The sequence below is a fragment of the Lichenostomus cassidix genome, chromosome 13 (genome assembly GCF_008360975.1).
Source record: "Lichenostomus cassidix isolate B80296 chromosome 13, HeHo_3.0, whole genome shotgun sequence".
NCBI lineage: Eukaryota > Metazoa > Chordata > Aves > Passeriformes > Meliphagidae > Lichenostomus > Lichenostomus cassidix.
In genome coordinates, this window is record NC_139494.1 from 8,996,540 (window position 1) to 9,225,216 (window position 228,677).

The window sequence follows — 228,677 nt, forward strand, 5'->3', positions numbered from 1 at the left end:
ACTGAGCCTTGCAGGGAGGAGAAGTGGGTGACTTGAGCCAAGAATCCCTAAAATTTCTGGTTTGGTGTTTATACAAAAATAAAGGCAGGGATGGGGTAAAATTGGTGCAAAAGATTTTACAAATGAAGTCCATGTGGGAGAGGTGAGGAGGACTTCCCTTCCGCCTCAGAGGAAAGATCAGGGCAAAACCTCCACCTGCTTGCTCAGACACAGGTGAGAGAATAGTTTAGATGCTTTTCAGCATCCAGCTGAGCCCAGGGCAGCCTTCCCACACATCCCAATGGAGTTTGGAGCAGACATGATTTCCCAAGCACAAGCCAAAGCATTACTCAATGTCTGCCTCTTGTGCTGAGGCTGGGAACAGCCAATCTCCCAGGAATGTCAGCCCTGAGAGCTCAGCAGATATTTGCTTTCCTTGCTGCATCCAGCCTGGATAAAGTCCGGAGAGCAGGACAGGAGCAGCAGCTTGCAAAGCATCCTGTAAGGATGTGGATTTCCTCTTTTGGCAGAAACTCTACCCTTTGATCTGTTCCACCTTAGAGAAGGAAAAGGTGATTTTGCTCTCAGCCCCAGGATGCATCTCAGTGTGGAAATATCTTTAATTATGAAAGAACAAGGCAGAAGTTGACAATCAACCCCAGCTCCCTATACACACATGCACACATATATCAGCCTCTATTCCATTGATTGTAATTAGTGCTACAATTTTCTATTCTCTTTTGATCAAAGTGTTTTATTTCTGTCTGCCCAAAAGCCTCGTTTTGATCTTTGGTCCTAAACTTTGATGGAAAGCTTTAGTGAAGGAAATTCCTCCATGAGTTCAACACTTGGCATGCCAAGCCCTGAACAAGGCACCCAACAAACAGAATAATTCCTTGTGACAAAGGTCCCATTAGGCAGCAGATGTCAACAGGAGCCCAGGGCATTTAGAGCATGTTTGACACTTGGTTTCAGCCACCTCAGGCCATAACTTAGATGCGTGTCACTCCTGTAGTGACAACAGGGGGACAGACAGCTCTGGGAAGGGCACCAGATGCTCAGGGCCACACGGTGGGACAGCCACCACCCTGTCCCCTGCCAGCACAGACCACTAGACCACAGTTATTCTGCAGTTTTAGGCTTTGATTGCCAGTATTTTCACAGACAGTTATGTGTACAAAGACAGAATTCATAAAAGATGATAAAAAGCAACTATTTCTAGAGAGAGAGTTCATGAAATATGCTAAGACCATCTTTATAAGGTTTTTTTTCCATTTATTATATTTCTTAGGTTTATATTTCACTCTCATGAAGAATGGCAAAGTAAAAGCTCTATCCTTGTGCATCCCTGGGATGTAAAGGGCAGGAACAAGGAGGTGGCAGAGCCACACTGGATAACAGAGTGGTATTTATGGGGCTATAGGGCAGGTTTGGATGCATTAGACGCATCCTGCTGCCAGAAAGCAGCCACAAAAGTACAAGAAAGTATAACATTGAGGGAAAAAACCTCACTGCCTGGCTTATCCTCTGCTAGTCAGACAAGAACAGCTCACTTATGCCATCTAGTGATGCTGATATTTTATATATTGGGAGTTCTCTGGGCAGAACCAAAAATACCCAGCAAGGTTTGAGGGCTAATAGCCATGAGGATATCCTCCAGCAGCCTTGTCTGACAGCCCCTGGCTGCTGCAGCCCCCTCCATGCACAGGCTTAGGATTGATATGAACCCAGAGCCAAAAATCACCCAAATCAAATTGCCCAAATATAGTAGAAGGCTTGTGTTCAAATCTATATATTATTTTGTGCACATGTACAAAAAATACACTTAGTAAAAGTAGTATAACTAAATAGTCAAGAACTAAATAATAACTACTCTATAACTAGATTAACTAATGACTTGGAATTAAATAACACCAGTAGAAGGCACCAATGCCTAAATCTGTAGAAAAACCAAGATTTTAAAAACATGTTAATTGAAGATGTCCTGGGATCATGATCAGAGCAGATGGGCAGATCAAAGCCCTGGCATTGCGTAGGATTTATAAGGGCAAAGTACCAGAGGCAGCAAATGAAGGGCTGACATTTACCATTTTAATTACTGGAAGTGGGTTTGAAGGGCACTGACTGAGGAAGGATGTGGCAATAACCATTCAATTAAAAATGGAAATGCCTTGTGCCAGTATGCTTACTGCTGCATTTATCACTGGGATAGAGAATAAATTGTGAGGAGTTTCCCATCTGAGCTGGGGAGGAGATGATCCTGGAGATGCCCCAGAGTCAGGAGAGCTTGAGGCCATTTCATGTCACACTTGGGAGGGCTGGAGAACCATGGCACTCACTGCTGGGTGCTGCTGAAGAAGAGCTTCCTTGAGAGCTCACTGGGGTAAGCAGCTCCAGAGCAGCTCCAGTAGAGAACATGAGGTGAGAAGGTCAGGGTGGAGAGTGGCCAAAGGCTGCAAATTCAGCTGCCCCTCAGGATGTTTGCTCAGACCTGACTGCATGGCTGGGCTGGTGCTGTCCCCAGGAGCAGTAACACACTGAGGGCACAGGGACTGACCAGGCTGCAGCCCAGGCTCTGCCCATCCCAAACACTCAGTAAAGCTGTGACACCAGTGTTTGGTGTCCAATCTGTCAAAAAAGTCTTCATCTTTATCAATAACATCTCCGTCTTTCGAGCTCCCATTTACCCTCCTTGATTGCAGAATATTTTCAGCCTTTTTCAAGGCAATTATACATCACACAAGATGGTTCTAACCACCTCCTACTCCAAGAAATACCTTCTCAAAGCATCTCAAAGATGCAGGCAGAGGAAGGGATCAGTGCCTTCACTGCAGGCAGTCCCCCACTGGAACATGTCTTCAGCCTCCCCGAGGGGTTAGCCCTCAGGAATATTGAATCTCTGGGATGTGACCTGACATTTCCCTTTGCTGTTTCAAGTTCTGCATTGTGCAGATCTGCAATATGAAAGACACCCCAAGATCCTTCCCAAACTGTTTAATCCTCTGCATCTTCATAAGTAAGATGAATGGTTCAGCTCACTTTCAACCCCCAAGTGATTGCCCTTTTCCCTGAAATAAATACTGATTTTATCTCTCATTTCCCTATACACCTACTCCCATATTTCTTTAAGTTTATCCCTAAAAGCCCCGAGTTTTTCTTGCTCACTTTTCATGGCCTGCAGCTTTTCTTTTAACATTAAGAGCATTGTTTCTGGCAAGACATTAAGGTGCTCATCAAATGCCAACATAAAAGCCATAAATACTCCATTTGCATTCATATTTTGATAGTCCCTCCATCTCTGCTGCAATGATGTCTCTCCCTGTCTGCATCCTCTTGGCTCAGGCTGGTTTCCTTCACCCAGGCTGGGATCACACCTTTCCTCTTTCCATCAGGGATTATTCCACCTGTGGCAGTTGTCCACTCAGTGCAGCAACAAGAGATATTCCTTCGCTTGGACTTCAGCCTCTCTTCTTCACTTGCAAAAATCTCATCTGCTGGAGAAGATCAGGGAGGTTTTTACAAGTCACAAACTCAGAGATAGTTCCTCTTTCCTTTTGCACACTTCCATAGAATGCTGCTGGTTTTCCTCCAACAGCTGTACTGCAGGTCCCTTCAGCACCACTCGGAGAAAGCTGCAAGGTTTTAAACACACCAGATGCATTACAGCCTGGCTCCACACCCAAGACGAGTATTGCTTGAATGTCTTCAGCTGCAGACCACATCTCTGTACAGTTTTAGTTCAGCAGAGCTGTTGTGTGGTCCTTTTCCCCCTCCTCTTTTTGCCTGTTGTTGTCTTCCAAGTTTCCACCTCACATGTTCCAGCCTCAGATTTGTCACAAGACAGACAAGATCTTAGTCTGTCTTTATTGCTGAGTGATAGAAAATGCTCTAAAGCAGGTAAAACCAGATCTCCACTGGAGGGTGAAACTGGATGAATGGAATGGCTTTAAAAAATTGTGATTAGTAGCTGATTTTGTTAGGTCTTGTTCCCTTTTAAATAAATTTCAGGACTTCAGTGAAAAGACTTGAACTTTGAAGTGCAGGAATGAGATTAGGAGCAGCCATGAAAATGAGCAAAGCCCTCAAAAGTTATGGCCAGCACCATGTATCTTGCCAATTATCAGCTCTTTATGCTCTAGGGAGAAAGCATCACTCAGCTTTAGCTTTCTTGCATCATTGGGGGTTGTCATAACTCTTCTTCTCAGTAGTTCTTAGTAGATAGAGACATGAGTTAAAGAAATTAAATCATTCCCATTTTAGGACCAATAAGATTTGTACTGCCAGCTGCTCATATTCGATGGGTATCCCTGTAGCTGCTCTAAATTTAACTTTGTGATTTAGAGATTACAAAAAATCTCAAAGAGTAAAACTCCCATTCATCACTTCCAAAACCATGGATGGCATTGCCCAAGCTGCAAACTCTTCCTTCTTTGAGTCTGCAGCGTGTAGGGGAAGCAGGGAGAAGAAAAGGATAAAGTTAATTTACTCTATTATTTCTATCTTTCTTACTTTCTGAGGCTGTTTTGGAGATGGATACCAACCCCAGCCCTCATGCCCAGCCTTGCTGGAAGGTCCCTGTTCTTGGGCTCTCTGTGGCAGCACATGACCACAAACACATGCAGTGCACCTACATTATCCTTTGAACCCCAAAATGAAAGGTTGAGAACCCAGCACAGATCACACGTGTGAGATTAACATTTGGTTCTTTGAATACAAGTTTAACCCAACTTAATTTCTATTTCTTTTTCTTCCTTTGGCCTAAACAAGCTCATCTGGAGCAGCACAGTGACTCAGAGGCTGTCCTGTCCTCCCACCCCAGACCCTTTCTGTCCAGCTCAAAGCCTCAGGGTACAGGGGAAGATCTGAGCTCTGCCATATCTCCAACCTTCACACCTCTGCCCACACTCAGCCAGCACACAGCAGTGTTTAACCAGAGACAATGCCATGAGCAGAGCCCAGGCTGGGACTGAGCAGCTGAAGGGCTGGCAAGAGTCACACAAAAATTCCCCAAAACCCCTACCAGCCGTACAACCAGCAGAGCGTAAAAGCCAAGGTGCAGAGCACTGCTCCGCAAGGAGCCTCTCACACCCAAGTAGGTCACAGGAGACACAGCACAAGGTTTTCCCCTTCGTGAAAGAAGAATCACGTGCTCTTTATGTGGGCAAGGAACACGCAGTGGAGGCAGCTCTGGCAGCCTGCTGAGCAAAGTCACATCCACAACCTTTATCAGAAACAGTGTCATGTGAAAACAAAGGGGCTAAAGGCTTTTAGCTTTATGGAAAGGAGTTGGGGTGTTTTGGGACTTGTTTTTTGTTCATTTTTTAGGTCAGACTAAGAAAAAAATAATTTATTTTAATGATGGCTGTTTAGTGGGTTTCCTGATCAAAGGCAGCAATGTCTGTGCAGAGATCATTTATGAACATTAGGTCTCTCCAGCCCCCAAAATAAAGTTATTGCATTGGTGAAGTTTTCCTCAGGCTAAGCCTGCCAGCCCTAACCGCATGAGCTGGCTGGCAGAGGCATGGTGTGACTAACCTGGATCCAAACCCCTGGGCTGTGACAGAGCAGGCAGCTGGTGCCAGTGGGGCCAGAGGAGGTCAAACAGTAGAGCTGGAACACTGCTAGCCAGTACCCTTGCTGTTAGAGTTGGGATTTTTTTTTTCTGGTTCAGTCTGATGGTCCCACAAGATTTAAAAGCCCTTTTGTTCAGCCTTTCATCAAAAAATTACTTAGTGGCAGATTTTGCCCAGTCTCCCAAGTTTCCCCAGTCTCCTACAGACTCACAAACATCCTCTAATACCTCTAAACTCAGGGAAACCAGTCATAAAATCCTACTCCTTCAGAGTATTAAAAAGGGAGTGACAGCTATTTCTGCCTCCAGCTCTTTGCTGGCCTCAGCTATGAATGCTCCTATGAGCAGGAACAATGTTGAGCTGGGCAGGGATGGAGATGGCTCTGGAGGACAACACTGAGAGCAGCACATCCCAGGCTGTGAGTACAGCACCATACGAGGGCTCTCCAAAACAGGGACACCAATAAGCTGTACCAAAGTGCCCCCACATTGCCCAGCAGCATCACAGAGTATTACCTTTATTTTTTTAATTTCTTTTTTGTTTTTCTCTAATAGGAGCAAAATTAATTCCATACCAACAGCCAATCTACATGCAGCTGCCTCTGACACTGTAAAAACCAACCTTGCGGTTCTTTGAACGTTTGCCTGGCATCTTCCTGAAGCACTTGACCTACATCTTCCTCCTACTCTTCCTTTTGCTTCTGTATATTCAAATTAACTACTTAAAGGAGTTATCTGTTTTTCTGTGCTTAGCAGTAATACAAACTCTAATGATACAGAGAAAAGCCTCATGGATCAGTCACGTTCAGGCCATGACATCTGCCACACACCTTATTTATAAAGCAATTCCCCATCTCCCTTTAGAGAAGCTCATGGATTGCTGAGGCCCTTTTATACTACACTAGTAAGACTGGAGATCTGAATTGAAACTTGATCAGTAAATGGTCTCTGCAGGCTGTAGGAGCTAATGGGCAGTTTCCATTCGATTTGATCAATATTTAAGCAGAGCTGGACATGTGTTTCATCAGCTCTCTCCCCTAGACAAGGGTGGCACTCACTCACCAGCAGCTCCTGGGCCGTGCCTTCTCCCCTCTATCCCAAACATGCCCATGACAGCCAGGGAGGAGCAAGGCTTTGCAGCTCCAAGGAATGGATGGCGGCATTGGATACCCATCTGGCAGCAGCGTGGGATGCTGTCTGTGATGATCACCCAGCTCTGCTGCTTTTGTCAGCCACTGCACATTAGCAAAACTTGCAGCTGCACCATGGCAAAACCTGCTTCCCACATGCACTGGGCACAGAAAGCAGCTTTTGACAGGCTCCCAGCCAGGAGCCTACTGGTGTTCACACCATGGCCTCCCAGTGGTGTTTACTCCGTTACAAGTAAGCAGTTTGCAATAATGGCATGCATGGCCTTAAAGAGCCATTAAGTGTTATAGAAGCATTTGAGCTAATTAGCAAAATCCACATCAGAAAGTGCAAGTTCCTGGTATCCTTCCTGTTTCATTATGAATACAAGATCAAGAGGTTAAAGAGTGGCCTTTCAAAGGTGACCAACACCTAAACACCTTGGCAGCCTGGCCCCAAGCAGTTTGTGTGGGGCTGTGCAGTTCCAGGGTCAGAGCCAAGATCCTTCCAGAAAGACATTTGCTGCAAATTCTGGATTTGTTCTTATAGACACAAAGGTCCTGTGCCCTCAGCATGAGCCCCATTTGCAGACACACAGAGAGGTGACCTTAGCAGGTGGCAGAGCCAAGTCACAGAGTCTAAGAAAATCAGATTTGATCTTCTGAACACACCTGGGAAGTCCAACCCATTTCCGCTGCTCAAACAGTGTGACTCAAAGCTCAGCCAGGGATGGAGGAGGGATTTAGAACAAGAAGGGCATGATCTTCTTAGGTATTTCTCCCAAGCTACTTCCACAAGATTGAAACACACAATACCACAAAAGCCATGAAGAGCCCTTACGTACGATGGGAGAACGATTCCCATGAGAAGATCGTAGGTGTGGATATTGCCCAGCCCAGACACGTCTGCTAGGTCAAGCAGTGGGTGTCATTGCTTGTCCAGTAAAGGTATCCCATATTCACACCAGCCTTCAACTGTGTGCACAGCAATTCTGCCTATCCCATCCACTGACCACCTGGGGAGAGCAGGTAAAGCTTTATCACCAGCACAAAGTGACACTTTTGGACCCTCCTCCGAAGTGGCAGAGGGGAATCTGTGCAGCTGTTTCTGCAGACAGAAGCAGGATGTTGGATTTAGCCAAGCAAGCACTTTGCTATGCCAAGAACATTTTCATGTGAAATTGGTCATGTTGGTTTGAACTCAAGCACAGTGCAAGGGATGTGTTATGTTGGTTTGGCGATGATGTCCTTTCCAGGTTACTTAGCATTCAGAATCTTGGCGAGGAGAGCAAAGCTACCCACTATTTCCTAAAGAAAAATGTAAAGTGTCATTTTATTTTGATGTTTCAATAATCTTTTTTCACGAGAGATGATGCACTTGGAAATACAAACCCTTCAGAATTCTTTTTGTACTTTGCAATTTGCCATTTTATAAAAGAAGTTTGGTTTTGTTACCCAGCAAAACAGATAAATTTCCTTGTGCATCTTCATTACCTTGCCACAGCACAGGAGTTTCCATGGCCATTAGCACAGAATTAGCATCCCTTGGGAGGTTCTTCCAGAGATCCTGGCATTGTGGTGATTACACATTCAGTGGCCACACAGCTGGTGTGATCCTCATGCATGTACTCATTAAAGCTTGTAGCTACACTGGAACACTGGAAAAAGCAGAGGAGTGGAATTGCTGTAGTTTTAACTTATTTTCCTTATGAAAGATAATTTCACAGGTATCCTTAAAACTGGCATTTAAGTAATTCTGAGTAAGACCTCTATAAATCCCCTGATTACCTGCTCTTTGCTGACTTTCTCACTGCCAATAATTATTGTGGTTTGCCCGTCTCCCAGCAGAACCTTTCTTACTTTCCTAATTAAAATTCCTTTGTGGGCATCATCTAAGAACTCGCAATCCAAAAAACTCAGGCCATTGCACAAACCAGATCCAACTCATACCTAATGTAAGCCCATTGCAATGGAGTCAACAGCTACGCCCAAAACCAAAGAACCAAAGCCTGTGAATAGCTCCTGGGCTCCTCCAGCCTGCCTTTCTCCCACTGGGATTGCTCTCTACCAAACCTCCCTGGGATTTCTAGCAATGTAGTTTCAACAAACTAACCTGGGCTTTAAAGATCTTATTTTAAGGGCATATCTTGATGTTTCATCTGCATTTTGCTTCTCCCCACCCTTAACTGTCACTCCACACACTGCACTAGTGAATGGTGGCATCCCCAGTGCTGAGTCCCAGCAGCATCACAAGTCATGACCACCTTAAGCATCTCTTGGCTAAGCTTGCCATATTTGCTGGTTTAACCTTTCTTCTCCAACACCCCAAATATTTCTGCCCTTCTCACAAGTCTTAATTAGCTAAGGAAAGGCTCCAAACCCCAGCGATGCCCAAACCTGAGCACAGCCCCTGATGAGGAATATGTAACATCATGTGGTAGTGGGTAATACCATGAAAATGCCCGTTTGTCTGGATAACTGAGATTCATTCCAAATTCATGCCTAACATGGAAACTAACACACCACCCTAATGCCAATTATTAGCTTCAAAGGCAGCAGCACAGACTAATGCTGTAGACAGATAATATCAGACATCCCTATATTAAAGCAAACACATATGATTTAATTTCATTTCAGATTCACCTGGAAAATTCTGTCTCTCCCATATTACTGTGCTGGTCCCCCCTGGGAATGGCATCAGCTGTGTTCACCCATCCTTGTTTCATCCCAGATGTCGTTGCTGCCCATTTGCAAACCTGGGCTGGTGGCACCACGCCTTGACCGACAGTCAAGGATGTCAATGCAACATATTCTAATTGCAGTTCCTGGCTGTATTAAGGTGAAAATAAGTCTCTTGGGGAAAAGCTAATCATTAATTTCAGAGATTAAAAACCCCAAACCAGTCTCTCACCCAAGTTACAGTGGGGTTCTCATCTGATTTGTTATTAATAAAATGAGCATCAAAGAAGTTTAAAGTGATTTGGGCAGTAAAGTTGCAAGGTATCTTCTGGTTCAATCCAATTTTAACAAGGCATTTTATTTTTCAGTTTAGGAGCATTTCAGTAGCTCTCAGAGTTTTAACTAGCTTGTTTCATGGAATAACATGTTGCAACACATGCTATGGATGACAGGCAGTCTTTACTGACTAATCCATGTAGGTCTTGCTGGAGAAACCACTCAGGTCAGTGGGAATTGTCCAAACTGAAGCCAGCTGTTTGTGCAAGCTTTTACATGGGCCTGGCTCATTTCAAGATTTAACTCGCATTTGCTCTACCTCCTTTTAAAGTATCTGATCTTCTCAACTCCTTGTGTTTCTGCATCTTTCTGTTCTGTGAACAAAACACCCAGGGAGCAACTCCCAGCCCTGTTCTGGCCAGTGTGCCACGATGAGGTACACAGGATGATGAGAAACCCTGCTGCAGTCCTACGTGAAGTCCTACACCATATGGATTATGTGGAAATGCAAGGAAGGAGTATAGTGCAGTTAAAAGAGCATATCTGCATAATGTGTATTTACCTTTCATTGCCAAGAACAAATTCCATGAATGCTTTTAGGTGCCTTTTCCAAGGTTTCTGGCTTGTGTTCTTTACAAAGTGACTTTCAACAAGATCTTGTGCATCTGTTTTCATTCATTAAAGAGTATTTTCTCCTTGTGATAAAAACAAATCTGGCAGCTGACATATCTGTGTAGAGCAATAGCAGTGCCAAGCCATCATCAAGGCTTTTGCAGTCTGAGGCTGGATCTAGACCTCACAAAATATTCCACAACCTTTTCTGCTCTTTCTCAGCTAAAAATTCTTTGCAGCAGCTATAGCAGTGCCTTCAGCATCCAAAATCTGAGAAGAGAGTGAAAATTCATGGGCAACTCCACCAGGATGCAGGCAGAGGGGTAATACCTCCATAAACTCATACATCAGCTATTCAGCTCCCCAATGCCAAAACACCGGTTGTAGGAAGCCCTGATGCCACAGGGATGAAAGCAATGCAGAGCTATAAAAACATTACAAGGTTGTATATTAAGTGCAGCAGAATCATAGAATTTTGTTTATATTCTCTCCTGATACATCCTGTAGAATTCTGTATGAGCCTTCTTCTTGTGATGGTTATAAAGCCAGAAGAATCTTTATAGTCACATTAAATTCTACAATTCCCTCCAATACTTGGATGTCAGAGGGACTCTTGGTGTAGATGCAGTGTATGTTACAACTGGCTAAAGCCTCTGGATGCCTCTTTTCACATTATATAAGTGCTCTAAGGGTTAACTTGTAGTGGAACTCACCAACAGACAGTCAACACAAGAGTTGCATTTCACATAAATGCCCCTTAAACAAAGGGTATTTCCTGTGACTTTGCCAGAACAGCAAATTTCACTCTGACAAAATTAAAACTATCAGCTAAGGCATGTACAACATATCACCTAGACCAGCCCATGGAATAACTGGGGAACATTTTCCATCTTTTCCCAAACCATGAATTGGTATTTCCATCTCTGACCTAATGCCTTTCCATCAGTTACACAGCCGTTTATGTTGGCTTTGTCCATATACATTTGTTGGAATTTTTAGAGGACTCTCAAGGAGCTACTCAGCCTTATCCCTTGGAGTCATTCTAGAAGGGATTTGTAAGGAGAATATTTTCATTATGGGGAGCTCGCTCCATTAAAACCCCATGAAATGCCAAGAATAAATGTATAAAGCCACCACTGGGAATAGTCACCAAGAGACCAAATTGTAATCCCATATTTCAGGATAAAAGCAAAATGCACATTTTCCAGCTCATCAAGTTCAGCTCATCAAGTTCAACGAAACACTGAAACCTCGAAATACTTGCTCCTAATGAGGGAGCAGAAGTGCATTGTGCAATTCTTACATCCAGTGGGAAACAACAAGAATTTACAGTCCAGAGACACCCACAAATTACTCAGAAACAAATCAGTCACAGAATTGATTCAAGGGAGAGCATAGAATAAAAAATACCCTGCAAACAATGGTTAGGACCTAAGGTAAGCACAGGCAGGAGCCTTGTCCTGGAGATGGAGAGGAAAGCCTGCTGTGGATCTCCCAGCCAGGGCAGGAGTTTCCTGGCCATGACACCACACCACAGGGCATGCTGGACCACGCTGGACCACACACAGCTGTGGCACAGGCTGCTCCTTCCTCGGAGCAGGAGCAAGCAGAGGAGGCAGCTGCCTGTTTTCAGGCAGGCTTTGGTGTGAGCACAGACATGCCCAAGCCCTGCCCCAGCACAGGGTCAAGCACTGCAGCTCTGTGCCTGGTCTTGCAGCAGCCTGGCTTGTGGTCCTGCCCAGGGCTGCTGCTGTCCAATCAGCCCACTACCTTTCTCTCTCCTCCTTTTTCATTTCCCACTGAATTGCTGGGAAGTCTTTAAAACACATCAACTCCATGCAAATTACTTTTAAACAAAATTTGGCAAAAAGCTGGGCTGCAGCTTAGTTGGTAAGCCAGGATTTGGTCAGTATGAAATTCTATCTCCACGTGTTGGGAGATGGGTTTTTTTTTCTCCATTTCAAAAGTACTGTGGCAAGAAAGCTTTCTAAAATCATAGAATAGTTTGCTTTGGAAGGTACCTTTAAAGATTATCTTGTTCAGCTCACCTGCCATAGGCAGGAACACCTTCCTGGTTGCTCTAAGACCCATCCAACCTGGCCTTGTGGATCCACAGCTTCTCTGGGCAACCTGTGCCAGGCTCTCACCAACCTCAAGGAAGAATTTCTTCCCAGTCTCACCCTTTCCTATTTGAAGCCATTCCATTTTGTCCTGTCACTCCAGGCCCTTGTCCAAAGTCCCTTTCCAGCTCTCTCAGAGCCCCTTTAGGCACTTGAAAAGGCTCTAAGGTCTCCCCAAAGCCTTTCCATCTTGAGACAGAACAACACCAGCTCTCTCAGCCTGTCTCCATAGCAGAGGTGCTCCAGCTCTTGGAGCATCTTGGTGTCCTCCTTTGGTCCCACTCCAGCATCTCCATGTCCTTCAGATGTTAGAGGCCCCAGAACTGGAGGTGGAGACTCATGGGAACTCCTCCATTCATGAGTAGAGGGGTAGACTCACGTCCCTGGTCAGCTTTCCAGGCTGAAAAGGCACATTGCCAGGTCATATCCTACATTTCATCCTCCAGAATATGACAAGAAAAAAGGTTTTGTCTGATTTTTCTTATTTTTGAGTGTTCAGAGATCAATGGGGACAATGAATTGTGGTTTTCCACCTTGGGTTTGGGGTTTTTTTTGTTATTTTGGGTTTTTTCCTTTGGTCCTGACTGATCTACAGAGCACCACTACACATTCTGTTTTCCATGATTCAAACTTGAAAGTCCTATTTCTGCCAGTCCCAGAAAGAAGCCCTTTATAATACCCAGCTGAAAGCATGTCACAGCAAAATGCATCTCTTAACACATCTTTTGACAGAAAGGTTTGTTATGTGAACTCCAAAGCACATGAAAATGTTTTTGCCTTCACAGATCTCAGCAGGAGTCTCCTTATTTTTGTTTTCACATCATGAAATTCTGCCAATTATATTTAAACAGAAAATGACCCCAATTAGGAGAATGAGAAAGGAGGAACCCAAAGACTGACACATTTGAGTTTGACCCACGCTGTCAGAACATGCATTTAATGGTTGAGGTCCATTACCCATTTGTGCAAGTCCTGACCGAGCTCTTCGTGCTCCAGCTCTCCCAGAGATGTACCCTGGCTCTGTGGTAATAAGAGCTTGGCTGAAACTGAGCCAAAGCCCCAAACTTCCTTTCACAAAAGATGCAAAAACAGATTCTACAGAACACCTGTGTTAAACATTTTACCCTTTTTGCTTTTCTCATGGGGTGTAAAGGCAAAATGTAAGCCTTTGTTTCTGTATAGATGAATTCAAAACACACCAGTGGGAAGACTCACAAACTCAGAAGCAAGTATCAGAGTAGGTATCCCATTGCTCTGCTGGACAGAGTCAGCAGGAGTGAGTGAATCTTCCCCTGTGCACTAGACACAGTTTATTACACTGGGTGTAAAGGATGGCTGCAGAGATCAAAGCCGAACATCATACAGAGACATTAGCTGAAAGTTTATCATACCTGTCATGGGGTGCAAAACCATTTTCCTGTGGTCAGCAGAGACCTCATGACCTCTCACAAGAGTTGACCACAGCATCCTGGCCAAATCCCAATAGCTAATTACATTTTGTCTTCAAGCACCCACCACTGTGTGAACCAACAAAGGGAATCTCGTGTTGGGTCCTGAGAGCCCCACCAGCCCTCACTGCACTTGGCTTTCAGTGAGGAACAGTGCAAGGGGCAGGGATCAGAACTGAGGAGATGATTATCAGCTATTTAGGTAATTAAGGCAAGCTGTAGGTAGATTTTGCCCTTGCAGGAAGAAAGCTGCAATGGAAGGTGAGCACTCCTCGATTGCTGGGTGAGCATGAGCTCTCCTCCTGCACCACAATACCCACAGCACTCAGGATCCCTCCAGGAGATAAACTGGCCTCTGTTCACTGCCTTTTAATCAGGACTGGGCTCACCAAGTATTTTGATTGGCAATACCCCAGAAGCAGGTTTCCTGAATACAATCACTTTCCTTTTTTAAAGTGTGTCAATAAAGGGAAATTGAACAGCAAGTTGTTCCTTTGAAGCTGAGATTTCAAGGCGAATAAATATGAACATGCTATCAATGCTGTTAAGACACACAATCCTCCTAAATACCATGGCAACATAATAAAAAAGGCCATTTTCAAGGTCCCCACACCTTGCCCAAGCACAGGTCTCATTCCCTCCCAACACGGATGCACAACACTTTTCCCAGGGGAGGACAGGAGACAAGAGGTGCCCCAAAGAAGCCAACAGCTTTACCATTGGTTTCCACCAGGCTGTAGTTCCACCTAACGTGCTGCAAAGCCTCAGCATTAACAGCACAATATAAAACTAGTTAACACCAAAACTTTTCCTGCATTTGCACACATTCCACGCTGGTTGAAGAGAAATTCATGTATATTCTGGAAAGAAGAGCTGACATTTACAGGTTTGGGCCATTCTTAGGATAAACTCCCAACAACATATCCAATCCTGGCTCCAGAAACACGTCAGTAACACTATGGAAAATCTGGCCCTATAAGTCATATACACAGTATAGCCATAAATTCATAATAGTTCAGCTCTTATGCCTTAATTCAAACTTTGACCAAAACTCACACAATTCTTACAGCAGTTTGTATCAAATGATCGTAGAAGGAGCAGTAGGTATCTCCAAAGAAGCTATCTTCTGTTTCACTGTGCTTCATTAGCTCCAAGCTCCAGCCAAGAGCAAAACAAAAAAAAACCCCAAAAAGCCAACAGTTAGCTTAATTGGCTTAAAAGCAGTCATTTTCATTTTCTGTTCTTTGTGAGGGTTATGCTCCTGTGTTTTCAGTTGTGGTTACCTTCATTTTTCTTAGACCAGCTCCTCATTTGCTCTCTCCCCTGCTCACAGAGCACTTGTGAACTGGAGAGGCAGAGGGATATGGAAAGGCATCTTTTAAATTTAGAAATAGGAAGCTGAAAAACCACATGAAGTTTTGTTCAGTGCTATGGATGAGACATGAGCAGTGGCACTATTTGAGGTTGCAAGGCTGTTCTAACCCTAACCAGGGCAGCACAGAGACCTCTGGATGGCATTTCATGGGGGGATAAGACTCTCCCAAGGGTGATCCACCCACATCACCTTTGCCTGCATAAAGCCAAGACCTTCAGTCCTTCAGCTGCACAGGTGCTGGTAGGAAAAGTTACAGAGTGAAGCCCAAGTGCTTTTCCATTTTCTGAAGGTCTCTCCTCCACTGAGATGCAGCGGAGGATGCAGAGATCCTGCTGAGCTGCCAGGTAACCCAGACTACACTGAAGAGTCCAGTTTTGCCTTTCTCCTCACTACTTCTATGACTCCCATGACTCCTGCCTCTCTTAAGCAAGAGAGTGCCTTGCAAGCAGCTTGGCTCCCTGGGGCTTTGCATGGTGTGTGTAGGAAAGGCAGAGACACATGGATCCACCAGCTCAGGCTTTGCTTCCATAATGGAACTGATGGATGGATTCCTTGGTGATGCACACACTGTGGCCCACCAGTGACTCACAGCCAAGGAAAACTCAAACCAAAGCTGCACAGAGGGGGAAAATGCCCAAAAGTTACGTAGTTATGTAAAGTGAGTGGGTCTATAGTGCTGAAAACCATTTCTGAGAAACCCACAATGCCAGGCCGAGTGCCACAACCCTCATCCTGCTTATTGTGCCCCCCTCAGCCTCAGTTATGGGAAATTTCTGCTTAGATTAATGAGTCCATGGCTTGTTTTTCTGCATGGAAACAAGCCCCCTAAAATCAAGGCACCATCACTCACCAAGCGGTGTCACCCTCCAGCTCTTGCATGGGAGCAGCTGTGAACACATCAAGCCCCTGCTGGGGCATCACAGAGCCAGCTAAGGGCTTCAAGGACAGAGCAAGGGGTGGAAATCCAGGATAAACACACAGTATTGCTCATCTCAGATTTTTAGCATTAGACAGAAAAGCAAGAGCTCAGCTTTGATCCTGGCATGTGAATAGTTCATGCTGGAGGGGATGGCAGAGACCTGAGCAGTGAGCAGGGGGTGTCTTCACTCTACATTTCCTTTGTAAACTGAATCAAAACACTAAATAACATTATCTTGTCTGTATGATGAACATACACACACACACACACACCCGCTGTATTACTGCCAGTGATTCTATTTTACCTAGTCACAACTCACAACATTTCCACTTTGCAATAGCCTGACTGCTCAAGAGCACAAAATTCTCCCAGACACTTCTCCTCCTGTGCTCAAACACCTTGAAACACAATCCTCCAGCCTTCCAAAGCCACCTTACCGTGGAAATCCTTCACATTCAACTAGGCTGAAGCTGCTCCCAAGCAGGAACAGAGGGAAAATCTGCCAGGTAAAGCTACCACCCCACCTGAACGCATTTAACCTGCCAATTGGCAAAGCCATAGTGATGAGGGGAGGAATGACTGACCATGGGGCAAAACCCACAGGAGGATGAGGAAACTGCTGCCCCCACAAAGCAAGAGGGAAATGCCACTAGGTGGTGACAGTGCCCACAGAAATCAAACCAGCCAGGCGAGATCCCCATCTCCAGAGCCAGGGCACTGTGCACATGGGCTGGAAATAAATGGTTAGTGCTACTTGTTTCTGAGGAATGAGAGCTAATGTAGTTGGTGTCGTGAGGAAGAGCATCAGGAGGTGTTGGGTTACTGATAAATAGAAAAGTGAATGAATTCACCTGCTTGGTGTGAGTGTGAAATGAGCCCTTTCTGCATCATCATCATCGTAAGTAGATAAACGATGTTAATCATCATTTCCCAATGCCTGCTCCCTTGCACCTCCAGTACTCTCAAAAGGATCAAGTGCAAGCTGAGCTGTGGGATGCCCCTGACATTCCCAAATGGAGCTGATCATCTTCCATGGAGTGACTCCAGTTGCTCTGCCCCTTGTCCCAGCACAGGAGGAGCCCAGTGTAAGAGCTGCTGCTCTTTCACCCACCAGGACACTGTCCTTGTGCTGCTTTTCCAACACATTTCTGTTCCAAGCTTTGGGTTTACACCACATTCAAAGCAGCATTATGGCTTGAATTCAGTAAAAATGGGTGGTTTCAGATAATCCATAAAATCTATAAGCACAAATAAGCAGGAATTGGATTGTACCTGGTTACCTTGGTTTGTTATCTGTGCAAACACTTGTGTAAAAGATGTTTCATCCTGCAAAAGGCTCCTCTGCCACTTTCCTGAAATCAGAGTTGTGTGAGAATGAACAGGTTCACTTACCTATTTCATCTAAAAGTGTGACACCTCATCAGATACTGGATTTGTATTTCATTTTTTATTGATCACCTAAACGATGCATCCAAGAAAATGTAAACTTTTCAATGAACAGCAGCAAAGGAGAAACTTTTTCATGTCATTTAATAATCTTTGTCATCTCAAAATAAAATCAAGAGCTCATTTACATCTGATCGTCTTGTTAATGTAGAGCTCTCATCTAAGACATGAGAAGGAGACCAACTTGAAAAAAAACTACAAATACCCAGATTCTTAGAAAATCCATGTGCATGTTATGACTTGCTCTTTATTAGACTTGTGCTCCCTCTTGGCTTGCTTTAGAGCAACATTGGGCAAAGCTAAAGTGATCCCATCATTACCACAGAACAGACAATAAATCCACTGGGTTTTCTTCTGTTAAATACATCTGTAGCCTGATGAGAAGAGGGGAATGTCTGGAAAGGACAGAGAACTAAACAGCGATGGTTTTTGCAAAAGTATGGGAAAAATAATGATCTTTCAAAGATGGAAAGATAAAAAAACCTGTGGGTAACTCTGCAAAAGAGGAGGGTTACTGATACGTAATTAATATCTGACTTTGGGTTTTGTTTAGCTCCTTTTTAACCCAGCAGAAATTTAGAGGGCAAGAAAGTCCCCCCTGAGCCTCCTTTTCTCCAGACTGAGCCCCCCCAGCTCCCTCAGTTTTTCCTCACCAGATTTGTGCTCCAGCCCCTTCCCCAGCTCCACTGCCCTTCTCTGGACACTTCAGCCCCTCATTGTTGAATGTGGTGATCTTAAAGGTCTTTCCAACCTTAACAATTCTGATTCTACAAATGTCTTTCTTGTAGTGAGGGGCCCTACTGCCCAAGAAAAAGAAGCATTTATAAAACCACAATTCAGGAGTGTGTAGAAAGGAAAAGATATCTTCTCTGACTTTCCAGACAGCTGCCAAGCGCCTCTGCAGAGCATTTTCACCTTCCCTTCATGAGGGATGTTCAAACACATTAGCTAGTGCTTAGCCCCAAATGTGTGTTTTGTCAAGCTGAGCTCTCACATGGGAAAACACACATGTATGTCAGCACAAACTGAGATATTCCCATTGCAAATCCCCTTTGCTTAATGATAGCACCAATTTTACTCATTTCTAAACAAAGTCTCCTCTCTTTATTCGAAAATCACTCATTTCTAAATGGGAAAAGAAAAAAAAGGCAGTGAATTTTTTAACCAAAAAAAAAAAATCAGGTTTCAATTTTACAGCGAGTGTGAAATACCCAATTCTGTCAGTTTTCACTTTTATTAAACGCTGCGTTTATTTGCACAGCTCTTCTCTTACCCAGGCCATAAGTGACTGGAAAAATCAAGAGTTTGCCTCTGCCAAGGCCATATAACCCCTGGCAGCAGACATTGCCAATATCCCAGTTTAGCACTGAGTTCCTTCTCTGGAACAAGGTGGGATGCCCTGAACTCTCCTGAGGGAGGGAGCAGCCACCAAGGGGACATCTGACATGGGTGGGTCCTTGCACAGGGATATAGGGTGCTCCAGGGGAGTCCACCAGGATGGAGGTGTCCTCAGCTGCCAACAGTACCTCTGGTGGAAACACAGACCCGGCTGTGGGGAGTATGTCTATGCAAGAAATACTGTGCTGGAAGGTGTAAATAAAAAATATTTCTTTTCAAAGCTGTGCTCTGGTTTTTTTCTCAGCTGTACAGGCATTTTGATGAAAACTAGAGACCAAAAGACCACTCATGTATGGAGCCACCTGGAAACAAAGGCAGCAAAGAACTTGAGGCAGAAAAGGAAATTGCTTTCCCCACATTCCCATCACAGGACATTGGCAGGGAAGGCAGGGGGTTCCCCACTTTGTGCCAGCTGTGGGCCATGGGTGTGAGCTGAGAGCCACCATGCATCCCAAACCATGGGATTCTCTGAATCAGCCCTGTTCTTGCTGCACAGCAGAAAGATGACCTTGACAAATCACCTGATTGCTGCAGGTGACACCCAAGCTTGTCCACTGTCACAGCAAACACCCCAGTGGCTTTAAAACCTGATGGGAGAATAGCATTAGTACTAATTTACAGGTGGTTAGTCAGTGCTTGGGGTCAAGGCTGCACCACCCTCTTTGGGGATGGGAAAGAGCTGCTGTCCCCCCTTTGGCAGCCACACTTGGGGCCAAACAAACACCTCACGGAGGCAACCAGAGATTTGGGGGAAATACCTTCAGTGTTTCCAGATTAAAGCAGGGTGTCAGCAAGAGCGAGCAGGTGCTCTCAGCATCTGCAGCTCAGCCTGGTTCCCCGGGCAGCACGGTGCTCTCAGCCCAGAGCCCTCAGTGCCAGGTGGGGACACGACAAGGGGAGGGACATGCAGCCCATTCCTGCCGCAGCACAAGAACCAAAGGGCTTGAAAACAAACTGCCTGTGGTTAGTGCAATGGAAAATACGCAAGAACGTTCCTTTCCCCAGTGCACACTTGCCCTGAACTCACTCCACAGCTGGGGCAGAGCTGCTCCTGTGCCCACACCTTTGGGTCCCAGCAGTCCCCATCACCCATCCATGTGCATCTCCATGAATAAAGAGATTTTGTGACTTTTATTCCAACCATTAATTCGCATTGCCTGCATCATGGTACACTCCAGAACTCCCTTCAGGACCACCTTGGTGCTGAGCAGATGTAGGAAAAGTCTTATCCCCATATCAGTGAGTGCAAACACATCTCTATTTTGGAGAATATTGCTTTCCATAGTGGCCCACGGTCACCCACAAGAACAAGAAGGGTTCAGTGTTACAACCAGTGCCACCAAGATGACAATTACTTTTCCAGACTTATGAAAAACAAAGATCATTTAAATATTGCATCATATAAACAACCTGATTCTTGAACATAGGCTCATTTATTCCTTCCCAAACCAGATGTGCAGTGGAAGATGACAAAGCAAAGAGACCACCAAACAAATGTTTTCTACAGACACAGCGTTTATCTAGCCTTCATTGAAATAATCTGCTGTATCCCAGCAGTGAATGTTGCAAGTTGACAATGATTTCCATGTTTCCCCGACTTTCTGGCATGCATATGGAAGTACATTGCTATAAAGCATAGGTAAGAATTTCAGACTAATTAGAGGGATTTTATCTGGTTAAAATCATATCTTTTTTTTTTAACAGACATCTCCTTGCCTGTGTGTTCTAAATAGCATCTTAGATTATTAAAGTTTTAGAAAGCTAATTTACATCACGCTGTTTATTGTCTTCTGTTTATTTTTGCATGTCTCCCTGTATAGTCTAGTCAGCCCTACCTTTCTTCCCCAGAACTAGAAAGTGCAAATCAATGGCATTTTCAGACTCTCTCGCCCGAAAGCAGGAGACAGGACGGATCAGTGGTTAGGGCACTAGACAGAAATACAACTCCCTGCTGCCAACATCCCGTGGGATCCCGGGCAAGGCGCTCACCCGCTCTTTGTCTCTCTTCCCCATCTGTAAAACACCATTTTCCTAACTCACAGGGCTGTCCCAAAGCACACAACATTTCTTTTGAGTGAGGTAATGAGGTGCAGACGTAGCTCGTAGCCACCTCTGTACCTGCCACCACTGTTTATCAAAAAAAAAGCTACAAAAGGACTGAAGGGAGCTGCCTACTGTAATTGTAGGCAGGAATGAAGCTGTAGGTGAAACATCTGACTTTGAAGAAAGGAGATACATGAAAGTGTGCAAGGGCGCTTCAGTCCCTGGGGTGGAATGTAAATACAGCTTTCCCAGCAAACACCCTGCTCCAAAATTGGAGTAACTTTATTCATGCATAAATGCTGTGCTTTAAATAGCACAGCAGTGCCTTATCTGCTTATCTCGACTATTAAGGAACCCTTTGTTTTTCAGCAGATTGCCACTGGCCTGAGTGATGAGCTTGTGACTGCTGTGGTGGGTATTAACCAGAACAGGATTCTGCACAGCAGCCAGGGATGCTCATTTTTCCCTGCTGAAACCTTCATACATTGCAGACAGCCTGTCCAGGTGTGGCTGGAGCAGCACACAGGGAAGTGTAGCAGTACAAGAGGAAGGCAGAACCTTCTTCTCACCTACCACATGCCACCCTGACATCTTGGAGGTTATTTATGGCCTTGAAGACACAAAGCACCTTCCCAGAAGTCCCAAATCATCCCCCATTTCCTTTAATGAATACAAATAATCTCTTTCTTCTTGCCACTGGTTACAAGCATTTAAGGCAGAGATGGGTTGACAGAGCAAGAGGTGAAGGTCTTTCCAGTGGGAGCACACAGAGCACCAATACAGAGCTGCACAAATAGCAAGACAGTGCCATTTTTGATAGCAGAATTTATGTAAAGTGCTTTGGCTCCTGAAACAGTTACTGGAAAAACACATGGAATCAAATTAACTCAATCATTTGGGCAGAATCCTATTGGAAATGTTAAAATAAAGAACAAATAAAGCAAATTACTGAAATGGTGTATGTGATTTCAAGGGTGGCAGGTGGTTGCCAAAGGCTGTTTTACCTTCTTACCTGGTGTTCCTCAGGGCAGCTCAGGGGTACCCACTGTCACACACTCCTTTGCCATGGCTCACCACTGAGAAATTCCATGACACCTCTTTGCCTCTTCATCTTGTGAGCCTCTATCACTCCAGAATGTGTCAATCACAGTGAGTATTATCACTGGTCATATTGCTATCCAGCTCTTTGCTTTGAGAGTTTTAATGAAAGAAAAAAAATATATGAGAAGAGGAAAAATCATATTTAGCTTTCTGGACACTTTTCTGTAACAAGACTTTTCCAGATGTTCTGCCCCTTGATGATGCAAGCCACAAAAGCGTGTTTTATCATGACATAAATACAAAGCAAGATGAAAGTCATGGAAATGCCTGTGTGTTCTTTTCTTAACACAGCTGTATTTGAGCTGGTTTTTTGCATCTGTCAAGCATAAATCAAACGGGGGAAAACAATCGTCAGAAGTCATCAGTTCCTTGACAGAGTCAGTGTTTTCTGTCACAAACATTATTCTTTGTCAAGAATTGTTCTCCTCTATGAACTTCCCCTTCCCGCATTCACAGAGAGGTTAAATTAAATGCTATTAAAGCATTTCCAACCCTAGACTGGAAAGTTCTGAAAGTTGCTACATTTATTGATCAGAATTATGACAAATAAGTAATGAGTACTGCTTTAGGGGGAGCGCGTGTCAGCCATAATTCCGAATTTCTATTCCTTAATTTCTATTCCCAGCAGTGCCAAAACATTCACGACTGGCTATGGCCAAATTGCTGATGTGGGCATGAAGGCTTTTTCATACTTTCTGGAGACATGATAATTAATCATTAGTTGAGGTGTTCAGATGAAACTTCCTGATCAGTGAATACGAATAATTACTCAGTTTAAACTTTTCATATGACATCGCCGGAGCCCTGGCAAGCAGGATATCATATAAATGAAAAACAGGCTGAAGTGATAAAAAGTGTTACTGTGTAAGCACAAAATACAGCAGTATCAGGAGAAAGAGCACCCAGTTTTTTCTGACATTTCCCAAGCAAAGCAGTGCTTGCGGCGAGCCCTGGGCTGCGCATTACCTATATCCTGTATGAATGAATCCCTTTCTTGTGTGGTTGTTCAAAGCCAATGTGTCCGTTTCTACAGAAGCACCCACAGGATCACCGAAAACCACATATTCAGTTCTTGTTAATGTCAGCAGTGACGTACCAGAGCAAGTACTTGTTTGTCCTGTAGAAATACAGGACTTCCACCGCTCGAGCACGAGCCTGCCGCCGAACGCCTGTTCAGATAGAAAAAAAGAAAAAAAGACGAAAAAAGTTGTTGACATGAGAGGAAAAACCAAGTTTCCTGTTTGAACTCTAACAGGTACTGGAAGATATGAGTAACATCAAATCTTGGTCTGCTCTAAAGGCAGTCTGTGGTCAGGGGGTTCTCACATTTGTTTGTGTGGAACAGCTTTGAATTGTTTGCAGATACCGCGCAGAAGAAACTCAGAGATCCTTATCAGGGTGCAGGGCCTGTTATGAAATTATGTGCGTTTGTGAGCAGGTTACAGGAGATCAAAACGGCTCCAGATGAGATGCCTCACATGCTGTAAATGTGGTAGATGCTCCCGAGATACCTCCGAAAAGATCACGTCGCAGTGTTGTCGAGTACAGGCAGTGGCCACCCTTCTTTCCATTTGTCACTGCGTGGCAGGCGAAAGGAGTTTGGGGGATTTTTTTTCCAGATCATTCTTTGGGGTTTTTTTGTGCATGTGTGTCTGTCTGACTGTTCAAATTAAAAACTTTCCTTGGTTATGATTTTCACTAACAGAACTACACAATGGTTTCTGAAGGGGAAACCTGCAGCAAGGACAAAGGATGTGTGTGAGTGGCTCAGACTGTTCTCCAGCAGGAAGGAAGGTGAATGGACTCGGAGGGGAATGCAGCAGGCAGAGCCTTTGGGGACAGGAGCAGACCATGGCACCCAGCCCAGTTCTGAGAGGGGCTGGTGAGAATTGAACCCTTTGTGAGAGACTTCCCAAAGTGCCCTGCCAAAGTGAGCAATCAAAACTGCAGCCAAACCCCGTCTCCCTCACAGCACACACAATGGGATGCTGCTTCCTCCCATCTCAAAGATCAACCCCTACAAATTCCTCTTTCCTCACACCTTTGGACAAAGTCTAACCAGCTGAGCAGACACTTGGCTGGAGCTCAGCCACCCCTGTAGCAGGAGTTTGCCCTCCAGCCCAGGACTCCAGGTGTGAAGGGAAGAGCTCCAAGGGCCCTGCTTGGTCCCATCCCTGTGACAAGCAGCTCTCCAAGCCAGTATCCACACCTGCACTCACACACTTGTGACCTTTTGACCTCCTTTTGACCACCCCAACATCACAGTTCAGTGCCTTTGTACACAAAAACTAAGCCTCGATTTCCCCCACACTCTAATGCAAAACATGTATTTCAAAAACTCTGTTAAAAGGCCTCCCAGAGTCCTGCTTAGCCCAGGCTGTATCAGGGAACCCAGCTCATTCACAGCTCCATGGCAGTTTAATTGGTGAGTATTTTAGAGTTTCTGCAGCTCATTCATCAATTCAAAGCTCTCCTCAAAACTGTGAATCACAAATTGATGGCATCAGAGCTCTTGTAGCCTAAACTGAGCTGACACAAGGGGCTTCCAACAAAACCAGAGGCAGTTCTGCATACACCGCCAAGGATGGGAACTCGGTCCTCCAGGAGGAACACTTTCCTTGGAGAACACCAACACCTTCACCCACTACCTGGAAACCACCATGTCCCTTCCAATCCAAACCATTCTGGGATTCTATGGTTTATTTTTATCTCACTTTTTCGAGCTGACAAGTGTGAGGTGCTTCTACTACAGTGAATACACACAGAAAGCAGGTTTTCACTTTGCAGGCTGTAATACACATGGAAGTAAATTGAAAATTAAAACCATTGAATCAAGGAACACAACAGTTCCCTAGAATAGCACTAGCCAGTTGCAGCTCAGTAACAGTTGGGTTTTATCTGGGCTAGCCATAAATCCACTTAGCTTGCAAAAGCCTTTCTTGAGGTACTTGTAGTAACTTCTAATAAGATTGAAGCAGAAAAAAGCTACAAGTTCCTTACCCACCTGATGCATGGCTCAGCCCCTCAGAGTACACAGCTGGAAAATCAGAAACTCAGAAGATAATTATCCACTTAAAATACTGAGTATTCTGTTTGCCTTCGTATCCAAGCTTGAACCCTGCCAGATAAATTCATGATTCTCTATATTAATTTTTGTAAACTTAGTGGAGTGGGAGTTTTTCCCCATGACCCTGGATAGATTTTGCCAGCTGGTTTTAATGCTGATCCTGGTGCAGAGAATACAAATGCAATATTAGCAGTATGTTCCCAATGGTCTGATACTGAAATTCCCCTGGCTGACTTAATAGCTGTGCTAAGAGCATTCCTGAACCACAACTATAAATCCTCCTGACACCAAAATCATGCACCATTTACTATTTATTTGATGATATCAGGATTAAGCCATTAACTTTTTGTATTAATTGATACCAGTGTCATTTCAAATGGACTTTTATAATTAAAACATACATAAGATGAAATCTAACAGTATCAAGAATAAGAAAACTCTGTAGAATCATAACTAGAAGTAATATTGAATTAATTCAGTATTACATGATGGCAGTGAAAAGTATTAAAAAATGGGAACCCTGGTTGTTCATTAAAGTACTTCAGCATTATAAATTTACAAGAGTGAAGCGTTTGTCTCAAATACTAATCTATAGAAACTTTTTAAAAAACTTTTGAAGCAAAACTCTTTGAAATAACATACTGGAGATCTTTTGCAAGATCCTTTGAGTTTTTGTTCCTTTGAGTCTCCAGTTACCAATGCGAATTATTACATTCAAAGTGCTGTTCCCATCTACTCAGTCTTGTTTTAGCAAATAATAAGGCCAGGTGTGCTCACACTCTTCGTATATTTTGACTACTAATGAACAATCAGGGAGATGATCAAATTTACCCAAGAGATAATCTTAATTGAATTATTAAACATTATTTCTGTTCATTATGTTCTTTTAGTACAATTTCAATAAGGAATTTTCCCTTTTTATTTAACTCTTCATGCTTAACTGCAGCTACCAAATGTTTTCTCATTTGAATAAAACAATTACAAGAGTCCTCTTCAACTTGCTTAAATTTCTTCTTTTCAACTTCTCCTTTTATTTTGGATTTTGAGACAGCCAGTAAGGTGCAAAAGGAGCTCTGTGTGCTCTGAGAAGAACTTTAATTTTTTATATCAAGACTTTCCTGGTAACAAACACACAATACAGTCCTGCTCTGAAGATCCCACCTTATCGCTCAAATTCCAGCTATCAACTGCCACACACTGTATATGCCTCCAGCTCTGAATTAATATTCATACATCAACAATACTATCTGATTTTATGTTATCAAATACAACATGCAGAGGCCGAGAAACAAAATGGTTTGTTGGCTTATTAAAAATAAAAGAAAAATTAAAAACATATTTTGAAAAACGCAACCCATTTTCATAGTGTAAAAATCTTTTTGTCTTTTTCTCTCTCTCTTTTTTTTAAATTCTATACTTTCAGAATATCTAACCACAAGCATTTGAGCAAACTAGAGAAAAGAAACTGTTGGTAATGTTCTGTACGTTTCAAAAGGCAGCAGGATATACACACAGTTTATGTTTCTATCTATAGAGAGCTGCAGGCAAACGTACAGTGGAACAAAGATAGACACAGAGATATATTTGTACCTGCTGCTCGTGTGCCTGCATGGAGATAGATTCTTAATGAGATAACTAAACAATGGAAACTTTTAAAATTCGTAGTTTGAGTGTGCTCAGCTCTGTATTTCTCTCTTACCTCTTCAGTGATAAATTCTCTGTGCTTTCAGTGAGTTACAGCTGATCCCAAAGCATCCATCTCTGCTGGGACAGCAGCTCTAGCCTCTGGTTTCAACCTGCACCAAAGCACAGCCAAACATACAAAAGTGAAATAATTGTCTTTAATTCAAATATTTCTTTGGCATTTTCACAGAAAAACCATTTCTGAACCCCTGAGCGAGGCAATTGCAACATAGAAGATCCTGAGCAGAATTCACCTTTAGCTTTTCCATCCCACTGCTCGTCCCTTGTCTGCCCAGAGCACAGGTGGGGTTTGCACCAAAGCCCTGCAGTGAAGCTCCTCTGACACAGCTCGTGCTTTATTTATGGTTTATTAAAAACTGAACACATGTTTTGGGGGGAAAAGAGACTCCATCATCAGCCACTGGAAAACAGTAAAGCCCTGGGGGTTCAGCGGGACTATGACAGCTCAGACCACAGGAATGTTCCAAAAGTCAGTGAGATCCATGTGCTGGATTCAAGTGTCCACAGAAATCAACTGCTTCTAGCAAACAGAAAAACAATTTGGTTATTTTTTTATTAAGCTTTCTTTTCCCTTTTACTGCCAAGGATGTAAGGAAGGAAAAGATTTAAAAAAAAAAAATTAAGGAACATGCATTATTTTGTCATAACAATGACATTGTGTTTCAAAGCCTCATCCCTGGGAACCCTGTGTTAAATATTCATTCCAATACTTATGCAATTCCAAAGAGTATATACATTTCTTTGGAATCAAACTTTAAAAATTAATGAAGTAAAATAATCAAATCCAATAAAATCCAGATGATGACTGATGAACTTTACTTTCTTACAGAAATCCAGTGGCTTCAAGAATCTTTTCCCTTCCTCATGGTTAACAGAGTTCAGTTGTAAACTGATGGTTTCTTACTCTTGGTAACAAAGAATTTAATAGCACAACTTTGATAGTAAAATTTGTCTGTAAAACCAGAATGTGAACCAGGAATCAAGTAATAGGCTGAAGGCTTTCCCAAATTTATCATTCCATTCTTCAGTAAACATCCCCCAGGTGCCTAAAACCAGGAAGAACTGTATGGCAGTGAGTTTGGCAAAGAAAAAAAAGGTTGTTCTTGGAGAACACAAAAAAAGGGCATGTGAACTGAAATGCTGTAAAATTATTAATATAGCACAGGTTTAGAAAAAAAAATTAAAAAAAAAATAAATTTACCCTTCCTGGAGCCTTCCTGGGGGTTTGGAGCAATACACTGAAACCTCAGTAATTCTTGGACATCTAAAATCTCTGAGTGTAGAAGAGAATTTAACACACAGGTAGGTACACAAGTAGAAAGATCAGATGCTTTAATATGACACATAGTTGTGTCTCATCTTGTGCAAAATCCAAATTCTGAGTGTCACTAAAAGTGAAAGTTGGCACTCGGATGAGGCCAACTCAGTATCTCCCATTTTATGTCTTTCTTCAAACTTCACACGAGCTATAAAAGTTGCACAGATTTTGTGATAATCCCTCACTTGATTTGATTCCAAGGTGAAGGAACAACATAAAGCAAAAAGGAGAAAAATAAAGCCATGATTAATAAAAGAAAAATCTCACTCTTAAAAGAAAAAGGTTACTCTCAGGTTACAAATACCATTTTTCAGTTGATTAATTTCTTATTCCTAGTAAATGTTTCTGTGATTTTTTTTTTTCACTTTCAAGGTCTGTGTTGTGTAAATGTTTTATTTTTGGCCACAATAGAGGCTGCTTATAACCCCCTGGTGTGTTCTTGGTGTTCCTTTTGATGCCATTTCAGGATTCTCTACAGTAACACATTTCTTGCTAATTTTACAAGCATCAATTTTATCCAGCCTATGTTTGGCTGGTAAACTTAAAAGTACTACATAAAATCCAACAGTGGGAAATCACCATGAGATTTACTACCAGATTTCCACACTAACTCTCCAGTAGCTGGAAATCCAGGCTAAGAGCAGTAATTTTGTCCCTGCAATACAATACAAGCCTGTAAGTGCCAGGACAAAGCTTCTACTTCCCCAAAACAAAACAAAATAAAAGGCATAAATCAACAAGAATCATCTGCAAAGTGGGATACTGCAATCCTCCAAGTGTGTTTGCTCTAAGTGCATTGTGAGTGTCAGGATGATTCCAGCTTTCTGGTTAAAATCCACACCACCTGCATGCTCCAGGGTGGTACAACTTCAATTTTTCAGCTTTCTGGTCACGATCCAGCTCCTGGCTGCGCTTCTTTTTTGGGATATCTGGAGTGACACTGACTTTCTGCTCTCAATCCCACTTCTCACCCATCCACAGCCACTGAACCAAGTGCCCAAGCCCAGATCACGCCTTACCCACAAGCTGCCATGTACAGCACAAGATTTCCCAGACACTAATGTGCACATGTATATGTGCATTAGTAAAAAAACTACTCTGAATGCAAACTTTCCTAAACCCTTTGATGACAGCAATAGAAAGTGGGACTGCAAGTGCTGATGCGACGCTGCTTACTTGCATTTCTCATTATTGTAACGAGCAGTCTAGAGGCTCTGGAAAGCCAGCAGCAGCCAGGGACTTATTCTCCTGCAATTGCTACCTGCTGCTGATAAAACGTTACAGCACAGACAAATTCTGCCCTCAGACTTTATGTAAACACGCTAACACTTGCAGGCTCACAAAAGGCACCAACAGCACCGCTTTTAACAGCGATTAGAAGGACAAGGCAAAAGGCAGAGTAATTATCTGTCTGGGGAAAATGCTGCAGCCAAGCAGCAGAACCACACAGCACCTTTAATTGAATGGCAGCAAAATGCACAAGTAAAGAGGAGAACGGGAAAGAATCTGCATGGCACTGGGTCCCAAAAACACACAGAGCCCATGGTTCCATCATCCCCATGGAGGTCTTCTTGTTGCCCTGAAAACAATGGGCAGTTTTTCTTCTGGAAACCATAATGTGCTCTGTACGCAGACAGGAGAAAGTAAATTTTCAAAACAGAAACCCTAAAAAGGAAGCAGGGTGGCATGCCTCACATGGAGTTTCAGAAAGCCAGAAGTTTGTTTGGTTTAATTTTTCTAAATTTGTTGTATTTCTGTTTTGGTTTTATTCTGTTCCACCTCCTCTTTCTCTCTTTCAAGTCCTGTCCTATCATAATTTAACTCAAAAGGGTTTTCTCTAAATGTTTACAAGCAACCTGTGGAAGGCTGTCTTTCCACAGCCCTAAAAGTTACTACAGAACATATTTTCCTCTCCTATCTTAACAATCTTTTTGCTTCAACAGTATAGCTTTTCTTTCTATGCTTCTCTTTAACAGCTTTCCTCATGGCCACGAGCTACCAGTCAGAGAGTTTCCATTGACTTCACGCAGCTTTGGTTCACACTTTCTGTTTGAAAGTTTTCTGCCCCTTCTTATCTTCAGATCCCTTTACCGCAGTGCTTCCTACCCACACAGAAGCTACTTGGTTCGAGCTGGAAATCTCATGAGGCTGTGGCTGTCAGGTTGCTTCCAGTTCCCAAAGAAGGCAGTGTTTTAGCCCTGGGGGGGTCAGTAACTCCTGACCTGAGCTGTCTACAAACAAAATTTTTCAGCCATAAAAATAGCCTCAGATTCGATCATATTTAGACAAAACACATGGGGGACTTGGCCACTTTTAGCCCTATAAAATCTGAGGGGTTCTTCAGCATGGGTGTCAAAGTGGCTACCCCTATTCCCCAGGACTTGGGTATCCAGCCATAGCTAGAGAGCCAATCAGCACCTAATTATTACATTGGTTCACCAAAGATCTTCAGGAAACTCAAGTTCCAGATAATATGAACAGCGGGAACCCTAGCAAACACATCAGAGAACAAGAGGAAGATCAACATGATCTTTACAACAGCTGTGTTCAGTATCAGTGCTGTCTCAGCTGTACCACCATCAAGCCATTTTGGGGATTCAACTTCAATAAAGATTTGGAGCAGCTGGAGAGAGTGCAAGAATAAATACAAAAGCTAAAGAGAAGAATAGTCAGACAACCTGAATATTTGGCCAGTTGGAGAGGACTAAGAAAATTGAGAAATTCTGAGCTCAGTGAATGGGCCACCAGCAAGGGAATAACATGACCACAGCCCCTAAAAGACATCCAAACAAGAAAATAGTTTATTGGACATGTCCACAGTAGATTCAGTGAGGAGGATAGACTCTGGCAAGAAAGATTCAGGTCACACATGAAGAAAACCCTCTAGTGAGAGGAAAGCACTGGAATCAGCTGACTGGAGAAGCTGTGGAGCTCCCACATGGGAAGTCATTTAGAGCAGATTAAAGAGTTTTCACCTGAATGATGAAGGCAGTTTTTCCTGTGGTGGTTCAGGAGATTGGCCAAAAGACGCAAGAAGTCCTTTCCTTGCTTATTAAACAGCTAACTATGGTTAGATTCTCCAGGAAGATCAAAGTGAACACTAAACCAAGCACAACGCAACTGCAGATTCATGGATGTTGTAATGATACAATTTTCTAAATTTTTTAAACCCTCAACAACAGTTAGTGGCCAACCTTACCCAAAAAGTCCACAGAGATGATGCAATTTCACTCTGCTGAGAGATGTCTGTGGTGGGAACAGAGAAGAATTCACCTTGATTGCTTTTCACTTCCACATCCAGAGTTCTCCAGGAACAGGCTTGGCTTGAGTGAGGAGGATGGAGCACTTTTCCACATCTCCATGGCACACCTAGGCTTCTTTCTAGTCTTTGTCTGACAACAACAGCACTGGCACAGCTCTCAGATCTTATGTCACCCTGTCCCCATTCTCTCCAACCTTCTGGCTGTCCCTTCCCCTCTCTCACCACCTCCTGAACTCCTCCACCAATATAATATCTGAGCACTGACAGGGACATTAGGGTTTGTCCATTACAGAGGTAATTTCTGAGATCAGCATTTTCAAACACTGAGAGATTGGAAGAAATTAGGTAGCAAAACGATCACTAACAATAATTGCCAACTGAGCAGCAGAATTGGATATTTGAGAAATTTATCCAATTTGAGATTTCTTTGAGAAAAACAACTTCTGTCCCAGGAGCTCCTGCCTTACACTCATGTCCTTCCCTTATTCTTCTCAGCACTGGTCAAGGCAAAGGTAAACATCCAACAAGCATCCTGCATGTCCAGCAGAAGCAGGAATTGTAATCATGAACCATGGGCCAAATCCACACATTACACTGATGATTTATCCCAGAGGAAGGTCTGGCCACCCATTTCAGCCACAGTCTGAATTATTGTTCACACACACTGTGTGCATGAGGCTCACTGGGGTTTTGCTCCCTGAACTGGCTTGATATTTACTTACACAATTATTTCATGTAGACTTATTGTTCAAGCTTTTTCTTTTGCTCTTATAAAGATTAACTTCTTAGAAAGATGTTTAGTTGACAAAATGCTCAGAAATATAGTTTTCTGGGGGTCTATTTTCAGAAATTAAATACTTGGTGGTCATTATATTTCACTACTAGTACTTAGTGGTTTTAAAAGTTGGGGTTTGTTCTGCATATAAATATAATCTCTTCATCCTAAAAAGACTCCTAAACATACACTTCTCCAAATACTTGTCCATTACAGAGTGAAACCTGAACATTCTATCAAAGAGGTTAAGGCAAAATCAAGTCTCAAAATATTCTTACCCAAAACCAACTTCACTTGCAGATTTTAACTGCTTATTTTCCAGCTAAGCATGAAAATCCTTAAAGCAGCAACACAGGCACAAATATCGCACTCAGTCAGAAATCACAGAATGGTTTGGGTTGGAAGAGACCTAAAAGCCCATCTCATACCAGGCCAGGGACACCTCCCATTAGACCAGGTTGCTCCCAACCCCATCCAGCCTGGACTGGGACATGTCCAGGAATGGGGCAGCACTCTGGACACCCTGTGCTGGGGTCTCACCACCCTCACAGGGAAGAATTTCTTCCTAAGATCCAATCTAACCCTGCTCTCAGTCTGAAGCCATTCCCCCTTGTCCTGTCACTATATGTCCCTGTAAAAAGTCCCTCTCCAGCACTGCATTCCATCATTGTCACAAGAAATACCATGGGAGCAGGAATCCCAGCACACAGGAGACAGACATGCTGCAAGCACAGACTCTGGTCTTCTGCACTCAGCAGATAATATTGAGAGACTAAACAGTGATTTAAAAAGCAAGTTATATGACTTATGGTTGTGTCTCAGTGACTGCTCCTGCCTGTAAAAAAAGCCAGGCAAGCAAATATCTCAGACACCAGGGAAGTCCTCAGAAAAGGATTTTTAAATCATCAGAAAAAAACTGTCCTCTTCCCTCATCAGTCACGCTTGCCATCAATGCTTTATTCTGGGTAATTATTTAACTGCAAGTAGCATTTTTTGTGCCATTCTCCTGCTAGCAGAGCACATGGTTACATGGTGGGAAAGGTATTCTCTGGTTGTGGAAGTTTTCTTGGCTAATCAAGGGGGATCAGCTAGGTCTGTACCCAAAACACAACCTCCATGCATTGTGTGGATTTGGGAAAGGGAGAGAATGATGGCAGAATGAGCTCTGCAAAACCCATCATAAAATAATATTGGTAAGTGGGAAGCTGTTCAGAACAGGGTTAGGAAAAATAATGAACAGCCTTAGGGAACATGTGGTGGAAGGAAGATTAGAGGAATTCTATATGTATATCTTTGACCAAAGGAAAGAGTCCAGGAATGTCTGACAGGTATCTGCTTCACAGAGGGGAGGGGAGCAGGTGGGGTGGGAGAGGATGGAATAGGATGGAATAGGATGGATAGCTGTGAGCAATTACAGGAAACTGAATAAAGAGAAATTTAGATTCAACATGAGGAAAGAAACTCAAAGAAGAAAATTAGAATATGAAATACTTTGGGGTAAAAGGGTAATTTGTAGAAACTTCTTCACTGGAGAATTCAAAAGTCTGCACAATAAAGCACTAACAAATATTCAGCAAGGAGAATCAACCTGTGTGAAGGAGGGAAATTGTCTTGGTGACCCACTAATCTTTGCCAGCTGTGAGATCCAGTGCTCTATTTATACCTGACCACATCATGGGATGCAATGAGGTAAAGTCCAACATCCTGGCTTTTAGAGGAGCCTTTTCTTGGTATCTCTGCTTCCACATGAGCTGTGTTTGACACAGCTCCATGGACTTGAGCTTTTGCTGTGCTCCAGGACACGACCACCAGTGCCAGCAGGAGCCAAGTATAAATGGTGTGAGGCTGAATGGCAACCAGGGAGCAGGGAGAGCTGCCAGATGCTGCCCTCACCCTGGAAGGGTAAAACTCGGGAGCAGCACATGCCACGAGGTTGTTCTGGTGCCAGAGTTTACATCTTCGACACAAACACAATGGTCTCACCCTGACGTTTATTTCAATAAACGCTGGGAGAGCTTCCAAAAGCCTGTTGTAGGCAGTTATGAAAAGTAACCATTGAGCCATTATATAAATGATCTTCCAGGCTTTCATTATTATGGTTAGTGCTGGAAAATAACAAGACTTTGAGGGGCTTCCACAACAGCAGAGTCTTGTTTGTGATCCCAGAGGCTCTATTCAAGCACATCAGAACTAGTCTAAGCTCTGACTGAATTGCAAGACACTGTGGGGTTAAAACCATCATTGCATCAAGATTAAATACATCTGTTATGAAAAACTCCTCTGCTTTGCATGCATGATTCAATAAAGACTCTTAGAAGGATAATTGTTTTGCCCAGGTTATTAGCTAGAATTTTCTTACCTTTTTTTAATTACTCCTCAGAATAATTCTTAAGGTAAGCAACTTATAATTGTGCAGGAATTGCATTAAGTGGAATGCTCTATCCTGAGTGTCCATGCCCGGATATTATGTTCTATTACCAAAAGTCAGCCTTGCATTAGGAAGTTAATTTTATACTTCAATAAACTAAAGCTGACAGTGCATCTGTGAAAAACTTTAAAAAAAAAAACCCACTGGAAATTAAGTTCTGAATATCAGAGATTATGTCAACATGTGAATTAGGTTTGTACAAGATCAGAACTCATTGAAAGCAGTGTCAGAGCCAGGGATTTGAGCTTTGCCCCTTGAGCAGGGATAGATCTCTGGTTCAGAGTAGTTCAGAGGTTAAATCACTTTACAACTATTGTCTCTCGGGAGAGATGTTCTTTCTTTAAAGCTCCAAGATGAACAAAAAGGAACAAGAGCCTTATCCTAGACTAGTGGTCACTCCGAGCACCGCTGGAGCCCCGAGCGCTCCCCAGCAAGCCGACAGTCCTTCCCGGAGTGCAACCTGCTTGGGACAGGCCGTGAGGAGCGACAGGAGCGCTCCGAGGGGGAGCCACGGCAGCCCCGGCGTGTCCCTGTCCCCCAGACTCCCGGACTGTCCCTATCCCGGCGTGTCCCTGTGCCCCAGAGTCCCCGAGTGTCCCTATCCCGGCGTGTCCCTGTCTCCCAGAGTCCCCGAGTGTCCCTATCCCGGCGTGTCCCTGTCTCCCAGAGTCCCCGAGTGTCCCTATCCCGGACTGTCCCTGTCTCCCAGAGTCCCGGACTGTCCCTATCCCGGACTGTCCCTGTCTCCCAGAGTCCCCGAGTGTCCCTATCCCGGCGTGTCCCTGTCTCCCAGAGTCCCGGACTGTCCCTATCCCGGACTGTCCCTGTCTCCCAGAGTCCCCGAGTGTCCCTATCCCGGCGTGTCCCTGTCTCCCAGAGTCCCGGACTGTCCCTATCCCGGACTGTCCCTGTCTCCCAGAGTCCCCAGTGTCCCTATCCCGGCGTGTCCCTGCTCCCAGAGTCCCACCCCACCCGACTGTCCCTGTCTCCCAGAGTCCCCGAGTGTCCCTATCCCGGCGTGTCCCTGTCTCCCAGAGTCCCGGACTGTCCCTATCCCGGACTGTCCCTGTCTCCCAGAGTCCCCGAGTGTCCCTATCCCGGCGTGTCCCTGTCTCCCAGAGTCCCCGAGTGTCCCTATCCCAGACTGCCCCTATCCCGGCGTGTCCCTGTCTCCCAGAGTCCCCGAGTGTCCCTATCCCGGACTGTCCCTATCCCGGCGTGTCCCTGTCTCCCAGAGTCCCCGAGTGTCCCTATCCCGGCGTGTCCCTGTCTCCCAGAGTCCCCGAGTGTCCCTATCCCGGCGTGTCCCTGTCTCCCAGAGTCCCCGAGTGTCCCGAGGCGCGGCAGCGGCACTGGCAGTGCCTCCTGCGGCCGCCAGGGGGCGGTGCCGGGAGCGGCCGAGCCGCCCTCTGGAGCAGCGGGATCGATGGGATCACCGCCTTGGCCAGGGAAACCGCAGCTGCCCCATCCCTGGAGGTGCCCAGAGACAGGCTGGATGGGGCTCGGAGCAGCCTGGGATAGTGGAAGGTGTCCGTGTCGATGGCAGGAGGATGGGATGGGATGGGCTTTCAGGTCCCAGCCAACACAAACCACTCTATGATTCTAACCCAGCTCGGACTTGAGCCCTTGAAAGCCACATAACACTGGTTATTATTTTTTCTGAAAGGCTCGATCCAGGAGAATCATTGGAATATACTTTCCAGAGCAGGTACTGGCAGTATTCCTTTCTTTTTCATAGAATTCAAACTTAGGACATGGTTCAGGATTCCAGGAGCATAGGACCTTACCTCTCCACAATTCAGGATTCCAGGAGCTTAGGGCCTTACTTATCCCCTCCATAAGCAGCATCCTGGCTCCCAAGCAGCATGCTGTGGGCAACAAAAGACTGCATAGATCCTGCTCCTGATGCTTTTCCCTAGTATGGAACATTTCCAGACAGATTGGACTGAAGAGTCTTATCCTAGACTTGTTCCCTTTCTTATTCCTGTTTATTCATCCTGGAGCTTTACAGAAAGAACATCTCTCCCAAGGGACATTAGTTGCAAAGTGATTTAACCTCTGAACTACTCTGAACCAAAGGGCTCCAGCATGCTCCCTATGTTCAGGGAAAACTGCCATTTTGCTAAAAGCCTGATCCATCCCAAGTGTTGCTGGAGAAGTCCTACAAGTTTCAGCCCTTCCACAGAGGCAGAACTTTGCCTACTCTGCAAATCCAGCCGGGGCGGAGGAGTTAAATAACAACCTTAAACCCCAGTGTCGCAATACTCCTGTCCTTGCTCAATTGTCACCCAACCTTAGAGACTTCTGGAGCTTGCTGATGCCTTTCTTGTCAAATTTAGCCTGTCCCAGAAGTTGAACAGCACAAGAAAGTGTCCTGCAGGGCTCTCAAGAGTCCTACTTCAAACTTTTAAGGGTCATTGGTTGAGTAGCCTTAAGGGATAAGACAGATAACTGGGGATGCCACAGTGGAAGCTCAGAGTGACCACTAGTCAGCATTGCAGCCTCCGACAGAAAACACATTGTTTCTGCTATGTGGACAAACGGGTTGGACTAATTACCACATATAATCATTATTATTTATGCTCTACAGACAACAGAGTTTTGTCTTTAAATGAATTTATAGAGGGGGAAAAAAATCACGAAGCTGAATAATCCCTATAATTATATGCTTAAAAATCCTGAATGGAAGAAATTAGGGGACACAAAGGAACAAACATAAACTAATTATTCCTTGTTTTGCAGCTAACGTATTTCTATGGTAACCACTATGGTCTTCGAAGAAATTAAATTATTTTTTTAAAATCAGTTCATTGGAAAAGTCACCCAGTAAAACCACAAAACAAAAATCTCTCAAATAAGTCTAAAGATGAAGGAGCAAAGCATGTATTTTCCCAGCTGTTGATTATTAGAGCTATGAAACTGCAGTTTTATTAAAACCACTAAATAGGTTCTGTCTTACATGCTGTGTGGGAGCTTGGTGGGTATGAGCATGGGCACACAGGCACATATTCATGTGTGGGTATAGAACAGAGAATTTTCACCTCTGCTGTACACCATATGTCAGTATGGCCAGGTGAACAGGGCACAAGAATGTATGGGTTTTAATAATTGAATTTTCTGCCTTTTTTTTAAACATGGAAAGCTTCAGCCTAATCATTACAGAACCTCAGTTTCTTCTACACCTTTCTGTTAGGTATTTATTCAAATATGGAGTGTCCCAATTCTGCCCCTACCATATGTGAAAAAGTACATTTGGTAGGCAAAAAAGGCATACAATTTTTGTAGACCCACAACACGTGGGAAGCGGTGTAGTATTGAATAAAGACCAAGTTTACAAATTTTTTCTCTTGAAATGTAGCAAATTAATCAAAAACACACCCTTAAAAACTAAACCAGCCTGTCACCAGCTTTATATGATTTAAGTTTAGCTCAGGGGGTGCATTGCCAGAGGACTAATTCAATCAGAATGGCCCACGAAGCAGGCAGGCTCTGGCTCTGTGGGAGGTTCACTTCTTCAGGCTGTGCAGAGCTTGTAGCCAAAAAAGACAGTTCATGCACACATGCCTTACTCTTCTTTTGACCACACCACCAAAACCAGTGGCTTCCCCTATCGCATCTGTGGCCATACTGGCAGCTACAGATAAAGGAGTTAACCGAACAGGCTTGTATGAAGGGATCCTCAGGGTTCAGTTAGGAGGAAAGTCCCTGCAGTTGTAGCTGAGGAGAAGAGTTCAGACTTTTTTTTCACAGAACTCAGAATTCTTTTCCTCCTTTTCAGCTCAGCTTGGCACTTTTACTGTCACCTTCTCAGATGTCTGCCAGCCTACAGTGCTGTGAGCAAAACAGGAACTTTACTGCAGAAAACTAAATTGAGTGCTGTACATGATCTGCCTCTCTCTGCTTGGATGAACTGTCACAAAGAGAAGAAATACCAGGAAACTTCAGTGTCTCAGGCACTAGAAGGCTGCACAGTTCACTTGTTACAGAACAGCCATCATCAGCTGTACAATTTCTCTGGGACGGCTTTTTGCCACAGCTTTGCAAAGATATGAAGACATGGCACACATCCAGGCACAGTCCAGCAAGATTTATCCCTGACTTGGTTAACGAAAGATTATTACTATTCTTAATAATAGCAATAAGAGTTCCTATTAAAACATCCTGCTGGCTTTGGAGAACAGGTTTCTGTTTTCCTCAGGTTCTAATTTTAGAAGCTTCTGGTGACTATGTAAACAGGTGAGCTGGAAACAAGCAAAAGAACCATATAGATTATTTGCCGAAAGCTTGGGGTGGGTGGTCAGATGCAAATATCCTGCTGTTCTGAAGTCACTGCCCTGGACTTCCACAGAAGAGAGCAGCCCAGGGGTATCATGGGTCTGGCTGGGCTATTGCTGGAAAGAAGAGCTTTCCCTTCTGCTTCACTGGGAAATGGCAAATCTGGGACAGTTAGAGATGTACTGAGAGCAACCAACTCTGGGCAAAGCTCTCAGACTGGGGAAAGGCAGTGAGGATGTGCACAGCCCTGTCTGGAACCTCACCACAGTGAGAGAAACCCACTGCCATTTGATGCAGAGTTCCTCAGCTCTCTGTGCCAAGCCGGTTGTGCCCCATTCTGCATCTGCTCTGCGAAATCCTTGTGCCCACTGCTATGTTTAGAAAAAACTGTAGTGATAAAAGGCTCATTTTGCATTTGTAGTAACAGCTTTCTTCAAAAGATAAAACAGCTTTTCACACACTGAAACAGATCTCTAAAGTCAAGCTTGTTCACATCCCATTCTTCTTTTTCATTAATCCGGAGAAAAAAGACCTATATGACAATTTGCATCACACTTCTAACAGAAGATCTGAAAAATCTTCATGAGTTAGGTTTTTTTGGATCTTGATTCTACAAAGCACTTAAGCAGGAGCTTAATTTACTGTGGGTAAGTAGTATGTGGCTCCAGTGGGACTATGTATCTGATTAAAGAATAAATGTAATTGTCTCTTCAGATCAATGCTGTAATTTACTCCTCATTGAGTATCAGAGAGATCTTTACGGTCTCTTCAATAAACTCCTGCAGTGCAAAGCACTACGTGATCCAACTTACAAAACCAAGCACACACTACTGGAAATCTATACCCAGATATATATTAACATTACTGTTTAAGTATTTACTTTCTATTAGATTTCCTAGTCAAATAAAACCCTTGCATTTTTCCCAGAAGTCTGTATAAAGAGCTCATAAAAGCAAGCCCTCAGCTTGTCTTGACAAATTTCAGGGAAAAAAAGAAAAACCAACAAACAAACCAAACACCAAAACAAAAACAACCAAAAAAACCCATAAAAAGGAAAACAAAACAAAAGACAAACCAACAACAACCACCCCAGTTATCAGGTCAGACCCTCCAACAGCAACAAATTTTCAAGACCATGGAGAATAACTTAAGGTATTTAAAAGAATACAAGAACTCTGTAAGCCAGCTATAGGACATAAAACCAGATATTGGGTGTGCTTTTGTTGACAGCTGGTGCTTTGGACACGAGTTCCTTTCTCTGCACTTCAGGGACCCTTATTCACTCAGCTCCGAAAGTTAACGCATCCGTCAGAGGAATGATTTAATGCCTTCACAGCCAACAGTGACCCTACAGGAAGAATAAATGAGTATGTGTTGTTAGCTGAAGGCGAAGGCATGTTTTGCACACATGATGTCACTCTTGCAACTCAGGAAGAACTAATTGCTCGGCTTGTTGTAAAGTCTCCTACTCGTTGGGTTCCCTTGCAAATTATAGTCGTCTGGAGAGCTGCAGCATGTCATCAGCACACAACAATGTTGTCTGAAGCGTAATTAATATCTGTCTTTCTTTTCAAGTTCCTTATTTACCCTCTTTCCCCCATGACAAATATGTTAATGACCTCTCCAAAACCCACAAGTTGTCATTTTCAAAGAGCCCCCGTCTTTCTGCCTTGAGCTGAACACTTTAGATTAAATCACGGTGAGCCTGTTCTTGCCCCCATTAAAGCTGTTGAGGGTTTTGTCAGTGACTTCAGTGTAAGCAAACTCTCACAGTCTCTAATGGGAGCGGGACCACAGACCTATTTGGCTTTGCACCTTCAGCTAGAGGAAAAAAAAACAACCAACACACCAAACAAACAATAGGCAGGGATTGCCTTACAGTTTCGCAGGGTTTGGAGTTGAATCCACTGCCCAGAGCAATGTAAGGATCATCAGACCATACAGTCTCGTGGGCTGAGAAGTTTGTGTTGGGTTACAGGGTCTTCAAAGGCCACTTGCTTTGCCTTTGGTTTTGATTTTGAGAATGGGTTTTATATTTTTGAGGTTATTTTCAGCAATATTAACTGCTTACCTGATTCTCTGAAAGGGTGAAATATCTGCAAAGGGTGAAATACTGCCCAGATTTTAATACAGTTGCTTGTGAAAATAAACTTATAGAAGATTCATTCAGTGACAGCAATAAATGTACTGGTAGCCCAGACCATTAGTGGGAAACATTTTGACACCAGCTTATGAAGTACTGCTCACACTCATAAAGAACTTGGATAATTCTGAATGCAAGTCCATTTTTTGGTGCGTTTCTTTACAAATGAGTCAGGTTTACAAATAAGAAATGCTTTTACACTAAAACCAGAAATAGGATCTTCCATATTTAGTTACCCACATCTGTATTCTACTTTTCATTTTAAAAAATCCCCTGATTAAATAATCTGCCATACAGCAGAAAACTCCATACAACACCAAAAAGAAAGTCCTATTTCCACTACTACTTAGCTGTTAGTTTCAGATCTGAATAAAGCATTTCCCTTTCCAAGGTTTAAACACATAGCAAATCTCCACACTGCATTTATCAAGTTTTCACATGTTTTTATCCTTCCCCAGTTAGCAAGGTAGAACTTCTGGAATTCTTAGTGTATTACCAATATGAATATACTTGCACGTAGGAACTGCAAGATACTTTATAAATTTATTCTTCTTTTGCACATAGAGCTGAAAAATAGAGGTTCAGACACCCTTTTTCTTCTCCAAAACATGTGCTACAACCCGATTTCAGCTGAAGTGCCCCTCTTCTATTGATCTAGAACTCTGCAGACCCTCTGGGGACCATGACTGGAAGTAGATATTCATGTCGTATTCCAGCTCTACCTCAGTAGTGATGCATTTGAGGATGAACATTGTCCCTCAAAGTTTTCTAAAAGCCACCTGCCATTTGTGTCTTAAAAAATCTTTTATGCTGCATAGGTAGAGCAGCACAGAGCAAACACAGTGTATAAACAGTGCTGAATAACAGGCAAAATCTGTTTCAGCAGAATTTTTATTTTTAATGACCTATATTGATTCTCATTCCATCATGGTTTAATGTGTTTCTTCAGCATTATGTAAAAACCCTCCTACATTCATCATTTAATAACGATAACCCCACTGCATTTAAAAGCATGCATAAGTTTATAAAGTCTGCCAGACAAGCCCAGTGGATTTTAATGATCTTTTCTCCTAGCAATAAATGGAGAGCTCGTAGAATAGGGGCTGTGATTCAGGATTCCTGGGTTCTGGTCTTCATTTTGCAATACCATTGCTGCCAAACTACACTTGACACCTCTGTGCCTCAGCTTGCCTAGTTCATAAATGGGCCCAGCAACACCTGTCACATGCTGTTAAAAGGTTGAGTTAATTGCTGCTCATAAATCATATTGAGAGCCTTGAAAAGGAGAAATATATATATATGCAAAGCAGGTGCGATGTTGTAATAGAATTGCATTGCTCTCAGATACACTGTTTAAAATTAAATTCTTGGAGATTCATACCTCTGGTATCGCTTTGCTGCCCATTAGCATTAAGGATTGTTTCCAGAACATTCAAAATCTGCCTACAATGTTTGTGCAATTCAGGACAATGTTACTATGACGCTCACAGGGGAAGACACTAGAATTGGAACAATTTTTCCTATCCATCTCCTATTGGAGTGGAGTGAGTTTTACATTCATTTCAAGGGCCATGGGACCCAAGTCTATTTGCCATTTCTAACCAGCCTGGAAAAGCTGCACTGCCACTTCATAAGACACAAATCCTACATTTTATGGCTCTGTCACAAACAAATGCTTCCCCTCCCTCCTCTTAACAAGCACATTGGGGGGCTGAAGGATTTAAAATTAGGTATCTTCACTTTGGGAAGTGTTTTGAGATCTGCCAAGTACAAAGTAGAGTGTTAAGATTACCACTTTCACTTGGAATTTTTTTTACCTCTCCATTAATGACTCGCTATCAACTCCAGCTGCTTTGTGGACAAGAAGCAGATCAGGGGGTTAGGAATGACCACTGCACCTTTCATGGCATCATACACAGAAATGGACCTTGCAGTAGCAGAAATAGGATAAAGCTATGAAATTTGGATTAGATGAGAAATTCCCTATTTAGACTTCAATGATTTTCAAAGCATCAGTTTTACTTCTTCCCACTAGAAAGACAAGGGAACATTACAAACTTTCAGTCCATGCTGAGAATAATGCGGAGTCCAGTAAAGCTGTCTTTTCTTTGGCTTTTGGCTCAGTTTCAACTCTAGGAGAGAGCCAAAGTAGATAATTTTTGTGCCTTTTCCTCATTGCAGTGAAGTGGCACAGAAAGCAATAAAGAATCAGGGCTAGATGTGCCTACAGCAACATGACTCCATTCCTACACATTTCTGCCACTGCTCCTGTGGGTTAAACACTCCCTGGGCTCCAGGACATTTGTGTGACCACAACTGGACCTTTGGAGGAGAGAGGACTCAAATCCCTGCTGAGCTGTTCCATCCTGGTATGATTTCCAACCACACAACTACGACAAATCCCAGACAGTGAGACTCATCCCTCGGCCCTGCCTGGGGTACCAGGGATCACCAGCTCCACTCCCAGAGCAGCTCATTCCCTCTGTCCCAGTCTTGTGTCCAACAGGCAGGTCACAGATCGGTTTTTTCTTTAACCCTTTCAAATTGAACAGTTACTCATTCTTTCACTGGGTGAGCTTGACCAAGGAAACCTGAGGTTTGCTGAGGTGTCCCTGCCCACGGCTGGGGGTTGGAACAAAATGATTTTTAAGGTCCCTTCCACCCCAAATAATTCTGTGATTCAATGCTTTTTTTTTCCCCTTAAACCTCACATGTGGGAAAATTATGTGAAGGCCTCTTAACATTTGACAATCTTAACATTTTAGCAGCCACTTACCACCAAATGAACAAATAAAGCTACAAGAATTCATAATTTATTTCATGCTTTAACTCAAAAGGAGAAGCAGTTACCTGGATTACCCAAATTCTGAGCCAAATCTTAAGCAAACAGATTTTACAAGAAGGGGCCTGGACACTGAATAGAGCCATCAATAGGCTGGAGAATGTAAACAGGGAGACAGGTAATATAAATAACCCATGACTGGAGGATTCAGCCCTCATTTGGGGGCAGAACACTGCAACTATAATTGCTCTTGCAACTGATGAATGAAAACAATTACTCATTTTATTTAAGCTGTTCTTTGTTCTGCCAACATAAGTTTACGAAAGTCATTAGTCAGACTGCTCATAAAATGAAATAATAGAGAGGTTTGATTTTTTAAAAAAGATGACATTATAAAAGAGCCCCAAAACTGATAAAGATTCAGGCATTCTCTTCCTATCTGGTTCACGCAACAGGGACCTTTTTTCCAAGCTTTTTTTGGAGTAATGAAAAATAGAATTATTATGATTTTTTAATGAGCTAGAGAGCAAGCCAAGTCTTGGGACTGCAGGAGCAAGGACTTTATGGCTTCTCAGAAGGATGAGGATAAAACTGAGGCAGTGGGAGCAGTGCAGGCCTGGGCAGAGGCTGCAGGGAGTGAGGCCCAGCGCCTGCAGGGGCACAGCCACATGGAAATCCAAGGGCTGCCTGTGGAAGTAGGCCAACTGAGCTCTCCAGGGGCAGGAGGAGGGGGAGAGGCTGGCTCAGCTCACCCTGCAGCAGCATGGAGGGGCACAGCAGCCCCTGAGCCTGCTCTGCCAGCACTGCAGGGACAGGTGGCTCCTTGGCCAGGGGCTGTGGCCGGTGAGTGCCCACAGTGCTGCCAACCCCACAGCCTCAAAACCAGCCAGAAACACTTGGATTGTGTGCATTTAACCTTGGCAGGCCCTGGAAGGAGACTCCTCAGCCACCAAGACACAAATGCTGCCTGCAAAGGGCAAACCTACATTTTGTTCCCCAAGCATTCAGTGCCTGAGGAGAAGAGGGGCAAGAGTGGCTCAGCAGGGCAAGACATGCAGGGGAATGGGGCAGGACTTGGCATTGCCACTGCTTCCCTCTGCAAGAGGCTTTTGGCATCAGGAGTGACAATCAGGGGTAAACTTCGTGCTTTCCAATACCTTAAAACAAAAAGGATTTGTAAGACTTTCCCCCTTTCCTGGGGACCTACAACCAACAGGTTTGCCTCACAACTATTGGTGCCATCAAAAGCACATTCATGAAATCAGACAGAGCTACAGCAGGAACAGCAGTTGAAGAAGAGCAAGTGCCTCTTACTATTACTTCCAAAGAAAACCATAAATGTAGCAATATTTTGGAATGCTGAAGCACCACTGACAGAAAGATGAGAAACAAAGCACACAACCAGGTTCTGGTGAAGGCTGGAAGGGCCCCATCCCAAACTTTTTGTTATTCAGATATGCATTTGTTTAACCATGAGAAAGGAAAACTCTTATAGTTGATATTTCTATTATAATAAACAAGTTGATCTTGATGTCTCTAGATGGTCCAGGTAGACTCTTTACATGATCTATCATCAATATTGTCTGGATGCTACATTCTCTGTTCTTTTCACCTCTGTAATATTTGAAGGTCATCATGGTCATATTTTCTTAAAGAATATGGTATATTGCTAGAAAATGCACCAAGACAGAACAGTTACTGACATCCACAGTAAGACCTGCCCAGAACACAGAAGTCTTTTTGCTCATTTTTAGCATGGGGGCAGCACAGCAAGAGGTGAGGCACACAGTGCTTACAGCTGCTGCTGGTGATGCTGTGGCATCTTTTTGGCTAAATGGGATGTACACACCTCAAGGGAAAACAGCCAAAGCTTTGAGAAACCTCTTCTGTCTTGGCTTGCAACACTTCTTTCTATGAAAACTGCCACAGTGTATGGCCATGCTCTACACAAGAAAGCACCAAACTCCTGCTGCTTTACAGAGCCTAAGGAGAGGCTTAGGATCTGTAAAATTATCCCAGACTGAGTCCAGAGGAACAGATAAACAGGGGCACAGCAAAATGACACAGCATTAACACCTGTGAGCATATAAGTTCACTATAGCAGACATGTTCCAATGTGACAGATGCCAGGCAGAAAGTGGACTGATTTGTTTAGCAGATCATAAATTGTACTGATAAGTAGATCCACGGCAATCTTAAAAAAAAAAATGGCCTTTGGAAGGGGAATATTTAGCTCTCTTGCTTTAGTTCTCAGGTTAGAATTTTATTGTGCTTCAAATGCTACTTCATATGAACTCAAATACCTTGTACAGAGCCCAAGAAGGTTCACTTTGAGCTCAGGAAATCCTGTGCAATTAGAAATGGATAAACTCAACTTTCCCTTGCTTTACAGTGGTGTGATCCAGTATTAGCATTGAAAGACAGGCTAAGAAACTTTTAGTTTCTCTCCAACTTTTTACAAACAGCATCTAAGCTTCACTTTTCTAATATGTGAAATGAAAACACATACATACCTTCCCTGCAAAGCACCTGAAGAGCAGTGGGTGTGAAGAGCAACACGGATGTGTAATCAGGGGAAAAACCCCAAGATTTAGACTGGAGCCTTATACACCACCTTGGCATGTGGAGACGATCATGTAGCTCATTATAAGAGGGAAGAAACTGGGATCCAGTTGTTTATTCAGCAATTAAAATTGCTGCTGAGGAAGAGGCATTTCTCCAAAGCCATTAAAAATTACAGCCTGGATGGAGTTTACATTCAGCATAATATGAGGTGTTCCTGATCTCCTTGACCCCCATGCACACATTCTTTTTGTGCTTCTGTTCAATGCACCTCAAACCCTCATAACCTAGATATTTTTAATTCTTTTTAGGCAAAAGTTACAGTTAAACAGAGATTAATAGCATGAGGAATTTATTGTGCTTAATAGTCTTAAAGAGAAGTCTTTGACAGAGTCTAAACAAGACTAATTAATAAGTAAATGTAACTCAAGATTCTCTGCTTCAGCTAGATCATCTCAGATGTCACAACAAATATCTTTAAGAAAGATGCCTCACATTTTTCCACCATTTCTAAATGGTGGGTACTGCTCAAGAAAGTCACTCCATAGGTTATTTCCCTGGCTGTATTTCCATATGCTTAGAAGCAGAAAGGAACATTTCTCCCATCGTTCTGTTTGACTAAATCCCTGTGAATCTCTTTTGTCTGCTTGGATTGCCAATTGAATCTCCTCAGCAGTATTTTAATTGGCACTGTGAGAACATGCTCTCATCACTCCCCTTCATTCTCTAATGTATCTTTCCAAAATCATAATGCCTCTTTCTCTAATTACTTTATTTGGCAGCCTGAAAATAAGGGTAATTACAGCCTTCTCTATTAGCTTGTAAGGAGGACAGAGGACTAGATCATTTGGAGGAAGGAAAAAATCAGACCAGTAGGTCCTGGTTAAACTCAAATAGGAATTTCCAGAGGAAATGTGTGGTTGTCCATGAAGGACTTTGAGAACAATTTTCCTTTAAACCAATACTGAACCAATAGAAGACAACAGAGGCACGGTGACAATGCCACATCCCCAAATGAGATGTTGAACAAATGTCTTTACCACATGTGGTCATTACAGATTCAATGTCGAGATGAAAGGTGTCAGCCTAGGAAACCTGGCCAGACTCCAGCATAGGTAATTACATTCTGCCTCCCTGAGCAGTGCTCTGTCGCGTTCCAGCTGGACATTTCAGCCTTAGGACCGTTACACAGCCTTGCTGCAAGTGGCTCAGGAAAAGGACTGTGACAATTCAACAACATTCTGTCTCAACAACTCATACTGTGGAGATGCAAATCTTAGAGGGATAGCAAGTCATGCCACAGAAAAGTTATTTGGGTTACTGTGCATCACTGCAGCTCTTTTACACCCAAGCAGCTCTAGGAGTGCCATGAAACCCACTGTGCACATAACTCTCGTGGGACAGACTTCTGAAAAGGAAAAAATATTGTACCTTCACTCACAGTGTCTTGCTTTGGAAGACGCTCACAGAGACAGGCGAGGGTTGTTCTATGGGAATTGTTCAAGTTTGCCTCGTGTCACTGTTTCTCATGGAAGCAGTCCTGCTTGGATCTGTGGGTTGTGGGAAAATTTTGCAGAGTCTCATAGCATCACCACCAACTGTGAACATAGCACTTGAAGCCTGGCTGCTGGATGCTACCAGCACATTAAGTGCTGTAGCACTGAGACCTGCTCTGCGAGGAGAGCATTTACAATTCCAGACACACTTCCATGGGAGGATTCCCTGGAGGCAGATCTACATGGCTGGGCAGATGCTCCCTTCCACCCATGTCCCTGGGTACACAGCTTGGCCCTGCACGGTCTCTGTTCCAGGAAGGGTGTGCAGGCACAGCCATCCCTCAAACACACTAATTCCCTTTGCCAGGGCAAGCCTGGGGTGGGAGCTGGGCTGCACCCCGAGAGGTGCCCAGTGGGTTTCGTGTGGGACCAGGGCAGAACTGAACTGCAGCTGCTGATAACATCACCTGCTTGCAGAGGGCAAGCAGAAAGCAGCACTGAGGGTGTTTTGCATGAGTTTCCCAAGTGTTGATGAGATTGTTATTACCATCCTTGTTATTATCTTTTTCTTACAAAAGGCAATCATATTTTAGCTCAAGCAGACAGGATTCCTGCGAGTCTCATACTGAAAAATATAGGCTACATGCAAAGCCCCAATGCAGAGACTCACTGAAGTCTGTCACAGACTTATTTAAATGCAAGTGACTTCAAGGACTGCATTCTGAGACGTATCACAGAAAATTGTTGTAAAAGGAAAATTATTGACCATCTTACAAATACAAGAGGAGATAGAAATAAATCCTTATTTATGCAAAACCTCCTAAGCCTATCTGATCTCATATTGATGGCCATTCTATCTTAGATTCATTTTGTAAGACCTTTAATAAAACTGCGCAATAACCAGAGCTAGGGATGATAGCCTATGTTAAGTTTCTGACACTGCAAAGAACAACGTGGATCATATTCAGAAATTTTCCCAGCGCTCAACATGCCACTTATCAAATTCCCTTCAAGCATTCATCACACCCATGCAAATAATTTATTCTTCCCTACAGAAGCTTTGTGTTTGATCACAATGACAACTTACTGCTTCTGCTCTGCATCACATACATTATGGAGCTTCACACCCCAGAGCAAGAGCTAAATCACATCGAGGAAACCTATTGAGGTGACTGTCCATTCCTGCAGTCCTTGCACACAATTACATCTCATGAACTCACAAAGATTTAGTTATGTCAACTAGGGCTGCAGGACCAAGACCACGCTTTTGAAAAATGAGTTGTTAATCCTGAAAAGGATTAACACATTGGGAGATAAGCAAATGCCTAGCTCAAGATTATTGTTAAAAGCAAGGCACTTTGATTATAAACTACATTTTTATCATTTAGGAGTCACCTGTCCTGCAAATACTCATGCACTAATAATTTGTCTATGAAATCCCTGGGAAACCACAAACAGGTTTTAGAATCTGCTGATCAGGGTAAGTAGTCTGTCAGAATAGCTTTAGCAAATAAAAGAAATGCAAAATACTGAAACGTACCTAGAGGACAGAGTCTCCTGGCTGAGTAGGATTGCAGGCTGAGACCCAAAGAGCTGGTAATTTGGGATGGAATGGCTTTTACAAATCAATCAGTGCAGAAAGCCAACATCACACAACTTATGCATTTACTAGGCAGTGTTTGACAGCAAGAAACAAGCTACAGCACAGAAAATTTCTGTGTATTTTAAGCCTCTATCCCAAACTGACTCCTTATACAATTCATCTGCAGGCTGTAATTTACTAAATCCATCTGTTGTTCCTACAGCTTACTTTCTGGAAATTCTGCATTTCAAGGGTCTGCTTGTTAGAGAAGGTCAAAGAGTAAAGCAGGCCCTTTCATTTCAAGTGACTTGAAAGAAAAGGAAAGGAAATTTATATTTAGAAATAGCAATGATTAACTAGGGGAAATATATTAGAGTATTAAAATAAACGACATAGAATAGCTCTTACTTCCAATTAGGCTGACTTTACTTCAAGAAAAATATTTATATACAAATATAAAAAGCTGGGGAATGCTAACCTATAGTAAGATGAAAGCATCTCATAACATAATTCATGTTAAGCCATTAAAATGGGGGATCACATTTTTACATACTTTTTCTTCTTGTCCTTCTAAAGTCTCTGCTTCTGTGCTTTCTTCTCTAATCACCAAAACTTTTCACAGCTTCTCTTTGTTAGCAAACCGCCTATGGCAACTGCACACCTTCCACATCTCCATAGCCTCAGAAAGGCACCATCTGATGTTATTGCATCCTTCTGGATCAGAACAGACTCACCATAGAATTAAGGACATTAACTCACATACAGTCTAACACTGAGGGTCTCAAGAGCTAAAGTCTGGGTCCACCAAGATGTAGTCTGGACTCCTGACTGTATTCAGGGCTTCTGTTACCAGCCCACTTATTGGACAAATAAAGAGCACCAAAGCCATTTAAAAAACCAGACGAGAGCTGTGGGCATTTCTTGAGCACACCCCATGGATAGTGAAGTGCTGGTGGTGCAGTGCAGAGCCACACAGGTCACCCTAGGTGCCCCAAGGTGTGTGTCCAGCCCCTGGGGACAACACTCAAGCTTGTTTAACCCACTGAGCTCACTCACCATCCATGCTGTAGCCATCCACAGAAGGAAAAGAGAGTGCCCTGAGACCCCTCCCTAAATACTGAGCAGCTGATGCTGTGGATGCCAGGTGATCTCTTCCACCTGACCAGTTAAAGGTGCAGCACAGCGCCAGATGTGCTTCAGGGCTGTGGGAGAGACCATGGCCACAGCCTTAGAGGGGGCAATAGTTAACACCATACTAACTAGGTACTGGGGGAAAACACAATTCATACAGCTGGACTTCAACCAGGAGACTAAAATCACCCTCTGTATGAGTGCAGAAGTCTCCCAGGACCCTTACTGGTGTGAATAGTAGGCTGTCAGTCTAAAACACATCCTGAGCTTGGCTGTGCTAATATCATGCAAGAGCACTGGTTCCATCCTGACTCAGAAGAACCCATGTCACCTACTGAGTCACCAAAACCACCCCTTGCAGCCTGGGTTTCCTTGGAGTCGCCTTTTTAAGCCTTGGTTAGGTCTGACCCTGTTTTGCCTATAAGATTTAACACTATGAGAGCCAAAAGTCATATGATGCAATGAGCTGCAGTTTGTTTGTTTTCTCAGGGGCTCTCCCTCCCTCCGACTGCAACCCTACCAAAAGGCCTTTGTCTAAGGAGTAGAGTAAGGAGTGTTTGCATTTACTTATGGAAAAGCTACACCAGCAGCTCCTCTCAAGCCTCTGAAGTCAGCTCCAGTACAGTTACTTGGCCTAAGTTCATCTAAACTAAATGGGCTGACTTGGTTCAAATGTGTTGCACAACCAAATGATAAAATTGGGGGGTGGGGAGGGGGGGAATGGCTGGTGATGACACATGTATTTAACACTGCATGTCTCCTCTTTCCAGATTAGGAGGAGCTGGCAAGCCTCTCTCTGTACACATGCCAGCAGCGGATGTCGGCACATATACAACACTTTTCAGAACAACATACTGTTGAAACATGTAGTTCAACTCCAAGGCACCCCTTCTGTTCAGTTAGCCCAAAACAGCTATTTGAATTGTCTTGCTTAATATGGTAGGATTTGTAGCACAGCTTTTAATGCTGCTTTAATCTGGTTCCTTTATTGCCACTTCAGAAGCACCGAGAAGTCAGTAGGAGCAGCCCTGCTGTGCTTTGCACAAGGTCCCCCACATCCATTTGAGCTGGGGGAAGTGACGAACCTGTTGGCAAGAGGGAAGTGTCAAGGATAGAGGAGATGTCATAAATGATACAGGAATATAATCCTCTCTTCCGCTTTTACATGTCCTCACTTTCCTTTCATTTTTCAATCTGAGGTACAGAAAAGCACGATGCTGACAAGCTCACCCTGGCTTGCTGTCAGTGTCTTGAGAAAGTCATCAGTAAAGATCTGAAAGAAATAATGTCTGCAAAATAAATAAAAATATATTCCAAGCTGTAAATGAAGTGTTCTGCACTCATTAACAGAACGCCCTGCCTTGATGACTTCAGATTTTAAAATAAATTCTGTTCTTTCCTCCTTTTTCTTTCAAAAATTTTTGCGTGAATAATTATAAATTCAGCATCTCCCCAACCCCATATTCTTTTTACTACTTCATTTGCCCCTTTATCTCTTCAGTTATTTTATTCTTTCTCACAAGCAATTGCTAACAGTCATTAAAACAAAAAACCAGTGCAGAAAAACCCCATCTTTTGCTGTGGGTCTAGAGTGATGCTGAATGTATCAGAAGTGGCCAATACACCCCAAGTCACATGGGTGGATTTTAGAAATTGGAATAATTTTCCTTTAGTTTCTGATCTGGTGATTCTATCTCACCACCACTATCCTGACAATTTCCCTTTAGTTTCACTTCCTAGCAGCTGCTTCCATTCCTCTCCCCCTATCTCTCTCCATGGCTCTGGCACTGGGGAGGATTTGGTCAGACTGCAAAGACTCAGGGAGGGTTTCCTGCCATGGGACTCAAGCTGGTGTACCTGCAAGGCAGGAGCCTCCAAAGTCTCCAGCTCTGCTCTGCCCAAGTTCGATGTGCTAATGTGGAGATCACAGAGAGAGCTGCAGCCAACCCTTTCCCCTTCTCAGCAGCCCCAGTCCCTGCAGGTACCTCTCAGTGAAACAGCCTCTGGTTTGGGTCTTGTTCCTTTTACTGCCCTCTCAAGCACCCAGATAGAGCAGTTTTCCATTCAGATGTCCCAGATTACCACAACTAAAAGCAGTTTCACTGTCTGCCACTCACTTCAGCAGTTCATTTCTGCCATCCAGCCCCATTGTCAGCAATGATCCTCATTCTGATCTACCTAACCCAGATTTTTCAAAATTATTCTTAAAACTTCAAAATTAATCATAAAATCAAGGAATTGTTAAGGTTGGAAAATACTTCCAAGATCACCAAAAACAACTTTCAACTGAATACTCCCATTTTCATTAAATCACATTCCAAAGTGCCACACTAACATGCTTTTTGAACACTGTCAGGAATGGTAACTCCACCATTCCCCTCCACTAACTCTTCTAAAACTAGAGCTGTCCTTTAGAAATGACCTCGTTCAGACAAAAGCAAGTTGGGGAGTGCCTGTGTGTGAAATTGCACTACCCTGTCTGATGGAAAACCTTCGGTGGGATACATGACAAGGGAAGAAGTAGTTGGAAGATGGGTCTGGATCACCACCTCTTAACCAGGCTCAGCTGCAGCCTGGACAGCATGTCTGAGCAGAGCCTGAGCTAAAAGAACAATATTTGGGTTTCTCCTGTACTTTGTTCCATCCAGTGTTGAAACGGGAATCCCAGGACAAAGTGTACTTTATGCGAATTGTAGCAAACTCACAGCAAGAGGCTACTTCCACTGGCTTGTAAGGATTTCCTTAAAATGTGAAGGACACTTTCAGAGAAAAAAGGAGCCCTGTACCTTGTTTTGGTAAAAACTAAAGTTTTCTAGACCAGAAAATCAACATACTTTTCCCTATAGTTTATGGGAAAACAGTTGTGGAAGAAATGAGTGTGATTCTGCAAATCTGTCCTCATGGATCCTTTTAATTTAGAGGCATGAGTCATCGGAGCAGGGACTCCTTGGATGATTGTGTGACCACAGGATGCAGCCCTGGAAAAGTGTTTTTGTAAACAAATAAACATGCTCCTTCCTGTTTGAATCTCAGATCTTTCAGCATTGGGCAAGCGCCTGAGAACCTGACAGTGAGAGTAACAAGAAATATTAAATGCAATGCCAGTTGCTTGGTCCAGCTCCAAGAGAAAGAGGTGAACAAAACACACAGAGTGAAAAATAGATTGCTCTTTTAAAGTCCTTTGATAATCCAAAGTGTTATTAGTATCAGGAACAAAGAAAAGACTTGTTAAGTGAAAATTGCCTGAAGAGATGGTCTTACAACCTGACAAAATCAGAACAGAGGGTAAAAAACCAAAAACTGGGAGATTTGATGATGGCTTGTGCCATGTTGTGCCATACACAGAGGGAATGATCCAAAGATCACAGGCTCCAAAATGGATTTCACACCACGGCTTTTGACATCTGATGAAGTCTTTCGAGAGAGATTATCCTCTTTTCCTGGAGAAAGCAGGATGCTGGCCCCAGTCAGCAGTCTGCACTGCCTTTGCTACTTGACTCCCAAAGGGGAAAAATGGAGTCTTCAGTCCTAACAGCTGGAAACATTTCCAGCAAAGCACATAGATATTCGAAAGCAACCTAAAAATTGCAGCGTCAGGGAGTCAATTTTCTGATGGTAGTTTAAAAGCAAACTTTTGCCAGCAGTCAGGGAATCCTTTAAGTACATTTAGATCAATGCATGAAGTCAAATAAACACACCAAATCCCTCAAGATTAAGATGGGCAGAGTGTATCCAGTCAGGAAATGGCTGAGCCACTGCTTGACCCCTTTTTTCTGTCACAGACCAACAAACCTGGAGGATGTTCCAACCCAGCCCCAAATCCTGCTGTAGCTGGGCACACACCAGCGAGGGAAAGGCGACATGGCAAGGAGAACACGAGGCTTCTCCTGGCCTCAGCTGGGTCGGGATGTTTCAGTTGCAAGCGATAGATCTATTTTACGTATTAGAGCTTGTCTAGACTAAGGAAATGTTCCTGCTATGACTATGCTGAGGTAATTACACCAGTGTAAACCCCTTTGGGCAAAACAGAGCTTTCAGTGGCCTGATTTACGCTGGTCACTTGCCAGGATTAGTTCAGCTGGTACCAGCCTGTCCTCCAGGAGCTCCTGCTCCCAGCTGGAATCTCACACAGCAGTTCTCATCCGTCTCATCTGAAATGCTGGCACTGCCAATCTATCAATCAAGCCATCCTTATGGGACAGTTGTGCAAATGTTTTTCTCCAAAAGAATGGGAAATATTTAGAAGGATCCTACATTAGTGGAGAATCGATTAATAAGCCACTAAAAAAATGCTGAAATAAATCTGGGTTTAAATTAAAGCATATTTGGACTTGTATATGCATATCAGGGAAACATGTTTGCTACAAATACAATAAAATAGGAAAGCTGATGCAGGATGTTTAACCTGTCAGGGATAGATGTGTCATTTACCCAGATTAAATGAACTTGTGTGAGAGGACAAAATATGTCCAAACAGTAAAATGGGAGCTACTCCAAACTGATCCATCTGAATGAACAAAAAACCAGAGAAAAAAATAACTAAATTAAATAAATCCAAGGAAGGCCCTTTTAAAGTGCAGAAGGCAGAAACCTAGTCTAGGAGAAGTCAGCAACATTTACATTGACTTTAAAGGAGAGGCTTCACTTACTCTAACTGCTGTGCAGAGTGTGGTACAAAATACATGTGCTGAGTTTCACACACAGCATTCAGGGAACATGTTGATAAATGCAGGATGAGGAACAGGCGCACTAACAGACAGACTTGGTTATATTTTAATCTGGTTTACTGTTACCTGCAGGTGTTGCAGTTAAAATGTTCTAAAAAGTTACTATACACCTTTAATTCTAAACAGTTACTGGAAGGACAGCTAGAAACTGTAATAGTAAAGCAAACATGCTGCTTTAAAAGTTTCCTTATTAAAAAAAAAAAAATTAAAAGGAGGGGGGGAAAGTATGTCTGAAGCACAAAGATGACATCAGAAAAGTTCCTCAATTCACAGATGGCTGCACCTTTCAAAAAAAATTAAAACAGGAACCCTAGATTGATTTAATCACCCATACAAGCGAAAAAACGTAATGAAGATATTTAGTGCCAAATTGGTTTCTTGGGACCTTTTCCATGTAAATAATACAAATCAAACCTTGAAGTTCAGTGCAGATATGATCTGACAAGTAAGCCAGGCTTTTTGTTTTCCTTTGATCCAGCTCCAGAAATATTTTATCCAAGGTAAAGTTGGTTTTAAGTGTTTTCCATTTCAGTTTTTAATTTTGGATATTCATCATATAGGAAACTTGCTTATAATGCTTCAAACATCAGTCAGGCTGCACTGACTCATGGCACCAAACATAAAGATTTCCTTGTATTTGCTTGTAACAGGGGGAATATCAAGAGCTCCCAGTGCGACACAGGATCAATTTCCATCGCTCAGTTATTTTTAATGGTACAGGGAATGTGGACAACCCCAGCTGAATATTTCCAAACATCAAGACAAGCTAGTTCCAGTATTTTTTGCACTGTTCCACTTCTCCTAGGTGTGTTGGGGAATAATACTCTGAAGATAGTAAGATAACCAGGCCTTTGCTTTCTAAGTGATTCCCCAAATTCCCCACATGCTGTCATTCCCTCAGGATGCCATCTGGGAGCAACAGTGCCTTCTCTTGGAAGAAAATCTTCACATGCTAAGTTTATTCTAATTTTTTTTTTTTTTACTTCTCTGATTCTGTTTAAAATAAAAATTAAAAATTAAAAAAAGACAAAAAAACATTTTCTATTCCATTTTCAAACCAGGATGAAGATTCTGAAGTTCAGAAAAATATATATATAAACCTGAACTTGTTCACAATTTTTAGTGTTGTGTGTGTAAATATGGGTTTAGGCACCTTGCTGTAGGCATCCAGTTTTAAAAAATTCAGCTCTTGTCAATAATGTAAAATCCTGTGGATTCTCTTCCTTCCACAAATTGGTATGTAGTATATTTAGAATTAACAGGGCCCATTTTCTCTTTTGACTCGAATATGTGGTGTAAGGTTAATGAAAATAAGATGGATCTTTTATTTTGGGTCTTACACATAATATTATTAAATGTGCCCACCAGAAATGTAGGATAAAATATTTGCTCTGCTTGAAGATTATGTGATATTTGTATTCTAAGCCTCACCACAGTGGGTTTCTTTAAATAGAAGCTATACTTTACTCCTAAATTGCTTAAGGCAAAGGAAGCAGAGATGATGTTTTTATGAATGTTTAAATGCAAATGGAACTGAGAGTGAATGCTATGCTAGCTAACATCAAAGGCTCACCAAAGTCTCTGCATTAATGAGGCTCTTTGTTTCCTGGATCACAGATTACAACAGGTTTCCAACTCATTGCCAAGGCTTTATCTCCATTTGGGAGGGCTGTAAATCTCAGACGATTTTTTTCACATGCAAAACAAGAGGATCATCTGAAAGAAGAAAGAAAAAAAATCTTAAAGTAGCAAATATTTCATTCAAATGATTATTCCTCAAAGTGGCTGCATCTTGTTTTATTTTTGGGATGTTTAAAAGAATGGAAATTTGCCGACAGAGTTTCCTATGGGGCAGCTCATTCATTTGGAAGAGAAAACTGAGCAGGAAAAAAGCAAACAGCATCCTTCCCCTCTCCCATCATCTTCAGCCCCGCATCAACTGTGCCCCGAAATCAGAACAATAATTCTATGTCATGCAAAATCACCAATTAGCAGAAAGACACATTTTGCTCCATTTAAATATATTCAAGTACTTTTCAAAGTGGCTCCAACTAGTTCTTCTCCTCCCGAAAAAGTAATGAGATTATATCCCTAGTAATAATACCCTAATTAACAAGAAAAATAGGGACCAAGATTTTTAGCTTCCTATTCAAGGGCTGAATGTGACAATATGTTGTATATTGGGTCATAAAAAACAATTTACATGGCGTCATTACAGTCTGTAGCAAAGTCTCCAGGACCCAGGGCTATCTTATGCAATCTTAATTAAGGAAAATAAATATCGGTGTGTTGTTTTAAGCTACTGGAGACATGCACAGGACCTGTCGTGTGTGATCAGAAGAGATGGGGAGTTTCCTTTTCCATGGGAACTGCTTAAAAAACCCTCCGACGCCGACACACAAGTGTCTAGTGCCTTCGAAATGGGCTGCAAAGATGGTAATTTCTTGTTTCCTGACCCTCGGGGCCAGGCAGGAAAACTAATAATTTTCTGCCATCCCGCGTCACGTCTGTGCTCCGAAGGGGCCGAGGGCGCGATGAAGGGAGAGTCGCCCGTGCCTGCGGTGTGCACGGCGGGTGGCCAGTGACACCCACGTGTCACACGGGTGTGTCCGTACCCACGGCCGGGAATGGGCAGCTGTTGTGGGCAGTGTGTGTGGGTGTGTGTGTGTGCTCAAACACACATGCCCTGATGTGTCCCAGTGTATGCACGTGTGTGCTGATGCCACGGGGGGTGTGTGTGTGTGTTCATGGGTGTCTATCTGTGCACACATGTGTGTCTGTACACACGTCCTGGTGTGTTTCAGGGCACACATGTGCATGCTGAGGTGTCTGTGTGCACACACACGTGTCCTGATGTGTGTCAGTGTATGCACACATAGGTTGATGTGTTCTTGTATATGCACACACATCTGTGCTGTGTCTGTGTGCACACATACGTGTCCTGATGAGTGTCAGTGTGTGTACACAAACAAATGTTCTGACATGTGTCTGCAGTTCCATGTTTGGCCTTCTGTCCTCAATGTCCAGTCATGTGCTGCTGATCTGTGCCTGTACATTTCGAGGCAAATGTGAGCGTGCAGATGTGTTTGTGTGTGCAGATGTGTCTGTGTGTGCAGATGGGTGTGTACAGATGCCTGTGCGTGCCAGATGTGTAGCTGTGCATGCTGATGTGTGCAGTTGTGTATTCTCTTGTGCTGATGCGTCTGGGGCTGTGTGTGGATCCCACTGCCCTGTGCTTAAGTGTGTGAGTGCTCACATGTGCCAGATGTGCAGCTGTGCGTGTGCCACAGGTGTGTTTGTGTGTGTAGCTGTACACACAGACATCTATAGAGATGTGTGTGTGTGTGTGGGGCCGTGCAGACCTGACACGTGCTAATGCTGCTGCACGTGTACAGACTGTGCACACACGGATGTGTGCACGCAGACATGTGTGTGGATGTGGGTGAGGTGTGTGCGTGCAGCTGTGCGTGTGCAAGCAAGCACAGACATGTGCAGGTGTGTGCACAGCTGTGGGCAGGCAGGAGTGTGCACAGGTGAGCTTGTGCCATGCTGCGGGTGCAGATGTGTATGCACAGAAGCGTGTGCAGGAACGGGGATGTGCGTAGATGTGCATGGGGGGTGTGTGTGCACAGATATGTGTGCAGGCGTGTCCGTGTGTGCAGCGTGTCCATGTGTGCAGCGTGTCCGTGTGTGCAGGCGTGTGCGCACACACATAGGCACAGGTGCGTGTGCGGATGTGCGAGCAGAGATGCATGTGCATGGCCGTGTGTGTCACAGACGTGCACACACACCCGGGGCTGCACCAAGCCCCCGGAGCTGCCCACCCCCGGGCCGCCCTGCACCCCCAAAGCCCCCCAGGCCGCAGCCGGGCCGGGAGAGGTCACCCCGCCGTAGCCTTTAGTGCAGGGACTCGGCGTCGGAGCGTGTGTGTCGGCGCGCGTGTCCGCTCGTTTGCGCGCTCATCCGCGTGTGCGCGCCCCAGTCGTGTCTGTGTGTCCGTGCGTGTGTGTGTGTCCCCGTGTGTCCCCGCCCCCGGCCCCTCCCCGCCGCTGCCAATCACCCGGCGGCCGCTTTGATGTCGCAGCGCTCGCCCGCCGCGCCGCCGCGCTCGCAGTCGGACCGGGCGCTCCGTGCTCCGCCAGCCGCCGGCGCCCGCTGCTCCAGCCAAACTTCCCGGGGCTCGGAGGGCGGGGGGGCGGCGGCGGCACGGGGGGGCCCGTGGAGCCCGGCATCCCGCGACGCCTGCCCGCCCGCAGCCGGCCGAGCCCCCCGAGAGCCGCCGGAGCGGGGAGGGAACAGGAGGAGGAGGGGGGAAGGAAAAGAGTGAAGAGGGAAAAGCGATTCTAATTATTTTTTTCGAAAGGAAGGATTTAAAGGGAATTCGGAAAAGGGGAAAGAAATTAAAGGGGGGGAAAAAGTTTAGAAGTTGAAAGGAAGAGAGGAAGAAACTTTAAAAAGAAAAAAAATTCAAGAGGGAGCAATTTTTTATTTTTTTGCTTTTTTTTAAGAGGAGAAAAAAATAATTGAGGGAGGGAAAAAAATAATAATTGCGAAGGGCTTGATCCGGGAGAACAATACTCGCCGGGAAAGTTGCTGCGCGGCGGGGAGGGAGCGGCGGGAGGAAAATGCCGCAGCTGGGCAGCGGCGGCGGGGACGACCTGGGCGCCACGGACGAGATGCTGGCCTTCAAGGACGAGGGCGAGCAGGAGGAGAAGATCCCCGAGAACGCCTTCACCGAGCGCGACCTGGCCGACCTCAAGTCCTCGCTGGTGAACGAGTCCGAAGGCAGCGGCAGCCCGGCCGCCGCCGCCGCCGATGCCGAGGTGAGCCGGGCCGGAGCAGCCCCGCACGGCGGCCCCGCGCCCCCCGCCCCGCCGCGGCCCCCGCCCCACGCCCCCGCGCTGCCCCTCTCTCTCCTCCCCGTGCAGGCCCTCCGGCGAGTGGATCCGCAGAGGGTGTACCAGGAGAAGCTCCCGGACCACATGGATGATGGTTAGTCACGGAAACCTCCGCGTGTCTCTGTGTGTCCCCCTCTCCTCGTTCCCGGTTCCCGCTGGTCTTCACCAGTGCGCCCCGTCCAGTGCTCGCCCTCCCCGGGGTGGTGACCCACTGGTTCCCCAGCCCATCACCCTGTCACCCCTGGGAGTGAGGGGTGCCAGCCTGGCCACCACAGCCCCCGGTGAGAAGGCTGCTCCTGACAGCACCGAAGCTTCCTAGTGTCCCCACCGTGGGGGTCTGCACCCATGGGGGACCCTGGCACCCCCCAGCACCCTCTCTGAGGAGTATGGGACAAAAAGACTCCCACAACGTGCTGTAACCTCTTTGGGGACCCCGACAGGCAGGGAAATCACCTGTCATAAGACCAATTTTGACAGGGAACATTGATTTCAGCAGGTATGAAACACCAGGACCCAGGGATGTATAAAGGATCTGCATATTCCGGTTACCCTTTCCTGATGCTCTCAGATCCGTATCTGCCGAATGGATCTATGTCACCTCTGGTGAGTTTCTCCTCTCCTCATGGAGTTGTTTTATGGCCTCTCTCACTACTGAAGTATGTTGCAGGTATTGTACAGGCACCTACACATGCTTTTTGCCTAACAAATTGGAGCCCAGTTTCTGAAATACCTGGGCACTGTTCTGTCCAAGCCGAAGGGAAGAGCAGTGGGAAGGGGGAGAGATGCTCAGCAGGAAGCGCCTGCTTTACTCCGAATTTGCTGGAGGAGCTGCTTTCCCAATCTCCTCATGCTCCATGTTTGCCTTTGCTCTTCCAGCAGTCAAATCCTAATATGTAATGAAAGAATGTCCCTTCCTTTTTCTGGGTCACAGGCTTTGGAGGGAGCAGCTCCTGGTCTTTGTGTGTGTTCAGGGATATGTCCCACAGCCGAGCTTGAGTTCAATGTGTCTGCCTGTAAAACAGCCAGGTACTGGCATGCCATGTGTTAGGGCTCTGTTGTGAATGGTGGCCCAGAAAGTGGGTCCTGTGCTTCTAATATGGCAATAGAGGTTTTTAGGAAAAGGCTTCACACTGCTGGAGGACTGTTCCCATCTTCTTCCTATAAAGTTTTTTCCTATTGGTTTAAATCAGCCTTAGTAATTCTGTATGTTCTCATGTTTCTAAGTTTTGCTCTCTGAATAATTAAACTAAAGGCTTTTCTACAAAAGCTGTCTTTCCCCATCGCCATCTCGATCAGAACTTCAGGAAATAATGTCCTGACATTGCAGCAGTCGGTGCTGGTGTCGCTCCTGGGAACTGGCACTGCTGCGTTTGTTTCAGATGTTGTTCTGCTTTAGCCATCGGCAAGGAAGGACAGAACATAATTTGGTTTATTTCAGGTTCAGTGTGTAACCTTTAAAGGGATAAAGTTTAAAAGGTTATATAAACCTGTCCTTAATTCTGGTCATTTGTTCACAAGAGGGTTAGGATGTAAAACTGGTGTTATGAAAAACTGATGGATTGTGGGGTATGAAACTCAGTATTATTGTGGGAATCAGTGCTGTGCCCTCACACCCAACCCAGCTGACCTGGGCACCAGGAGATGGGTTCCTGCGAGAGCCTGCGTGCACCCCACACAGCTTTTCCTAGGGGAGTCAATTTTTCTGGCTGCAGACTGCTGGAACTTTGCTGAAGTTAGCAGATGTTGAGGATCTGTCCCTAAATTTTTCAGTCTTACTTCAGTTTACAGCAAGAAAAGATGTGTTTGCAAGGCAGGGCCAGTGCATGTTGTAACCATTTCTTCTGGTGCTTCCCACCTTGTCCAGGTACCAGGTATCCCCATCATCCCCTAAAATATTAAGCTGCTCTCTTCCTGATAAACTTCAAATGCTTTTAAATTTGTATTATGTAAACACATTTAATTTGCTCCCTGAGATGGAATCTGGGTAACTCGAGAGTTATGTTAGTCCAGCGACTTTTTCTGTAGCGGAATATTTATTTTAATCTTAAATTCTTCCTAGATGGGCAGCAAAGTCCAATAACCTATTTATTAGCAGTTAGGCTATAAAGTAGATTGTGGTTTAGGAATCACTTTTTCCCTTGATAATGAAATAAAATCCAAGTCGTTACTGTCAGAGCAGCAGACAGGAACAAATAGACTGTGCAGAACTCAAAGGGGAGAAAATATAGGTAGTAGAGAAGGAATGATCCCATCCCCTTGAGAGCCACCAAAATCATTCAGTGCCTCAACCAGCTTCCTTTACACCTGTTTGGATCCTGCCGTGCTTTATGGAGAGCTGAGTTGATGTTTTCAATTTAAGATCTGTTACCTAACAGACAGGGGAAGATTTCTTCCTCAGATGAAGGCTGGTCTTGTGGTTTTTCAACTTATTACAATAGCTATTCCAATATATTATTTTGGGCAATTTTCTTTTGTATGTCTATTGACTGTGCAAAGGTTATCATGGTAAATTATGGATTGCTCTCATATAGATTTATTGCTGCTGTGTACATTATATAAAGTGTGGGCAATAATCTGGTGGCTGCTTCCAATAATTGAGGAGGTCAGATGTGTGACCGAAGATTGCAGATACTTAACCATCCATAAAAGTGTGTTTAATTAACACTTTAGCACAAGTAGAGCTGGGGAGGAGGGTTGTGTGAGTGAATAGGATTACGTATCATGGTCGTGCATGCACTTGATAGTGGAGATTGTATTTTGGCTAATGAGGCTTCCTGGAAACGGTTGTTTGCAAGTAGGATTAATTCTAGAATCTTAAAAAAAAAATCAATTAAAAAATTAACCCAGGAGTACTTTGGCAAACTGTCAGGGCTTTACGTTGAAAACAGTAATTTACCTGATTGAAAACAGAGTATAACTCCCTGAAAGACACAGAGCAGCCAGCACTGAGGCTAGGGCTGAACCCCTGCACTGCAACGCTCTGTAAAACCACATTTTTTTCGGTGGGCTCCCCACGAGCCCTGTCAGGGAGCAGCAAGCGGCTCTGGACTGGCCCCAGCGCTTGTCTGGCTGGGTGTGTTGCTACCAGCAGTACTGGGGTGCTGCTTTCCTATTTTCTTTCTGTTTTTCTCAACAGCATCACTTTTGCTTTGTTTCCCTCAAGGTGTTTGTAGCCACTAACTGTTACACTGCTCACCCCAGCATCCTGCTCAGGTCCCCACATCTCCCAGCCAAAATTGCCTCTTTTTACCAAAACACACCCACTCGTGTTATGGGTTATTTACATGCTCTGATGCCACTCCAGAGTGATGCTCTGAGGATGTCTGGGCTCCTGCCATAGACAGCGAGGCCGATGGTGATCAGCCCAGCTATCCCTGCAGGGCCAGCAGCAGAGGGGGTGGCAGGAGCTCCCCGCAGCAGGGTGGCCTGCCCTGGCTGAAGGTGGCAAATGCCAGGGTAGGATGATTCAGCCCGGCTGCTGCTGGTTTGGGCAGGCACAAGGTTCCTGGACTGGCAGGAGAGCTGTCGCTGGGGGCGCGGGCAGGGTGAAGGTGCTGCTGGAGCTCAGGACAAAGCAGAGGGCTGAGCCCAGGTCTGCCGTGTTCTGGGAGCTGTGAACCACATCAGCTGCTGGGCTGCCGAGGGCACACTCTCAGTCAAGGGTGTTTCAGAGCATCTTGGCATAGCCTGTGTGTGCATCTGAAATCCTGGCTCTCTGCAAGGCCCCAGGAGAGATGTCTCTCACCTGGCTCTCGGGTGTTGTGTGCATGGTCGCTAATGGCTCCACTTTATCCCATCTTACGCAAAGTCCAGCTTTTCCCAGAGTGAAATGTATAGGGTTTACGGGTTAAAAATCTGCAAGAAACTTCCAAAGAATATGAACAAGTTGAGGAACTGTTTTTCTAAATTAAATATAAAATCATAAAACTATATCCTTTTTTAAATAGTACAAATGACTTTAAATCAAATTAAGGTACATCCTTAGTAAGAACATCAGCCTTTTAGGTGGTTGCAAACATTAGAGGTCAGACATGGTCAAACATGTTAACACTTTGATCAGATTAAAATATTTTTCTTGCTACAGTTGTATAATTGAGTTTAGACCTGAGGGGGTTTTCTGAACATTGTTATATCTTGTACCATGTGGTAGTTAAATGGTAAAAAGAGCACTTATAAGTTCCTTTAAGTTCCTTTTGTAGGTAGGTTTATAAAATAGGGGAATGAGCCATGCTGCCCTGTATATAGGGCACGAGGTCTGCTCCCATTGATGGGAGGGATCCGAGCGGAGCTCCTCACAGCTTCTGTGCACCTCGGGTGTGTGTGGTGAGCGTGTGAGGAGCGTAAAGGCAGGATTAAAATGTTAAATGTGTAAAGCTGAGGCACTGGACTTTCCGTCTGTGTGAGAAACAGAAGTGCAAGAGCCTCTCTTTCTTTGGAAAATAGACTCTACCTCATTTTCTTAATTACTAAGTTGTCAAACCAGAGCTTACATGGGAGCAGAAGAATGGGGGTACCTCCCAAAGCCCTGCACAGAAAGTCCCCAAATAATACAGCAGGACTCACAAATAATGCTGCTTTTCAGAGCCTGGTCCCTGTGGTCTGCTGGGCTCCTTGAGCTTGTTCAGAGGGTATGAAATATCCCCTTGGGCAGGGCAAGATGAAAGTGCAGTTCCTGCTGGCCTGGGGCCACAGGGCCCAAATGTCTAACACGAGGTCAAAAAGCATGGAGCTACAGTCTAGGGCTGCTCTTCAGTGGACAGAAGCTGAAGCAGCAGCAGCAGAGCCCCAGGACACGGCTGCTTCTCCTGCATCCCCTTCCCCAAGGCTGCTTCTCCTGCGTCCCCTTCCCCAAGGCTGCTCCATCCCTCTGCAGAAGGAGACTGTGACCCCCACAGCAGCTGGCGGAAGGAAATCTGCAGCTCAGCTGCTTCTCTGCCTTTCTGTCCTGACTTGCACTGTCAGGGCAATAGTTTAGTATTGCTTTTTCCTGTGTTGAGTTCTGATCTTGTTGAAACCAGTGGTAGAACTCCCCGGAGCCACCGTGTGATGGGGATTTCTGGCTGTGAGAGGACGGCTGTGTTCCTCTGCAGATGTCATGTGTGGAGGGAGGAAGGAGGGCAGCTGGAAGCCAGCAGTAGCTCTGTGTGTTCCCAGCAGTGCCTGCTGCTGTGGTAGAGCAGTGTCCCAGCCAGGTTCCCTGGCAGCAGAGACCTTGCCAGGGTGGTTCCCTGTCCCCATAAATTGTGACATTCCCAGCAGAAAGCGTTACGAGCGCAGTGGCTGCTGGTGGACCTCCTGGCAGACAGGCAGATGAGTAATTTGTTCCCTCCTGACCAAAGCAAATCCACTTCTTTCAGCTCTCCTACCTAGCTTGAAATAAGATAATGGTGAAAATTATGTTTTATGTTAAAGCGTAATGTTGGATAGGTGGATGTACCAAGGCACAGGGCTTCCGAGGTCATTTATTGCATGTCTGATTCAGTCTTGGCTCCCCCCAAGGAAAATTCTTGTGTTAATTTCTGAGTTCATATCACACCCTCAATTTTGAAGCAGAACTTCCCTTTGAAATAAATTAGAGTTCTGCTTAAGAAGCAGCGACATGATACAGCACTGCATGTGTGTGGTCTAATAATAATATAACCTTATTTTTAAAATTGTTTGGAATGAAAAAAAGAGAAAGCAAAATGTCATAGGGAAACAAAAGCAAGTTTTATGTAAATCTGTGCATGTGAGCAAGTGTGCACGTGATTCAGACAGTTCAACAATATCTGCTCTCCCACTGGGATTCCTTCACAGGCGACCCTGGAACTGGCTTCCCAGGCATGGGATGCTTTGTTGGCAGGGAGTTGCTATGAGATATGTATGGTAAAGGCACCGTTCCTGCAAATTTCCAACTGTTGCTGTTTGTGAAATGTTACGGGCTTGACTGGTTGAGAATTTGGAGAGAGAAGCAAAAACTTAACATCAACTCAAATTCCAAAAACTCATCCATTTTAGTGATTAGTGGTTGTGAAAATTTAACAGTGAAGAACAAAGTGATTTGGGTTTGAGTGGCACATGGCATGTCCAGGATGAAAAGTGCAGAGCTGGTCTGGTATCCAAAGCTGTAACTGAAGGAAGGGGGAGCAGGAGGGTCTCTGCAGTGTGTTTCCTTATGTGTTGCTTCACAGCTTGTGATCCCTCTAGTGTCGTGGCTCTGTTGGCACCATTAAATTCCTGCACTGGGGTGAAAAGCCTGGCTAATCCAATGCACTGGGGTGTGCTGGCATTTGCTGTCCTAAGGTACCCAGTCCAGTAACCCCGCATGTGTTCCTGTGACTAAACAGACATTGCTGGTTCCCAAGAGATGACTCTCTTGCCTGCTGTCATAGATCTTCTGCAAAGGACCAGATCCTAATCACAGGCTGAACCCTCTCTATCTGTAGCGTGATCTGCAAGGGAAGCAGGATTTTGGGATATGGGTGGTGTGAGCTGCACATGGAAGATAGCAATCTGGTGTGGACTGTGTGTGTCTGTGTGTACATGGCACGGTGGTTATGGGGAGAGCAAAGCCTAGTGCTGAGAAACATCAACAGTTTTGAGGAAGCATCTACAGCTTGCCATTAATGTCACACCCGCTGTTGTTTGCCTTTTGGCCATGATTCATCAAGACCAAATTTAGTCTTTGTTTGCTACGGGTTGGCCTTTGAGCCCCCTCACCAATTCACCAGAGGGAAGGTGAGGAAGGACCCGAGCATTGTGAGCCTTGTTACCCTCCCAGTGAGGCTGTGCTGGACAGGGTGGGTTTGGGTGAACGGCAGTCAGGCACATGCTGCTCTTCAGGTACTAAAATCTCCTGCACCATGTGTAAGTCACAATTTCCTCAATAAACCCTCAAGGGTTGTCTTCCCCTATCAATTCCATTGATTAGAAGAGGGACTAGGTGCTGGACAGCCCCAGAACTGTCTTCTTGTAGGCAGTGGCCACTGTGGGAGCCTCTCTCCATCCTACCCCTCCAAGGTTTTGGCCACAGCGACTGCAGCTCCCTCTCCTTCCGTTTGTTGCTCATTTCAAAGAATCACAGAATGGTTTGGGTTGGAAGGGACCTTAAAGATCATCCCATTCTAACCCCCTGCCACGGGCAGGGACAGCAGCCACTAGACCAGGTTACTCAGGGCCCTTGGTTTCCCATGCCTTTGCCACTGCACCTCACCACTCAGGGAGCCAGCAGATGGCTTATGTCAGCATCTCTGCCAGCCTGATGTACACATGCTCTTACCTCATCATTTACCCATGGTGGGTGGAGGGCACAGCAGTAGGAGAGTAGGTACAAGTTGCTTCCTGAACTCTTCGCAGAGCCACTGCGGCAGGGAAAGCTTCTCAGCCTGATCAAATCCCAGGCTGGTGCCAAGCTGGGACGTGTGAGTCCCCCCTCTAGGCTCTTTCATGTGCTATTCTTTGAATCTTTCTTTTAAAAAGTAGGCTATAACATGATAGTTGCTCATTAGTCTCTGTGTCTGGAGGATGAAACAAAGGTTTGGTAGGCGAACAGGTGACTCAGAGGGTTGGATACAGGATACAGAGCTATTCACTTCCTAGTTTCCAGTTTTAATCCAGCTGAATCAGTAAAGACCAGGTGCCTGTTCTGTCTGCTGGCTTGTCCAGCGGTCTGTCCGGGAGGGCACGGCTCTCTCCAGGCCCCAGGCAGTGCGAGTGTTTCATGGTGTGAATGACGAGGTGTCCTAAGAACCTGCAAAGTCTGGACCAAACCCTCTGTGAGCATCAGCCCAGGTCTTGTTCTCACCATGAGACTGCCGGTTCAGCACGTGCTGGTGGTTCACAAACCCACCGACTTTGTTTCTTAAAGGAAGGGTTTGCAACCTTGTGTGCCTCTGAGGCTTGATTACAGCAGGATCTTTTTCTTGGTCAATTATCTTGGACAAAGAACTTTTACCTTCACCTCCTTACAGAGTGACTTAGCACTGCTCTTGTCACTGGATTTTGCCTTTGAGTCTTTATAATTTAGGATCATAGAACCATTTATGCTGGAAAAGCCTTCTAAGGTCATCGAGTCCAAACGTTAACCCAGCACTGACAAGACTACCACTAAAACATGTCCCCAGCTGCCACATCTACATGTTTTAAATCTGTCCAGGAACAGTGACTCCACCACTTCCCTGAACAGCCTGTGCTAGGGCTTGTCAGCTTCTTCAGTGAAGAAATTTTTCCTAATATCCAATGTAAACCTTCCCCTGGTGCAACTTGAGGCTGTTTCCTCTTGTCCCATCGCCTGTTACTTGGGAGAAAATACTGAACCACCCTCCACCCTCCTTCCAGGTAGTTTTAGAGAGCAAGGAGGTCCCCCCTGAGCCCCCTTTTCTCCAGGCTAAGCCCCGCCAGCTCCCTCAGCTGCTCCTCAACAGACTTGTGCTGCAGACCCTTCATCAGCTCTACTGCCTTTCTCTGGACATGCTATTTATGACCATTCCCAATGAAGGACTATTCCACCACCACCTCTGTGAAGTGGCTTCATGGAGAAAGTGGGACACTTGGTCAGTACTGAGGATGATGAGGGTTAGCCAAACCTGACGAAATCAGCTGTCCCCATCCAGAGCATCCTGCTGGCTGGAGGTGCTGGGCAAGAGGTCACCAAAGTGGCTTTAAACCACTGCTCCTCTCCTGTCTACCACCTCTGTGCTAAACACAGCTCAGCTGCCATGAAAAGAATCTGCTTCATTGTGTTTCACGGGGTCCCAAAATTAGTATTTTGCTAAAGAAAACAATAAACTCAACAATGCTGTGGTAAGTTTTTGAAACCAAAGTAAAACTGGATACTAGAATCTCGAGCACTTTTCCCCTCCAGTTATAACAACTTTGCATTTGATTAAATGATAGGCAAAAAAAAGTCTCAACAGTATCTCCTTTGTTCCATTGAAGAATCTGGAACTATAATATACAAAGTACACGTCTGCCTTGAAGAGCTACATAGTAATCATGGACTGACCAAAAAAAGACGACTTTGGGGTTTTTTTAAGTGATTCAGCTTGTCTGCTCTATGTTGAATTTGTTTTCTGCTGTGGTTTGCTCTGGGGAGTATCGTACATGAGCGTAAACTGAGGTTCTGCTCTGATGGGACCCATGCAAAAGTAAAATGTGAAAGCCCAGGGTCATAAGGTGTGTCTGACTGGGCACAATGGGGATGTTATTATAGAGGCATTTGGGGAAAAAGTGCTGGGAAGAGACTCTTTGCAGTAAAATGCTCAGAAAGATTCAGAAATGTGGAATTGTTATTCTGACACTGAGGATATGGCATTGCAGAGATTGCTTTCATGTTTAGGAAATAAACCATCGTAAGATCTACCACATGAAAATTTGTTGTTCTTAGCATGAAGAGGCAGATGAGGTGATTCTCGTTACGTGCTGCTGCCCTGGAATTACTGGTATGGGAGTTGGGATAGCGAGGAGAAGTTCTTGTCTTTGGATTCTAAGTGGGAGACACAGCACAACCCCTGACACCACCATACCCCAGGTCCAAAATTAGCCTTTGAGCTTTGGCTTCCTGCTGTAACTTACACACTGTGGCATTGGAACCATTGTGACTGTGTTTTGGAACCTCACCATCCAAAAGAATGTATGGATTTAGAAATCCAAACGATGTTTTGCAAGATTGCATCATGCTGTGCTGAGTATTCCTTGGGAGTGCTTAGATAAATTAAATAAATAGATACATTGAAATATGCATATTAACCCAAAATTGAAACCAGAAGCAATAACATAAAATAAGAAATTAAAAAAAAAAACCACCAAGCATCCGAACTTTTTTGTTTGACTTTCTCTGATACAATGCAATTTCTCCAGGACTGTACGCCATATGAAACACATTATAAATGCTCTTGTAAAATCCACATCATTATACCACATGAAAGGCCAGGTCCTAAAAATAGCCATTCAAAGAGGATGCAGGCTAGTAGCAATTTCGGTGATCGCAAAATAGTTGTGTTGACATCTCTATGCATGCACACCCACAGAAAGCTTTGACTTTTGAATATTCTTAGCAACGTTTGTGCTTTATGGAATTTTACATCTTGTCCCAGTGACAAGATAGTCCTTTACCCAGTGACATTCCTTTCTGATCTTATTCCCATCTTTCTAACCATGATTTTATTGAGAAAATGGGTACATTACTTTTTTATTTTTTTTCCCCACATTTTATGTGAAACTCTTTCCTTGCTATGTTTGACGCTGGTTGGCAATATCAGTTGTATTTCCCTGTCTCCCAGCATGGAAATATTTTCATTTTCCTTCAATAGACAGACATCCCTGGTATTTTAGGGAACTAACTGTTAAAATGTAAACCGAGAGCGTTAGACAATAACAAGAAGCTGCCACATCTATGCAGCCTTTGTATCTGCTGTAGTATTCAAAAGAAAGTAAATGAAATCTGCAGTAATTACCCAGTAGTGTATCCACAACAAAAAACTTCTTCCTCATCCCAGCAATCAGAACTTGGCTTTTGTTTTGGAATATGAAAGGCTGCAGCCTCCTGGCTTCGGTGTGTTCACAGCAAAGTCCTGGCTGGGATCAACTGCCGTAGCTCTGGGATAGACAACAGAGTCCTGCCAGCTGATATCACTCCAGATCTTTTTGAAGAGCTCATCAGATTTGGTTTTATTGCTGTTGTGTTTCGGTTTTCGCTTGTTATTTATTTGAAAGCATTACTATAGGGATAGTTTTCTGAAAAACACCGGAATCTTCAGCACTGATCTCTTGTTTGCGTTTTTCTTTTATAAGTAATGTGGTGGTGCTGGAGATGCACACCTTCACATGAGGGTGGCTGAAGTCTGTGGTTTAAGCATGTCCTGGATTTTAAGTGTGTGGCCCTTCTAAAACCACTTGGAAACAGTCTATATCCTCAAAATAAGTTTGCTCCTGGAACTGGAGCAAAATCTGTGGAGATGGCAAGTGAAATAACAGGGTGTTGAAGAAAATGACATTGCTTCTGAAATAGTTGGCATGAAAATCATGAAGTCTGAAGTTTCATTCAAATCAGATGTAGCTCTGGTTGTCATGGGGCAGGGCACAAACTTGCCCAGCAGTGCAGCTCCAAAGGATTTACAGGGAGACTTTCAGTTGTTCCAGGTTGTTTTAACTGCAGGGCAGCTCTTGTCACTTGTCCAGGGCAGGGGTCTTGTTCCAAGGCAAACAGGCTCTCCAGTTTTTACCTTGGTCAGTTGATTTCTTGCAGGCTGTTAGCAACTCTGAAGAATCGAGTGCTGTAAAATCACCTCACAGAAGTGTTTTTGCTGTTGCTAATTTTGCTCCCTAGAACAGCTGGGCTAGGGGACATGGGAACACCTTGACAAAGCAATAGTTTTATAGTGTAAATGCATTAATTTCTACACGGCGTAATCAGTAATTTAAGGATCTATTTCCAACTGAGTGCTGAGAAATTTTGGCTCCTCTTGGCATCCTGCTCTTTATAATGCAAGAGACATTGTTGTTTAGAAAAAACTAAAAAGTTTTTAATGCTTCTGACTTGAAGTTGACATCATGGTTAAGCCCTTTTCTCTTTTCCATAATTAATTGGGTGGCTGAACCCAGGGTTATATCTAGCAACATCAGTTTTTTACTGGTCTGGTGAGCTCAGGTTTTTGTGCTAGGAGCAGAATTCAGGTAGAAGCACCAAATGTGTCTGACTGGACTTCTGACAGCACTTGAATACAAGAGCTATTGTAGAGAAAATTTAATTTCTTGTCTCAGGAGTACAGAAAATTACCTGATATATCAGTGCCAGTTGTTTGGCTATTGACATTTCTTGGAAATAATATATAAGTACATGCATATATTCAAACTTCACAAAGTAGAATGTTTTCAAATTATAATACACTATTTGTACTGATCTAGCACACGGATCTGCATATAAATGTGTAGTGATGGTAGGCTGCAGTGAATCCCTGAAAGATCAGCTGCCATATCCAAAAGCATCACTCTTCATCCAAATTCCCTTCTGACACCCGGGGTAAATGCCTGACTGCGGGGTGGGTGTGTTGCTGCTTCCGTGGGCGGGAGCTGCCTCTGTCCTGCCTGCGCCCCGGGAGCTCGTTTGATACAGGAGCCGAGGGATTCTCTTACCAGAGAGCACCAGGTGCTGTGGCAGACAGTGTAAATAGCCAAATAAACAGACATGACTAGCGCCAGTTGTTTGTGTGTTAACACAGGATGTTCTCAAAATCAGGTAAGAAGTGAGGCATGTTACCAAGTTTTATAGCAGAGGAACCGGATAGTCTTGTAACTGCCGCGCAGGGCTGAGGCAGAGGAAGCGTGGTTTTATCCCGGCTTCGGCTCCCAGTCCCGCAGGAGCTTGTTTTTCTGTGACTCAGTTTCCCCTAGGAGCATTGTGGGGCTTTATCGTTTCATGTGTAAGTGATGTTTGGAGAGCACAGCAATGTCAATACTGAAATAAAAGATAAAATCCCACACAGGCTGCTGTGAGAGGGGATGTTTCAGAAACAGCGAGAGGAGGACTAGTTTGAAAAAATAAGCTGTGCTCCTTATTAGACCCCTTACTTGAAGATATTAAACAAATTCCAATTTCATAATCTTTTAGGAAATTGCAGGTGGTCCTAAGACCACAGCTCCTTTGAGGCAACTGGCATCTTGCTTTAAAAACAAATCCCCTTCTGAGCCTAAATGGTAATTTCAAGGAGTGGCGTTAGCTGGATGGCAATGATGATGGCATGGTCCAACACATTGTCTGAAATACACATGACACACAAATCCTTGTTATTAAACCAGGGACAAATGTCATTTATTTACCCACTTGTAATATGGTGATGAGAACAACCTCCAGGATCATACAGCATAGCTTTTGGACACATGTACCAAATCTCTGGATGCATAATTCAAATTCCTTGTCATGAAAAATGAGTCTATTTATCTTGGAACCTTTTTACTTAAACAGTAATCTCTAGGAAATCATTTGTTAACAGTAGTTCTCTGCCAGTTTGTCAGCTAATGGCTTGAGGCAAAGTCTGAAGTGGATGAAAACTTTTCCAGGGAGATGCTGCTGTCGCATGGGGTGCAGAAAGGTTTATAGCAGAAAGCAAGAGAGGAGGCGGTCAGATGAGTTCAGTCCAACTTTTAGAATCACGAGGAAATCGGCACAACGGGATAAAGACGGCTTTTGCAAGCACATCATGTGTAGAATGTGAAAGCCATAAATTGTGCTTGTGTCAACTTCTAAGCCTAAATTTTCCTTACTGGAGGCTCCAGGTGTGAGTGTGTGGAGGCCAAAACCACATGTGTTTGTGGTGGTTGGGGCTCTGCCTCGCTCCCTGTGCATCTTTGCATCCTGGGCATCTCTGCATCTCTGTATCCCAGGCATCTCTGCATCCCAGACATCTCTGAATCTCTGTGTCCTGGGCATCTTTGCATCCTGGGCATCTCTGAATCTCTGTGTCCTGGGCATCTTTGCATCCTGGGCATCTCTGAATCTCTGTGTCCTGGGCATCTTTGCTTCCTGGGCATCTCTGCATCTCACTATCCTGGGCACCTGCATCTCTGCATCCCCGCATCTCCACATCCTGAGGCATCTCCCCATCCCAGGTGCGGAGGCAGCCAGGCAGGACAGCCAGGGTGCAGCCCCCCCAGCTCAGCTGGGGTGCCGCAGGGTGTCTGCCAGGGCAGCAGAGTCCTCCAGCTCTCAGATGTTATCGCTTCTCTCTAAAAGTCTAGCAGCGAGTTTCAGTTAGGTAATGACTTATCTGATTTCCCTTTAATCTGGGCAGCATCACTCCAGTGCGATACCCTCGAATCGCTGTTTATCTCACGCTCAGTGCTGCAGGGAGAAAATTGGCAAGAATGGGTGAAAATTCACTGGAAAAGGAGCTGAGAAAAGTTGCCCTGGTGTACACCAAATGCCTCCTTTTTGCAGCAGGAGCGGGTGAGAAATAACTGCCCCGAGTTGAAATTCTCCCAAGAGGCCACAAAATCCAGCTGAAGTAAATGCCACTTCCCTGCAGCATTATCTCCCACTCGGTGCTGTCTGCCCACAGAGGATGGTAGGGTGTAGGAACTGGCAGGGGATTAATGGCAGCCTGGTTCATAAAAAACTCTGCTGCCAGAAGGACGTGGGACCCAGACAGAAGTAAAGAGGGGCTGGTTCTCTCTGCAGATGCCCCCAAGTGCTATTTGTCTGAGAGCAGATTTTCCCACAGATCTTTGGCCTTCATATTATTTGAAGAACCCCCTCTGCAGCTGCAATCCTTCCCTCCCCCGAGGGAAAAACAGGGTGGTAACTTTGTGAACTGAATGGTGTGGAGGTTTAGGAGTACTGCCATGGGAGGGGAAGATTTGGCTCATTAGCGTGGAACATTGTGTTGCCAGGAACAGAGTTTTGGGGCAGAACTAATAACATGGAAGCAGATGCAGTCAGCTTTTATTAAACTGGTTTGTAGATGACTTTAAATAGGCAACAGTTGTATCTGAGGCTTTCCTTGCAAGAGGCAGAATGGCAAACCCCAGCAGCAGCAGAGCCTGGCTTAGATGCCAGGATAAAAAGTACAGAGGAGCTGAGTTTCTGGGTGTTAGGAAACATTTCTCCCAAATATACTATAAAAAGAAAAAAAAAGAAAAAAAAGAAAAAAGAAAAAAAGCCCAAACCAACTGAAGACTTTGTGATTGTTTTATAATCTTTAAACTTTTAGAATCCACACGTCTCACTTTGAGGAAGGGGCAGCTGTAGAGCCACAGAGTTCATACTCTGAAGGATCCAACATGATCTCACCTTCACTTTATCCTGATGTACCATCTCCTCTAGGCCATGGACTCCCGAGTTTCACTCAGTTCCCCCAAAATCTGGACGTACATTACCTGCTTGACAGTGCATTAGAGGCAGGCATGGATAAATTAATTTCCAAGCCAAGGTTTGAAGCACTTCTCCCGTGAACCACCCTTTCCGTAGCACCAATTAACTCCATGGCGCTTATCAGCATCAGCGATGGTTGGGTGCCATTTCCTGACACATGGCATTCCACGGCCACCAGTAACATGGGTTGAACTCACTCTGTAATTGCCTAACCCAGGCACACAGGTTGGAATGACCACCAGCCAAATACAAATTGCCCATCCCAGCCAGCTCCCAGATCCGAGTGAGACCATTGATGCCTCTGAGGAGAGACCACATCCATCCTCTGCCAGACCCAGCAGTGGCTATTGCTGTGTGTCCTTACAGTGTCCCCCTGGTCCTTCACCACCTCTGTGCAGCCTGGACTAACTGCCAGGCTTTCATGAGGGTTGTGACAATGGTCTGTCCCTGTCAGCGCAGCCAAGCCTGCAAGTCTCTGTAGAGGCACCCATTGGATTTCTGACATCCCCATACATGTCTGTCAGCTGTCAACTCCTTCTGTGCCAACTCCAGCCATCATTTCATCGAGCAAAGAGAGGTGTCCAGAAATCTTTTCCCTGCTCCACACATCCAAGAGCAGCCTGGCATAGCCATCGTGTCTTCTTTGCTGTGCTCCTCGCAGCCTCATCATCCCAGCCTGGCTGAATAAGTCAGGAAGAATCCCATTCGGATGCTGTACTCCATCCTGCCTTGGTTGTGCAATACTTTCTTTCTCAGGCAGTTTCTAATCTAGAGATTTTCTGGGATCTGTGCATAGCATGAAGGGAAGTCTCCTCATCACCTCAGGTTCTGTCTTTCGGTACCAAGTGTTTAAGACATAATTCCAGGCGTCCAGGGCTTGCTTTCTCTTTGTGTCTCCTTTGCTGTTGCTTTCATTTGCTAACATGTTGAACTTCAAAGTCTATTCTTTCTCATTCCTAATTTTTATGGAAAAAATGGTCTGAACCCCATTTGCATTTCCTCCCTGAGGATACTGGCAATCCTTAATCCTATATATTAAAGAATCTCAGTTTTCCCAGCAGCCCTTTATTCTGGGACTACTCTTCCACTCTGTTTTCTCCTTGAAATCCTCTCCTGTGGCTCAAAATTGCTCTTCACGGTGCCCCTGACCACTGTCACTTGCTGTTATGTGCTATTTGCATGGATGTTTGATCACTTTTTAAGCCATTTTCCCTTCCCATCCTGTCCCTTGCAGGTAATTTGTGAAGGTTTCATGCCCGTGGCAGTAGGTGCCTGTTTGCCCTCAGAGGTTGTGGTGTGGGGCCGTGTGCTCTGCAACTGGCAATATCCAGGACCTGCTGGAATAACTATTTTTAGAGCCAAGAGATAGCAGGATGAAAGTAAATAGGGTGCTATTTTATTCAGGCTGATTTTAATTTCACGCTGATGGTCTCCATATTCCATTCAAGTCCCAGTGACCACTGGCATTTACCTGCTTGAGAGGCAATTGCCATCCATGCTTCCCCTGCTGTGATGCAGGAGGGTACAGGGACCCTCTGTCTCTCAGTCCCTTGTCCCTCTTCCTGTTCCACACAGGGACCCCAGCAATTCCCTGTGTTCCCCAGCTCGTGGGAGCTGTGGGAAGTAGGCAGAACACCGACTGGGCTGGCCGTGCAGATCCAGGGATTTAGATCACGCAAACCCAGTGTTCTCTCCTACAAGCCATTCTCAGCGATGTGCTTGGGTAATTAGCATGTTCATAAACACTTCGTAATCTTGTGATCATGGCTTGCAGATTAGCTCTTTTGCCAGCTTTGCGATTTCTTTGCCAGTTTTAGTTTTAATTGCAAATCCATTACTGCCAGCTCCCTTGCATATTGTAGCAATAGGCAAATTAAAACACTTGGACACAGTTGGGCGGGTTTCAGTTAAGAAATTAATTGTTACTGCCAACCAGTGCTTTTTAATGTGAGGGTGGCATTTGAGTTTGTTTTTGAGGGCATAATCTCCAAGACTTTCTTTTTTCCCTTCTCCTCCCCCCTCCCCAGACTGCGTTGCCCTGTCGAGCAGCTCCCCAGATGGCATGAAGCAAATGCTTGCCTCTTTGATCTCCTAGTCAAGAAATTTGGAAGTCGTTCTGAATTTATGAGAATCCTGTCTGAAATAAATCTGTCTGTGCACAGGGCCACACTAAGGCAACCCAGAGCTGCAGGCATGGCTCACCTGAACTTCCCAGGGAAGCACAGGATTACATGCCACAGGAGCATCGTGTGATGCTGTAGCGATAAAGAGAAACTTCATGCATATTGTTGAACATGAAAAAGTCTAGACAATCTACAATTTACCAGTCGGGGTAATTGGCTAAAGGCTTAATCCGCCCTGATAATCCAGTAATGGTATTGTTGGCAGGACATTGATGTAAATATCACTCAGCAGTGCTGGCAGCCGCTGTCTGCTGTGATTGCTGCCGTTCCCAATTCCTTTTCCACAGTTGTTAGGGCTACGAGGAATTTTCAGAATTCTGCAAACTTCTTGTCTTTTTCAAAAGCTCTCTGTGCTCAGTGGTTGTTTTTCACTCCGTTTGTCGAATAAGTAGCATTTTTCACCGTCACAATTTTCACAAACCCATTCCTCAAGAATATCTTTGTTCCTTGATGTGCTTTTTTCCCTGGTGTACTTCTCCCATAGCTCTCTCCAGCCTTCTGACACTGCTGTCACACAGTTTGCCATCTCTCTTCAATACAAACAACATCTGGTCCTGCAGCAGACCTGTGCCAGCACTGCAAGCCACCTGCCACCTGTGTGTCACCACCAAACCTGGTGGCATTCACTGAGACTTTGGTGGAATCACTCTGCACAAGCTCTGACATGCCAGCAGCATGGCTGGGGCTGCAAACACTGGTGGGGCACTGTGGAGGTCAATGAGCTGAGCACAGTTTCAGAAATCCATCAGGCTCCCCATTTTGTAGGGGTGTTTGTAATGCGTGTCTGTGTGCCCATGGGGACAAAGGAGGGGATTGTAGCACCTCAGATGCAGGGAAGGATGGACAGACTTAGTCCCTCCTCCAAATATGAGTCTTCCAGCGCTGCAGTGCTTGTCCCCACATGCTGCCTTCCATGACTTGTTGGTGTGTTAGAGCATGGCTGGGCTCAAAGCACACACTTAAATCATTGCTTAGTTGCGCAGGAAGCCAGTGTCTAAAAACACCTGTCCCGTTCTTGTTACTTTCGTCTCTATAACTCATTCCCTCCATTTGCCTTGGTAAATGTGGTTGTTTTCAGCTGCCTTTAGAGCTGAATGGCTTTTCTCCTGTAAGCCTGCACAGCACCAAGCACAAAAGGATCCTGCCTGACTGGAGTCACAGAATCCCAGGATGACAGAATGGTTTGGGTTGGAAAGGACCTTAAAGACCTTCTCATTCCATCTCCCCTACCATGGGCAGGGATGCCACCCAAGAGATGAAGTTGCTCAGGGCCCCATCCAACTCCTCTGCACAACTCCTCTGCATTCAGAGAGACTTGGGCTGTGTAATGGATTGGAGCTTAGCACAGGATTCCCCTGATGACCAAAGCAGAACCACCCTGGGGTTCCTTTTCTGCATCAGTGTTGACTCCGTGTTGCCAGGTGAAGTATTAAAAACCCCATGTGTAATAATATGTAAACTTATTTTGGTCACCAACCCAGCTGAGATGGCTGTGAATCCTTGACACCATTCTTAAGGCAGCCTGTAATGGTTTTTTTGAACATTGCTTTTTTTTTCTGCTCGGAAAACAATAGAAGCAGCACAGTTCCGCTGCAAACAAAACCTGAACATGCTCTAACTTACATGTGAAATATCAAAGAGCGCTTATTCAGTACACATCACCGCCCTTCCGTTTCACAGCAAACACCTTGTCACAGCCCAGAGACTCTGGGAAAACTATATATAGTGTATTCGGGCGAATGTCACCCTGGTAATTATCCCATAGCTCTGGCTCCACAATGTTGTGGCTAACAAATCCAACTTTAATTGTTCGTGATCTCTATCAGAGCAGACATCGGGTTTGAGTTCATTCGGTACAGAGTCAGGAGGAATAAACACAAACCTACAGTAAGATCAAAGCAGCAGAGGGGTGCACATGTGCTAATAATAATAGCTTATGAAAGCTCATATTTTCCTTCAACAACATCCTGTCATTTGTGTATCAGCTTTGAAAAGGGTAAAAAAAAAAAATTCAGTGTAATTTACTTCAGCAAAAAAATGAGATAAGGCAGATATTTGATTGCAGCAGCTCGTGTGTGGTTTGCTGCGAGGATTGTACATGCAGTGCATCCTCCAGTGCATGTGTGAAGGGAAGGTGCAGAGGCTGAGCTGGCTGTGACCGAAGTACCATCATTATCTGATTTTTACATACAGCTGGTGACAATGTGATGCAGAAGGGAGGATGAGGTAAACAGTCTCAAAGTTGGTAACCGCATCCACACCTGGTGCACCTCGATAAAATGTCTGTAAACAGTCTGGAGAGAGTGAGGTTACAGTGAGGCTGAGGACTGCTAACGGCTCCAGGAGATGCAGGGAGAGGCACACGGAGGTTTGGGGATGTTGTTTTGGTCGGGGTGGAATTGCCCAGGGGATTAAAATGAGGATTTGGCCCTTCCATGGCCGTAGGCAGCTTTGCAGGTCGGCTTTCCCGGCAGTGTGCGGGACAAGCAGAGCGTGGTCGGGGTGACCGTGCCCAGGAGGCTCTCGCTGAGCGGGGTCAGGCAGCCGTGATTTCCCCTCCACACAGTGTGACCTACTTAGGAAGGTCAGCCCTCAAAACTGGGTACAATACTGACCATTTCCTCTGCCCTCTAACATCAAAATTTTGCTATCAGCTTTTTTAATCTAGCACAGTGGCTTAAGCTTCCGTTGAGGGTTTGCCCTGCTTAGCACGGAGGTGCCTGGCAGGCTGTGGAGCACTGGGACCCAAGGAACTGCAGGAGCAGAGCCACAGCAGGTGATGTGCCTGTCAGGAAGGAGTCATGGTGTGTAGTGAGTCTGTCTTTCACGTTGCATGCTGTGGTTGTTGACATTCGGTTGTGCCTGTAGTTCTCTCTGCAAGCAGGAAAGGGTTTGGGGTTTTGGTGATGGGAGGAAGGCTGACAGTGAAAGGTGAAAAAGTATCCCACTGAGTACTGAAGATGGGCTGGCTGAGGAAGGAGAAGGTTGTTTAGAAAGAAAACCAAGGAGAAGAGGACAAATAGGAGCAGGTACAGGAACAGTCACACTTTTCTGCTCTCTCTGCACAGATGGCTTTGGGTACCACCAGCTCCTTGGGCAGGGTGTGACGATGGCCATGGGGTGACAGTAACAGAGAGCAGTCCTTGTGCTGGAAAGGTGTCTTTTAGGGCTCTGAAGCTGAGCTAGAATCTATCCAGAGTCTGCAGCGGCTGAATCTCAGCAAACAGGGACTCGTTAAGAAACTGGAGCAAATAATAATGATCCATATGTTTAATGCAGCTGAAAGGCGTACTTCAAAGATAGTGTTATCCTAAAAAAGCCCAAGCATAGAGGGGAATATACTTGATCACGGCTTCCAAGTTTTGATGGTAGCGTTGTAAGTAGGTCAGCAAACGGTAATATTTAAATTAACTCCTCTTTCTGGCAACTCGATGGGAATGTAGGTCTGGAAATGGGTAAATGTAGATTCCCTTCCCAGCTCTGCCACTTTGACAAGTCACTTCATCTCCTCGTGCCTAAGGGAAAAATACACCTTTGGGCTCTGCCCAGTAATCATCAGCCAAATGCTTCCCCACCTATCTAAAGGGTTTTAGAATATGTGATTGAAAAGTGCAAAGTGTTATTAACATTGAATTAATGTCTGCCATTACAATATGTAATGGAGTATTTCTGCACACACCCCATTTCCTCCTGCTCGAATGTTTTGTCAGACGAGTCCAAGTGTTTACCAGCTTTATAGCTGGCCTAAAAAGAGCCAGCGAGAGCTGGAGCTGCTGGTCGCTAGTGGAGCTGCTGGGCTTGTTTGGTGGCAGGATAGTTGGGATGCAGGAGCTGGCAGCAGAGCTGGCAGCACACAGCCATGGCCCCAGTTTGTGGCAGCAGGGTCAGAGATGTACCCGGAGCTGTGGGCACATCTCCTGGGGTGGCTGCACGCTGTGGCACCATACCAAAAGGCCAGGTGCCCTCGCCAGGGTGCATGGTGGGGTGCAAATGTGCCATGCTTCCTGCCAGGGATGGAGAGGGCCAGACAGGTCTGAAAACAGGGAACGTGCTACTGGAGCACCTCATTTCTCTTTTCTGGGAGCTGAGAGTCACAACCCTCCTACTGCCTACACCTCATCAACTGATGGCAGCATTCACACTTACCCAGGCAGCACTGATTGCTTCAGTTTCTACCTCCTCTAAATATATTGATTTTTTCTGTGCAAACAACAGCTGCATATTTGTTGGCCCACAGTTATATTTTAGGATCCCCACCCCTGGAAATGTTCAAGGTCACGTTGGATGAGGCTTAGAGCAATCTGGTTTAGTGGAAGGTGTCCCTGCCCACAGCAAGAGGGTTGGAATTACAAGAGCCATTCCAACCCCAACCATTCTATGATTCTATGATATCAACCCAGACCTTTCAGAGCGGCATTCCTCCTTTTCAGTCATCTTCTCATCCCATCAGACAGACCTTCCCTGCCTACCTTGGGTTTGCCCACTAGTGTGCACAACCCTGCCTTCTTTCGCATTATCACACCATGCGCAGACATTTCACTTCTTTTCTAAAATATCTCAGCACATGGTGTGGGTTACTGTCTAGACTGCATCACTTGAACCAAATGTATTCACTAATATGATATATTATTAGAGCTCACTAAGAGTAACAAACAAAGTACATTTCTTTGTTCGCTCTTTAATTGTTTGTTCATTAGCTCGCTTGCTGATTCATAAAATATGAAAAGCTCCAATAGGGTATCTAGTCACTAGTGCAAATTAGCTAGTTTCTAATGTACATAAATAAATTATAACCCTGCATTTACAATTTGCCTTTACTATAAGGGCTGTGCAGAAATGCTTTATCTCTGCACACAAAATGACAAGTAAAGGCAGAAGCTGGGAGTGCTGAATCCTACACTTGCAGAACACGCTAGTGGGCAGAATTATCTCTTTGCTGGTGGGTAATTTGTTTTCTTTAGCTCTGAAGGTGGAATATGACAACGTTTGGTAGCTACCTTTGTAGCTAGGGCTGGATGTTCAGCCTGGTGTGAGTTGGCAGGGCCATGCTCTGTGTACTGTCAGCAGCTGGGAAAGCCCTGAAGCTTTTGTTATCCTGGGGCTCTGCGTTTTCCTCTGGTTTGTCTGATCCACTGTCGTGCTCTCTCTCTGGCAGCAGCTCCTCCTACTTTTTGGCTATTCTTGTTGCTTATGAATTATTCCCAAAAAAACAGCCATGTCCTCAGATTCCTAAGAAACTTCCAGGTATTATGTGCCCATGTGCAAGACTCCCAGAGGCTGTAAGATCATCTTACGGTGTTTTCTCTATAGATTTCTGTGCTAGGGAGTGTAATTCTCTAATACAGATCAGAGATAGAATTCTTCACTCCTTTCCATACCATAATCAGCATGCTCATGACTAAATGAATCATTCTCTAAAAGTTGTGTAGGTTTTTAGATAAAATTCTGCAGGCAGCTGTTTAATATCTGTGTGTTATATTGGTTTAATCCCTCCTCAGTTCTGTAATTCTCTTAAATAAGGAATTCAGGCTATCAGAGTCCCACAGAGAGAGTATCAAAGTCACAAAATCACAGAATGGGTTGGGTTGGAAGGGACCTTGAAGATCATCTTATTCCGCACCCTGCCATGGACAGGGACCCCCCTCCACTATCCCAGGTTGCTCCAAGCCCTGTCCAGCCTGGTCTTGGAAACTTAGGGGATGGGCATTTACAGCTTCTCTGGACAACCTGTGCCAGTGCCAAGCAGCACAGCCAATGTATTAATTATTAAAAACTCATCTCTTGTCTGATTTGTATGGATACCAATGATTTATGGCCATAAATGCCTTGTTTTTCTAAATTGATAGTTACTGCCTCTTCCATGGGCAACCTTCCCAAAGTCTTTGCTAGATGTTAGGCTTGGACCTGCAGATGCTCACGTAGGGAAATGATTTCACATATATGGATGGTCTTTTTAAAACCAGCCTAACAATTGGTGCATAAAATTATTTGTATATATTTGTATTTGCAAGTGTTGGGTTTATACATGCAAGATCAAGGACTTAATTTGTAAATTTTTTTGTTTTGCTACATGAAAGCTTTGCTGACTATGTACCCAGAGGTCTCTGCTGCATAAATCCTGTTGAATTTCAATAACAACTACTCATACACCTTTCTTGAACAGACCTAGGTATTTATAAAATTTTCAAATTTATTATAAACTAAAGGAAATTTCAGCAGGTCAGCTCACTGTAGCATGCAACATTTCCAGTGATGTGTTACCAGCAATCAAGACCCAAAAATGTCTAGTTTTGACAGAATGAAATACACACTTTTTTTCTCAGCCTCTTTCAATGGCATTGATTAAACAGAGATTAGGATGATGTGGGGTTTGTATCTTCAGTTATTTTACCTCAGTACTATACCATTGCTTTAACTGACTTTACCACAAAGCCTCTCAAACTTCCTCTTCTTTGCTAAATTAGCTTGTGAATTCTCCGCTTCCTCACATGCTCAACACCTCCACCTCTGACAGATGTGGAAAAAGCCTTTTATCATTACATGTCCAAAATGTTCCCAGGCAGTGACCCTGGTGCACCCTACTGCTGCGACGGGACACAGTTTTCCAGACATTGCAGACTGGCTCTTGGGAGGGGACCTCATCCACAGACAGAGTGGTGAAAGCTAAATCCCAGTCCCAAAGACATTTTAGGACCTTTGTGGTATCAAGAGGGAGCATTTTTCTTGCATGTTTTGAATTTGAGAATCCTAAGGCATGATTCATGTGGTCTGGGAGTTGGCAGGGCTTGTGGTGCATTCTCCAGATGCACCAGGAGCCTGGAATCTGCTGTGCTCCAAGTGTGGGCAGTTAGGTCGTCATACCAAGTGAAATTTTGCTTTGGTAAGTTGGGGGCACCTTTGCCCCCCAGTTTGACTCCATCTGCATTTCGCATGAAGCTTTTCTTGCTTGATCACTCATGAATTTCTGTCATTTTGTCAGTATTGAGCTTCAACAATAAAAGCGAATTAGTTCTGCTTAATTAACCCACAAATCTATAGTCTCTAGTTTATGAAGGAAAAGTACAGAACTTGTAAAATCTCATGTCCTGCTGTTGGGAGCCAACCAGGCCATGCTGCTGCAAAGGCTTGCAAGCGACTCTCAACAGCATCATTCAGAAAGTCTTTCATCTTCATCTCACTCTGCTTGAATTTCTTCATTTACGTGTTGGAATCATTGGCTGTGCTTGGCTTCCTACATTTCTGTTTTGCCATGTGTATAGTGCTACCCGTGTCTCTTTGCAGATGACCAGATTAGGTGAAAGAAAATGAATTATGCTTATTTCTGTGCTTTAGGTGCTTTTTCATGAGCACTGCCCTATGCAAAACAAGGAATATGATTCTTTAATGTTTTCTTTAATCCTGACTCTAATCCAGTCTCCCTAGTTCCACCTGAGTTCCATGTGAACACAGCTTTCTTCAACGTACATGTTTTCCTTCATTGTTGAAGAAAAAGGTTCTTGCTGAAGAGGTAGACAGTTTTAGATCAGCATCTCTTTTTTTAGGCTGCTCACTCTACACTTCATGAATCTGGGCCAGCCATGGTGATGGGGACCTCAGCCTCAGAGACAGGCCACACCATTGCTGCCTCCACACCTCTCCAATTAGGGCCATGCATGGAGATGGGCACCTCAGCCAGAGCCCCAAGCTTGCTGAAAGGTTCTTGCGAAAAAAGAATTCTGAAATGAAGTGAAAACAATTAAATGGCATAGACTTAAATGCAGTGCAGTGAAATGAACTGAAACTTAATGAAATTGTCTTCATTGAAATCTTGAGATTTCATTTCCTCTCATGAAATGAAAAATTTGTATTTCATGGAAAGAAATGAAATGAGAAATCGAGGAATGAAGTGAAATTAAAAGTCAGGAAAGGAAATACAATGAAATCTATTTTTCATCCATTCAATACTCTACTTTTCCCTTGGTGTTAGGGGCATCTGTGGGGCTGAGATTCTCTGAGATCTCTGAGATTCTCTGGCCATCAGAATTTGACTCTGGAGGCCACCACACAATTCCTTGAAGAAGACAACTTCCATTTTCTGCTGGTCCTGTCTGATTTCAGGACAACAACTGTAAGGCAAAATATTTTACTGCAGATATCAAGAGTTTTAAAGTCCTGAAGCAAGCTTGCATTTAAAAGGAAGAGTTGCTAAATTCAACACATATAATTGACGTATAATTTGAAGTAATAGCTTTGCAGGAGTGTCTGCACAGAATCTGACCTATATATTCCTTAGAATTGGTGACCATGTGGAGGAAGAAGAGAGCTTGACATTCAGATCCCAGAGAAAGGTTGTATGACTAACACTGAGAAAACAGCCATTTAATTTCAGTGTTGGAATTGCATCATGAACTCAACAGGCTCACAACCATGGAACCCAGTATGGGCATTTTTTGGAGTCACTTCCTGGTGCTCATCCACCTGAATTAAGACAAAATAGTTCATTGCTTTCTTTTGGGAAGCAGCTGTCTTCTTAAACACTTTGCCATGTTAAGAGCACCTCTTCTGCAGTTGAGGAGGATTTCAGATTTACCTTTGACTCACACTTGCCAGGTGGTGGTGATCCAGCCTTTTCAAAATGCCTCTACATAAAATTATCCCAATCCCACAAACCACTCAGTATTATTTCATTGATGTTCTACTGGCAAAGAGGCCTCTAAGGCTTTAGAGACTTGAATAGAGGCAGGTGCCTTTTTTATCCTCCAGCCTTCCCAGAAAATCTAGTGATGCTGTGGGATTTCCCCAGTCCTCAAAGGAATTCCCTACTTGGGGGAAGATAGAGGTTAGAGTGGCAGTGTGGGTATTTATTTGAATCTTGCTGGGGCAGAGGACTGTGTCTCCAGTGCATCCTTCCCCTGCATCCCTGTGCCACCTGGGTGCTGAGCCCTCACTCCTCAGGAGCATCCCTGGGCCACTCTGTCCTCTCTCTTTTCCCATTCCTGGCACACCGACAGCAGACAGATCACGCATGTAGGGAGGAGGTACAGCAGCACAGTGAGTGTCTGTGAAACAGGGCATTAATGCAGTGACCCCGGTGCCCTGGGTACAAAACTCCCAGGGGAGCCCATGAGGTCAGTGCCTCAGGCCAGCAGCATCCTTGGGTACCTCGCCAGGGATCCATTATTCCCACAGCACTGCCTGTTGTCCTGCCCTGTAGCTCAGCATATTCTTGATCAGCTTTAAGGAAAGGACTGTTTTCTATCAACTGTGTCAATCTCTCTGTTTCACATGTGTGGAATGTCCTGACTTCCATACGCAGCACAAGTGGCTGTCATGTTCATCACTTCAGCTGTAGGGTGTAGGGTGATATTTAGGGTGACTCACCGGGGTGCACTGCTCTGCTCTGCCCCTTGGGGCATTTGGTTAAGACATAACACGTTCTGAGAACATTGGGTCAGGAGAGAGCAGAAAAGGAGCAAAATGTTACTACTCTGATAGATTTTTAAAAACTCAGCTTCTTAAATGATGAGCAGAGCATGCTGAGAGCTGCTGGGTGTTGATCTCTGCTTTCCTGCTCGCTTAGCAGGCTCACAGAGATTGGGGTTTTCCCTTGCAAAGAGAATGGGTGGAATGAGCTTAAAGGAGGGAGTCAGCTCTGCCGCCTGATGGAGAGAGCACGGGTGAAGTGTTGTCCTCAAGTGCTGGGGCCACCAGCAGTGGAGACCCAAGCAGCTGCTGGGTCACCCAAAAACATGCCTGGAGAGAGGGAGGGGAGAAGCTTGAGCTGCTGTAATCAGGTAGGAGTGGAAATGTCTGGAAATAATCCGTCAGTGAGCAGTGGGCCACTCCTTGAAAATGCTGGGAATGACTCTGTCCCCTCACAGCAAATGTGTGCTAGTCTGGTCTTGGACAGTACTTTCTTTTTCAGTCTGGCTAATATTCTCAGTAACACGTTAAGATAGATATTTATATAAAAATCTCTCTTTATGTTTCATTTCCAAGCCACCACACATGGATTTACTTGTGAATAATGGATGAGTCAGCAGGGTATAATGCTCATTACTCACCAGGAGCGCACAGGGAGGTACTTGGAGCAGTGGTGAGGGCCGGGTGCATCCCAAATTCATCCTGTCCCTGAATGCTGGGCATTGTTGCCTGGAGCTGCCACACTGCTGATGCTGCAGAAGCTGGGACAAGGAATTCAGCTCGTTTTCTCCCCATTTTTTAGTTCACTTCTGTTGAGGTAAACTAAGCCTGTGCCACGTCATGGAGTACAAGCCAACGATAAAGTCTAATTTCTGCATCTTCTGCCTTCCACTGCTGCTTGTGGAAGGGAGGTAACAAGTGACGTTGAGCAGCCACAAACTTTTAAATGAGGATTACATTACCTACAAAGAATGCAGGCAAGCCAGATTCGGTGGCGCAACTTTCTGAAGAAAAGCCTGTCAGCCAGTGCTAATGAGAGTATCTGGTCATTCACAACTGGATTAATCTTCTTTTCCCTCAGTCAAATGTTTCTGTTTAAAGCACCTGCTAAAAAGGGAGCCATATAATGAAGTGTCTGGGTGGTAAAAAGTGTTCTTAGAGCCCTGGGTTTGCTTCCTATTCTTCAGGAAATGTATAGAGCAAAGAAAAGACTCCCCTATTATGGGAAACCAGGAATAGGAATAAGGAATTAGAATCTGGAGAGCCCGCAATACCCAGCCTGCAAAATCTCATGCTGCTGATTGGGTGGAAAAGAAGAGCAATAATTGAAGCAGCGAGACTGAATTTAGGAACAGAGCAGAACAAATTAATGTGTGGTCCTGGAGGGTGATTATCCCTGCTCCTGTGTCTGAGAGCACCTGGGCTTGTCCCGTGTCCCAGGGATGAACAGGGGGAGGGTGGTGAAGGGTTAGCTTTTCCTTCTCTTCAGAATAGTTTAGACCAACCCTAACCAGACCAGAAAGACAACATGGCATGGAAATCAAAACACAGGCTCCTATTTCTCTAATGGTGTACACAGGATACAGCGGGGCCAGTGTGAGGTTTTTTTGTTTGTGGTCGAGAATTTAACTTTCTTTTTTCTAATGTCAGACAGTTTGGGGGTGAGAGTTTCAAATGAAACAGGATTCGGCACATGCAGAAGTTGCATGTTTGCAAATACAGTGATGTGAGTTTAAACCCTGTGTGGTTTACCATGGAAAATACAGACATGGTGTTTTTCACCTGAACTTGGCTACACACAGACCAAAGACAGAGGAGACCACATATCTCTGGCACTGAAGAATTTCAGACGTGAAACTAAAATTGACTTGCTTGGTGTGCACACAGACAAATACAGATAAACACACACACACACACACACACACAGGTTGCTCTAGGGTGATGTCCTCGTGCCATTTGGGCTTGCAGAGCAGTCAGGTTGTAGTGAGCAGCTGTCTGTGTCCACCTTGGAGGAGAGGGTGAGCAGAGCTCCAGCCCCCTGGGGAGGTTCTGCATGGCAGGAGTTCACTGCTGCACTGGGAGGGAGTGAGCACTCATGGAGGTGACCTCAGCAATATTCCATACATACCTGCATATACATTTAGCCTGTATTTAGCCCTTAGGATGCAGGCACTAGCACAGGTTGTCCAGGGAAGCTGTGGCTGCCCCATCCCTGGAAGTGTTCAAGGCAGGTTGGATGGAGCTTAGAGTAACCTGGTCTAGTGGAAGGTGTCCCTGCTCATGGCAGGGGGTGGGACTGGTTGAGCTTAAAGGTCTTTTCCAACCCAAACCATTCTGTGATTCTACAAATCTTTGTAGGCAAGTTCAAGTCTTTCTAAGTATTTTATTTGTAAGTACATTAAGATCTTCCTTGCTTTTGCTCATACAAGACCCACACACTTCAGCGTCCCACATGGATGACACATCTCTCCAGCTTGAAGGTGTCAGAGTATAGCCCTTCCACAGGAGCTGAGGGAGACAGGAAGAATTACTTGTGCACAGAGCTCATTTAGGCTGCCCCTGCCCTGCTTCCAAGCAGGCTGAGGATTAAGATGCAGGTAGCAACACCCCAAAATACAAGGAGGCTCAGGAGTCCTTTCATGCCTTATTCCTTAGCAGCACAGTTACAGCTGCTGCCTGTTTTCCAGTGACTTGTGCCTGTGAAAGCCAGGATGTGAATCTTTGTGGTTTTGTTTGTTTGCTACTCAAAAAGTCAGAGGGAGAAGTGTGGTACAGCACATTTATAATGCATCATCTGAAATAGATCTTTTCCATCTTTGGACTAGGGAAAAAAAGAGAACTTCCAGAACAGATCTATGCAAAGGACACCTTGTATGTGTTTGTCATCATGCTTTAATGGGGTGGGTGAGGGAACTGCCTTCCACATCCATAATTGCTTTTACTTTTGATTCCTACCACAGTGTTGAAGGTTTATAGTCTGTAATGCAACACGTGTGGGTTTCACAGGTCAGTCAGACTGCCCTAGAGGAAACATATTTTGTGTGTAGTTTCTCATTCTCGTTTACTCCTTGTATTTTTCATTAGCACTAAGACCCAGAGTGAGCTGGCTGCAGAACACCAGCTGGGAAGGGAAAGCCAAGATACGATAATCTTTCACATGGCAACAGTTTTGTGAGGATTTGGCTTGAATGTACAGTTTAGCAAAAAAATGAATCTGTTTTTTGAGTTAGGGTAAAATATGCGTTAGGGTTTGGGCTGGTTAGGGTTTGGGCTTGGCATGAACCATTTCAGTCCCTGACAGACCTAAAGCTGGAAGTGAGCCTGGGAACCAGGACAGAGCAATGACCTGCATGGGGGTTAGGTCTGCCAGGAGACACTGGATAAGAGGGGAAAATTTTAGGACTAAGATTTGGCTGAGAAAAGCCATGAGGCAGTGTAGCTGCTTCTGGATTCCCGTGATATGCTCTGCAATTGGCACTTACCCACTGAGCTTTACCTACTGCCTTGAGCCTTGGCCATCAGTGGTTGGAAGCATGGCCCAGGGGCATTCAGCAGTTCTCAGGTTGTTTTAGTGATGCCTGTAGTACAATCTCAGTGGTTTCTCCTGGTTCAAGCCCTAATCCTACATTCAGTGTCAGCCCAGCCCTAGAAACCTCTCCCAGTTCCCAGACTAAATGAAATGGCTGCAGATGTGGCAGCACAGTCCACCGTATAATCTGCTGCATCCAAACTAACCCTGACCTCAATCTCAGCCTATTCCCTGCTCCAGTGACTCCGGGTGATCCCAGATTCCAAAGGAGTCACATATTCACTCTCCATGAGCTTTCCATTTCAGTTCTGTCTCTCCCAAATCCCTTTATCATCCTAGCCCATCGTTGTCTTTTGGGCCTTCCCAAGCTCATGTAGCTCTCACCAGTTCCAGAAGAAAATGATCTCAAAGAGATCCATGTCCTCTTCCCATATTTTGCTCATCTGCCTTCACTGAACCTTCTCATCACCCAACTTTATCTGTTCTTCCTGACCTGGCTTATGATCCTAGCACCTACTCCAGCCTCAATGTCTTTGTTTTCCCCTTGCCTAATACTAATCCTAACCAAAACTCTTGCCCAAGTCATAAAGATGGAAGCTATATACAACCTGCCTTAAATCCACGTGGATCTGCTAGAATGCTTTTTTTGGATAGAAACTACACTAAGATCCAGAATCCCATGAGATGGGACTGGGGTTGGGGCTGAGATTAATATTGTTCTCCAAATGAACTTTAGGATTTAGTTTAGGCTCGTATTTCAGAGGAGCCATGAGCTAGGAAAAAATGGGAAAGTGATGACACTATGGCATGTCTCCAGTCACTAGTGCTGGTTTCACAAGTGAGTGGGTCAGGAGTGTCCTGTCCCAGATTTCCATGCCAGCTCTCACATTTTGCATGGTCTGACAAAAGTCTTCCTTGGAAAAAACAGGCTTCAAGGAAGAGTATCTCGTGTCATCACTGAGAGATGACTGAGCTAGAAGAGTTTCCCTAATTAACCTGTAAATAAGATATTTGATGGACTGCAGCTTCACAGTGGTGCAAGGATCTATTTCTGAGGAAATTCTTCTGAATTCCTGAAGAGATCAAGATGCTTTGACTGAGAAGGGACTGTATCCAATAATAACTCTCAAGTTCGCAAGTGAGTCTTTGATCTCTTCTGTTTCATGACTCCACACTGCTTTTGAAAGACAGCTGAAACTTCAACCCCCACAGTAAAATTCAGCATTTTTTTGTGTTATCCTGTTTACAACAAACACAGGCAGGTGGCAGGTCCTGGTGGTGCAATGTGTGAAGTAATGACCTTCCCTTCCTTGCAGCACAGTGACAAATGAGAGAGAGAGAGAGGGATAGAATAGAATAGAACAGAATAGAATAGAATAGAATATTTCAGTTGGAAGGAGTATGACAGCTACTTCTGTTTTACATATAACAAGAGAGCTTGGGATTTATGTAATCAACAGTTCAAAAACTATCAGAAGAGAAGCGCCAGGCTGCTTGCATGCTTGCTCACAACTGAATGCAAAGCAACTTGAGGCCAAAGTCCATCCCAAAATCATGCCCCGGTGTTGGAGACCACCCCCATCAAAGCTGTGTGAGGATGCACTGCTCCATTCTGGCCTCGTGCTGAGTGACAGTCACCCGGTGGCACAGGGACAGCCAGCCATCTGTGCACCTCTCAGTCGAGGAGCACACAGCTGCGAGCACATCCCTTCTCATTTGATGCATCACATGTGAAAGGAGGAAGCTGGTATTCCAAGCTGGTCCCACTGTGCCTGTGGCCACAGGGGAGCAAAGCCACGTACCCAAAAGTTAGTTCAATGAAGCAGTCACAGGTTTTCCTGCTGATTTCCATTCAGACTTCCAAAGGTACTTTTTCTTTATGTTTTATAAAGCACTGCATACACCTACTTTCAGCTATAAATAAGAAATAATCGTGTGCGTTTAACACTTATTAAAATTCTTTTTAAATTTATATGCAAACGAGGAGCAGCCACAGGCTCCTGGCAGGTTGCCGATAAAGTCCTTTGTTCTGCAAAGATTCTACACCACTGATGAGGCAGATAAATTTGTCTTCAGTGCCATAGTCTTGTCTTTGCTCTGAATCTTTTTTATAACTACTGGAAGGTGTAGGTTGAGAAATGCTGGTTTGATTAGCTGGGCTTGTGGTTGGTCCCTTTTCATGCCAAAATCATTTAAGTGTTCCAGACATGGCATACACCCATGGAATCTACAAATATATCTCTCCCCAGTGCGTCATAATTCCTGGGGTAGTAAGTGATGAATCATCAGGATCTAATGTGAAGATAAGCTAATTAGCATTAATCAGAGCTCCTGCCCGAGGTGGGAAAATGCTAGGTGAGCAGTCTGTTAGCTGCCATCTGACTTATTTAATTATTTTATTTTCATTTCTTTCGATTTTACAAATCGGACTCTTCAAAGCTTCCAAGCTGGTAGACTTGTGCTCTTCAGTGACATGCAAAATTTAACAGCCTTTTCACGTCCCTCAGTCTCCATCCTGCCCTGATCTCACCCATCATCTCACTTCTTGCATTGCCTGGAAGTCCACAGACTGTGGCTGGGTCATGCTGTAGCGTGGGATAGCTGCTGGGCTTAAAGGTTTTGCCCTGCAAGGCATCAGCCTGCAGCCCCCTCCTGCTCAAATCATTAAGTGACTATCTCCAGAATTTAAATTAACTCTTACCTTGTTTCAATATGACAGAATAGAGAGATCCCATAATGTGTAGTAAGTGGTGATGAGAAGTATTTCTCTTATGTAGAGTAGTTGCAGTATAAGGCTACATATATATACTCCTTCTTTCTACTCTGGGCAATAACTTTTTGTTTGAAATCTTTAAAATTATATTGAAGTGTTTTGCTTCTAGTAACATACCTTCTAGCAAAAAATCCCAAGCAGCAGAGATGACTGTAAATACTTCCTAACTTGTCCTTACCCTGGTCGGGGCAGGGCTGTTGCAATCAGAGTTCAAGTCTGTGGTGCACGAGCACGAGGAATTCAGTCTCAGCAGGAAGATGCCATCAAACACCACCCTCCATGAGTGCTGGCCCATTTGCAGGATTATTTATGACAAATTCCTTTACCTATTGGCATCTGCAGCATGCCTCTGAATTTTGAAATGCCTTGGCTTTGGTGGTGTGTCTCCTCACACCTCAAGTTTGGTAGTGGGAATCCCAGTACAAAGGGAACCAGGATTCAGAATTATTCATTAGCATAAAGATAATTAGCTTTCAGTGAGGTCCATGAGGAATTTTTTTTTAAGATGCTTGGGCACCCAATGTGCAGTGTGACACCTCAGGGAAGCTGGAACTGTGCTGTGGCCCCATAGCTCTGGCAGCCCACATTCCATACTGGTCACAAAACACAAAATGATTTGTGTTGGAAAGGTACTTAAAGATCATCTCATTCCAGCCCTCCTGCCATGGGCAGGGACAGCTTCCACTAGACCAGGTTGCTTCAAGCCCTCTCCAAACTGGCCTTGACATCCACCTGATGTGGCACAGCCACATGGAACAGCCTGTGGGCTCTGTGGGAAGCAGCACAGTGGCAGCCTTGCTGGGACATGGGGAATGTGTGTCAGCAGACCACCAAGGCAAGAAAAAGGGAAATGCTTGCCAGTCTGTGGGCTTAGGGTCTTAAGGTACTCCAGTCGTTGGTCCTTTGCTGTGGTGGCCAATGCATTTCTTTGCCACCCAGACAGAACTGAGGTTATCTTTCCTTGAAACTGCTGGAGATCTGCCATGGGAAATGCCTTTCTTTGATCTGGATTTTGCCATAATCCCGTAACTTATAATTACACTAACTCTTCCATTCGAGTGAAACCCACCCCTTCCTTTTTTTACCCATGGCACACGGGATTTTTAGAGAAACCACCAAGGCTTGTCAGAGCAGCATTGTGCTCCATGGACTGCTGGGGTGGATTTTACCCCTGGAATTTGCTCAGATGCAGCAGAATTACTCCATGGCTCTGTACTGGGTTAGAGGGAAAATACCATAACAAAACCAAAAGTGCAGGAGCGCATAGCTGCTCCTATGGTGAATAAAGTCACCTAGGCTAGCTGAGAAGGTTTGTAGCCACCAGCAGATGTCATTGCAGCCAGCACAGTGTGGTACACATCAGGTGAGAACAGAGGCACTGCAGGTATTCAGATAATACCCAATGGAGAATGAAAATAAAAAAATAAATCATGTAATCTCTGATTGCCAGGTAGCTCATTCTTAGATCACTGGTAGCTCATTTGTAGTAGATAGAGTAGATATGAGGGATTAAATCCCACACTACAATTTGTTTTCTGCTGAATAATTAAGATTTATTAGTCCCAAGCACAAATTATAGTAATTTAAAATACTAATACTTTTTTTTTTTAATGGAACATGCAAGTGGATTTTGTTTAATGGAACATGCAAGTGGATTTTGTTTAATGGGAGTAGTTGGGTCCTGATAACCTAATGAGCCTGAGGATTAATGAGGGGAGCTGGTGAGGGGCTGATCCACCCCATGCTCTGGTGCTCCCTCCCACGCTGGCCCTCAGAGGAGAGTGGAGCCCAGCAGCCTGTGGGGCTAGGGGCTGTGCCAGGGGCCTGGCTGTTGATTACACTGTGACTCAGTGCTGTTATCTTCCCTCCTTTGTTTGCTCTGCCCCGTCTCCAGCACCTGGTAGTTTGCTCACATCTCCGTTACAGTGCTTTAGTGGAAGGTGTCCCTGCTCATGGCAAGGAGGTTGAAACTGGGTGAGCTCTTCCCACCCAAACCATCCCAGGATCCTGCGATTCTGTGATTCCTTGGTGCAGGAGGAGAGCCTTGGCATGCGTGTTTGTGCATGTGTTCGCCTGGACGTTCGTGTATGTGCATGTATTTATGCCCTTGCTAACCCAAATTTTTAATGCTCATACTTGTATACTAGTGGCTATACAGTGGCAGACAGTACTGCTCTTGAAATCAGTGGCAAACTTTGCTTTCATAAAGACAAAATAATGAAGAATGCTCATTAGCCTCTATTCCTGAGTGATTTCTCTACTCTTCTTTTCTCTGGGGTCAGCCAGCAAACAGAGAGAAACATCCCTGAGCTACCTGTGAGACCTTGGTCAGTCACTGGTAGTTATTATTATGCCATTGTATCAAAGGTATAGAAATATTTTATATAAAATCCCCTGTTACCAGCAATATTTACTGTTTGCTTGGTGAAAACCACAAGCAGGACTGAGTCTGCTGAGCTCTGTCTTGTTCAGATGCAGGAGATAACAAGTCTCCACCCTAAAATACACTTTACAGTTGAGAAATGCAAGTTCTGTTAAACTCCTGATCTGAATATAGCCCCATACACATGCAAGGCAGTCACACCGAGGCAGATTGATGTGATGATAAGAGGGTGGACTAAAGACAATGTTTTATGGCCACATCACCAGTCTCCTTGCAACAGAACAAGTGTTTTTTGTGTGGGGAAACTCTGGCTTTTCCCACTTCTACAGTCACCGGTGAGACTGCACCTCAAATTCTGTGTTAAGTTTCGGGCCCCTCACTCCAAGACAGACACTGAGGCGCTGGAGCATTTCCAGAGAAGGGCAGTGGACCTGGGGAAGGGTCTGGAGCACAAGGCTGATGAGGAGAGGGGCTGGAAGGGTCTCATCCTGGAGAAAAGGAGGCTCAGGAGGGACCTTGTTCTCTACAAATCCCTGACAGGAGGGTAGACCCAGGTAGGAATCCATCTCTTCCCGAATAAACAAGTGATAGGACAAGGGGAAACAGCCTCGTGTTGCGTCAGGGGAGGTTTAGATTTAATATTAGGAAAAAATCTCCACCAAAACAGTTGTCAAGCCCTGGAAGAGGCTGCCCAGGGCAGTGGTGGAGTCACCATCCTTTTAACAAACATGTAGATGTGGCACTAGGGGACATGGTTTAGTGGTGGCCTTGGCAGTGCTGGGTGAACATTTGGACTCGATGATCTCAGAAGGCTAAACAATTCTGTGATTCAAGACCCGAATGAACACCTGCCAGCGCTGAAGATAATGTCATGTTCTTGGCTTTAGATGAGATAAATCAGTGGGAATACTTCATTGACTTTGGCATGGGTTATATCTTATTTTCAATCCCTTGAATCTAAATTGTTAATCTTCTGCTAAAAGTGTTTGGAGATGTCCCAAACACTTCAGCTGGGGACTTAACAGAGTCACCTGTTCTGAGATGGCGTTTCCTTATAAATCACGTCGGCTGAGGCTTGACTCAGTTTGGGGATTTATTTCTTCAGAAGGTCCCAGGTTGCTTTATGCCCTGAAATCATGGAGAGAAAGCCAAAGAATTAAAGGGAAGATGTTATATTAAGCATGTTTTTTAAGAAGAAATTGCTTTCTTTGTGTAGCATCTCACTTAAAACCGAGAGGTGTAAAAAAGTGTAATTCTCTGTAATCCATAGGATTTTTACCTTTCACATTCTAAGGAGCTTAGATGATGGCCAGAAGATAGATGGGCTTATTTTTTAATTGCAAACTTTGCTGGGAAGAATGTAAATCCTAACCCAATGGCATTGGTGTTTTAATTGTTTTTTCAGCAAATGTACAATCCATGGGTAATAAAGAGAACTTTTACTATGAAAAAATGCACTACTAGTATAGGATTTAATCATGTAACGATGTCCTGAAGCAAGGATTCTTTTGCCTGTGGATCATTGTCCTGGTGGCAAGATAAGTTTTTCATTCCCAGTTTGTCTCAAAAGTAGATATGGGACACAAGGACTTACAGCTCAAGCCCTAAATAATACCTAAGCTTAAAAATATCGCTATAGGCATGTGGAGATTGTATGCATAAAGGTGTGGTAGATGTTTTGGGGTTTTTTTAGTATAATCAATGTTCTCTGTAACCTCAGTTGCATCGTTCAGCAAATACAGCTGTCAGTTATTGTAATAGATCAGAGACCATGACAAGTTTAAAAAAAAAAAAAGTCTGTGTTACAAAATGACCCGCAGTTAAATAGCTGATCCCTGATGGTGGGTTGAGTTAGTTAATTATCTGGTTAGGAAGGAATCTATGCCAGAAGCTTCATATTATCCTCTATTCTTTCTGTTCCTTGAATTTTTTTTCTTCTTCTTTTCATTTAAACTGGTGTAAATGTTGGGGCAGCTGTTGTGGATGGGTTTGCATTTCGTGGAAGCAGCTGGCATTGTGGTGGCACCGTGGTGGCATCGCTGGGGGCTCCTGGTGTGGGCAGACCTGGCAGAGGTCCCTGTGCACCAGTGATGTACTGGGATGTGCTGGGACGCAGTGGCTGCTTGCACATCAGCCACCCTGATCCCTGCCTCCCGTGGGACTGACTCCACACACACCCTTCTATTTGCTCAGTTCTGCTTTGTTTAACTTTTCTGGAAAACCTTTTCCATGGAGCGCCGTGTCGCGGCTGACCGCGGGGCAGGGCGAGCTCCCAGGGCAAGCTGTGTTGGAAAACAAGTCTGACCTCAGCCAGGAAAGTTGGTACTTTAACATTTTTGCCCTTCACCACCTCCGTGAAATGGTGATATCTCACACTGCGGTGATGGGAACAGAGACTTCCCTTGGGCTGCTTTCCTCAGTCAGGGTCAGGCCACCAGGACCCTCTCCATGGTCAGCCAGTACAGCCCAGCAGGAGATTGCTCTTGCAAATGTCACCAGAGATGGGAATCACAGCGTGAAAATACAAAGGTTCAGGATGAGCGTGGCTTATATCTGGGTCTTCTGCCTCCTGGGAAGGTGAGTATCAACCAGGACTCTGCCCTGCACTTCAATTTCTCCCTGCAAAACTGTGATGAAGTTTGATGTGCCCTACAAAGAGTTGTGGGTTTCATGACTTGGTTTTTCTGAGAAAAGTAAATAATGTGGCTTAAAATTCCTGACCCTGTGGAGTGCTGGACGAAGTGGTAAACTCCCCAGTAAGAACTGCATCACTAGAGCTGTACTAAGATTTCAGCCCTCGCAGGTCTGCGCCTGTTGCTTCTCGTACTCCGATGAACCCCGATCTCAAAGCAAAACCAAATTGAAAGAGAAAATTTTCATCAATTATTTTTCTCATCAAAAACCATACGAAATTGTGACTTTCTCATTTTTTCAGTGTGAAGCCTTTGATCAGTCCTGCCTTGTGAACGTTTGATTAGGCTGGGTTAAAATGAAATCCAAGACTGGGAACATTTTTGTGGTCTCTGGTTTTGAAGTGACGATTTTTCACATCTGTCCTAACCAGGTTATCCCTGGGCTGACAGTCATGTTCATAAAGCCATAGCAAAAAACTGATGTAAGCTCTTGGTAAAACTATGCTGAGAAGCCAACCTAGCCATAGCAGGATTCATTTATTCTTTATTATTTTTAATTTAGCATAAAACATAAAGTGTGCTGTGTTCATTAATAGGCCAAGTTATAATCCCCTTTTATGGCACCTCCTCGCACTGTATTTGGCTGTATTTGGAAAATGAGACTTTCATCCAGGCCCTGAAGTATGGAAACCAGCTCTCTCCAACCTGCTTTCCATGCTGAGACTCAAAGATGAAAATAATCTCATGACCATCCACTCCTGTAGTAAAATCTTGCGCAATTAAATCTATGAATCTCAATACCTGAAAAACAGGATTTGATGACACATGACAAGAGCCAAGTTAAAATATGTATGACTTAGTACCTGCACAGTTGGTAATCTTTATCATCACGAGTGTGGAGAAGATGATATCAAGGCATGGGGTGGGGATGCACAGCACTGGAGTTACCTCATATATTGCCACCCCTTACCTGGAGTGCCATTCTGAAAATGAGCCCCAGAAATATTTTTAAATAGATAAAATTGGGAAAAAATGGAAAAATATCTGGAAAGATGATTGTATGGAGTGAGAGTGCATCCTGTCTCACTTGGTTTGCCATCTCATTACCTAGCTTGTTGTGAGGAATTAAGAGATTGAGGCAGCAAAGCTGCATGTTACCCTCCAGTCTGAGTCCAGCTCACAGGAACAGACTTCTTCATCCTAAATTTCATCCAGGAGCCTCTGCTCCATGTTGCTGAGGCCTCCAGGATTAGCTGTCAAGAATTTAAACTGCTCCTTGTTTTACATTTCATAGGAGGTAACATTTAAGGAACTTCTAGAAGTCAAGTGGCAGGACAAGATTAATTAGGATTCCTTTCTAATCCTAATTACAATGATATTTGCTTCCCACGATAGGAGTTGTTCATTATCATATGTATAAGTTTGTTTCTTTAGTCTGTCTGCTTCCCTCCCCCCGCCAAAAAAAGGTTAAATAATATTTAATACATTTTTACAGTCATTAAAAAAAATCAACTCTTTTTAATCTGGTAAAAACATCAGATGGGCAGAGGAGAAACCCATTCAATTCGCTATTAATTTCCCTTGCTCTCTAATTATATGCAAATCCACCAAGCCCAGGTTTTAATTCAGCTGCTCGCATTAAGAGATCAGAGGAAGATTCAAAATGGGAAAGCAGAGTTTGACGTGTCGTCGGGGGCTCGTACGAATTTGACTGGAAGATAAATTCCACATTTTAATTAAAATGTTTATTCCGCTCTGCACAATAATACTTGCTTGCTTTCAGAGGAAAAAAAGGGTATTAAGCATTAAAGGAACTAATTCCTCCTATCGAGAAAATTAGGATTTCTCTCAGGCAGACACAGGGTATCATCCAGGATTAGCGGCTGTAGCATTCTTTGTAAACATGTCACCCTTGAAAGTGAGCAACAAGGAAAGCTGCTATCGCCTTACTGCTGCAGGGTGTCCATGGAGCATCCCTTTGGCTCCAGAGGGGATTATCTTTCCTCCACGGCCCCCTGAGAGCCGTTTATCATGGAAACTGGGAAATAAATGTGAGTCAGATTAGGGTAATGTGGGGGTGGCAGCGGGCAGCTCACCTCTCTCCATGCTGAGATCACCGTGCGTTTTGGGGGTCCCTGCAGGGAGGGATGCCCCTCGCCACAGCCCTCACCCGTTGGGCTTCAGTGCTTGGCAAAACCAGTGATAGGGAGGGAGCAACATCTGTCCCCACACTGGGCTGGAATGATGCTGTGGAGGGGTCTGGGAGAGACCCCAGGGAAGGCTCAGAGCATCCATGGTTCATTTGTTTCTGGCCATCCATGTTGGAAATGTGCTTGACATTTGAAAGGATGTCACCATAGTAGAGAAATGCGTGCTCGAGGAGGATGATAATATTACAGATGATCATCCCTGGTGTGATAGGTCTCCTGTCCAGGTCCTGGTGTGACAGGGGTGACAGCAGCAGGATGGTGTCACCCGTGGTGGCCTTGCACCCTGGCACTGCTGTGATGTGGAGGGGCAGGTTTCACCCCCTCTGATGTTTGGTGAATCGAAACGTCTTAAATCACATCAGTGTTTTTGGGGGGTTGTGTTTTGTAAACTCCCCCACGCTCTTTCAAGTACATGGGCTGGTTTTGTTTTTGTTACAAATGGAAAATAAAAAGGCAGCCAGCAGCCGGGAGCCCTCTCCTCATGCCCAGGGATTCTGTAAGCAAACATTTGCCTCCAGAAAACTGCACAACACTGGCACCTGGAGGGTTCCTGTTGCTGGCAGATGGCCCCAGAAATCTTGCAGGTTTTTCCCTCTGCTGCCGCCGAACATCCTGGGAGAGGAGGGATCTTAGAATCACAGAATGGTTTGGGTTGGAAGAGACCTTAAAGACCATCTCATTCCACCTTCAGTACCATAGGCAGGGACACCTTCCGCTATCCCAGGTTGCTCCAATCCCCATCCAACCTGGCCTTGAACATTTCCAGGGATGGGGCAGATATAATTTCTCTGGGAAACCTGTGCCAGTGCCTCACTACCCTCAAAGGGAATAATTTTTCCCAATATCTAGGCATGTGACAGCCAGATGCCAAAGCCATCTCAGTTCAGATCCAGCACCCAGCTGGGGCTGGGGTTTGCAAATGGCTTCTCAAAGCAGGTGAAAATCCTTGAAACCAGCAGTGCCAGGGATCAGGACACGGCTCTCACAGTGCAGACCCTCAGTGTTTGACCAAACCTTTGCACCCTTTGTTTGGCTGGTCCTGGTGCTGCCAGATACATGGAAGGTGACATTCCTGGTCCTTCAGGAAACGCTGTCTCAAGCCTGGCCTCTGTGACATATTTTTATTCTGCTTTCCTCCCTTGCCCTCTTGGACATTTTCCTGATTAATTCTGGGTACTGGACCAATCACTCACATTTGAGAAGTGGAGTGAAATAAAGGAGGTCAGATACTATCAGCCTCTGCAGGCTGCAGGTCAAGTGGGAGCCTTCGCATTCACAGCCTCAGTTACCAGTAACTCCAGGGTTTGCAGGTTTTATTCAAATTCTCAGAACCACAGAGCATGACAGGGACAGAGAATTTTTTCTCTGCAGCCCAGAACGTGAGAGAACCAATAACTAGGGATGGATATTAGAGAACAAAGAGAAGAGCTGGGGCATGATGCAGCCCCAGAATTAAATTGCCCTGGGTTTTGGGAGAAACTAGCAGGGGTTTGGTGCTGCAGTGCAGCCCCTGGGTTATATTGCCCTTGCATTTTGGTTCCAGGAAGCAAAATGTCACCACTGCCTTTTGTGGCAGTGGCACATTGGGACTGGGGGGTGTTTCTGTCCCCTGCTGAGCAGACGCTTTGAGCGTCACAGCAGGAGTGTTTCCCAAGCAAGGCAAGCATTGTACAAGGGCACTTTCTGCAGCTTTGAGGAGGCTTCTGGAGTGAGGTGACTCTTCTGCTGAATGGGACTGTAAACATTGGTTGGTGATGCCTAAATTTCATTTTTTGTGAGTTCCACTTCTCTGGTATGGGGTGTAACTGCCTCCACACTTGCCCCCTATCACCCTAAGACAGCAGCCTCTGGGAGGGACTTTTCATCTTTATTTTTCCATGCCTTTTTTTTTTTTTAATTTTCATGAAGAACCACCTACATGTTTCTCTTAGAAGAGAAATACTTGAGAAGTGAAACAGCTCTTCCTGTGCCCGTAAATGGTGAAAAACTCAGCTTATTTCCCCTACAAAGTTTGACTTAAAAATAATAACCATTATTGCTTAAAACTAGAAACCATCAGCAGCACAGAAGGTCAGTGAGGAATTTTCGAAGGTTTTTAAGTTCTTTGCCTGTATTTCCCCCATCCCTGTACGTGTTCAAGGCTAGGTTGGATGGAGCCCTGAGCAACTTGGTCTAGTGGGTGCTATATCTGCCCATGGCAGGGAGCTGTAACTGGGTTATCTTTAATGTTCCTTCCAACCCAAACCATTCTGTGATTCCTTGATTTGTCCCAGTCATGTCTGGAGCTTGGCCACCCCTTGGAATGCTGGGACACAGAAGGTGTGAAATGCCAGGGAACTTGTCCCCTGATGCACATCCCAGTCACAGGGGAGTCAGGATCAGGGGAGCTGAGTTTGGCCACTAGGGCAAGCACATCCCCTTGAATGTGCAAAGAGGATCAGTGCTGCCCGGGTGCCTCATCAGCATTTTCAAAGCAGAGCTGGATTTTAAAGAATCTGAAAGAAATCGGGGGAAAGGGAAGAGTTGAGGAAATTAATGCTCCATCAACCACAAAATGTAGAGTGCAGGGATAAAGGCCAGAGCAAGGACAATGTTCGGATAAAAACCAGAGTAAGGACAACATTTGCCTGTGTATGTGATATGTCTCTTGAACCTATCAGCTCCTTGTTGCAATTCATATGCATAATTAATGCAAGAATTAATAGCTGCCAATTATTACTTTCCTCTCCATCTGACTGCTGCTCATAAGCACATCAGGGCCAGCCAGAGATGGGGTGCATAGGGCGGTGGGACTCCTCTGGTCATGGGGATGTGGTCTCTAGTCCCTGGAGGAACCCTTGGTGGTGCTGAGGGTATGAACCAGATACAGCCCTCTGTGCCACAGCCACGCTGGGTGACCTGGGCAGTGGCCAGGGAGATGCTGCTGCTGCTGCTGCTGCTGCTGCTGCTGCTGCTGCTGCTGCTGCTGCAGCCAAAGTTTGGCTCTGCTGGAGGGGCACAAGGCTGGATGAGGGCAGCGCCTGAGCGTGGGTGTCTTTAACTTTCCCTGTTTCCTTTCTGCTGCGGCAGCGGGCTGGGGCGCTGGGACTGCAGCAAAAGTGAGAAAAGAGAAAAAGTGTGCTGAGACAAGAAATGAGTCGACGCTGCCTTTGCCCGCAGGCTGCTGAGGGCTGTGGCCCCGGTGTGTGCAGTCAGTGCCAAAAACAGTCTGCAGTGGGTACTTGGGGGACCTTTTATCACAGCAGCTCCTGGTGTAACACCATGGGGAAATGGGGGGTGAAGGTGTCTTGCTGACACGGTCTGGGGCCCTGAGTTGGGAGGTGTTACCCGAACTTAGAGTGTTTAGAGCTGGCTTTGAGTCATGGGCTCTGGGTCCCCAGTGCCCCAAGTGACAGCATTCCCCTGGGGAGTCCTCCTGTGAGCCCTCCTGGCATCCAGTGCTGCAGGATGTGCCTAATAATGCCCTTAATAATACCACAGAATCACAGGATGGTTTGGGTTGGAAGGAACCTCAGAGCTCATCCAGTTCTAACCCACCTGTCATGGGCAGAGACACCTTCCATCAGACCAGGTTGCCCACAGCCTCAGTCTAATGTCCCTGATACATCCCTAATCATTTGCTAATTTGGATTGATTGGAGGATAAAGAGGAAAAGGCACAGTGTCCCCGGTCACAGGTACCTTCCCCAGCAGCAGTGCATGCCCGGTGCAGCCTGACCTTACACCTTTCTTTCTGTGGCAAGATGACTAATTTTGCAGCGAAGAGGAATTAATTCCTCATTGAATCAGCAGCAGCAAAACTTGGTAGGTTTTGTTTTTCATAGCCGACGCGTCGACTCATCTCACCCTCTCTGAGAAGTGACGTCAAAGCAAACACATATGGGGCAACTCGGGGCTGGACTGCAGCCTGTAGCTCCTGTGCTGCACCCAGGCACCCACGCAGGGCACAGGAGCACAGAGACCTGCTTGGAGCTCAGCCAGACATCTGAGCTGGGAGCAGCCTTGGGGGATGCTCCCGGCAGCCAGATACACAGCACAGCCTGTGACACAGGGCTCTGGGACTGCCAGAACCCCTTATGCCTTGGTGGTAGTGGCCACCAGCGTGGCACAGCTGCCAGCCCAGGCTCCCTTGCCTCGGCCAGGCCCCTTGCCACACACTGGTCACTGCTGGGCTGGCCCATAGCTCTTCATTTCTCTGTTTTTGGGGCTGGCAATGTGGGAAAATTTGAAAGTGATGTGAGTAATCTCACCTGACTGTGGCTCGGCTCCCCGGCGAGGCTGGAAACCACAGCACTTGCCCCGGCCACCAGCTCCTGCACCCAGGCTCTCTGTGCTGTGGGGAACAGATCCTGCACCCTTCAGGGTGCTCCCAGCTTTCCTGGGCCAGGAGGCTGCTGCCAGGGCCAGCATAGCTGGGGTGATGGGGGCTCCAGGGGTCATAGCAGGGTCATGGGACTTCCTCTCCCTGCAGGCTCCTGTGCATCCATGGACAGACAGAGGTTCCCACAGTGCTGGGTTCCCCAGCAGTTTTGGTTCTCGGGGTGCTGGCTGATGTTCTGGGAGCTGTGGTTGGTGCAAGGCAGCCAGCACCCCATAATCCTCCATGGGTAGCACAGCACCCCTTGGAGTCACATCCCCAAGGAAAATTTAACAGCATGGAATTCAACATTTTTCACTACTGAAAGGGGCAGTAGAACTAAGCTATTTTATAACAGTTCTGAATTGCCTTCTACCAGAAAATTAATTAAAGTCATTCCCATCCACAGAAACAGTAGTGGAGCCGAGCACTGGTGGGATCCTCAGCAGCCCCCCGGGCAGCTTGGTGTGACCACTGCAGATTTTAATAGCTGTGTTCAGTTGTAGCAAGGAATACTTTTCACAGGTTACAAAACATTCTCTTCTTTTTTTCATTTGTTTCTTTTCCTAAACTGATACAAGCAGGAAAAAAAAATCTTCTTTTTTCTTTAATATTTTCACAGAGTAAAAAACTCAAAGAGTTGTGCTGGTCATGGAAATTTTTTAGTTTGATTATTTCACTCAAATTTTTACTTTTGACCTTCTGTGCTACATTTTTCTAAGGTTAGCTTTAAAATTAAAAAAAAAAATCCTCCATCGAGCCAGCAAAGTAAAACTACTCATTTTTAGCATGTCATGACTAAATAGATAAGTCTTTTAAAAATGAATTAAAATACTTGCTAACACGAGGTGCTTTCCAGAAAATGTTTGATTATAATCTCACACCTTTTTCATGTCAGAACCCCACATTTTGATTAAAACCGCCTCATTTATAGTTCTGATCAACCCACAGCATCCCAGCAGCTTGTATAACCCCACTGCTGCCTGTGGGCAGAGCACGTGTTGTGGGGAATGGGAGTAAAGGCAAAGCCTAATCAGGCACCTTGAAGCCAAAAAACACTGGAATTTCAATGGTGAGGGTGATCCTCATGTGAAAAATTGCACTGGGTTTGTGTGTGCTGAGAGGAAAGAGAGTTTTCTGTCTGCCCTTGAGATCCCATCACAATCACACACCCGTGCAGCAGTGGGGAGATCTCCTAATTTTGTCTTGCCAACAATTAGTCTTTCTTAATAATTAATACAACTGTGGTTTCTCTTTGCTCCTCCAATTGCCTCTATTTATTAAAGTCACATCTTGGCTTCAGGGAGGGATCTTCTTCCTTCAGTAGTGTTGGGTTTTTCAGTCATTTTCGAGGAGGTTGGTGGGGTGGTTGGTGCTGGGAGGGGGATGAGCTGCAGCATCAGTGCCTGGCCCAGCATAAAGTGCCCAGGGAGCTGGGCATTCAGCAGAGCTGCAATTCAGCAGGTCTGGGAGGGGGAAATAGCCCTCCAGGCTTGCAAACCCCATCCTAGTGCTCTACCCCCTCTGGAAATACCATTCTGCTCTTGCTGTAAATGTGTCTCTTCATTTCTGTACGAGGTCGTGGCTGCACAGCTCATTCCCCAACCTGCCCTCAAAGGGCTGTACTGGAAGAGGTGAGGCAAAGCTGTCCTTGGAGCCTCTGCATGTCCCCCCATGGCTGCTGAAGGACAAATTGGTGGTGGGGCCATGGTGTTTAGCACCAGCAGCATTATTTTGAGTGGATGGGCAGTGAGCAGCTCTGTCACTGCAGCTCTGGGCTGTGTTGAAGCCCAGCTTTGGGGAGCAGACAAAATGAGATGCTTTACCAAACCACAGCACCTCCCCTGTGATGTCCTGACCAGCAGCACCCCACGTCCTCCCAGGGGACCTGCTGAGGGGATGCCAAACCACTGCCCTCATGTCAAATCAATCCTCTTGGGAGAAAACATTTATATCAGGGTTATTTTATGGCATAAAACATTGTCAGCTGCTAAGTCCTGCCTTTGAAAACCTCTTCAAGGTTCATGTGCTGCAGCTGATTTGCAGGAACAAAATTTAGACCTAGCAAAAAAGAGGAATTGATCCCGTTTCTCTGGCATGTGGATTTCTATAAGGCAGGTAGGGTTTCACAGTGCAGCTGGGGAAGATGGAGCTGCAGTCATGGCCACAGGCCACAAACATTGGCAGCTGCAGTTTTTGTACCAGGATCAACACTGAAGGAGTGGTTTTCTCTGTTTCTCCATATTTTTGTGCAGCATTTCCTTCTTTTCTTGGTTGCTTTCTTTTGGGAGATCAGTTCCTGTAACAAACTCCCTAATGTAGGAAGTGGAAGGGGGATAAATAGCCCCTTGCAGAAATCTTTCTTGTCTCTTTGCTGGTCATCCTTCCCAGATCTTTATCCACCAGATCTTTATGATTTTAGAGAGTAGAGAAGTTTTTGAGCAAGGTGAGGGCAAATGTAGAAGGGGCCATGGGGATGGTAGCTCTTCTTACTGGTGCATCACCTTGTTTTCCATCTGAACTGATGGAAAATACTAGTAACTGAACTGCAGTCTTCTTGTACCAGCAGGTTACCATTGAATCATTGAATCTCAGAATGGTTTGGGTTAGAAGGGACTTCAAAAATCATCTCCTTCCAATCCTCCTGCCTTTGGCAGGGACATCTTCCACTAGACCAGCTCTAAGCCCAACCCAGCCTGGCCTTGAACACTTCCATGTTCTGCTTTGATGGGAAGCAGGACAGTCCATGCTTTGCTCTAACCAGATGTGCTCTCTGCTTTTCCCTGGGGAGGTATCCTGCAGGTCAGCATCAGAACTGTTCATCTGCCTTTGTAGTACCTGTGTCTTCCATCATTGCTCTGAAAGCTGTTCACAATTGTCAGGCAGGCTGGCTGGCTGATGAATGGTGCTGTGCTTTGGACCAGGCCCAAGGCAAATGGGAAAGGAAGATCTGCCCTACTTTGAACAGAAGAAATGCTTAAGTTGAGGTTTTCAAAACAGCTCAACATTGAGCTCGTTCTGCTCCAGTGTCATGTTAAAATGTACACGTAGAACTGCATATCCCTCATTTAGGCTTTGTGGCTCTTAAATAAGCCAAACCATAGCTAATTTTAGAAATATCACTGAAAAGCTCTTCTTCATCTCATTTAATGGCTAAGAATAGAAAAAGCTCAGAGCTCCAAACATGTGTTTAACTAAGCAGGAGCCAGCCCAGTGCTGCTCTCGATGGGAAAACCACATAACCCATGGCCCTGCTGCAGGACAGGAGCGCCTGCACCACACCAGTCTGTGCTGGGAAGGGGGGTTGCATTCCCAGGACCCCACTGTATGCAGTAAATCTACACCTGTAAGCATCAGGAATTCGGGTTTTCATTCATTCTCAGATGCAAACCTGCCTCTTGGTTTTTATTTGCATGAGCAAACCATTGTGGGAAAGGCAGATGTAAAGCAGCGTCTCCATCGGTCTGTTTTCCTTTCCGCTTCTTGGGTTTCCTCCTCAGAGTGGGGATGCAAAACACAGGACTTGCCCAGGGCTCCCAGTCTGCTTGGAGGAGCCAGGAGAGGTCCAGGGCAGATCGACCAGAGCCACTGTCTCTGTCTGTGCCTCCTCCACCAAAGCCAACTGGGGCTTTGTTCTTGTTCTGCCTGAGCAAAATCATTACCAGTGAATTGAGTCCAGGGATCCTAAATGACTTGTCAAAAGTCACACAGCAAATCATCTGTAGACATCCCTGTGAGACTGATGAGAACTGGCTGGCAGTGCCCAGCTCCTAGCCTCTGGAGAGCTGTCTGACCTGCTCTGTTCCCATTTTCACCCTGTTTTGGAGTGCTGTGAGCCCTGTTTCTTTTTGTGGATTTATCTGGGACAAATCCTAACATTCCACCACCAAGACGAAGTCATTTTGGATTTAAAGGCAACCATGGGCGAAACTGGGCATGTAGGAAGCAGCAGGAGACGCTCGAGGCGAGGAGGCTGCATGGATGGCAGTATGTGAGTGTGTGAGAGTGTGTGCTCCTTACAGCTGTGCAGCTCTTCCAAACAGGTTCCCCTCTCTCTGCTGCAACATGCAGGAGGACTTCCCATTGTGTTCACCAAAAAATGTCTTTTCCAAGGCGTTTGGCTCCAACAGCCATGCTGTGTATAACCTGGGGTAGCTGCAAGAGGAGACAGATGTATCTTTGCTTAATTTTCCTGGATTTTTTGCATCCCCAGCATTGCCTCAGCTCCCTCTGGTCCTTCTCCAGCACTGGAGCTCAGTCCAACAGAGATTTCAGCCCAAGTGCTCACTGGTGACCACGTCCCATTTTCAAAGACGTTTGATGGTGGCCTTGGCAGTGCTGGGTTAATGGTTGGACTTGATGATCTCTACAAAGTCTTTTCCAACCTAGATGATTCTGTGATTCTGTGTCTGTCCCTGCATGACAGCCCTGATTAGGAAAGCCCAGGCATGGTTTTCACAGTGAATATGAATGATGTGAAAGTCCGGATTTAGACCCTGTGGTGGCCCAGGACAGAGAACAAGAGCTTTGCATTGGGTAACACACTTGGAGCATTCATCTTGGAATAAAAGATACTGGAAATGAATGAAAACATTCTGAATTTTGAAAACTTCATGCTGATTTGATCTGTTTTCCACTTACCCATGAAATCATCTCCAGCTGTTTTCCCTGCTTGGTTTATGGATTTTTTTTGCAGGATGCTGCAATGTTTGTTTAGTAACGTGTTTAGTGTTTGTGTGGTGTTTTTGGTTCTTCCCAGCCTTGCTGGCAACAGCAGGACTGCAGAGGGCACTGCCCCTCCTTGCTGGTGGATCCCAATGGCTTCTGAGTCCTCTCCCTCGTTGTGTCTTGCAGTCCAACAAAGTTCCTGTCGTGCAGCCGTCGCACGGAGTGCACCCGCTCACCCCGCTCATCCCGTACAGCAACGACCATTTCAGCCACGGCTCCCACTCGCCCCACCTGCCCGCTGACATCAACCAGAAACAAGGTAATGGCAGCACTGACACCTGTGTGCTGGGAGGGGACAGAGCTGGACACCACTGAGGTCAAGGCCGTCACCTTCCTGGTCCCAAATCAATGAGAAGAGTCAGGAGCTTTGGTCATTGCTTAGCAGTAGGGGATTATTTAGCTTATTGGCAATGCTTTGTAATCCTGGCCATGAGCAGTTCGACACCAAAAGTGCCAGTCCTGCTGATGGAGTGTGCTCAGTTCTCTGTACAAGCCGTCCTGTACCTTGAGACGAGACCAGAGCCTGCACGATAATGCGCAAGAGTCAACCAGAAAATGGAAAGTAATCTTTCCTTTGACTCATACCCAAACTGTTGGCAGGTTGTCATTTTGAGAAAATAAATGCTTGAAACAGGAAATATTTTGACTAAACAGGATCGGTGTCTGATAGTTGACTGGACTGTGACACGTGTGTCCCTGTAGCCACACGTTATGTGGTTGTCACAGCGTTTGGCTTTTTGGGTTCCTGTGTGAGCCCAGGCTGTGTCAATTGGCTCATGAGGCTGTGGAGGAAAGTACAGTATGTTGAGGTTAAGCCCTCTAAAATAGACTCTAAATGTAGATATGTGTAGGGGAATTCACTTCAGTCCGTCATTCCATCATTCTTCATGGGTTCCTGGCAAACTGAGTATAAAATCACGTTTTTCTCAACCTTACATTAGTGCAGAACATCTGTTCAGATTATCCAGGCTTTTACATAAACCTGGGCTTGATTTCATGGGAAAGCAAGCAAATTGACAGTTTTACATTCAGGAAGGTCAGGGTCCATCAGAGCCCAGAAATCAGTGTCCAAACAGAGGCACAAAACCAACTGTTGTGATTTGGGCAAAGGCCTCCACCCAGGAGTGATCCAAACTGTCCCAGAGGCATCAGCTTCACCAAGTTATCACCATTGATAAAACAATGGGTTATGGGGGATGCTCTTGGCTGGATGACCCACTGAATAATCCCTGCTCTGAGCCTGGAGGACACATTCTGGACTCATTAGGGATGCTGATGGGTAGGATTTAGGTCTGGAGGCCACATTCTGGACTCGTTAGGGATGCTGATGGGTAGGATTTAGGTCTGGTTTCAGAGATACCCAGGCACATCCTGGTTGTCTTCCAGGCAACACACTGCTTGTCAGCCATCAGAGCATAATAAACTTAGCAGAAAACCAGGAAGAGTTAACAAAATAAAAACTCAGCTAATGGCTGAGTTTGAGTCTGGAGAGAAAGTGTGCAGGGAAACAACCTGACACACCTTCCTCCACGCTGCCTTTTGTGTGCCTGGCAGAGCTCTGCCCCTCCTGGAGCTCCTCACTGTGAGTTGCCTCCTGGGACTGTCAGCCTGGGAAAGCTTCAGTGATCCAAAAGCAGCTCACCCAAGGGCAGGTCTGGTTATATCCCTCTGTGGAGGCTACAACTGACACTGGAGCAGTCCCTGAGCATTCATCTCTGTAGTGGGTCAGTCATTCTAGGAAGTTGTACTTGGGCTGCCCACCCAGGCACTGCCCAGCCTCCCCTTTCCCACTTAGCCTGCACTTTTACAGACACTGGGAGTCTGTTTGTTCCAGAGACCCTCCAGGGGCTATTCGTGGAGAGGTTCAGACCATCCTCCTCAGCTGGGTCTTGCCTTTGTGGCACAGCTGGGATCATCCATGCCCCATCCATCCCCTCTCACTGGGGAGAGGCTTTTCTCCCCTGTTCATGCTGGATGTGCCCCATCTCGGTTTTCCATCACTGAAATAGCTCCTATTATCCTCCAGTGTAAGCGCTTGAGAGTCACTCTCATTCTCCCAGCACCCCTTTAAAGTTTCTCACAGTAGCCCAAGGACACGCAGACGAGGAAATACAAGCAGGAATTCTGAGTCAGTGGCTGGTGTCCCAACCACTGGGCCAGCAAGAATAACTTGTGCTCTGACTTACGCAACTCGTATTGTTGGGGTGCAAATCTGAGGATGTTCCATCAGCTGCTTTGTTTGGGTGCTGGTTTGTCTGACCCTCAGTGGGCTGCTGAGTGCCAGTTGAAGGAGATCTCATACTAAGTTATGTATTTGTTTCAGGTCAGTTATGTACTTATTTTAGCTAACTCCTAATAAGACGTTTGGAACCTGTTGGTGTCATTCCTAATTAATAATTTATCATTCATACCCCTCGGAGAAATATCCAGACTTCTGAGTGTGCTTGCAACTCATCACCAATTTATTCCATGTATTTATGACCCAGGACGGCCACTGGACAATCCCTGTACCCGATTTTTGTCTGAGGCTCAGTAGCAGCCAGCGCCACACCACACTGTGCCAGAGCTCAGCCCCAGCACCCCTCCAGTTTCCCAGTGCAGGGGTCAGCTGGAGGCTGTTTTTGCCAGCAGCACTGTGGTTGTCTGAGTCCCACCCGCAGCCCCAGGCTCCACAGGATGTTTTCCAGTCCAGATAGGAACAGAGCGATGCTGCGGCTGTGTCCCCTGGCCATGCTGCCCGTGCCAGCAGCTTTGAAGATCACCCAGGGATTCCCCATGCAAAGGGTGAATTCCCAGCTGGCACCATACCCACCTCCACAGTTCCTTGGCACCCACAGAGCTGCAGAGCAATTGTTTTGAACTCAAATTGCTTAAAATGAAGTTGGAAGTGATGCCTGCTGGAGCATCCCCACTGCCTGCTCATGGGGGGTCCTGTGGTTGACTGATGGAGAGGGAGCACAGGAATGGCTTTGACCATCCATTGAGCACCTCAGTGGGCTCTCTGGAAAGGGCAGATGAATGCCTGGAGCCAACCAAATCCTTGCCAAAGCAAGTTGCTGCTTGGCCTCAGGGTGGCATGGAGCAGGTGTGATGCTTGTACAAAAGAGAGCTGCCTCCTCCACTGCCTTACAAGAGTGTTTGTGATTTTGCAGCAACATGGATGACCCACCACATCCCCGCAGGGACAACCACAGGCAATAAAGGGGAATTACAATATCCTGCCACTTGCAGATAGCTACTTCATGGAGCTGTCCACGAGTGTCCATAGAAGAAGCAGGAATGGTCTGGGTCAGCCAGGGAGTGCAGTGCCAGGTCCAACTCATCTCCTTCTCCCTTCTTCCAGGAGTGCACCGTCCTTCGCAGACCTCAGACATCCCTGGTTTCTACCCCCTGCCCCCCGGTGGAGTCGGCCAGATCACGCCGTCAATGGGATGGTGAGTGAGGAGGGCTCAGCCCCACACAGCCTTGGCCCTGCTGCATGTGCCAGGTGGGGTCAGGACACTGCGGCCACTCCCTGTGACCTTCACGGTGCTTTCCCCCAGCTTCACCCCTCCTGTGTGCTGTGTGAACAGAGAGGGGAATTCAGCCCTGTCTTAGAGGTGGGGAGCAGACCCATGGAGAGGCTGAAGGCTCCATCCTGGCTGAGGCATCCCTGGAGAGGGGTTACAACCTGCCCAATTCAAAACTGCCTCCTGCTTTACATCTGTCTGTGTGGGTTAGAGAACCCAGGGAGAGCTTCCTCCCCACCCCTCCTAATCACAGCAAAAGTCTCTCTTTTTAGTAGGAGTTTTTCTCCCTCGCTGGACTTTTCGGCACAAACAGTGCTTTCTCTGAGTATGCCACCAGCATGGATTGATCCCTTGAGATGCTCCATCTGCCAGGCCATGGTGTTTCTTGGGATCTGACACACAGGGAGAAAGTACACCGTGGCAGAGACCTGCTCAGAAAGCAACCCCAGTACCCACAGCATGGCCACAGCTCAGCCTGCTCAGTGGTAGCCATGTCCCCAGCAGGAATGGAGAAGGAGAGACCATGAGCTGGAGCACTCCCAAAATGTATCCCCTGCATGGGCCTGCCCTGTTGAGCATCCTGCAGAGCAGAGCCTGTTGGGAAACCTGCCTCAGGGACAAAAGTTAAAAATCCACCAGTGTGTTCTCTGTGGTCACTGCCACTGGCTTTTGTCCTCATGACTGTGAGCACACTGAGAGCAGTCTGGCAGGTGCTGCCATGTGGGCATCATCACTACTCGGATTAATTTTTAATCCCCAGTTATGATGTAGGCACATAGCAGAGGCTGACAGGGAGGCTGGTGGCTGCAGGTGGCAATTCAGAGCTGCTGGGACGAGGAGAGAGTGCTGGACAGGTGATCACAGGGGCAGTGGCCAGATCCCCCCAGTGCCGGTGGATAAAACCCTGGCAAAGCTCATCAGAGAGCTCCAGGTACAAGAACCTATTGCAGAGTGGGAAAGGGGAAGCTTCTTAAAGCACAGAGTAAAATGTTAGCTTTTTGCTTTGTTTTGTTTATGAATTTCATGTTCCAGATATTTAAACACAAGGAAACAGAGGCCTTTGATACAGAGTCTGGCTTCAAAGAGATTACATTTTGCCTTCTGTGCTAAATCTGCTACTCTTGGGTGATGATTTAACTCCTCATATGATGTGATTCATCCTCAGGGAAAACAAGGACTGGGGTGACTGTGCTGTAACATGAAAGAAATACGAGCGGAGAGAAAGGAGCCTGTTTGTCAAATGGAAGGTCCACTCCTGGATTAGGATGATGCTGTTCAGACAGCTCTGGGCACATGAAGGGAGAGCAGTCTGGTTTTTTATGGAGTATTTGTGGGGCAGTTGGTGGTGGAGAGAGCTTTCATGGCTGAGAGCTGCTCCAGCATCCGTGGGGTTTGTCATCCTCCTGCAGCCTCATCAAATGCCTTCATTAGTGACTAATAGAGCAGGTATGGTAAAGCAACAAACAACCTGACAAGCAGAGAGCAGCACCTTGAGGCACATGTGTTTAATAGAGCTTTTGCTCATTCTTTTCTGTGCCCAAAATGTACAGAAAGAGCCCCAAACCCACTCATGGAGTGCCCATCCTCAGCTGAGGCTCAGCACACAGCTGTGGGTGAGTGCAGAAGCACTGAAGCCCAGCAGGTTCATGGCAGCATCTCCCCTATGTCAGCAGTGGGCAACAAGGGCTGTGTGCCAGGGATGGATGTGCTGGGGATGGTCATGCCAGGGATGCATCCCAGAGAAGCTGTGGCTGCCCCATCCCTGGAAGTGTTCAAGGCCAGACTGGATGGGGCTTGGAGCAACCTGGGATAGTGCAAGGTGTCCCTGCCCATGGCAGGGGGTTGGAACTGGATGGTCTTTAAGGTCCCTTGCATCCCAAACCATTACAGGATTCCATGGTTGTGCTGGTGCCACCAAGTCAGCTGCCAAGCCAGGGTGGCCACACACGGGAAGCAACTTTTCCTCCATGAACTGGCAGGCAGCAGCTGGGCAGAAACTGGTTTTGTTCTCACTGAGTGCTTCGGGAGGAGGAGCTGCAATCACTCTCTCTGTAATTAGCTGGGATGACAGTCAGATAAAAACCTCCAAGAGTCCAGTCAAGTGAGTTTTACTTATGGGAGCCTGGATGTTAACATTGGCCAGGAACCTGCAAATCGTGTCACCCACCTGTGCCCAGGGCTGAGCATGGCAGTGCCATGGCAGCCCCTCCACCACCATCCCACAGCCCTTTTTCTGAGCCTCCCTCCCATCACCAGGTGATCCTCTGGAAATGGGCTGAGAGAGCTGTGGTTGTCCAGCCTGGAGAATTCTCCAGGGAGAACTTGAAGCCCATTCCCATACCTAAAGGGAGCTTATAAAAAAGAGGGAGAGGGTTTTTTTATATGGGCAGAGAGTGATAGGACAAGAGGGAACAGTTTTGAACTAAAAGAGGAGAGAGTTAGATTAGATGTTAGGAAGAAGTTCTTTACTAACTTTACTAACTTTATTCTTTACTTTATTGGATGTTAGGAAGAAGTTCAGGGTGGTAAGGTGCTGGCACGGGTTGCCCAGAGAAGTTGCAGCTGCCCCATCCCTGTAGGTGTTCATGGTCAGGTTGGATGGGGCTTGGAGCAACCTGGGCTCATGGAAGTTGTCCCTGCCCATGGCAGGAGCTTGGAATGAGTTGAACTTCAATGTTCCTTCCAGCCCAAACCAGTCTGTAATTCCATGATCTGGGCTGTAATCGTGCATTCCCAGCCATCAGGGACTGATTTTGCAGTTGCTTTGATTTGCGTGCGAGAGGGACTTTGGATGAGGCTGCGAGTACCTGACTCCATTGCTATCCCAATATCCCAGCCTCTGGAGTAACACAGGTCGCTTCTGGATTAGCTCCGAGTGTTTTCTCGGCCCTGGGGCAGCCGCCTCTGACTTCAAAGGTTGTTTCGGTTTCCCGGTGCGCGGCAGCACTTGGCTGTTTGTTGGTGTGTTTATACCCACCGACATCTGAGGGGTGGGAGAGGACTTCTGCCTGCCAGGGTGTAAACAGCCCCGGCTGCCTTTCCTACAGACAGATCCCACAGATTTCGGTCAAGCCGAGACACAGCCGCGGGAATGGGAGCCTCCTTCCTGCCCAGCTCAGCTCAGCTCAGGGGCCAGACTGCTACCCTGCTGTCACTATTCTTCTTCGGGACAGGAACTTGTCCTTAGCCCTGAAAGATCCCAGGCATCCAGGAGCTTGGTCCTTTGCAGTGCACCACACTTAATGATAATGGACTTTGGTGGATATTTTGGTCATCAGAGCTGACAGTAGATGGTCCTGGTTTTAGGCACAGCTCTGTGCAGCCTGGCCAGAGGACCATAAGGACCAGCACAGGTGTAAGCACCTCACTGTGCCCCATCCCTGGGAATGTCCCAAGGCCAGACTGCTTGGAGCAACCTGGTCGAGTGTAAGGTGTCCCTGCTCATGGCTGGGGGGGTTGGAATGAGATGAGCTTCAAGATCCCTTACAACATAAACCATTCTGTGATTCTATGATCTCAGTTTCCATGTGCAGTTTTAGGCTAGAAGCATCTTTTGGCAGGTTTGCAGAACAAGCCAAGGTATTTTTGAGCTATTTCCATATGAAAATGTGGGGGTTCCCTTGCTGGGAACAACAAGGAACTTCCTGCATAGTTATTTTACTATCTCAAAAATAATTTCCCGCCCCAGGTCTGGTACATGCCTGGTCCCCAGTATGAAACAACTTTCAAAAGGAACACAGGACTGAGCTTTTGGCTTGTTTAAAACTGATGGGCGTCCTTAAAAAGCTGTGCTGGGGAAATCAGAGCATTCCTGAAGCACAAGGGCAGGGTAGGTACTTTCTCTCCAGATTCCAGGAGTCTCCTGTGCTTGGGACCTCACAGAGTCACAGAGTAGATAAAGTTGGAAGGGATTACAATGGGTCATCTGGTCCAACCTCCCTGCACAAGCAGGGTCATCCCAGAGAACGTGTCACAGGATTGTGTCCAGACAATCCTGGGATATCTCCAGTGAGGGAGTCTCCACATCCTCTCTGGGCAACCTGTTCCAGTGCTTGGTCTCTGCACAGGAAGGAAGTTTTCCTCATATTCATCTTCCTACTGCAGCTTCTCATGCACCACACAGAGACTCTGAGTAGGCCTTAGGTTTTTTGGTCACACTGAGCTCTTATAAACAACTTCTTCTGTGCAATTGCAACATCTCCTGATTTTTCAGCCCACCTCTGCATTTTGCATTGTTACCAGGCAAACTCAAAGCTGCAGCATTACCCAGTACCAGGGGCAGAAGGGGGTTAGAATTGGATTCCAACCTTTGTAGGAAGGCCCAGATTCTCTAAAAATAGTGTCCAAATCCCGCACTGCCCCTCAAGCCCAGGGGACACCAAGTGTCCCCCCAAGCAGGGGCATCAGTGCTCTGAGTCCCCTTAGCAAAGGGTATCTTTAGGAAATACCACGTAGCTGTGGATGCTTTATAGCCTCTTTCTTCCTGATCCCAGGCAGAGCCAGTCTGTCTATCCGCTCCCGTCATGTGGATTTAGACAGCCGTATTCGTCAGCGCTTTCTGCTGGGGCTTCTTTCTCCAGGTGAGTATGAGCTGTGTGACACAGGGCAGCAGCTCAGCTGGTCTCGCAGCTTGCAGTTTGTGCAGTAGGAGCTTGCAGCAGACCACAGCCACCCAGGGACAGCCATGCACCCTCCCCAGGGCAGCCGTGGGAAGGGAAGGCGTTTCTAGGCAGTGTCTGTCCAAAGGGTGCTCAGGGGAATGTTGAGGATGAAGGATGCACAATGGTTGGGTTTTAATCAGCAGAACTTTAAAGAGAGTCAGAAACTCCAGCCTTCAGCTCAGCATTGGGAAAATGGGATGGAATCTGTTGCTCAGGACTTTGCTCCATGTCACTAACCCTAGTCCTGAATGTGTCCCTGCTGCCACCACCGCTTTGCTCTGCAGAGATGGATCTGGTTGACTTGGTCTCAGCTCTAAAAGCAGGACAGGAGTGGGCACTGATTTGCTGCCATCCCATCAGCACAAGTCAGTTCTGTGAGACACAAATGCAGCTTCTGCCTTTGGGTGAGCAAAATGCATCCCCTGTGGATGGGAATTACAGAGCACAGCCCTTCCAGGAGTGCTGCTAGGAAAAGCCCCTGTGGCTCTGTAGGGATGCCAGGGCTCATACAGCAGCTTTCGCTTCTGCTTCGTGTTGTCCTGAAGAGCTGTTAGTGGAGATTTCCCACAGGAAAGTCATGCAAACCCTTGCTCATGCAAGCCTTAGCCATGCAGAAACCTGGATCCGTGCAGCCCTCGAACCGTGCAACCCTTGGTCATGCTTCCCTTGATCCATGGAGCCCCTTAGCCCTACAGAAGAGAGGAGGGAGTGCTGCCAGCCCTCCTTGCTCGTAAGACATCACCCTTGCACAGCCTCCAAAGTGAAGCCAAGAGGAGCTAACGGTTCCCTGTGGAGCCCCAGCAGCCTCCCTGAGCTCCTGCCTGCAGGATTTTGGGGTGGATTTTGCAGCGCTGCTGCAGCTGAGAAAGTACACCTGGTCAGATAAGGATCAGACTGTGCTGGTGGATTAAATTAAACAGCTTTTCTTTTCGTGCCAGCATATCTAATGAACAGTTCATCTCCCATGGGCAATTCTGCCATCTCAAGCTGCAGTCATAAAGTGGCAAGCTTGGCAAAGCTGACTCCGCTGGCTTTATCCTCCAAAACTCTGGAGAGAGCTAATGAAGCCTGAGAGCTAATGAGACCTCTCGTGATCTCAGCCCGTGTTGTGGAGAGCATTGCTTAGGCAAGGTGCACCTCCTAGAGTTGCATTCGGGTTCATGTTCAGACTTAGTCTATTTCTGTTAAAAGAAAGGTGCAGGGTGGTCCTAATCTCTCCCATCCAAAGCCCAGGTTGAGTTTGTTGTTCCTTTCCGCAGTGCTAATGAGATACTGCAACAACAGAGATCCGAGTAGCTGAAACTGCTGGGTGAAAGCACCCTTGATCTCAGCCAGGCTGGCTCTGCTGCAGGCAGGTTCCCTCACCGTGGCACCAGATCCTTTCCATCCATGTGCCCATGGCTAGACCAGCCATGCCAGGAGGGTGATGTGGCACCCAGCCTGGCAGCACCAGCATGCTTTCCATGTCCTCTGCTTTCCGTCTGCTTCCGCCACGTCAGAGCTCACTCCGAGGCACCTGGTGCCTGCAGCACCCCAGCACAGCACAGCCCTCCCGGCACGGCTCACCCGCTCTCTGTTGCAGGTTCACTCACCCGCTGATGCTGGGCTCTGGCATGCACACCACCGGCATCCCGCACCCTGCCATCGTGCCCCACTCCGGCAAGCAAGAGATGGAGCACTACGACCGAAACATGTGAGTGGGGAGTGCTGGTTTGGCAGCATCAGCACCTCAACACCCCTGTCATTTATCACTCTTCATGCTTGTGTGGGGGGACGTGGATGAACACTGAGCTCTGATCTGAGGAGCACATCTCGCCCCCCCCATGCGCTCGTGCTGTTGGGTTGTTTTGGAGTTGAGTCTTCTGGTGGCTCTGATGCTGACAGCTCCTCCTTTTGTCCCACCAAGGAAACCTCAACCAGAACCAAAGAGAGAGAAGGAAGCCAAGAAGCCCACTATTAAGAAGCCCCTGAACGCTTTCATGTTGTATATGAAAGAAATGCGGGCGAAAGTCATCGCCGAGTGCACCCTGAAAGAGAGCGCCGCCATCAACCAGATCTTGGGAAGGAGGGTAAGAGCTCACAGGGCCCAGTGTCATCACCTCGTGCTACATCCCTGTCCCTTGCAGCTGCTCTTAAGCACACAATGAGCATCTGCTTCAAATCTGGGTGCTCTTATCCCATAAACACAGGGGGCCCTGGAGCTGGGTGGCCATGGTGGGCTGGGCTGGGAGGGGACAGCGGGGCCATGCCTCATTGCTGTTTGTCCTTGCAGTGGCACGCGCTGTCCCGGGAGGAGCAAGCCAAGTACTACGAACTGGCTCGCAAGGAACGGCAGCTCCACATGCAGCTCTACCCCGGCTGGTCTGCCAGAGACAACTACGTGAGTGCCACCGTGCTCAGACCCCCACCCTGTGCCATGGCCCAGAGTGACTTGAGGGGCTAGCAGCTGGTGTTTACCAAACAGCTGGCCCTGGCAGCGCCATTCCTGACAGCACAAGAGCCACAGAAATTCACATTTCAGCAGTATTTTGAACACCCTCTTGGCTTATTGCCTGTCTAAAGGATGAATGATATAGCCCCCAGCAACCACATGCATTTATTTGCTTATTGTCCAAGCAAATACAAGTAGAAAGGACAAGAAGCTTTCAAATGCTGTGGATGATCTTTGGAAATATAATTTTATGGAAGCAAACTGCTTTGTGCATCTTGGACAGAAGCTGAGGTATCTGTGAGGGTGCTGAGGTCCTGGCACAGGTTGCCCACAGAAGCTGTGGCTGCTCCATCCCTGGAAGTGTTCAAGGCAGGCTCGATGGGGCTTGGAGCAGCCTGGGGTAATGCAAGGTGTCTGCCCATGGCAGGGAATTGGAACAGGATGTCTTTAAGGTCCCTTTCAACCCAAATCATTCTATGATTCTGTGATTAAAATAGTGGCTTTTTTTCTAGGGGGTCTTTCCTTGTGATTTTCATGACTGTTTTGATGTTACATGCCTAATGAGCTCATTAGAGAACTGAAGCAAAGTACACATTAGTCTTCAGATGTCTGTCCATCCACTCATGGACTGTCCCTTTTATCTAAAGCTCCATCATTTCCCTCACAGATATTTTCTCTCCCCTGGGAGCTGCACAGTGAGTGCAAATCCATCCCACACTGACTCCAGCCCTCCTTCCAGAATCACCAAACTCCACCACAGGCAAGAAAACACCTGTAAACAGACCCAAACCACCCCAAACTCCCCCCCAAAACAGGGGGCAAAGGTGATACAGAAAACGCAGAGGTGATGGGAAGCCCCCAGCCCACATTTTGATTGGCGCACATCTGGAGAGCATTAACATCTGGAGGGCAGCAGCATTGCTGAGAGCATGGCACCTCCAAGCACATCCTCCATGGAAATCCCAGTCCTGTCTCATCATTCATCTGGTTGCTGGAGAACCAAGGGCTGGTTCCTTGCTCCAGAAGATGGATGATGAGCTCCAAATGTGCATATTGATGCTCCCAGCACTGTAAACCAGCTGGTTTGGGTGTCGTGGTTGTTGGAAGAGATGCTTTCCTCTCCAGAGTTGAGCAGGGATGAGGTGGAGGAGGAGAAGGAGGAGGAATGTAGGTCACTTCTGCAGCACGTGATGCGGATATCAGGCAGGAAAGACAGTTGCTCCCCCACTGAAGAAAAAGCTTACCGCAGCTCAGAGCTTTCCACCTTCACTCAAACCACAAGAAGTCATATAAGGAGTCACAGGTCAAAGGCAGCCCTGGGAGTTGCCTGCTCCACGCAGCCAGATTTGCTCCTGCGCCACTGTGCCCTCATTAATCAGCTCATCAGGGGATGAGGGGAGGTGCTGCATCTTGTGAATCAAAGAGGCAGTTTGGGGATAGGACTTTTTTAATTTTTATTTGTGAAAGAAGAATGAGAGATGAGTCCAGAATTGCAAAAGCGCTGAAACAGATCAGTATTGTTTAAAAATAGATTTCTGGGGATTTCCTAAACTTTCCTTCCCATTTGAAATCAGGGAATATCAAGGACCAATTTCTGTTTGGGTGTAAGACACCATATTAAAGCACATTTTGGAAATAGGGAAGGTTCTAAAATGGACCAAGAGCTTTTTAAAAACATACGGAGGAGGAATAAGAATGGGAAAGGATTATCAGATGTTGACCATACTCTCTCCATTGCGTGCAGCAAATCTTGTTTAATTCTATTAATCTTATTTAAATTATTAATTAAATTACTGATTTATTAATTAAAGCAATAATGGGTGGGATCCCAAGGTGAGATGCATCAGAGTGGGCTGAGGAGTTCTGGCAGCAGTTGTCAGAGGTGCTGAGCAACACAGGCACAGGCACTGGAATTGCTACAGCTAGTTTACATCCACTAATATTGTCTCTCACACCTTCTGACCCAGTCTGCAGCATAAATCCAGGACTTAGCTGCACTTGCAGCATGGTCCTGGACTCAGAAACCAGAGCATGGAGCAGTGTGTTGGGAAGAAGGTGGAGCATATGTGGGGTCTGGAGTGGGGACACAGCCACCATTGCCTCTTGAGCTTATTGCAGTTTCTAAATATGCACAGATCTCCTGCAAAGTGCTGAACCAAAATGCCTGTGGTGCCTGATCCAGGGGTACTGGAAATGAGGGGTAATCCCTGAAAAAAGCACAAGCCCAGAGTGAGTTTGTGCTGTGCAGAAGCCATAGTAAGTGCACAAAAACACATCTGTGTTTTGCTTTGAGAGTTCCTCCTGGGCTTCTTCTTAGGAGCTTTGGAGAGGGAAGAGGGGAAAGGAAGGGGATACCCTCATAGATAAACCTGAGTAGTCCCTTTGCAGCCTTTTCCAGTTCATCTCCACCTGGAATGGGCTGAGCCAGCAGCACTGTGGCTCTTACAGGATCTGCTCACCTGGGGGGCAGCAGCCATCCCCAGCACCCAGTTCAGCCCCAAAAACCCTGCACAGCACCCTTGGTTTTCTGTAGCATAGGTAACAGCCTTTCCTTTGACTTCCTAGGGGAAAAAGAAGAGACGAACACGGGAAAAGCAGCAAGATTCCAACTCAGGTAAGTGTGTGCAGTGTGGCAGCTGTCCCTGCCTTCCTGCTCAGAGGGGAGAATATGGAGCCATTGTTCTGGTTTACCATGTTTTCTTTTTCTTTTATTCTCCTGAGTTTAACTAGAGAAATACACATCCATTATTTTTCTAAGACATGGTAAACTAACCTTTCTGTGAGTTTTTAATAGACATGTTTGATTTAGAACACGGGTAGTATGTGAAAACTGAAAAGATTCGATTTTGGCAAGTGTATAATAACTTCATATGAAAACCATCACTAAACTTATTTATTGAAAACATCCAGGGTGAATGTCCCCATCAGACCTACAGATGTTATTAACTAAAGAAAACTCCTCTCAAATACATCAGTATTGTATGTGGGATGAAATGCCGTGGCAGGATTGAAGATCACTCATGGGACTACCCCAAGTTTGTTGGTTGTCATTTCAAAGTAATCTAGAGTTGAAGCAAAGTCATACTGAAGTAGCAGCTGCCTCCCTGTACCACTCTGCTGATTAGAAAAGGTCCTTTTGACAGATTTCAGCTGGTCACAGAAACATTCCCATAATCCAAGGCTATTCTTGTGCTGATTTCTGAATTAATTCTGCCATATCAGGAATAAATATTATCTGTACCGATAAATATTCATTATAAAGGGAACCATTATCAAGAGATGTGTCCCACTAATACCTTCAGTTTAATTAAAACTGCTGATCTCATTCAGTGCCTAGTCTGCTAAGGGGAATATAAACCTTTAGGCTTTTATGTAGAGTGCATTATATATTTTTATATATCTGTATGTATGTCTTGTCTGATTTTGTGTAATACAAAAATTATAATTTCACCTGTTATGGATTGAAAACCAGCTGCTGGTTGTACACAACAGGAGACATTGATGGTGGTTGAAGAAGGAAGCTAAACCCAGCACAGAAATGTGCTGTTTAAATCTCATTTACAACACTAGAGAAAAACATGATGTGCCTGAAAGCAAACAGGGCTTCACCCTAATGAGTTCCGTAATTATACAGTAGAACAGCAACGTTTTAGGGAAGGCCATGGAGAACAGCTTTTCCATTAGAACTGGAAGGGATATGATGGGGAGCAGAGTGGAATACCCTGAGCCTGCCTAGGTCTCCTTGGTGCTAACTCTGCTTTCAGCCTGCTTCTGCAATGTTTCCTTCTCTTTTCTCCGTGCACAGTCTGAGGTCACTGGCAGCCCCAAGTAGTCGCTGCTGGAAAGGCAGGGAGCAGGTAAGGATGCAGACACAGGAGTCAGGCATCACCTCTGGGAATTGGCAGCTTTTCCAGACTTAAAAAATTTGAAGAGCTGTGAATTTCCCCATAATTGCCCACGTTTCTCAAAGCTGTTTCCCAAACCACCTCCTCCAGCTGCCAGCAGTGATCACTGATATTTACCTAACGATCACTTTTTTCCAGGTGGTGCCAGCACCTTTCTGCAGCAGGAAAAAAAATGGGATTGTAGTCTGTTAGTCGTGTGTTAAAGTGGCTAAAATGATGTTGCCTCTTTTCTTCCTCGTGCTCCTCCTCCTCTTTGTGCCTCTGCCTTGCCCATTCTCCGCCGCGCATGCTTCTGTGTTCAGATCCTGCCTCTCCTAAGAAATGCAGAGCTCGCTTTGGCCTCAACCAACAAACGGACTGGTGCGGCCCGTGCAGGTGTGTATCGGCATCTCCTCGCTGCTGGGTGTTCCTGGGACAGTGGGGGCAGCTCCAAGCATCCTCGGGAGCTGACTGAGCTGCAAGGGACAAGTTGCAAGGCTGTGCTCTGGGTTTCTCATCCCTCCCGGGGCAGTGTTGGTTTAGTGCTGTACATATTCCTCAGCTGATGGACTTCCCTGGTCTTAAAAGCTTATTTCCAGGATGGAGACCTCTGTGACCCTGACATGAGGCTTTTTTTCCTCCCATTAGTGATTTCCAATCACATTAGTGGCACCCTAGGGCCAGCAGTGAGGATTTAATGGATTTCTTTTTCCTATATACACTGGGCCAGCCATGTGTTTCAAGATCCATCTCTTCCTGAGCCTTAAATTTTTCAGTACCCACCATGGGTGGGGTGGGACAGCCTCCAGCAGCAAAACAGTGCAGTGCTGTGCCCTTCAGGCTTCCAGGGATGAATGTGACCAGGCAATAGTAAAGCTCCATGCAGCAGCCAAGTGCTGCCTGGCTCAGGGGGGCTGCAAAGGCAGCCAGGCAGAAAAAGCTCCTGGGAGCTTCTGGATCTGGGCACTGGAGCACAGAGAGGCTCCAGCTTGGACAGAGGTCTGCAATTTGCAGTTTTACATCAATGCATTGAGGAAAAAGGTGAAAGTAAGGTATTGCTTGGTGTGCTCACTTCAGCTTGAAGTAACATTTAGGCTACCCAAATCTGGCCCACACCTTGCTGCACCCTGAGCTCCAGTCCTTGTGGCTGAAACCCACGTGAGCTCCCCTCCTGCACCTCAGTGTGCCACAAGAACAGAGCTCCCTGTTCACCTTTTATTCCCTGGGTAGTGTCACAAAAAACATTTTTTAATTGATTGAGAGTCTGGGCAGAGCTCCCTTAGTGTCTCATTAATACTTGAGTGTTCAAAGGGAGCTGCTGGAGCCCCCCGTGCCCCTGCAGCCGTGCCGCCAGGCTGAGTGCCCCGTTCTTCCACGGGCACTTCTCCACCTTCCCTCTGCCTCCATTCCAGCTCTGAACTCAGCTTCTCCTCTGCACGGCTTCCCGATTAACACAGGCTGCTGGAGTGCTCGGACACGTTGGCATGCTCCTCTGTGTACTCTGTGTAACCGAGCCCTGCTCAGCCAGAGCTGCTCCGCAATTCCCCTACTAACGCTGCTGCCACTCAGGGGCTCCTGTCCTATGTGCTCTGCTCACCTGCGGAGAACAACTTCCCCAAGAGGATTTCCACTCCATAGGAGAGGTTAACTGGTTAAGACTAGATGCTCTTGCTCCAGAGCTTTCACTCTCCTCCCCCATACCCTGGACAAACACTCCAGGGTGCTGTAGTTCCCAAAAGGAGAGGTATAAGTTCCTAAAGAGAGGGGGATAAACCCCTTTACCGTGTAACACCCACCTCAGTATAACCCATGGACTGAGCAATTATAACCAGTCTGTAGTATCACATCTTCTTTTTTTCCGCCTGTTATTTTAAATCGAATGAATCAATGGACATATTCCTGTAATCTTAAACAGGTCATTGCAACTTTGTCCTGCAGCTGCTCCCAAGATGTCTGTGGGAAACACAGCTCCTCCTCAGGCTTGTCTCTGGGGAATTACTACCCATGGAAAATACCCTCCGAGTTAAATACTCGGTTCAGCTGAGCTGTCGTGTTTCCTATCGCATTAATTGGGTCACCACGGCTAACGATGGCACTGACAGCAGTAATAGCACTACTGCTCTTGTTCACATCCAGTGCAAGTCATGTTTAATACTGGACTAGTTAATACACATTCTCACACTGTCTGGTTTTTCATTAGGAAGATCAAAGAAAGGTGTGTGCCCGCATTAGTGAGTTCTCCATTTGATCTGTTTTCCTCAAATGAGACAGCCGAGGCAGGGAGCCGAGTGGGAGATGCTCTTTTACCTGTTTTAGCTGTAAAGTCTCCAGCAGAGGAATTGTCCCCTCACTACTATTAAGGTGACATCTTGAGAGCTCTTTTGTTTGAGGATCTATATTAAGGTGCTCAAAGACCCAAAGCAGGTGACATGAGGGATCTGTCACATGGAGAGAAGGAAAACCAGCTCAACAAAGAGTGTATGAAGACAAGATAGTGTGAGGGACTGACTGGACAGCCAGGGGTAGTTAAAACAATCTGGGTGTAGCAGGTGACACCTGGCACTCGGGATAAATACTGAACAGAATTGTCACAGGATGTGAAGGAATCATACCCAAACCCAGCTCCAGCAAGAATTATGTGTGACTTGTATTTTTGAGACCCCCAAATCATAACATCCAAACAAGTGGGGAACCTGAGTGTTTCTTCCAGAAGGGATGAAGGGAGGCTGGTCACTGCTCTCAGGTCCTGCTGCCTTCAGGACCTTCCCAGTCCTAGCAGACTTCTGTAGAAGCACAGGGCTGGGGGAGGAGAGCTGCTCTCAGTGGGTACTGTCGTGTAAAAACCCCTTTGGGTCAGTAAAGCCATCCCCAGCTGATGAGCTCTGTCACACTCCCATCAATGGGAGTGTGGCACTGAGTCTGTCACCATTGCAGGGCCATTCAGATCCTTCTGCCAAATCTTTCTCCCCAGTGTCTGTCCACATTGCATTTTGTATCTGTGCTCCACTTCCCAAGGGAGAGGTCACATCTCAAGGGGAGGTCACAGCAAACATTTCCTACCCAGGAATCCCACAGGCTGAAGTGTGACTGGTAGCTCTGTCAGGACTGATTTCCCTTAGTGAGCAGGTTAAGGTGATCTGCCCTCCAACAAGCCCAAGTCCTCTGAAGGCCTCAGGAGTGCTCCAGCTTTCAAAGCAGGACTTCAGACAGCCTCAGACCATCTCGCTCCAGCCAGTCCCAGGCCATTTCCTTCCCTCTTCCTGAATCGCTGCTGAGCACTTTCTGTGCAGCTGCATCACTGAGTTGCCCTTGGAGGTGGTAATGAATGGGAAATATATTAAGATGCAGAGATAATTCGAGCACAAAAGAAGATCTGAGTGCTAAGGCCAGGCTGCATGGGGCTTGGAGCAGCCTGGTCTAGTGGGAGATGTCCGTGCCCATGACAGGGGGGTTGAAATGGGATGAGCTTTAAGGTCCCTTCCAACCCAAATCAGTCTGTGATTCTAAGAAGATGATACTGTGCACAAGCCCAGGAAAGTGCTGGGAAATGGGCTCTAGGGACTCAGACTGATAGGGCTCTTACACTGGGGATGACAAAAGCCAAGACTAGTGTGAAGAGCAGTGTCCCAGCAGGGCGTCATCTGGCACTCTTGAGCACAGTGGTCCCGATCTGCCCTGTGACACCAAAACACACACGTGTCCCGTGGGCCCTGCGTCAGCTCTGTGGCAGGTGGGGAGGAGACCCACAGCAGGGGCAATGCTTTAGCCCTGAACTCGTGAGATCCAGGCACCCACACAGCCTCCCAGAATTCAAGAAGTTGGGGTGGTGGCTGGTGAGGAATGACCTCATGGGTTGGATGTTTTTTTTTTTTCGTGTGGGGTGTTTATATTACTATTTCAAATTTTTATTGTTTCATTTTTTATTATTACTTTCATCTCATAGTTTTGATACTTATTATTTTCGGGGGGTCTTTTGTCTTTTTTTCTTTCCTTTTTTTTTTCATTTTTATTGCTGAATTTTGATTTTTACTCCTGTTTTGCGCCCTCCTCCTCCTCCTCCTCCTCCTCCTCCTCCTCTCCCGCCGCGGCCGAGCGCTTCCCGCGGGCGCCAATCCCCGCTCGCCGGCGCCGCCTGGCGGTATCCCCGCAGCGCTGCAGCCCCGCGGGGACAAGGGGCTCTCCCGTTACTCACAGAGACCTCTCTCCGCTGTTCCAGGAGGAAAAAGAAGTGCATTCGGTACCTACAAGGAGAAGGACGCTGTGCCAGCCCAGTTTCTTCCGATGGAAGTGCTATAGACTCCCCTCCATCCCCACCGGACGCACTCCGATGCATCCCCTCCGCCTTCCCGTCAGAGCAGCTCGCAGCCCCCGCCGACCCCGCGCACCGCGACCAGCCCGACCCCTGCCCCGTGTCCGCGCATCTCCCGCCCGCCTCCGGCCCCTCCCGACCCGGCGCCCGGCGCTCCTCGGCGCCCGCCGCGCCCCCCGCCTACAGCCGCGCCTCCTCGGGGACATAGTCCCTCGCCACTGGCCACATCGGGCACTCCGCTCGCCCGCCTGGTTCCGCTGCCCCTCGACGAGGACCAGAGGCCCAGCCAAATCCCCGTCTCGCTGTAAAACATGCGAAGTTTGGAGACAGGATGACTTAAGGATGATGGAAAACTCATGTGATTGGGGTGTTTCTTGGAGGGGAGGGGTGATAACAATAGAAAAGCAATTTCAAAAAAAAAGGTAAAAAATAAGTACTTGCCAAAATTTAAAGTGCTGATGAGTAAACAAGCCTTTTGTCCCTGCCCTGTGATGCTTTTGTTTTGTTTGGGGTTTTGTTTTGGTTTCTTTTTTACTGCATTATCTCCAAGTGTGGCAGAGAGCAGAGCCAAGTCCCCAGCTTGTTGCTGTAGGTGCTAGGTGCTGTCAGTCTAACCCTGGCTTCCACTCCCTGCCCTCCGAGCTGCTTCAAAGTGTAGTCACTCACAGATCTCATAGCCATTACACCATGGAGCTGGAAAAGCTGAATAGGAGCATGTTTTAAAAGCCCTTATGGCTGAAAAGTAAATGTAGTGATGCCGGCACTCTGATCTGACCGGGTAATAGAGAAATATTTAAACCAACGAGGTGAATTTTTTGAACTTCTTGTTTGAGAACAGGAAGATGTTGTTTACAAGTAACAGGTCTCTGTGCAGACACATCCCATTCCACGGTCGTCCAGCACGAAAAAGGGAGCACCAGCTGGGCAAAGGAGCACAGACCAGCCACTGGAAGGGCTGATGGTTGCTCAGGGCATCAGTCAGCTCCAGGGTTTGCCCTGCTGTCAGGAACTGTCCTCTGCAGATGTGGACAGTCAGAAATCCCACCAGGCAGGCTGGGCAAAGCCTCAAAAATCAGTGTGCTGGGTTTGTGGGCTCTGCCCAAGCTCTGCACCTCCACAGCAGTGAGCAGGGCAGGGCATGCAGGGAGCCAGCAGCCCCGGCAGGCTGGCCAGTGTGCCAGGATGACACCAGCCCAGGGCTGGGGACCACGCTGGCCCAACAGGCCCTTTCTCTGAGCTGTCCCACCCCGGGGCAGTCTGGCAGCAGAGCAGCTCTCACTACCCTGCTCTGGGCTGCAGGCATCCATCTGTATGTATCTTCAGCAAGAGAAGAACCCTTTTTTCATGATGTAGCGTAAAACTTTTTTTAAAAACTTATTCTAGCTTTTTCTAGAATATTCTCCCACCCACCCCAATGATGATGCCAAATGTTACTGTATTCTCTCCAGCCTGAAAATGTTTACCAGTTTCTGGTATTGTATTTATATATTGAGTTTGATAAACAAAAAACACTGTGGATAGATTATGATCTCCAGGAACTGATGTAAATCCCAAATAATTCCAAGTTCTGGACTTACTTCAGGTTTCCAGTCTTCTCAGAGACCACAATCTAGTCCAGTACATACCTTTTTTCCTGTTTGAAAGAAATATATTCCAGACTGCTGAAGAGAAAAATGATACCACACAGAGGTAGAGGGGGCACTATTTTTTTCCTACTTGATAGATGGGTTCTGGAGTACTGAATACAAATTATGTAGTAATATTATTGTAGAACTGCCAGAAATTTAAGATGACCTTTATAATGTACAAAATATTTTTATATTTTTTTCTTAATGCAAAAACACAAACCATAATTTTTTACATTGGACTAAACATAACTTTTTAACCAAGTTTATGCTTCAAGGATTTAAAATTAAAAAAAAAAAAAAAAGCCAAACCTAACTAGTCTGTAGAGCAGCTTTGGGTTTAGTCCCTTTATTTAGGTAGTTTTGCTTACAGTAGATTTTTTATTTCTGGTTTTAGTTTAGAAGATCTAAACCTATTTCTTTATTCCTCTCCTGCATAAATGTAACTTCAGAAGCACTGACAGAAAGCTACGTGCACAAACCTGACAAGTTTGAAAAGAGTCATTTTGAAGTTTGAATCATTTTAACCCTTGGAGAAGTAGCATTACCTGATCCAATGCCAACTGCACACTCACATACTGACTGCACTCAGAGGGTTAATTACATAGCACTAGATCAATATGCAATCTGCTCATTTTAAATTATTTTAGCAAGCTTAGCCAACAGCATGTTCCAGTGCTGAACACAGGGACTCAGTAGACTCTTGCCAGATCTGACACGGTCTCTTTAATGATTTGATTTTCAAACACACAAACAGCTTTAAAAAATGACTGTGTCTCAGCTCATCATTTGTCACTCTGAGACCCTCTGGTGTAAGGTGCTGTACAAGTGTCACCTACTGGAAACACCACAGATGACAGACCAGCCACCATAGCCTGGTGAGGCCCACATTGGGTGTAAGGCTGGTGTAACTTAACACCCGACTGCTATTGCATGGTTGGATGACAGATGTAACTTAGCAAAGCAAAGGCACGTATAAAAGAGAAAGCAGATGTGTCTAAATAACACCAGAGGAAATTTTAGGGAAAGTCCTAATCAGTATTAAACTGGCCGAGGCACCCAGACCAGCCCTCATTCATTTCACTCTCTGGGACTTTCAGCCACTTATTTCAAGGCTCCTCTGGCCCCTCTATGGTGTTGTGAGTCCCTGCCTCGACCAGCAAAAGGCTCATCTGCATTACAGCCTCCTCTCACCATTTTTACTCCAACTGATTCCTGTGAAAGCTCCTTAGTGACACCTAACACCCCCTCTCCAGGAGCCCTTCCCTGTGCCCTTGTGGCACAGAAACATTTTCAGAGCCCCAGAGCTGGAGCAGTCAGACCCACAGCATTGTTCTGCCTGTGCTCTGCTCTATACATACAGGTTTATGGCCAGACCTTACCCTGTGCTTCCAGCTACTGCAGGATAAACTCAGAATATCCACTTGTGATATACTGCAGTCAGCTTATACTGGGGTAACTGAGAAAATTTCATTATTCTTATTCCAAAACACAGAAAAGATATCTTTAGGCTGCCCCTTTCCAAGACAAAACAGCATGACCAACTTCTGTTCCATGGCCCCACGGCTGATAACTGATGCCAAAACAAAGTTAGTAATACCAAAAAAAGTGTCTTTGGAACTGCTATATGAAGTGTTGCTATTTTGTGTTAATACTCTTTTTTTCATAGAAGGAAGACTTTGCCCTTAAATTTTTATCTCAACAAGATTTATTTTACAGCAGTTTTAACTCTTCCTGAAATATGTATTTGAATTCCTGAAATCAGTTTGAATGTAGAAGTCATGGAAGTACCACTTCATTAAAACAAATAAAACCACTGTATGTATGTAGCAGGGATAAATGTTTTGCAGCTGTACTTTCATTTGTCCAATGACTATCCATCATTTGTTGTAATTTTTTTTACTTCACTGAGTTTGTATTTTTTGGCTTTTATGTTCAAAATATGTTTATAGCTTTATAAATAAAGTAATTGCCAGACTGGCTGTTCAAAAGAGGCCACTGGAAGTTATAATGCTATCAAACTCTCAAATAACTATTCCTTAGCATTCAAAAGGATTCCTGCTGGTGGGGTTTTTTTTTCCATTCAGCATTTTTATGTTTGAAGAGTTTTTAGAATAACTGCCAATAACTTTCAATGGGTAAAACTGAAAGAATAAACCAAGGGTAAGAAGAAAATACCTTTTTCTACAATTCCTACTGACATTCAGCCTTCCCTCTCCCTACCCCCACACTTGGTCTCTTTATCCACGAGAAGCCTGGTTGCTGATCATGCACTGACTTTTAAAAAATGCTAGGGAAGCAACCATACAAGTTAAACAGCAACAGAAGTTTTAACAGTGAGAAATCAGGGTCTCTCCTGCTTTCTGGAATTTCAGAGTACACAGCCAGTGCCTGTTACGGCAGCAATGAGCAGGTTCAGATGAAGCAGGGAACAGAGGCAGCAGCCACATGACAGCCCCAACTCTCAGCACCTCTGCACTGTCCTTCTCTACAGCTGAACACTATTACTGGAGTGGGTAAGACAACTGAGAGATTCAAAAAGAAGTTTTTTCCTGCTGAAATCCCTGCCAGGCAGCTAGAGAATTTCAATCTGGCTGAAGTCTGAGTCAGTACTAAAGGGGAATTTCAATTAGAGAAAGTAAGTTGTATGCAATCCTAACTACCAAGACTACTGAGAGTACTACTGATCTGCCAAAGCTACACAATGCCTTGAGCACACAGCCCTACCCTACACCTCCACAGGTGCCTCAGTGCCAACAGCCAAGTGTCACAACCTGGGGCTGCCACAGCGGCTCCAGCACTGCGCATTTGACCAGCACAGGTCAGGCTTTGGGCCAGCTGCTCTCACCACATTTTAGCCCAGGTGTGGCTATGCAGGCACAGCACAGCTGGGGCAGTGCAATGAGGAAGACAAACTGTCTTTTGTCTCTCCCTCATCCTACAGCACCATAAGGCATCGTGCAAGGCGGTGGCTGCTGACAAACATTGACACTGGGCTCATGACAAACACCAAAGGAATTTACAGAGGCTGCTGCCACCAAACACAATGACAGCAGGCTTCTGTATTAGCCACAACACTCTGAGGAAGAACGAGTGTACTCTGGAACACTGCACACACAGATGGATTTATTTCTTGTAAGAATCCATCATAAGCTGAATATTAACTACAAACAGCCACAAATGACACCAGATTTTCCTCTAGTAGCACTTTTAAACTGAGGTGCATTGTTTACAATACAGACTGCTGGAAAGGCTTCAGCATGTCCAAGTGTAGCACTGGAGTATTTTATGCCCACTGACAATGTCTAAAACACCCATATAATGCACAGCAGCACCAAGGCAGGCCCAGCAACCTCCTGAGTAAGCAGATGTGAGGAACAGCTGCATCCAAGGCATGGGTTTGTAAAGCAAATTCTGAATGATTTCATAATGGTTACATCCAAGATTACCTAAATCTTGGTAAGGCATCAAAAAAAATCTCTGGATATTTAACCATCATCCAACTTCATTTGAAAGCTGCCCCTTGTGTCTGACTAGTACCTGCATTAGTCATTTAAAATAAAACTTTACATCTGTTTTATTCCAATTAACCACTGCCTCAGCACTAGTATTTGTACACTCAGTAAAAAGTGACAGTAAAATTGTCTAGTTCCAAATAACTAGAACCATTTGCAAACAAAAGTTTAAAAGCCCTTTATTAATTCAGAAGTGAAACGCCAATATTTCAAGTGAGATAAGTATGTTTATTAAGGTTCATTCTACTCTAAGGTTTATACAGAGAATGGAATGCAATACAAGCTAAGAGCACACCTCAAAGATCTACCACACAACCCATCCCCTACTCCCTATAAGGGAACTGTAAAAAAAAAAAAAACAAAAATCAGAAAACCAGTTACTGTTTAACTAGTTGCAAGTGGCTTTGTCCAAAGAAGTTAAGCTTGATATTGCATTAGCTTTGTATGCAATAATTAAGTCTCTATAAGCTGAAGTATCACATACAGAGGCATAAGATTTCCTGTGGACACATGAAACCATGTTTTCAAGAGCTACATCACAAGGGTTCTTTAAAATTGCCTAAAAAACAGCCACTAATGGCATGCACAGGTCAATAATATTAACTTTGGTAATGTCAGTCATTTTTGGTCAAATCTGGATTCCACTTTAAACAGTAACATGTATAAAAACACACCCATCCTGTGCATAAAGCAACACACTTTATTTGCTATCACCTAGAGGCAGGTCTTCAAGACATGGCTGAAGTATTCAAATTTCACTGTCAGGAGCTTGCTTAGTACTAGATCATATTTTCACTAGTCTGTAAGGCAAGACTAAAAGGACAAGAAAGTGGTCAAATATTTAATTATTTTTTTTAAATGCAGGACAAGAACCATCTTGAAAATTATATAGCTTTAAGTAACACTAACTTTTTTCCACAATGTTTTTGTAAGAAATCCAGTAGCTTTTTTACATTATCTAGTTCCCCAAGACACATTCTGGTTTGTTTTTCTTTCTGAAGCTATCAATACCCTGTAAATACAAGTGTTTTGCTCTTCTTGAGGAAGAACTAATAGATGTTTTTATTTACAACAGTCAATCCTTAGCACTATAACTGGACTTCAACAGTTTCTAAGTGTAATGAAAATGATAACCTTAAGTGCTACTTCCCATACAGAATCCACACTTAGTTGTTTTATTCATTGCAAAGTAAAAAGACATCCAATTACACTAGTAAAAACTCAGATTTAGATTTGTACTCAAAAAAACACTACACATGCAAAGGGAACAATATCCTGCTAACACAACTTCATTTGCTGCTGCATTTGTCTAATATTAACAATTATGAACAGGGCAGTGCAACTAGTATTTGGAACAATCCTTACAGTGTTCGAGTGTCAGGCACAATACTTCACTTCTCTTCACACCACTGGTTCTCTTTACGTACCTGAAAGAGCAGTTTAACTGTTAGTATGTTGCTGTGAAATTCTAAGCCCTGGCTGTAAATTCCCGTAAGTATTGAGAATTATTTACTGCAGGGAGGCATGAACTTGAAACACCTTTAATTTTTCACACAGGTGTTGCAATTATAGTCAGTCTTCCAAACTGGTCTCTTTATCAGTATAAGTGAAATTTTTCATGCCTAGGTTTGATCAAATTTGAATTTTTTCCACCAAGTAAAGCAAATGGATCATCTTGTTTGTTTCATGTTTCTGTAAAAAGATACCTAAATCTACAACTCATTGCCTTGTATTGAAACAAGGCATCTTGTTCTGCTCTTTCCCAACTCTGCCATTTTGCAGTTGGTTAACTGGTCAAGTTTTAAGATCAATGAGTTTGCTACTTAGAGAACCCAAACTTACCTTTCCAGCCACATGCAGCAATACATCTTCAGCATTCCTACTACAGCTCCAAACCAGCAAACTAAGGCTGCCACAAACAATCCTACATGATTTCTTACCAGACATGCTGGAGCTAGAAAATCAATATACTTTGTTTTGACCTTTTCAGGTAATGGGCTACATACAAAGTGTGGTAGACACCAGTAAGTCTTCTACTAGTAGCACCCCAATTATGAGGAGCTGACACACTAGTTTACATTTATTGGTAACAAGTCTGTTGCATCACAAATTAAGTTATGAAGCACCACACAGTAATTCAGTACAAACAGCCAGCTAAATTATAATTAAATCCAGATCAAGTACCTGTGCTTCTTCCTCTTCAGTGAAGTCATTCTTAATATTGAATGTCTTGCGAATTTCTTCTGGAGTTTTCCCCTTAATCATGTTTGCAACTGTCTTGCATGTGACATCCAGCAAACCTTTGATGTCCAAGTAATTTGCAGCCTGCAGGAGAGTTTCCAGATTTAAAACCTCCCTATCAATATTCTGCCTCTGTAGATGTATTAGCAAAATTAAGTTCACACTGAAATTGTAGAATTTGCAAACTGTATGCAAACAGATCACCTCCACTTGGAGAAGCTTCCAGCTAGAACTTTCAACTGGCAAAAACTTGTTTGCCAAACAAAAGGGAAAGTCATTTGTATCATAAACACTCCCCTTTCTCCTCCTTCTATAAAGAGCTTTCAGAAGCCTGCAAACATCTACAGTCTTCAGTGTTGCAGTACTGTTAAATAGACAAGGCAGGCAATGTTGGCTCATAGGTCTGTACAAGGTACAAATTTTAACAGTGAAAGCTAGATTTTCATGCACAATTCCATTACTAGTAATAAGCCCTCAACTTGGACTCAAGAGCCACAAAAGACAGTGATATTCAGAAAAGTATACTGATTGATAAATGATCTGTATTAAGATTAGTGCCAGCATTAGGCTAACACCTATTAGCATTCCAACATCCTCAGCAATTTCAGCCAATATTTACCAGAACCACCTGCCCTCCCCATATACCCCCTTCCACTAAGAAGTATAAAGGCTTTATTTCTCAAGTGCATAACAGAGCTTAACTTCACAGGCACAGCCTTTGCACTTCTTGAGGACACTCACCAGAATGAGTTCAAAAAGTGTTCCTTGGTCTACTTTCAGAAACTCCTGATCCCACACAGGGATGTCATCTGTTCTTTTTTCTTTGTTCTCATCATCCTCAGGAGGAGGTGGATCATCCTTGTGATGGGTGCACCACTGAATCACCTAATTATGATTTTGATATTAAAGTTTTATCCAAGCGATTCTCCCATTACACCCCAACCACAACTTAACTTCATTTTGGAAGAAATGTACCTTTTTCTCTAGATTATATTAAAATATTGTATGAACATGCTCAAATCCCCAATATTTTCATTTCAGAATAATTGATCCCCAAACCCAGAGTACAACAGCTGTCACAAATCCCACCTGAGTTAGCATGTTAATTACTTAATCTTAAAAGCCAGCTGCTGATGCTATAAAGTTATTAGACCCCATGCTAACACACATGGGCTGTACAAAGAAAACCTGAGCTCCATTTTGCTGTGTTTGATCTGTTTGCAGAAACATACTTTGTATTAAGCAGACCACTACACAGGGGAAGAGTGCAGAGTGGTAATAGCTACCAGTAGGTCACGTTCACCCCAGTGCAAAGTTCACCTAGCAAGTTTGCCATTAGTCTTGTTTTGAGTTTTATTTGTTTGGTTTTTTTCTTGTTTGGGAACATGCAATCTTATGACACAGACAAAAGGAGCAGGGATCTGCAAGCAAAATCCTGTTCCATTTCACCCACCTGAGAGCCTTCACGAGTTTAAGTTATTTATGTGTCTGTTCACTAGGAAACAATTCGTAATCCTGTATTTGCCCCAGAATAGTCACAATAGTTTGGTGCTTATTTTGGAACGACTATTTCAAAGCAAAAAGTATCTTACACAACATTTCACTACTACACTTTTCCCCCTTGACCATGGTCTGTTAATGAATTTAATACCACTAAGTACACACAGCGTCTCTTAAGCACTGTCATTGCCACCCAGACACAGCTACTGCCAGTCACTCTCACCACTGACTGTCCCTTAATCCTTTCTCCAAACATTTGTATCTCATGAACAGCCACCTCCATTCACAGAATCCAATTAAAATCAGTCCTTTAACACCATGAAATGCCAGAGTGCACAGATGCCCAGCATCACTTCGGCACCCTAGGAAGCCTGCCTGGCCTCCAGCTGCTGTTCCAGGTCAACCCTGTATGTCCCCTGCCATTCCCTGCCTGCTGGCCTCAGCTTGTGTTCATGCATCTTCATTTGGCTAATCTTGTAGCACATGAAAAGCATTTTTTATTTAATAGTTCATAATTCCTAGCTCCAAGATTAATTTCACTTTTCTTTACTGCCATGCAGCACAACCACTTTCATCATCTTACCTTTTTTAGGATGGCTGCATTAACATTTGGAAGAGGGACTGGGTCATCATCACCTTCATCATCCATTCCCAAATCTAAAAATGGAAAGATGACTGAGCAATTGGCAGACAAAACCATTCACTGAACTGGGATGCTTCAACTCTCCACTATTTTGACAACACGGAGGCTGAATGATTGGTAGCAAAGGATCTCCAAAGTGTGAAGTCAGGAGCTTTTGGAAGGCTTTGTGGAGCTATGGCTGCATTATACATCCCAGGTTGTACCACATTAAGGCTAAGTGGCTGGTAAGACTGCCTGATCAAATGAGAGCATTTACAAACCATCAGCCAAGCAGTCACTTGCTAGTTCAGTGTTCTGGGAATGGGGAGGATGTTGAACAATCTGACAAACATTTGTGTATTTTTACCACTTACACAGTTTCAACCCAGAAGTTCCAATTGAGGGCTCCCATTCCATTTATTATTAAGTAAGAATTCAAATCTACTGTGGTAAATACAGCGTCTTTTCCTCTGCATGAGCAGTAAATACTGTAGCCACAGAGGTGCCATTCTGGCTCTGAATCACTTGTACTGATCCTGTACCAGCTGAAGAAATTCATGGTAATACAGCAGCACAAAACCTTCTACCAAAGAAAGTATTTATAAAGCATGCTTCTGACACTCTTTGTTTTAAAAGCTTGTCAGCATACTCCAGACAGATTTGGATTTGTCCCCTTGATATGATTAAGGAATCAAAGTAAAAACTAGGAGAAAAATATAATTAAAGTTTCAAATTGATATACAGAACAAATATCACATTAGCCATCTTTCATTAGATAAAGTGCTTTTTTTATTACCCAAATGCTAACAGTTGGATGACACCCTAGCTGTCAAAGACATCTTGTAATTAGTTATGTAACTAACTACACAGACCTTCAATCTTTACATGCACAGATGAGCCAATTCTACATCACCAAGGAACTTAACTTTTAAGAACATATGACCATCATCACTCATCAAATTTATACGTGATTAAAAAAAACATGTACTTCTGTATTTAGACAAGTCAGCTACTGTTATCAGTGGGATATTAAATAATGCTACTTTGTTTGAAACAACTCACAGATTCAGAACTAAACCACTGCCATTAAAGGATATAAAAAAATTCAAGCAGAATTCAAGCTGAAGTTTGGTCAACTCTGCTTGACACCTCTGAACCTGCAATTTCATCCATTAGCAGAAAATTGATACTTCATTGGTGGTCCCACGGTGCTCAGTACAACCCAACCTTTCAGCTCCTCCACCCTCAGCTGCAGCACCCAACACACAAACCATTAACTGATGTTTAACCATCTGCACTGAAAATGCATTTCACCTGTACTAGGAGACTGGTTCTCTCCCACATTAATAAGAAGCAAGTTTATGGTGCCCAACGTACACACTTCCCATGAATAACTTCCCTCCATCTCCAGCAGAGTCACTGAACACCAGCAGTGACACAGCTTCTGCAGGAGAAAACTGAGAATTGTGCTCCCAAATGTATTCCATTTCCTGTTTGCGTTGCCAGCCATGTTCAACAGCATCTTATTAACAGAACAAAAGTGTTCAATGCCTGACATAAGTCAACCTTATTTTTACTGGTCTTATAAGGTTTTATATATACAACCAGATAAAGATTTACACTCAAGAGCATAACATTAACTACATCTACAGAAATAATTGTTTCTAAGTTAATTCATGAATACATCCAAAAACTAGAAGAAACCATCAGTAAACAATGAGGATTTGCACTAGAGGGATTAGACAGTTTGCTCTGTATCCCAGCCATCTGGCAGATTTCCCCTCCCCCACCACGAGGTCTTTTGTTTCAAATTTATGTCAGCAGGAGATCAGACCTAAGTATTTATCCCAAATAATTTAACAACATACAGAAGCTCACAATACAGGTTTCACTTTGGCTCTTTATTGCATTGATTTATTATCTCCCACTCCATACAAGTGATATTTACATTCTACAACTGGTTTGTGTGATTAAATAAACTGCAGTTTTAAATATTAATGTTCTGTTTGCTTAACTCTCACAAACCTGAAGTAGACTGTAGGCAAGGCAGTGGGCTGCTTATATTTTAGTGGCTTCTCCGCAAGTGCTCTTAACTAAGGCTTTTTGCAAGAACACATCCAGCCAGAACAGTTTCAGCTACAACAGCAGAAGTTCTGGCTGCTCTGGCAGGAGACAGCAAGCTGCACCATAGACCTGGGAATCCTTTTTCAGCACAGTACCAGCTTGTCTCATCTGGTCACAATTCCTGTCCAAGAGGCTTCCTCATGGTCTCACACTCTTACCTTCCAGCATAGTCTTTATAGTCACAGACTGTTTTGCAATTTCCACATCCACTTCAAAGATTTCTCCATCTGAACTCTGCAGTTTAATTGAAGGCATCTACAAGAGAAGGACAGCTATTTCCATACAATATTCAGCAGATGTTACAAGTTCAGCTCACTCAAAGATGTTCATCACCTTGACTGTTTAAATTGTTTCTTCCCAACAGCAGACAGCCCAGTGCTACTTAAAACATATTCAGATTATTCACTGCTTGAATCAATAGCCCTAAATTCATTAATCCTCATGCTTAAGAAACAAGGATTGACTGAAGCCTAACACTAATTTAAGAACCTTTTTCTCAATCTGAAAGCATAAAATACACTGATTAGTCAATAGTGCTTGCATCTCTTTTTTTTTTCAGTACAACACTAGAGCTATCTTTCTCTTGAATTCATTTTCAACACTTCCAAGACACGACTTGCCTTCAAATCCAAACAACTGCTACTCACTTTGACTGCTCAAATGATGTCAGATCACAAAAGCAGTTTTCAAATGATAGCCTCTGGAACAGAATCATAACATCGAGGTTGGAAGGAATTCCCCTAGACAGAGTCTAGTCCAGCCTCCCTTGCTCCAGAGTTAAACACACCAGGTTACTCACGATGAAAGGCTTTCCTCCAGAAATGTACTTGGTTTTCTGAAGAGATTAAAAAGCAATAAGGAAGGCCCTTCAGCATTCACTACTGCTCTTGCAATGCAGGAAGTAAGATCAGTACTTTGTTACTGAGAGGAGAGCATCTGAGATGACCGTGCATTTTAACAAAGTCTCTCAAACAAACTGTAGTATGACCTACAATAAAGAGGCAGCTGGCTTGAAAGATGTCATTAGCAGAAACACAATCAAATTTTTCAAGAAAGCATCTTTCCAGATGTGTAACAACCCAAACACAGAAGTAAAGTACATGACACAGCAGCCAGGAGATTACAACTTCTGTCTGAAACTACACCTGCAGACTGTGGGGGCTATCACTGCACTTGAACCAACCCAGGGACATGATAAACACAACTGTTTGGCCACATAAATTTTATAAATTTGTTCTCAACCAGCTAGTAGGATGTGTTGCAAGCTCCTTTACCACTCAAAAATGTTTGTTAGCAGCAAACCATTGCAACAGTTTCCTCTTTTTTTTTCTTCGAGTTACCTGCTTCAAGATCACTGAAGCATTTGTTTGTACAGCCTGCAACTACTGTGAACTGCTCTGAGAACAAAGAATTTCAATTCAATTTCAATTACTTTTCAACTGTTCTTCCCCCACCAAACTTACAAGCTTTGCACACTAGCTCCTCACAGCAGTACTAGAGCTATCAACAGTTAATTAGCTGGACCACTTGCGGCAAACTTGCATTACCCTTTTCTGAAAGCTCATCAGTGAGGCTGAGCCTGACAGCCCTGTGCAAACCCAGGCCAAGGGAGGCTTGGCCAACACGTGTTACTAAGCAGCTCACACCAGCCCCGAGTCCTCATTGCTTTAATTTCCATTTGGCAGCAAGCAGCCAGTTAATGTTTACACAGCAATGTAACCCTATATGACAGTGCTACTTCTAATTAAGATGGGTGTTCTGGAGGGACACAGTCATGACTGCTCCAAAGGTATAAGTATATATATATACACACACGTACAAAACCAAAATCTGGATTAAAGTACAGTTTTGGGGTAGCAGTTTGAATGATGCTCTGGGAAAAAGTGCTGTAGGCACACATTTTAAATTTAATGCATCTGTTCTTGCAGTGACTGCCTGGGAGCACTCCAGAACAAACCCAGCTCCATCGCCAGCCTCCCTGTGCCTGAGCTTACATAATGCTGCACAACAGAGTCGGCCAGGCAGGGATGCTGCCTTAGCCAGGGCAGCCCCTGCAAGGATATTTCCCTCCCATCACCCAAACCTGCTTCTAACAAGACCTTTAGTTGTTACTGAGGGTCTGAAACAGGTAGAATGAAGTCAAACTACTGCCTTATCATTGACAACGCATCAGGATTTCATCCAAGTTTCTTTTTTTTTTTTTTTAATTATTACACAGAACTCAGATTCCTGAAAATTAGGGGGGGAAGTCATTTTTAACAAGCTGTAATACAGCTCTGGCAGGTGAGAGTCCCTGGGCACCAGCACCACTGCGTGACTAAGCAGACCAGTCCTAAAAGCTTTATTCGACAACAGCACAACAGGCTGGGAGCCGGGCAGAAGCCAAACCTGAATTACAGCGATAATTTACATGTCTAAGCCTCAAACGCCGAGCTCAGCCACCTACAGCTGCGGCAGGCAGCGCCATTCCGGATGGATGCCCGCTGCTTCCCCCTCGCCTCCCGCGTCACCGGCGGTAACCAGGAGCCGAGCAACGAACGCGCACCTGAGGCGCGGCCGCTCCGGGACACCGGGGGAGGGGGAGGCGGGAGGGAGGGGCAAAGCCGCCCAGGAGCCGCGGGGGGAGGCTCGGTCTGCGCGGGGGCTTCACTCACAAACCCCGCGGGCAGCGCTCCCCGCACCGCCCCCGCGGGAGCTTCATCCCCGCACGGCTCGGGCGGGCTCGGCCCCACCGAACCCCGGGAGCTCCATCGCCGCACGGCCCAGGAGCGCTCAGCTCTCCGCCCGCCCCCGCGATCACCCCACGGCCTCCCGACCCTCCGTCCGCGGCACAGCTCCGCGGTCTCCACACCGCTCCTACTTCCACCCCCGCGGCCCCCCGCCCCGCTCGGGCCTCACCGTGAGGCGGCGGCGGCTCCGAGAGCGGACCGTGAGGAGGCGGCGGCGGCGCTCAGGCCCGACTGCGGCGGCGCTTTTATACCGAGCGGGTGAGGGGGAAGGACCCGCCTCTCGCCGCCTCGCAAAGCCCGGGCTGCCCGCCGTGAATGCCTGAGCAAAACGCCCCGCTGGGGCTCCCAAACGGTAAAAACCAAAACTCGCGCCGCCTTCCGCGAGGTGCGGTGGTGGGAGAGGAGCCGAAACGAGTTCGAGGGGACGGAGCGGCGTGTGGCGGGTTTTTCAGGCAGCGGCGGGGCCGCGCCAGGAGCCGCACAATAGACGGAGGCCAAGGACCCCTCCCCGCGGCCTGAGGCGCCGCCGCGGGCCCGGCCGGGCCGCCGTGAGGGAGCAATGGGCCCGGTGGGGTCCCGGGTCGGGAGCGCTCCGTGCGGGCAGCGCCGAGCTCCCGTGACGGCGGAGAGCGCCGGTGCGGCCTGTGGTGTCCGGGGGTTGGCTCGGTGCCCTCCGGCGGCCCGCGGGCGCTGCTGGCACGGCGGGTAGTGAAATCGGTCGTTCAGGGTAACTGGGCTCACCCCAGAACGGCCACAGTGCGGGTTTTCCCTCACGGGGAGAAGGGCCGAGGGGGTAAGCGGGGTAAGGCTGCGAGTATCTGTGGCGGCCTCCCGCAGGGTAAACATGATGAAAGCCCATCGTCAGAGGCTGCTCCAGCGGCGGAAGACATCTTACCCGAAAAACAACATTGAGCAACCAGCTAGTTTCAAATTGTTCCAACAACAGCCAGCCTTCCTCAAGTGGAAATACGTGGGGGACCGTTCATGGAGCCAGAAATGGATTGAGCTCTGAGCGGTGCTCACGGCACATCTGCCCTAGATCCCGTCAGGAATTTTAGGCAGCTCCAGCTCAGGCCCTTACAGCATTTCCAGACACCAGCTGTGTAAGAAAACCCCAGGCCGAGGGGCAGAGCAGAGCTGGGTACCCAAACACAGCCCAGGCCTTCGTGTTAGTACAGCCCCACCTGAGCCCCGTGCCCAGCACAGGTGGGAGCTAAAAGGTCACCAGTGTGTGCTAGAAAGTGACAGGTAGTGGGTTTTCAGGGAAAATGAGATGTGAAGGGTTTTGCTCTGTAAGGAAGGGCAGGGTATGAAGCCTTACATCGCTGTGAGGTGTCCAGCACGTTGTTGTGCTGCTATCACAGCAGGTGTTCCATGCTTTGCTGCTGAGCCCAGTTTTGCATCAGCTCTCTGTGACAAAATGGCTTTCAAGTAGGCAAGATATTTACACAGTGGCAACACAGGATTCTGACAATTTGCTTTACTTCCAATCTTAAAGAAAAATGCTTTAAGAACCAAAAGTGTGATTTCACATCACTGGAAGCACACTGATACCTGCAACAGCACCACACTGCAGGGGGCAAGTACAGCATCATTTATAGCCTCAGGCAGCACCAGAGCAGGTTCAGGTTGGATATCAGGAACAATTTCTTCTCTGAAAGGGTTGTCAAGCAGTGGCATGGTGGTGGAGTCACCATCCCTGGATGTGTTCAAGAAACAACTGGACATAGCACTGAGTGCTCTGCACTGGTTGACAAGGTGGTGATTGGTCAAGGGTTGAACTTGAGGATGTTGGAGATCTTTTCCAACCTTAATGATTCTGTGGTTCTGTGCTAATTCACAGCCTTCCCTTCCTTTGGAGTCCCAGAGAGCCCCTGGCTGTGCATCCCACACCTTATTGAACAGAAGACAGCCAGACCCACTGGAAAGTATCTTCTAACATGAAGAATTTTCCCAGGATTCAAAATTTCTTAGTTCAGAATCTTCTTTTGCTCAGTTCAGCATCCAAGCCTCCCATACCTCCTTTGCTCCCTTCCCTTCCATCTGAGAGTAGACATAGAATCATTGAATATTAAGGGTTGGAAGGGCTCTTAAAGCTCATCTGCTCCCACCCACCCTGCCATGGGCAGGAACACCTTCCACCATCCCAGGTTGCTCCATCCAACCTGGCGTTGGACACTTCCAGGGATGGGGCAGCCACAGCTTTGGGGGACCTGTGCCAATGTCTCTCTCACATAACAAGTGAGAACACAACTAGAGAAGTATTTAACATTAAATACCTTGTTGGTTGGGGCTGATTCTTTGGAGGGATGGAAGACTCAAATACAGATTCTTAGCCAGGAAGGACCTCCTAGACAGCCAGGCTGTTCTACATCAGAGCATATCACTTAGAACAGGCCTCTATAAATTCCAAAGAACTGTTGGAGATGACTGCTTAACAAGGGAAGCTTGTTCCAGGGGCTGTAGGATGCTGAGCAGCTTGTTAGTCAGAGCAGACTTGAATATGACTCTGAGCAACCTGATCTGACTTTGCAGGTGGATCCAGGTCACCTCCATGGTACCTTCCAGGCTGGATTATTGTGAGCTTCTGTAATGTGTGCTCCCCTGGAACTCTTCATAACAGGTGAGTGAGCAGCCAGAGGGGGCAGGTGATGCTTGACCGCTGACTCAGACACTAACAGAAGTTCCTCAAAGATCCTGGTATTGGTAACCACATAAGCTCTTTGTTCACCATTTAATAGGACCTAGTTTTCATTTTTAATTTATATGTATCTCATATCTAGAGTGTGAAGCCTCCAAACTACATCCAATGTGACTTTTTGGTTGTACCAGCATCACATTTACCTCTTTCTTCCTCAGTCACTCCATCTAATACTCCAATGCTGAATATCACATTCAGTACACTAAAAAACACTGCCTTTATTTCCCTTAAATGATTAATTTTTTATTTATATTAAAACTCCTTGGTTTAGAGAACCAGATAATGACAGGAGGTGGTCTGTGGAAAACATATCTGCAAATTCTAAATCCCCTTTCCCAATGTTGTCAAAGACCAAGGTTTCTGATTTGGCTCATGACCAGCGAGCACAAGCTCACAGACTGCAAATCAGGCTCAGCAAAGGGGGGATGGGGTTTGCTCTCAAGACAAATCTAATGGAATCTAGGAACAGGCAGAAAGCTGAATTCCATGCTTAATTATAGTTGTGATAAATTTAAATTCAAAATTATACTACTGATGAGCTATATACTTGTTACTGCTCTCTACAGCTTTCCAAATGAGAAAATTCTGTCCTCGGTGGACTTTGAATTCTACTGTTGAATCAGAAGTCTGGGAAAGTTAAAACAGCAAAAACACCCCACACCCCAAAAAGAGGCAGATGGCTGTCATAGATATGCCGTAATCACACGACAGCACCTCCCACTGTGCCCTACATATCATACAATGAACCTCCCCAGCCACTCCAGATGCTTCCCGTTATCTGTCGTGAAAACGCAGCTGCTGCGGCAGCGATAGCCCGAGTCCTGTGAGTCAGTCAGTATTAATGGCACAAAAACCCCGTCCTTGGATAAAGCTGCGAGGCAAAGAACAAGATTGCTTACAAAAGGGGGATGCCCCATTTCAGCTGTTCTGCACATAGGTAATGATTGCACTGCAAACAATCCTAAAGCTGAGCATTGCTTCCCTGGGTGCAGAGAATCACACCATGTATCAGCCATGGGTAAATTACAATTAAGGGCCTTTTACCACTGAGGAGATGGAGGAGGAAGGGAGCAGCATAACACCAAAGCAAATACCTGAAAAGATTGGAGCAACTGAGCTTGATTTAACGCTTAATCAGATCCAGAAGAGCTCTGACCTACATACTCACAGCATCCCTGGGCTGCGGGTGCAGCCAGCTGAGCAGCCATGCAGCTGCAGGGGGAGAGGGTTTAACGCACTGAACGTGAGGGAGCCTTCTGGACACAGCCCTGCATCTGCTTCACAGCCTCAGGTTCCCTTCCTGGATGTTTCTCTCAGGCAAAAATTACTGTGCCCCCCACTCTTCAGAGCACCTCACATTCCACTTTGACAAAGAAACAGGATTTTTTTTAGCTGCTAGTGGTGATTTAGAGACTGTGGAGATAACACACAGATTATTTTTCAATACAAATGTGATGTGGTGGTGTCAAAGTCTAGTGACAATTGGGCTTGAAAGAGCTCAGCTTTGCTCCATTGACCAGTTGGAAAAATCCACCAAACTTGTCGTGGATTCACTGAACCAGGGAGAGCAAGCCAGGGAGACAGCCAGGTATGACCATGGAATCTGAAAAAGAGCCTAATCTACATGTAGGGGAGAACGAGACTTGCTGCAAAAGTACTCTTTTTTTTCAGGAACACAAAAGATCAGGAACACAAAAGATCATGAACATTTTTTTAAAACAAGCAGCCATATCAACAAGTTTGAAAAGAATTGAACTGACTGGTTCAGTGTAAAATCAGAAAACATCAGAATTATTCATGTGAGAGAGATGATAAAAAAGCACTGCCGAGCTCAAAGGCCCGTGCCACTGTTGTTTAAAGCAGTCTTGGAACAATGCAGCAGCAGAAGAGGAAAATTCTTGTTCTCATAAGTCTGAAAAAGCTAATTATATAAAAAGCTAATTGTTGCATTTCCACTTAATCAAAACTTGTATCAAAGCAGCATCCTTGAGAAGGTGTCACTTTTCATTTAAGTTGTACCCCTGCAATGTGAAATGGTGGGTCGCAGAGCCCAGCACTTGTGTACAAGTCCAGGTCAAAGAATCAGAGAATCCTAGAATGGTTTGGATTGGAAGGGAACTTAAAGCCCATCCAGTTCCAGCCCTCTGCTGTGGACTAGACCAGATTGCGCCAAGCCCTGTCCAACCTGGCCTTGAACACTTCCAGGGATGGGGCAGCCACAGCTTCTCTGGCCAACCTGCGCCAGGGCCTCAGCACCCTCACAGGGAAGAATTCCTTCCCAACATCCAATCTAATCCTGCCCTCTGTCAGTTTGAAGCCATTCCCCCTTGTCCTATCACTCCAGGCCCTTGTCCCAAGTCCCTCTCCAGTTCTTTTGTCGCCCCTTTAGGCACTGGAAGAAGCTCTAAGATCTCCCTGGAGCCTTCTCTTCTCCAGGTGGACACCCCCAGCTCTCCCAGTCTGTCTCCAGAGCACAGGGGCTCCAGCCCTGGAGTAGCTCCATGGCCTCCTCTGGTCTCACTCCAGCAGGCCCATGTCCTGCTGATGTTGGGGGTCCCACAGCTGGACCCAGCACTGCAGGTGGAGACTCTGAGAGCAGAGTAGACACCAATGGACTGACAAAATCCAATAACTAAATCCTGTCAAGCAGGTACCAAATGAGATTTTATCAGCTTCTATTTCTTCTTCTAACACTGCTCATAGTCCCCTTACATAACATTGGGGATTCGAGATAGTTTAAAAAACTAAAGACAGAGAGGGGGAAGACTGAAAATAGAAACACCTACCTCAAACCTATTTGCAGCATCTAATTCCTAACCTCACCCTCACTCTACCTCCCCATACTTGAACACTGATTTTTTTGTACCAGTTGTGCCCTGGCATCTTTTGAAATCATCTGGAGCACTCTGGAGGAGCCAAGCCCGGATCCTCTGGCGGCTGAGCGTGAAGGTCACCAACCTCCAGCCACATTGGAGCCAGTGCGTGCCTCAGCCTCGCCGGCAGCAGAGGTTCCCGGCCCTGCCGGGTCACGACAGGCGGGGCAGTGCCACGCGGTGGCGCCGGGGCTCGCTCCGAGGGACGGGAGCGTCAGCGAGCTCAGCCCCGGAGAGATGCCAGCCCGGGCATTCCAAGAAAATGAAAAGAGCAGGCTTTCTGTACGTGGCCTTGAGAACGACCTTCAGTGGTACCGGATAAAATTGTGAATATCCTTGATATAAGCACGAGGGGAAGGGAACTGGGTTAGCCTTACAGGGCTGCCTGGCACTGGTCTCCAGCGCTGGAGCTGTTCAAAGTCCAAAAAGCATATTCTGGGCTGGTTCTGACGCCACAGATGATAACGAGCAGTTGCTTTGAGGTTTCAAAGTCCATGGGAATAAGTATAGCGCGCTTCAGATGTCAGACATTTTAAAATGCATTCAAAGCATTTTAAAGAGAGATTCCAGGGGGAAAGGGACAGTCTGATAACATTTTGAGATGGCTGAGCTAAAGCTGCATAAACTCATGACCAGACAAACAGAACCCATCACCAGCCTTTCTCTCTCTCTCCTATGAAGCTGTGGCACCCTCTCCCCTGGGCATTGTCCCTGCTCCAGCAGCAACCGGCTGTGTTCCTCTTCCCTGAGGACAAACACAGCAGTGGAAAAGGAGCAGAGCTGCCTGTAAAGTGGGTCAAGCGTGGAATTAAACACCCACCATAGGATACTCCCAGACAGGGCTTCTCCAAACCCCCCCTCCCCTTCTTCGTTGTAAAACAAGGAAGCAGAAGAGAGCAGCCGTCACTGCCCACTCCTGCACTGATGGCCATGATAAAGAAGGTTTTTCACAGCAAGCTTTATAGTTAGGCTGGATGTGGGGGTTGTTTTCTCAAACTCGTGAAAAATAAAGGCAGTTGGGAGCCAGGCTAAAACCCTTCAGCCCAATCGATCATGCAATTATCAATGTAAACAGGACACTCCTCTTTTACAGTTCAGCACTTTCAGTTTTAAAGGCATAATCTGGAAAACAGCTTATGGATTTATTGACATTAAAAACCAAACTAACTAAAGCAACAAAAACAACCCAAAAGAACCTAACCTCCAAAAATCCAGATGTGTTTGCGGGAAATCTGCTGAGGAAGATGTATACAGAAGTCAAGATAACAAAAAGCAAAGATTTAGTTTAACTTATACAACCTTGTGCAATGATACAAGTAGCTGCAAAAAGGAGCATTTTCTCCTCAAAATCACTTTCCTGCAAGTTTTGATGCAGGATGCTCACCCTGATCACACTACTCCTCTTCTATCACCAGTCCCAGGTACTATTAGCAACTAATGTCTTATACATTATTTATACCAGCAGCCATCATTTTAGTCTCCATCCCAAAGCAGTTCTGTTCACCAGAGAGTAATTAAGAGATCAGTAGTTCAACCCATCTTAAAAAATAAAGCTTTTAAGCTGCAGCACAGGTTTTAAAAGGCTAAAACATGCAGCACCGCTTAATTTAAAACCAAAAGTGTTGTTTCAGCCTTTTTTCCCTGTCCATATGCCAAAGCACTCTGGTCCCTTGCTCAAGAGAGCAGCCTGCCTTTATTCTCATCCAGAAGGAGTAGAGCCAAATGAATTAGAACACCGAAATAACTTTTTGTAAAACCACAGAAGGCTGACTCATGAACTGCTGACTCTGCAGGGCTTTGTTGGTGTGTTCATGGGTACTGAAAAGATTTCTACACAGTCCAGTGTGATTTTTACTTAACACTTTACCTGTTTCCAACCTTTTCCTGGAACTTGCATAACACCAATACTCTGTGTCATGATTGCTGCAGCACACAGAAGGCACCCAATGCCTCCTACAAGACTTCAAAAATCACTGCTTGCAGACATTTTGCTCCAAAAATCTGAGCTCATGCAAATCCCAAGTACGGTTGCAAAAAATATGGAACATGTAAAAAGCCATTTCTCAGGCAAATTTTGCTCTAACCTACATGAAAACCCCTAAAACACATCAAGAGTTTCCAGGAGTGCTCCGCATCCAGACAAAACAAGCTGCAATTAGAGCAATAAATGAGTATGGAACAGGTGCACAAGGAGGTGGTGAGAGTTGAGGCACACCTTCAACTCCCAGAATTTGGAGCAGCATTTAATTTGAAATTCAAAATTGTGATCCCAATTGCATCTTCTTACAGACCATTTTTCGTAAACGAACAAGAGTATTTATTCTTCAGCCCCCTCCCAAGTTCACAGCTCCCCCAAGAGCTAGAACTGCACTCCACTATTACTAAGGAAATGAAAAGGTGAGAAGGGGAGAAGAATGTGTTTATTGAAAACACATTGGCCTATGAAATAAGACCCAAAATAAACCCAGCACTTGCATAACAGTTTGGTTTTATCTTATACAGGAAGAAATCCTTTAAGATTCAGGCTGAATTTTTGAATTGTCAGAGCAGACTTTGTCCCAAGGCTCTTAAAACACAATTGCTTTCTGAAAAGGACTTTCAGTGTTTCAGTTTACTACTACAATTTTTTTTGTTTAATCCTCTCCCATGGAACATGGATTGATGGCCATTGGCATCTCTCAGCAGCTTCTGTTTCCAGGTGGACTTTTGACAGTAACCAGATCAAGATACGGGTAGGTAAATGTCACAGCTTTCATTCGCAGGATGTCTCCTCACCACCTTTTCTGCAGGGCAGAATTTGTTACCATCCAGACACATGGGGAAGGAAGTAATGCTCTGTCTGCACTCTCCCATGCATCCAGTATCTTGCCAGGGTATTATCAGATCTAAACCAGGTAACATTGGCCAAGCACTCAGAGCAGGGATACTGAGTGTGTAGGGAAGTGTCAGCAGCTAGAAACAATCCAAAATGAGCACCAGGTGACAGCCGTGCACACTGGTTACCTTGGACAAACATCCATCTACAGAGGCAGCTCAGTCACCAACGGAGCAAGGACAGGCAACAGCCAGCCCCAAGCTCCAGGGCTCTGTAGAGAAGGGGCCATAAGCAGAGGAACAAAGCACAGGATGGAAAGAGGAGAAGAAACACGTAGAAAGAGGGTGAAGGAGGAAAAAAAATCTGGCAAATCCATACACCTATGTATGTGTACAATACTTATTTTGTCTCATTTTAATTTAATGGGCTCTTAGCTCAGGACAGGCCTGCATCACTGCAGGGTGCTCACTTTGATATTATGAAATGAAAAATGCAGTATGAAAAGCTGAAAACCCTCCCCCCTTTGTCCACCAAGATTCTCCTGGCTCTAGGCAAGGGCTGAGAAAGAAAAAAAGAGCAGTTCATGGAAAAGTGTAATTTCATTCCCAACTGCTGATAATCTAGCCCTAAGGTCAGCCCTCCCCGCTAAGAATGGGGTGTAACATTCCCACCTTAACACTGAACCACCACAATATGGGATTTCCAGCTACTCCTATTTTGCATGTTATGGAATGCAGCAGTAGTTGTAGAGATGGAGGAAACATCACCAGTGATCTCCAAAACATGCTCACAGGCTGAAGTAAAGGAAGTTTTCTGCAGGTGAATTTATCTCTCAGCTACTAATCAATCAAACCCTAATTATTTATGTTTGAAGCTCTGCTTCTTCCTCTTCAATCTTCCATACATGCTTTTAGCTGGCTAGTGCTCCATCAGGGTAACCAGTTTTTTTCTTTACAATGTGGTTTTCTCACTGGAATCTTCACACAGACCGTCACAACATAATTATAGAGGAAAGCACAAAAACTGGAGCGACTCCAACATTGTCCATGGACTTTACTAACAACCACTTGGATCTGTGTACAGAAACTGAAGCAAGGAAAGGACTGCTCCCCGCCAGAGCAGATGAGTCACACCAATTAAAGCAACAAGGAAAGCAGAAAATAGGGCAAAGTCATTCCTTTTGAAGGAATGGTGTCAATGAAAGCACAAAGTCTCATCTGCACAAACACAGAGAAAGACAAGCGATAGGAATGGAACGTGAACTTCTCTCCTCAGCAAAGGATTTTTTTAATAGTGATCAAAGCAAAAGCTCCCAATATACTAAAAAATGCCACTTCAGATGCACTTATTTTTAGCATGCACTTCTTCCTGTAAGAGATCAAACTACAGCAGTGAGCTCTCCAGAAGATATTTGGAATCCTACCTACTGGACAAAGCTCAAATTTTGCTGAAGAAAAAGCAACCACTTGAGCCCTTTTGCAAGCGGATAAAGTAATGCTTGGTGAAATGCATCATCATCTTTGCAAGTCAAAGAATCAAGTGGTCTTTGAGCTTTTCAGAAAAGCCAGAAAGCCCCAAAAAGCATGTCTAGGACTAAACCTCCAGGTGAGTTGGACACTTGCAAAATTTCTGTTTGTTCCCTTAGAAACAAGCAGTGTAAAAAACAAACCTCCATGTTATTGCAGAATCTACAGTGTGCCCAAGAAATTTAAAGTCTCAAACAATATGAATATTAAGAGTCCTTCTATTAAGTCAACAGACAGGTACATTGTTTGGATGTGCCCAAGAAGTTTCAAGCACAAGCCTTAAGAAGGCTTAACATTTGAATATCTGTTTTGAACCAAATAATCAAATCAGGGTTCCAATTTTGAACCAAGCTAGTAGAAAGGAAATATTTAAACAGAAGTTCACATAAACCACATACCACTGTTTTTCAGAATGGAAGCTTGGGCAAATACACGTAGTACTATACTTCAAGTTGTTTCCTTTAATATTTAGAAAACTGGTTTTATTCTTAGTTTTTCAGAAAAATTACTTTTTAGCACCTACATTGTAAATGACTCAAACTTAGATTTACACTTGAAATAAAGCCACACACAATCAATTAAGTGATCCTATATTCTTCCATTTCTGAGTATTTCATTAGAGCACCAAGAGGGAAAGAGCAACATGTGAGTAACCGGTGAGCTGTTCTCAGCTGTGAGACACAGGCCCAGGTACCTTCCTGGGACAGGATTCAAAAGATCAGAGTTTTCCAGCACACTCCAAATCACCTCAGTTTTAGTTATTTATAAGGTGGAAATTTCTATGCAAGTTTATAAAACCCATCCAGCTACATGTTAGTTTATTAAACCACAGTTGACCTGAGATGCAATTAGAATTTTGACATTTTTCCATACTTAGTTCACAAGTTTATTATGAAAAACACCGCAGCTCTGTCCTGCAGTAACATTGTTTTACAGAAAAAAACAGTTCTGTTCAAAGTAATTCACTATCCTTGGACAATTACAAGGGACAATATGGTAGGGCAGAGTGGAAAAGGGAACTGAGTGCAGACAAAAAAAAAAAAAAAAAAAAAAATCAATACAATTAAATTAAACAGTATTCCCTGAAAATAAAACAAACAGTTTCAGAACAAATATGAGGCCTTGGTACTTATTTTAAAAATGTTCTTTAAGCTTCAATGATTGTTTGCTGCTACCCTTATCTACAGTCATGCTGAATAAAGCTATAGCTAAATGGAAAGTTAAATGTATTCACGAGGTGTTAATGTCTACATCTTATTATTTGCAGTCTCTCAGAGAAAGCAAAAGTAACTACAAATAGCGCTATGCCAGAAACTGGTTTCTTGACCAACAATGTTGCTTCAGCATGCAATGAACTGGTTCATTCTAAAGTGGTCACAGTTGTTGACGACAAGAGGCTTTGTATTGAATATGGCACGTCTTTTGGTCCATGTGAAAACAAAGTTTGAATGTTAAATATTTTCTGACACTTTGGAGTTACTGTTGCTCTTCCCATTTTCTTTAGGTCAACGTATGGTTCATGGCAATACTGTACAGGTCTAAAATCTCTTTACAGGAAGTAGTCTGGGGTGCGACGAGTAACATGCGGTTCACCTCTACGCGGTGCTGGGTCGAACTGCAAACTGAAGAGCACAGAAGACATCAGTGAAAACACAAGAGCTCAGCTTACATTCAGGTATGTTATAGCCCTGAAGTACAAGAGCAGTGCTTTAACACAGGTGAGTCTTTACAAGTTTTATCAACCAAGTTAAGTCTTCTAGAACAAGTGTTCAAGCTCTGCCACTCCTATTAGTATGTACTTATAACCATTTAAAATTCCTCTTATCAAGAAGGTCAGGAGAGAAATGACTTTCAGCTTGAAGACTCAAACTGGTCAAACATTTAGAAAGCTGAAGTCTCCAGTTATTATCAAAGAGGGCAGTTTGCACAGTGCTTTTGCCTCATTTACTAGTGAAGTTGTTGCTGCAGTAGTTAATTAGAAATCTCATCCAAAAAGCTTTCAGAATTTGAAGATTCCAAAAGTCTCTTGCCTGAAACGAACAGGAGGGCATTACCTTAGATGTGACAGACTACTCCTGCTCTCAAATGACATCCCTACAACAGCAATTCATTAAACCCCAGGTCGTTATACAAAACAAAAATGAGGAGTCTCACTTCAGTCTGACAGAGAAGATCTCAACAGCAACTGTTCCACAGGTTTGACTCCAAGACTTTAACTGTGACTAACCAAACAATTCCATACTCATTCCACCTCCCAAAAGCACAGATGGAGAAAAACCCCCATATCGTAACACAATAATTAAGTGGTATCTTGCTACAATAACTATTTTAAAATCATGGGCAATGTAGTTCTCATTTTTAAATATACTTACAAGGAGTATTTTAGAGTATCATCAAGTTCCATAATTGCAGCCTGGTTGCCACAACGGTAACAATAGTTTGGAGCACTGAAAATTGTTACTACATTCCGATCATGGCACCAGTTGTACCCCTGGAGAGGAAGGAAAAAATAATGATGACAACCAGGTTTGCTATCCCATGTAACCACCTCGCTACAAACCAAACTTTTAATGCACACAGCCCTTAGTGGCATTTTTAGGGTCATTTTAAATAATCTTTTTTTCTCTTCTGGAGAAAAAGGGTAAAAAGGAATTCTGGCCTTCCTAGGTTGCTTCCTACTAGTAAATATGAGCTAGATACAAAAAAAAAAAAAAAACCAAAACAACAAACCAAAAAACAAACTACCTAGTAGCAAGACTTCTCCATTGCATTAGCATTAAATAGTTAAAACAGGAATTTTGAAGTACACAATCTACTTTGAACCTTCAACTGTGACCACCAAAACCAGAATCCAGACATATATTTAAAAATCTGAACTGCCAGAAGTAACTAGGAGGCCAAGAACAAAAGCACACATTCAAGGCAAAAATCAAAAATACACCTTTTTTTCAAGTAACACCTTTTTTAAGAACCTTTTTATTTACACAGCAATGCAATACCACATCTAGTACCAAAGCCTGGTTTGGGATATTCCTTTGTATTTTCAGGAAAACAAGGCCAAAATAAATGTTACTCCACTGTCAAACTGAGACACTCATTTAGTAGCATGAGAATATTGTCAAGGTCAAGTTTCTGGAAGACTCTCAACTGGATCATCAGCTGTCACAGCAGCATATACACATCACTGACACACAGAGCACGGAATTAATGGACGAAGGAGACAATCCAAAGTTTGAACACACAGACTGTCCTGCTCACCTCCATTACCAACTGATGAGCTCTTGAAACCAACGTAAGGCCATTAGCATGGTTAAAAGTTTCTGAAATATCCTGTCCAAATGTGTAACCTGCACCTCGAGGAGAAATGCCCCAGCCACCACGATCATCTGGATCTGACCATAGCAAGTCACACATTGGACCCTGTAAGAGATGTAGATGATGTTTCAGAGGTGAAGTGCAGAAAACCAAAACCAAACAAAACTACAAAAAAACCTGCATACACACCACCCCTGCACAACTCTTGGGAGACTTAATATGTTTCTTTCTTTAAGCAAGGAGATGCCCCTCACTTTGCCTTCAAAAAACCAGAACAGGAAGACAGGCACTTTAATATTGCTAAGATGATTTGAATTTCATTTTCAGCCTGTGAACTCAACCCCCAATATATGCTGAATCATAAATCTCATTAGCTTAGAAAATTGTTTTTCAGTACCTCATGGGGAACTTCCTGCAAACGATCAAGTGCTCTGATGTGATCCAGTGTATCTATTGATGGAGAGAGGCCACCATGTAGACAGAAAATCTGCAAGAGTTAAGTTACATGAAGCTTATTTACATTAATCAGTGCAGTTAGAATGGTTTAGAATGAATGATTAGGAGAAAGTCTGCATGAAATTCCTTTCAAGATGAGAGCTGACAGAATGCAGTCTTAAAAGCTCCCTTTACAACCAAAAAGATTTAACTTTGTCAAATGTCAACATACCTGGCCATCCACCAAGGCAGTTAGAGGCAGGTAATCAAAAAGGTCTGTAAAGTATTTCCAAACATTTGCATTTCCATATTTCCTTAAACATTCATCATAGAAACCATAAACTTGTGTGATTTGCCTGCTTTCATGGTTCCCTCGAAGAATTGTGATACGTTCACGGTAACGGACCTAAACAGAATAGTTTATTTTAGAGGCATCAATGAGTCACTCTTCCCCAGAACAGAATTTGCCCTCCTCAGTCCCTGCCACACATCAATAAAACAATTAAAACCAAACCCTTCTGCAGATTCAATTATAACCTTTGGGGGGGGGGAAGAGTAATTTATTCAAATCTTCAACTGCCAAACACTTTTGAGATTAATTACAAGTTGTATTTATTACTACTAGTGGACTTCACCTGTGCATTAAACTGATCTCTCCAAAAAGATTTCTACTTAGACAAGTAAAAAAATAAACTCAGCGCTCATTTTAGATAAAGCTCAGGCTTGCACCTGAACAATCATTTCTTTTAAAGAAGTGACTTAGAAAACTAAGACAGCCAACAAGTCAGTTTTGATACCTTTAACACCAATGCAGTGAAAATCATAATAGATATTAAGTGTAGTCAGGCTGGTAATTATATATTTTATACAAAACTGTATAGCTGAGTAGAAAAGTTACCTTAAGAGCTACAAGCAATGTGACTGTTTCAACTGAGTAATATCCTCTGTCAACATAGTCCCCCATAAACAAATAGTTTGTGTCTGGTGATTTGCCTCCAATTCTGAAAAGTTCCATGAGGTCGTGAAATTGTCCATGGACATCTCCACAGACTGTGACTGGACATCGCACTTCTTGTACGTTGGATTCTTTTGTCAAAATTTCTTTAGCCTACAAAACAAAAAAAACACGTAAATTGAGTTTGTCTATGAACAGCCACTTTATTCAAAGTACACTCTACCACTTCCAACTCTCTGCCACCTGCTCTCTTTAGGAGCTCTTCTCCCTTCCTTCTCTGAAGCACTTGACATAAAAGTTTGTCTTTACCTAAAACAGCATTTTGCATTATGAAACCTCATATTAGTAATTGGGTAGCTTTTTTTACTCCTTGAGGATGGTATCTTAAGTAAAACTTCAGACTTTCTATCAAAATGGTTATGCAAAGCATGAAACAATAATCATCACTACTGGAACTTAAAAAGTTTTGAAGTATTTGGAAAAATTACATGTAAAAATCCTGCCAACATCTTACCTCCAAAATGCCAAACTCAGACAATGCCAAAACACTACCAACACCTTGCCACCCATCTGTACAAACATCTCCAACCCACCTGCAAGGCAGGGATGCCTACATGAAGCAGAATGAGAACCAACATCCAATGGTATCAGCAATTAGCCTGCGCAGGTAATGACCTGCTCTGTTTCTCTATAAGTTTTGTGATTAAACACAGACTAACAACATCAAGTTATGTCTTTATAAACCAAAGCCGGGATCTTTTTTTCCCAAAAAATTGTGTATATGGAAGTTGTAGACAAAGGTAAATAGGCTAAATATAGCACCAGAAAGGTAATTTTGAAATAATGCAAGACAGTTGTTACAGTTTGTTCTCAGAACAGTCACCAGACACATGCCACAATGATTTTCTAAATCAAAAAGGTATTAGATATATAAATAGTAACAAGTTTACTCATTACCATCTACAAAGATTTCTCTGTTTTTAAGAGTCAATGCTCCTATTCAAAAAGAATCCTTTTTTACCTCATTACCTGAATGACAAGAGAATACATTAAAACTATATTCTATTCTATAATCCAAGTTGTCTACAAGACAGTGGCTGACACTCCCACCCAAAAGTGGTTTCACTGTCCCTCCCATCATCCTCACTGACCACCACAGTCACCACTTCAAACAGAAGCAACACGTAAGTTTAATGATGGAAATTCATGAAATTCAATGTTTCATTCAACACTGCAAAAAAAATGCAAAAATGCAGCGTGGTTAAACACCCAGCACAACACAAAGCTTTAGATGTTACAACAAGAGCACAGACTGAAATCATTCTGCAGACGTTTTTACATCAAAAGCCAGTCTCATATGACAGTTTCCACTGGTGCTGTGCCTAGTACTAAAGATAGGTCATTGCTGGCTTGTGGTTGATGCTAAAAGTGCAGATTTATTTTAAGATAGCCTGACTTAAGTTAATTTTAATGCAGTGACACTCACCGGATGTTTTGAAGGTGTTTTAACAGCCTTAGCCTCTTCTAATACTCTCTTACATTCAGAAGCATTAGCCAGCTTAATTCTCTTTTTGACAAAGAAGGTCACAGATACTTAGAGCACTTTGATACAAAAAACCTACTCTTTAATTAGAATGTTTCTACCACTGGATTTTCTTAACACACTTGAAGCACTGCACAAAGAATGCAGCATTCATTTTTCATCAAAGGTATGCAGCATCTGTGCTGAGAATGGAAGAGTTCTCAGCAACTGAGTTGTTGCTTCTTCAGTTTCTGAAATATTAAATCACTCAGATATGCACATGACCAAAGACATAGAGAAGTCAGACAGCTACTCTGATGGAAAAAGACTGTTCCAGGTCAACTTGCAAAACAGCAACCTCTCTTTAAATCCTGTAGTGGAATAATGCTGGTGCAGGGATTCCAACACTTCCATGTTCTAAAACCAGTTCCATATAACACTGTGTTATGAACTGCTTAGTACACTTACAGTCTTACGTCCCACAGCATCAAAAATGGCACATACTGAAGTGCTTGAACATTCTACTTGCCTCTACAAAAGAGCTTCAGCAGAGCTGAAGGTAGGAAAAACAATATTCTGAAAACAATCCACCAACAAATGATCCACCTACTATATCCCAACTTCCACATTAAATTAATTCCCAGATAAGAGTAAAGCAGTTTTAAAAAATACTTTTAATATACTGTAAGACAATATAAACACAAGTTGGTAAGACAACAGTACATTTAATACCACAATTTCAGAAAGGTAACCCACCACTAATACTACTCCTGCAGTTATCTGTACCCCGACCTTGTACTGGATCACACCCCTCTGTGCAATGTCACCTGATTCCACTCCCTCTTTTTATTGATTCTTTTAGTGAGATCCATGATGATGCTCCTTACTCAGCCATATCACCCAACTCCCTCCCCACCCATCCTCCCCTCCAACAAATGGGCTTCCCATCAGCAGCTGTCCTCCACTTCCCCATGGAGAGAAAGCAGTAGAGCACTCCTCAGCATCCTTCAGTAGAAGGCAGAAAACTCCTTGATCCAACCATCTGACAAAGGAGAACTAGGAAAGACACACACACACACACCACTTCTTGAACTTCAAAAACCCAGTGACCTATTGCCACAAAGGGTAATAGTACAACACTGCAGTATTTTGACATCAACGCTTTGAAACATCCAGGCTTCACTGCCTAGCATCAGAATAAAGAATTATACAATTCAGAAATAGATTTTCTTGAGCACTTATTAATTCTTTTGTATCTCCACCCTTTTTTAGGTCTTAACGATTCTTACATTAAGACAGCCCTGAACTTCTCTACACCTCTACATTAATTAATCTTTTTTATGTAGTAGAATACCACCACAAGTCAAACTTCTGTGGTGTGGGTTACTTAACTGGAGCAAAAACTTTTAATCAACAACCTACTATATTACAGTTGTAAACCTCTGCCTCTGAATCAGTTTATTTTTTCAGCACTACAATCTCGAATTTCAAAATAAAGTGCAAACACATACAGAGTAAGACTGCAAAGAACACATTACTTCAAGTTGATAAATGTTAATTTTACAGCCAATTACCAAGAAAGTTTAACACAGAAAAAACACACAGGAGTGAGAAACAGTTACACAAGAAGAGTGTAAGAATCACCAAGTGCAATGCTATCAAACACTTCTGCTGAGGAGGAAAGTCACATTTTACCCAGAACAATCTCAAAGTTCAAACAATAAGCACATATGAAATACGTATCAGCTTAGTCATAGTGACTGGAATTCATTCTGGCTTGATACCGGCTTACTCAGTTATTTCACTGTAAAGACAAAACTTGCACAATCCCAAAACTCAACAAGAAAAAAGCTAATTTTGGTTTAAACACACAAGAAAACAACCAGTTTTCACTTCATAGTAAAGCAAGTAGCATTGTATAAAAACACAACCTAATACTTAAGAATTAAACTGCTCCTAGCCTGCTGCACATCATCTGAAGGCTCAACTGAACAGTACCAAGCTGCTCTGGTGCATCTGTTTACAAAGCACATCTCTGCAAAACACTGTTCTTAAGACACAAAGATCAGCTTCATTGTTTTGAGACAGTAGAAGATCCAAGTGTATGAACTGCCATGGATTAAGAATTTTGAACAGATGACTATCAAAGTTATACCATATGATTTTCAGCTCCTCAGTTTATTTAATGAGATGCAGGGGTTGTATGCATGTAGATATATCTCTCATTTCCCCTGCTCCCTCCATACATTTTTATTCTATATGCCACAAATCAAGGCTCAGAGTCAAGTGCCATAAAAGCCATAATCCATCCATTTTACTTCCTCAACTCACTCTGGGCTGAGTGATAAGCAAGCTTCCCCCATGAGCAGTGTACATGATCAACCCTATCTCATAGAAAGAATTTCCAGTGGTCCATTTCTGTGAAGTCCTCTGAATTAATCTGTACCCAAATTCCTATCTGTTTCCAGAATATACCAGATATTTCTTAATTACTCTGACCCCTTCTTAGGTCCCTACATTCTAGCAAAAGCTCTGACAACTCAGCCCATTTATCTACCCTGAAAGACTCTGGGGATCATAAAAGAAAATAACAAGACCCGAACCAAACAGTAACATCACTGTCTGTGTAGAATTGTAAATCAATGCTTGAAGCAGCGCTAGGAAGCACCCATCAAAAGATTACCACTAACTCAGTAAGGGAAATACAACCATTATTTTAATTAGACACACAGCATAAAGTCATGGTTGCAGATGGTAATGTGTCATTCTTGGCAGACCAGAATTCACACCTGCAGCCCACCACGCTGTCTAGTAAAGTGTGTAATGAGAAGCATCCACTGTAACCAAGAAATAGTTATTTGTAGTTACCATAAAGATATTTTGATGAGATCGAAGACTTCAACCACACCCATAATTTCCTGTCACCAAGGTGCACAGGATGTGACTAAAGGCACAGTGATCAGCTAATTGGGATGAATACTGGTTTTAGCTGGCCAAACATGACCTGGAAGAGATTCCAGTTCCAAGCAAAGTCATCCATTACAGTCAGCAATTCTTCTGCAGAGTCAATGCTCTTCAATTTAAAGGTTTACCCCACTCCTTATATGGGGATGAAAGAAAGCTTGTTCAGACAAAAGATGGGCTTATTTTTAAAGCAAAAGGTGTTCTCAATTCACAGCCTGACATTTTAAACAAAACTAGATAAATGAAGTCGCCAGTAACACCCTTCTGTGAAGGAAGCATGGCAGTCAGATTACACTGACACAAATGGGAAACTGATTTATGCTGAACTTCACAATCCACTAAGGAGTTCAATGTGAATGTATAAGTAGGAACAAAATTAAAATACAAAGCTCCCCACTGACATTTAATTATTTAGTATTCCAAAGTAAGTAAAACCAGGATTTCCATGCACATAGAAGTCTGAGCAGCAAAATACTCTTTTGCCAGGACCAAAACAGAAGATGATGGATCTCATGGATTTATCACTAGCACCTAGACCTTCATTTCTAATCTCCTCTGTTCGGTGAGAAGAGAGACCAGTCTAAATACAAGATCTTAGCCAACCAAAAGCAATCCCAATACCAGGACTGCTATAAGATTGAGACAACCACTTTCCTTTATCTCCTGTAAATAGTAGAAAGCCTCCAAGAAAGCATGGAAGCAGCAAACTTCTGCCAAATAACCTTCTCTTCCTTTGCATTACAAAAAGTAATGACTGACACTACTCGAAACCTCTCAGCATTTCCATCTGAAAAGACCAGTAGTGGTCTTACATACTCAGAGAAACAGATAAGAGTGTTTGTTCTTTCCCTCAGAGGCAAATCTGGGAGAATAGGAAAGGCTATTTAACAATCAGTAGTTGACAAAAGCAGTGGGGATACGATCTTCTGAAATAACCCAATGTCATAATTTTGCTCATACAAAAGATCTTTGTATCTTTAATTTAAAATTGAAGAAAAATAATAAAGGAAAAACTTCTTTTACAAACGTAAGAGAAATAACTCAGGAACCCAGATGCCTTCCTTGCCTCATGGGAGTTCCAAGAAACACAGCAACGACAGCAACGCAGGAAACTGACCACTTACAGAGATGTTTTTCAGTCCTGTCTGTAGAACAAGCTGTATTTGTTTTGAATCATTCCAGTTGTTAAAAAAAAAATAGGCAACAGCTATTCCCAAACTAGTTGTGCCTGATACCCACAAGTCTATTTCATGCAACAAACTCAAAGGGTTCTCAACTCTTTTGTTCCAGTAACTCCAACAGAGCTTGACACAGTCATGCTACAGGTCAGGACACCAGTTGGAAGACGGCATGTCAAAACTCAAGAAAGAGTTTAGAGGCAACCAGCAAGCATGAAACACCTGTATTGGAAGGAATGTTTAAAATATTCAGCAAAAATATTGGAGACCTGACTACTGAGCAACTGAGCTCTAGCATTCATTCATTGGCCAGGAATGAACTTTGCCCATCATAATACGTATTACCTGAAGAAAAAGAATTAACAACAGCATTACTGAATAGAGGTGTAGTGTTTAAGGGTCCCTAAGCAAGGGTGAAAATTCAATCCCTGCTTCTCTGATTCCTCTCACACAGATCTCTCGTAGAAGGCCTTGTGAACTCCTGCCAGACACAGCTGGACAGGTTTGGGTTTTGTGCTGGGCAAGGCAACCCAGGTGAGTAACTGAAAATGGCTCAGAAACGATCACAGAGCACTGTCATCACATCTGAGGAGGCAACAGCCTCAGCACAGGTAGATTTGGAAGAGGACATCAGTCTTGCAGCCTCATCCATGTCTTCAGCCTTAAACTGACAGAATTCAAGTAGGAACATGCTCTGATTTAGGAGTGCTTACTCCTATTAGCTTAAGCTATGCCCGAAACAACACAAGTATCTTTCACTCCTACTTGATCACAACGAATGGTGCAATTAAAAAGCAAAAAACTGAAACCAAACCCCTCACTGCCAGCACAACTCAATTCTTACAGAATTTACTAGAATTTTTGGGGTTTTTTTTTTTACAATAAAAGAAAGCTGCTAATGCTACAATCACTGGCACATACAAGACAGAATTTTTACATGCATATCAAAATGTTGTAAGTATAATCCACACTAGGTGAGGAGGCTGGTGAGGTTGACACTTCAAATGTCTTCTGTGGAAAGAGACAATCTCTATTTTAGATTATCAACCATAACAAAAAAAAAAACCCAATAAGAACACTGGGAGTGAAAAGGTTTTTTTTGAAATGTTCCAGAGTAATCTAAATACAGTTATTAAAATGTTACAAAAGGCTTCATACTCTACCCTTCTAACTCTTCAGAGATGGAAGTTATAACTCCATGGCCCCATCAATGACTTGATCCCTGGCTATATTCAACAAAGCAGCAACAAATGAGTCCTCTGGCCTCCCAGAGCCCCTTGAACAGCTACTGAGGGGCTCTCCCTCCATCGGCTGTGGAGTTCCCTTGCTACAGAATCCAGCAGCCAGTGCAGGGGCAAGGCAGAACTGCAATGCTGCACATTCCTGTTCTGCCAGGGCTGGGGGTGGAGGGACACAGAACCTGCCCAATACACAGCCCACCACACAGACACACCATACTCACACTACCTGGGAATTCTGTTGAGGCAGGTTTCTTGGCTCATTTACAGCAAGTTCAAACATGAACATTAATTTTCACAATCATCTTAGTCTGAGGAATAGTTAGACATGACAGATATGGGAATGCAAAAGCTAGCTAATGGAAGAGCCCTTGCAAATGCAGCTGGAAACAGTTTAAAACATTCAGTTCTGGCCAAAAATAATCAGCTAAGAAAGGTAACTCCCAAACAGGAAAGGAGGCAGAAGGGAACATGTGGCTCCATCTGAAAAAGAAGTTGGGCATACAATTCAGCTTAAAACACGAGTGAGGTCCACAAAACATGTAAGTTCTATGCATTAGAGAAACTAAACTATGATTGCAGAGGCTTTCTGGACCCAAAAGAAAGCTTCATCAGTAACATACTGGTACTCTCAGAATTAAGGCACTTAAGCTAAATGAGTTTGAGCAACTCACACAGCTGCACATTTGCTTAGAGAACATCTAATTTGAAAAATCAGGTGTTCAACAAAGTGAAAACTCTGCAACAGGAAAAAAATTAGAAAAATACACCAGGAACAAGGTAGATACTAGAGAACAGTATGGCCCAGAAACATATTTACACTATGAAAATTAGCACTGGTGGCAAATCAAAAAGCAACCAGTGTCATTGTTACAGGTCAAAAACTGCAGGAGTCAAAGCCTGAATCAAGATTTCTTGGATGCCTTTACCAGTACCAGCCCTTCACTTAGTTTGAAATATTTTGGCTAGCAGTACTGTCCATTCAAAGGTATTTTACCAGCAATTCAAGAACCCTGAACACTCTACACAGTAGGCATGACCAAATTGTCTTCTCTCTCTCAAACTGGATGCCATGCTCACACACACCTAATTATGGAGTAGTGTTTTCAGGGGAGTGACTGACACATCTGCCATCACCTGCACTAGATACCTTCTGCAATAACCAAAGCAAACTCTATCCAAAAATTCAACTCATTCCTTTGTGCAATTTTAGACTGCTGTCCCACCTTCCTAAGCAATGTACCACACCCCCAGCTCCTGTGATAAAGGGCATTTACATACAGAAGAGACAAGACCATTTCCCTCTACCCTCACAATGTATGGAAAAGAAACTCTACACCAGCATCCTTTAATTCAAGATGACCAGTGGAAAAACCCTCACCTGGCAATAATGGACTTCCTTTCTCCTCTGCCAACAAACAGTTCAGCACTAACAGGACAAACACTGCTGACATCTAACAGTGACTGGACTGGGTATATTTTGACCACTTCTTTAGTACTTTCAAATGCTGAAGCAAAGCACACACAATCGGTCACTCAACTGATGTAACATTAAACACACAGCACGTACTAAGCCTAGAATAATTTAACTGCCACTCAGAGGTTGATTATTTCAAATCATCTGTGAAAGTATAATGTATTATTCATGGTTACAAATTACTCCTAGACTTCGAAGACGTTTCTGCCCAGTTCCCACCACCACAATCACCCAGGTAACCAGGCTCAGTGAAAGACACACCAAGAAAGTAACTGGGATGCACAAGTGGCCACACTTAATTATCACGTTTGTAAAAAGCTGTTATGTTCTTCAGGTATCAATACTGAAATACAAGAGAGCCCTTAGGCTTATTCTTATTAGGCACCAGTCTGCACACATGAAGCCCCAGCAGATCAAGAAATACTTGTCAGGGAGATCATCCAATCAAACAGTGTTATCAGGGAAAAGCCCTCAATTTTTTTTTTTAATTTTAACTAGCCCTAACTACAATTCAATGAGATGAAGAACAGTTTATACCTATTAGGGTCTTTTCCATTGGAACAATAGCTGTATTTGACACTGTCCTGAAGCTGTTCATGGAAAAATAGCCTTTTGGTGTGATTACATCCACAAAACTACTTCAGCAGTTCAAACAAAGCACAACCCAGCAAGGTTTCTGACACTCAGTGCTAGGAGCACAGGAAGACGTTAAAATGCTGTCCCTCAGCAGGAAGGTGCAGAACTCAGCTCACACCCCACTTCCATGAACACTGCAGAGACAAGAAGATGGAAAACTCGGACTTCAAGGGCCGACTTCCAATTCCTTGCATGAAGAAGCTTAACTACTCTTAGCAGAAAGTCCAAGTAATCCACCTGTAGTTATCAGCAACAAATCAACCTTCCCTAACATCACCAGCCCCGTGGCTGAACTCTGCACAGTGCTGACCACACACACGGCATACAGAGGGAATTGTCACCCTACCCAGAGCTCACAGCCACCCAACCCAGCCAACATGAAGGCTAATGCTAAATTATATTGCCCAGGTAGATTTCTCTCCCACACTCTCATGGTCTCTCATCTCAACATACAGAAGTCAGACACACAGCTTTCTTTTCTTTTTTCCTTTACCATTATCTTGGTGATGAGCATTACACATTTATCCATAAATACAGCTCACTTCTATTCTTCACTGGGAAAAAATGAAAATGTCATCTTGTGCAACACTGATGACTGGGACTACTGCTCCTCACTAAACCAAAACCCCCAGTAAATTGGAAGCTTTTTGTATATCCCTCATGACCCTGCAAGTTATCATAAAGCCCCACAAAATGGGGCCATACACACCCACTTCTGTGGCATTCAGGACTCAGGACCCATCAGTTTATAAACGATGGCAAGTGAAATAGCTTCCTCTCACACAAAGCAATACAAGGAAGAAGCTGGACCACTCTAAGTACCACTGTCATTAGAGACGCACATGGAAATAGCCAGGTGGTGACATTGCCACTTGCTTGCAACACAGTTTAAAATACACAGCCTGGATCAAATGGAAACAATGTTGAGTTGATGGAATACAAGTGAACTAAAATCCGTACTGCAGCAAGAGCCTGTCTGGCCACAGGCTCTGCAAATTCTTTATGAAGTTCATAGACAATCCTCTGGAAACAATTTGCTTCCAAAACAACCTGGTGTAGTATTCGAAGGCCTAATTCCAAATTTAAAATATTTTAATTATTTTCTATGGCAAGTACTTAGGCTTCTTTAGAAGCCAGGACATCAATACCTTCATATATTCCTTAATATCCAGTTCCCAAACAATTCAAAAATACTCCATTTTTGAGCCTACAGATGCGGGAATACACAGAGCCTTCAGTAATTAAAAAAAAACAAAAACAAAACACAAAAAAACCCCCTCAGCTATTAAGTTACATCCAAAATTAGAATTCAACTAGACAATGCATCTGGATGCTACCAGAACAAAATTTTCCTGGATTTCCAAAACGCAATCAATCCTGGGTTGGCTTTACAAGCTTTCTAAGCTACGAATGCCTCAATCAACTCATTGCTCTGTAACATCCATGTCTGAACATTTTCAAATCATCACCACAAAAATATAGTTATACAGAATCTCCATCGTTTATCCTGTGAATTCAGTGAAACTCAGAACCTTACTGAGGGAAACCAAAACCCCAAAGCTAATTTACCCTTCAATTAGTTAAAAACGTGTCTGTGCTTATTCATATCATGAAAAATACAAAAAATAAATCAAAGCAGCAGCTCTTTACTGCGTGTAATTTCCAACCGATGACCACAGGCTTTTATTTCCATTGTAATAACTCCCGCGTTGGGGGCCGATTACACGTTTTAACCGGGGGGGTCTCCCGGGGGGTCTCTCCCGAGGATCCATCGCGGCCGCGGCGCCATTTTAGGAGGCGCTGAGCGGGCGGGAGGCGGAGCCGAGGCTCAGCACAGCCGAGGGGCCGCGGCTCGCCCGGCCCCAGCTCCCGGCCCCAGCTCCCGGCCCCAGCTCCCGGCCCCAGCTCCCGGCCCCAGCTCCCGGCCCCAGCTCCCGGCCCGCTGTCCCCGCCGGGCCGCGCCGAGCCCCCGGCCCGCCCGAGCGCCCCGTGCCCGCCCGCCCGAGCGGCGCCGCCCCCGCCGCCAGCTCCCGGCCCGGCCCCGCCGCCTCCCCGCAGCCCCTCGCCCCTCACCTTCTCGCAGAGGCTCTTCACCTGCCCCTCGGACAGCTGCTTGCACTCGTTGAGCTGCTCCACCCACTGGTCGAGCTCCTTGGTGAAGACCTTCTCCTCCATCCCGCTCTCCCCTTCCTCCTCCTCCTCCTCCTCGCCGGCTGCTGCTGCCGCACCGCCCCGCGGGCCCCTGCGATCCGCGCTCCCCACAGCGGCGGCGGCCGCGACGCGTCAGGGCGGGCGGGCGGGCGCGGGAGAGGGCGGCCCGGGGCGCTCCGGCTGCGGCAGCGCTGCCGCTCCTCACTCCGCACCGTGTAATGGCCGCCGCTGCTGACGTCACCGCCCCGGCCCCAGCGCGGGGAGAGGGACACCGCGGGAGCCGACGGCGCTTGCGCGGGGCCCGGGCGGGGCCGCGAGTGCGCGCTGAGGGGAGAGGGCGGGTGAGGGCAGTGACCGCCCGCCAGCCGGCCCGGGGAGTGAGGGCTGGCTGTGACCCGTTCTGGTCCTTATCCCCCGTTCTGGCCCTGCCCCCCAGGGGCTGGGGTCTCCCCATGGGGACTCCGCTTGAGGGGCGCGGCGCGGTCCCGCTCGGCCGTAGCCCTAAGGTGGAGCCAGGGCACCGCCGTGAAGGACCGCCGGCATGGCGGTGCTGGCCCCTCCTGGGCCCGGGTGCGGAGCGCCGGCTCCTCGCGGGCACAGCCTGGGCAGGGTCCCCGCCTGACAGCCCCTGCTGCGGGGTCGAGAGGCGATGTCTCTAAGGGCTTTGTGCGGCTCCGTAGTGTTTGTGGTTCTCTCTGCAATTAATGCATATAGATATCGTCCAGGCGGGTGCCAGTAGGATGGTGCCAGGGTCTTTGCAGAGACAGGACCGGGAGCACTCGCCGTCAACTAAAGCACAAAAAGTTCCACCTCCACATGAGAACTTTGCATTGAGGGTGGCAGAGCCCTGGAACAGGCTGCCCGGGGAGGACGTGGAGTCTCCCTATCTGGAGACATTCAAAATCCTCCTGGACACGTTCCTGTGTCACCTGCTCCAGGTGACTGCCCTGTCAGATCTGCCCTGCCAGATCACCTTTTGGTGATCACCAAAAGTCCCTTCCAACCCGAACAATTCTGTGATTCCGAAGTCCTGAGCCTGGTTACCGTGTCCCTCCGGGGACAGGGAAGTGGAGGGGCGCTTGCTGGTGTTGGGTACTTTGAAACAAAGCTTTTCAGCTCTAAATCATGAGCATTAAATACCATCTTAATTGTACCACCATGTAGTACTTGGGTTAAAAAGGCTGTGCTGCATTTCTTTAAAGCAAGTTATACTGAAGGAGTTCTTGGAATTGTGGAGTTTATTAAGATCTTTTTAGACAGAAGTAATGCATGAACTGCAGCGTAAGTGTTCAGTAAAGGAAATTAGTGGTGGACCTTTCAGGAAACTTTCAGGAAGGTGGTATTTTCTCAGGAAACTAGTGGTGACCTCCACTACCTTCATGTACTCAGACACTTGCTATCTAAGGGAAAATATGTCAGTAAGACAGAGACAAGTTGCAATAAAAAAGAATGTAAGAAATATGCATCACCAATTTGTAATGGATTATGTATTTTATTGCAATCTGCATCTTAAATTATAGAGGAAGATTTCTCTCAAATAACTTACAAAAGGCATGAAATGATCAGTAAAAAAAGTAATATTTTTTTCACTTAAATGGGTCCAAATTCAGACAAAATGCTGATTTGTTAATTTCAGGAGAGTACAATGACTTCTAGTTAATTTGTGTCTATTGTCTTGGTCGTCATCTGCCTAATATAGAGTCTGACTTGTTAAATTCTTTGCCTACTATTGAAGCAAATCAAGTATTCCATAGTGAGCAAGGAGTAAGGAATGTTTGCTCTCATGGGTCAGTCTCGGTTTCTTGGTGTCATACTCTCCTTGTAGACATCAGTTGTTTTGAATTACCTGACTCAGGCTTTGTTCGTCTTCCAAAATATTTTTGTTGTTCTTACATAGGTTCCCATCTTCAAATGACCTTAGTTTTGTGCTTAAAGGTGTAGAAGGAAAAGTAGTGTTCCTTGAGAAGCGATACATTTCAAGAATTCACTCTGTAGCACATCTTCCCAAAGTACTCTGGAACAAATACATGCAAAGAATATGAAGCAATAACATCAAGTCTTGTGTAATTTGTCAACTAAAGTTCATTTTCTTTTATAACTGTTGACTTTCTGGCGTAGTTAGATGCTTGAGGATCACAGTGCAAACCATCCACATGAGCTGTGCTTTCCTCAAACCTCCCAGATAAAACATGGCAGGATTTCAGGTGCAGTTTCATGGGCAAACGAGCCAGGTCAATAGTTTCTTCCTGCTAGTGTGGATCAGACTGGACTCCTCACAGATTAACTATCACTGCTGTCTTCAGAGCAATTGTGATGGTTCCCAATCCCAACCCACATAGGTGGTTCCCAGAAGTGCAGTGGTGAAAAAGGAATACCTGTTGTTTAAAAAGGCTCAGTCATAGCTCTTTTTCAGACAAACCCCGCTTGAGAAGGGGTGGGTGATTCAACACTCCCTGTTTGCAGCTGAAAGTTGAAGCTGTGCCACTCACTATAGGAGAATTCAGGACTCAGCAAATGAAATCTGGCATTCATTTATCCAGACACTCATGTGTCGCTGTTGAGCCACTAGCAGAGAAGTAGAAACCCAGGTTCTCAGGCAAGAAAAAGAGACTTTATTATTTTGATTTCCATATATATAGACTTTTCACAGGTCACCCAGATTGGTCAGTCAAAAACCTCCCCCTAGGCCTAATTGGCCAGGCCTGAACTGCCCAAATCTCGAGACCTTGTTTGCAAAAACATCCAAACTTTATCTTTGTTTATAAAACACAGCAAAATGTTCTCACGAGAAAGACCTGTGCTAGCCACACTCATGGAGAAGGGGAAAGCTTTGGTTTCCATCCCAAACATTCGCTCTGTATTTTGCCCTCATACTGTTTTGAATTGTCTGTATGTGGATCAGAAATCAGATCTCCTTCTTCCCTCTGACTTGAGAGTGACAATCAATTGTTGAGAGAATCACAGTTGCTTTTCTCTTCTTAGATATTTATCTGAGCCTTCAAAGGAGAATGTAATAATGAAAGAATATGTGCTGTGTTGCATAAGTCGGGGGTTTGTCAGGGCTTCAGATACACAATAAGATTAAACTGTGACCTGTGAGATGGCAGTAATAAATCGTATTTAGTATGTGAATATATGCCAGGCGTGTGTGTGGTTTGTACCTAAGGAGCTGGCTGGGTGTGGCTGCCCCATGAGTCAGAGGTACGGAGGCCACACTGCTGTGCTGACACCTGAGTCAGGGACCTGTGTGTCACACCAGTGGCATCTGGAGAGAGGTGAACTGGTCAGGCTGACTGCACTTTTGTTTACACACATCCAGCTGTAGTTTATTCAGCTGTTTGCAAAGCCACCTATAGTGCCAACTAATTCTGTACCAGTCTGAAATTAATCTCAGACTCGTGGATGAGGGTGTTACTAACTGTAATAATCTTATCAGTAACACCAACATTTCCATTGTACTATGAGACATCAGTGTTTAAATGCAGATTTATGCAGATTTATATCTCACCATCCAACTATACAACGTATTGTCAACTTAGCATTGTAGAGTAAGGAATACGTAAATTAGTTTTCTTCACACTTGCCTCTCTCTGAATATTTTAGTGATTCTAAATTATCCATCAATGCATGGCCAAAATGTCTGTTGCTATGGTGTTTTAATACTAAACGCAGAATTGAGGGGCTATGCAATACAATATAAAGACTATACTATACAATTAAAAGGCTACACAATGGTGTAACAATGAACTGCCACCCTTTGATGTAGGGCTGCCACCTGTGATTAATACGTGTATTTCTGCAAGCAAAGAGTAGAGACACTGGTACATCTGTGTGGAAGTCAACTGCCTCTGTGGGGAAAGGGACTTCTGATCAAATAAAGCCAGAAGTACACATAATGTAATCTCTTGCATATTCAGATACCGGCCACTGCTGGATAAAATATATGTTTTCTGTCTTAATAGTCCCATTAAGTCAGATAAACCTGTCATCTTGAGTAGAACCATTGCAAAAGACCGAAAGAAAAACAGAACACGTTTACATCAGATATTTGTTACATCACCACAAACAAATACGACTTCCGTATGTTTGACTAATTTCAGAGTCCCGATAGTACATGACAAAATCAGTGATATCAGTAATACCAGTATCAACAGAGGCCCACTCACTTCAACTGGATGTCTTCTGTAAAAGATGGAATCTCTTTATTAATCACCTTGTGTACCGCAAAACATATTATTGAAATCTGCTAGTTCATCATTCACTCTCATGTTGTAGATAAAGCAGGAAATGCAGTGTCTTACTGAAAGAAGAAATTACAGAGTAACCATGAAAATCACATTTTCAAATCACTATGGTTACAGATATTTCACGGTACAGAGTCTTTAAAAAGCTAGGAATAGAGTGCTGATTCTCAAATGTTAGGGGCTTAATATTTTGCAAATATTTTCTGTCCTGGTCTCTCCCTGTGAGTGTGGCACTGAATGCTCTGTGTCCAGCCTGGCTGGGTACATCCCAGCACTGGGCACTGGGGCAGTGGGTACATCCTTGTGCACCTGAGCACAGGGCCATGTTGCTCCTACCTATCATCCACCAGTTTTAATCTCTACAGCACCTGACAATCACCACCTCTGCCACGACAAATGCTATCCCTTTACCAGCAGATGGACAAATACATTATTTCAGCCTGATGAGGAAACAGATACTAAAATTAACTCACTTTCCAAACAGAAATGACAGAAGCATTGAGAGCCAAGAGTAGAGACCCCAGTTCAATAGATACTTGGGCCCATCCTTAAATTCCTTCCTTCTAAACAGATAACATAAGCATCTGTGAAATGTCCTGCTCAGCTAATGCTGCAAGGCTTTAGGCTTGCTGATTGCTAGTGTGATGCTCTGAGCAGCACAGCTTTGTTACAAGTGCTTTCTTTGGAAAAACTCCTATTATTCAGTTGTTTCCATAAGCTATGTTTAAATACACAACAAATTATTAATACGTACAAGCAGTTGTCATGGAGATAATATGATCCCAAATGCGTTTTTTCTAAGTGGCACAAGCCTGGTACATCCCATATGCCTTGTATGGACAATTCCTACAAAATGTTTCCTGTGTTAGATATGGGATGGATAAATATCTTTACTTTTTCTGCCCACACCCAGTGGAGACACCACTGCTTCTGGCTTTCAGATGGTTGGCTTTAGGAATCTGAAAAATGTAGGACTTGTAAGACATGGGGTTTTTTAAGCTGCAACATCTTAGAAAGGGGCTGTAGTGCTCACTTCTGTGAAATCTCAAACACAATGTGACAGCCAAATTATGGCTAAAACCTCGCAGGATGTATTTTCTCTCCTCATCTTGGTCCATAGACTTATGCCAAAATGCAGTAATTAATACAAAAGAAGGCAGCTGGCTAATGTAGCTGGGGAGGCTTCAGGGCCATAATGAATATCGTTTTCCTTGGAATGAGACTGCTATCCTATTAAATGTCTATAAATCCAGGTGATGTTTTGCTTTGGATTATCATAACATTTCTGCTTTTTAATTGTGCCCTTGCAAAGGTAGTTCACTGTGCACTTCAACCATTCTTACCTTTGTTCTGCGCCTCTTGTCTGGTCCTGGGGATTCTGTTATATTTCAGCCAGGCAATATCTGACTGTTGGAGCCTTTCTGTACCTTTTTACTGGAGTGAATAAAGGAGATTCTCTGCATATTATAGCTGTTGCTTATTTTTTTTTCTTTCACATATTTACTAATCAGTTAATATTACATCACAGTTACTGTCATAATGACCTTGAGCTGGGCCAAGCAGTTAAGCTACAGAAAGGCTGAATAAGAGAATTGCAGCAAGAAATTTTGAGTTATTCCTGCCTCACTTTCCTGCCCAGTAAATGTATGTTTCTTTCATAGCACTGCCACTATCTTGCAGTGAAGGAAGCATGAACCCAGCTGGAGAGTACCCATGACTTCTAGTGCATGTTATGTAATATCCATGTTGGTTTGGAGATGTCAAAGGTGTCTTGCATGACAAAAGAGGTCCCCACAACCTACTAAAGATGGCTTGGCTAAACTGCTGCATTGCCCTCCAGCTCAGCATCAGCTCTCAAGCCCAGCTCCAAGCAGTGCTGTGTCCTGGCTGCTGCTTAAATGCTTTCTCTGAAGAGAGAGCCTGCGAAGGGAAATTTTCTTCTGAAATCTCTTTGAGTATGTGCGAAAGGACAAAGGAGAAGTTCACTGCACAGGCACACTTATTCTCAGTTCCTGATTTCTCTTTACTGTGGTTAACAAGTGTATTATTAGTAATAGCTAGTTACAAATAAGAACCTGACCTTATTTTTAACCTAAAACTGAATCAGATCTAATTGTAATAGATGGGTTCACTGCTGTGCTTTGCTCATTGAATAGTCTCATTCAGAATTTCAGTGCCTTCCACCTTAGGTATTAAAAATAGGTGGCAAGTTGGATAATTATTATTGTTCCAAACCTCGTTTGCAGCCTTACATAACAGTGTTCTCACTGAAAAGCTTATTTTAAGTGTGGAGTGGAAGAACATGCTGTAGCAACCTGAAATTATTTGCACCACTGTAGCTGGGTTATATAGAGTCTAGATAGAACTTTATCTTCTTTTTTTTAAATAAGCCATTTTAATATTAATCAAAATAAAGATATTAATTAGCATCAAAATGTGTGGACTGCCAGAGCTCTGGAATTACAAAATCCTGTGCTGTCAGTCCCGAGCATCGTTGGTAATCCTAAATTGCCTAAGCAGAAACTACTGGTCACTCCAACTCAATGACAGTCCAAATACTTGTGAGTGTAATAACAGTAAATATATAAACATGTGAAATGTAATAACAGTGGTAAATTACTTAGAAAGAAAATAACCCCAGGTGGATAGAACTGCACTTGATAAACCTGAGCTTCCTCATTAGTAACATGAGTAACACTGTGTTCATACACAAAATGCTGTCTCCATTTTTAGTAGCTAAGACCATTTATCCTTCCAGCTGTGAGCTGTGTCACCTTTCCTCACCTTTCCTCGTCATATCCATCAAACACATGTGACTTGAGAAGGACAGAAAATGTTGGGAAGAGGTAGTGATGAATTCTGAGAATATTAGATACTTCCCTTCAGCTGTAGCAAGCTCCCCTGCTCTCCCTGTGATCATAATAAACACAAACCCTGATTTCTTCTATTTGAATAATTTCTTTTTCATCTTCTATTTCACTGCATGCTGTGTCCTCCCTCCTTGATCAACATCCTTTTCACATCAAAGGTAGCATTCATTCTTCCTGATTGCTGTTCTTCTCCTCTATCCCTTTTTCTGTCCGTAACTTCCTTTCTTCCCCCTTTTCAGCCTCACTGAATTGGATTTAGCCAAATTATCTGCAATACCCCATGAGCTCTGAAAATGTAATTTTAAATGGTTTTTCTCCCTGGAGTTCTGCATAAGATAAATATAATGAAAATAAAAAATACACTGCTATGAATTTGACTAATAAAAATCTCAGATTTGTCAAAAGAGTAAGAAACAGCCATGAAGAGTGACACATTAATCTCACTGGTAGATGGCAATGCCAAAATTCTTGTCATTTCAGCTGGAACTGGGAACTTACTGAGGGAGCACCTGACATCCTTAGTGATGTATTATGGCATCAGTGGTAACTGCTGAGCACTTTCACTGGCAAAGTAACATTCCCCCTGTTAGCCCCATCGGCATTGCATTGTACTGCATGTCTGTCATGCAGATGTTGCTCACACCTGGCTGTTGGAAGCCCAAACCAACAAATCCTAAAAGTTCGCAGGTTAAAAGCTGGGTTTGTGCTGCACTGCCCAAGTATACACTGAGCTGTGTAACCATCTGAGTCCCTCCCTCACTAAGGGCATCCAAAGCTCAGTCTCCCTATGCTCAAAAGCAGGAATTAATACTAACCCTGCTGCTGGGGCTTGCAGAGATTTACTCTCAGGTGTACATATCCAGCACAAGCATAATGCTAATTTGTACACTTAACCAATGTGGTTTTCCTCCTCAGATTACAAACTGAAAAGATCAACGAAGTTATGACTGTTTTCACTGAATGAATAATTACTCCTTAGTTAAAATAATGTTATCAGGTGTATTATCAGAGAAGAACTGGTTTCAGGAAGCTGTTAACTTGAGCAACTAGAATTTTCCAGTTCAACAACAAATGCATCTGTATCAGGACTGAATGAGTGAGAGGAAAGGCAGGGTCTGTCACAGCAGCAGTGGATCTCTCCAGCTTCAAAAGCTCCTGGCACAGAATCACTGGGCTCATGCTGTGGGGCATTGCCCAGCAAGTTTAATTTTGATTCAAATTTTACTATCAAAATAATCTTAAAAAAAAATTTATATGAACCTCCTCAGAAGAACATGTATTGCAGAAACATCACCTTCCAGATATCAGATACAATACAAGTTATTCTCAACAGCACAAGGGTTAAACTGACCAGTCTTGTGATGGAGCTGCTCCTACATTAAGTCCCTCAATGTAACTTTTCATAAATTTCCCTTTCTGTTCTGATTAAAGTTACACTTCCCTTAACAAATGTTATCTATTACAGCAGAAAATCATCCATATTTTTTGCTTCTAGTAGTCAGAAAAACTTCACTGGTATAGCTACTACAGCTCTATTTTCTTGACAGTGTCCAACTGAAGACAGTCAGGAAATGTACCAAAATCTACCAAGAATTACTCATGTGTAGATAATATATCAAGTGAAAGAATGTTCACAATAAAGGTAAGTACATTAAAGTAGCCTTGAGATAGGGTTGACTTCTTCCAAAACAAGTTCTTCTGGTTTTATGTGACTATTTAATGCACTTCTGTGTTGAAGAGAATAACTCTTGTTCTCACTCTGTACTATGAAACCAGTATAGCAGGAGGCACCATGGGCTGGTGAAGAGATCAGGAGACAGGAGATGTCTCTTGTATCTGTTTAAAGATCTTCAAGGCCATTTCAACTCCCACTTTCTCTTCTGTAAAGTGTTACAGCTCCTATTAATTTTGCTAGTTATATGAGCAGATTTTCTAAACTGAAATATGCTTTCTTCAAAGTATAAGGTATCTTCAACAGAAAAGCCATAACTATTAGGAAAATAAATTCATTATTATGTCTCTGGAAAAGCTTCTGGGCAGTGTCACTGAGTGCAAATACTTACATTTTGTTCATCTGTTTAAAATGTTAATGCTTTCCATAGATAATCCAGAAGAAATACATATACATATATATGCATTCCTTGGAGAGAGGGTAGCCTCTCTAAAAACATGCTGAGAGAGGGTATGTGTAACATGGCTTTTCACTTGCCTCAAAAGATTCTGCAGTGTTCAATGGCTTGCAGACACAAAGGTAATTTCACTTATCCCAAAGAGCAGCACTCTCTAAGATGAAGTCAGAACCACAGCACTGGACAATAAGATTTCTAGATAAGGGAGTGACTAAATGTATCCACTTGAAACTACTAATACATATTTTTAAAGCAGGGGTGCTACCAGCAAAATATAGCTTATTGTGAAGTGAGACCATGTATGTTGCAGATGCTGGTAGTCCCTGTGCATCCAAATCCCTTCTACTTCCCTTTTTTTATCATGGGATTGTGCATTGTGCTTTTTCGGTTTTGTAATTAAAGGGTAGAACAGATGGTGAGAACTGGAAGAGCTGCATCTATTAATTTAATGTAGAGAATGTCTCCACGTTATAATTTAATATAATGGGATTTTACTTGAGTGAAATAAAACTCCAGTCTAGTGCTTGGGAATGTTTACTATATGAGCAGCTTCACTGTTGAAAAGATTTCACTGAGTCATGCTATGACTCTCTGCCAAATACCAATCATATGACCAACCCAGCTAGAAAAGGGTGTTTCTTCATGCCACTATATTTCACATGCCACCCTACATTGAACCTTTTTTTGGCTGTTCACCTGTGAATTTTATGTGACAGCAAAGGGGGACAATGTAATCTGTCTGCAGGTGCTTAAAAAAAGAGTGGGTACCAAGCCAGCTGATCTTGTATTAAGAATGGTGTAACAAGAGGGGTTGGATTTGACATGATTTCAGAAGTAGATTTAAGGCAGACAACCCAAACCAAACATTGATACTCGTAAAAATCAGTGAATGTCTTGCCTGTCTTAGGAATCAAGATGCTACTCAGCAGATAACAACAAATTTCAAAAGTTCAGAGGGCAAACATTCTTATTTTGTTGAGACAGGGGTTTTAATTTCTATAGTTAAAACAGAAAAAATCCCAAAGTAGATTAATGAATTTTATATGCAGCAGTGGACACTGCTAGATTTCCCTAAATCTCATAAAATATTTATTCTTAACTGTAAATATTTGAGTGAAACTTGTGTAAGCTACACTTTGGGAATCCTCTATTTTATTACTGAACTGATTTTTATCTATGGAAAGCTACAGCAAATGTCTTGTGCTAGTGATTCTTTACTCAGCAAGCTCCAGCTGTAGATACATAATACCCATCTCCCACACAGCTCACCATGGCTAGCAATCAATACATTGTCTCCTGCATACAAAGGCTACTCCTCTGGTAATCAGTCACTGGGATAGGGATGAAATCATCAGGGAAAATAGTACTAGAAAGAACACAAAGGCTCACAATGGGCCCAAGTGTCTCTGCTGCAACCCTTAACTCCAACTAAAATATCCTACAGATTAACTTGCTCGGTGACAACTGAGTAAGGAAGTCAAAGGGATGAGCACACATAGCACAGAAAGTTTAAATTATAGTTCCCACCAGTGTGATCTGTGAAATCACTGTTAGGCTGCGTGGGAATAATTGAGAGGTCACAGGGGATTATATGAGCATTTATGTTTCGTTCTGGCTTGAGTGTGCTCAACTCCAGTGATATCAGCCAAATTGTTTCCATCTTCAGTAATGCTGCATTTGCTCCTAGGCCTTGAAAGAATAATACATTTATTAACTGCACATATTTATCTGTCACCGAGATCTCAGCTTTTCAAATTTCCAGCATTCAACTACTGAATGTACTGAGGCTTCTCTGCCTGGTGTAAGGAAATGAAAAACAGAATGGTTAATGGTTTCAGAACACAACACATCCCACCTCCCTCAGAACAAAGCAGAGCATTGCTTTAATGGCAGTGGGTTTTGCCAGGGAACCTGATATGTGGAGCTCAAATCTTCGCCTACCACTGCAAGAGATGAGTCCCTCCCTTTTCCCTGCTTTCCATTGTCCTTGCTATACTTCTCCTGTAGCTCTCAGTTGAGGGAAGGCTCCTGCTCTGGCTCTTTCTCACTTCCCAACTATAACTATGACCTTATCCTTCTTCCCCTTCAAAAGGACTTCTTTTGAAGTCTGGTTAGGATAAACTTTCTGGTTTCTCCTAACTTCTGGTTAGGAGAAACTTTCACACCATTTAAGCAAACCTATGGTGTTAGTGAGCAGACTCTCCTTTGACATCACGTGCTCTTCAGACTGCACCAGAACACATTCCATGAGATAATTAGCAGCTGTATTCAAGGGACTCCAGGGAAGATACGAGTTCTGAATTTTGAGAGGATGTTTGTATATCTGATGTAATTTTGTCTCATCACAGCCTGCCTAAGCTCCCTATACAACAGAACAAAGGACAGAATTAACCAATGAGTTCAAAATACTTACACAAGGAAAATAACTATTTTCTTTCCAACAGCTGGTGCAGCTTTATCCCTATTGGATCGATCTGTAACACCCCAAACCAACTAGGAAGGAAATCTGTTAGAAACCCTCCAAAATGATGCTTGGTGTAGGTAAGGTGAAGTAAGGTGCTCTTTGCCTGACACATTTGCTGAAAATCAGACTTTTCACATGGAAAATACACTTCTGCAGTTAAGCAACTGTGATGTGTTTCTGAAATATTTACCTCTATATGCAATAAAATACTCAATAATTTTAATATCAGCTCCTCTGCAGAAAATACTTGAACCCAAATAGGTAGAAACTGGTGGCAAGGAGCAGAACTTCCAGAGCTGCATTGTTGGTGTGACTAGCCAAAGCCCCCTGCACAGCCCATGGGTGACTCTGTGATCTGGATGTGCCTTCACAGAATCACTGAGTGCAACAGAGATTTCTGCATTGGGTAGTTATTTCCACCTTACTCACAAAAGCACCTGTCCCCCCACCCCAGTTTTCTTCCAGCAAGGAGGTTCCTGCTTGTGTTAGGATTTCTTCTTTCCATGGTGTCCTATTTGCTAACTCTGCAGAGTGGTGGGAGGCATAGGGCATGAAGGCAAAGAATTTCTAATTTCTCAGGGCCAAAGCACTTAATAGCAGAGATTAGTCGATTATCTGGTCTTCTCTGACCACCCTTCTAAAACCTGGCAATTGCTTATATCTGAACACATTGAGCACATTTCTGAAATAATTCAGATACTTGGTATTTTACTTGAAAAGCATCATATTTTATTACCAACTCTAGAATAGCATTTTCCATCAGTAGCTCTCAGTGGACTTTGTAATGTCAATACCACTTCACAGGTGAGGAATCAGTGTTCAGCAATGAGATTACTTCCCCCAGCAGCACAACAAGGAAGGAATATGATCCAGTTGGGCTGGCATCAGATCCACCTGGTCATTTAAAATGAAAAATATTTTATTATTTATATTATTTATTCTTGGAGGGTTTGCTAGCTCAGCCAACCTTCCACATCTTTGGTATTTGTGGAGTTTGTTTCTTTTTGAGCCTCATATATACTTTATTTCTTTCTGGGATCTTTAAGGTATGCTCTTCCTTCTCCCAAGCTGGGATGCAGTGAATGAAATCTGTTTTTCTGAGCTCTAACCTCAAGCCCATGGAAGCCTTTCCTGGATTTGGTGACATTAAGCCCCCACTTCCCTACTTACCCCAAGCTCTCAAAATAAATTTTTAGATAGGATTATACAGGAAAATGCATTAGGAGAGGAAGAGGTTTAAAAATAGCCTAGCATCTAAATCTGGATGTAATCTTCTCTAATTCTCCCAGTATCTGAGCTCAGGCATGGGGCTGTACGAGCCTGGTGTTGGTAAATTCAAGCCATGTGCAGGATATACCCTTTACAGATAGTAACAGCTGGCAGCAAACCACAGGCCAGAGAGCAAAAAGGAAAGGGCAGCACTATCCTAGTGCTTCAGTTTAATCAACAATGCAAGAATAAAGAGGAAGAAATTAAAATGCAAGAATAAAGAGGAAGAAATTAAGACGTGCCAAAATTGTCTTTATTTTGATGTCATGACTTTTGGTCGCCATGAAACATGCAAAACTGTTCATATTTCAAAATTTTATATCATAATGCCTGGATTTAAATAGTTACTGTGCTTTAAAGCCACAAAAGAAAATAAATATTTATTTTAAACTTAAACATAACAACAAGGTTCTTTCTTTTTTAACACTGTTTATTTTTTTAACATTCCAGACTTTTCATAGCTTTTCACTATGTCCTACTCTCCAGCTTAGATTGCTTGTATTTTTTTTCCCTAGCAACATCAGTGACCACCTGGAAAATGAAACAGGGGAGAGCTAATGAAAAATTTTAAATACATGACAATAAATAGGAAAATTGATTGCAATAGGAACTGGAATTTGCATCCTAATTCCTGAGATAACGAAAGACTTCTACATTTCACAACTCATTAACTCTTCCAGTTTCCTTATTGCATGAGCTTTGCTGCTCAGCAAGATTCTTTAAATACTTTACAGACACCTCGTGACACCCGATAATGTCATGGTCAAGCAGAAATTGATTTCCCCCAAAAATACAGGTTGGACAAGAGAGCCCAAGCATATACATCCTCAAGAACACATTTTCAGTACAACCAAACTCCATCTAGTTTCAGTTAAATATGTGGAAAATCATCTCCAAGTATTTTCCTAGTTCCATTTTCTTTTACTGCCTCTGCTGGTAATTTATGCTCAGTTACAATCTTGGATCACTTTGTGGTGACTCAGCTGTTAATGTGTAACTGCTCCTCTTGCTGCAGATCTGCCATCACTCAGGCCTGGTAATGGAGAACACAAAGATAACTATAAAATACCTATTAATTTTCTGTTAGCTTTTTAGTTTGTTCGCAGTTTATATTCTCCCAGTAGATCTTCTGCCCCAAGTAGATCTTCCTTTTCCCTAGTCTTACATTACTGTGCCAATTCCTCATGTGTTATCTGTGTTTACTAAGCCCTGTAGCAAGCCATTAATTCATGGTACACTCAGTTATTTTAGGCATGCATATTGGAGAAACAGAATTAAAACAAGACTGCAGTGTCATAGCTATGTGATTACTTTTTGTTTTCTTTTTTTACCTTCGGTAATGAATGGGCCAAAGTCACTGTCAGGGTTTCAGTCTGTAAAGCCAAGGCTGTGGCTCCATGTCCTGGGTGAAGCTGCCCCTTTTTCACCACATCCCTCCCCAGGCCACAGCATCTCGTGAGATTGTCTTGCAGGAAAAGGATCCAAGCTCAAAATACCCATCTTTGGTCAGGTTATTTTAATCCAGATCAGGTCCTTGCCTGCTCGCTGCAGAACCCCACATGCAATTACACCAGCACAGTTTAGGGAGAGATGAGGGACTGGGGAGAAACAACGTGACTTTGGGCTGCAGCAGGCAGAGCTGCTGCCAAGAGAAACATTGGTCAAGCTGTACCAAATATTTTTTTTAAACAATTTCGAAATATAGTTTCAGAACACTTGCAAATGAAATGTGTTTAGTTGTTGGGATAAAGGGCTACAGCCAAAGCTAAATCTGGCTCCTAACTATATAGAATAAACAGACACAAATTTAGGCTATGGAGTCTCAATAGGTAATTTCACTGTTCATATTTAAATATTAGCTATTTAACATCAAAAAATATTAAATAAATATTTTTGATCACTCATGCCTGTCACCCTGCTCACCAAACTACAGCTTATAATCAGTGCTAAGGAGTGAAGAGGCTTCCTGGGCAATGCTGGATCCCTAACTCTAGCATCTCCTCTCCTCACTATAAAAGTACACCAAAGCCAGCTTTTGGCTAAAACGTCCCTTCTCACTTTTTCACATTAGCTTTATTTTTTTAAATGATGCTGGGGCTGGAAAACTTCAGAAACAGAGTAGCTGAGAAACCATACCCCGTGAAAATTTGTTGTTTAAAGATTAGCATGTAAGAAAATACCTTTCGTTCTAACTATATGTAATGTTTTTCTTCTGGCAACTGTTTTCCCTTTAAGTGATAAAACATTAAAATCTGAACTAAAAATAATCCTGTTGACTGTTCCAGTTCAGGAAATTTCTGTGAGCCAAGTTTTGTTGTTTTTTTCAGTGGCTGTTATTCCAAGTTAAGTCAGCTCAGCAATTGCTGACTCCACAATCACAACTGCTTTCGTACAACCTTCATTTACTTTCTTTTATTTTTGGAAACTATGACAAAATATCAGCTGGAACACTCAGTCCAGCATTTTCTTAACATAGCTGGAATAAAACAGCAGCGGATTGTCTGCAAGAGAAATATTCTGTAACAATGCACAGCCCCCTAAAGGATGCCTCATATCCCCACCTGGAAGGTCTTTTAACAAGTGAAGATGTTTCTGATACTGATGTTTAAAATCACCAGTGGGTTATAATTACAATAAGAATTTTCTGCAGCAATAAATATTTTAAGAAGAGCAGTTCTCGCCTTCCCAAATCCTGCACCATTCTGACAGCCATTAAAACCAGCATTTCTCATCTCTTAGTAGTTTTACATCTCTGTTGTTACTCAGTGCTTTGAAGGAGAATTTAATTATGTTTCTTGTAAGAAGTTGGCTCTCAGGTCTGGTAAGAATCTGACAGCAAAAGGTGATGTTTTAAGCTATATTAAATAATATGTTCTCCTCAACTACATGCCAGCATCTAAACTAAATCTATTTAATAACTCAGAGAGCCAAATCCCTCACGAGTAGTTCCAAGGATAATGGCAATTGTGTTCATTAGAAATGGAGCTTGTCAGCAAAGGACACAACCAACAATTTTCCTTCGCAGCAAAAATCCCGACACTGTGTGTGTGTAAAGGACGTGGCCAAACCCACTCGTGTTTCCAGTTCCCCTGGGATGTCCCGGGGAGGAGGGAATTGCTGGAATATCCTCTCTAGAAGGCAGTGCAGCGATGCCATCGCTCCGCTCGGCACTGATGGGGAACCCGCGATCCGAGAGGCTCCACAGCCACACCTGCTGGCTCGGCGGGCTCGGCACAGCCCGAAACCCTGCAGCGCTCAGAGACATCGCTCCCGAGCCATGCTTCGTGCTGTGTCACTCCACGGTGCCCTCAGGGTGTCAGGGAAAAATGGTCAGTGTTTTAAAATAGTGTTACACAAAGTGCTGTATGGGGGTTCTTGGAAAAAAAAAACCTCTTTGTGGCCAAGGCAAGCGTTAAAAAAGTTTAAAAAATAGAAATTACATTTCCTAAGCTCCCATAACCTGCTGCCACTTCTTTATATGTTAAAAGGTATAACATGGTATCTGGTTTTTTCAACTGAGTGTTTTGCCTTACTCACCCTCTGTCTGCGTGCCAGCAAAATGGTTTTTCTTCACTGTTCACTGTGTGATTTCTTCACTCCGGAAAGGGCCAAATCTGGTGCTTTTCCATGATACATTTATGCCTTTTGAAGAGCATGCTCAGCATAGTGAAGACTTGACCACTGTCTCTGAGTCTACTCCTGTGCAGGAGGAATATAATTAATACTTTGTGAAAGACCTTGCAGAACTTTAGGGAAATACAGACTTTGGGGGGCCTTTTGGGACATTCTCAGGCTCCTCTGAATATCTGTCCTTTACTGCACACACACACAAACCAAGGACAGTTTGCTCTACAACAGCAGTTTACCAATGTGTACATAGTTATGGACTGATATATTGTCTTATCAGATAATCCATAAATTAATATCATCAGGCTATTAAGAGTCTTCTCACCTAGTGCTATTCAGTGTCTGTTCTCTGCTTAAATTATCTCATATTTTTTTTGTCATTGCACCTACTTCAGTAACATCTGGGATGTCTGGGCCTTATTGCTGTGTAACCTAGTTCACAGTTTTTGGCTCATCGTTCTGAATTGGTACAGTGGGTGGGTGGAAGGTGAGTTATTATTTTAGCTCCTAGTTCTAGGGTAGGTAAGGGCCCCAGAGTTTTATCTAAATTATACTGGAGAAAATATTCCCTCCAGGAGCACCCTGCTGGCTGAGACTGTCCCAAAATACTCTTCTAATTTGCTAGATAGGGGTTATGAATGGACTGTCAGGGTAGCTGGGGCTGTTTCACCTCTCTTTAGCCTCTCCTTGTATCTTTATTTCCAAATTGCATTTATCTGTGCTTCCCTACCCTTTATGTTTCTATGGATGTGATTCACACATGAACAGAGCCTGAAGTTCTTAGAGTCATGCAGTTTTTGAGCATGGAATAGGAAATTAAACCATAAGATCTTCAACTTAAATCTTCTGGGCAGCCAGGGAAATGCAGCATCTCTGACTGCGGATTCTTCCTTCAACATGCAACATCTTCTCTGAATGTGTCAGAAGATACAGTGGGTTTGCAGCCCAGCTCAGGTGGGCTCAGACTCCCTGCCAGCAGTGTTTCCTCAGCTGTTTTTTTTACCATATCCACATCCATACTTTCCTCTTCTGCATTCCTGAGGGATATTGCCCAACTTTAAGACTGTTATCCTGGAGCCTCTTAAACTAGAGGGCCCAGGTGAGAAAGGGAGAACCTTTATCCCAAGAAATAGAGATTTCCTTCCCTGAACAGTTTGGAACATCTGATTTAATAGTTTAATTATTGCCTAATTTGAGTCATGTGAAACATTTTCTGAGAATCTCTGCTTCTCTTCCTTGGTTGTTTGGATGAAAAACAGATGCTTCCAACATAAACAAATAAATCTGGTGTCTGAAATGGATGGACTAATACTCCTCTAAAGGCAGAGCAAGAGGCCAACTTCCTGTATCATGTCCTTGTTCTGAAAGAACATCCTCCATCCCTCCATTTCTATTTGGCTTCCAGCTACCACAGCTGGATGGTGCTGGCCACTTCTGAAGTGGGCACTTTATAATGTCCCTTTATGCTGTCTCAGTGGGATTCATCTTACATGGAAAACCTAAAAGAAACCTGAATAAACATAGTAAGAGAAAATAAAATAAATCCTCCTGGAAGCTCTCAAAATATTTGTGAAGGATTTTGAAGGGTTACAAAGACTTCTGAGGAATCCAAGTAGCCTAATGGATAAACTTCTTTCCCTTCCCTCTCTCTAAAGCTCCATTTCATTTTTAAACTTAGTTGTTATAACTCAACACCTTCTGAAAATATATCTGTAACACTAAGTCAATCCATCATCAACAAAATCAATGACTCTGGAGATTTTAACACATCCCACTACAACTACCAGTGATTTGGAAGGACAGAATGAGAGAGGGAAGGAATTACCCCTTCTGTAATTGAGCCGTGGGAGAAAAACTTGGCCTCTGGTCTTTCCTCTTCCCTGTCCCCCAGAAATTAATGAGATCCTTCATTCCTCTGCAGCAACTGCATTTTCTATTGCAACAGAAAGAATGAGTCAGAAGAGCCTTCTGCTGGTGAAAGCTTTGCTGGGCTGTCCTCAACAGAGTGCTTCATCCCTTTTGTTTGAGTTTTCGTGGTGTTAATCAGTTATTAGTAATGCCTGGTATCACTATGAGTATTCTGGATTTGTAAAAAACCTTTTTGCTTGTCATTTATTTCAAGACTTAATGAACAAGCTCTCTTTGTGGAAGAAGACATTTTAGGTATGCTCTTAAAAATGAAATAGAGCAAGCAAGTAAAAAAGAAAATGCATCTCAATTAGATTATTCTTCCTCCATCTGTTCTCTCAGATCTTTTTATGGCAGGAAATTGCCTATTGGATTTTTGATTTTGCTTAATGGAAATGGCAAAACTTAAATCCATTCCCATTCCCACTGACATCAGGGGAAACAAAATTCAATGTCTGAACAGAACACATTTTTTTTTAAACCATTAGTGTCTGCAACTGCATCTGAGTGAATATAGTAATTATAACATCAGTGAATTTGAATTAACTGAAATACTTAGAAAACTGTGGACTGGCACTTACACTTCTGAATCTCCTTGGCATTTCTGAAAATCCCAACTTCTCTAATTAGCAATTTCTGATATGCCACATTCCTCCCGTGTGGACAACCCAATTAAACCCTGTGAACTTCCAATATGAGTTGGGGGCAACAAACTGTAACTGGACAGAATTTCTAATAGGAAGTGGGGTTTCCAATAGGAAATAGCATATCCAGTAAGGCAGTGAGCTGGGGAAACATTCTCCTCGCATGTTTTAGGATGCTCGACTTCAGGAAGTACTGTCCCTGAAAATCCTGGGCCCTATAAAAAGCTTCAAGGAAGTGTGCAGCTGCTTGACAAACAGGACATTATGACCAGACAATAAATCAGCTGGTTAAAAGAGATGTAAAGATTGTATAAATTTTCTTTTCTTGTATCCTTGTGGGGGTTGGTAAAATGCATTCCAAATCTCTCATCAAAAAGCCCACTATCTTCAAAACTGAAATGAATCCAAATATCCAACACTGCTGTGCTCCTCCCTGTACTTCCCCTCAGAGAAGGATATGTAAAAGCAGATCCTTCCCGCTGACTCATTCTGCTCTGTTAACTGTATCTGAGGTTTGAGACTAAGGGAATTATCCTGGCTTGTTAAAAAGATATTTACCTCCATGTTTATAGTCCAGCACTGCCCAAATAACTACTGCAGGGTACTGTTATTATTATCATTACTACTACTAATAATAATCAATATCTAAAACACGAGTGAGAGCGTGACTTATAACAGGGAATTATCACTCCTCTCCACAATTCCAAACCTCCATACAGAACTCCATAACAGTAGGTGGAAAATGACAGAATTTTATAAAATACAGAATAAAATTTTTAGTGGAAATTAAGTACACACTTGGAAAAACTTCCGATTTACCACGCTGTTAACCAAGTGTCTCCAAAGTTCCACATCGTTGTTTCCTCACTTTGCCAGCACTTTGTCTTGCACTGCTCTCTGGAGAGCCCTTGTCACTGACCATCCAAGGGCTCAGTGCCAGCATCGATGGACGTTTTTGATATGGACAATATGGAAGCCCACCTGCAGGGCAAACAGGCACAGGTTGCCTGGGAATAACATAGATTACCATCTTCCACAGGCTTATAAAACAACTCTGCTGTTTGGTTTATACAATAACAGTGCTATTTTTAAACATAAACCTTGCACTGCTTTGCCTGAATCTGGAACCAGCACATAATGGTTACTCTGACCTTATATGTAGGCACATTACTTGTCACCATTTTAATTTAGCTTTTATATGATTATTTTCCTTTTGCTAATGAGGCACTGTATCCAGAAGTTCATGTGCAGGAAACTGCTTCTTCTATACCGGCTGAATTAGAGGTGCCATCCCTCTCCAAAAAGCCCCCCACATATATTTTCCATGTGTAGGGTCTTCTGAAACCAGTTAAGGAGCCCTGGACCCTTGTGTAACCATATAATCTGTACAAACATCACCAGGGGCAGCTCATGTTTAAGCAAAACCTAAATCAGAGAGTTTAGTAATTCCACTTCGTGTTAACAAAATATTCTTAGATGAGATCATGGTGTATAACAAAGGAAGGGGGAAAAAACAAAAAGGAAAAAAAAGCCAACAAAACCAAACAAAACAGTTTAATAAGAAACAGGTTCTGTTAGTTTTAAAAGTACTCAAGGCATGAAAGCATAGGCTGGAAAAACCCTCCTGCTACATCAGAACAGGCACAGAGTGCCCTCATTTCCCAAAGTCATCAATGTCCTGATCCTACTGCAATTAGCAACTGCTAATGTAGGTGATGAGCAAAGGAGAGCAGGATTTTGGCACAGTACAGTACAGATTTCGGCACAGCACCCAACCCATCAACAGCAGAACAAACCAGAACTGATTAAAAGACACAAGACAGAGTGAAGGAGAAGGACAAGGTGGGAATGCAAAGTACTGAATACTTCTAGCTCTTCTGAGTTTCAGAGGAGGGTTTGAATTCTCTGCAGAAGCACTGCTGCTACCCAAGTGCTGCTTCAACCAGCCAGTCCAATGTTCCAGTTCTGCAGATCATGTCCTGCCTGTTGGAAGCCATAAATTATTAAACAAACCCTTGTTCTTAATAAAGAATTAACACATTTGATATCTGTATGACAAATCACTACAATAAAGAAAGGGTATGATCTAGAACCAATAGCATTTTATTTATGATTACTCTTTCCATTAGTTTTTTCATTATTGTTGTGAGGATACTCAGTTGCTTATTCTAAATGGGAAATATTTTTAAGCTCTTTGTTATCCAATCCATGCAAATAACACTGGAGCTTATCTAGAATTGTATCATTGATAAATTCCAATACTAAGTGAAGTCTTTCTTTTCTGCCTAAATACATAAATCCAGTTAACAATAGTCTTATGATGAAATCAATGTTAGTAAATGAAGAAAAACACTTTCTACCATTGTTTTTTTCAGTTCATAGAGACTTCCTTTTTAAAAGGGTGATAACAAGAACTGTAACTAGCTTAACTAAAGTCATTAATTTGAAAACATGTTAGAAGTCTTTGTTTTTGCTCCCTCAGCCTCCCTCTGATATCCATACACATTTACCACATTACTTTTCACTGTGCATCTTCAGGCTCTGAACTGCTGCACCAGGAATATAGCAATAAAAGGAGCAGCTCCTTTCATTAACTTAAAAAGATCCTCTTGAATGTGTTTTCTTTACACTAATAAATCATATATAAGATCTCCCATATTAAAAGAATCACAGTAATAATGGACTTTTTCACACTGAGGTCCATTTACCATTTAATTTTTACATTACTACCTGTTGACATTTGGAACAGTTTTAGGACAACACCAAAGCTGGTTTTAAATCAAGATAAAAGTATCTGTCATTTTAATTACCCCTCCCCCTTTTTTAAAATTGAGGGCTACACTCTCCCTGGTGCCAGTTCTCCTTAGTGCCACCAAGAGCCAGGACATCAGTCTGTATTTAGAGAGAACTTTGAGAGAAGATGAGAGACCCATATGGCAAAATGTGCCATTATTCCCAATTAAAAATTGATAAGAACTAAATTTTTAAAACGTCCAGTTACTGCAAGAGTGGAAGTGGGCTGAATATAAAGTACAGAAATAAGAATCCACATTTATAACCTTGTCATCTGACTACAAGTTATTGTCCCTGTGGTCTGCAGAAGTTCAGTTAAATCAGAGTGAGCTGATATGCCTGGCAAGAAGAAAATCCAACCTGACCTATGTCCAGATCAAAATTCTTGTGAACTTTTCACAACCAGAGGTCTGAACTCAAACTGAGCTTTAAGGGAAAACCTCCCCACTGCACCCCCACCATGGTGAAATAGCTTTTCAAGGAAATACTAGTGGATAATCCCTGTTTGGGGGTGGCACAGAAGTGGTGTGATAAACACACCGCCCCTTCCGTGGCCAGTGTGCTCTGGGGACCTCGGGGAGGGAGCCAGAGCCAAGTGATGCAATGGGGCAGAGCAGCCTGAGCTCCAAGGATGCCCTGGAACTGCAGAACAAGGAGAAGCCTCTCAGGCAGCTCTGCTTTCCCTCTGCCATGGCCTGATGGGGCCAAGGACAGGCGAGAGCTCAGGAACAGAATCACCCACAGCAACGCCCAGGCAGGACAGCAGGAACTCACCCAGCTCACACAGCATCCCAGGCAGGACACCAGGAACTCACCCAGCTCACACAGCATCCCAGTAGGACAGCAGGAACTCACCCAGCTCACACAGCATCCCAGGCAGGACACCAGGAACTCACCCAGCTCACACAGCATCCCAGGCAGGACAGCAGGAACTCCCCCAGCTCACACAACAGCCCAGTAGGACAGCAGGAACTCACCCAGCTCACACAGCATCCCAGCAGGACAGCAGGAACTCCCCCAGCTCACACAGCAGGAACTCACCCAGCTCACACAGCATCCCAGCAGGACAGCAGGAACTCACCCAGCTCACACAACAGCCCAGGCAGGACAGCAGGAACTCACCCAGCTCACTCACATCACCTTACGAGGGTCAAAGTTAACTTACAAATAGTTTTGTTTCTGGGAAATGCTGCACAAGTATTTGTAATCAGACTCAAGATTAATATAGAAAGTGCTGTAAAATGTTATCTTTTACTTAATGCAATCCCTTTTCAAATAGCATTTTTAAAAATAGAAATAAAAATTGAACTTGAAACAGCTTTCTGATCAGGAAGTTGCTATATCTATTCCAGTATTATCCAAGAAGGAACACATTAGTTTCTGTTCTAGACCACAGACTGTGTGAGGATTTTTTCCAAGTGTTTGAAGCACTGTTACAGTGGATAGCTTTAGTGGCTGCACACAAAAAAACCTCTCCAGGCACCAACTGACAAAGTTAGTGATGAAATTCTTGTTTCCACCCATCTCTGGAAGTCAGTGGGTTACAAATACATGATAAATTGAAAACATTTGAACTAAAATGCCCACAGTGACATTATAATGGCAGTGATGCATTTAAGTTCATTAAGCAAGGAAGTACTGGAAATAATTATCAGCAGATACAAATCTAAAGTGGATATTTAGTGCAGATTTCATTTTGAGACACATTAGACCACCTTTGCAAAGCCAGAGATTCTCTTTTATTGTTAGTTGTGACTGATTTTTTTTGAAAGTAGCTTGGGATATATTAATTTTAAAACATACATGTGCCACATAATCAACAGAACAGAATGCATCTGGCTCTTCAGAGGAAAAAAAAAAGCTTTTAATTTATTACTAAAACTACCAGCTACACATGTTACTGCCAGGTAGGATTAAAAAGAAAATGTTCCATTAGATAATGTCAACGCACTGTTGCTTGGTGGTGTCAGAGAAGAAGAAATATTGTCCCTGATGAGATATTGCTGAAAATGTTCCCAAGCCAGGTGGAAACAACAAAGGGTTTCAGATTCAGCTCCAGCTTGGTGCTGGTGTTTGGTTTTTGTTTATTTCCCCATACAGGCTGAGGGTAACTTGGGCTTCAAAGGGCAGAGAGCTGCCCTGAGGACAGGGGATGCCCTGTCTGGGCTCTGCAGCAGTGCCTGTTAATGCAGAATTAATTATGGTGTTAAATGACCTTCATTATGTGTACAGGTCCAAGCTTGCACTTGTTTTTTACAGACTGCTTTCTCCCTTCCAAGTTAACAGGAGCTAAATATAAGCTGGATAAAGGCAGAGGAGCAGCAGTGGAAGGTAAGATCAAAATGTGTGTGATGGGAGGAGGAGGAGGAAAGTCCAGAGGAGGGGATTGCTTGGCGGGAACCATTCCTCACTAGTGTGGGGAATAATGTCTCAGTGGCTGGGGAATTATAGTTTCCTATTACCAAGCCCTTTGGAAAAGCTGGCTCCCCTGCAGTATGTGAATTCCTCACTGCTGGCATCTGTTTTCTGCAAGGTTGGGTTAAAGCATTCAGAGTAAATCTTTGCAGAGTTGAATCCCACCCTGTGCAAAATACAAATTCCTCTTCTAAACAACCCGGTCAGTGGTGGTGCAGCAGCAGGGCCTGGCACAAACTGTGTAAAACAGCAGTCCTGAGCTTTGTCTGTGCTAAACCCTGGGCTGATGCTGTCCAACCACCTGCATGGCTGGAGGCGAAGGGAACGGGCAGGGGATGCAGACAGTGTTCATTTCTGTCCCTTCATTATGAGTCCCATGATATTTTGACCTCCTTAGAATCATCTGAAAGAAGAGCAGGGAGGCTCAAGCACACAAATCCAAGTTCACGGGTAACTTCCAAGACTCCCTGTAAGAACTGGGTCACGACTTCAAAGAGACCTGCTCCGCCTGTTGGAGTAATGGGGTTTTTAAAAGGGCTGAGAGCCAGGACATCAGTCTGTGTTCAGAGGGAACTTCGAGAGATGCTGAGGGACCCATACGGCAAAACGAGCCATTATCCCTAGTTAAAAATTGGTAAGAACTAAATTTTGAAAACATCCAGTTACTGCAAAGAGTGGGAGCGGGCTGAACTTACAGCATGGAAGTAAAAACCTGAATTTATAACCTTGTAATGTGAGTACGAGTTATTGTCCCTGTACTCTGCAGAAGTTCAGCTAAAGCAGAGTGCGTCTGGCAGGAGAATAGCCAAGCTGACCCACGGCCAGGCTGAACCGCCCCCAGAGCCAGAGCGCTGCTCTGTGCCCGGCTGCACCCCGGGGTGAGGCAGTCCCTGACCCATTCCGGACCCACTCCCGGACCCACTCCCGGACCCACTCCGGAACCATTCCCGGAACCATTCCCGGACACATTCCCAATCCTTTTCCCGCCGCCCCGTCCCGAACTCCTCCTAGCGCGGAGCCGCGCGCGCCCACCTCCCCGTACCCCCCCGCGCGGCGCGATGGTGCGGCCCGGCCCCCCCCGCGGGCTGCATGGTGCGCGCCGGCGCTGGCCCCGCCCCGCGCGCGGAGCCGCCATTGCGGGTTGTTTGTGCGCGCAGCGCGGGCGGCGCGGCGCAGGGAGCGCGGGCGGCAGGCAGGCAGGCAGGCAGGGAGGGAGGCGGCGCGGCTCCGCCATGTCCACCCCGGCGCGCCGCCGCCTGATGCGCGACTTCAAGAGGTGAGCGGGGCCCGGGGCCCGCACCCACCGCCGCTCCGTGCCGGGCGCGGGGCTGGCACCGAGCCCCCGGGGCAGGGGCGCGTCCCGCGGGGAGCGGCAGCGCCTGGGGGAGCGCGGGGTCCCGCCGGGCAGCGCCGGCTTTGTCCGAGCCGCCGAGCCCGGGCGCCGACGGCTGGGGGCGTCTGAGGATAAAAGTTGGAGCGGCGGCGGCGGAGCAGGGCGGCCCGGAGTGCCCGCGGGGTCACGGGGCGCCGGGGTGGCGGGGGAGCCGAGGGCCATGGCCCGGCTGGGGGGGCCGGGAGACCAGAGCCGAGAGCCGGAGAACCTAGAGCCCGGGAGCGCAGAGCCCGAGCTCCGGGAGCCCAGAGCCCGAGCCGCGCTGCCCCATCGCCGCTCCGCCCCACACCGCCGGGCTCCAGCTCTGCAGTAGACTCAACTCAGAAGCGTTCCAGGCTTGTTGGGTCGGAGGGTCTCTCTGAAAATAAGTTTTTTGCGATAGACACCTGGAAACGAGGAGCAAGGAATTAGCGAACGTTCCGTTTGTGTGTAATAAGAACCAGAATGCCATTTTAATGTTTTTATGCACATGATACTGTGTTGGAAGTTCGCAATCGTGAGGAATCTTTTGTGTAATATATGCCGACTGCTAAAGGAGCAGTTATTAGTTGCACTCTTTTAAATGTTAATGACCGAACCACTGACTCTGGAATAAATTATTTCCAGTCTGACACGTAAACACACTTAGAACAGTGTGGAACAGGGTGGGGGGTTCCCTTGTAAGATTTACAGTAAGAATTTTCCGGACTGGAATGGCTCAGGAGTGTTTGGAGGTGAGTCAGCTTTGATAGTGTCTCTTTTTTTAGCATAGCAATGTTATACCAGCCCCTGAAAACACATCAGTAAACACTTGACGTGTATTGTAGTTGCTTTACGTGGCTGCACGTAAAGAAACAGCGACAAAAGGCTGATTTGTGAATCTGGAAGGAGGAGGAGGTTTTTGGGAGGTGGAGTCCTCCCCTGCTGTTGTGTGAGTGTTGGTGTTTGTCAAGTGGGTGTTGCTTGATTCCCGTTCAAATCAAAACAGGATATTCAGACTTTTTATTGTATTTGGGTACACAGATGACATGAACCATGATTTTTTTTTTTTCAGGCTTAGTGACTAAGTAATTTTTCAGGATTGCAATCAGATGTGGGGTTTATGCCTTTATATTCCTGCTAGAACTGGTTTAATAATTTTGAAGTTAAGGCTGGAGAGAAGGCTCTAAAGCTGTGGAAAAGTATAACCAAGTAGACAAAGTAAATCAAATATATTTGTCACATATGTTGCAACGTTGATATTCCAAAACTTACGTAATTTTTTCATTGTCAGTTTTTATTTTACTCTGCTCTTTTGTACTGCAAGTTATATATTTGTTTCTTATGTTACTTGTAGGTCATACTGCAACAACAGACAGTGTGCTGTGAACTCTGATTCACTTCATTAGACATAAGCTGCTTTTGCATAGTGTGATTGTCAGGTGCAGTGAAGAGAGAACAGTTTAGCTGATTTTTCCCCTTCTCTAATTTGTTTGGCTAAACAAAAAAAAAAAAGTTGTTTATTTTGCTGGTAAATATGGAATACAAATACCACATTTTCCCTGCCGTTTAGGACTTTCAGGATCAATCCTATTTGCAGTCCTTGCCAGATCCTCTCTGTAGTTAGACCCTGTGACAGGTAGGGTGCACATGTGCTTCAAAGTTGATCTAAAAACCAAAGCCATCTCCCAGATGCATTTGTCAGGCTAATGCTCAGGCACTGCTGCTGGCCTGCAGCCTGGCTGTCACGTAGGAAGAAGTCCTGTTCCTGCTTTCCCTGACCAAAATAGTAGGTGGTTTATGCTGTTGATACTGAGCTGTCTGGACTGTGTGTGCTCGGAGAGCAGGGATGTAAACACAGAGTTCAAAGGGGCTCTGAGCAGCTTCTGGGCTGCTCTGTAGGGCAGCACACTGCTCAGCATCCTTGGACAGCACGTGCTGTGACCCCAGGTTGAGGCAGTGCAAGTAAAGGAGGATTGCTTGGCTGTGCTGCTGTCAGCTCTCAATAAATCTGCATTTGCACATGGCATTTAGTTAGAATTTGTGCCTTGCTCTGCAGAGCTTTTTGTAGTGACATGTTTATAAGTGGCCTGTGATATGATCAAACCTCATGGTAATGCTCAAGAGTTGTTTGTGAGTCAAGGGCAGTCTTGGCATTTTCCTTATTCTTGCATAACTCTAGAGGCAGAACAGGTGAGGGGAGGAGGATCTGTCACTGAGGGGGTTTGATCAGGTGGATTGATTGGGGCCCAGTGGTGTATGTTCTTCAGGGTCTTGTGATCCTTAATATGGATCCAAGGATGGGCAGAGTGGGGCATTTGGATCCTGCCCTTTGGCTGCATGACATATTTCTGCTCCGAGTTTGTGAGGCTTTCAGTAAGTAACATGCTTTTCCCTAGTCCAAGGATTAAGGAACTAAAAATAATTTAAAATGCTCCCGTGATTGCTTTAGAGATAAACACATTTATTGGACTGGTAAGAGGGAGGAGCAGCACACAGGTTTCCCCTTTGCTCCCTTGTGAAGCAATCAGCTTGTCAGTCAAAATAGGCTTATACCAAATTTAGCCACGTCTCACGCACAGATCTGGGAATGCAGGAAAAGCTCCACTGATGGTCCCTTGTGCTGAGTCCCAGCAAGAGTGCTCTGTGTGTGTCACTGCCTGGATTTCAGCTCCTGGTGGCTGCAGCTTGTTCTCTTCTTCATTGTAGCAGCCAGCAGCAATTGTTTTCATAGTTCACTATGCAGCAATGTAAATCCCAGCTGTCCGTGGTGCTTTAAATTATTCTTACAGTTAATCCTTTGTTCCCTGAGCACTTAAGCAGACCTGTTGTGCCCTTGCAGTGTCTCGGTGTAAAACATGAGAAAATCGTCATGTGCATTGCCTTGGAGGTCTGTCTTTCAGAGTGTTGATAATCTACCTGTAATGCTTTGTGTATTCTCTGATCTGGAATGAGAAAATATTTACATAATGCAGATATTACTGTTAAATTATACCTGCAGGTGGAAGTATTTCATATATATGACTTGTGATTCTATGTTTGTAATTCTTAGATTGCAAGAAGACCCTCCTGTGGGTGTCAGTGGTGCACCATCTGAGAATAATATAATGCAATGGAATGCAGTTATATTTGGGTAAGAGTTTTTGGTCACTATGAAATTTAATATCAGAGGGCTAAATATAACAACCTGTTGTTTGTTTTTACAGTTATTCTCTTGTTTCATATATGTAAAGTCAGTAAACTTTAAAAAATGGCCAAGTGTTAACAGTAAAAATCTCTTTTCAGGAATAACAGAGAATGGTTAAGAAAGAAAAAAATTAAATTTTAGATTTTTCAACTTTTTTTTTAATAAACCTTGCATGTGGCTTAATAAATAGGCTGACTGTGTTGTGAAAAAGCAGGATTCATCTTCAAAGTACATAAGTGCCACATGTTCTTGGCCATTAAATCCAGATGTATTAGTGATTGGATTGAGTCCCAGTAGGACAAGGTATAGGATATGTCTGGGAAGCTACATTACATATCCTACAGAAGAGGAGCTGGCTTAGTATCCTTTGTTAAAACTGAAGTATGCTTATTAATAATCTGCTCATTTGTTCCAGTCTAGTCACTTAATGGCATATGTATTGTTTGGGATGATGATAAAGTAGACATCCCAAATAGCAGAGTGACTGTGGCAAGTGTCTTAGATACAACAAGCTCTCAGAGGTTACCTATGGATGCTTCTCTAAGTATTTAAATTGTTGCATCTGCCTATATCTTGTGGAGGATGAGGAAGAATATACATATTTATTATGCCTGTGTGGAAGTAAGTAATGATCAATTTTAACTGGAGTTTCTTTTTAAAATTTTCCAGGCCAGAAGGGACACCTTTTGAAGATGGTAAGTTGCTAACTTTTGTATCCTTTGTCATTCTAATAAATATTGCCAATACTGACATTTTGAAATGCTTTTAAAAACTAATAGATGCTATCTGTATACCATTTGAAACAAGCTGAGCAAGCAAATGAGGGGAGTGAGGCTTATTGGCTATAAAAATATGTACCTTGGTCTAAGCAGTGTCTTGTCACACTTGCTGATGGTTGGTTAGAAAGCTACGAAGTAATGCTTCTGTCAAGGCTTTTTCATACATACACACAAGAGGATGTTAGCCTGACACTGCCAGATGTGTTTGCACATCTCCATAGCTGAGCTCAACAACAGCTTTTCTTGTTTCATCTTCTTGCCATGTTTGATTCATCACTGTTCCCCTAATGAAGAACAGGTGAAAAACCTTGAATTGTTCTCAATATAGAACTCATTGAGGTTGAGGGAATCCCAGATTTGTACATAAACATGAAAGTTGGTGTGTAATGAACCTCCCTTAGGCATATGAGGAATAATGAGTTTAATAATTATAGTATTATTGCAGTAATTGGCAGCAGATGGGTTTTTCTCTGTGTTGGGTTGGAGGAGTTACTGTAGATTATTCACTGATCCATAACAAAGGTTTTCAGTGAATCAGTTGTGAGCTCCAAAGACTGAGATTGCTGATTATGAAATTCCAGTGTTTCTCTGCTGGCACTGCAATGCCTTCTTAATGAAACGCCTTAAAGTCACCCAAGTCCATGGACCCAGCATATTGGGTCATGGAATAGGGGAGGGCAGTGGGATAATGTTGGATCTGGCTGTGCTTGCCATGTATACAGTGAGTGTCCAAGCTTCTACCCAACCTCTACTGCTGTGTTTATTACTCCAAGTGGTAGTTCCATAACTCCATTATCACTTGAAATATGTGGAAAGCAACCAGGTTCAGTGTTGTTTGTTTATATAATGGTGAGGTGAAATATTGATCATGGAGCACATAAATTAATTTGTTGTCTATGTTCCTGGATATGTTCTTTTGTTGTTAGTTGTCTGATTGTATTTATGTTTCTTTGAACAGGTACTTTTAAACTAGTAATAGAATTTTCCGAAGAATATCCAAATAAGCCTCCAACTGTTAGGTTTTTATCAAAAATGTTCCATCCAAATGGTGAGTAAACAGTCTTTATTTAGCTGTAATACTCATTAAATATTACAGTGTGGTCATGCATTCTCTGAAGCTCCAGAATGCTTAATCTCTTTTCATTGCCATCTCCTAAGTACATGTCTAGGACAGCAACTGCTTGATGAAAAATTAAGAATTATGATGCTGTTAAGAAGCAGCTCTCTGCCTCTTTCTAATCAATATGTAGCCTCAGCAGCAAAGCCTGTGAGTATTTTCAGCAGCAGCTGCACTTAGGATGGTTTAAAGAGGCAGTTCTGGCTGCAGATTGGTGCTCCCTTCCATTTAGCAGCAGCATTGTCTGTGTAGCCACGTCATGAGCTGCAGGGAGCTGATGGAGCCAAGTGTTATTTATTTCTGCCAGGTGAGGTTTCACCCAAGTCCCTGCCTTTGTCTGGGGCTCTGTGCCAACCAGAACTAGCACAGGGAAGAAAATTAAGAGGCTCAGCCATAGACAAAGGTATCTGACCTGAACTCATGCTGAGGGCAGCAGTATGAAAGTGCACCATGGTTCCTCCCCCAGCACTGATTGGTTTTGCTCACGTCATGCATGCAGGAAACACAAACTCTGCCTGCTGCCCCTCTGTAGCAATAATACATCAAGTACTGTGCAGGCCAGTTTGTCTCTGCCAGGTGGTGTGTGTAATTTGTTGGGTTTTATTGGCATGAACAAGCTGGAGGACAAAGGTGTAGGAGTTTGAGCAGTGAGTCTTGGGTTCATAGAGGCTCCATTAAACTAATAGGTATTCAGATAGAAGTAGGATTTCAGGCACTCTTCCATATTTTCTACTGTGTGCCTTGGTGGCTCTCACAGGGAGTATAGGGTGTGTAAAAACAGGGCAGGAGCTGCAGCTGCTCAGGGTGTGATGGCTGTGAGTGGTTCCACTCCTGCAGTGAAGCCTTTGCTGTTCTCTGAGAGTCCTCTCCACTGTGGCAGTGTGGGTCAGTCACACTGGAGGAGCAGGGCACCAAATCTGCCTGTTCTGTGCTAATGCCATAATCTTCACACTGTCCTTCTTTCCCTCTTTGTGTTCTGTTAATTTCAGTAATAAATCTTCAAAGTATGTGTCAAGCCACAGAAGATGGTGAGACATAACTGCTGTCCTTTTTGCTAAAGCATTAATCTAAGCATAGACTGAATTGGAACAATAACTCTGGCTTGAGCAGTGCCATAAATCTGACAGTTTCTAAGTGATATCTGTTGTATTTACAGTGTATGCAGATGGCAGCATATGTTTAGATATTCTTCAGAATCGCTGGAGTCCAACATACGATGTTTCATCTATTTTAACTTCAATTCAGGTAACTTTGCATCAGTTTTAAGTAATTGTTGGTCTCTATTCCAGAATTCACATCTCAATGGTGGGGATAGCCAGGTATCTGTATCAAGGGGAACTTCAAATCCTTAAGAGCTAAGCAGTATTTTTTAGATCAAATAAAGGCAAACATGCTACATAATTACTAATTCTGACCTACAAAACTGCCATTTTGTATTTTTGCTCAGGAAAGCAGTTACTGCTTTGTGTTAATTTTTGACTGTTTTTATTCAAGACAGGATACCAGATGCAGAAATTTGCCTAGTGTTTGAAACATTAATCTTTACTGTGAATCTTTGTCCTGTGAAGCCCTCAAAGAGGCAATACTGCTGAAACACACTACTTGGAATAAGTAAAGATGGCCTAGCACAGTGGAAATGCACAATTCCTTTGCCTCCTTGTGATTGTTTTTATTTTTCAACAGTGCAGTTTTGTAGGAGACATCTTATATCCCTCTTTAGTCCTGAATGACAGTAGTAATGTAATTACCAAATAGTCTATTAGTTCCATAGTGCTGACTGGCACAAACTGTCTCTGTTTGATTTGTGAAACTACAAGTGTGTGCAGCGCTGATGCTTAGGCAGGGTGTAATTTGAGGTTCAGTAAGATAATTAGGGGGGGGCCTAACCATGAGTTTAACTGGGGTTTTTTCAGCTGGGCCATTCTGAGTCATGTCTGCCTCTGAAACACTTTTGACTTGAAAGTAAGTTGATTTTTTCCTCATTTGTCTCACATTGTTTTCCCTTTTTTCCAGTCTCTGCTTGATGAACCCAATCCAAACAGTCCAGCAAACAGTCAGGCAGCACAACTTTACCAGGAGAACAAACGTGAATATGAGAAAAGAGTTTCAGCTATTGTCGAACAAAGTTGGAATGATTCGTAACAGCTGCTGTGTTACTCTCCATCCTCATAATCATTATGTACAATTTAACTCTCAATAGAAAGGCTACCAGAAATTTCAAGTGCCACAGTTCTATGAATTTGCATAAAAACTCATTTGCAAACAAAATTAAGCCCTCCTGTTTAGGGAAGCTAAAAGCTTGTGTATCTCAATTAACGTCCTTTTTATTGCATGGTATGAACTAAGTTATTGCTACATAAATTTGTAATATATCCTGTTTGTATTTTTTTTCCACGTGTATAATGTTGGTGTGGAGTTTTCATGACAGAATATACACATTTTGTAAATCTGTACTTTTTCAAATATTGAATGCCTTATTTTTGAATTCTTTAGATTTTTAAATTGGAGAAAAGCACTTAAAGTTTTTATATATGAATATTTCATGTAAAACTGTTAAATACATAACCTTAGTGCAAGACATTCTGCTCTCACTCTGTATCTTTTTCCCAGGGCTCATTCCTTGTCCATGCTGATGATACCCTGCACTTTACAAACAGAAAAGTTAATCTATGATGCAACTGTCTTCACAGGATGTCTTTGCTTCTGCACCAGAGCTTGATTTGGTTCTGTGTCCTCAGTTGTATGAGGAAGAGAAGTTTTGGTACTTGCCAATTACAAATGGGGAAACAGATACAACTGTTTTGCTAAAAGTCCCACCTTACATTAGCAGCAGAGTTGCAAACATGACCTGGATGACCAGACTTGGTTATAATGTATTCTAGTAAGTTTTATTTTTCAGGGAGATTGTATTTTACCGACTTGGAAAGTATTGTCATCTAAATCTGTCCTGTATTCACCTAGTGATACTGTAATACAGTTTTGAATACCTTCTAATAATTAAAGAGGTTTCCCATTAGTTTGCCTTGGGGTTAGGGAAAAAATTAATCACCAACAGAAGAAAACATGTCTGCAGATTTGGTGGAGTTAGTCTTTAAACCTTGACTGTGTACCATGTGGTCAGGTCTGTGTCTGTATCACAGAGGCTCCACATATTCTTTAATTGCCAGTTAAAAAAATTTTGGCTTTGTTTTTTAAGTGTTGATGCGGTAATTTCTTACTGTATTCTGTAAACCAGTGACTACAGTAAGACTAAAGTAAGACTAAGACTAAAACTAGATGACTACAGTAAAGCATTAAGCCATTTTTTTCTTCCAGCATTAACATTGTAACGCCTTTGTCATAATTCCAGCCAGCACTACATATGTATTTGTCCCCCCCCCCAGAATTCCATACCAAAATACAGCTCAGTGGTGCCTGAAAAAGTAGTGGAAGTTGATTTCACCTAGAAGAGAAAATGTTATTTGCAACAGTCATTACTAAAAGTTATTCTCAGTGCACTGAAATGAGAATATCAATTTACACCTCACACCTGCTTGAAAAGGTCTGTAATTTCTAGGAGCAGCACTCAAGCTTAGAAATGGCACTCAGAGTACTGTCAAACCAGACTCTGTTAGTAGCTTGTGCAGTAAAGCCCCTCTACCTTGGATAAGAATTAGTGTGCAAAGGCTCAAATAACATCAGTGCTATGTAGTAACTGTGCTCTTCATTAAGTCAGTTTGCTTTCCTTGAATTGCTGAATTTGTAGTTAAAAATTTTTCAGTCTACATCTGCTTATTAAACAGAAGCTCCAAAGGGTCCAATTTCCCTTTTCACTGTGGTGAAGTTACAGTTACACACTGGCAAAGTGGTGCTATGTGACTTAAAACAGCATCGGTGCAAAGATTTTTTTGATCGTAAATATAATATGGAAAAGCTTCCTTATTCTAAAACTTAATCTAAACGTTGAAGATCTTTTTTTTAATTTGCCTCCTGTTTCAGTATTTTCGTTCCTTTGACATGTGCCTGAGCTGACAGTTGCTGTTCATTAGTGTTCACATTAATTTGATTATTCCTGAACAGCCAGGAACAATTTGGCCCAGTTATAGATTGATGATGCTCAGAACATGTTTTTTGTGTCTGGGATGGAGGCAGTGGATGTGTGAGAAACAAAACTGGAGCAGAAGGGCGCTTACTTTAGTGATGAGTGCTGCAAACTGCCTGTGCTGGGACCCACGCTGTGTCTGAACGTGTCTAAGAGCATTCTCTGGAGGGCAGAACTTGGAGCCCACAGGTGGTAAAGCCTGGCTGGCAAATGTCCAGCTGTCCCTCAGCAAAGGTGTAAGTGGCTGTATCCCAGGTGTGGTGGGAGGAGCATTCCCTTGCTCACCAGATTTCCCATGTTTGCAGTGTGTGATGACTCTGGAAGCTGGAAGTCAATGTCAAGCATGGTGAGAATCCAGGCTGGATGATAAACCATGGGGAGACACTGGTCTAGAGGAACTGGCATTTCTGGAGGTGGCATCCTGGAGCACCTGGGGGCTGCACAGTGCTTCCCCAGGAGCTGTGGGGGGAAAGGGTGACTTCTGTGACCCCTCTCCACAAATACACACTAAAAATAATCACAGAGCATAGGTTAAAATCTGCTAAAGCTTGCCAGAGACACAGTTGGTTAGTAGGCAGAATGAAGGGTCCCAGGGGTGATGGTGTAAAGGACGCAATGGGGACAATGTCCTGCTCAGCCTGACCGACATGAGCTGTCAGTGCTCACTGGTGCTGCTCAGGGACACAATTGCTCTTGGAGCTTTCACGTGCCTGTGTTCAGCATCTCCACTGGGTTTAGAGGTACTGACTGTTCAGGTTTGTCAACTGTGGGTTGCTGAGTGTTCTCTGCTCCCATCTCCCTCCTTTTGGGATCACCTGGTCCCTGGGCTGAGCCCTTTGGAGCTGTGCTGGGTGCTGAAAACAGGTCAGGGGTGTGGGTTACCATGGACAGATAAAAGCCCTTTCCCTCTTGATCCCTCAAAGAGCAGGAGTCTGATGACCAAGACAAAAAGGTTCAAGTGCACTGATTCACAAGAGCATCAGAAGTCACAACAAACTTTGTGGCACAGTTACCTTCTTAAATAGTGTACTGGGATGCTTGATTTTTAATTCATTAGGAGATGTAATGCATTAGGCTTGCTAGGACAGTGGGATTAATTAAGGAAGGGTTCACAGTTTCAGGTTTATAGCTTCTCACGGGGCTTTGCTTCATTGATATTAAACAGTTCATAATCACTTCTTTTCCATTGGATTCCATATAAAGACTGAAAATCACAGTGGAGACATCTTTAAGTTATTCACCCCAGAGTTTTTGTCCTGTATATCCACGTCATTCACCTGATCTTACAGGTGGACAGGTGAAGGCATCCAGGTCGGCAGTGGTTTTGTGTCAGTCAGGAGGCCATTGGCAGGGCTGTGGGGGTGAACCATTGCTGGGCATTCCCCACTCTGAGTTTCAAGTACAAAACCACCTTTGCCTTCAGGTTTATCACACTAACATTATTCTTAAGAAGCATCAAACACTGCACTGCTCGTGCTGCTTTCTTCAGATCTCAGTTCCCTGAAGATCTCTCATCCAAATACAGTCCCAAGCCAGAACTACAGGACTTGGATCTTCACAAATGTGATTAACTTCACTAGTGTGAGTTGTCCCATTGGGATTCTTCACCATAGTACAGATAAATGTGTGTAATTGCAGAATCGAGGCCTTAGGCTGTGAGAAGTGAAGAAATCACAGCTTGAGGTACTATATCTGCAGCTTCTTTGTGGGAGGTTTAGTATTAATAGTCAATTAATTCAATGTGTCAAACAAATAAAGCTTTAAATATTTAGAGATTAGGAGGTGCCTAATAAAAAATTTACAGGAAAAAAGGAAGATTCCCTGATCACTACAGCGGCATTGAAGTATTCAAAATAAAATAGGTAGGATAATGTAGACAGTTAAATACTTCATGTTTAACATGTCAAGGGGCTGTGAGAATACCTTTTGATGTACATAAAAATGCAGCAAGAGAGGAAAAGCCTTCTCATCCGGCCAGACTTCCCAACCTGTGTTTTGATTTGAGCTTTTTACTGTTTGTGGAAGCTGTCCTAGGCAAATACTGTGCCTTATTTGTTTAGAGTTGTTTTCTGGAAGAGGAAAGGTGTAATCAGCAGGCAATCTGCTGTAATGTGTGAGTTGGCAAGGCAAGTTCTCCACCTCTGCTTTGGATGAGGCTCTGTGGTGAGTGGCTGGCTGGACTGTGGGTGGGAATCAGTGACCAGAGATTGGGTGAGTGGGCAGCATTTGTGTGTGAGCAGTGCCAGCTCCAGCACTCTGTTTAATTTGTTGTTTTAGTATTAAAACAATTATCTGACCTCCTCTCCCTGATTTTTTTAATCTTTCTAATGGAAGAGTTTCAGCTGAGTACAGAATGTGTGTCCTGTGTTGTCGTGCTGACAATGGATCACAGACCCTCCTCAGCACCCCCGACTTCCTTAGAAGTGAAAAAACTGCTATAAAGCCTTGGATCCAGCCCTGGGCCATATGAACAACATGTAGCCAGACCAGTGATTGATTTAGGAGGCATTCTTTTTATTTCATTAAAGTTTTTGGGATAAAACTAGTCCAAAACTAGGAGACCAACAAAGAATTATGCATTATTGCAGGCAAGTAGACAGTTTTGTTGAACATGAATCTTCACAGTTAATTCCTGGAAATCTCATGATGGTAAAAGAGGTGAGGGGAAAAGGAGCTAAATCTAAAAAAAATTAAATATGTAGAATCAATGAACAAAACCCATTAACAGGATGCTACTCTGCTTTTGCTGTGCATTCAAGGGATATGAGTTTTTTAGAAAATAATGGATCTTGGATTAAATGTTTGTATGTACATAGGAGAGGGCTCTTTGAGCTATTATAGCAACTTCAGTTAGGCAGTAGTGTTTGAAAATAAATGGGCATCAGGGTTCGAGGAGTTATTTTGCTCAGCACTGTTATTTCACCTTGAGTTCATCTCATAGCCCAGCCACCATGAGCAGAGAACAAAAAAATAGAACCTTTTAGACTCTCTGATAATGACTGTAATTAGCATCCCAAGCTAGGAAAATTGTGTTATTCCTTAAAGGTTTCTTGTCTCTATCCCCTGTTTCTGCACTGAAAATAAAGACTTTTAAGACAGGGTAGCTTCTGTATTTGGTACCGTCCCACTAATGGTAATGTTCCAGCCTCCGTGACTGCGTGAATCCATTCTTAATGCTTGTGTCTGCTGTGGTCTGTGTGAAAGCTGTATCCTGCCAGAAAGCAAACATGCTCCTCTCAAACAGGGGATGTTGTTCAGCATCCAGAATGAAGCCTTTTTCATGATGTGGTCAAAGCACGTAGCGTGGGATTTTCTGAGCTAGTGCAAATGTTACTAGAAGAAAGTTTGTTTTAAAATCCCAGTATGTCAATGTTTCAATCAGGAGTTCAGTGAGGTCATAAAATAAATTATTTTTGCCCTTAAACAAGTGCCAGAGCTGGGTCAAACTACTGTAAGAAGTCAGATTTATGATTTCATGGCCCTGACAACAGAGACTTGGCTGTAGAGGCTGTTAGTGGTGAAGGTGGGCACCCAAGCCTCCACCTGTAGCTCAGGGTATTCAGCCCTCAGCCCCTAGAACTGAAAAGATCTTGTGTTTCTTCCCTTGTTTTTCAGTTTGGGTCAATAACTGCCGTGTCTGATGCATTTCTAAGCTGAATAACTTTGACAGCTGCCAATTTGGTACACATACCATGGGCTGAGCTGGGACCAGCCAAGCTGGGGAGGATTTTGAAGGCTGGGCAGAGGCTCTACCTGGCACAGCAACAACCTCAGGCATGAAAAGGGGGCCCTAAGTATGTATTCATCAGGGAATGAGTTGGCCAGAGAAAGGTCACCCCAAGCATCTGAGACCCACAGAGGTTTTTATCCTGGATAAACCTCTGCTTACAAAATTCAGTGTACACATTCACATTGTTTTCAAAGCCATGTTGAACTTTGAACTGCTCAGTCTGTTAGATTATTAATTACACTGTGCATTATCATCACCATTTATCATTTATATTTCTGTTCATTTTGAAATTAATTTGGGTATGACTAGAAGATTATCAGGTTATTATCAAGATTATCAGTCTAGAATTCTGCCAGACAAATGCAATGTCCAGTAAATGTAAATATTGTTATTTTATTACTTTATGTTAGTGCTATCATCATGAGAATGGAAAGATTTCATTCTGAAATATGATGCTCCACACAGGCTGAGGCAAATTGTCTTCAGTGACTGACCAAAGTGGGAAGAAGGCAGAAATGCCATCTCCTCTGAATTAATTATGAACCACACAGCTCTTGCTATTATCTGTTTACACATTATTGGCCTTGTGATGTGCTGGTGAGAGATTTTCTTTCACTGTCTGGTCCAAACGTACGTTAAGTCCAATTTCATTAAGAAGGCTGCTCGCCTGCCTTGTTGAAAGGGTCATTGTGTTAGTTATTACAGTGTTTTCTTTGTGCTCGCTTCCCCCAAATTCCAGTAACTATTTTGTAGAAAAGTTTGAAAGTGAACTTTTGATGCCTGTGAAAGCTGCTTCATTGACTTTATTGACTCCAGAGCCTGAAGTTCTTTATCCGCAGAGATCTTTAAAAGGACACTAAAAAGTTTCAGCCAAAGCTTATAGAATCTGGTACTTATAGTTAAGTATTATAGACCCAATGCTGTTCCCATGGAGACCTAAAGGAATTTTTCCATTGAATTAAGTGGTAGCAAAGCATACCCTTTATTAAGTGGGAAAAGGACTGGACTGGAGAACACAATTTCTTGTTCCCAGTTTTGTTTGTGCTTGTTCTTCTGTATAAAGAAATAGCAAAACTAAATTTTAGATATTTTCAGTGAAATTTTAGGTATTTTCATTGTGATTCATCTGTTTCAAGCTTGTGTTTGTGGACAAGGGGGTGTGTTAGGGTGATAACCTATGAAGCAAAGGCAGAGATCTCCTTTCACTCACTGCTGGTGTCTTTCCCTGGAATCTGGGATGTGAAGAGAGTTTCAGTCTCCCACGTCTCCTGCTTGGCAGAGGTCAGAGGTAATGCTGGTACTCTGGCTGGTGCTGCCTGCAGGTGCTGTCGGTGCCTCCCTCTCGTGAGTTCTGTGCCACCCATTCTTGAGCATCCTTGTTTGTGGAAACACCAACTTGTTAGCACTGAAATGCCAGTTATTTACTAATACTCAAAGAAATCCCAAGTAGGCTCATATTTAGAAAGAGTTTTTTCCATGCTGGAAGTTTTGGGATGTTGCTCAAAGGGTTGTTGGAAGCCCCTGGTGAGCCCTGCTGCAGCCATGGCTTTGAGTGGGAGTTCTGCTGCAGGCAGGTCTGGGGTATGAACTTAGAGAAGAAGATAAAGTTGAGGCTCAGATTGTGCAATACGGTGCCAAAAAGTGTTTTTGTTTGAAGCTGTGTCATTAAATCCTTGGCTACTGAAGTCAACAGATTTATTATTGATTTAACTGGAGTGAGGGTCTTGTTTATAATGAAGTCCTTTCATTTTGCCTCACTGAGATTCCTCTTGTTCTTTCTTAGTGCCTTATGACACATTCACTCCATCCTCGCCTCAAACAAAGAGAAATTATACTATCATGATCGCCCTTTAAATATTTTCTATTTGAGGACCTACTGAAAAGGCTCCAGAGGCAAATTCTTGGTTTAGAAGTTGCTATTTATGTCTAGACACATCTGAATGTTGTTATGCTTTGAATGTCCTGGATTGCTTGCTGCTTTCTTTGTAGAGATGGATGAGTCAAGAGAGAGAGCGCATTATTTCAAATTAACTTGAAATAAGCTTTAACCAGCTCAGGGTTCTACTTGTTGCAACTGGCTCCCTTGATAAAAATACATAACAAAATAAGCGTCACCACAAGGAAAATCCTTATTTATTAGTGTTTTACAGCAGAGCAGAAACAGGTTCTCAATACATGACACTGGATTCTGTTGGCACATTTTTATTTGAATTATTACAGTGTCTCAGACTGCTGGTGGTGGCAAGGATCCTACATGGGCTCTACACAAACAAATCCGGTGTCTTGTCTTTACTCCAAAGAGCTTCCAGCACAGGGGTGAGGCAGGCAATGACAGGGAACAGTCAGGCACAGAAGGGAAGAAAATAGCAAAATCATTATTAGTGCCAAGAGAGCTACTGGTCTCCTTTTGCTAACCAATTATCAAATGTAATAAATCAATAGTTAAGCTTGGAAATTTATATATTTCATGAAAAATATGCACAGCTGAAGTAGGAAGCCAGATTGTCCTCAGTGTGTGTATTTCAGCTCCACCATACAGGTTACACCACACAATTTTCATAGACCAGGTGATCTCCACCTCTGATTTTCTGCAGTTCTGCATTTCTAAAAGTAATCTAAAGCACTACAATTTAAATTGCTGCTTGTTTCTGTTCTTTCCTGCAAACTGTATTTGCTTACCAAGCAGGTGAGAGTTATGAGGGTCAATGCAAAGAGCAGCCTGGCTCTCCAGCTGTAGTGCTGCACATCCATCTAAGAGGATGGACTCACAGCTCCTGCAATTACACCTTCCTTGCTGTTTTGTAGGTATTCATGTCACAGCATTCCTGTGTGAGTTATATTAACAAATGCAGAGTTCTCTAGGAATTTTATTTTATGAGAAAGATCCTCTGGCTCAATCACGAGACTTTGTGTTTCTGAATTCAGTACAGACAGGGCAGGGCTCACTGCAATATTGGTAGGTAAAATGTTGGGTACAAGTAAAGCAAGTACAGAAATAGAATCATAGAATCATTTAAGTTGGAAAAGGCCTTTAAAATCATTGAGTAAAACTGTTAAAATCTCCATATCTACCCTGGACCCCAAGGCTGGAGCTGCACAGACACTTGAGTGTCTGAGCTGGTTTTGGCATCCACACTCAGCTCCAACTGAATGTTTGAGCAGCATCTTCAATGACATTTCATCCTTTAACCTGGAAAAATACAGGTCAGGTGTATGCAAGAGAAGAGTGAAACTCTTGGGTTTACATCACTTGAAAAACCACAAAATGTCATTAAACTTCTGTATATTAATTTATCCAGCTTAATTGTCTCACTGCTGACTGCATGCTGGGTTACATTCATTTTTAAAGGATGAAGCAAATATTTCAAACGAATGATCAAAAGAATATTTTACTCTTTTCACATTCTGAGTATGGAGTCTATGAAACATTTATTCAGGAAATGAAGTATTAGGGCCTGACAGATATCTCTAGCGTCACTGAGTAAGCAGGTTATCTGGAGATTTCTAGTGCAAACAATCCCATACTTTGATGAATACATGAGTAATTGCCATTACAGGGGGTCGAAAGCAAGATTAGATTGAAGTTACAGTCATTTCAGCAATTACAAATAAACACTGAAAATAAAGTGGATTAAAATGAGAAATATCTTTTTTCATCTGCGCATTTCTTAAGCAAAGAATAAGAGAGAATTTTGCTTTAGAGTGTAAATAATAATATTTTTGTTGAGCAGAGGACTAGATGTAAAGGAAAGAGATTGATGCCTGGCATCTTATGGAATTCTGCAGGAGGATCTGTGAAATGCTGCAGTCCTATATGGCCCTAGCTTATGTTTGTCCTTGATTTGGTGTACGACATTCGTCTGGGATTCTGACACTTTCTTTTCACTCAGCGTTGTCATCAAAATGATGCAGACCCTCTCTGTTAACTCAAGTGTTTAGAAGCTCAGAGACCTTAAATTGTAATTACATTGCTCCAAATGTCAGGTTCTCCAACAGCATATCACTGCTGGTGATAGAAACCTAAGCAGCTTAGGTGATATAAACCTAAGGAGCTTAATAGCTTCCTGGTGCCATATAACGTATGGGGAATCTCCCTGCGCAGGGGATCTGATAGGGGAGATCTGAGTCACGGTGACAGCTTCAACAAGCAGGCAGGAGGGGAAGGCAGGGAGGGTGTGATGAGCTCAGAGGAGGTGAGCTGATGATTTGCTATTTATAGCTGCACCAAGAGGCTCAGAGACAGGAACTCCAGGCAGGGCCACTCTTCGCTTCGCTAGGAAAATGATTCCTCGTCAGAGCTGCAAGCAAAACACAATTTGCTGCTGGCAGAGTCTCAGGGTGCCCTCGTTGAACGAACACGTGGGCATGCTACAGCAGCAGCTCTTGATGAGAGCCTGAAATACAGCACGTTTTAGCAATTCACTGCTGAATTTTATCTTCCTGTTCCTCGGTGTGTTTTGTTTTTACAGAGATAGAATGAAATGGTGCTGTGTATCCTCTAAGCCAAGAGCAGCCTCCTCTCATTATTTTAAACAGAAGGAAGGCTAATTTAGATTAGATATGCAGAAGCTGATTTTTACAATGAGGGTGGTGAAACACTAGCACAGGCTGCCCAGAGAGGTGGTGGGTCCATTGAAATATTCAAGGCCAGGTTGGACAGGGCTCTGAGCAACCCAATGTCATTGATGTCCCTGCTCATTGCAGGGGGGTTGGACTGGATGACCTCTAAAAGGTCTCTCACAACTCAAATGGTTCTCTGATTATGATAAGGTACCATTCAGGAGTTAATTATTCCAGTTTATTTAGTGGAAGTCTCTCTTCTCAGCCAGTTCTGGAAACTAGAGTCACAGGACTTAAATCCAGTAACCTTCTCTTCATAACAGACATTGATGATTACAAAATCCAGTTCTACTAACATCCCCATCACCTTCAATCAAAACCAAAGAGATTGTGTTTGTTTCAGTTATTTGGTAAAAGGGTGTCATGTTTTAGTGATTTCCTAAAAAGAAAAGGGGCAGACTGAGCTCAAAGCCCCAGCTAGAATCCTCACAATCATTGCTTGGAGACCATGAGCTGTAGCTGTGGCACTTTCCCAGACCATTCGTGTCCTAGACAGGGCTGAAGAGTTCATTTGGGCCATTTTCAGGCTGTGGTTTGGCCATACCCCCTCTGCTCCAGGGAGGGGAAAGCTCTAATAATAAAGGTGGCAGCCACCCTGTCCTAGCTACCCCCAGTGCCAGAGAGGGGTGCAGCACCTTCAGTCCAGCCAGGGAGACACACCCTTTTTTCTTGAGAAAGGAAAACATTCAATTAGAAGGAGCTGTAAACCAGAAGACATGATAATCCTACAGGTAAGTTGAAAGTTTTACCATAAACTATTTTCTCAATAATCATAGAATCATTAAGTGATTTGGTTTGGCAGGGTTCTTAAAGATCATCTCATTGCAATCCCCCTGCCATGGGCAGGGACACCTTCCACTATCCCAGGTTGCTCCAAGCCCCATCCAACCTGGCCTTGGACACTTCCAGGGATGGTGCAGCCACAGCTTCTCTGGATAACCTGTGCCAGGGCCTCACCACCCTCACAGGGCAGAATTTTTCCTAATATCCAATCTAAATCTCTCCTCTTTGAGTTTAAAACTGCTCCCTCTTGTTCTGTCACTGTCTGGCAGTATAAAAAAATCACTCTCCCTCCGATTTATAAGCTGTTTTTAGGTACTGGAAGGAGCTCTAAGATCTCCCTGAAGCCTTCTCTTCTCCAGGCTGAGCAACCCCAGCTCTCCCAACCTGTCTTCATAGGAGAGGTGCTCCAGCCCTCAGAGCATCTTCCCAGCCCTCCTTTGGACCTGCTCTGATAAGATATTTTCTGCCTTTCTGCAGCAGGAAAAAACCACTTTTTTTCCCCCTCCCTAAGTGACTGGATGTATCTCTGCTTCTGCTCTGGCTTAGACCCATCCAAGTCCAGGATCAATGTCATGCCTGTTTCACAGATGCTGAACCAAGCTCAGAGCCTGCACACTGTTAAATCCTGATGAGCTCAATGAGTGCGGAAGGAGCTCATCACCTCGCTGGATCAGGCGGATATTGAAGCCAGTGAAGCCCATGTCACATGCTTATAAAGGTCAGCCCCATATTTACAAAAGCCCATCAGAGTTGAATTGTGCCCTGATTGAGATTATACTGGAAGCAAGACGTGGTTGTGCTGATGTTGATGTGATTTCCTGAGAAGGTAAAATTCAGGCATTTATTTCTGATGGTTTTGCACAGTGCAGAGCTAGCAGCCTGATTTGTATTCAGCTGCTGTGTATTGAGGCTGGTCATTGCTCTTGTAAATGGTAGATAGGAAGAATTGCTACACAGAGAAATATTTCCTCTGTTTTAGGGTAGATTTTAACTGTAGCCCTCTGACTCCTGATAACCAAAGCCAGAGTGATGTGTCTGGCGTTCTCTGCCCTCCACTCCTGGTTATTTATTCCCTGATGTGCAGGAAGGAAGGAGACGTGTGCAATCTCCATTCTTGTTACCAGGAATTGTGCACTTAATTCTCTGTGCATTGTACTGAAAATGAACTAGTAAGATGTGTTCTGCATCAGCAAAAAGGCTCCCTTATTCAGCTGGAATGAGAACATGCACTCTTTAACTTGGGAGTAAAGAAAATCGCTGTAAACGATTTCTTTAAACAGAATCTGTTGGGTTTTGCCTTCAATTTTTGCTGAGAGCGAAGATTCTGCAGGGTTTTTTTTCTCCTTTTTCCTACCCAATTGCTAACCTTGCTGTTGCATGCGTTTCTGCTGCTTCTAGCACTTTTCATTCTGATGGCAGTTTTTCATCTCTTCACTAGCTTATAGCTAAAACAGTCCTTGTAACAGGAATTTCAGTTACTCACTCTCCAGAATAATTATTTCCATTCGTTCCCACTCTGTTCCTGGGGCAAAGGGCTTCCTCGTGTCTTGCCTTGATGGATCTGTCCTCCCAATTCCTCTGCTTTGTACAAATGTCTTTTCTGCAGGTGTCAACACCAGGTGACAGCACATCCCTGAGATGTATTTTAAGTCATTCTTAGCTAATATGTGGCCTGTACGTATTAGGACTTATTACTAGGACTGGAATTTCCCAGCTGGCTACTCAATTAATAAAAATGCATCAGCATACACATGCATAATTATGGAAATGTGTATAATTCTGTGTCTTACTCAGTCTGAAAACTTTGCAGAGCGCTTCACAGACGGGCTGTGAAGTACCACTAATCACAGCGCAGACTCCAAACACACACAGGGAATGGAGTGGGTTCTCCTCACACTGTTACTCAACAAGTCCCTAAAATAACCAGGGAAACACATTCAAACTGGGATCTCCTCACCCACTGTTCTTTGTGTTAGCCACTACCTAGATGCGAGGTGGTGTTTCTGTAGCAAAAGATAGAATAGAAAATTGCAACTCAGAGGTTTTTACTGAAGCAAAGTAATTTGTATGCTGTGTGATTGTCTAACAGCACAGACCTAGAGCTTTATATGGTACCTGGAGCTTTGAAAATTACATTTATTGATGAATCTGAAGCTGATAGGTATCAATCAATGAAAAAAAATCACTAAAATTAGAGAAAGAGTAGCTGCTTATCTGCTTCCTCCACCTAACAGCTGAACGCTGCTCTGTACAATCTTTTTTTCCCATCAAGGTCTGCAGGTGAAGGTAAAACCACAGAGGTTCTGTAAAGGCAGATATTGGGGTACAGCATGAGCACCTCCACACCAGCCAAACAGCCACATCCCAGGGAAGGACCAATGTTTGGAGCACAGGACAAGGCACTGCAGGGCTGTCAGAGAATCCCTCTGGAGATGGAGCTCCTTGTGCTGGCACCTCACTGTGCTGTCCTCAGCCACACACCCCAGAGATCATCCACAGGAGAAAGCCACCTGCTATGACTAATCTAAATTTCAATCAAGTTAATATCAATTTTTCCTGGTCTGGTTGGGACCACATTTGACTAACCTATAATAAGCCACTTTATATGGAAATCAGTGTCGGCGCAGTCCTCGCTCCAGTCGAACTGTATCAGTTTATGGATTCACGTTAAGTTCTGCAGCAATACAACTTTCTTCTGTGGCAAAGCCCTCAGAGAGTCATCAGCTTCCTCTGGCATCAAGGCGTGGAAATATAAAGTGAAGGCTTGGGACATTTCAGCTGTATCAAAGTTATGAATTCTGCCTGAATTCATGAGGCTGCTGTATTATTTAATGCCTCGCTGTATAAAGACTCAGAGCTTTGTTTCAAAATTTATGTTGTCTGCCTCAGGTCTGAGCTTAAAGAGTTGTGAGAGGAACAACTCAGTGTCCCTTATTGCAATGATCTGCTGGAGGGAGGTGAGGATGCTGACCTGGGCGAAAGGCAGAAGAAATCTGGGCTCTGCAAGTGACTGACAGCCGTGGAAAAGCCCTAGCAGAAAGGAGTAAAGGCAGATGTGCACTTAAGGGCTGTGAAGAGGGGACATATCTGATCATGGGAGGAGTGGTTACAAATACATGTCAGGCAGGAATCTTGAATCAGCCTGTGCCCAGGGAGGCCAGGAGGCAAATGGCAAAATTAAAGCAGAAGCCAAGTGATGATGTGGGTTCTGAAGGGCTCAGAATCGCCTGGAGAAGTTTAATATGCCACTTAAATCTGTGTGCACACTCAGCCTGGGGGTGAGTAAATGCTTCATGATCCTTTCCGCCATCCGCCGAGAGCTCTGTGTGCAGCTCAGGCTTTATTCCTCAAGGGTTAAACTAGAATCTGAAGTACCCTTGACTCAGAGCTCAAGTGAGGGTGGTTTTGAGTATCCAGCAGTCTTATAGCAGCTGGAATGTGGAGTCTCATTCCTGAGCAGCAATACCCTGCACAGAAACTGTGTCTGCAGAGACCCATTCACAGCAGCTCCCGCGTTTATGTTGGTTGTAAGCCCTCCAGTATGGATCAGAGGGGTTTCGAGGGTACTAACCTGCATGAAAGGAAAAGTGGTCTTTAAATACTAAATAAAATAGCCATTTAGAGTGTCACCACTATGAGGATTTGCTGCTTGCTGGGAGCAGTCCCAGCACTCATGGACCATAGAGCTGCTTGTGGAATGAGCCATGATGGATGAGCACACACAAATAAAATACTAACCCCAGCTCAGAACTCCTAAATTCTACCAAAATCCCTCTGTCCACAGCCTCAGAGCTCACCCTGTCCAACACAGATTCCTTACATGAAGAAGGAAGGAGACCCTGGCTCCATGATTCTCAAGTGGTTTTGTGACTAACTTCTTATCTCCTCATGATGAAGGAAAAATTGCCACTGCCTTCTCCCTGGGAATTAGTCACAGACAGGACTTTTGGTGAATATTATGAAGGCACTTTATCAGCAATGTTGGGTGTCCCATGAAACATGGGCAAAATGAGCAAAACCATGGATGGGGGATAAGATATCTTCCAAAGAGCACAGTCTGCATCTCTCACCTGTGTGAGTTAAACACCAAGCCCACTTTCTCTGCCTCACGCAGGGGCCAGGGAAGCAAAGCACTCCTGGGATTATGCTTTATGCCTGGCCTCAATAAGACACCAATACAGAGGTATCCATAAAAGCTGTCTTTCAGGTTATAGTCAGTGAAATATCAGTTGATTTTCCTTTTTCCTTTTCCCAGATTTGCAGTGGGGATTTACACACCTAGGCTGGAGAAGAGCAGGTTGTGTGACCCTGTTCACCAACACATCCACACACATGGGCTAGTTTTCTTTATTCTTGGCTGCCCTGTGGTTCTTTGCTGTCTTCGGTCTGGTGACTCTGTCCTGCAAAGGAAGTGTATTTAGGGAGGTACTGTAGCTGCAGCTTTTCATCATGTTCTCTTTCCCTTGTACAGAATATTTAATCTCTACTGCTGGAATGATTTTCCAGTTGTTCACATTACTAATTATTGAACACCCATTACAATTAAAGTACTCTTTTCTTTGCAACCCTGGGGATAAATTTTAGAGTATAAAGATTTATTTCCTTTTTTTTCCAAACCAGTGCAAAGCTGAACTTTCTGTGTTGCCCCTGGGTTTCACACTGCAAACTTGGTCAGTCAAGCATGCAAAAATCTGGTGAAATAAACCCTGGAGACCAGGTTTTAAATGGCCCTTTCACCATCCAGAATTCTTTTCTGCTGAAAATGGTTGCCCAAGCTCAGCACACAAGGTTTAATAATAATTAATTACTCTAAGCCAGATAATGAAAAAAGTGGTATGGATAGACTCTATGTACACATACCAGTTGAAAGCACTAAATTTATTTTCTTCTGGTGCAAACCATCAGTAATCAAATTTCCATTACCCAGTGATGGGTATGAATGGTCAAGAAAAATACTTCATCAACAGAATTCCAATTAGAGATCTGTGAGTATCCTGCTTTAAATATGGCAAAGTAAGGAGATGTTTTCCCAAGAGGATGGTCCTCTGATGAATAAGTGTGGTTCTGAGTACTTCACTGTAGCAAGTATTTGGCAGGGACAAAAGCAGTGAAACAAACCTTTCTCAAGTGCCTCTGAAGAGACGAGAAGTGGTTTCCTTTGTAAATGAGTCAGTCCTGCTCTGAAACTGATCAATCAAACATGGAGAAGCTTAAAAGTATTGTGAGACTGTCTCCCAGACGTCACTTTTAAGGCTGTATTTACAGCACAATACTATTCCTTCCATTTATTCTGATTTGGAGGTACTGCTCAGCTTTGGATAGCTGTTTGTGTCAGGGGAAGGATGCCATGAGAAGCTACAGAGCACAACCATTCCTTAGGAAAACATGAGCAGCCATCCTTGCAGCTGGGGAGGAGGCAGGGTTGGGTTTGGTCCCAAAGACGAGGCGTCAGGAGAGGGGAGTACTTCTGGCTTCACTGCAGTCTTCATGCCTTTCACAATCATGGACCTTTTCTGGGGTTTGCCTCAAAACTGTATGGCTTAGCTACATTACACATGAATTTGAGACATCATTAATATTAATAAAGTCCATTATGTAAAATTAGCCATAGACAGGAGATTCTTTAAAAGGTGAAATCATAATAGTCATGATCAGAATGTCTGTGTTGCTGGGAAACTGAGAGCTGTCCTGGGCTGCTCCTCAATATTTGCCTTTCATTATAGATCTTTCCCCCCTACTTGTGGAAAAGGAGTTTTACAGGAGAGAAATGAAGATAACTACAAAGAAAATTCTTTCTCTGAGCTTTGGTATTTTTTTGCATTTAGGTCTCAGTCTGGCAGGTAAAAGACATGTGGAGATTCCTTAGCAATGGTGCCCTGCAAGAAACAACAGCAGCAGCATGGGTGGGTATAGGGCACGATGCTTGTTTGTTTGGGAGTATTTTTTTTGCATTCTTATTCCTCATTTCTCCATTCTGTCTACAGAAATTTCAGGGCTGGTTCCCAATCACATTGTATGTGCAAACTTCTCTATTTCCCAGCACAGACTTTGGCCACTGACCTTTGAACAGCCCAATATCTGTAGATCTGCCACAGCATTTAGGTGCAGCCTTCAAATAGAGCAGCTACACACTCCTGAAAAACCTGCAGCAAAAGTACATAGGCTTAAAAATAATCACACAAGTGGCGCATTCAGCTAATCAGGAGTTCCGATTGTCTCGGCGTTTCTGCCCACAAATCAGTTGTATTTCAGAGGCTGAAGCAGGGAGTCACCACTGGAGCCTGATTGCATATTTTAAGTGCTGCCTGATTAGATTAAACTTGGTGCTGTTTGTGGCTGATTTTGAGCAAATGGGAAAAATCAGAGAGGCAATCCAGGCACTTTAAGCTGATCCAGATTTTGAGTATGAAAAATTGAGGACTCAGACCTAGATCCAAGTTTTATCCTGAGGCCCCTGTCTTCAGAGTGGACTGATACAAAATCTTGCAAGGAAAGGCTCTGGGCTATTCCCCTGTAGTAAATTTATATTTGCTTAAAAATAAGTGACTTAAGGACTCTGGAAGGCTTGTGTCCTCGGCACTGAGTTCACCATAACAAAGTGCTAAACCACTGAGTGGTTGACTTAGACACAGAAATAGGCATCAGAAGGTATTTCATCAGTTCCTACAGTACAATCCAACCTTTGCAGGTTGGCACATGTATTCTCTTTCAGCCTTTTGATTAACTGCACAGTACCAAAACCATACGTATTTATAGCTTGCAGAATTAGATAAATTCTCCAGATGTGGCTTCCTTTTAGTTATGCTGAGATGACTGGAGATCAAAGCCTTTGATCTTTAGCCTGACTGAAACCTGCTGCTGACATAAGTCTAGAAAATGATGCAGTGAGGGGAACTGGCCACTCTCAACTTGCCCCAGAAGCATCTCAAACAAAACGTATGGGAAGAAACTTTGTGAAGGATATTTCTATATACACCATTGAGTCTCTACTCCTGAAAGTACAAGGCAGTTTTCAATGAACCTTTTACTCTTAACAACATATTTAAATAGATTGATTTTCTGTTCCAGCTCAGAAATGATTTAAGGCTTTTCAGTGCATGCATATCCTCTATGATACACAGAACTGGCAGGAAATGTCATCATGAGCTAGTTTATAGCCTCAATTAAGGCCATTTCCATTGCTCCAGATGTGTAAAGCAGACTTATAGCTGAGTTCCTGGTATAGTGAACTCCCTGATGCATCCTAGGCTCAGCACTGCCAGCTCAATGGTATCTTCTTCATGACCCTTGGAAAAAATGATGAATAGCCAGGGAGTTGCAAATTCAGGCTGAATTCTGGCAACACGAACACTTTATGCAAGTCTTGGCCAGTTAGGGAGATAGCACAGTCTGAAAACCCTTATCTGGTACCACAAGCTCTTCTAGCAGCCCCAGCTGCAGAGCAATGCAAAATACTGTGTGGCCACTTCTGCTTCTCTCTGCAGCTTCTCCAGCCCCACAGCAAGGCCAGAAACCCCAGCTCTTTGGGTGATTCTGCCAAGAGAGCTCTGACTCCCATGGCCAAGGCTTTCATGAGCTGTTTGCTACAAAACAAGCTGATACTAAAACAAAACACACACAAAATAAACCCCAACCAGCCAACTACAACCAAAAAAAACCCACTCAGAAACCTTACATTCAAGGTTCAGTAAAATCAGAGAATGGACAGATTTTCATTGGAGAGAAAAGGCAGAAATGTACTATCCTAAACAGAGCATAAGAAATGCAATTTATTTACTAAATCATAAAATCTTTATCAACATCAAAAGAAAGAGCTATGATTTTAAGATTATTGAAGATGTTCATAAAGAATTAGCTCAAATACATAAGGGAAAATTCATATGAAAAAGGTAGAATACCAACTGCAGCCAGCAAGAGACATCAGGGACAACAAGAAATAGTCCTTAAGAACATTAATAATGTGGAGAAGAGCAAATGAAAGGTTTGCCCTCCTGGGGGGTTTGGGCTAAATGATCCTTAAGGTCCATTGCAACCCCTTAACATTCTGTGATTCTATGCTTCTATGATTCTATAAATTAATGTCTATTCCACCAATATTCAGCGAAAAGTAAATGGTGAATAAGAGTTTACTAAATTAATACTAAGGAAAAAAATATTTCAGCATAGATTAGGGTAAAATCAGTTTAAAGAATACTTTGATAAATTAGAGATTTTGAAATTGGCTGGGGCTGACTTAATCCTGCAGTCCTTGAAAAACTGTAATCTCAGAACTATTAATGCTATCTCTGAATTCATGGATGGACTGGGGTGATACCAAAAGACTGCTGTATTGCCTATCTTTAAAAGGTGGGAGAGGTGAGAGAAAAAAGAGCAGGAGAATTGTACAACAGTCAGCTTGCCCTCAAAATCCAGAAAAATCCTGGAGCAAATAGACACATAACTGGAAAATAAGAAGATGTGCAACATCCAATACAGATTTGTCAAGAACAAATCACGTCACGGTGCTCTAATTTAATTTTAAAGAGTAACAGGCCATGGGAATAGAAGAAAAAGAGGAGATATCAAATATATTGACTTCAGTAAGTCTTTTGACATGCTGATGGTATTTTGCTTTATGTTCCTTGCAGAATTTCCCTTTCTTTTATAATTTCTTCAAAAATAATCTAGAGGAAAATGGAAATCTAATTTTAACCAATTTAAAAGACCCTTTTAAGCTTAATGATTCAATATAATGCATAAAGCAGAGAATAAACATTAGAATTTGTGAAGGGTGCCAGGACAAACTTCCCCACACCTCTCAAGAGCTCTTATGGGGGTTTGCAACCCCTCTTAGGGGATGGGTTGTTTGTGTCTGTGTCATCCATGAACACAAGGAAAGATGTGAGGAATGAGATGTCTTCCCATTGCAGGCTCACCTTAGGCAAGGAAACACTACCACAGTCTTTTCTCTTTTTTTCTGGTGTGGGTGCTGGGTTTTGGGGGTTTTGGGTTTGTTTTTTTTTTTGCTTGAGGTTTTTTTAATTTTGTTTTTGGTTAGTTGGTCGGTTTTCTTTTGGGGGGGTTGTTTGTTTTGTTGTTTTGGGGGTTTTGTTTGTTTGTTGGGGCTTTTTGTGGGGTTTTTTTTCTGTAAGTCTGCTGTTTTCAACTGCTCTGCTACAAAGCTCCCTAATGGGGACCACTGGAAATAGGGAATGGAAATGGGGTGAGACTGTAGAGAATGAGCAATGGCCTTGCTTTTGAAATAAGCACAATACAGTAGTGTGGGGGAAGCAAAGATGAGCACAGTAGAAAAAGTCAGCAGCAAGCAGGAAGATAAATGACCAATGCACAGCTTACCAGCCAAAATACAGCCCTCTGGAGCTGTACAGAGTGAGTAATGGGCACTTGCACCAGGCATAATGTGTGGTCTGAGCCCTTGAACCTCTCTGGGCTGCTCAGCTGAACTGAAGCCAAGGGCAGGAGCAGTTTGTTGTCTTCTGCAGAGCTCAGGTATTGCCCTCAGACTGCTGCTCAGCCAGCCCTGTGCCTCTAAAAGGAGCAGACTTTGCCCTTCAGCCCTTATGTGATGTCCTGCTGTCACGCCAGACCCAGCAGCACACAATCACCTTTTGCAGTTTTATCTCCCTATATATTTTATGGCATCACCCTCCATCCCACTCCACCTGTCTGTCCTCACCCCTCCCGGCCTGCAGCTCTGGAGCATGCAGCTGCCTCATCATTACTTTTATCTGTAATGAATAAAGTTTACAGTCTCAACAAGCCCCAAACCCATATGGTTCAACATCTGATTTGTTTCAAGTCACTTAAGTCACAAGTCGAAAACCCTCCCTTGCTCATATGCCTAGGAGTCAGAGTGTGGATTTCTCCAAAAAAAAGTCTCCTGTCTGCCTTTGAAGGGAGCAGCTTTGCCTTTGATGTAGCCATAAGCAAGGAGCTGGCCTTGTCTCACAGTGTTTCCTTCAGATACCTTGGCTGTTGGGCATTATTTGCAGTTCATATAGAAAACTAGAAGCAGAGTCTTACAATACATTGCTAACCCTGCCCAGGCTGTGCTTAGTAACATCTGAGGCATGGTAGGGATGCAGGTATGGTATTGTCACAGACACGGTATAGATATTGTCATCTGTTCTTCACTTTTAAGGAAAGTGAATGTTCTCACTGTGACAGACTCCAGGGTCAGGTGAGCATCTGGGTCCCTCTCAGCTGGGGACACCCCTCACCCTCAGCCCAGGAGCCCACTGGAGTTCAGCCCAGGACCTCCATCTCTCCCTGATCTGTGCCAGGGAGGTGCTGGGCTCCAGCTCAGCCGCAGCATCCATCTGACCTGGATTACCCTCACTGGATTTCACCTTGACCTGTGGCATGTCCTGTGAGCTGCTCCATCTCCATGAACACACCTGACGATGTGGGCTCTTGGTTGAGCCCGGCTGAGACCTGTGGGCCTGCTCTGCTCCCCTTGCTCACCTACCAAGGGCTTTGCTGGCTGTGTCACCAGGCTGGGCTCCTGCTCTCCATCCCTGTAAGGACTTCTAAACCTTAAATCTCTCTCAAATTAAGTTTGGTAAAATGGCTCGTGGCAGAGGCTGAAGAACTCAGTAAAATGTGACTCTTCCCCAGGACTGCAGGCTTATGCTGGGGACATGGTGTTGTCCAGGGCTGCCTTCTAGCTGGTAAATCTAGCTTTATTTTTGGAGATAGGTGGATTAGATTTACTACTGCAGTGGGGGTGTGACATGTCTTTTTTTTGGGTGGGCAGGAGAGCAATGAGATGTCCAAAGGAATGTGGAGTGTTTACATGAGCCCACAGACTGCAGCTGACACAGGAACCACCACATGCCCACAGAGCCCTGTACTCCTGAAGTATTATAAATTTAAAAGCAGGAAAAAATTATAGGTGATATGAATGGTTAAAAACACAGGTACTGTATGTCCAGGTTGTCAACATTGCCTGACCCCCTGGCATCCCACCCAAGAGTGAAACTCAGGGATGTTGGTATTACCAGGAAGTGAGGCAGAGTCAGTAACATCTGTGAAGCAGTCTTCAAATGTCTAATATTTTCCTAAAGAAGGCTATATGATATGGAAACTATGCATTTTATGCTGCTGTGTAATTGAACTGATCAACCCAAATAAGTGAGGGTTTATACCAAACTAAAGTCGAATCTAAATTCTGACAGTCACTGCCACTCATGGCTTACTTTTATATTTTCAACCATTTCTGCTGCCTTTGCTCCCCTCCCAAGTCAAGGATTTCACTGAGCACTGCAGACCTGCATTGTTGTCTCATGGTTAGTCAGTCATGCATTGCTCCCATCTTTCTGCACCTGGTACACACCCAGTATTTCGTCTGGATTAATCACTAGCTGTAAGTTACAGTCTCCTGCATCCTAACACTGGCACTGAGCTCTGTCAGAGGGGAAAAAACACCTATTTTCTGATTATTAAATTGTCTATCCAAAGCTGAAGAGTGTGTTGCAGCTGAAATGCTGATAAAAGCACTAAATGTGGAGCTGCTAATACAAAGCTATAGCAGCAATTTAGCTCGCTATCAGGCAGTAAATAAGATTTACCTGCTATTCTTTGATCAACCTTTCTTCTGTTATGAAGTGCATGTGTTGACAAATTATGTCACCAAAAAGAAATCCAAGTCTTTGATGAAATAACAGGAAACATGCATGTGCTGGAAGTTTAAAAACACATTTAAATAAACTGCTTTAGGATTTTGGATAGCGGAAACCTTGCTTAAGGTGCATGAGGAAGGGCTGGGCTGGGCATGGGGCACAGGAGCAACTGGAGTAGACTCAAAGTCACCCTGAGCCCCACACAGGTTTTGAGGAGTGTTTTAACCAGAACACTGGAACTGCAGCCACCAGATGTGACTGATTCTGCTTTGGGTTTGTAACAATAAACTGGCAGTTTCTGTAAATGGGTGGAAAGGGATGCTTCTTTAGAGGAGAGGCACCTCAAAGAGAGCAGCACTGTGCAGTACCTCATTGTGATAAGCAGCTCTTCAGGGGAAAGGATTCATGGCTCTCACATGGTGAAACTTTATTATTATTAGAATGCTAACAGTGGTGCTTGAAGGGTCCAGTGGAGCTTAGACATGAGTCTTGGTCAAATTCCAGCTTTCTGAACCGTTTCCCAGAATGTTAGACAGGACTGAAACCAATACATTTCCACGGCTGCTTCTTGAAAAACACGGCTGGAGAGCCAAGTGAAACGAGATACCACAACAAGGGAGAAGTGTGAAGCTGGAAAGCATAGATTTGGACCTGAACTCCCCCAGAGTCTGGAGGCTTTTAGATCCAAATTCTTCATTTGCTCCATCTCAGAATGTGAGGCTGCCCCTTGCATCCTCTCTGCCTTGAATTCTTCCCAAGTGCAGGAGAGAGGCTGGGACTCTTTCTGAGGTCATTTTTTTCTGCTGTAACTGAACTCTGCAGTCAAAATCTCTAAAAGCTGGTTCTTTCCTAACTGTAGGCATGTGATTGAGATTGGCTTCTGTCAAGTGTGTAAGGTCTCAGACTGTACCATGCTGGGGTCCAGCTGGCTCCTTACCCTGTCTCCAGCAGGCTCAGCCTCACCCTGTCTCAGAGGCTGCAGAAGAGGATCCAGGAGATGTGGTGGCAGACGTGCACAAAAGCCTGTTCCCCAGAGGTTTTTCCTGCCCCCAAATATGTTAGTCTAATACTTAGGGAGACTGGCTCAAAACTTGATCCTTTCCCAGGCTGTGACTCTGGAGATACAGATATATTTACCCACACAGGACTTGGGGCTCTCCTTGGTTGCTGCTGATTTGTGAGCATCCAGGATCTCTTCTAGCAAATTTAACAGCACACTTTATCAGTTTTGAGTTTGCCTCTTCACCTAAATTAATGTTAATTGACCACTAGATTAGATACCAGGAAGGAATTCTTCCCTGTGAGGGCAGTGAGGCTCTGGCAGAGCTTGCCCAGGAAAGCTGTGGCTGCTCCATCCCTGGAAGTGTTCAAGGCCACATTAGAGCAACCTGGTCTAGTGGAAGGTGTCCCTGCTCATGGCAGGTGAGTTGGAATGAGATGAGCTCTAAGGTCCTTTCCAGCCAAAACCATTCTCTCAAGATTAATTAAACAGTATTACAGTTAAATTATCCTTTATGTAGTAATATATTCAAATTAATAAGAATTAAACCCAGAGGAATTAAATGGGAATCTTTCACATATTTTTCCAGTGTCTCCAGCACTCACTGATCTGAGTTCCCATCCCCTTGCACTGAACATTTCCCATGTGAATGGGAGCTGGGCAGCTGCTCTGCCGGAGTAGCACTTCAAATTGACCTTGTCCAGCACATTTCAACCATGGCTGCTCTAGGAGTAAATTCATTTCTCCTTCCCCACTGACTGGCACATGCAGGATGGTCAGGCAGACCCTGCAATTAGCAGGGAGAGACTTACAATTCATCTTAATCTCTCTCACATATATTGCTCAATAAATACATTTGATTGCAGCTTTGATGGAGCTGCTGGAGCTCCAGAGGGCTCATGAAATCAGTGTGTTCAGTCAATTTTTAACCTGCAGAAGCACCCAGTGAAAGGTGTAGATCCATTTGTTGGGAAAACAGCTGAATTGGAGAAATGAAACATCTCACCAGGAACAAATATTGTTTGACAAGGTCGGGGGTAGCAAAATACTTTTCACGGTGTTTTTCTGCCTGAGGCACCTCCCTTTTACTGCCAGTATAATATACAGGAGGGATGATGGTAATAGTGGTGAGATGGGATTATTGACAGCTTTCCCTTCTTCTTTCTTCCTTGCCTCTCATCACAGCCACCAGCACAGCATGGGGAAAAAACCCTCAATGTGAAGCTCCTTTGCTGCCTTTTTGCTAAATTAACCTACAGAGGGGTGATTGCCGTGGAGGAGGAAGGGGATTAGCACTTCAAAATCCTTCTGATCCTCAATTCTGCAGAAGTCTTGAGATTCCTCTAGAGACATTTTTAACCTGCAGTAAGTGGAGAGGAGTCCGTGGGCTCCTTCCAAAGGTCTGGGAAGGGTTACTGAGGAAAGCCAACCTACTGCAGCCCTTTGGGGAAATACTGGGGGCTCCTGAGCTGGGGAGGCTGCTGACCAACCCCTCGGCAGTGAGGTACAACCAGGTGGAGCTGTGCCCCTGCCTGAGCCTGCTTCCTCCTGCCTCCCGGCTCGGGGCTGTGCTGCACAGACTTGCCAGCTGCGGCTGCCCACAGAAACAAGCTCTTTAACCTAAAGGGAGCTTTGTGATTCCAGACAAGCCTTGCTGCACCACCTGTGCAGGGGCAGGTCTTTCTCCTCCCCTCTCCTTAGAATTCACCCATTTGTTTTGTCTGCATCTGCTGGATCTGGCAGGAGATTCTCTGTAAGTCTGAAGAGGAGGAGGTCATAGCTATGCAGGAGTTGAGCACCTTTTTATTTACAAAAGGGCTAGAACTGCCGTGGGAAGCCTGGGATGGATTTCTTCTAAAGACTTTTTGTACCAGTTGGGTGATGTGAAAAGGACTTGACATAACCTGACTTCCTGAGAAAGCCAAGAGACCAGCCCAACAGTGGTAAAATGTCTGTGGTCTCCAAATCTGCCCTAATTTGAACTTGAAAGTGAGCTCCAAAGCCCTGCTGCTTACTTTTGAAAGTACAGCCTTCTCCTTGTGCAAGTGAAGTTCAAGCAGTCACCAGCTTGAAGGCTCTTAGATCCTCATCCCTGTAAAGAATAAACTCTGCCTTCCCACCACCCTGCTCGGCAGGGAAACATCTGTGCCTGTGGACGAAGCTCTGGGAGGATTTTTTTTAGCTTCCTGTAGTTATCTCAAACCTTCATCTCTAAAATGCAAAGGCTTTTATAGACTTTGTATTCTATTAGTGTAACACCGAATGCCCTCGTTCTTCAGGTATTTATAGCAACTTCTGCAGCTCCCATAATAACTCTTCGTGGCTCAGCACCTCGCAACATGATGTCTTGTTATCCCCATTTCACAGATGTGGAAATAGGGCACACGGAAATTAAGTGATTTCTGCAGGATTTCCTACAACCCACTGCAGTGCCTTGACTGTAACGCCACCTTCATCTAAGTTGCAGCTCAGGTAGGATATTGTGGGCTTCTGCTATTCTCCTCATTTCAGATTATATAAAGAGACATAAATACTGATTCTAGAGCAGTGCCCTGATTTTTGGCAGTTCTGAGGAACCTCAGATGTCTCTGGACTCAATGCAGACATCCAGGAACTCAGAAAATTAGGCTGAGGTTTAGTTGCTTAAATACTGGTGGTGTACTTGCTGGCAGAGCAGGGGATTAACAGGAGGTGGAGGGTTTGGTTAATTCCTACAGCTACCCCTGGTCTCAATCAGGAATTGAGCTGCAGAGGAGCCAGAGCCAGGCCTGGGGAAGCAGGGCAGAAGTGGAGTGCAGGGCTCCCCAGGAGCTGTGTGGGCACACATGGGATCAAGGGATGGAGCAGCAAGGCTCTTCCCACTGGCCTGATGAGGCTGCAGGATCTCCAGGATCCCAAACACACTGCTCCCCCTCCATGCCTCAGTTTCCCCATTCACAAATGATGCATGGTGATGGTTAACCACCACATCAAAGTGACACACAGCTGGATTATTTTCCAGTTTGAGTTTTAGGTCTTTGACTATGTGAAAGGAGTGTGATGCAGGGGCTGGACTATTCAGATACTTTATAAGCACGATGCTGTTTTGCAAGGTAATATGGAGATGACACATTATGGATTAAGTTCTTTATTCCCTAATGATGGAGCAGCTTTGGGATGCACTGTGCATGCAGGCAGTGAAGGATGAATGTTGGACATAGGACTGGGATACAGCATACAGGAATCCTTCCCTGTGCTGATAGATAAACTGCTGCTGTGGGATGGTTTTAGGCATCCAGAGATGTTTGCTTCCTCTGTTCTGCACAGCCGGCCATCACAAAGCTTGGGCACCACCAAAGTCCCTGCCTTTTTTGTGCCACCAAGAACAAATCTGGCTAATCATAGAATAGAATCACAGAATGGTTTGGGTGGGAGGGATTTTAAAGATCATCTGGTTCCATCCCCCCTGTAATGGGCAGGGAGTCTTACACTAGACCAGGTGAATGGTCTAATGAGTGGCACTGGGCTGAGCTGGATCAGGAGGTGCTCAGCATCAGTCCCTATCCTCCTAAAACAGCCATCCAAAGCTGAACATTCAGCTTCGCTGAGAAGAGCTTGCTTGTCCTGAACCCCACTGCACTTAAGACTTTGTGGGGAAACTCCAGGAAAATGGCTTCTCCAACAAAACTATATGAAGATGGTTGTTCATAAGATTTTCATTAACCTTGCTCTGGGAATGTCTATTACTTCCAGCCACAGTGTCTGGTACTGCTTGGTACTGAGCACACGTGGAACAAACCATTTGGGCCCCAGAAGAGCTGGTAGTGCAAAGCTGTGCCTGCT

At 44.3% G+C, this 228,677-nt stretch overlaps 4 protein-coding genes and 2 long non-coding RNA genes across 12 annotated transcripts; 3 read left to right on the plus strand and 3 right to left on the minus strand.

The window, feature by feature from the left end:
* Positions 1-20,148: 20,148 nt before the first annotated feature.
* LOC146431180 (uncharacterized) lies at positions 20,149-50,615 on the minus strand. 3 transcript variants are annotated; one of them, XR_014855013.1, is made up of 5 exons: positions 50,546-50,615; positions 26,862-26,958; positions 23,192-23,264; positions 22,007-22,183; positions 20,149-21,901 (listed from the first exon to the last, which is right to left on the minus strand). It is a non-coding gene; the product is annotated as an uncharacterized LOC146431180 (long non-coding RNA). The 3 variants fall into 3 exon arrangements; XR_014855012.1 differs by lacking the exon at positions 50,546-50,615 and adding an exon at positions 50,043-50,213 and having other exon boundaries at positions 20,149-21,853; XR_014855011.1 differs by lacking the exon at positions 50,546-50,615 and adding an exon at positions 50,043-50,213.
* Positions 50,616-59,454: 8,839 nt separating this feature from the next.
* On the plus strand, positions 59,455-131,697 carry TCF7 (transcription factor 7). 4 transcript variants are annotated; one of them, XM_085073539.1, is made up of 12 exons: positions 59,455-60,170; positions 60,276-60,339; positions 60,739-60,848; positions 109,414-109,546; positions 112,631-112,721; positions 117,290-117,376; positions 119,040-119,150; positions 119,364-119,526; positions 119,730-119,837; positions 122,454-122,502; positions 124,096-124,168; positions 127,989-131,697. In XM_085073539.1, exons 1-12 carry the CDS (start codon positions 59,973-59,975, stop codon positions 128,287-128,289), a joined length of 1,488 nt encoding a protein of 495 aa, XP_084929665.1. In that variant the 5' UTR covers positions 59,455-59,972; the 3' UTR covers positions 128,290-131,697. The 4 variants fall into 4 exon arrangements, with proteins under 4 accessions (XP_084929665.1, XP_084929666.1, XP_084929667.1 ...); XM_085073540.1 differs by having other exon boundaries at positions 60,742-60,848; XM_085073541.1 differs by lacking the exon at positions 117,290-117,376.
* A 1,687-nt stretch (positions 131,698-133,384) lies between these two features.
* On the minus strand, positions 133,385-142,737 carry SKP1 (S-phase kinase associated protein 1). Its single transcript, XM_085073544.1, has 6 exons — positions 142,607-142,737; positions 139,867-139,963; positions 137,546-137,619; positions 136,204-136,347; positions 135,406-135,546; positions 133,385-134,648 (listed from the first exon to the last, which is right to left on the minus strand). Exons 2-6 carry the CDS (start codon positions 139,961-139,963, stop codon positions 134,613-134,615), a joined length of 492 nt encoding a protein of 163 aa, XP_084929670.1. The 5' UTR covers positions 142,607-142,737; the 3' UTR covers positions 133,385-134,612.
* Positions 142,650-167,820, plus strand: LOC146431183 (uncharacterized). 2 transcript variants are annotated; one of them, XR_014854899.1, is made up of 3 exons: positions 142,650-142,789; positions 144,973-154,027; positions 163,176-167,820. It is a non-coding gene; the product is annotated as an uncharacterized LOC146431183 (long non-coding RNA). The 2 variants fall into 2 exon arrangements; XR_014854898.1 differs by lacking the exon at positions 163,176-167,820 and adding an exon at positions 159,852-160,451.
* PPP2CA (protein phosphatase 2 catalytic subunit alpha) lies at positions 153,215-168,453 on the minus strand. The gene is made up of 7 exons (XM_085073543.1): positions 168,146-168,453; positions 157,001-157,210; positions 156,335-156,508; positions 156,065-156,154; positions 155,611-155,772; positions 154,725-154,843; positions 153,215-153,974 (listed from the first exon to the last, which is right to left on the minus strand). The coding sequence occupies exons 1-7, from the start codon at positions 168,245-168,247 to the stop codon at positions 153,902-153,904; spliced, it is 930 nt and encodes a 309-aa protein (XP_084929669.1). The 5' UTR covers positions 168,248-168,453; the 3' UTR covers positions 153,215-153,901.
* Positions 168,454-193,697: 25,244 nt separating this feature from the next.
* On the plus strand, positions 193,698-201,600 carry UBE2B (ubiquitin conjugating enzyme E2 B). The gene is made up of 6 exons (XM_085073546.1): positions 193,698-193,862; positions 196,990-197,070; positions 197,794-197,819; positions 198,862-198,951; positions 200,177-200,265; positions 201,034-201,600. Exons 1-6 carry the CDS (start codon positions 193,819-193,821, stop codon positions 201,160-201,162), a joined length of 459 nt encoding a protein of 152 aa, XP_084929672.1. The 5' UTR covers positions 193,698-193,818; the 3' UTR covers positions 201,163-201,600.
* Positions 201,601-228,677: the final 27,077 nt, after the last annotated feature.

What these genes read in the sequence shown, in the direction of transcription:
- TCF7 (XM_085073539.1), top strand. Translation starts at nt 59,973, where the DNA reads ATGCCGCAGCTGGGCAGCGGCGGCGGGGACGACCTGGGCGCCACGGAC. An exon ending in GAGCACTACGACCGAAACAT is followed by an intron (nt 119,151 to 119,363) that starts GTGAGTGGGGAG and finishes TGTCCCACCAAG; the next exon opens with GAAACCTCAACCAGAACCAA. An exon ending in GGTCTGCCAGAGACAACTAC is followed by an intron (nt 119,838 to 122,453) that starts GTGAGTGCCACC and finishes TTGACTTCCTAG; the next exon opens with GGGAAAAAGAAGAGACGAAC.
- SKP1 (XM_085073544.1), bottom strand. Translation starts at nt 139,963, where the DNA reads ATGCCTTCAATTAAACTGCAGAGTTCAGATGGAGAAATCTTTGAAGTG. An exon ending in TATAAAGACTATGCTGGAAG is followed by an intron (nt 137,620 to 139,866) that starts GTAAGAGTGTGA and finishes TTCCATTTTTAG; the next exon opens with ATTTGGGAATGGATGATGAA. An exon ending in CACTTTTTGAACTCATTCTG is followed by an intron (nt 135,547 to 136,203) that starts GTGAGTGTCCTC and finishes ACTCTCCTGCAG; the next exon opens with GCTGCAAATTACTTGGACAT.
- PPP2CA (XM_085073543.1), bottom strand. Translation starts at nt 168,247, where the DNA reads ATGGAGGAGAAGGTCTTCACCAAGGAGCTCGACCAGTGGGTGGAGCAG. An exon ending in TGAAGAGCCTCTGCGAGAAG is followed by an intron (nt 157,211 to 168,145) that starts GTGAGGGGCGAG and finishes TTTGTTTTGTAG; the next exon opens with GCTAAAGAAATTTTGACAAA. An exon ending in CTCATCAGTTGGTAATGGAG is followed by an intron (nt 154,844 to 155,610) that starts GTGAGCAGGACA and finishes CTTCCTCTCCAG; the next exon opens with GGGTACAACTGGTGCCATGA.
- UBE2B (XM_085073546.1), top strand. Translation starts at nt 193,819, where the DNA reads ATGTCCACCCCGGCGCGCCGCCGCCTGATGCGCGACTTCAAGAG. An exon ending in CTGATGCGCGACTTCAAGAG is followed by an intron (nt 193,863 to 196,989) that starts GTGAGCGGGGCC and finishes TGTAATTCTTAG; the next exon opens with ATTGCAAGAAGACCCTCCTG. An exon ending in TGGAATGCAGTTATATTTGG is followed by an intron (nt 197,071 to 197,793) that starts GTAAGAGTTTTT and finishes AAAATTTTCCAG; the next exon opens with GCCAGAAGGGACACCTTTTG.